The sequence below is a fragment of the Onthophagus taurus genome, chromosome 2 (genome assembly GCF_036711975.1).
Source record: "Onthophagus taurus isolate NC chromosome 2, IU_Otau_3.0, whole genome shotgun sequence".
Taxonomy (NCBI): Eukaryota; Metazoa; Arthropoda; class Insecta; order Coleoptera; family Scarabaeidae; genus Onthophagus; species Onthophagus taurus.
The window spans coordinates 20,667,825-20,907,108 of record NC_091967.1 but is presented as its reverse complement, the minus strand read 5'-3'; the positions used below and the strand labels follow the sequence as shown (position 1 = coordinate 20,907,108).

Here is a 239,284-nt window from a genome sequence, read left to right as displayed (position 1 = left end):
GATCAAATTCAAAAAAGAGCCATTCTAAGATCAGTCATTAGAGATAAAGCTATACTACAATATTCTGAATGGAGCACCTTCTATATTAAATAGTGAACTAGAATCACTTGTCGCATATAATGATTAGTTGTACAATTTGAAATTGCTGCTTCAGCTAATCATGAAGCAGCAAAGCTGTATGCAGAATCCTTAAAGAGGATAAATCAAAATGGTGGTTATGTAGCAAGTACATAATACAGATGAAACCGGTCTTCTTGAAAAAAATGTCCTTTTAATTCCAAAAATGAAAAAACCGCTCCTATCTTTTAAGGCTTCTATTACTCCTGTAGCCTTGAATTATTCCTGTAGCCTCTTGAATTATTCCGGCTAAAGACCTAACTTTACCACAATGCTGGACAAATTTTTCCATTGCTGATTATATAGAAAATGTTGAACAGTCCTGCCGTTCAACAAAAAAATCCACATTGAATGGTTGCTGGAGGAAAATCGGTCCAAATGTTGTCACATCAATGAAGAATGATGAGAATTTGCAGAATGACATCCAGGCTACAGTAGCTTTAAGACGGTCGTTACCGGGAGATAGTTTTAGTGACCATCATTCAACTGTCAGATATTGAAGAGTAACTTGAGTCACATGACTATGACTGAAAGACGAAGAGCTGGCAGATTTAGTAACTGATCATAATCATGAATTCACTGACGGTGATGACTTTTCCATGTAACTAGAAGTGCTATGTTAACTCTCAAAACAGTTAATATAGTAGACGCCACGAGAGCTGGCAGTAAATCATCGTTTTTCGCTGTTACAAATGCCATACGTAGTAAATTAAAATTCACAAACCGCTAGAGAGTAATGTGTGTTAGAAAGAGATAGCATTAGTTTAATATGTCTGCTGTACAATTCAAATAGCCACGTCGAAAAAGTACGTCTGTTCTTCTAAGGGATGTAACTCTATAATTATAACCTCAAATCGAAACGTCTTGTGAATCTGTTGGTGTTTTCACAAGCCGAAAATGAAATAAATTAATAATTAATGAATAAATTTTCGCATAGTCTAAGTGTCAAAAAAAATGCTAATTCAAAAATTCCTGGAAACCGTGTTTATTGAAATTAAGAAATAAAACTTATTTTAAATTGAAGCTTGAAGCTTTCTGTTTAAATCGATCTATAACAATCGATGGGTTGAATTAAAAAAATATTGAGAAAAAGAGTATTGAGTTAAAACTAACATTTTCGTATAACCTAAAAGTGTCAAAAAAGATGCTAATTTAAAAATTCCTGGAAGCCGTATTTATTCAAATTAAAGAATGAGACTTATTGTAAATTAAAGCTCAAAGCTTTCTTTTTAAAATGATGTATAATAATTGTTAGATTTGATTGGAAAAATATTGACAAAAAACATGTTGAAACAAAACTTACATTTTGGTTGGCACCTAAGAGTGCCAAAAAAGATGCTAATTTAAAAATTCCTGGAAGCCGTATTTATTGAAATTAAGGAATGAGACTTATTCTATATTAAAGCTCAAAGCTTTCACTTTAAAATGATGTATAATAATTGTTGGGTTGGATTGGAAAAATATTTTAAAAAAATGTTGAAATAAAACATACATTTTCGTATAACCTAAGAGTGCCAAAAAAGATGCTAATTTAAAAATTCCTGGAAGCCATTTTTATTGAAATTAAGGAATAAAACTTATTTTAAATTAAAGCTCAAAGCTTTCTCTTTAAAATCATGTATAATAATTGTTGGGTTGGATTGGAAAAATATAGAGGAAAAAAATTTTGGAACAAAACTTTCATTTTCGAATAACCTAAAAATGTTAAAAAGATGCTAATTTAAAAATTCCTGTAAGCCGTATTTATTGAAATTAAGGAATGAAACTTATTTTTTGAAACTTTAAATTAAAGCTCAAAGCTTTCTCTTGAAAATGATGTATAATAATTGTTGGGTTGAATTGGAAAAATATTAAGAAAAAAAATGTTGAAACAACACTTACATTTAAAAGAGTCAAAAAAGATGCTAAAAAATGATGCTTTAAAAATTCTTAGAAACCATGTTTATTGAAATTAAGGAATGAGACTTATTTTAAATTTAAGCTCAATGTTTTCTTTTTAAAATGATCTGTAATTTTCACACCTAATAACCATTTATCAAAGAAATACCTTCTTGAACAACAAAATTCAACAGCACCACTTTTCACTAAACTTCTAACCTCACATCTGGATGAATAAGTTTAAAGTGTACCTAAAAATCCTACAATGCGGATTGCGACGTTTTTTATACAGATTATTTCTTGTATACACTTGTATAGTAGAAAGTACAGACAGCTCTAAATGCGCCGAATAGATAACTACAGTTTAAAATGAATGTTTAAAATTACCGGTACTTTCAAGTACCGTCGGGACACAAAGGGTTAATCCCTTGCGACTTGTAAATAACCTTTTAAAGTATTTGATAAATAAATAAATAATTACATAAATTTTATTATAAATTAATATTAACGATTTTTCGCTGCTTAACCTCTCCTAAATTTGACAATGTTTGACATATAACCTCTATTACTAACCTAACATACATTTAAATGTATGTGGTGAAATAATCTAAGTCGTACGTCCATATCTTGATTCATACCATTTTTAAACGTCAAGTCACTGCCAGCTCTCGTGGTTTCTACTATAATTGTTTAGAAATGGGAGAAAGAGTAAAACATACAGGGTGTCTCGCAACGATTGTACAATACTGCATCAGCGTATTCTCTGATCGAAAACAGACAAGAAAAGTCTAATAAACATAGGTCCGAAAATGGACCAATTTCGAGATATTCAAAGTTTTAGTTTCATAAGCTGACCTATTGTAAACATTATTAATTCTAACGATTTAGATGCAGTAATTATATGATTACCATGGTTACGATGGTTAAGATAAAATTTAATAAATAATAAGATAATATTAAGTTAATTAATACAGTTCATTAATAATTTAACAAAACAAGTAACAAAGATTGTCGAAGAAAATCGTTCAACTAAACTACTTCTAAACACAAACGGTTTTAAAAATACGTTTTCTAAATGAACTTCTAATGCGTTCAAAGATACCAGGAATTTGTTTTACTGTGTCAAATGCGTTACTAATTTTATTCTTCAAATCCTGCACATTTTGAACGTCTTCAGAATAAACAATTTGTCCCCAAAACCAAAAATCTAACGGATTTAAATCTGGTGAACGAGGTGGCCACGGGACAGGACCTCCTCGGCCAATCCACTTATTGCCAAATCTGTTATTTAAGTATGCTCGAGTAGCGCGTGCATAATGTGCTGGTGCTCCATCGTGCATAAAGTAGCAATCTTCTAGAATTTGTTGAGGTAATTCATCAAATGCCTCTGTAAGGTCATTTTGTAAAAAATTTATGTAGGCATCGGCTGTCAATCTCTTTGGAAAAAAAAATTGACCTAATAACTGATCACCTATAACTCCAGCCCATACATTAACACTGAATCGCCACTGATGATGAGTTTCTAGTATTGCATGGGGATTTTCATCGCTCCAAACGTGCGCATTATGAATATTAAAAATTCCGCTTTGAGTAAATGTTGCTTCATCCGTAAATACAATGTTTATGGGAAAGTCGACGTTTACTACCTCTTCCTGTATGGCCCACCTACAAAAAATCTCTCTTTTTTCGCCATCATTTTCTGTTAGAGCTTGAACGGTGTTGTAATGATAAGGATAAAGCAACTGCTCCCTTAAAATGCGGTGAACGGTTGTTTTGTTAATGTTTTCTTGTGCAGAAATTCTTCTAATGCTGGTTGAGGCATTTTCATCGACTCTTCTCAAAACTGCTTCTTCTAATTCCACCGGCCTTGTGTAATGTCTCTCCGTGGAATGGCTGTGGGTTACGCTTCCCATTTCTTTTAATCTGAGAAATAGGCTGGTAAAGGTGTGACTATTAGGCAATCGTCTGTTCGGGAACCTTTGCGCGTAATGACGAGCTGCTAACGACGCATTTCCATCAGCTAGTCCGTAACAATACACCATATCCGCCATCTCTTCCTTGGAGTAATTAATAGGAGCCATACTTAATAGTTTTATTAAATTAAATAGTAAAATAATAATTTCGTGAAGTATTATTTTTTTTTTTTTTTGATTAGACAACTTATCGTAATCATAGTAACGACTTAATTATTACAAAAACAAATTTAAATTCATGATGTTAACAATATCAACTTATGAAACTAAATCTTTGAATATCTCGAAAATGGTCCATTTTCGGACCTATGTTTATTAGGCTTTTTTTGTTTATTTTTGATCATAGAATACGCTGATGCAGTTTTGTACAATCGTTGCGGGACATTCTGTATATGCTAATAGAAAAAGATCCTATAACAGAATTAAGTTTAAAGACACAACGTGATGTCCGTAATTGCTTAGCACCTTTTATAAGAGGGACACCAAAATGAAACAAAACAGTTTACACAGTTTTTTTTATCTTATAAGTAAGTTTAAACTTCAAATCAGTTCCAAATTTATGAATTCATTACATTTTCAGACAATACTGTCAGACAAAACTCAGCATCCCTAATTCCATATAATTCAATTTACGCGCGATTTTACCTTTGTCCTCCTTTACACGGCCCAGTACGTCAAAAATACGTCAATAACTATTTCTTTCAATTCTTCAATGATCTACAGCGGTTGTATGTACATTTTAGATTTTAAATATGTTAATAAAAATTCAAGGGTGTTAGGTCTAGAGATCGAATTAGCCATAATAAATTGCCCACCATCAAAAACATTAGCATTAAGGTACAGTTTTATCATACCCGCGTAATGTGGTGTTGCTCCATCCTGCTGCTAGGCTTTTTTTGTTGTTCTACACTTGTTATCATTCGTGGAATTATTTTCTAATAATTGTCAATATGATACTCCTGTCAAGCAGCATGTCAGGGATATATACTTTTAAAAATTTAGTAAAGTGAAAAAATTGTACTTTTAACTGGTTTATTTTAAAATATGTCTGCTTTACATATTTTGACTATTCATTATCAGAAGCGTTACAAATTGAGACTTTTCGATACAAAATTGAGTTTATAAAAATATTTCAAAATTACTTACTTGTTATTAGATAAAATTGACGCCTAAAAACATTTTCGAACACATTCCCAAATTAGAATTTATAAGAATTTTATAGTTAAAGGTTCTATCAAAGCTCTGCTACTCTACCTGCCCGCTTGTAAGACATATATTCAGCTGCCAATGGACTAACAAACAAATCTTTTTGTTAAAAGCGAAAATTAATCATTTTCGCTTACAGATCTTTCGCTTTACCGTTTTGTTACGATTATCTCGACTATACTGTTAACAAATTAAAATTCAGCTTTATAAGATAGTAAAAGCATTATGATAATTTCAATAATCTAAGAATTGGTTTTATTAATATTTTATTAATTGACGTTATTTAAAACCGGTTATAATACAGCTAAAATCAAAGAAATCGTAAATGTTGCAAATATAAACATAATGTTATTAGAAATGTTATAATCAATACAATTTATTTTATATTTAGGACGATAGAAACGAGCGCTTCGAAAACTAATTCTTCTATGATGTTTAATTTTTTGTAAATCCTTAATTTTCAATTTTTCGTGACAAACATTATAAAAATGTAATAAAAGTCTGTTCCCCAATAAACTTGTTTTCGTCGCCTTATAAACATATAACAACAGAATACTCTAAAAAACAGTTTCTTAGCTTTTATAAACATGTCAATATCTCTATTACTCACAACTCTTAGAATAAGTGTTAAGCTGTATGTTATTTTAGTTTCGCTAGTATTAGTGACCAAAATTAAGCGGTAAATAAAATAAACCGAAATTGAACAATCACACACAAAAACCATCAGCATTTGACCTCCAAATAAAGTGTTGAATTTTTCGACAATTTCATACATAACTGTATATAATGCAATAAAATCTTTGATTTCTAATAATTGTTCTTTTAAAATACTTTCCAATTCTTTGAATCTCCAATAAATACTTTCCGTAGCGTAAATGATCGTCGATAATATTAAAAATTGTTGCATGCGTGGGTAAGTAACCCACGTTGGATAATACCTTATTGCAGCTTCTAATCTAAATATCAACCCAATTAATAAAAGTAAACTTGATATCGTAGTAAAGTTATTCTTTGAACCAATTACGGCTTCCATTTTAGTTAAACGATTTAAAAAGTCAACCCAAATTTTCGTTTTACTTACATTAAACTGGTAAATGAAGTAAATGTTTGCCGATAATGTTTGAACTGCTGCAATAATATATATGTATTCGTAAGGATTATTATACACTATTTTTTGTTGTGTTAGAAAAACCCATATAGCGATCAGTAAACATAAAATATTAACAATTGATACACCTTTAAAGAAATTTTTGTGTATCACATCTTGTTTTTTTAACGAATACATTGGCAAAATACCACAGGTATTAAATACCACTTGAAAATGTATAAACATTGATGTTGTTATACCCATTTTTATACATATATTATTATTAGCTTCAAAATGGTTGTTTACATTCATACTAAAGGTTATGACGTTAAAGTATGATTTTAGGTCAAGTATTTTGTGGAATTTAGATGTGTAAACGATGATAATAAATAAATAATTCAAATATACAGGTCGGTGATATATGTGGAAACGGTGAGTTATCTCTTAAAGTAAGATAGCTAGCGAGAAATGTTAAGATACAAAAGTTTTAGTGTTTTTTTAAATTTATCACAATAAAGACCAATTAAGTGTACAGGGTCAGTCAAAAAGTGATGACGAAACAAAGTTACGTTCTCTTTAATGGAACGCCCTGTATATTATTCCATATTTCAGTTCACCTCGAAATTCTAAATAAAATTCATGTATTTTGTTAAAAATTGTTTTCATCTATGTTGCGAGTGTAAGATTAAAATTTGACAAATTATTAATAAAGAATTAATAAAATGAACAACTTTTGACTCGCTAAAATAATTTAATTCCAACCAGTTTCAAAACTTAAAAAGTTTCTTCTTCAGTTGAATCTACATACAATGGAGACAAAAGAAAATCACTTAAAAATAAAAAAGAATAATAAACTAAACATACAGTCAATAAATTAAAAAATTAATATAAGATGTTAAACGAAATATTAGGAAGAACATTAGCAGATAAAAACTTATTAAAAAAACTTAATAAAACACACAATCGTCTAAAAATGGCAACGCGAACATGAACACGATAACAATTGAAAGGCGAACAAATCCAGAACTGCTAACAGCATAAGAACAAGAAAACATTGAATTCAAAAACGAAAAAAAAAAGCCAAACGGAGATGAAAAAAATTACAAAAATAAATAAAAATATAAATTAATTCCTATAAATCCATCCCACTTAAATCTCCTCCGTTTCTTACAATAAATAAAAACCATTAACCAAATGGTGGAATATAATTGATATCTCTAATTGATCATTTAGTGTCATATATTCATTGTTATTTGTTGTTCTATTACTTTCAAGAGATTCCAAAAGATCCAACTTGAAACCTTTCTTACATTTATGCAATAATCTTGTTTCGTTGTAATTAACTTTATGTCCAGTTTCTAAAATATGTTTATAAACATTGGATTTTGGATTATTGTTATGTTCCGCTAGTCTAGTCTATAATTTACACCCAGTCTATCCTACGTAAATAGCATTGCAATTAGAACAACCAATAGAGTATACTCCGATTTCATTTAAGATGTTATTATTTCCAAAATGGTAATTAGATAATAAATTGTAAATACTATTCTTAGAATTCTTGAAAATTGTAAAATTCGAAAAAATTGTCGAACTGAATGTGATTTCTCAAAACGGCTTGTTGCATTAAAAAGACGATACTTTAGTTAATAATTGGTGATATTTCCACAAGGATCCTTCAAGAAATTAATTTTATAGTGAATTTTGAAAGTTATCGATGAAAATTGCAACATTGAAAATTTTATCAAAAATTCAAATATCGTTTTCTCAAAAACTAAAAGTTGTTTTTCAAAACGTGTTGATTCATTGGAAAGAGGACATTTTTATTAACACTTTGGGAAATTTTCAAACTCATATTCCAAGATATAGATTTTATACGAATTTTTAATACTTATCGGTGAAAATTGCAAAATTCGAAAAAATTATCGATTATTTCAAAAATTTTTTTCTCCAGAACTTAAAGTGATTATTCAAAACGGCTTGTTGCATTAAAAAGAGGATACTTTAATTAATAATTGGTGATATTTCCACAACGATCCTTCAAGAAATTAATTTTATAGTGAATTTTGAAAATTATCGATGAAAATTGCAACATCGAAAATTTTATCAAAAATTCAAATATCGTTTTCTCAAAAACTAAAAGTTGTTTTTCAAAACGTGTTGGTTCATTGGAAAGAGGACACTTTTATTAACACTTTGGGAGATTTTCGTACCCATATTCCAAGAACTGGATTTTATACGAATTTTTAAAACTTAATCGGCGAAAATTTCAAAATTCGAAAAAATTGTCGATCATTTCAAAAATTTTTTTCTCAAAAACTAAAAGTGATATTTCAAAACGGCTTTTTGCATGAAAGGAGGATACTTTAATTAATAATCGTAAGTTATAACAGCGACAATTCTGTTAGTATGAATGTGATGATGAATTACAAGCGAAGAGAAGAAAACTAGACGAAACTGCAACAAGAGATTTTATATATCGTATTGAGATTGATACAATGAGGTTGCTAATAATAAATAAAGTTGTATTCAATGAAAAATGTCCTATTGGCGTTGAACTTGATTATTATCTGCAGTGTCCAACACCTAAAAAAGATACTAATTCCTGTGAATGATGGAGTACTAAGTAATAGGTTTTTAATATCCGGTCAAAGCCGGATATCCGGCCGGTTTTAAAAAATTGCCGTATAGGCTGGATACCGGATAGTTGCCGAATATCCGTTCCACCACTAATTAACAGAATATAAAAAAAACAAGAAGAATCAGTAAGAAACAGAATAGTGATTGATATTTCAGAAAATATCTAGCCTATGCAAAAGTATGTGTAAAATGTCAAGGAAAAATAAAAACAGTAAAACTTTTCATGAAATTGAATTCAAAAAAATGAATAAGAAACAGATAGCATACTACTGCACATACTGCAGCGTTTTTTGGTTATGAGTGTTATAGATCAATAGCCATCAAGAGTAAATAAACTTTTGTTTTATCCTATTCCAGTTCTCAGCTAGGTTACAGTCATTAAAAGTGGTTTCTATGGTGTAAAGAAGTTCTTCATGTTTTTAGCTACAACCTCATACAAGATATTATCTTCATGACTGAATTGAACACGATTTTGGGAATTAAAATAACTTTATTTACGTATCAACGTTATACATCAAAACGTCTGTCGCCGTAAATAACCATATTTCCATTGTAGCCATTTGTATATTGTCTTATCTATAGGCAGCGCAATTTATATTGGACACAATATTAGTTAAGCAACTTCCAGATTTAATATTCCAACGGTCCATATTCCCAGAAGAATTGTTACTTTTTTGTGTTTAAAATATCTCATTTATTATTTTTGGTGGAAAATAAAAAAAAATTAGTTACTTTGATAAAATATATTTTAAAATATAACATGATTAAAAAAAAATGAAAACAATAATTGGTTTACAAGATTTTTTTAAAACGGTATTACGGATTTTATTTTTATAAATAAATAATGAAATATATAATTATGTAGAAATACGACAAACAGGATTCGAAAATAGAAAAAATAAAATTGATAAAACATGTTCTAAAAATCATAAACGATCTTAAATAATTAAGGACGATAATGTTGATGGATAAAATTAACACAAAAAGAGTTATTAATAGAGAGATAATCACTTGCTTCTAATAAAAATACTACGAGATTATAAAATGAAGTTACATAAATTACATGCAGAATACATAATCTTACGTATTGTCTAAAAAAAGAATTAATTAAAAAAACTACATATACCAGGACTACTTAAGTAATAACTGTAAATAATTCTAACAGTAATAATTACTTAAATAACACAATTTTTAAGGCTGCGCATCATAATCACAAATTCGGTTTCATTCTTGTGCTTACAAATTTTTAATAAAAAAAAGAAAAAGCACCTCTTATTTGTACTTCCTCTTTAATTCATATTAAGGCCTAATATTCTAAAGACATCCTTCATTGAACGAAGAATACTCACAAAAAATAAACGTAAACTAGGCACCGTCGGCAAAGCACATTTTAATACTTCATAATAAAAAATTACAAAAAAAATAATCACTTCTTCATCAGAGATCTCACTTTATTGACACACTTGTCCATAAAGTTCCTTTTACGTTTCGAGTCGCTCGTGCTACTCTGCAAGCTGAGAGTCGACGACTTTTTGCTCATATCACAGTTTTCATCTGAAATGTCGCTTAAATCGGGTTGCGTTTCTTCTATTTTTACTTCACAACCGTCTTCCGATTCGACAACAGCAGCATCATTATCAATAATAGAAGCTGTAGACGGTGGGGAATCATCTGGCTCGGAAATAATAATTTGAGTGGTTTCGGGTACTTCCGAAGAAGACGGCGATGATAAAACGTCCGTAGAAACAGTAGTCGGTTTAACTTCTTCAACTTCCGCGTCAAGAAGTCCATCTAAACTACGAGATCTGTTTGGTGGTTGAGATTTTTTTACTAGTGGCGATATTGGCGTATGTGAACCTCTACGATCTGTAGGTATCGGGTGTTGAGGAGGTAAACCAAATTTTCTAGCTGTCATTAGCCATGGACGGGACGGATTTGATGATTTATAAAACCTGAAAAATTAAATATAGATTAATATTTTTATTCCAATTTATAATACTGGTTCAAAAAGAGATGACTCTTTCATTATCGTATTTTTTCTGCAATTGATACTAAATAGTTGCTTATGTACAACTTGGCAAAGTTATCTTGTAGGTACAGTCCCAAAAAGTTAGCACCCTAACATTAATGTTTATGGTTATGCAAAGATGAAGTCAAAAATTCATCAGTCTTAAATTTGAAGATTTGAAGAAACCATCTTTAAAATATTAAATACCAAGTAAATTTGCTTTAAATTGCTTTTTATTTCATGATGATATCTCAATTAGTTTTTGAGATATATTTTTTTTAATGTGTTCTTAAAATTTAGAATAATCAAATATGAGACATTAGATTTTAAAAATCATAACAATGATGTTTATGGAAAATAAGAAATTATTTATGGCACATTAAATCTTCATCAAATTTGCTTTAAAATGTTCTTTATTTCATGATGATATCTCTATTTGCTCTTGAGATACGTTTTTTTTAAATTTTTTTACCAATAACAATCAAAGATGTAGAGTTGGGTTTAAAAAATCATAACAACGATGTTTATGGAAAATAAGAAATAAACTATGGCACGTTCAATCCGCATCAAATTTGCTTTAAAATGTTCCTCATTTCATGGCGATATCTCAATTCGTTTTTGAGATACGATTTTTTTATATCTCTTCTTAAAGTTTAGTATAATCAAACATATCAAGTTAGATTTAAAATATCATTACAACGATGTTCATGGAAAATAAGAAATTATTTATAGTGTATTAAGTCTTCATTAAATTTGCTTCAAAATGTTCTTAATTTCATGATGATATCTCCATTAGTTCTTGAGATACGATTTTATAAAGTTGTATTTCGTATCTATAACAATCAAACATACAGACTTGGATTTAAAAAACCATAACAACGATGTTTATGGAAAATAAGAAATTATTTATGGCACATTAAATCTTCGTCAAATTTACTTTAAAATGTTCTTTGTTTCGTGATGATATCTCAATTAGTTTTTGAGATACGCTTCTTTTAATATCTCTTCTTAAAGTTTAGAATAATCAAACATACCAAGTTAGATTTACAAACTCATAACAACGATGTTTATGGAAAACAAGAAATTATTTATGGCGCATTAAATCTTCATCAAATTTGCTTTAAAATGTTCTTAATTTCATGATGATATCTCTATTTGCTCTTGAGCTACGATTTTTTTAAATTTATATTTACCAATAACATTCAAAGATGTAGAGTTGCGTTTAAAAAATCATAACAACGATGTTTATGGAAAATAAGAAATAAACTATGGCACGTTCAATCCACATCAAATTTGCTTTAAAATGTTGTTTGTTTCATGATAATATCTCAATTAGTTTTTGAGATACGATTCTTTTAAAAGTTGTATTTCATATCTATAACGATCAAACATGCAGAGTTGGATTTAAAAAACCATAACAACGATGTTTATGGAAAATAAGAAATTATTTATGGCACATCAAATTTACTTTAAAATGTTTTTTGTTTCATGATGACATCTTAATTAGTTTTTGAACCACGATTTTTTAACATCTCTTCTTAAATTTTAGTAAAATCAAACATACCAAGTCTGTTTAAAATATCATAAGAACGATGTTTATTGAAATTAAAAAATTGTTTATTCCACATTTAATCTTCATGAAATTTACTTTAAAATGTTTTGTATTTCATCGTAATGAGTCAATTCGTTCTTGAAATACGACACTTTAAAATTTTATAATTAAAATCTACACTAATCAAAAATGTTGGGTTGGGTTTTATAAATAATAACAAGTGCATTTAATGGGAATTAAGAAATTATTTATGGCCCTTTGAGTCTATATTAAATTTGCTTTAAAATGCTTAAAATTCATTTCGTCATTACACCTAAGTGGTTCTTGAGATACGATATTTTAATAGAACTGATTAATAAAACTATAAGCGTTAATTGTCAATTCGTCGGCTAACTGATTGACTTCACTTATTCTCAAAAACCTCATTTGTGAAGTACTTTTTGCAAATAACATATCAGATCTTTACATCTTATGAAGTCGCCGAAATCTACAACCTCAGGCTACACTTTGATAATGAAGACTGATTTTGATCTCTTCTAATATGTTGAATCTTCAAAACGTTCAGAAGTGTACATCCTTAGTATAAGGTCTGGTTCTAGCAAACAATACGCCATTTTTTAGTTCTTTATTATTTGGTATGACGCATTTGACATTCCAAGATAGAACCAAGATAGATTTGCCAAGGTGTATTAAGAGATTTAGAAGATGAACTTTAACGATTGCATAAAACATAATAAGCATCATTGTCAGAAAATGTTATGATACCCTATATTTTTGAATCATTCTGTATTAAGTGATTAAGTTGTTAGGCAAAAACTTAAAAATTATTATAAGATTTTTTTAGTACCTTTGGGGTAATTAGAAGTCAAATTAATTTTTCATGCGTTCACATCGTACCTAGGTAAAGGTGAAGGTGCGACCGAGGCATGGGGACCATCTAGTCAGTCCCGATTGCCGTTAACATCCTTATCCCCTTTCCCAGAATCGTTACTATGCATCCTTTGGTAAACGGGAGGACGCGACAATCCAGGATTTGAAGGAGTACCCGGAGTTAAATCGCCTTTAGCCATTCCAACACGACTCAGTGAAGTGTCATTTTTCGCGTTTACTTCACCACGCATGAACCTGAAATAAATTACAAATTCGAAAATTATTAATAAAGTTAGCAAAAATATTTGATTTGAAAAACATTAAAGCGTAAGTGTGATTGAAAGCGTATATGAAAGAATTGGAGGTATTTATAAAATTTAATATGGCCTTCGAATGTATGAAAACCTGTTATAAATAGTCGTTTGATGTGAATATGAACGCACAAACAGTGTGGGCTTAAACATAAGCGGTCGACAAAAGATTCTTGAAAAGCTACAACATTTAAATTTAAAAGGATTTCTTTGTATAAACAAAAAATTCTTACCTAATGGAATAAACCGTCACCAAACGTTTAAAATGATTGAGTTTCGGCGCAACTATACTTGAATAACTATACATATAGCAAATATAAATACCGCCAATTTATGTTAATTGTTGCAATTAATTGGGATAGGATAAAAGGATTCGTGTGAAAAGACGACAATATTACAAAGAAAGGAATAAAATAATCTGTGTACTGTGTATCACATTTATTATTTTCAACAGAACAAATATATATTATAACATATATATCATAAAATATAAAGAGATAAAAATTAAAATACTTGGTAAGAATAACTAAAGTGGCATATATACTAGGAAGTGTGTAATGCTGTTAGTATCATTGGAATGTTAGATGACAATTAAATTTGATTATTTATACTTAATCAAAGAAGAAATCTTTGTTTCTTATTTGATCAAAGAAATTAATTAGAAACCACTAAAAAGTCCAAATTGCTTTAAAAGTAATTAATAAAAACATTAATAAAATTACCCAGTTCACATTATTAGCAATTAATTAAAGCATGGGGAATTAGAAAATTTAGTATTTAAATTGAGATAACTTGAAAGAAATTTTGATACTAGTACAATGCTACATCTAACCAGAAATGATTAAAAATCTTGTAGTATAGAGTATAAACAACATTTAGTTCAATTGGTATAATGTGAAGCAGGTAAAACCATTTATAAAGTAGTGATCCCTTTTATACCACAATTTCCTTCTACTTTATTAGTGATTGCTTTAAAAGTGTGATTAGAATCTTGTTTTAATAACATCAACTTCAATAAAAAAATAACCTACTCATGCAAAAAGTTAATACTGTTGAATAATATTATTTAACAGGGAAGAAACATCTAGGTACTTATTTAATCAATTATTTACAAAAAATATATATATTCGAATGACTGCCTATTATATTATTATAATTAGCTTTGCCAAAACGCAAAACCCAATCAAAAATTTATTGTGTACTCCGTACTAACCTTTCTAATTTATCCACGCAAGCATCCTGATAATCGTGTATCCATCTAACCCCGTTAAAATGGCACACCTGACGCATATCTTCAGGCAAAACATCCGTTTCGGGCCAAGCAAAATTGTCGATAATAGGTATGATGTTGCATTGTGCCTGTAAAGCTGCCACGATTTCCCTGTGTACCCAGTCTTTCTTCTCAACGTCCCCAACGCACCTTTCGAGAGCGTTCGGGGTAAGCACCAAAAGAAAATGTTTTGCTTTTTGAATACTTTGAAGGAGATTGTTGTCGAATTTTCCAGCTTCGAGTCGTTCCACGTCGATGAACACGCTAAAACCGCGTAATTGTAAATGGACTTTGAGTAAACTGGCGAGTTGAGAGCCGTTTGAGCGTCTGTAGCTGACAAAAACGTCGAGCGGTTTGTTCATGTTGTCTTCGCTGACGCTTAAGGAGTTCTTTTCTGCTGCTTTGATTCCTTCCATAATACGAGCACGATGAATGGAATTGGTTATGCCACATTCTTGAAGCAGCTGGTCTTCAGATAAAGAACAAAGAGAGTCTTTACTTCCAACTCCTGCGTTTAACATGGAATAAGTGTACATTCCGTAATCTGGACCGAGATTTTGTAGGAAATGATTGATGTTTGCTATATCACGAGAAGTGTAATCTGCGAGTTTTTTGAGCTTTATTAATTCACGAGTGAATCTACATGAAAAAAAAGCTTTATTTAATACGAATCAAATAAATCTTAAATAATATTACCTTTTTCTTTTAATTCCATTTGCTAAACCAATATCATCAATTAAGTTTTCTTCAGTTAATTGCAACAATAAATCTCCATCAACTCGGCTTTCAACAAAATTCGTAGCGACTTCACTAAATCCAATTTGTTTGACCCATTCTTCAACATCCTCAACTGACCATAAAGGCACCTGTTGGCTTAATTTGTGTGGAACTTCTTCGCCAATTAATCTTAAAGCTTGCGCAGCGTATTTGGAAGCAACAGCATTAGGAGAACTTGCGACCCTTTTCAAAGATTCAATTGCACCGATTTCGGCAAAAATATTCGTATTGCATTGTTGCTTTTTAATTCCAGCCTCCATACAAAAATGGAAAGCGGCTAAATTCCTAGCTTCTTCTCTTTTAGAACTCAAAACCGGTACAAGATGTTGTAACCAAGTTTTGCTTTGACCGTGTGCGTGAGCTAAATTGGATCTTGCAAATTCCGATGGATTATGAGACGTAACAAAAGGTTCAACAAGTCCTAAAGTTCCCGATTGTATCACTTCAGCTTCGATTTCAGCGTTGGCTACAAGAACTGTTATTGCTAAACAAGCGTAATATTTGATGTTATCGTCGGTGTGAAACGCTAAGGGGAATAACCACATTGGTACTTTGCGTTTGATCATTGCTTCTTGATTTTCAGCACCACCGTATAAACTTAAATTTGCTAATGCGCCAGCGCAATGTCTTAAAGTTTCGACGTCTTTCTTTCTGCATTCGAAAAGTAACGCATCTAAGCCGCCTAAACGGATGACGTCACTACAGGTTTCTTCGCTATGTTTAAACAAATGTTCTAAAATTCCTGTACCGATTCGAGAATCATTAACGGTATTTGAATTTTTGGTGCAAACGCAAGCAACATGAACGACTTTATCTAATCCGTGTGCGACGACGTGTTCCCTATTTTCAGTGGTAAGACATTGTTCAAGTAATTTTGCGCTGGATATCTTAAGTTTATCGTCGTCATTGATGCAATTAGCTATTAGTAAATCTAAAAGGCCGCATTTTCTCATTGCGTTGCAAAGTTCGTAGCCGAGTTCGTGACCGTGAGTTGGCACAGCCCAAGCTTTACGCATTATATCGTTCACTTTCTCCAGTAGGTTACAAGACTTTTCGCCTTGCATATCTTTCTGTCGAAGACATTGGAAGGATTTGTCGAAATAAGCGGCGTATTTCTGTATTGCTTTGACTATGTCCTCGTTATTGGAGTTTTGGGATAATTGTTCCAAATCGTCCGCGGACATGTTTATTAGTTCGTCTTCTATTTTTGATGAATCGTTAAGTTGGAACTGAAAAATTTTATTATTGGTCGTTAATTTTTTGAGATTTTCAAATAGTATTGGGTTAAACTTCAACATAACAATTTAATGTCTTTTTAATATCATGTGTCGTTCAACGTTAAACAGTAACTAAAAATAAATGATGAATGAAAATAAATTTTAAAAAATACTATGAATAATAAGTAATAGAGGAAATTAGCATACAAAGGAGGAAAAAAAATTAGAATTGTATATACCTGAGCAGCCGATGATAACAACTTTGAGCTAGCCGAGGTGTGTATTCCTTTAGTTGTAGCAGTGAAGGAAGTTGATTGTGAAGATGAACTATGTTGTTCGTTGTAAACCCCCGAAGCTGTAACCATTTGTTTTCGTTGGTTTGCTTCGCTTTGTGTCTTCTCTTGACTAAACGTGTCTGTGGTAACTTTCATCGTTGTGTGGGCCATATTTTTCGATTCTTGTTGACTTATATCACCGGCTATCAATGATCTAGCTTCCTAAAAGCAAAAAATTGACACCATTATAATGATTATTATTGCATACCAAAACCTTGTCTTCAACTTGTGGAAATGTTTCCATCGAATTCATTTTGACAGGCGCGATGGGAAACCGTGGGGATTGGTCGCGCATTCGAAAAGTGCCCCTTCTAATTGGCCACGGAGCCGACATGTTGACCGCGCGAATTTCGAGAGAAAAGTGTGAATATTTAGTTTTTGGCGCGAATCGAACTCGTAATCGCGTGTTTTATTTGTGTCGCTTATCTAACTTGGTAGTCAGAGTCGTCGCCGACGTATTCGCCCGTTTATCTCGACGTGTTAAGTCTATTTTCCCTCATTCGGTCCAAGTTCAAGCTCGCGCACTAACATTCGTATAAAACCGAGTCGTTGGAAATAGACCAGAAAACCTTAAATGTTTTTGTTGGCCTGAACTGACGCCAAAACGAATTGTTGACGATTTTTGATACCAAGCTTCATATCTATTTTATTTTTTTCTTGTTGTTATCAAAGAATGGATTTATTTTGTGTTGTGATTTAAATAAATTTGTTTTGTGCGAATTTTTTTGCTTATATCGATCTATTTTTATCATCTTACATACAATTTCCAAGTTATTATCTCATAAACATTTAATTTGGTGAGTGAACGATAACAATTTTAATTAAAAATATCTCAAACACTAAAAGATACTTACGCAAACGAAGCTTTTCATTAAAACGAACTCTCTTGTATTCAGTGTTAATAACCGAAAAGGTTTATATTGAAGATTCTTTCGTGTTTACGTTCGTGCGCAAGATTAAACATTTTCAAACATACCTCTTTGTTCGATTGAAATCTCGAAACGCCTCTAATTACATTACACGCCACTGCATTCTGCCGGTGGAAAATGACACCTTTAGTTTCATTTATGCTAAAAGGGTGGATCGCACCCTTTAATCTAACGGCGATTCGGGTAATTTGCCACACCATGACGTGAGAAGAACATGGCGACTGAAACGGCACTGAATCTGAACGTTTATGGTGGAGACTTGGGGTCTGATATCGACCGGAAAATCTATAATGTTTTAGTGGTTGGGTTTTCGTGACAAACCCCAAGAAAGGTCAACTAAATCTACCAAAATTTGTTGCAAAATTAAGCCAATGGTGTTTGAAATTTAACTCAATTTGCTATTATTTTAGATAAATCTTATCGTTTATGATTAATTGATGCTGTTATTAATAGGTGTTGATTAATTGGATGTTGATTCTATGATGCTTATTTATCTTTAAAAGAAAAACAAGACCTTCAAATATTTACTAAAGTAGTGTCGATTTCCTTCACCTTTTCTCGACTAAAACACCGCGACATCGTGCATTTTCTTCGTCTTCTTCTTTTATCCTTGACCTGTCGGCCGGTCAGAATGTTATTCAGGTCGCAGTGGCGTGCGGCGTTTGGCACACCTTAATCCAGGTGCGGCTCTCATAAACGATGTAAATAAAAGCGCTGAGACCGTTTTAATATTATTTTCAATCGTTGAACAGAAAAAAAGTCGGTTTCGTCCATCTTTACTCACTAATTATCTACCACAATTTACATACCGAACTAATCAATTTCAAAGTGACGACCTATCATTTTGCTCAAGGCAAGGAACAACGTGTTTATGTATTTATTAGTAAGAGGAGAGTATTTCATAAATTATAATATGAATATATGAGATCGTTGGCATGAATAGTTAAGGTGTTAAATGTTGAACTATAAATAAATATTATCCGATTCATAATCGAGTTTCTAACATTTTTTTCTAGGTAGATAAGGTTACGATAAGATTATATCCTGTTATGAAAATAATATTTATTAGAACAACTTCTCGTCATTTTGTTATCTTTTTTTTCTTTTGGCCAGATATGTTTAAATAGATCTAGTTTAGATAATTGTAATGATTAAATGGCGTGTTAATTAATATTTAAAACACTTTATAAATAAACCAAAAAAGCGACTAAATTTCACAATTTTAGTACTGTATCTAAATTAGCATCTTTAACAATAGAACTTTTAACAACACATGACCTATTTCACTTTCTAGAGGGCAACCTGTCATAATCGTATTCATTGTTTTTAAATGAAAATGGTCAAATGGATCACGTTTTTTTTTTTTCGATTTAATCACTTAGAGTGTCAAAAAGGAATTTGAAAAAAGGAATTGGTAATGCAACCTGAATGTAACAAAAAATTTAACTCACCAGACACGAGCTTGAATAAATTTTCAATCAACCGCTTTAATTTGTTGTAAATTAATTTCAAAATAGCATATAAAGAGTTAATGAAATGTAAATTGTGAATCCCCCGTATAATATGTCTATTAAACGATGACGGTTAAAATGACTTTAATAAATACTTGTTGTGAAATTAATCGCAACATCAAAGGGCTTGGGGCTTCAAATCAGGAAGTTATTTGTAACTATGATTAAGAACATTACATTGGAGAAAAGATTAAGAGTTGTCTTGAAGACTCTTAACATGGTAAAGTTCTCCACTTTTTTTGAATCTTTCTAATGAGATTAATTTATGCATTATTCAATCAATTATTTTCCGGTTATTCAATCGAATATCAAGTTACTGGATTTGTTATTTGCATTGAAAACTGCTACAAAAGCTATAAAACCTGCTATAATCACTTACACCAAAATTTTGTGTACTTTCGACATCAATCTTAGATTTCCTTTGTGAGCAAGACCATTTGAACCAGTCAAGATATTCTTATTGACTCCGACAATAAACGACTAAAAATCAAGATCAAACTTAGGAATGCCAACAAAACCTGGTGTTACAAAGCCATCGATGGTATCAGAAAGGTGGTACTTATCATGAAAGGTTTTTAAAACAATTAAAAAAAAAAATCTTCTAACAATCAGACACACTCAAAAAGGGGAATGACAAAGAAATCTGTAAGGCAAATTACCGCTGAACACATCAGCCTTCATTTTGAATTAAAAACGTACTAATAACTTACCAACTCATTCGACAACTCGAAAAATGTCCATACATTTGTCTCACATTTTTGTGTCAATACACTTAGAGGAACCCTACAAAGTGATATTTTTACGCCAAACTAGAATCTTAAATTCCCCTGCTATGACAAAGATTATAATGATGATTGTCTAAATTTTCGAAGTGATAATATTGATTCTGACAACGTCAGTTATCAGTTACGAATGGCATAAGCTATTTTTAATTATTTCAATACCAGCTCTAGCACTACGAAAAAATAATATTTTATAACATAAACTTGTCGAGTTTATATCTGTACAAACTTCATATGTTGTCATGATCTTATGCCAATCTTATAACTCTTCGTATGATCAGGAGGATTTTTCTATTCAGGTTATTGTTCTTTGGCACAATTCGCACGACCAAATATAACCTGTAGCATCAACTCTCATTTTAAACCTGTCACAACGCTGTGACAATTAGGAAAAAGTTTTAGTCACCCAAAGATAACTATCTGGTTTTGATGATTATCTGAATCATGATAATGCCCAACTATGTTACCATTTATGCCAAATGCGGTTACGTTAACAGCGGAAGATTAAATAGTAATAAATTTTGAATTCATTTTAAACCGACACTCTCAGAAGAAGAATAAATCCCAGTCATCACCGACACCGACATGGATCAAAGATGGACCGACAGCCAAACCAAAGAGTTGATGACAGTAAATGTCACAGTCAAATTTGTTTTAGTTGTACAAAACTTTGTTTCTTGGGGAGTCAAGGAACAACTAGGATAACATACAATACCCTCCATAGCAAGTAAGGAACTTTTCCTGGAATAAATTGATCGCAGAAATGAACAAAATTTGTTTGGATACATCCCGAGCTATTTTCAGCTCATTCACACTTTCTCCACAATCAAACCCAAAGATCTAACACTAGAAAAATCACCCCCATGCCACTCTCACCGAAAACCTTACATCTGTGTCATCTTCCTAGGATGGATCTGAGTTTTCTAAAATAACCTAATCTCTAGTTTGGTCTTAAAAGTAAAACAGCTCATTATACTCGAATAGAGCAGGATTATTTGTATCTAATAAAGGAGCAAAATACAAATTTTAACTCAATTTTAACAAGTGCCTACGAAATCCCCTCAAAAGAAATTGTATATGGTAAGTGTTAACTTTAAATTCGTAATGCATATCATCTATAAAAGAACGATTGATTCCCAACTTAGGTTTTGTGACACTCGGCATGTTATTATATAATACAAAGAATTACCTAAAACCGAAAATAAAATAGTGAAGTTAACAAAGTTAACAAGATGGTTCAAAGAATTCTTGCCTAAATCTTTGAAACACCTCTGAACTACATTAATAAAAATAAAAAACAAAAAGAAAGTACAACGAGCTCACTATTAACAAATACTGTTACTACGTATTTGAATTCTGTAGGTTAACAAATATGGCATAGGAATGCCAAGAGCGGAGTTTGGTTGTATACTTCAATATCTAAAATTCAATGGAATAGTTTCAAAAACTGTTATCAAGTTGCAGTCATTTCAAAGAGAATACAATTTTTATAGAGTAAGGTTGAATAAGTTTAACTTGGCGTACTCGTGTAGTTGTTGTTGCTCATTTTTCGTATAACCTTTCTAAATGTTATAACAATCATAAATTTAATGAAAAGTTTGAGAGAAGTGTTTGTCATAACAGTGCTGGTCGTCGAGCAAGTATGCAAATATCGAGAAAACATGAAGTGTTCTTCAAAATTGCCCAAAGATATTAATCTTTATAATGGGTCGGAATTAATTGGGAGACTTTCCGACAAATTGCTGTTCCTGAAGCTCTTTTATTGCAAAATTCAAACTCATCAACCACTGAATACCAACCCAACCCTATTGTCGATACTATTGATAAAGATGAATTTGATATGAATATGGTTTGGTTTAGTGAAGTAATATTGATGTTTTCCAGAACTGTATAAAACGTTCTTGCCACTCAATGCAATATCAACCTTAAATGAGTTAACAAAAAATGTAGCGCCTTGGCTGCAAGCGACCTCGGCTAAATCTATAGAGAAGAATATGCGATTGTGTTGAACTAAAACAACTCTAAATCGATTAAGAGATAATGAAGCCTAACACATAATAAGTTCAATTCCAGTTTATGCAAAAAGCTATGCAAAACTTCAAACTTCTCTTTTACACTGCAGCGCATTGGTAACAAATTGGAAATCATAAGAAAATGTTGTGTTCATGCCTTTGATCAAAGTACATTTTAAAAATGTTTATAATATACTATAATGGTGACAACATAAAATAAAAATTGTAAGATAACGGAGTGCTCATTATTTACCTTTGAGATACCAAACATTCATATTAAAACTATAAAACTAACGTAGTTAAGCATATTTTGGAACTCTGCCACGTCAGAACGCGTGCATTCCAGAACTAAAGAACAGAGATAGATCATTTACGATAGAAAGTTAATAACCTGATTTAAGCCTTAGAATTTGAAATTTAATTCAGAACATTAGCTGCATTACTCGATACATATTTAATATATTTTTCGATGATTCACTCCAAATATATTTTAGAAGTAATCTTTACCCCAATTTTAGAGTTAATGCTAATTACTTATGCAATAGTGAAGGTTTCATTTTTCTGCAGATCACCGGAAAAGGTCTTATAAACAACCTACCACTTAATTCTTATCAATAATGTTGTTTCTTGTACACGTTATGAAGAAACAATTCTTTCCTTTCCGTTAACATGATTAAATCTGCAACCACGTGTAGAACCTATTACAAAAGGTTGCTCTATCAACAGAAATTTTGCTGGATGTTTGTACCAAGAAAATGCCATTTATGGTATTTGTGTTTAAATAGTTGTGTTAAACCTAAAACCTAAATATGTTTTAGGTTTAATAAGGTTTTAGGTGTTATTTTATTTTCATCGAATGTCATAATAGAATCATAATTATAAATAGATTGAGAACCAAAATTATTTTATGTCAAAAATGAATGAAAACATTTACATAATTACTCAAGGTTTTCTCGTACTTCTTTCACGCAACATAAACAGAAAGATTAATCGAGAATCGGCTTGTCAATTTAATTTGATTGGAAACACTTGTCTTGTTATGTTGTTATGTCTAATTAAAACGAAATGTTTAAATGATATTTACCATTGCTTGAACTTGTGATTTTTCTGCAGAGATTCCATCTACCTCCAATCTTGCATGTGAACTAGCAGCTGCACTATTTTCTTCATAAGACACATCACCAGCTTGTACCCTCTTCAATTCAGCACAATTAGCACTTTTCTTCTCAGCACTAAATCCATCTTTCACAACCTGAACAAAAAAGATCAAAAAGATTAATTCGGCCCAACTATTTTTTAATGTGCTTATTACCTTTGATGTTTTATAATTATTAACAGTTTTTTGTTCGAATTTAACGGTGTCCAATAAATTAGTTGGTGAATTTAATTCCGAAGGTACTGGAGTGTCATCTGGGAAGGTGACTAAAGGCTGAGGGGTGTCGCTGTTCATATCGTCGCCGTCGACTAACGTTTCGACTGAATTAAATCTTGTTTTTGTTTCGGCGATGGTCTTCATCTCTTTGAAATTGTTCTTAAGCGATTTAAGGTCTGATTGGACGGAGGTTACTTTGCTATCGGACGTAGATGATGACTTGGTTACGTGGAATCGTTGCGAACTGGTCGTTACCGAAGAGGTTTTCGCCACGCGACTTGTCGTTGTACTGGACTGGGTGTTTGTCTGCAGCTGATTTTTAAAAAGATAGTCACCAATGAGACATGAAATTATTTTCGGATCGTATTGTGACTAGGTTGCCAAATTTAGAAACCAATGCGTCTTGAAATTTTTGGAACTAATTCAACTCACAGCTCAAAGTGTGCGTGTGTTACAACGCTTAAATGACGTTTCAGTTAAGCAATGTTATGGTCTTTAACTTCCCATTAATCTATAATTGTTTTTTTTTCGTTCAGTTTTAAGTCGCAATTTAACTTAATATGTTTATGAGTTTCAAAATAGAAAAGCAAGAACAGTTTTTTATTTATTAAATAAACATTAGTGGACGTAGATTCTAGACTGTTTCGAATTTACGATTATTTTTAACCGAGTTTAAACAGTTTATAGATGCGTCATAAAAAGCGTGTTCTCTAAATTTACTCAATTTAACCTATTTTTAAAAATACTATTCATATTATGATTATTGTTGTTTCTACAAACTATATTCTTTTTGTTTGATATTTTGAAAATCTTGAAAAACAGTTCAAAGTATTTCCGAAACATTCCACAAACTCGTGTGTGGTCAAATTCACACATATTTAGGTCAACGAGATACGAGCGGCATCGTTTGAGTGTTTAATTACAAGAGAAATAGTACGCGAACGAGCAATTGACGACTTAACTGACCCAAGAAATTGCAACCGATACTCTTTTATTTCTACAGGGTGTTTTAGTTGAAGACTCTAACATTTTCAGTTATAAACAGAAATTTAATTATCTATAATTATCTAAAAGCTTTTAACATAATTATATAAATTGTATGATACAGTAAAATCTCGATATAACGAAACTCGTTAGAACGGACTTTGGATTTACTTTACCCGAATGTTTCTAGTTTGAGGTCTAGTATTAGTTCCAATACTAGTGATAGTTCTTGTTTTAGTTGTTATTCAGCGTTAGATTGTTGTATATTTTTCAATTAACTAAAACTAGAACTAACACTAGATCTAGAACTAGAAAGATTCTAGTTTTAATTGTTATTCTGTGCTATATTGTTGTATATTTTTATTGAACTAAAAGTAGAACTAATACTAGACCTAGAACTAGAAACGTTCGGGTTTAGCCGTCTTAAGAGACGCACGGCTAAACGTTTTGAAAAATCACTTTCAGTTCTTGAGAAATAAATTTTTAAAATGATCGACAATATTTTCGAATTTTGCAATTTTCCCCGATTAAATTTTAAAAATTCGTATAAAATTCAGTTCTTGGAACATGAGTATGAAAATTTCACAAAATGTTAATAAAAGTGTCCTCTTTCCAATAAACCAACACGTTTTGAAAAATACCTTTTAGTTTTTGAGGAAACAATATTTGAACTTTTGATAAAATTTTCAACGTTGCAATTTTCATCGATAATTTTCAAAATTCGCTATAAAATTAATTTGCTGAAGGATCCTTGTGGAAATATCACCAATTATTAATTATAGTATCCTCTTTTTAATGCAACAAGCCGTTTTGAAAAATCACTTTCAGTTCTTGAGAAATAAATTTTTGAAGTTATCGACAATTTTTCGAATTTTGCAATTTTCGCCGATTAGGTTTTAAAAATTCGTATAAAATCGATTTCTTGGAATATGAGTATGAAAATTTCCCAAAATGTTAATAAAAGTGTCGTCTTTCCAATAAACCAACACGTTTTGAAAAACAACTTTTAGTTTTTGAGAAAACGATATTTAAATTTTTAAGAAAATTTTCAATGTTGCAATTTTCATCAATAACTTTCAAAATTCGCTATAAAATTAATTTGTTGAAGGATCCTTGTGGAAATATCACCAATTATTAATTAAAGTATCCTCTTTTTAATGCAACAAGCCGAAAAACAAAAATCACTTTCAGTTCTTGAGAAATAAATTTTTGAAGTTATCGACAATTTTTCGAATTTTGCAATTTTCGCCGATTAAGTTTTAAAAATTCGTATAAAATCGATTTCTTGGAATATATGTATGAAAATTTCCCATGATGTTAATAAAAGTGTCCTCTTTCCAATGAACCAACACGTTTTGAAAGATAACTTTTAGTTTTTGAGAAAACAATATTTGAAGTTTTGATAAAATTTTCATCGATAACTTTCAAAATTCGCTATAAAATTGATTTATTGAAGGATCCTTGTGGAAATATCGCCAATTATTAATTAATGTATCCTCTTTTTAGAGTTGCCTCGTTAGATAAATCAGTATAAAAAAAGTTCATTTTGTATCTTGGATCCAAATAAGTTGGCATATTTTACTAATATAGTACCCAGTGTCATATAACGGACACTCCCTTCCCCGTATTAATCAGTTATATCGAGGTTTTACTGTATATGCAAAATTAAAATAAAATAATGTTCACTGAAGTTAAGTGGGTATTTATATTTTGTGTTCCACGAATCTTAGACACATTGCTATAAAAACAGGATGTTTCCTTGAAATGCCTTACGTTTTTGTTGGAACAAGTTCAAAATCTGATTCACTTTTTAATAACATTAAAACTATATAATTTTGTAGCAAACATTTGCTTTTACTTTTTTTTTGTTTAAACGTTATTATTTAGATTTGTAGAAAAATATAAAAAAAGAAATCGTTTTTTTACCTGTGAAGTTGTTGAGATAACTCTGGGTGAAGTGTAAGGAGTGGTATGGGGGAAGGTTGTCGTTTTCGCCATGATTACGTCGTTTCCGTTTAATGTGTCGCTCGGATGTAGGTCGCTGGCCATCTGAAAAAAGGAAGACAATATAATGATAATATATTTAAAATAATTCGTGGGAAATTAACCACAATTCATTATTAGGCAAGTAGATATAGTAGACTGAAGGTGTCCAGGATGCATTACATCGACTTTGGCAGCTATACTTAAAAGAGAACGTAGAGATAACGTTTCCCTGCCAATTATTTTTTTCTAAGTAGACTAGTGTTGGAAGGTGCCGCGTGTTGAATTTTGTTATTTCGGGGGAAATTGTACTTCAGCTATTTAAAGATTAAAACAATGTATTATTTTGTTAGATTTAATGATTAAATATTTTAGGTAACTCGAAATGAATCATGTTATTATGTCAATTTAAGTCGCAATAAAATGCCACATTTCCGCTAAATACACACATAATCAATAATAATGTCTTCCGATTAGATATAAATGGTAATTTATTGTCCTTTATCGTTTCCATCGCATCGAATTATTAAAAGTAACAACGTGTAACGTTAATACCATTGGATCGTCAATAAATAATAAAAAATAAAAGAATCATACGATAACGTTGAAGTCCAAATTTGTTGAATCCAAACGAAAATATTTCTAGGAAATATTACACATTCAACAAAATAAAAAAATAACTTACAGAAAATAAAAACTTTGCTCGCGTGTACTGATGAAAATCTCGCGCATTCATAGCTACTTATTATTTTTTAAAACCACTAAAATCATTTAAAATCCTTTAAAAACCGATTAATTAAATCCGATCATTCCGTTTAGGCTCAGCGTACCTCTCGTTATCACACTAAACTGATGGCACATTCTTTTGACAGTCATACATCTTATCATAAAGATAAAGATAAAGACTATCGTCTGTTAAGATAGGAAAGGTAGGGATAGACAAAGTGATTTAATTGATTAAAATTTTTGGCGAAAATATCTTAAAAATGTACACATAAAAACTAGTACTTGTTTTGATTTGAGTCAGTTTTAAACGTAGCAATTATACAATTGTCCACGATTGCATAATCTAAATTTTAACGCTCGACTTAATGAATTCGAACGCAAACATCTTCACGGTTTTTAATAGCACAAAGAGATTATTTATTCAAAAACTAGTCCTCGAGGAAAAATGTAGGAGACTTAATTACTTAAAATTTTGTTTATCTAAGTATTGCTCAACGACGACGAAAAAGATATCAATCATTCCGACTCGCCTACAGAAAAAAAACAAAGAGTAGAATATCCCAAAATTTACATAATTGACTCACACACTCTACTCTACTACCTATTTCCTGTATTACTGATTTTTTTATTACACCTATTGAGAGAACGATGTCATCCCACGCCGTTTTAACCTTGTATCTTGTAAGTTAACCGCGATATTTCGCAATAACAATTTGTTATGAACATGTGCAAACATGTACCAGAGGAAATCGGTAATTATGATGATTGTTTGTCAAAGATTGGTTTTTATGTAATGATTCTTGTAAAGTTATAAATGTTTATGAACTTGTTTCAAACTACAATTTTCTTATCTAAACAACACAAAGTGAACCATTAGTTAAAAATATACGACATTGTTTTGCTATATTTAAATCATTTTATTTTTACCACATGGCCATTGTAAAATTATAATAAATTAATGCAGTCAAATTCGAAACAAGTAGTTTTATTCCGCTATAGAAATTGACAAACAAATATTAGAAATAATCAGAAATGATAAGAAATTTTTATTTATTGAACAATGCATTTTATCTAATGATATTTGAATTATAACATTTTGTGCTAAGGAATAAATCATCTTGCAAGTTAAATAAGCTAAGTGCAATAAAGATCAATACCACCAACCGTTATGGATTAATTTCATTCTTGTCAAAACGAAAATTCATTAATTTTTTTGTATAATACTCATTCTTTTATGGGCACATGACATTGCTTCTAAAACATACGGAGTTGATACTATTACAATTTCTAAGTTCTTAAAGATAAGCTGCCAATCTTCCGTAACACTGATCTCACCATGTACACGAACAGTTCTTTGCTTCAATTTGGCAGGATTTAAACTAAATAAAGAGTAATCCCCTAGCAAGTACATACAATATGTTAAGAATGAGTATTCCAAGTTATTTTTAGTAGAGTTTGCAAAAGATATGCAACCCAACCCAACCCCACGTGAATATGTTAAAATATGTTAAGAGTATCTTATGTTTATGCATCTTTTTCCCGCATCATCTGCATCAATCATGTCCTTCAGTGCGTAAGAGTTTAGCGCTCCCACCCTTAAGTATCTTAATTAAATTATGTTGAAAAAGCGTTAGTACCAAAAATGTACTGCCCCAAAAATGACTTGAAACAACATTTCTGAGACCACTTTTTGTTTCATGTATCACATACCCTGGGTATGTTATCAATGTTTCAACCACGACCAACAAGATAGAATCATTACTGCGAATGAATCATTCAACACTATTCTTCTAAAAGAAAAGTAATGCATCCTCTCTCCGTACGCACAGGTTACCTTAAACATTAAAATTTGCTATTAACAAGATCACTTCCTCTGTTAACCACTCTTACACATATTCATTAAAACTTAAATTTGAAGAAGTGATAGCGCTAAATATTTAATGCTGTTGGAATAACCAGACAAAAAAAGTTTATCTACGATGGGCAAGAAGAAAAATCATCGAGGTCATTCAGTACCGAAGCATTGGAACTTGCACCGTTAAAAACTGTAAGAGAAAAAGTTGTAATTGGGGCATCTAGAACTAATAAAAACTAAAACTTGGTGATCTTGGCTTAGAACAATTAACGTATAACAAATCTATGAAGCTTTATCTTTGATAGCGAGAGGGAATATAGCAAACATAAAATATTCAATTGTAATGTCACAGCTAATCTAGCTGATTAATTGATCTATTTGAGTCTATCTAATTGAAGGTGAAATTTTGTATCCTTAGTATAGAAATAATTATCTGTAACTAGGTTACGGAAATGCATCTTTAAGTATAATCTGAAAGATAAAATCTTCAATTGTAGAAACTTAATTTTTGTGGTTTTGATTAGGAATAACTATTGCATAATAAAACTATGAAGCTTATTTTTACATATAAGATCTTCAACCTTAGTCCCTTGCCTTGTGCAATATTTACTTTTTACTGATAAACTTGTTGTTCATAGGAACGTTACTTCATCAACTTATCTATTCTTTTATTTATTTCCGCTTGCTGTGTACTTTGGTACCTCTGGCTCGTGGTATTGTGTCTTCTCTGCACAATATCTCTTGGAAATATTCCCTCCATCGCTCCATTATTTTTTCTTCAATCACCAATACTTCTCCCTCTTTGTTTTGGATGATCGTATATCTTTGATATTTTTCAGAATTCCTAATTCTATCCTCTCCGTGAATTCCTACTACTTCTTCGGCCCGACTGTCTGTGAAAATGTTTATGGATGCACCTTTCTGTCCCATCTGTAGGTTCAAAGCGGTGCAGAAGTTTATAGCAAGAACTAAATATAGTTATAACAAAACTCGAGGTGTCCTCTGAGGTTACCCTGCATCAATGTGAGTGAAGAAACTATTTTCAGTGATAAGACACTTGAAGCTGCCTCCTTTTGTATATATAAATGGCGCGGTGTGAGACCGAATAGGGCTTCCAAAGCAGTCGTCGGACAGGATCTCATTGCACCCGTTATGTTAAGACCTGCTAACCGCTGGATTTGTGCCAACTGTTGTTTTGCTGTCTTATGTTTTGTTTTTGTCCACCAAACCAATGAGGCGTAGGCGACCATCGATCTGATTATTGCTACGTAGGCCCAATGAGCCATTCGTAGTTTGAGACCCCAGTTCCTTCCTAGGAGTCTGCGGCAGATCTGCTTTGCCATGATATCCTTTTTCCCCACCTTATCTAAGTGTGAGTTAAAGATTAGTTTACTGTCTAGTATTAGGAGGATGCTTTTATTTGTAGCTTCCTTCTCCGAGTGAAAGGGACTATTTCGATTTTATATTACTACTGTTAACATTCTTTCTGAGCATACCTTCCAGTCATTTAGGTTGCTTTCACATTTAGCATTTACAATACATGCTATCAATGGTAAGGTGTTGGTTTTAAGGCCAATATAACTACTCCGATATCTTCAAATTCTTTCATAAATTCCGTTTCCTTTCCATTAATGGTCTTATCATGCTCTCTCTACATCTACTTACCTCCATATTTATATTATTCTTATTAGATACCTTGTGCACCATTTTCTTGTTTTATCCTTTCCAATTTCTCGTCCTGGCCCGCTGTAATTGTTCGCTTTTTTACACCATATCCATTTTTCCTTATCGATGAAGATCTTTTGGAATCCCAAACTTACTTTCTTCTCTTCCTGATTTTCCTTTTCAATACTTCTATATCTATTTTCAAAGCTGTCCATTTCCTCTTTCTTTACCTGTTTCATTTCTTCAGAATATTGTTATATGTATTATCTTATGTCTCTTATTTCGTTGGCTAATGATCATACTTACTTCTTTCGATTACTTCTTGCCTCATTTATTCCATAATTAATTTTACCTCCTCATTCTATATTTATACTCTTTATTCGGTCCAGCAAAAAGATTAGAGAAAAATTTTGCAAACTTGTCTTTATTTTTTAAGGTAATACTAATTTATTGTGTTTTCATTATTTGTTACAAGCACCTAAAAGCTAATTTCACCCTTTAATTATAAATAGGTGCAAAAAGGAAATAATCAATTTTACGATGAAGTTTGGCATTTTACTACTTAATAAATTCAGCAGCAATTTAGCACTTTTTTTTTAATCTATGTTTTTAGTCTCAGAAATGGTCTCAGCATTAAGCTAAATAATGGATTGTTGCCAAGGCTACAGCTGTTTTAACTACTTTTATTGTCTAATATTTATATTTATCTATTAGGTAAATTTAATAAGAAGAATACTCTATCCTGATCATTTACATTAATTACGTATAGCTTCTTAGCTTACTAAAGAACATACTTCTTACTATATAAAGTTAACTTTTAATAGTAATTCTATTTTGAATGCACCTTCTTACAGGAATTTAATACAAAATTTGAAAAGTTTGATTTACCTTTTCATACAATGTTAAATAAAAATACTTGAACATTTTTATAACTGTAAGTAATAAAATATTTTCTACATTCTTACAAAACATGATTGATATGTTTTTTATTATAGATAGGTATTTAAAGAATGAATACATCCCAACCACTTTAACCTTGTACAAACAAAGCACAACATTCCAGAAGACCAATTTACTTTAAAATATCTCCATAAGCAGGTAGAGATAAAACTTCTAAATAGAAATTTTTAGTGTATTTTGAAAAAAAGTAAGAATTTTACCGTTTGAAATTAGTTACGCAACTTAAAACAGAAAAAAAACACAATGGAAATAAAATATGGAAAATATTGAGGTAAAATTAAAATTTGAAAATCTTACGCTTCAATTATTATCCGATTGGTGTTCAAGTAAATCCTTTTCTTCCCTTATTTTTTCCACAAACACATATTTTTTTTTATTTCCTTTACAGCAAAACTTTTTATGCACATCACAATGATAACTTTCGAAACTTTCACAGTTCTAATACAACTGAAATGAACATTTTAGCTGAATGTTTCTTATAATCATAAACCGAGTGAACATCAGTTTCGAAACCGTACCGGGTACAACTCGGATTCGCGAAAATCTTGTTTGCGTCGGAGTTCTCGTCGTGTAACAAAACGGCGACAAGGTCGACGTTCACGATCGCGACCGGCTACTAACGATGAATGAGCCGTTTGTACGCGGCTTTATAGGAATTCGCGGTCGCGATATCCATCCAATAACAGCGCAAATGCCGGCTGATTTTTACCAGCACGCCAACGCACAACCAACGGCAACCAATGTCGATTTCATCTTTGTCGAAGCCGCGTATTCGTTTTTCTCCTTTTGTATTTGTTGGACGAACTCGGGCAAAACGGTTCTCGTTCTCGGAAGTGAAAGAGACGTGATGTTTTGAAACTGTGAGAGGGGGACAGTGAGAGAGGATTTCGTAAAGCGATTCTATTTCGGTACTGTTAAAATTTTAAAGTTTACCTTCGTTTAAATTGATATCTGTCATCCGTTTTAAAATGTTAACAGTCCAAAGTATTTGTTTTGAATTAAGAAATTCTTTTAGTTAGGATACTACATGAAATCAAAATACTTTGTTTTTTTTTTCTGTAAACCATTCAATTTTTATTCTTTATTTATAAATTATCTCCAAAACAATAATTTCGCTTTATAATTGCTTTTTACATCCAATACTAGTCTTTGTTATTAATGAAAGTATAAAATCCCGCGTTTGTTACGTCATTGCATCTTTGGAATGTTGATTAATTGTTAAATATCGTGTCAAGAAAACATTTTCAGATTTCATTTTCACCTTTTTCTAACGATTTTTTCGCAAAAATTCATGTATATTAAGCATAATGAATATTATATATCGTCTGAAAGAATGCTTTTTATTTTTTGAAATTGAGACTGAGACAAAAATTACAAAATGCACATTAAAATTAAAAGTTAATGAAAGCTTTCTAGCGTGTTATTTAAAATACTGCATATGAAATCTTCGATTAAAATAGCTACTTTCTGATTTCTGTGTCCAAAATCGTTCGAAGTTGGAACTGAAGGTGGACCAGATTGAACAATTAACGTTCTCGCATAATGATTTAATATTCTTGGCCTCGTAACGAAACCATCAGTTATAAATATTATCTCCTCATTATCATTTCCTTTCCCTTAGTTTATATCTTCTATATAACGTGGGTAATTTCAATTAATATGAGATTTTCGTTATTTATCATTCATTACTATAAGTTTCAATCTATTAGACCATCATCAGCCGAGTTTTATATACATAATTATAACATTTCCTTGGCGTTCCTTGGCAAACACAGCATAATAAATTGTTTAAAGCTTATATTCATAAACATGTCATGCTTTACAAGAAAATTAGACACGTTGGATAACTATTTATCTGAACAGTGTGTCATCAACATATTTATCCAAGCGTCCAACTTTTTGACAAAGTTTGGCACGATGGATTGTTGACACATAAACTAAACGAAATCCTTCCAAAACAATACGTAGATATAGTAACAACGTACATCTCAGACAGACTCTTCAGAGTTAAAAGAGATAAACACGAGAGTGCTTCAAGACAGTGTACTGGGTCCTAGCCTTTATCTGCTATATACTAGTGACATTTCCTTGGCGATCCTTAGCAAACACTTGCTGAAACAGCATAATAAATTGCTTAAAGTTTATATCCATAACCATGTCATGCTTTACAAGAAAATTAGACACGTTGGATAACTATTTATCTGAACAGCGTGTCATCAACATATTTATCCAAGCGTCCAACTTTTTGACAAAGTTTGGCACGATGGATTGTTGACACATAAACTAAACGAAATCCTTCCAAAACAATACGTAGATATAGTAACATCGTACATCTCAGACAGACTCTTCAACGTTAAAAGAGATAAACACGAGAGTACTTCAAGACAGTGTACTGGGTCCTAGCCTTTAACTGCTATATACTAGTGACATTTCCTTGGCGTTCCTTGGCAAACACTTGCTGAAACAGCATAATAAATTGCTTCAAGTTTATATCCATAACCATGTCATGCTTTACAAGGAAATTAGACACGTTGGATAACTATTTATCTGAACAGTGTGTCATCACCATATTTATCCAAGCGTCCAACTTTTTGACAAAGTTTGGCACGATGGATTGTTGACACACAAACTAAACGAAATCCTTTCAAAACAATACGTAGATACGCAGACAGACTCTTCAGAGTTAAAAGAGATAAACACGAAAGTGCTTCAAGACAGTGTACTGGGTCCCAGCCTCTATCTGCTATATACTAGTGACAACCAGAGTTGCAATGAAGAAAGATCCACTAGGAAACAACAAATACCCAACAATGCAATACTCGGCTAGATAAAAAAATGAAGGATAAAGATAAACGAGCTGTCTGTCCATATCAATTTTACAAATAAATTGCAAATATATGCGATGGGTTTCTGGATATAAATGGCACCATTGTCCCATATGAGAACTACTCCAAGTATCTTGGCATGACACTGTATGCCAAACTTAGGTGGAAAGAGAATATATAATTAGCCCTAAAATACCCATTTACAATCAGAGTATCCAGCTCTGGGGATGTGTCAGAGACTAAAATAATATAAAGAAATGTGTAGCTTCTAGTGGATGTGTGACACCTTTCTATAAAATTGACGTATCAAAATAGAATAATATAAGCTGCTTACAAGTGTATTCCGTGCGTGATTAAGAATTAAAATAATGGACTGAACATAAAAAGTAATCATTTTGTTTTGGAATACCTACGTTGTGGAGAGAACCTAAACAACACACCTACGTCTCTTATTTTTCTTCTTGCTAAGTATACAGTCTCAATTTAAAAAATAAAAATGAGTTTTCATATCCCAAAATCTCCTCAGCTATTCGTTCTAGTCCTCATGAGATTGATTTACTAGCCTCTTCTCCTCCATATACACTGGAATTTTCATATACGCAGTAATAATCGTACTCATGGATATGAGTCTAAACTTATGTTCAACCTCAATTAAACGATTTAGTAAGAGATAATCCTTTGAAAGGATTCAGTAGAATTTTTTTGATCAAGATTAAAATAAAGCACATATTAGCTTATTACTCCTGAAGTGATAGGAACTTCAATATCAAATACGCCTGAATACCTCTTGGACATTCACTTCATTTGAAAGAATGCTATGCAATCTTGAATTAACTCGGAACAAGCGGAGTTATATGGAATCATCATCAATCGATGATTAATCGTGAAAAGCTCTTATTCCTGGAAATAGAATGTTGAGAAGACTGCTTTTAAAACTGCTTTTTATAATTTTTGGAGGCCTACGACTACAACTACTAAACAACCTTTCTACAATACGAATAACATCGTTGTTTATCATTGATTATGCAAAAATCAGTGGGATGATAAATTACGTTGGTCATTCTTATCACACACAATTTGGAATATGTATATGAGAGTTGTGAATACAAGCTGGCAATTAGGATGATGGCATTGTAATTTTGTCCAATGTAAATTTATTCTTCATTCAATAACTCTTATTGTTTTATCGACTTGCGTTTCTTTTATACATAGTCGTCAAGCATGGTAAGTTCCAACTTCTTTGATATCGTTTTTCAAACTCCACTCTTTACTGGTGAAAGCATTCTCCATGTTCATCGCTAACTGAGCCTAAGTTTTTAGGAATAAGCTTAAATGGAAGTCTAGAAAATGGATTTTTTGGAAAAATGTTTCTGCTCTAAGTATGGTTGGGCCATGAAATTCCTCTCCGCTTTAACAATTGAGTTCGCCACCTTCTTCAATAAACCTCAAAGATCACTTCGGTACCGAAATTACAGAGGAATGAAGTGGCATCATCATCAATCAACTCCTCATATTTGTCAAACAGAAGAAGCAGTTCTCTGCACGATTCTTGGGTCCATTGGTACACCAAAAGGCATTTTTTTATAGTACACACTCGAGGTATCTTTTTTGTCTTGATCTTTACTTCACTCTTAGAATCAGCTTGATAACACTTTTCAAATACGTGACATTTTGTATATTTAACCCAAACATTTGTTGTGTTTGAGCAAAGTAAATCACTTAAACAAACAAATGGGACATCTTTTGAAGTTAATTAAAGAAGAAATTGAATTGACAGAATCAGTTTTTGGTAAAATGTCAACTGCTAATTAATTAATAGTCATCTTGTATATTGACGTGCCAATTATCAAATCTTTTGGATCTATCATTTCGCTATAAAACCCTATGTCCTACTTCCTGTAGATAGTTGATATCATAACATGTATCATTATTCGAGATATCGGTGAATTTTTTAGTATTACATAGTGTTATAGTCAACAAATTCTACAATGTCTTGTATGAATTTTTGTCTAAATATAAATAATTGTTATAGTTATCAAGATTAGATCTTCTTTCTTAAAATTTTTGAATGTTTGTATTTTTTTTTGATTCATCAGGTTTAACCTTCTGAATTGCAAGTGAAATCAATACAATTTACTTTGGATGAGAAGCCAAATTTAATTGTCGATTAAGCAAAGTGTAAAAAACCTTACTTTAACTTTTATTTTACTCTACCTCGTTAAAATAATAATAAAAAACTTCTTCTATTCTTTATGATTTTTGTTTCTTTTTCTTTTCCAATTTACTCCGTCCTTTAGATTCTTTTTCAATTACAATCACATAACGTAATATTTTACCTTCAACACTAATCAACAACAATTAATAATATACCACGATTTAAACATTAAAAAAAACTCCACCAAACACATTTTATGTTAATTTCATCTCGCGTTCACCTTGCATTAAACGTTTTATAGCTAATTAAGTTATTTATCAATACAACAACGACCATAATAAGTGATTTACAACCCTGTTATCAAAAGATAAACAACCACAAAAGAAGTGCTACTGCGGTTTTTATTCAATGATAAGTTAAATCAACCACAATTAAAATAAAAAATCTTAATAGAAAGAAAATTAATCTCAAAAGAAAATAAATTGTTGATTTCTAAAAATAATATTAACATCATCATTATAATCGTTAGGTTGATATAAATTTAGAATATGATCGTGAAATATAATCAGTGATTCCCGGTATCTCCAATTGAAACGTTGTAAGATGCGAATGAGTCACTTCTACCGTAACACTAATACTAAACTACTTAACATATGTATGCACAGAGTACATTGTGCATCGTTTGCGATAAGAAAATCGTTTGAGCGTCATCGTACGCCGTTCTCGTGCCTTCTCTTTCTCTCATAAATATGGATTAGTTAACGCCATATAAGAGCGTGTTGAACGTGGTCGCATAAAATGACTCACCGGTATTTCCTTGTAAACGGAAGCATTCTCGCGAGACTCAGAATCGTACTCATAAGTAAATAGGTGGACAACAACTTCCGATCGCGAGAAATGTTATTACGTGTTCATTACGATTTATGACATAATGATGCAACGCCAACAATATTGTATGGCGTCATAATTCAAATAAAATTGGTCCGTTATCGTTTACGATGACTCAGATGAGTTTCAACTTTGACATCGAAATTAATAACAAATTTCTAAGAATAAATATTACTTTGATTTAACATTTTTATTTAAAAAATAGAAGACATAGAGATGAATAATTTAATTTGTGATATAAATCTTTTAATAATTTATTTTGAAAATGTTTTTATATAGTTATTTCGTTTCTAATTATTATCTAATTAATGTAAATAAAGGAGTGTAATCGAAATAGATTACGAAAACCCGGGAGGGCTTATTGATAATGATTGTTTGTATTAGATTAATATTGGCGGTGTTTGTTCCCAATGTTGACGATATATTATTACAGATGACAATCATTAAATACAATGGGTATCTTTTTTTTTAATAAAACAGTTGTAAATCGCAATGAACATTTGCCAATCGAAATAAAAAAAATAGAAGAAGATTTCAAGGATAATCAAGTAATTAACAAGCGTATTTGATTTATTTTACACTATTACTACGTGGAATGCACGTCCACAATGTTCTCTTACTAGGTACAAAAAGCAATTACAGGGTTTCGATATAATTAATCTACACTGTAAATGACTTTATTTACATTCATGGGAGACGATGGTCGTCCTTGTTTTAATTGAATGTTTGTTTAGCGGATTTTCCAAGGTAAAATCTTTAAAGTTATGAGATACGTCTCCGACTCGTCAAAATTTCTTACACCACAGCTTTATAAATAGATATATAAATAACTAAATACCCAAGATGCATGTACACACGATTTCTTGGCACTTGCGCTAATGGATTTACTTTCTCTAAAATAAGATCAAAGCGAATTCGTTTTGAAATGATTATGAAATCAGAACAAGAGTAACGTAATTTCGAGAACTTTAAATAGTTCTAGTTAGAAGTGAACAAAAATCGATGTCATAAATCAATTATTTACCTTTTTAAGGTCTCCCCAGGAGTCTGAGTCATCGAAATAAAAAAGTTTTTCGAGTGTTGCGTAACCTCAATATATAGACAACGCGGTTGATGAGGAACGCGCCGCCAAGTTTGTCCGGTTTGGGCCCCCCGAAGATGATCAAGATCGGTTCCAAGAATGTTTCGTGTCGTCGTCATATGACTCACCCACATTCTACTACTCGCGACTATAACACAGAGAGGTTGGCGTATATTTGCAATTTTGGAATGTGACTCACGATTCATTCATAAAAACGGCTCTTAAAACGTAACTCTCAATGTGGTTTTAATAACGATAAAAAAGTTCATTGTAATCTTTAAGTTGTATAAACAACCTAATGTTAACTATAATATACATTGGTTAATAATAATAAACATTTATTAATCGGTCGTTTCCTTCATAGATAACAAAATGAAGAAATAAGATTTTTTTTAATCTCGATAAATAAACATAATAATGAACAATGTGCTTAATTTTATCGCTGATAAAAAATGAAAGTTAAGTAAAAGTTAAAAAAGTATCTGTACGTTTTAAATAATTTATTGAAGACTCGTGGAATACATAGTAATAAGGGGTAACAATAACAGAGTTAACCAATCGCGTATATCATTAAATTCTTGACCTCTTCAATGGGACTTGCGAATCAAGGAATGAATTGGTGCCAAATGGGTCAACTATGTGCGAGTTCGCTTGCACCAGCTCACCAGAAGGTGTAGGTGTATGTCAAGATAACGTCCCCGTTAACAGAGGCGTCAGTGTAAAAAGGATGTTCATATTGAGAAATTTACATAAATATATTTTTTTATTTGATTGAGATGTATTCAACATAAGTAAGTAATCAATTCAGATTATATTTTTTATGAAGGGTGAGTTATTTAACTATAACTACTTATTTAATCCAACAAAATAGAGAGGAAAAAGTCTACTTTTTTAATAAACAATTTTCGTTGCGTAATAATTATTCAAATGTATGTTAAAAAGTAATTAAAAAGAAAGTAAATAGGTGTATTTATAATAAATTATTAGAAATTAAATTAATGGAAAATATTTTTTCCTTAAACATTGGAAACGGTGCCCTCTATTATTGTTTAAAGAAATAAAATTACAGTTTCCTGTAATTTCATTATTATATATTACTACCTCACTTTTTACAGTTTATCTTGCAATTTAACATATTTTCATAATCTACATAAGTTTTTAAGCTTGTGTAACATTACATCATATATGGGGTATCTGAACACACCCCATATCTGAAAAATAATTCAAATAGCACTTTCTACACGTCCTTTTGAATATGAGCCCCAGCATACCGAAGTTATACTCCCTCCCAAAATTACACAAACCAGACATGCCCATCAGGTCTATCACTCACTGATTCAAAGTCTAGTCAAATTTATGAAAAATATATTTAATAACATTGATTTTGTACCTTCTTATTACATAAGCAATTCAAATCAATTCATAAATTTGACCAAAAATATCAATATTGACAATTGCCTCTTAATATCGTTTGATGCAACAAACCTCTACCCAAATGTCCCAGTGGAATATACTCTTGAAATAATTTCAAAAATGTTTGATTCACATTTTGACAACAAAAATAATGTAAAACACCTGAATTACATTCTTAGCACATAGTAAAACAAAATCAGTGCAGCTTTGAAGGAGAATTTGGTTACCGAAGGTTTACCTTGGGAAATGTTATTTGGATTGCTGGCGGATATATTTTTGGATCATATTGAAAGGAATTTCATCATGAATGAAGCTGAACAATATTGGCTGTTGGGCTAGGTACGATGTAGGATGACGTCTTTTGTGTATGAAAAGGGAATGAGGAATCTTTACATAACTTTCACAATTACATCAAAGGTTTACAAAACAATCTTAAATACACACTGGAAATGGAAGAAAAAGACTAAAAAGACTAAATTTCTTGTATTTGAGCTTAACGAGAACCAAAGATCATTTAATTGAATATGGTATTTTTTAAAAAACTTCAGCTATAGCCACTACAATACCATACAACTCAGAACACCCTTTGTCCCAAAAATTAGCTAATTTTAGATTTTTAATTAATAGAGTTTTCAGCTACCCATTAACACAGAAGAATCAGAAAATGGAATGAGAAACTGCATTGGGTTTGCATCTACCTGCTTCTACCGTATCATATCATTGAAGTCACCTCCTGACTTGTTAGATGAATTAAGTCTCGATCGAATCTAGATTCATTATAAAGGGTGTATCAAGTATGAGTAGAAAAAATTTGAGTGGTTATAGGTCTCCTCTTTCTGAATAAAAAATTCTTATAACACAATGTCTCATTCTTTGTCCTTCTTGAGATATGATACGATATAGTTAAGGGTTCACAAGTTTGAGTACTACTGGTTAATAAATTATACTAAGCATTCTTTGCATTGCAATTTGTAATTTGTTTCTAGTTTTGTAATTTTGTTGTTTTTAATACAATAAGCAAGTTTATTTATTAAAACCTAAATTTGTGTAAATATTCACATTAAAGAGTGATAAAACAGAAGGGATAAATTTATTCATATAAAGTAAATAACCTCTAAAAAAATATCTCAAAAATCACTTTTGTGTGTCAAATTCAGTGTTGTTAATACCCGGGTATTTATTTTCAAGGGTAAATTTCCTGGATATATACCTGGGGGTATTTACCCAAGATGGGTATTTAGAGGTATTTATAAAATTTAATTTAAATTGAGTTGATGGCAATTTGGCAAGCACTTCAAGAATGTAGAGTCGATTATCGATATACCAAACTTATTTATAACATCTACAAGAATACTACAATGACGGTAAAATTGCATGAAAGTACTGAAGAGAGTAAAAGTAGTAAAATACTGATTGTGAGTAAAACAAGGCGAGACACTGTTGAACCCAAATTGTTCATCACAGTCGTCAGAGTGCATTTAAACAACTGGATTGTACCCAAAAAGACATAAACATTGATTGCAAATGTTTAAGTAATTTGCGCTACGGGGACGATATAGTTCTTATATCAAATAGCCTTGGAGAGATTAAACTAATTTTGAACGACTTAAGGAGATGTGTGCAAGAGTCGGGTTAAATATCAATGAGGAGAAATAAAATTTATGATAAATCTTGTTTCCAACTCTAACATCAACAAATAATGAGATTGAGAGGGTTGACAGTTATGAATATCTTGGCTATGAGGTTCGTTTATCGAGAGATAATCAAACAAGCGAACTAAACAGAAGGATCACACTCGTATGGACAGCCTACAGGAAACTTAGAGACATCTTCAAGAGAAAAGGCTTTCAATCAATGCGTGTTTCCGGTTATGACATAAGGCTCCGAAACTTTAACATTAACGGTAGCCACTGCCAGGAGGGTCCAAGGTAGCGCAAAGATAAATGGAGAGGTCGATCCTGGGTCTAACTCTGAGGGACTACATACGAAATGAAGACCTATGAAGAAGAAGTGGCGTAAATGATGTGGTCAACATTATGACAAAGCTTAAGTGGAACTGGGCGGGTCATGTCGCGCGAATGAAGAATGAGCAGTGGACAAAAAGGTTGCTTGAGTGGAGACCGCGAGCGATCAAAAGAATGACCAACAATTGGATTCAGACAGCACAGAATACAATCGAATGGAATAGAATAGGGGAGGTCTATGTCCAACATTGGACGCAGAGGGTGTTTGATGACAATAATCATAATAACTTGATCTAATCTAAATTACGACGGATTCGTCTAATAATAATACGTCTTTGATTGTTGACAATTCCTCGTCTTCAACGTCCTCATCATCTTCCTCTTCATTTTTTTTTGAATCTGATATATCTTTACTGGTATACAGTGGGTATACTTTTATACCCACTGTTTGGGTATTTACTCTGGGCCGGGGTAAATACCCGTATAAATACCCATTTTAGAAATACCTACCTGCCGGGTATTTACCCAGCGCCCATCACTGGTCAAATTAAAGCTATATACATAAGCAGAGCCTACTTAATATAATTCTTTATACAGCAGTACTTAAACTTTCAAACCCTTAACTTTATCGTATCATATCTTAAGAATGGCAAAGAATGGGACATTGTGTTATAAGAATTTTTTATCCACAAAAAGGGGACCTATAACCTCTAAAATTTTTTCTACTCATATCTCATACCTTAAGTCTGCACAGAATCAAGACTGCATTAAGTCGATATAGTATCTGTAACTAGTATGATCACTGATAAATAAATTCAATCAAGTGTATTTTCATGGAGTTCGCATCACCGAATTCGTCAAATTTGACTTCGCTGGGATTCTTCCTGGCGATAACTGACAACTAGAGTTTACTGAACACGTTTGGATCGGTTTTAGAGACTTTTTATCAAAAAGTTTATAACTTTGCGTTATTAAGTCATTATAGAACTACTACAAAATGTGGTAAAACAATTATTCATTTTCTAACTTCTTGTGTTCTTATATATTTTTGTATATGTATAACACAAACTTCTTCTCCACAGAGAAGATATTAATGAATCTGAATCTGAATCTGAATTAATAACTCTTTTTTTTTAATTAGACAGACAATAAATTATTAAAAACCATTTAAAAAACAATGTATACAACCGTTTCCGGTGCAATCGGAAATAATAAAGGTTTAAACATGTAGGCCATATTGATCTATATCGGATTATAGACGATCAAGTTCAATGTGCTCGTATTTTCCTGGATGTTTGTTTGGAATGGTCTTTGTAATCATCTCAAATCCTTCCGGTAAGGACGTTATTCGCAAAAGCTAAATATGGCGGTTTTCAAAATTTGCTTCTAACTCGAATGATCATAATTTCAAAATCGTCAATAACTATAATTCAAAACAAATTATCCTCATTGTAATAGATTAAAAAGTTCATTTTATAAGGTAAAGTTAAACAAATTAATCAAATGATTTACAAATTACTCGCTGATTATCTTGGCCACCTGTGCATAAGATTAATGTATAGATAACTATTCCTTTATTGACAAAAAACTATGTTGATATATTCTTCCCACTATTAGACCTTAAATAAACTTTACCTTAATCAGCACTAAGTATCATTTTACAATGCGATTTCGAACACAACCTTATTATTGAGAACAAGTCTCCTATATGCATTATTTTACAAGAGATAAACAAAATTTTATCAATGGAATTTCTTCAACTCAAAACATAAAAATATAGATTATGATAACTGAAGTTGACTTAAAATTTATGTTCACCTATATAGTACAACATTAACTTGGTGATAAAAATAAATTTGAATAGTTAAAAAGAATTAATTTGGAATTATATTATAATTATTTTTGTGTTCAACCGGCTTATTCGAGAAGAGGATTTCCTGTTCCTTAACGAAATAAAACTCACACAATTAATTATTACAACAAGCACGGCTCGTGGGTATAATTGCGCCTTCCGCCATCTGCCGAAGTACGCCGTCCGTTTTTTAAACAAGTCCACCCACGCTATACTTCAAGAAAAATCAACTTCGCTGCCATTCGGTCGTATCTCGAAGAGGATGGAAGAAAGAAAAACCTGTTCGACAATTTTGGACACCTGTGCCTTATTCGAAGCTGTAGGAATTCGCCTTTATTGTTTGTTATTGACCTTGCGAACCCTGTTTTTGGCGTTTTGCTTATATACGTAGTCTTATTCCAAGAAACCAAAACGAATAAAAAAATCACACCAAAGGTGATAATTTGTGATTTTTCATAAAAATTGATAAGATAAAAAAAGTGATATTGAATTTAATAAGCCCGGATTTTATGCGGCCTATTTTCTTACTATGTATATATAACATGCAACGATTATTTAGGCCTGGCTAAGCAAACCTAAACGTCTTGCAAAATCTTTTGGAAAAACTGTTGCGTTATCGGTATTTAAAATTTAATATTATGAAACGTCCGCTAAAATCCAAACAAAAACTAATTGTGTGTCGTAAAGTTTGTTTCCATAAATATAACATAAAATAATTAAACTTCCTGTTTTAGTTTAATTTTAAATAAAATTCTTCTTTAATAGAAATTTAGAAAGTGAAATTTTTAACGTTTTCGGTGAAATCCGTTCCTGGAAATTCTAGAAATATTCCATGCGGCTATTTCTGGCACGTGCTACACACGTGACCACACCACGATCCCCACGTACACATCCTACTCTAAAAAAAACTATACGTATAGTGGTTTGTTCGACATGGAATTTTAATGGACAAAAGAAGAAAAAATGATTACCACCGACACAAATTGACCCAAAAATCGATAACAAAAACGAGATTTTCGGTCGCGTCGCTACTCAAAGTTTTCGTTTGTATTAGTCGATAAGAAAAGTCGAAATAAAACAAAGACGATTTTGTACTCAACGATGAAGAAGAAAGCCTTCAAAGTAACACGATTTATTCACGCGTTATTAAAAAACAAACATTACAAGACAATCGATTCGTTATTTTATTGATCGGTATGTATTCAGTATTGAATTGAGAGTTAATTATAAAAGTGTTAACGTCCTTTATAATTTAATTCTCGATTTGAACATCTGCATCAATAGAAAATAGAAATCTTGACCTCTTTTAATCAATAGAGCTTTAATGTTACACGTCATTTTTGTTTCTTATTTTTAAAACATTTCATTTTAGCGATTATTTAAGACAAAAGTAGATTGGCAGTTTTATAAAATTTGATATAATTCTCAAAATCGATTCATTTTAGAACGTGTCAAATCTATGTATGTGCGTTTACATTTTAATGTTATATAAGTATGTGAGAGGTTGGCGACATAGTTTGATTTTCCATCAATAAATATGAATGATTCCAGTAATAATGTAAGAAAGTTACAGAAAGTGTTACGATCTTTATTACCGCCAATTTAGATCTTTAGGGCAAAGCCTATTAGTCAATAAGGCAGAAATAACTCCCATTAATTTTATCAATTCCAACAAATAGGGTGACATAATGATTTTCACCGATAATATCTAATCTATTTTAAGATTAAATGAAGCAACGACCACCTTGGCTGGTAATGCATTGTGACCTAGGGGATTAAATGAAATTGCGTCATTCAAGGAACATATACACGATGTTTGGAATGTTGGAGATGAGAAGACTTACAATGTTGGTTAAATTAGACGAAACGTTCCTTATCAAAAAAGAAAGTTTTAGAGTGATCTACACTATATTCCTCTATTTCAGTTTCAACAATTTATAAAAACTCATGATACTGTTGCTATATTATTCCTGATCAGGTCGTTTAATCAGGTGTTTAAACTTCTTGATTGAGATTGAGAGCAATCCTTTTTGTATACTGACTGATTATTTGATATCATTTTTTTGAATTGGTTATATTTGAAAAGAATTGTTGATCCTTCTATATTTAAACCAAACAATCTTCATCCAATTCACATTATTTCCATCCACATCAAATTTCTTATTTTTTAATAGCTGTTTTTGTAGGAAATTAGGAAAGTTATTTTGGCTGGTGGTATTTAGATTTGATGGTGCTAATTTTAAATAGTATACTTCATCTTAGAATAAGTTTTGTTCCTTCTTATCAAATTCGGTGTTAGAGATGTACTTCTTTAGACAAGACGCCATTTCAATGGAACCTTGTTTTGCCATTCCTTCAAGCCTTCAAGCTTCTTAAGCTTTTTAAATGCGTGAATATAATGTTCCTCTTATTTCAAAAGTTGTTCTTCTGGTGTATTAAAAATATGGCTCTAATACCACACAACGTATCGGTTATACATAATTTGTATATTTAGATCCCCAGGTAGGCAATCTTTCGTTATGCCCTTTCTGCAGAAGTGAGAAGGAACTACAGGGAAAGATTTTATGTGATTTATGACTAAAGTATTTACATCTTCTGGTATCTACATCCTAGGAGGTACCAACTTAGCCTCTCGACTAATGTTATGATCATCGTTTCAGTAATACACAGTTTTATTTTGTTGTATCAAAAAATAACTTTTTGTTTTAGTTCTTCATCAATTTCCAGATGCAGTGCCTTTACTTGATTTTATACTGATTTAGATTTTCAGGGTCCCCAATTTTTTAAATTTTCTCTATTTGAAACCTTTAAAATGTAGATATATTGATGAAACATTAGATCATTAGGTGAAAAATTAAAACGTTTCAACTTTGTGTCATCAGCAACTATTGTATATTAAGGTAGCAAAGATATATTTCTTCTAGTATGGAAAACTGAACCAAGGAGGCTTGCAGCCAAGGCGCAACAATCTAGAGATTTCAAAATGCACCCGATCGAGACAAAAATATTTATGTATAAGTGTTGTAGGATTTCGCATACTACAAAATATTGAAAAACACTGAGCTAGAACATAATTAATGGCTATGGATGTCTGAGCTCTTACCCTAGCAGGGCAATAATCATTTTAATTAAATTAGTTCAAGATTAGTTGAAATCTATCATTGACGACAAAGTTAAGCTACTTGCAGTAAAAGTGTGCTGCAAGTAAAGTATTCAATACTTAGTGTAAGTAATTTACTTATAGTAGGTACTTTCAAATTGTAGATACTGGATACTTTTACTTGTTTGATAACAAGTAACAAGTACTTGAAATAATTTGTTTACTCTAAGTAGTTTCATTTACTTCCAGTACTTTTAGTAGTAAGTAAAATAGTTATTTATTATACAAGTGAAAAAAGTTTTAGATTTCAGCTTGATGTCCTGTTTTATACATATCGCAATGGAAAAGTTATCAATCAGGTTGCTGGTAAAAATCAGTTTTATAAGGTACCTCAAATAGTAGCTAATTTTCTTCCACTTGAAAATGCTAACTGATATACAGGTCATTCATTTGGAAGATCGTCTGCTACACTTTTATTTGAATGGGGGGACTTGATGACACTAAAGAAACATGGCGGTTGGAAGTCATTAACGGTCGTTGAAGGGTATGTTGATGAATCGGTAGCACACAGGGCAGAAATAGCTAATAAAGTGTTTAGAACATGTGGCAGTGCTGAAATAACACTCGATTTGCGATCAGGTACATCAACAGCAGTTGTGTCCATGGCAGAAAAAAATATAATTTCAACACCAGAAAATTCGACTATTGTACTGAATAGTTCAAGGAACATGTCATTCATGCAATGCACATTTAATAATTGTACTTTTGATGTAAAGGAAATGTAACTAATTTCCTTCTCTACAATTTGATTTGTCAAAATGCGCTTTTGTAGCCACAACAGCAGATTGTGGCAACAGAATTGCAGAAATTTTAGACAACATTTGTAAAATATATGACCTGGATAGAAAAATTCTAGCCACGATTACTGATAATGAATCGAATTTCGTTAAGTGTTTCGGACTATCTTCTTTTTAGCATTATATCATGTGATCATACATAAAATCAGAAAAAAATAAACTATCTCTTAATAATCAAGAATCTGAGTAGACTCTTGCAATAAATTTTAGACTTTACAAAGTGCTTCAAATTTGTATTTACACTTGAATCAGAAATGGTGGCGATGGCTACAGTAACCATTCCTAAATTTAAAGTGCGCTGGTTAAGTGGTTTACAAGGTCATCAAATATTGTTTAGTAAAAAAATTAAAAATATTTATTCAATCCTGTATATTACAGGCAGCTGTCGAGTTGGCAAATGCGTGTGAGGTACCTGCAGGTCAAGAAAAAGAACAACCTGTGTAAACTTAGACCAGCTCAACCTCGTTAATAAATTTAAAACAATACTTCACAAGAAAACTAATATGAATTTGAAATAATAGGATTAATGATCATAAATCTAATATTGTGATGTTACATGATTATAAAATTATATTAAGAAAATATTTGTGAAATATAAATGAATATTGCCTTCTTCAGCTGCTGCAAAACGATTCTCTTTGCTGAAATCGTATATGCATCTAGACAACATGTTTTGAGCGACACAAATTTTAAGAAACTTAAAGTAATGTATTTCAATGAAGATAGCTAATGTCAGTTCGGGTTTGCTTTTTCTTTTTTGTATTTATTTAGAGCACATTTATTTACTCTAAGTAACTAAAATCGTTAGAGTACTTTAAGCAGTAGTTACTTTATATTGGGTACATGCTTTTTTAGATTCACTTATTGTTTGGAGCAATATCAATTATAGTATCATGCTCAATTGAATCGTGCAACCATCATACAATTTTATCATTCTGCAAGAGTATATGGTGAACTTCCTGATGACAAGAAAATGTGATTGAAAATATTGTAAAGAAGTTGCAGTTAAGGTTACACGTCGAGATTTTAGTTGATTAAATATGATGAAAGTAGTTCGTGACTTTACTAACCCTCCAAATTTTACTGGAAATGTTATTAAGATTCAATTTTTGATGACTAAGGTCACCAATTTTGAAACTTGCCATCAGAAGAGTTAAATGACGATCTCAATATAGATTGGGTGCCCTCAAAGGAGTGTTAAGAATTCCTTGCCTTTAGAATAAACGAAAAGAATTTGTAAAAGAAAAACAATCTTTGCAAAATTAGTATAAAGAACACAATTGGTGTCGATCTTATGTATCATGTATAATTTATTTCTAGGAGAGTAAAGTTAATGCATACAATATCCGTGTTAAAGGAAGTAACTTTTAATGCAACCATAACATTAATTTTCTATCATAATTCAATATCGTTATTAGAAACACAATACACATTCTCCAGATGTTTTACAAAAGCTACAAAAAAAAGTAAGAAGGAAGTGAACACAAGGAACTTGCGTAATTTAAATCTCGTGGTCAATCACACAAAGCATATAAAAATCATCATTATACAGAAGTGTATCAATGAAATCGAGTATCAAAAGCAATAAACGCACATTAATATGCCAAGACCTCAGCCTCATCAATCATCCACTCAAAATAAACAACAAAAAGGAAAGAATTGTTTATGTTGTGTTACGAAAAAAACGAGAGCATCATGATATTGACGTGGTTGGTGGGATTTGACCATGATATCCTAAACAATGCGTTAGAGATATTTGAGTTTATATGATTAAAGATTTTAATTAACAATAAGTATAAAAGTATTCGAAAATTTCATAATAAATTTTTTTATCTCGCAACATGTACTTTTACGTAGATATTAAAGTTATTGTAAAATGAATTAGATTAAGTATGTATAAGGTTTTTGGGAATAAAATCGGCGTAGTTATTTCTAATTCAAATTATTTATCCAAAAATTATTCATGTTTTACACTAAAAATGTTTCAAAGTGTTATTACAAGAAAAAATGGTTAAATTATATTTCTTTCATTAAAAATTAAAACTTATTTCTTAGTATACCTTGAAAATTTCTATTTATATTTAACGATTTTTCCATTAATTAATAGTAGTATTATTTTTTATAATAATCGAATTGAAATTGGTATCATAAAAAATCGATTTTATAGGAATTTTTCAAAATGATATAAATATTATGATATCTCAAAAATAGATTTAATTGCTTTTTGTTGTTTTTAAAATATTAAATACAAAATATTTACATGATTTAAAAGAAATCTATTATGTCTCTCAAGAGTTTAACAATGGTGTTTATCTCTGGTTGTGATTTGTAACGTAAATATTTTTTTAATTTAAAGGAAAAACAAGTAATGAAAAAAATTATTTAAATATGTAGATAACGCTAAACAATAATATCCTGTAAATTAACTATTTTTTATGATTTTTTTAAATTCATAAAATAAAAAACGTGTTTACTTTTAAAATAGGTTAAAAAGTTGATAAAAATGTTAATAAATAATCTTTCAGAAAAAAAAAATAGTTAAAAATATATTCATTTCGGATACAATAGATATGAATCATTAATAATATCCGGTACTTATTATAGTTTGTGGGTTTTTAATTTGAATATTTATTGTGTTGTGAGTAAACTATTTTAATAGAAAAAACTTGCGTAAATAAAATTTCTTTTATGTATGTTTCACGAAAAATACGATGATACGGTTTAAATAAAATACATAAAATAGATTTGTTTAAACGTAATTTAACATTATTTGATTAGAAAAGGGGCGATTAATTGACGTCCAAAACGTTTTACAGCCGACAAAAAATATCCTAACGTTCGCTAAAAATATCTTGCGGCTTCAAAAAGAAAACGAATTCAAGTCCAAAGTCCGCACAGCGACTCAAGCTATATATTGCTTTAATTTTTTTCTTTTTTGAAATTTTTGAGTATCTATTTTTTTTTAAATAAAATTTAACACAATTAAAAACAAAAAAGTTTTATGATATTTTTAATCTGAAAACTCCTAAACGAGGTTGTCCAAAATAGAATTCTCAGAATACATTCAATAAATTTAACAGATTGACGTAGATAAAGTCTATTTTTTTTACCTTTCGATTTAGAAGAAACCTGCGCACGTTCGGCTCTGGTATATTTATTTTATTCACCCCCATTTGTATTTCTTATTTCCTTATTTATTTACACAAAAAAGTCACATTAACACCGATAAAGATTATTGTTTCGAAATAATTGATCAAAAACGCAATTATAAAATAAATTTCACTGATAACTTTAAACTCGAATATTGAAAACTGAATTTTCGCGTCGGAAATTTCTTTTTGAATTATTTAAGAACTCGTTTGCTCGCCTCGATTCGAAGTGAAGTCACTGACTGTAACGCTATACGTTAGGCGTGTATATATTTTAGTGACTTCCTCCCCTCCACGAAAATACACACTCAGTTCAGTAAAAGTTTGCACAAGGTGATTATTATTTCACGATAACTGTAAAAATTTCTATGAAATTTTTAATAAATCAAACTCAATAATTTCAAAGTCTTAATTCCCTTAGTACTCAAATTTATTCTTGAATGAACGAACAAATAATCACTATTTTTTCATTCACCAAAACTTTATCACTCAAAACCTTATCACAAAGCAAATAGATACCATTTCATATGACTCCTTAAATTTTTTTTTAGATTTATTACTTCGTTTGTTTTAGGATTTAAAATTTAAATGTAACTTTGATTCAGACTATGACCATTTTCCCAGTTTTTCCCGATTTTAAATGAAACACGATGAGAAATCTGTATTTCTTTTGAAATAAAATCCCGGGAAAACGCATTTAATTTAAAAATCTTAACGTTAAAGTCGTTCTTCCTAATTTCAAAAATAACCATCCGATTCCGAGTAAAACTTTTCTTTCTTTCTGTTCAAGATGATTCGGATTCGTTTCGTTTGCCAAAAAGCGGTTGATGTCGAAACACATCTCACCACGTGTTGATTTCACGATTTCAAAACAAAAAAACCGTTTACCCAATAGATTATTTATTTTTTGTTTATCTATAAATATTATTGTATAGAAATGGGATTAAAAGTGTTAAAAAATCATTCTTAACGTCATTACGTACTTAATATTAATATTGACCCGGATATCAGGAATTTAAAACCCCAACCATATTAAACAAATAAACGAAGAAATCGTTTAATGCTCTAAGGAAATATGTTCGTTGGTTACAGTCTAAAAATAAATCAATTTTCCAATATATAAATAGTGTTTTTGGTCGTACGCGTAAATCTAAACATTGCGGTACAACGCAACGTCTGCCTGCCAACATAATCGCGTCATAAATGGACTTTCACTTAACCCAACCTTTCAACAAAATAGAAAACTTATATCCTGTTTGTAAAAATTATCACATCATTCTTCAGTCTGCATCGGTAGGTTTTCCTCTCTTCGTCTCTTGTATGTATGTTTGTTTTCTTTCTTTGATTATACTCGCGAAGAACGGGGACTTAACGGTGTATTTATGCATTTTATGCTATAACGTAATTCTTTTACGTGATATTAAGTATTCATGGTGGGTTAACACGTTGAGCTACGGGTGGCATCAATGTCTTACCACATTTTTAAGACGCTCTAAGACAGTGATGTATAACTGCGATATCCGTCCTTTTAGTGTACATCGTCTTTTGTGTCATTTTAATGGACAAAGAAATGTGGCCTATATTTTTTTCGTTGTCTGATGATTTTTCTGTAGTAGCCTTATTTTGTCTTTAACCAAAAATAGGAAATGGTCAATATTTCGTTCAAAAATAAACCTCTCAAAAACTGAAAAGCTTATTTATTGCATTTTGTATGTAGACATTTTTTGCACCAACAAACAAAACAATGATTTGTTCTTCCAAATTCTTGGAGGATGAGAATCATATCTTCTGGGTAATTTTGCTTTTAATAACACTTGCGCCAGCAATTCAGTTTATCCTATAATTTCAATTCTATGTTGTTGTAACTTCTTTGTACATCAAGATCGAATTGAATTCAATATCAATTTAGGGTTTTTCTTAAGCGCTGAGAATAAGGTTTCATTCGATCTGATAAATATATTAATCCTTTTGTTTTGTTACAACTCGTTCGAATATGTCTCCTTCACAAGAGTATCTTAGGTAACATAATCAAGTAACGAACACTTTAAAATGGCTTGCGTTGTTAATTAAGGAGAACTTCTGTTGTTGTACACATGTGACAATTTCCTTTGTTTATTAATTACGTTAATTAAGCATGAAAAGAAAGCGCAGTGGTGAAAAAGAATTGAAATGATTTTCATTAACATTTAAAAGACCAAAATAAGAACTCTGCTAATTTATACGCAAAAAGGTATAATATAAGACCCACCGGCGCTTCATTTTATTGCTTTATGAAACAAACAGCGGTTTTGTTTCATGACGTTTAAACAGATACGTGCAATTCTGATCCCTGGATTAATGGTGTGTGAAAAAGGCAATATGAAAAATAAGCTTCTGAAGGTTAACTATTTACATTCTAAAATCGATACGATATCATACAGTTATATTCATCATAAAAATTTTAGCTGCGAAATTGCTTAGAGAAGAATTCAATAATTTCCTCTTTAAATTTGTTTACTGTCCAAATGTGTAACACTGATGAGTCTACTCTTTTTTGAACGATGATGCTTTTTAAATACTGGTTAATTACTCTAAACAATCAGCATCTGGTCATAAAATCTTTGTTTACACTGAAAAAATTTCAAAAGCTAAGAGAACTTATGGTAGAACAAAAGTTGGAAGTCTTTTATGCAATTATTACAATCATTCAAAAGGCTATTCAGAGGTGTTACTCTGAATGTTGCAACAATATTCCATAACATTTGCTTTTCAGAAACCCTGATATCGCTTTTTCACAGTAAGAATGTTCTGATGAATTCATTCTCCTGGTTCTTCGCATAAATCACCTAGATTTTCAGACATTTTCATGAATTACTATAATAATACAAGTCTCTGGAATTGTTCCCCCAATTCTATGAGGTAGGGAATCAAAGTGCAAGCACCGCTTGATGCAAGTAAAACAGGTTGAAATCATCAATATATATGCATAGTATACAAGTATATTAACATACAAGTATAAATTATAAATATTAGCTGTTAAAGCCGTACTAAGTGTGTATTGGGAGTTTAATGAATAATTGATGTAATTATTACACTTTTTTCTTAGTTCGAGTTAAGTTTGCGGTAATTCCTCCCACCGAAGTGGTAGGAGAAGGAATGTATCGATATTTCTTAGCTATCGCTGCTATAAAAATAGTGATCATACACACCTTTTCCTTGTTGATTCATTGATAGGCATAAGACCAAACGGGTTAAACAGGTTGCACAGCTAAAAAACTTTCTAGATTTTGTATGAAAATGCATATTAAAATCACTCGTAATAATAGTGCTCGATTCAAAACGTCAAAGCGACTTTTCAAGGAGAGTGATAGATTGTCTTTAACTGTAATTTATTATACACCAATCCCAAATCAAAATCAAGTTCTACCACAAGGAAGTTGGAAGGAAATCTAGTTTTTCTCAACCAGTGCTTGTTGATACATAGCAAATTAAAGCGATTCGTCATCAAACATCTTCAAAATCATAAATCGTTCTGAATATTACAGCGCAAAATGATGACACGCACATGAAACACATCTTTGCTCACTAACATTGCAAATTAAATATATTACAATACTATTATGGGCATATGGGGATTTGTAATATTTCTAGTTGTCTCATTGTTACACGCTACTTCGATATCTGTATTCTTAGCATAGTCATCAGTGAGAAAAATGTAAATTAAATTATCCCAGTTGATACCTCTCTTCATATTTGTCGTGGTTTAAAAGATTGCAGAATATGTATTTAGTTAGCAATACATTTTAACCTTCGCCGTCCAAAAACTGAGTCATTCCTGACCCGAAGAAATCTTTTCCAGCTACTATTTTGTTACAATTATTTCCTTCGCGATTTCGTTTTGTGAATTCTACTATTTATTTTTGACAAATAAGTTTTCGTCTATTGCTGTAATTTTAAATTGTGTCATTGACGATCCATTTTGGGCACACGTATCACTACTTTTCCATTGTTTTCTGGTCTAGACTTCTCTGATAAAATCAAGCTTTGTGCCACAGTGTTAGATTGTGTTGTCTCGTGTTGTTATCAGCAATTTTTATTGTGGCATAAAACAAAAAAATATGGAACACAAAGAGACCACTCACAGACAAGAGCTTTTCGAGGCTCTTATATAAAGTATTAAGTGATGAGTCGAAAATCGGTTAGTAAGCACGATGTCTCACAGAATATTGTTACAACCCATCATAAAGACCATACAATCTAACTTTAAATATTGTTTTCTCAAAAACTAATAGTTATTTTTCAAAACGGGTTGGTTCATTGGAAAGAGGACACTTTTATTAACACGTTAGGAAATTTTCATACTCATATTCCAAGAACTGGATTTTATACGAATACTTAAAATTTAATCGACGAAAATTGAAAAATTTGCAAAAATTGTCAATTATTACAAAAATTTATTTCTAAAGAACTGAAAGTGATTTTTCAAAACGGCTTTTTTCATTAAAAAAAGGATACGTTAATTAATAATTGGTGATATTTCTACAAGGATCCTTCAAGAAATGAATTTTATAGCGAATTTTGCAAGTTATCGATGAAAATTACATCGAAAATTTTATCAAAACTTCAAATATTGTTTTCTCAAAAACTAAAAGTTATTTTTTAAAACGGGTTGGTTCATTGGAAAGAGGTCACTTTTATTAACACTTTGGGAAATTTTCATACTCATATACCAAGAAATCGATTTTATACGAATTTTTAAAACTTAATCGGCGAAAGTTGCAAAATTCGAAAAAATTGTCGATCGTTTCAAAAATTTATTTGTCAACAACTAAATGTGATTTTTCAAAACGAGTTGTTGCATTAAAAAGAGGATACTTTAATTCATAATTGGTGATATTTCCACAAGGATCCTTCAAGAAATGAATTTTATAGCGAATTTTGCAAGTTATCGATGAAAATTACATCGAAAATTTTATCAAAACTTCAAATATTGTTTTCTCAAAAACTAAAAGTTATTTTTTAAAACGGGTTGGTTCATTGGAAAGAGGTCACTTTTATTAACAGTTTGGGAAATTTTCATACTCATATTCCAAGAACTGGATTTTATACAAATTTTTAAAACTTAATCGGCGAAAGTTGCAAAATTCGAAAAAATTGTCGATCATTTCAAAAATTTATTTGTCAACAACTAAATGTGATTTTTCAAAACGAGTTGTTGCATTAAAAAGAGGATACTTTAATTCATAATTGGTGATATTTCCACAAGGATCCTTCAAGAAATTAATTTTATAGCGAATTTTGCAAGTTATCGATGAAAATTACATCGAAAATTTTATCAAAACTTCAAATATTGTTTTCTCAAAAACTAAAAGTTATTTTTTAAAACGGGTTGGTTCATTGGAAAGAGGTCACTTTTATTAACACTTTGGGAAATTTTCATACTCATATACCAAGAAATCGATTTTATACGAATTTTTAAAACTTAATCGGCGAAAGTTGCAAAATTCGAAAAAATTGTCGATCATTTCAAAAATTTATTTGTCAACAACTAAATGTGATTTTTCAAAACGAGTTGTTGCATTAAAAAGAGGATACTTTAATTCATAATTGGTGATATTTCCACAAGGATCCTTCAAGAAATGAATTTTATAGCGAATTTTGCAAGTTATCGATGAAAATTACATCGAAAATTTTATCAAAACTTCAAATATTGTTTTCTCAAAAACTAAAAGTTATTTTTTAAAACGGGTTGGTTCATTGGAAAGAGGTCACTTTTATTAACACTTTGGGAAATTTTCATACTCATATTCCAAGAACTGAATTTTATACGAATTTTTAAAACTTAATCGGCGAAAATTGCAAAATTCGAAAAAATTGTCGATCATTTCAAAAATTTATTTGTCAACAACTGAATGTGATTTTTCAAAACGGCGTTTTGCATTAAAAAGAGGATACTTAAATTAATAATCGAAAGTGATAATAGCGACAGTTCTGTTAGTAATGAATGAGATGATCAATTACAAGCGAAGAGAAGAAAACTACACGAAACTGCAACAAGAGATTTTATATATCGTATTGGTATTGTTGCAATGAGGTTGCTAATTATAAACCTGATATAAATAAAGTTGTATTCAATAAAAAGGTCCTATTGGGGTTGAACTTGATTATTATCTGCAGTGTCCAACACTTAAAAGAGATACTAATTCCTGTGAATGGTAATAGGTTTTTAATATCCGGCCAAATTTAAAAAAATGGCCGGATAGGCCGGATACCGAATAGTAGCCAGATATCCGTTCGACCACTAGTTGATACTACAAAAGTTCTGTTAGGACATTTCCTATGAAACATCTTGCACCCCGACAGCGTCTAGCGCTCAAAATCAGAACTCTTTGGTAGAGTAATATATTCAAGTTATCCGTTTTCTTTTTCACCATCAGTATCAAAAATTGCTTGCGTCAACATTTATTGAGACAATTGAATGACATCACGTTGATTTTTGCCATTTTTCATGGTAATGACTTGTAGAGTTTTCAGATTTTTAAGTTCATTGATGCAAATTTTAGCCAGACTTTTTAGTGACTTTCCATGGATTAAGGAATATTATAAAATTATTATAACTTTATATTTAATTGATTTATTGTTATTTATTTATTTTCAGTACTAATTTAAACAGTTGCAATAGGGCGCACCTTTTTCTTCTACAACCATATTCGAACATCTCCATTCACAATCTGACTACTAGGCATAAAATTACGCAACGAATGATTAACGTTAATGCGCAATTTATAAAACCCCCTTTTGCGGACAAATTATCGCTATCCTGGTCTTAATGTGAACCGCCTGTAAACCTAAGTACGGAACGTTATGTATAAGCTAACCGTATTAATACAGATGGAGCGTACACGCGTGATGGTCTCTTTCTTCGTTTCACTTCGTTTGCAATAAGTATCCTTTCATATCTGCCGCTGCTTCTGGTCTTTGTCATCTGAACGAGACTTTACAAAACGAAGCTTGTAAATTGTAAATCATGCTGATATGACGACGACGTCGGCATGTCTTATTCTTTTCTGGGTCAGTCACATACAACGTTACAGTAGGTTATTATCATATTGGGTGCGTTGTATATTTGCACACATGCACACACCTTGCAATCGATATTTTGCGCATTAAGTTCGGCTTCTAAGAAGTTTGAAGACGTTAAAGAATTTTTACGACTATTTGCGGTGCTTTGAAAACTAATAGGGGAATGAAAATTCTTTTTAAATCTCCTCATATATTGCTTTAAATTATTGTTGTTCAATTTCTTACGCACACCGAGTTTGTAATATTTTGGTTGTATTTAGGTCAATGCCACCTGAACTATGATTGCGATTTTACGGAAAGGAAAATGATTTCTAATTCCGCGAAAACGTGCAAGACGATCGTAAATGTTGCGGCTTTTTAAGTGGTAACCATTAATCACAATTGACTTGGTCCACAATTTTCCTTTTAACTCCTCTCGAAAATTGGCTAGGAATTCAGTCAAGGTTAAATGGTGTGGCGCAAGAACCCTTTTTATACAATTGCGGGAAAATCTGTGATAAATTGAAACTAATCGACTCGAATTAAGGAAAATCACAGATGATTTTAATCGCAAAGATTATTTTGCGGGTTCAAAAGACAAACAAGAACGTGATAAAAACGATAATTCTTTTTACAATCATTCCGAGAATAAAACGCAGGTGTTATTATACACCCAATATGGCACAAGCTCGTGAAGGTATCATTTTACAAAAGGTTGACTCAATTTTATCAACATTGAACTTAAGTTAGTGCGTCAAGTTGGATAAGAAAAAAATGTGTTTGATCAGCATTGTTTTGTGTACAACTTATGAATTATTAAAATGTATGTTACTAATATACACTAATTCTAATGACTCAAAAACAATAAAAATTGAGATGTAAATATCAAATATTATTTACAGTAAAACCTTGATATAACGGACTTCGGGTGTAACGGATAAAATGATAAAACCAGAATGTTTCTAGTTCTACGTCTAGTGTTAGTCCTACTTGTGATTTTGAACACGAAAAATTTTTCATGAAAGTATAGAATATACTAAATTTAATTTATAATTGATTGTGATTAGTGATGGAACGGATAGTGATTTTGCGAAAAGCCGGTTATATGATCCAGTTATTCGGCATATCTTTCCGGCCATTATGGTTAGAATTTCTGGTGCATTTCTGAAGTGATACCCTATATTGCTACTTTATTGCGATATTTGAATAAAAATTAAATTAATAAGAAAGCTGAGATATGTCAACTTATTTGGATCCAAGATACAAAATGAACTTTTATGATACTGATTTAACTAACGAAGCAACTCCAGAAAGAGGATACTTAATTCAATTAATAATTGGTGATATTTCCACAAAGATCCTTCAAGAAATTAATTTTATACCGAATTTTGAATGTTATCAATGAAAATTGCAACATCGAAAATTTTATCAAAACATTAAACATTGTTTTCTCAAAAACTAAAAGTTATTTTTCAAAACGGGTTGGTTTATTGGAAAGAGGGCACTTTTATTAACACTTTGGGAAATTTTCATACTCATACTCCAAGAAATAGATTTTATACGAATTTTTAAAACTTAATCGGCAAAAATTGCAAGATTCGAAAAAATGTCGATCATCTCAAAAATTTATTTCTCAAGAACTAAAAGTAATTTTTCAAAACGGCTTGTTGCATTAAAAAGAGGATACTATAATTAATAATTAGTGATATTTCCAGAAAGATCCTTCAAGAAGTAAATTTTATAGCGAGTTTTGAAAATTATCGATGAAAATTGCAACATTGAAAAGTTTTTCAAAATTTCAAATATTGTTTTCTCAAAAACTAACAGTTATTTTTCAAATCGTGTTGGTTCATTGGAAAGAGGACACTCTTATTAACACTTTGGGAAATTTTCAAACTCATATTCCAAGGAATGGATTTTATACGAATTTTTAAAACATAATCGACGAAAATTGCAAAATTCGAAAAAATTGTCTATCATTTCAAAAATTTATTTTTCAAAAACTAAAAGTTTTTTTCAAATCGTGTTGGTTCATTGGAAAGAGGACACTCTTATTAACACTTTGAGACATTTTCATACTCATAATTAATAATTCTTCATACTCATAATTCTTAATCGGCAAAAATTGCAAAACTCGAAAAAATTGTCGATAATTTTAAAAATTTATTTCTTAAGAACTAAAAGTGATTTTTCAAAACGGCTTTTAGCATTAGAAAGAGGACACTTTAATTAATAATTGGTGATATTTCCACAAGGATCCTTCAAGAAATTAATTTTATAGCGAATTTTGAAAATTATCGATGAAAATTGCAACATCGAAAATTTTATCAAAACTTCAAATATTGTTTTCTCAAAAATTAAAAGCTGTTTTTCAAAACGAGTTGGTTCATTGGAAAGAGGTTACTTTTATTAACACTTTGGGAAATTTTCATACTCATATTCTAAGAACTGAATTTTATACGAATTTTTAAAATTTAATCGGCGAAAATTGCAAAATTCGAAAATATTGTCGATCATTTTAAAAATTTATTTCTCAAGAACTGAAAGTGATTTTTCAAAACGGCTTTTTGCAATAAAAAGAGGATACTATAATTAATAATTGGTGATATTTCCACATAGATCCTTCAAGAAGTAAATTTTGTAGCGAATTTTGAAAATTATCGATGAAAATTGCAACATTGAAAATTTTTTCAAAACTTCAAATATTGTTTTCTCAAAAACTAAAAGTTATTTTTCAAATCGTGTTGGTTCATTGGAAAGAGGACACTCTTATTAACACTTTGGGAAATTTTCAAACTCATATTCCAAGAAATGGAGTTTATACGAATTTTTAAAACATAATCGACGAAACTTGCAAAATTCGAAAAAATTGTCGATCATTTCAAAAATTTATTTCTCAAGAACTGAAAGGAATTTTTCAAAACGGGTTGTTGTATTAAAAAGAGGATACTTTAATTAATAATTGGTGATATTTCCACCGGCGAGACGATAGCAACAAACCGCTCAGCAACAAACTTTTTCCTTTATATTTCCACCTACTTCTAGGGCCCATATCTTTTTTATCTAGAAAGATAGCGAAAAACTAAGCACACGGTTGGAAAGCTTTGACGGACAAAAACTCAGAATAAGATAGTCCAAGGTCAGCTCTTTCCGAATATGTAAACCATTTATTGAATTTCCATCTGGTAACGGCTGCACAAAGCCGTGAAGTTTGGTAATTCTGATGTAATTGAATGCAGCGCGACGTTTCTTATTTTTTCTTGCTCTTATTATCAACATATCGGCGGACGAAAAGATGGTTTATGATAGAGAAAACGCCAAGCTTTCCAATCGTGTGCTTAGTTTTTCGCTATCTTTCTAGATAACGAAGATATGGGCCCTAGAAGTAGGTGGAAATATAAAGGAAAAAGTTTATTGCTGAGCGGTTTGTTGCTATCGTCTCGCCGGTGATATTTCCACAAGGATCCTTCAAAAAATAAATTTTATAGCGAATTTTGAATGTTATCAATGAAAATTGCAACATCGAAAATGTTATCAAAACTTCAAACATTGTTTTCTCAAAAACTAAAAGGTATTTTATAAAATGGGTTGGTTCATTGGAAAGAAGACACTTTTATTAACACTTTGGGAAATTTTCATACTCATATTCCAAAAAATCGATATTCGGCCAAAGCCGGGATATTTAGTAACTATCCGGTATCCGGCCGGATTTTAAAAAATTGCAGTATAGGCCGGATACCGGATAGTTGCCGGATATCCGTTCCATCACTAATTGTGAATCATTTCTTTTTAAATTTATTAAATTGAAACGTTCAGACGATTGGAATTTTCATAGAATAAAAATTATAACACGTCTTTAATTACATTAATGACAACATTGTTTTTGTTGATAAAATAATATAATATCTAGATTAGAGTTTGATAAAAAAATCAATTTCATTTTTTTCCTAAATAGGTAATGTTTAGAAATGATTCATAATGTAGTTTCCTAGATTACTCTCATCCTTATCACTTGTTTACCCGAATTGCCACCAAATCATCATTTTGTTCCACATTCCTTCATAATGTGTAATAAAACCCATACGCAATACCCAGAGAAAGTCATGAATGCAAAAAAGCAGTTTAAAAATTTTAAATTTTAAACACGAACGCAAATATTTGAGGTGGTCCGTTTTAGCATATTTTAAAATGGTTATATTGTCTTTTTTATCAACGCGAATATTTATTATTATTCATTACTTATTCATTCATCCAAACCCGACCAGTTTTTTCCTTTGTCTTTTTATTGAAAAGAAAAAGTTTATTACGTTAAATCACGATAAAGAACGATTTCTCATTCCATATGGATTTTTTTATTATCGATAATAAAGTTGTCGTCGCTTAAAATAAAAACTTGGTACGTTTTAAGTCTGATTGTGAGTAACCTAATTTTATGTTTCCATGAAAATCTTTATTGAGAAAAACTTCTGTGAGTGAATGAAAATTACTCAGACGACCGACGAGACAACCGCACACTATTTTCGTTACTATACACGCCTCTGACTAAATCATTTTTTATTTCTTTTTATATGCCTCGAGAAACTGGCGGTTAAATCACCCAGACATAACAGGCAAGTGTAATAGGACTTCCCTGAATTTTAACTCGGACTCATTTCACAAGTAAACCGTCTGGAGAGATCATTTAAGATTCAGATGAATCAGATCGTTTTCAGTGAGGAAATTTATGTTATAATAATATATCCTGCTTGAAAATTTAGTGGTACATATTAATTACAATTTAATGTTTAAATATCTATTTCGATTTACTTTAGCCATTTATTATTTTATTTAATTAATTTTAATTAACATTAATTATCGTTAACTATCATTATGACGAAACGTGTTATAGAGCCGGGTCGTAAAACTAAATATGGTGGTAGGAACAATTTATTTTATAAAAATACTAAGAAGGTTTTAAATTTTAATTAAGTGAAATTCGCACTTTTCCGATCGTTTATAATCGTGTGAAATGTATTAGGAGATTAGAAGAATCGTTTTATAATTTACATATGTAAATAATCTTTCAGTGAATTTTTATATTTTTGCATTAACTTTGACTTTTTGAAATGACAAGAAATCTTATTGTAACAAATTTCTAATATGTTTTAGAACATCATTTTAAAAAGGAGAAATTTAGCTTTCGTTTGATATCAAAATCGTTTTATAATTGTATAAATAATCCTTTAATTTTTAAATTCAACCCGAATTATTATGACTTTTAAAGTTAATAACTTTTTGCAATGAAAAAATCATGAAAAATCGAGTTTTTAAGATATCTTTATGAAATATTTATTATTTATAGATTAAAGTGGTACAGAAAAACTTTTAGAACAATAGTTGCAACAAATTTTACCCTTAACACATTGCTCTCTAACACTTTTGCTCTCAGATCCATCAATATAGAGAAATATTCGAAAATATAAAAATTAGAAGAATTCGTAGTTTTACAAGTTGCTAATGGAAAAGAACAGTATTCCGAGCATGGTACAGAAATACTTTTAGAGCAACAGTTGTAGCAAATTTTACCTTTTACACATTGCCCTCTAACACTTTTGCTCTCAGATGCATCAATGTAGAGAAATATTCAAAAATATGAAAATTAGAAGAATTCGTAGTTTTACAAGTTGCTAATGGAAAAAATCATTATTCCGAGCATGATATAGAAAAACTTCTAGAACAAAATTTGTAGCAAATTTTACCCTTTACACATTGCCCTCTAACACTTTTGCTCTCAGATGAACTAATGTAGAGAAATATTCAAAAATATGAAAATTAGAAGAATTCGTAGTTTTACAAGTTGCTAATGGAAAAAATCGGTATTCCGAGCAGGATACAGAAAAACTTCTAGAACAAAAGTTGTAGCAAATTTTACCCTTTACACATTGCTCTCTAACACTTTTGCTCTCAGATGCATCAATATAGAGAAATATTCAAAAATATGAAAATTAGAAGAATTCGTAGTTTTACAAGTTGCTAATGGAAAAAATCATTATTCCGAGCATGATATAGAAAAACTTCTAGAACAAAATTTGTAGCAAATTTTACCCTTTACACATTGCCCGCTAACACTTTTGCTCTCAGATGAATTAATGTAGAGAAATATTCAAAAATATGAAAATTAGAAGAATTCGTAGTTTTACAAGTTGCTAATGGAAAAAATCGGTATTCCGAGCAGGATACAGAAAAACTTCTAGAACAAAATTTGTAGCAAATTTTACCCTTTACACATTGCTCTCTAACACTTTTGCTCTCAGATGCATCAATGTAGAGAAATATTCAAAAATATGAAAATTAGAAGAATTCGTAGTTTTACAAGTTGCTAATGGAAAAAATCGGTATTCCGAGCATGATACAGAAAAACTTCTAGAACAACATTTGTAGCAAATTTTACCCTTTACACATTGCTCTCTAACACTTTTGCTCTCAGATGCATCAATGTAGAGAAATATTCAAAAATATGAAAATTAGAAGAATTCGTAGTTTTGCAAGTTACTAATGGCAAAGAAGCACAATATAATAATATAAGTATTGGTCAAAAATCCCCCGTATGATATTGATTGAAAGCCATGAGCGATATGTTCAACAGTTCAAAAGTTTTAGAGAAGGAAATATTAGAGTTATAAAAGAACTGAATAAAAACAGCACAACACGAATTAGAACAGATAATGAACTGATAAGAGAAATATCTGTACTGATAGGAATTCACCAGAGAAAGTGTCTGTGTCCAGCTCTCTTTGTGTTCTTATTCTTTCAGGAATATGTAACTATGTAAACATGTAACTATGTAATATTTATTGATAATAACATCGGTTTTTGAAAAACATTAGAAAAGTGTTTTACAATAAAAAATATAAAAACCTTCCATAGGACCTAATCCTGGCACCATTTGGGCAGCCTTCAAACTGAACGTTTGGTGTCTGGTCTTTGTGTTTTTGCCCATTTAGCAATTCGTGTCGAGCCCAACCTATCAACGTGGTCCATCCACTGACGACGTCGCGCTCTCATCTATCGTACCACATCCTGCACTCCCAGATCTTTCCATATGTCCACATTTAGTACTCTGTCTCGAATTGTAATGCCTTTAATATTTCCTAAGGTTCTCATTTCTGTAGTCCCCATTATGGTTTTTGTGGGGGATGTATCGACTCTAGTCTCGGCTGCATAGGTATCTTGCATGGTATCTTGTATACTCAGACTTTGCTTTCTACACCCATGTATTTGTTGTACCAGACTACCTAACATAAGTCTGATATTCTCGTCGTCTTTTTTGTCTTATTTTCCATACTCAAATAGTTAAACAACAATACTTGATCTATTATATGTCCATTCACAACTAAGTTAGAGACTACATAGAGAACTGTTCGGCTGTTGTTGTAAATCGGTACAGAATGCGTTGTAGGTCATCCTCGCTCTCCGCTGTTAGTATGGCATGGTCTCCATAGCAGAGGATTTGTAGAAGGCGATTACCCATTTTGTATCCAGTATTGATTAAGCAAATATGGGGTAAGTCTGCCGCGTTGTCTTATACTTGCTGTCACCTTAATTTCTTCGGTTGATCATCAGCCTTGTTTTATGTTTTATTTCTCATTAACATTTGCTTCTCTCAATAGGTTGGTTATGTCTCCTACCTTTACTTCATCGAAAGCTTGCTACAAGTTTACAAAACAGATGAATACAGGTTTATAGTATTTAATTGACTTTTCTATCAGTCATCTTGTAATGGATATAGCATCTTCAGACAGGACTATAGCACCTTTCTGCAATCTTTTACAATAAAATTTTTGTCGAATGATTTACCACAACTAAGAGTAGTGAGGAAAAACTTTTTGTATACTTCAGATTAACATTGATTAATTTGGTCATTTGTTTCCTCTTCTCTTTCTAAAACAGTTTGCTTCAAAACGTATTGTTGACACGATATTAGCTTTTTGTATATTTAGACTTTTGAATACTAACTTTTTACCTCTGGAATAGTTAAGAAATAGGGGGTGTTTCCAATAAGAAACGACACAAAGCAATGCAATTAACGTTTATGACTAAGAGTACACCTGAGAAGTTATAGGCTAAGTTTCGAAAATAGAAGAAGGACTATTTATAGTAATAATTAACTCATTTTCTATCAACATGCAGATACGTCCTTTCAGCTTAGGACGGCACTGTTCAGGTTACGATTACGATTTTAGACTAATAGTAATATACTAAAATTAATCGCGGCAGCTAATTGTATTTTTGAGTTATCATGTTTACATGTTTAACTACCTCTTGACATATGATTTTTACCAAGATAAGTATTTATAAACTTTACTTGTTATCAGTGAATATGCAAAGAGGTATTAAATCATAATATCGAGGTTAATAGGAATAAAGAAATAATTTTCAGCTCATTAAATTTAAATTAAATTCGTTTTGGAATGGTTTTTATGTCATGGAGATATCTCAATTCGTTCTTGAGATGTGATGTTGTAAATTGCATTTTTATCAACTTAACCTCAATAACTACCGAGTGAATTAAAAAAATTGTATTGCCGTGAAACAAAGAAAATATTTTTAATGCGTGTATTAAAATAAATGATTTTTAACAAGAAAATATAAAGATAACGATTTTACCTGTAAGCTTAAAATTTGTTATAACTTAATCTTTAACAATCTTCTTTAACACACAGGCGATTAAAATTTGATATAATTAATCATTAAATAATTATTCCTAATTTAAAGTGGCAGTTTATATGAAAAAATCTTGATACGTGATTGCTTAAAGTACTACTTACGGTTTCGCGAGTTTACAATCGTTTCTAATTTTAGATTAAAAAAAAGCACAATCAATACTACATACTTAAAAAAAGTAATTTATATTAACTTAAATAACTTAAATTTATTAATTAATATTTGCGTATAATTGGGCCCCTATTTATCATAGACGGTGTCGATTGAAGTGCTTCAGCAGTAATGCCGCAAATAATTATTGTAAAAATAATATGACTAATTAATAGGTTTCGATCCATTATTGTATCGTGTACTCACGTATTAGGTACACATTTGCATGTATTAACTAAAAGGTTATTTCAAATGGTGTCATTATCTTATTGCAGCCTCAGGTGCATAATCGGGACAGGTGTTTTTCACTTAAGCTATTATTGTGAGTATGTACGTACGATTAAATTAATAAAAGAGAATTTAAAGTGATTAGCAATTTTCTAAAGAAAAAGAAAAAAAATAATTCTTAGTACCCCATATAAATAAATAGAATTTAGGTTGTGGAAAGTTTTATCTTGATCTTGGATCAAATCCAGAGCAGGTTCTAATGAAAGTCTAAATAACGAATGCCAAGTTAATTCTGAGAAATTTAGTACGAAATAACCTTACCTTGAATTACATTATCTTTAGAAAAATAGTAATGGTATACACTTAACTTTCTGTCGATATTACCTTATAAATGATTTATATTATGTTAAGACTCAAATTAAATTTAGCGTTAGATTAATAAGTAATGAGGTGATGCGAAAAGATTTTTGAAAAACGATCTGAAAAATTCCTACAGCAACAAACAATCATATAGAAACAAATAAATGTTATTCAAAAAATATATCGAAGCTTGAAATACTTCAGTCCATCATATTTAGTATGGATTTTACAGATTTAATTAAACGATAAGTAAAATATTTCCCATATAATGATTATTCTGAATGACCTGTATATAGCAAAGAATTTTTGAAACTGCACTGAAACCTCTGTACAACTTTGAATAGTACTAACATTTTGCACATCAGTTATAAATGCTAGATCAATATCAGAAATATTGCTCAGGTCATTTTGAAGATATGCAACATCTGCATTAAGCATATAATGAGTACAATCGAGTACAATATTAAACGATTCTACACCTTGTAGTAAGGCACAAGCACATGACTTGCACTTTTAGCGGAGTCGAACAATTAAGAAATAACTCATTGAGTAACGAAACCACACAGGTTTATATTATTCTTAAGTACTCTTAGATTTCTTATACGTTAAGTCAACTTAACTCACGTGTCTGTGGTTTGCTGGTTTAATACTTTCTTTGTGTGTGCATAAATGAGTGTTACGAAACCATAGACCTCCCAGCTTAAGATTAATTTATGGAAAATGTCCTGAAAAATTGCGATTAAATTTTCTTAACAAAATTAATAATGTAAATATTAATAATTTTATCCTATAGATCTCTAGCCTATAGATCTAAAATTTTCAAATTATATCTATCAAAATTTCAAGTTTTTACACGATTACAAAGCTTTCTCTTGATAGACAAGAAGCAATCTACATGAAAATGTAATAAATAAAATAAAATTTAACACTATTACGTTCTAATTTAAAACAAATTGTTTTTGTAAAGAGTCAGTTTTAACAGGTGTTTAAGTTTTCTTTAACATTTTCCAAGAATTTACTTTTGAACAAGATATTGGTACGCGCTTTGTTAGCTGAAATACGAGAAGAAACAATGTAGAAGAACTGAAAAGTCATCGAACTCAAACATGCAATCTCATTTTTTATGCAACTTAAAAAAACCTAAAACAAAAAAGTGTAGATGTAGATGATTTTAACTCACAATAAATATATTAATATATTGGCTTATCAGATGAATACCTGAATATCTCCAAAACTACCTATCGCGTCAAAAAAAAGTTTCGAAAACAACTTCTTAGATTGGAACAGGTTCCGAGATTGATAAAAATGATGGAACAGACTATATTAATTATTTTAACTCTAACAATTTTTTATACATATATCTACTAAAAAATGGATAGATTAAATAGTTCAGGAACCCATTCCAGTAAAATTTAATTGTTTCTAAACCCACAGTCAAGTCTCAGATTGGACGATAATCTATAAGACGCAGATTACGGCGAACAAAAATAGGTCATGAAATTAGAACATGGAACGCGACAACACTGAACAAGACAGGAGCGCAAATAGGCCTGCTTAATGAAATAAAGAAATATAACCTATCAATCACATTCATACAAGAAACCATATAACTGGGCGAAGATATCAGAGATACAAAAACCCATACGACAATGTACACGAGCAAACACATAGACACAAAAGAATTAGGAGTAGCCTTTATAATGGATAACAAAATAAAGTTAAACATATTGGACTTTCAACCCATAAGCGAAAAACTGCAAATTAAGAGTACCTACAAAGTTTTGCAATGTAGCAATTATAAATATGCATACCCAACAGAAGTGCAGGATGAAGAGATAAAAGAGCTATTTTTTTAATGTGTACAGGTTTACAGGTGTACGATACGATTCTTAGAAATAATATTAAAATAGTACATGAGGACATTAATACGAAGACTGGTAAAGAGGTTGAATATTTGGGCACCATAAGAAACCACAGCTTACATGATGAGACCAACGAAAACGCTGAATTTGTGGTTAGATTTGCAGTAGCAACAAACATTGACCGACAAGGATCGCACCAGACGATATCATCAAGGATCGTAAATGTGAAAGCAAGAAGAGGAGCCTGCTGCGAACATGTAAAATACAATACAGATAGAAGAATGAAATAGAAGTAAAAAGTATAGTATAAAGGAATATTCTAGCGGTGTTAGAGGGCAGGCAACATAATAGGTGAAAGTAGTGAAATAAATAATATTTAAATACATTTTTCCAAAACCTATTAAGCATAGGCATTGATTTGGACATGGACTAGTTCATCACACCAAAGCAATCAGAGTACCATGGAATCTTTATCCATCACAGAGGTTCAAAACGCAATTACTGCGTTAAAAAATGGATAGGCACCTGAGATTAATGACATATCATCGGAAGTACTCATGGCGGGTGGCGAAGATTTAGCGAAGAATATCTACGCATTACTACAGAAGATCTGGGAAGAAGAAAGTTTACGTGACGAAATATGCCCCATATACTAAAAAGGAGACTAACTTCCATGTCGAAACTACCGCGGCATTTCGCTCCTGTGCACGGGGTACAAAGTGTTCACACTGAACCGAAGATTGCAACTCTTTGAGAATATCATAGGTGGTATCATTAGTCGCCAGACGGGTTTTAGAAAAGGAAGATCCGCCATCAACCAAATATTAAATACTGCCTGGGATCGATGTCTATAATATATCGGCGCTCCTAACAGACGCCAAAATAGTTACTTTTTAGTTACTTAGCTACACCCAACCGTTAAAGCGACATTGCAAAGTTTCTACAAATGCCTATTTGAATACGACGCCGACGTGACTCTATTTAACTTAGCTAATCAAAAAATCCAACAAGTTGGCTCAAAACAGAAAAAACAAAAATATTAGTACAGACAAGAGGCAATACCAATATCTAGACAGCAATAACGGATAACATAGAAGCGGTGCCACTTTTAGCTTACTATGGGGTGGAATTATCAAGACTGGACACAGCGGAAGGTGAATAATTCTGGCCAATAGAGCATATTTCGCATTAACCCCTATATTTTGATCTACAAATGTACACCAAGACAGTAAAATATGTAAGTTATGGTAGTGAATCATGATGTTGTGTCAGATGTCCGCAGTAATTGTAAATATTTTTGACAGAAAGATATTAAGGAGAATAATAGGGCCAGTGCGAGGAAATAATATATGCAGATCAAAATATACCTAACCAGGAATTATATCGTGTTTATAATTAACCGCCATTATCGGAGTTCATCAGACATCAGCGTTTAAGATTGTTATATAATTAGACTGGGAGAAGAGAGAATGCATAAACGACTAATCGGCAGAAGGATATAAGAAGTGAGACCGAGAGGGCGGCCGTGGACGAGATGGAAGAATGCAGTTAATCGGGACACTAAAGAGATGATCGGGGGCAGAAACTGGAAGAAAGAGGACAGAGACAGGAAAAATTGGAAAAAGCTCAATTCGGGCTATAAAGTCATAGACTACGTATAAAATAAAACGCTATAATATTTAGAATTGTAATTCCGACTATACAGGGTACTTCATAATATATGCGCAGGACTTCAGGATGTGATAACATGTCCAAAAATTTAAAAAAAGTTTTTATCAACTTACCCTCTAAAATGCATCATTTTCGAGATATAGGGTGTTGAAATTTAATAAAAAAAATTCGATTTTTGCGAATATCTCCGGAACCGTTTATCGTACAGAAAACAGCTTTTGTAAGCATTTTCTACTTATAATAAGCTAGGTTTTGCGCGAGAAAATTTTTTTTTTAAATCATGATTGATGAAGATTTTGAAGGGGTAGTGGTTATTTTCTCCTCAACTTCTACGTCACTGGAAAAAGTACGATTTTGAAAAGCTTCATAGTTGCATAATTAAAAAAAAAAACAATTACAAATCATACACAGTTAAATTAAATGTTGGAAATGTCTACCGTTAGCTTCAATGCACGCAGCAATTCTTCGACGCATAGACTGTTGCAGGAAAATTCCCGAAGTGGGAATTTTCTGAGTATTCGTCCTCCAAGTATTGGCGAGCAACCAAACTAATGTGGGCCGGAGCTCCATGATGCATAAAGTACATGTTGTGTCTTACTTGAAGCGGTACATCTTCTAGCAGTTCCGGCAGTACTTCTTCTAGAAATTGTCGATAATCTGCACCGTTTAATCTGTTCGGTAAAAAATGTGGCCCTATCAAATGATCACCTACGATGGCAGCCCAAACATTTACGGAAAATTGTTGCTGATGATGGTCTTCTGCAATTTCATGTGGATTTTCTTCTGCCCATATGTGATTACTGTGAAAATTGAAAATACCATCCTTCGAGAAAGATGCTTCATCGGTAAACAGAACTTCGGCTCCATACTCAGGATTTGGAGTTATTTTGTCTTGCATCCATGTACAAAAAGCCAATCTTGGCGGAAAATCTCTTGGCAATAAGGCCTACAAAAGTTGCATTTCGCACATTTCAGCGTTTAAATTATATAATTTGTTACACAAACGCTGAAATGTACGAAATGCGTTACGTTTACGGTTTGGAGAATTTTGAAAGGACAACTTTTGTATAATTTTTTAATTTTTTTTATCTTGCAATTATGAAGTTAACGCTTGCTTTTGTTAGTTACTTCTTCTAACGTTTTAGTAAAATAAAATTTTTATTTCAAAAAATTTACCATGTTGATTTTGACATAAAAGTTGATTTTTCTCGAAAACGATCTTCGGAGATATTCGCAAAAAACGCTTTTTTTTATTAAACTTCAACACCCTGTATCTCGAAAATGGTGCATTTTAGAGGGTAAGTTGATAAAAACTTTTTTTCAATGTTTTGGACAAGCTATCACATCTTGAAGTCCTGCGCATATATTATGAAACACTCTGTATACTACATAAATATACACATATTCGAATTGATCTTCACTTCAGTTGTTTTTAGCCAACACAATATGTTGTACTTGGGTTAATTAGCGACATATAATTAAAAATAGGCTATCTCGACAAATGTGCAGAATGAAAGAACTCTCATTTTTCCTTGGATAACGTTTAAGATTCCGAAAACAATCAAAACCCGGCTAATTTATTTTCGCAATAGGAAAATCCCGTGATAGTGAAAATCCTCCATTACCGTTTAAGAATTGCCAACATTGATGTATTACCATTGAGATTTATTTGATTACAAAAGCTCAGCGATGAGCTATAAATTTAGTAGAGCCAATTTACTCAAGGATGAAAGGCATGGGCGCCAAGATGTGAATACATAAAACAATTAAGAGGAGTGGTTAGCACTCAACTTTTCTGCATTTTTATACCGCACTTTTTGTAACGTTTGAATACATTTTGTATGAGTTTAGATTAGTTTTTTTGATAAAAAAAATGCGAAAAATAAAAGATGAATGAAATATGGCTTGCATTTATTAACCTGACAAATGTGGAATATAAATATTAACGCTTTCAACTAAATTAATTTATTACTAATTTATACAATAATTTCCTAACAATTTTCATTCATTTAATATTAACATTAGATTAATTGCTGTTTATGCACACATGTCTTGTTCATAAATGCCGACAGATTTAATGGTATGATTGAACTGGATTATACCCTTGGTAATTTCGCCTTGTACATAATTCACGTTAAAAAAATTCTTCTCAGTTTCGTTAGCTCGGTCATTAATGGACATTTAATTATTAGCCAACCATTTATTCACTTTTCGAGAGCGTAGGTGCTGAAAAGCTCGTGATTATTACAAAACTTTAGAAGCGCGTAGGCTTTACCAATTAAAATGTCGCGTTATGGTATTTAATCGGAACGTTAATATGCTTTGGTGAAAGTGAAACCACGTTTGAAATTATTTCGCAAAAGAATTTAAATCTGTGAACGTACTTGATAAGTTGTTTTTATATGTGGGGATGTAGCTCAGTGGTAGAGCGTTCGCTTTGCATGTGAAAGGCCCCGGGTTCGATCCCCGGCATCTCCAAAATCTTTTTTTCTCCTTTATAAATAAAATAAATTTTTTATTCTATATAAAGAAAGATTTCGGTTTCACTTATATTTCTAATTTTAAATGTAAGGCAGAGTTAATAAATCAAATTAACCCAAGTTACATCGCAAGGAGCCACTTAAACCCGAGTCTCCCAACAAAGCTTCTTAATTCCAAAACCACGGGTCACGGCGTTTTATTGGGACAATACACACCTTAATTGGCACAAATGAGTGGACTAATTAACCTAACGTGTCCAGCACGATGTCTCGTTCAACCTCGAGAACAAAAAAACACGGTCTCTAATCGTGTTTTCTGTGTCGCCGCAATAATATAGCACAAGATTACAATGGAAATCAATTAAGTTAATTAAGAAAATTATTGTTCAACTCAATAATTTTGGTTTAATTATTATTTATTACAATAAATACAACAAAACCTCGATATAACCGACTAAAATACGGGGACTAGGACTAGTTTTAGTTCAATGAAAAATATACAACAATTTAACGCTCAATAAACTAATTAAAACTAGAGCTAACACTAGCACTAGACTAACACTAGACCTAGAACTAGAAAGCTTCTGTGTACCTAGACGTGTAATCGTAGAAGGAATAGTTAAGTTAAAAACTTTTGTCAGAAAACTTCGAAAATAATGAATTTGACAAAATGGAGAATGCCGAAGGTCATTTATTTGCACTAAAGACTACAAATGGTTGCTACTGAAATAAGAAATCAACCAGACATTTTAATTCGGCTTAAGAACTCTTTAATTCGTCGTTGTGAAGCATGTATTCTAGCAGAAGGAGGCTATTTTGAACAATATTTGTAATATTTATGTTTTAAAAAAAATGTAGCAGTTAATTATGGTATAAAAATTAAAACTTTAAAGTATTGACATTAACATTTTTTTTGGTAATTGGATTAGCTATCATATGTCAAAGTTTGATGGTGTGCTAATAAATCATCCTGTATAAAGGACAAGGAAAGTGCTCACGAAATGTTGCCAACAATTGCCAATCAATTATGACTTCGAAAACAACTGGTTACAATGAAGTTAAATGGGGATAAAGAGAAAATGGAAGAACATTTTACTAAATTTAACAAAATTATACGGCAATTGAAGTCTACAGGTGCAACTTTGGACCAACTGGACAACGTCATTTACTATTAACGATGATTTCGGAATATAACATGGTAGTGATAGCGTTGGAAACAATTTCTCCTGAAAACCTAACATTAAACTTTTAAAAGCAAAGTTAGAGGAAGCAAATAAGAAAAAATCAACAAAAGGCCATAAACCGGAAATACAAGACATAGTTTTTTCAAATGCCACAATAGCAGAAAATAGGACACAAACGAGCTGGATTGTAGGAAACCTCGGATGGAATATAACAAGACAGCTAACTTATCGAACACAAACGATGAAGAAGCTTCCAATTTTTCAGCCTTGAAAAAAAGGTTTGATACAAATCTGGAATAATGTCTGTGTGTATAAGTGGGAAATAAATAAAAATTCAACATAGTCAGGAACAAATAAGAGCTAAGTCACCTTTGTAACTAACAGATAGTAATCCTTTAGGACCAATTAAAGAATCCTATGATAATAAAAGATATGTATTCACATTTATAGATGATTGCACCCACTTCACAATTGCATATGCACTTGAATAGAAAAATGAAACATTCAAGTACTTCATGAAGTTTGATGCTATGGCAACAACTCACTTTAATAGGAAAATAAGCAGAGTTAGATCCGACAACGGGAGGAAATACATTTCAAACACAACGAAAAATTACTTTGAAAAACAAGGAATCACAATGAGGTTTACACCACAACAAAACGATGTAGCTGAGAGAATGAACCGAACGAATTGATAAATTCGCGAGTAAATCAATTAAAGTGCGGATGGTAGGATATTGTCCTAACGGATATCGATTATACAACACAAAAGAAAATAAAATATATACAGGAAGAGACGTTGTAAGAAATATATGAAGAACTGAGGAAACAGAAGATGAACTTAAGGAAGTAATTATTGAAAAGGAAAACAAAGAAGTGGAAACGAAATGTAAAAGACAAACAAAATTACCACAACACTTAAAAAGTTTCGAAGTATATTAGGCTTATTGCACATTAATAAATGAAAATGATGAACCAGAATCCTACAGTGAGACAGTAAAAGTAAAGGAATGGCAAGAAGCAATAAAGAAAGAGTTTATTTAATTCACTAAAAACTTCAAACTTGGAAAGAAACTTCTTTACCATCTGATAAAAATTCAATAGACACTAGAGAGACATTCAAAATTAAACAGGACGGAACGCACAAGACAAGATTTGTGGCAGAAGATTTCCAACTAAAAGAGAATTGTCAACAATACAGTATGCTCCAGTAGCAAGAATGGCAACAAGAAGAACATTATATACTGTGCATGTATGTACTACAAAAGAGTTGAAAATTGCAACAGTTGGATATACCATCAACTTTCCTGAGGGTAGAACTTACGTCTAAAGTTTATATAAAAATACCAAATGGTTATAAAACTAAGGAAGGTACTGTTTTGAAGCTAAATTGAGCTCTTTACGGATTGAAGGAGTCTCCGATATGTTCAAAGATTACACAAACATGCCAAAAAAATTGCAATACCTCGAAAAAGATGAGTTTTAACGAAACAACTGGATACATGGAAAAAATCGATAAAAAAACATCATTTTTGCTGTGAAACAGACAATCTGTAACAGGAAAGTTAAAAACTGCATCACAAAGTAAATGCCATTTGGTGAGTAAACATTGTTTCTTCGATTGTTAACAATGCCTAGAATTGGTAGAAGAGGCAGGTATTGCGTTTCGTAAGATTAGTCGAAGATTGAATCGCAACCCTTCAACAGTTGTTCTTCAACATCGGGCAGACCATGCGTGGTTTGAAGAACATAGCCAACATCGTCGTCCTGGAAGAAGACGCCCTCGACCGACTAACGAACGTGAAGATCATCGCCTTAGGCAAATGAGTCTTGTTAGAGACAAATTTTGTTCTTCGGCTGCAATTGGTGTTGACTGGATGCGAGATCTCAGGCAGATACTGTCGCGAAAAACTGTGTACCGGTAAATTTCATCTTTTAATCTCTACTCATACCGACCTTTACGTCTTCCTTTGACATAACTTCACAAAAGAGCCAGACTTCTATGGTGCTAAGAAAGACAACGTTAGATCGAGGTCACTGCGGCTAAACAGCTGGTATTATGGTATGAGGTGACATATTAGTTGTAATACCCAGGCTAAATGAACACGCTGACATAATGTTCCAGCAGGATAACGCCTAACCTCATATCGCCCACATCTGTCAGAACGTTCAACACGAAAAAGGAGTAGAAATTCTCCCTTGGCCTGCTGGCTCGCCAGATTTAAACCCGTGTGGGATATGATGGGTCGCTATATAAGGCGTTTATCACAAGCAGCAAACACCTTGTAGGAACTTTGTCGTAATCTTTAGCAGCTTGGGTGGGATTCCACAAGATACTATTGATAGTCTCAATCAGAGCATGCGTCGCAGAGTTAGACAGTAACATAAACAGTCGTGGAGATATAACATTTTATTGACTACTTACTTTTACTTATCATATATTATACAACAAGACGATCGAAAATACTCGATAATACGAGACGTATTGCCTGAAACACCACGAGACCGAAGGTCGAGTGGTGTTTTTTAAGGCAATACGTCGAGATTCGTGTATTTTCGATTGTCGTGTTGTATATGGCTAGACTATTTCATGAATAAAAAATATACATATTTTTAGAATCTTTATATTTTTTTAATAAATTACATTGATTGTTATGGAAACATGCATGGATGTCTCGAAATTAATTAAATGTTAAACAAGCGATAATACAAAGGTTCGTATTACAGCGATAATACAAAGGTTCGTATTATCGTTCTCCATGGTTACGGCCAAATAACCGCTGAAATACTCGCAATTGACGGAAAACCGCGAATTCTTATTGGCTGTTAACGATATGAATGAAATAGTCATTATTATTCAACGAGAAAATGTTAGAAAATAAGTTTGCAGCATGATTTTTGTCTCTATTAAAGAAGATGTATATGTATTAATATATTAAACACACTCAGATAACAGATAAAACTTTAAAAAATGTTTAATGTGACAGACTGTAAAGATTCAAAACACCTACGGAGACTGGATTTCAAATAAACGAAAAAGATAAAGTGCTATATGTACCATATCGCAAGTGAATCGTATGTTTCCGGACACTATGTTTTCTACATCACTGTTGGGTAGAGGTTTTGATCATGGAAGGCAGCAAAAAATATATTGAGATACCTAAAAGAGACGAGAGAGAAAAGAATAATGTACACGAAAGAATCAGAAGAACTAATTAGATATATAGATGCTGATTGGGCTGGAGACAAATATGATAGGAAAAGGGTCTCAGTAGATGTATTATATTTTATGGAAGGAACTCTGTTTCATGGTTTTTACAGCCACAACGTTATGTGGCTTTGTCGACAGCTGAGGAGATCAAACCACACAGATATAAGACATTTTATAAAGGATATATTAATCGTGAATAAAAGTTTAAGTACTTTAAAGTATGCTGATATGTTTAAAGTATGCTCATATGATATTTATGCGTGAGTGGATAATATTAATAGTATGACTTAAAAATATTTTATCTGTTATATCCGAAGTCCGTTCTAATGAAATCGACGTTTTATTGTACCAATAAAATAAAGGTGTTAAATATAAAAAAATTTATTCAATTTTCGCATTTTCAATGTTCTCTTTCTCAATGTAATTTAAATACATACACAAAAGACGTTATTGTTTCGAGAGTGGACTGAGATTGTTGGCGCCAGTGAATGAGGAATGAGTAAGAAACCAGACGTTGTTCTTCGTTCGTGGACAAAATAGGATATCCGATCTATTTATATACATACAAACCAGAATCTTGCGAACGTGCCTCTCAATACAAGAAATTTGTGTACAAGAAATTGAATGGTTTTGAGTAACTAAAAACTTGTTACGTTGAACTGTTTGTCAACAAAAACGAACGAACGGAAAAAGCTGATAGATTTCGATTTGTGGTTGTGTGCGTTTATGTGAACGTTTTCACTTGACATAGTTCTCGCGGTTCGTCGTCGTAAACATTTCAAGTTTTAAAACGGGTCGTTTTTAACGATCTTCGGCAGCTTTTATGTATATGGAACTTTTATAATTTATACAGATTCACGTGTTTCTTCTAGTTCGTTAACCTTTTGATAGAATCTGCAATTTTCGAAATGTACAAATGTCTAAAGTCAAATAAGTTCAACTTAACCGTATCTTTAGTACGTGACAAATTTGCTAGTGTATGTAACAGGTGTTCTTTATGTATACAAATCGAGACTTGAAAATAAAGATTAAAAATGTCAACGTGCACGAAATATTTTTCATGACGACGGTTTCTTTTAACTTTACTTAAAATTTCCGACGTCATAGTTATGACGTTAAATTGCAACAGTTTTATGACATCAAAATCATATACGTCATATATCCGACGAAAATGAACATGTGTTAAGATAATCGGTTTAGCAAAATTAACATCTGTTTTTGTGGCTTGGTTTTAAGCATGCATTTCCGGGACGATTATTTGTTTATTTATAAAGACGTCAAGAATAAACTTAACACGTTTGTTACCGCTCGTCTCATATATGAACAATTTTATATTTTCATTCACATCGATACCAAATTAAATAAGTTGAAGGAATTCTTTTAATTTTTCATCGATTCATTTAATCTTGATATAATTTTTTTCTGGAAGAATTTATTTCGTAATCATATAAGTTTTGAATAAAAATCCTTGTAAAAATAAAAATTTCCATGTTACAAATTTCCGCTTAATTGTACAATATCACTATTCCTCGAGAAATAGATTGGATAACGCATAGTCTACGCACTAGACACCGGAAGGCACACAAATCTCAACAAAATTGTATGTTAGATGCTTAGCGTCCACAAATATAAGTTCAGACCACCATCTAGTGTGAGAAACAATTACACCAATCCGGCTGCAAGACAGTAAACAATGCTTGGAAGGCCTTGAAATCTGAAATAAATCAAGTCGTAACGCAAGTACTTGGCACAAAGGCCATCAATGCTAATACCCTTTATAGGAACAAAAACCGTTGGTTCACACCAGAACATCCAAAAGTTACCTCCCCAGAAAAAAGAATGCCCACTTAATGTATAAATCCAAAAAGATACCAAGAATCTACATCATTTATATACACATAGAAAAGAGCAAACAACAGAATGGAAAACGACGAAATAGCCCAAAACGACATATCAGCGACACACGTACAGAAAGTAAAGGTGATAAATGTGTGGGAAATAGAATGATTTACAACGAAGGAAGTGACGTTACAGATGAAATAACTAAAAAGCGCCTGATCCGGACAATATTCATAATGAATGGGAAGGCGAACTCTCCTACAACACCGCATTCCAAAAGACATAACAACAAGCGGGGATCCAAGAATAGGAGAAAGCAATAGATTATAACAAACCAACATGCTTATGAGAGTTGATGCGTAGCGAGGTGTACCACAATTAAAACAAAGACACTTAGCGCAGAAGAAATACCCTTGGATGTAGGTGTGAAACAAGATAATAGACTCAGCTTATTGCTCAACAACATCTCAAAACACGTGTGCTACGAACGACGAAACATTGAGGAAAAAGTCAACATTGAAATAAATCAAAATTTGAATACAATTTCGTAACTTTATATTGGCTTTAGTACGATTAATTTATTTTTAAGTCGTTTTGTTATAAAGCTCTTCATTATGATACATCATTTCAAAGAATAAGTTCTGTTAACATTTACAGGCTATTAAAAATCATTCCATAATTTGCAAATCTCTATCTCTAAATTACAGAATTTATGTTTCTATATAGATTAGTGAATAGAACAGGTATAAATATTCCTGTTCTTAAAAAGTAATAGTTCCAAATATCTGTTACAACTGTTCCTTTGTTCCGGTGTTCAAGGTGATGTAGCATAAATCCCCAAAATGTTAAAATAGCATGATTTTTTAAAAATAGCATGTTATAATTGATTTTAATAAAATCAATTATAACCTAAATACTAAATGTGGTAGAGAAAGACGTTATGAATAAAAAATATTCCTAATGCACCAAGAAATCATAATCCATAGTTATTTCATATTTATCTACTACCAGTTTCTAGTGGTATAGCATAAATCACAAAATGTCAAAATTGGACGATTTTTCTTTATAAAATTATAATCTGTTTTTTATTTAAATCAATTGTCATTGCCAAATTGTTATAAAAAAACGGTCTGTACCACCCTAGATACCATGTTCTATGACCACGCTTTATAATATTTTCCACTAAATAATAAGTAAGGTTGTGTATATTCTAAACGAAGTTGTCACTGATTGTCACTTTAAAGACGAAGCCACTAATCTCTCGTCACTTGGCTAATATCTACGTTTTGAAATTAAAACTCGTGAGCAATATATTAAGATAACATAATTAAGTGCTATAATTAAAATTTGAATATTATTTAAAAATCAGAATTACTGAAAGAATCTGAGTCTTCCGCTAGTTGGATGATGACAGGAGGTAAATCAGTTATTAATGAATTTCCCATTATTGTTGTCCAATCTTTTTTAATTAGTTCTTCACAGTGGCGAACACTATTTGCCCACATCTCCGGAGTGTAATGACCAAGAGCTTTTTGCCAAGTCTCCTTGACACGACAGATCTTTTTCTCCGAGCTGGACTGAACATGTTTATTGTAATAAGTTTTTAAGAACGCCCAACATAGTTCAATGGGATTATATTGGCAATTGTATGGAGGAAGGCGAAGAACAGTATGGCCATGGTCTCTTATTAATTTGTTAATTTCAAAGGATTTTTCAATTTGAGGCTTGTAATAACGGATTATTTCCCATAACGATTTTTTATTTAAGGTTGGTTCAAACTGTATATTATGTTCAGTTAACCATTTTTTCATATCATTTTTTTTTGTGCAGAAACTTGGAGCTTTCTCGATTTGTTTTGAGTGATATGGAGCATTATCCATTACTACCGCACACTTCGCACCCAAATTATTTAATGCTGGAAGTAATTGATTTTTCACCCATTCCATAAAAATAATTGACGTCATATTTTTATGATAATCTCTGTGCTCCGTGTTGTCACTGAGCAAGAGATCGCAATTTGGCAAAAACCCTGACGAAGTGCCTGCGTGCAAGATTGTAAATCTTTTTCCTTCGCCTTCTGCTCTTTGCGGAATACCGAATGTTTCATTTTCATTTACCCATTGATAAACTTGGGTGCCATTTTCGTAAATCCAAGTTTCGTCAAGAAAAACAGAAGTATACTCTCCGGATTCTAGGTATTGCAAGTATGTCTTTAAAAATGTAATTCTTTTTAAAACTATATGTGGTTGTTCAATTAACACTTTTCTATTGCTAATCTTTTTATATCTATATCCCATAGATTTTATAATTTTATGTAATTTTGGTCTACCATTAGTAAAATCACATTTATTTCTTGCAAAATTAAGTAAATCATTAAGATTGAAATACTGTTTCTTTTCATGCAATTTTTGTATTTGTCTTCCTAACTCTACTTTAATAAAATATAAATTATTATCCGTTTTGTAGTTCATTTTACAACGCCCTTGTGTTTTTGGTTTTTTTACAGTTTGATATTTTTTGTAGGTTTGAATAATTTTAAAAACCGTCGTGCTGTGAACCTAATACAATTATGTTGAATATAAATTTAATTTTAAAACTCAAGTGCAATACACATACATCAAAAATACGTGAAGGTTTATCACATATATATTTTAAATTCGTATTTGGTGTCTCCGTCTGTACTTCTTCACAATACCTAATTATAGAGTTTTTTTCGCGTTTAGACAGTTGACATCCCGTTCCACCCTTTCTTAACATTTTTATGGTAGATTTAGCAGCAAAAAAATTATATGAAAATTGTTTTTTAATCAATCTTAACAAATTTGATAGACAGTGGTGGCACACAATTAAAGTAAAAGTCACGACATGCGCTTTTACTTTCAATACCAAGTTGACGACACTTTGACAATTGATTTAAATAAAAAACAGATTATAATTATAATGTAAGTACTAAAAATGATGGAGAAAGACGTTATGAATGAAAAATATTCCTAATACATAAAGAAATCATAATCCAGAATTATTTCATATTACAATTATGAATTATCTATCACAAGTTTCTAGTGTGTTTTCTTGTGATTTTGTAATAAAATCAACTATAACATAAAGTAAGTACTAAAATTGTTGGAGAAAGACGATATGAATAAAAAATATTCCTTCATTGCATTTAATAAATGTTAAAATGTTTTGTAATGAAATTATTTTGTCATGAAGATACCCATGCTGAAAATAATAAGTAACATTGAGAAGGAATCATTAAAGTTTATAAAAGTATTTAGTACTTGATATTTTTGAAATTTAGCAATTATTCCAAGGAACAACATACAAATACTTGTTCCATAGATATCTAGATTAATGTCATTGATTAATTTTTATTAATAAACAATTTTTACATTTTTTTCAAAAATTTTCTGATATAAGGGTACTAAAATTTTACGTCATCGCAAAGAGAAAGAAAATCTCTATCAAATGAGCCTAACGAAAGGGTACATTGCCATTTAAAAAACTTCAAGTGTTATTCGTTGCTCATTTGTTTTCTGAAATAAAAACAATTGAATGCTGTCTTATTATGGCAAATAAAATATTAAACAACTTTTGTATAAAATGTTTTTTTTGTAAAGTTGATACCTACCAAGATATATACGATATTCCATACATAATGGGCCCTGTATATAACTATTATAATGTAGTGTGATAAATAATTCATTTTCACCTGCAAGTTTGTCATTATTCGATGTGGGGTTCCGTGGTGTAGTGGCTATCACGTCTGCTTTACACGCAGAAGGTCTCCGGTTCGAGCCCGGACGGAACCAGTGTTTTTTAATTTTTTTTTTGTTAAATTTAATTAAATTAAATTTTCTTCCTAAGTAAAAATATATTATAAAATTCCACTTAATTTAAATTTCACTTGATTCTTTTTAATCTTTCTATGAATGATTAAAATATAAGGTTAAAAAGTAAATTAAATTTTGGATTTTTAATAAAAATAAATTAAAAGAAGTGCTTTAAATTTTGAAATAAAAAAAGCCATGCATGACACGGTCATGTATCATACAAATTCTATGCTATAATAAGAATATTTTGAAAACGTTCGTTTGACGTAAAAAATAATTCAAATGAAACTTGCTCTGCACAAATTTGAATAAAATCATATATTTATAAAAGACAACAGGACAAAAACACGAAAAATTTAACCTACAGAACCTCAAAGATCACAGCAGAAATAGAGCGTACAAAGAGCACTGGAAATAGAAGCTTGGAAATAGACAAAAAAGTGAAAATGAACACATGTAGAAATATGTGTCAGGCCGTAGAAGAAGCTCTAGGATTTCAAAAAAAAAACACTACAGCATATAGAACCACACAAACAGAGGAGGAGTACAAACCACGGAGGAGGAAAGAAAAGAGGACCCACCCTCCTCATAGACGGTAAAAAAGACAAGCCATAAACGTTGAACTGAAGAAATTACAGAAATTAAGAACACAGTCGGATACAACAAAATTCTACCAGAATCTATATAGGAATAGGAAAGAATTTTAACTTAGAACAACAATTTGCAGGGACAAAAAGGCACCAATTCTGACAGAAGAAGGTGAAATTTTAGAAAGATGGATGGTTTACTATGAAGAAAAGCACACAGGAAGTGAACAAGAAGAATGGAAGTTTTGCCAAACTCATCAGGCAACAGAGGACAATACCGCCAATGTATAGTGAAATGATGACAGCAATGAACAAACTAAAAGACAATTAAACACCAGAATTGGATGAAAACTTGTCACAAGCGTATGGACGCTTGCCAAAAAATTCAGCTTGATTCAATTTGGTTTCTGCAGGTAGTGTTACAATTATTTGTAATATGACAAAATCTCGAGAAGAAAATTTAATATCGAAACTGACCATTTTTTATATCGATTTTGAGATTGCCTATAGCAGCATCTCCAGGAAATTTTTAATGAATGCCTTATAACAGCAAGATTCAGAATAAATAAAGTCGCCTGTATTTACACAGCCTTGGCGTATTGAAAATTTGCTACCTCGTAATATTTTCATTAAGTGCTGTAATTGTTCTATCCTTAGGGTTGTGATTGGTGCTTTACAGAGTCTGATTTATATGACTTTGTTTTATAGTGGATTTGTTTACTCTGTCTACAAGAACAAGATGTCTGACGCCTCATTACACCTGTGTCACCAGGAAGTTCTTGTAGTAAGCTGCTGTCATTGTTATTCCATACACATGGACCCTCCTGATATCATTATCTAATATTAATATTGGTGTTGATTTATCGATTGCTAATTATCGATGTTCGTGAAATAAAGCGGCGTCCTGTGGCATAGTGTTAGGTGGTTATATATTGCATACTTTCATCTTTCTACAACCGCATATCTTTCAAAATTGAAATTGTAGAAATTCGTAACTTAAGTAGCATCTGTCGTCTGTCCTCCATTCAATGCATTGCTGATCAGTAGTTGTTACTCGTCCTCTTTGAAATTATTACATCTACCCCGCAATTGTCGGATATGCAATGACATTCGGTGTTGTGAATACATGTTTTTCCCGAATCAAGGACAATTTTGAGATTTAATTGCTTTAAATTTCCTTATTGTAAAGGTAAAGGCGGTTGCCAGTTACTTATATCCTAGGCCTCTTATAATCTGATTTTCAACTTATCTAGTTTATAGGTTATAGAAGAGTTCCGTGCGTGCAACATGAAGTAGAAGGCCTTCCGAAGTTCAATAAATAATGCGATTGACGTCGTTGGTAATGATCTTCATTAAAACAAACTTTAAAAGATTGTTTTTCAAGTGTTTTCCAAAAATCTTCTTCTTCGCAGCAATTAGATTAGATGGAAATAGAAGTGCAGAGAACAAAATAGAAATGCAGAGGACTATAAGGCGTTTTCTAGTTTTGGATATAAAAGTTGAATATTTCTCTAAGATAAGAGTGGGTATAGTCGAGATACAATATCTTTACTATTTCCTGCCTTATCCAAAACCTGTATTTGCTCACTGTTAAGAATGGAGAAGTATTCTTCCTCCTACAAAAGAGCATCTTCAAGGTGTTTTCCATCTCGGGCTGCTAATCAACCTAAACAATCTACAAAACTAACATCGGCATTGTTATCAAAAGCAATCTCAAATGAGACAATACTATACCTCAACAATTCAACCCAGAAGAAATCACAATGCTTTGAAAACAATCTCAGCACAAATGGACAACTATCCATCACAGAAATCGATTAAGAAGCCCTGAGCTGGTAAACGGCTGAAGCTCAGTTTGGCTGCAAAGACCAGAAGAAATGAACAACTAATTCAAAAATGTAACAGAAGAAGACAATGAAACTATAGAAACAAATTGAAACGAAAAGATAATCAAATAACACACCACCCATAATGAAGTTACGATATACAACGTTAGAATGCTTCAACATATACAGACTCTGATGGAAAAAATCACAAATAATTATACCGTGAAAACAACTACCGAAATAGTTAAAATCCAACCTTTCGAGATTCTGCTCAAGGAGTTGGACAACAAGAGCACCCAATACCACACCTTCAAATGAGAAGACATTTAGAGGAGAACTCCATCATGAAACGGAAACTGATAAAATAAAACCAGCTCTCTCAAACCTTGGACACGAAACAGTAAATATATATATATATTATAAAGCACAGAGTCAGGAAGGTACCTCGTCTCCTAAGAATTATTTTGAACCAACAAACCTACAAAGCAGTAATTTTGATTTAAACGTTAGTAGATCGTTTTACTTTCGTAATCGTGACTACAGGTACATCTAAATTCATGTTAAGAATCTAAAGTTATCTAAAAGAAAACAATAGACATATATATAACATTATCAAATGCCACCCCATATACCAAAACAATTATACCGAAATGCATAATATGTGAGGTATACTGTGAAGTATAAATCCTATTGCAGTAAAATATTCTATTGGCTAAAATGTGCATAAGAACATGAATCAAGAATTGTGCTCGCGACTGTAGTGACAACCATGTAAACTGTGCTAAATAAATGTGCTATGAAGGATGCTAAGTCCAACTCAAGTCCAATCCATCCCAATACGATAAATTCAACCAAGAATATCATATGCCCAATCACTTGATAACAAAATGATACCACTCAACACCTTATCAACAACGTGGCTAAGCTTGAAGAACCTATCGCCAACAAGCTAACTTAATGGCAATACCAATATCTGGAACGCCACTGGCCTCCAAGAACTTTCTAGAGAATTCAAAATGTTTCTTAATGAACAGAATGTTAAAATTATGATGATCTCTGAAATTCATTTTACAAATAAAAATTATTTAGGAATTCCAAAGTATAAACTATATCATACAAAACATCTCAGTAAAACATCCACCAAAGAAGTACACCAAAAAGTAATATTCTTCAACACATCGGGCAAGAAGCATTTTGAGTGATTATCCACAATTTCATCTTGCAGTATATGCAATGACGAGTGTTTGTGCACTTCAATGTTTTCGTCAAGTAAAGGTTTCGTTGTAGTAACAAACGCTTTGTGCCCGCTGAGCAGATTGCAGAATCCCTTCAATAAAAAAAAGTGTTTTGAACAGCAGAATAAAGGCTGATTAGATTTGTATCAGCTATCTATTGTGTCTTTATTGTGAGAGTATAACAAGGCATACTTAATGAAAGGGAATACCTTCTTAATGTAGTCGGCATAAACATTTCCATTTCCTTATTTAAATACATAGAACCATCGGTAGGGTTAATATAATAAGTTCATCTGTTACTGGTTTGTGTAAGCACTAACTACTAAGAATACACGATTTTATATTAATAGCTGAAGATGCAAAAAAATTAATTTATCAATAATCAGCAACAATCTAATATGTATTCAATTAATCTCTCCATATTTTAATATGGTATTGTATTTTAAATACAAAAAGATTTGGTTTTGCAATGCGTATGCAGAGGTGAAATGTTTCCGGTGCCCACGCATTGAAACTTTTTAATCATTCTGATTCGCGTGACTTGAAGTTATAAACCAGCTCTAACAAAACTACAATCGAATCGAATAAAAAATCTATTCTTAGTCCTTAACATTTTTTCATATAAAATTCTATACACTTATAGATTACATAATTTTTGTTCGATTCACCTTGAAACGTAAAGTAACATCACATCTTAATGTTATAAAAGAATAAAAAAAGGTTAAAAGCACTCTTCGTTGCTAAGTATACTCGTTTGATTCATCGCTCGTCTTTCTATTCGTTAAGGAATTTATTAAATGGGGTCACAGCAACAATAATATGTACTAATGTCCGTCCGCTTTAGGGTAAAAAGAATTTTCACCCACACACCTGCGAGACCTTGCGTGGTCCAGTAGTTTTTCAATAGGGACAAACACACACGTTTTCCCATTCGTCGTCGTGATCAATTAATCGTTGAGGTGAATGAATTTATCTTTCACCGCATTAACATAATTTCCATTTATGTTCAAGGACTAAAAGAACACTCGCACAAGAAAAAAAGAAAAAGAATTAAAGAGAATGGAGAAAAAGAATCTTAAAAACACGTGTATTAAGCAAATTTTTACTATAAATAGGAAAAAAAAAGAAATTTCGACATGTTCAAACGGGATGTACACCATAAGTCATTATGTACATAAATCTGTCCTAGAAATAAATCCCCGTACAACCACAACGTTTTTTTTTCTGTATGTACGTTATGAATAATCTGGTTTTTCATACTCAGTAAATTTAAGGTTTTTCCATAATTTATTTAAAGCGGCTTAAAAAATCACTATGAATACTAAAAATCTGTTTTAAAAAAAGAAATTCTTAACGATCTGTGTTTGTCAATAATTTTTGAAAGTAGTTCTGTATGCGCACCAGAGACGTATTTTAGAGTATTAACGATCGGCTTATGCTAAAGTATTGTAAACGGCGTTATGAATCAGGCTGCGAGGTGACATTTACGTCTTGAAAAACAAAACGATTGGCTCGTTTTGCGGATTTATGTCGGCCCGTTCTGAGTCATTGTCAATCAGACGCTCTATTGGTATGCTAAATGGAAGTTCGAGTTCAGAACGGAACGAAACCTTACCTCCGTTATACGAAAATTCTTGTTTTTGATTCACAAATGGAGCTTGTGTAATATATAGCACAAAATTTTAATTTTATGTTTTATATTCAAATCTTTGAAAGTTAACATGTAAAATTCGTCAACCAAAAACACATATAAATTATAAGATACAGACGACAAATTGACAACACATGAAAACGAAAAAAGCCATAAAACGTAAACATTAATGAGCAGTTGCACGATTCATGTTTAAACAATGTCTGATACATAAAAGGATTTTGAACTCACAAAATAACTGACGTGAATAAGAACTAGAGTTAATTTTAAAGCGATCAGATTATTTCCCGCTAAATGTGTGTTATGTTAGTATAATTCAAAGCTCTTCTTTTCAAACTAATGATCGATAGAAGATATTGATGTAACTCTCGAGTTTGTTCGAGTACGGGAAGTTAGCCCCCATTTTTTGATTTTTAAATTTTTTATTGTTGTTCTAGATTGTTCTAGAGTTGTTCTACATTGTTCCAAAGCGGCAAATCGAAAAAATAAAAACTCCGAGAGAAAACCGAAAAAACAGGTTTTTTGACTAGCCCCCATTTTTCGAAAAATCAAATTTTCTTTGTTGTTCTGGGTTGTTCTAGTTGTTCTAGTTATTGTTCTAGAAAATCAAAATTATAGGATACAGCATTACGAAGTTATAACTAAAAATAGGTTTGGTCGCCGAAATGTCTAGTTGATTGCTGTGACCATAGTTTTTCTATTATCAATTCCATATTTCAAAAATTTACTTATTATAGCTAACGCAATCTGGAACAGGTATTATTTTCACTAGAACAACTCTCTAAAGGGCACTTTACTCTTTGAAAATTGAAGTTTTTGGAAGTTTCAGTCAGTAATTCTTGTGTCAGCGGTTTTATAATACACAATAAGAATTAAAAAACATAGAACAATCTAAAATATCTCAATCTTTGCCGATTCAAATCGTTCTAGATGAGTTTTACGTTTAACATGGACATTAATTTTGCAAAATCACATATTTTTTGTTGCTCTAAATTGTTCTTGTTGTTCTAGGTACTTAAAATGTTTATTTAATCACTGCGGCTTTAGTTCTTTTAAAGTTTCATACAACAGTATGTTGAAGTTTCATCAACAATAAAAATTTAAAAATCAAAAAGTGGGGGGCTAACTTCTCGCACTCAGTTTGTTCCGGTTTGCTCGACCTAATAGCTGCGTAGCGAAGAGTTTGCATTACTCTGTTTAATTAATTGTGTGTTAGTTTTAATTAAGCCGGTGTTAATTAAGCTATAACTAGAACTAACAGAAGCAGTGTCACTACAACTAACACTAGACCCAGAACTAGAAAGTTTTGGTTTAAGCCGTGCGTCTTTTGAAAATGTGTTTAACGTTTCTGATGCCATGTTGCAACCTTCTTCAGAAACACTTCCAACTTGTTTCGTATATCATGTTTTCTAAAATGTCAAGTGATAAAAATTCTGGACAGAAAAGAAAACACGTTACTCACATTAATGGTGAATTAATCAGAAGCTGGAAATCATCGAACGCTTGGAAAAGAGTAAAAATAGAAATATTTTGATGAATGAGTTTAATATTGGGTCGTCAAAAAGATGAACGTATGCATTTTGTTTCCCAATCTGTGTCTGAAAAAGTGGACAGCGTCTTGTATAAATGATTCAGTGCAAAACATGTCGAAGGGAAGCCAGCTAGCTCAAAAATTTTAAGTTTCAGCATTGCATTCGAAGACTTGATGTCACGGGAGAAACAAAATCAGCAAATTACCAACTTCAACTTTAGCCGAAGGAGAAGAAAAGTCAGCTAAGGGTTTTAAGACAGTTTAAAATAGATTTTGTTGATAGTTTTAGTACGTGCTAATGCATCAGGAAATCGTCGACTGACATCTTCTGTAATTGGCAAATCTAAAAAACTAATGACTTTTAAGAATATTAAAACTTCGCCTGTTCATTACCATGCCCAACAAAATGTCTGGATGACAGCAGCATTATTTTAAGACTGGTTTTTATACCACTTTGTTCCACAGATCAAGTATAACTTTAAATATCTTAAACTGCCAGAACACAGCAAAGCTCTCCTTCTTTTGGATAACTGCAAAACTTATTCACCAATAACAGAGTTAGTTTCTGGCAACATATTTGTAACATTTTTGCCATCAAATGTTACCTCATTGATCCAACCTGTATACCTTTTATGGAAGGTCCTTTCTTTAGGAATAATTAAATTGTGACGTAACTGACTTTCAACAGAAATATAATGTCAAGAATGCCCTATATGCTAGCGCATTCTCTTGGTCTCGACTAAAAATAGCTGTAGAACCAACTGTGGAAGAATTAACGAATGAAGCCATTTTACAAAGAGTAGTTAATCCTCAACCAGTGAATGTGATTGAGCGAATCAGTGGGAAAGAAAAACATGCGCTAGTTACACTAGGTTTTTTAAACTTTGTTGTTAAATGTACTATGCTACATTCTGAACTGTAAAATATATTAGATTATTATCATTATATTTCTAAACGGTGCTATCTCAAAAATTCAGATGGGGGAAGAAATCTTAGATTCACACAAATTTTTCGATTTTATCTTTATCAAAGTATTTGGAAAACCACACTAATTGCACCAAACCCAACCCCATTATTCTCGCTTGCATCATCATCAAGAGCATTGAAAAGAGTGTTGTATATTAGGTTGTACTTTGGTTATGTATCAAGAAAAAATAATAAATACCATAAGTTTACAAATTCCGATAAACCCTATCAGATGAGAACGATTCTCAACGAATTTTGAAAAAACGGTGATAATTTTATAGAATATTCGATAAAAAAACCATTTAGGGTGCCAGACTTTTTGAGTTTATGTTGGTAATATTGACATTTGACAACAAAACCTAATACCAGACATCACTTCAGTACAACTAAATACAATTGTACAAACGTCAGTAGTCTGTGAAACGTTGTAATTGGTACAAATGAAGAGCTTTGCAAAGTGAATTCAAAATGTTTTTGTTACGTTTGTGGAAGGTACCCGGTAAAAGTGGTAAACTAATAACAAATACGTATTTATATTACTTTGGTTTTTCTATATCAGACACTTAGAAGCCGTGGGTATCGAAGTTGATTTGTAATACGAGTCGAATAAAGCTGTACAAGTAGTCACTTAGTGAAACAGTGTACTTTTCATTTTCGATCGAAAGAAATGGCGTTTGTGCAACGATGACTCAAAATACAGTCTAAAGGCTGCTCTGCTACACATTGTAAACAAAAAACTGTCCATTCCATTTGCTCATGTAGTACAAATAAAGGAATGCTACGATACAATGTGTACAATCTTGCCTGGCCATCTCGATCGCCCTACCTCAATCTCAGTCTCTCGAAGTTAATACTGAGCAAGGATTGTGAAATCAGATACAAACTGCTGTCGACAATCCATCAACACTCTGGTTTAGGCCGCGCTATCATATCATCTGCAAAGCGTACAGTCTTTGCTTCCAGAAATCATCTTACACAGACCACCAAACGATCTCATTTGTTTAGAACTGGTACCACCATACTTATTTCATCTTCTGCAAAAATAATGTTTATATACATTTGAGTGTATCGTTTGCTCACATTCTTGTGATTGCACGAGTTGCCTACAGAAATGATGCATGGCGAAATTTAGTAACGAGATGAAGAATGACATGTACGGATCACACAATGATGACGAAAATGTATCAAAGAATCAAATAGAACTCCGGCGAAAAAACGTCAGGCAGCCTTCCTCTGTTTCGTTGATATAACCAAAACGTTCGACAAAGTGAGGATAAAAGAATTAAAACAGGACAAACATTACAAAGTATGTAATGTAAGCTATGGTTAAACTATGAATGATTACAAAATCAAAATTAAGTGCTATGCAGACGATGCCGTCCTCTTGGCTGATACTGAGGATGGCATACAGTGATTAACACAGGCATTTAACATTGCAGCGGAGGAAATGAATACTGAGGAAGTTAATAGTAAGCAAGGTAAAGCCGCGCTAGTGGGACATCGTGGATTCAGCGAGCCCAATTGTGTATAGAAAATATTGGAAACAACTTGGAACACTTACTTTGATGACATTTTAAAATCTCATATGTATTCTTGATTTGGAAGTAAATTCCATGGATATCTAGGAAACTAAAAAACTTTTGCTACCATTTGTTTCAACTATTACTCATTATTTGTCATAAGGAATAATTCCCCAAGTTTATGCGTATGGGTTGAGAATCACCTGTATAGTCAAAGTGATAAAAATCTAGTGTACAGGGTGTCCCAATTTCGATGTCCGCATAGGCTATCTCCGAAACTAAAAGAAATAGAAAAAAAGTAGCTTACATGTCATGATCTCGTTTTTCGAGAAAATGCTAATGCCGAAAACTCCGAACAGCTATCGTCTTTTGTTTTCGCCCTATCGGCAAAAACTGAAAATTTTGCGAAAACGACATTCGCAAATATCTCACTTATTATCAAAGATGGAGTATTATAAATAAAACATTATATGGGCTACTTTTTACGAAGAATTCAGTGGCGTAGGTAGAATTTTTTTCCCATCTTTTATTTTCGAGATTTTAGACGTAACTTTATTTTTTTAAATGGAAACCATAGTTGGCTATGACTTAAAATAATTTGTTATTTTCTTCTGATAACAAATATATATAGTTTGTAGGGTATATTTCTTATGGTTATTGAATAATTAACAAAAATTCATTTTGTTCTGTCTAAAACTAATGTATCTATTTAAAAGTTAATGTTGCTATGGTGATAACCATACATACTATGATGGAACATAATGTATCAAATAATTGCCAAAGTTTGTATTTAAAAATTCGATATCAACTCTGGCATTATGTGCTGGCATTATGCACCAGCGTGTTAAGTGTCAAAGTATAACAAAACTGAATAAAACTTTACAATGAATTTCGAAAATTATGAAAAATGTAATATGATGGAATGCTATATGTTATCAGATAAGAATGCGACGTTAGCCGCGGAATTTTATTTCACAAGATATCCAGAAAGAAGACAACCGCGCGTACGAACCTTCAGCCGGTCAGCAGAAAATTTAATAGATATTTGGTCCTTCCCCAAACCACATACAAAAACATACCAAAATGACCTGCAAGAGAAATTGCAACAAGACGTCTGACCCAAAAGACGCTGCTCCCGAATATGAAAGAAAAATAAGTATAAACCATACAAAGCGGGGCTAACTCATTATTTACGTGCCGGAGATGTCAATCGAAGATTAGAATTTTGTAGATGATATTTAAAAAAATTAAATAACCTGCTGTTTGTTCAAAATGTAATCTGGACCGATGAAGTCTCTGAGTGTTCAAAGAAGATTGGGGTTCAATGTATGGTGTGCCCTTTTAGATAATAGAATTTTGGCATATAGTATCTACCATAAAAACTTAAACTCAGGGAAATACCTCAATATATTAAGGCAGCACATTGAGCCTTTGAACGACAATTTGCCACTAAATATGTCTCAAATCATATATTTTCAATATGACGGAGCACCAGCACATAATGCCAGAGTTGTTAGTGAATTTTTAAATACTACTACAAACTCAAGGACAGTAGAATCTAACAGGACTGCTACATCCATTGTTGTGACAGCCTACCCGCAAACTACGTCACACCATTTTCCACGCCTAGCTGTTGTTATGGTCTATGCGTTTGCTGTGTGTTTTTAGAGGTTATATCCTAGACGTATTCATATTAGTTTTGAAGTTTTATGTTTTTAGACGTATTAATGTCTATCATATAACCTCTAAAAACATAGACAGTTATCAGGCGTGGCAAATAGTGTGACGTAGAGTGCGGGCAACCAACCCGTAGTCGACTACAAAAATACAATGGATGTAGCAGTCCTGTTAGATTCTACTGTCCTTGCTACAAACTTTGGCAATAATTGGAAACAATGCTTTCCCTCATGGTATGGTTATCACCATAACAACATTAAGTTTTAAATACATACAATAGTTTTAGAAAGAACAAACAAATTGATACATTATATTCCATCATAGTATGTATGGTTATCACCATAGCAACATTAACTTTTAAATACATACATTAGATTTAGATGGAACAAAATGAATTTTTGTTAATTATTCAATAACTATAAGAAATATACCCCACAAACTATATATATTTGTTATCAGAAGAAAATAACAAATTATTTGAAGTCATAGCCAACTATGGTTTCCATTTAAAAAAATAAAGTTACGTCTAAAATCTCGAAAATAAAAGATGGGGAAAAAATTCTACCTACGCCACTGAATTCTTCGTAAAAAGTTGCCCATATAATGTTTTATTTATAATACACCATCTTTGATAATAAGTGAAATATTCGCGATTGTCGTTTTTGCAAAATTTTCAGTTTTTGCCGATAGGGCGAAAACAAAAGACGATAGCTGTTCGGAGTTTTCGGCATTAGCATTTTCTCGAAAAACGAGATCATGACATGTAAGCTACTTTTTTTCTATCTCTTTTAGTTTCGGAGATAGCCTATGCTGACATAGAAATTGGGACAGCCTGTACATGAAAGCAGTGTTAGATATAAGAGTGGCTGAATAAAACCAAAGCGGCTATCATAAGATACTATGTTATACAATCGTCGTAGATTAAGTTAGAAACAAATATTAGTATACTTATTAGTGTTAATAATTTACTAGATTCCTATATAAATAAAACAACAGTACGAGGGGCCAGTCTACGTGATCATGGGAGGAGTAGTACAGTACAAGATAAATAGAGAGTCCAAGATGGCCTTAAAATGAAAGAAACAGTTATCAACAATAATAAATTTGAAAGATAAATAAAAAAAAAAAATAAATGCCCCAGGTGAGGATCGAACTCACGACCTTAAGATTATGAGACTTACGCGCTGCCTACTGCGCTACTGAGGCCTTGCAAATATTTTGCATTATCAACATACAACGTAAGACGGTTTGTTTTTCTAATTATATAATTTAACACAAAACATAACAATAAATTTTGTTTTAATTATCAACAATCCTACCTTTAATTTCGCTACACCGGGAGGTAAATTTCTTTTCCCCTGTTTCGTTGTAGACTGCGATTTATTCATCTTGCACATTTATCCTGATTAATTTTATTTTGAAACCATTCTATTTTGGATCTTTTTCTTTGTTGCCAATTTTCTTTTGAAAAAGACGTATCACTTTTTATATATCTTAGTGCATTATACACTCAAAATCGTAACTAATTCGCGATTAATTTCACGTAGTTTTTAACTTATTAACACATGTTTGTGTGCTTGAATATATTTTGTTTACGTTTCGGTGCGCGTTTTAATTTAACACGAGCGCACGCGCGTCCCGACGGAAGGTTTAGACGCCTTCGGGTATAATTAGCAATTAGAAAAAAGTAAATATAAGGAAAAGATGGTTTGTAATCGCTGGGGAGGAACGGTTTTTCGAGCAAATTATCGTCGCGGTATTGCGATTGCCAACTGGTTTAAACACAGGTGATTCGAGAAACGGCTTTCGTTTTCACCTGAGCCTCTAAAAATAAACCAAGCAATTCCATCGGTTTGTGCCCACGGAAAGTCCAGAGTCCTTCTTTAACATAAAAACATACACCCACTGAACAAAACCGTTCCGACTTATATGGAAACTTGTAATCTTAAAGTAGAAAGACTTTTTAGATGGTGTAAAGAATGTTTTAAAAAAAGTTTTAAGATCTCTGTTTGAACAAATGTTAAATTAATACTTTATAAGTTGTTCAAAAACAACTTTTATACTGAAACTTTTTTTCTAAAACGTTCCTAATCGTGTGCTTTAACTACAAGATGAAAAACAACGATTTTATCTAATTTTTACCTTTTCGAACTTTTTCTTAATAATTATGCATCTGAGACCAAAAGTGTAAAAGAGCAATATTATTAAGAATTAAGTTTGCTACAAGTTTTATAATAAATTTTTTTTTCTAAAACGTTCCAAATGCCGTGCTCTATCAGCAACAAGATGTAAAATCACGATTTTATCTAATTTTCAGCTATTCGCATTTTTCTGGATATTTATGCATCTGACATAAACTTTGCTACAACTTTTATACTAAAAGTATTTTTCAACACAATATAAAACCACGATTTCTACCTTTCGCTTATCATCAATAATAACATCCCGGACATCCAAACTATAGATACCCATATCCAAACACTTACGGAAATTATCTAAATCTTTCACCACAAACAAGAGAACGATTAAATCGAACGAAATTCAAATAACTCCAGAAATTGCACAGTTGGAGACGAAATGTAACAGAGTGAGACGTGAATAACAACGACTACAAACTACAAGTTCCCATCCATAAGGACGAAATCCGACATCTAAACTACCTTATCCTAGATCTCTCCTAGATCTTAGAAGTGGGAACAGCTTTTCAGGAAATTTCCCTTCAACGACATCTGACCTAGCCACCTTGTCCCTTCTTCCGCCCTGTTCCTCGAAACCAATTCCACTATTCTGCCAGTCTTCCTCACACTTTCAAACAACTTCACTAACTATTTACATACGCACTCCTACCCTTACTACTTCTCTGCCACCACACCGGTATTTTGTTGTCGTTGACTATAACATATCAGTTCCTGTCATCCAATGATATCCAGAATTGTGTTGATATCATATCTACACCAGCGTCTCGGTCGTAAGTGACCTCGGCGTTTTGAGTATATATGATGCTTTATTATCGTGGTGATCAAGTATTTATTGATAAAAATCAACTCTAGCATAATTTTGAATGTATGTTATGTTTTATTATAGTGTCAACCAGGTTTCTGTCAATATAATATCAACACCAATGCCTCACCCGCAAGCGATCTCGGCATTTTGAGTATATGTATATAATACTTATTGTGGTGGTGATTACAGTTATGTTGATATAAAATCAACTCTAGCGCCTCAGCCGCAAGCGAACTCGGCGTTTTGAATATATGTTATGTTTTATTATAGTGTTCATCAGGTTTCTGACAATATAATATCAACACCAGTGCCTCACCCACAAGTTTTTTATTCTATCATAATCTTACATTTATTTTTGCAGTTTTTAATAGTTGAAAAATCATACCGTTGAAAAAATATTGAATTCGGAGCCTAACATTTTTGCATTTAATACGAAAACGGTGGTTTTTATCAATATTCTCTAAGAGTGATAAAAGTTTCTTAATTAAATTTACTATTAAAAACTGCAAAAATAAATGTATGGTTATGATAGAATAAAAAAGTTCTAAGTAAACAAATTTTAGAAACAGCTTGCACAGCATTGTTCCCGCGGACCGATCCAACTCAAAAATTGCCTATTGATTTTACGTGATATTAGTTTACACTGTACCAAATTTCAACGCATTACCATAAATAGTGTTTAAGATATTTAGAAAAATGTGTTAAAATTTCTTAACTTTGATGGCCTATATCTTTACAATTTGAGGACTATTATTAATTTTTTTTACATGAATCGTCATCACATTCACTCTAGCATATGTGGTTACATTATTTGTTTCCCGAGTCACCGAAACACCCTGTATATAATACATATTGCAGTGGTTATATTGATATAAAATCAACTCTAGCGCCTCGGCCGCAAGCGACCTCGGCGTTTTGAATATATATAATACTTATTATAGTGGTGATTACAGTTATGTTAATAAAAAATCAATTCTAGCGCCTCGCCCGCAAGCGACCTCGGCGTTTTGAGTATATACAATACTTACTGTAGTGGTGATTACAGTTATGTTGATATAAAACCAACTCTAGCGCCTCGGCCGCAAGCGACCTTTGCGTTTTGAATATATATAATACTTATTATAGTGGTGATTACAGTTATGTTAATAAAAAATCAATTCTAGCGCCTCGGCCGCAAGCGACCTCGTCGTTTTGAATATATATAATACTTATTATAGTGGTGATTACAGTTATGTTAATAAAAAATCAATTCTAGCACCTCGGCCGCAAGCGACCTCGTCGTTTTGAATATATATAATACTTATTATAGTGGTGATTACAGTTATGTTAATAAAAAATCAATTCTAGCGCCTCGCCCGCAAGCGACCTCGGCGTTTTGAGTATATACAATACTTACTGTAGTGGTGATTACAGTTATGTTGATAAAAAATCAACTCTAACGCCTTGGCCGCAAGCGACCTTTGCGTTTTGAATATATATAATACTTATTATAGTGGTGATTACAGTTATGTTAATAAAAAATCAATTCTAGCGCCTCGCCCGCAAGCGACCTCGGCGTTTTGAGTATATACAATACTTATTGTAGTGGTGATTACAGTTATATTGATATAAAATCAACTCTAGCGCCTCGGCCGCAAGCGACCTCGGCGTTTTGAATATATATAATACTTATTATAGTGGTGATTACAGTTATGTTAATAAAAAATCAATTCTAGCACCTCGCCCGCAAGCGACCTCGGCGTTTTGAGTATATACAATACTTATTGTAGTGGTGATTACAGTTATATTGATATAAAATCAACTCTAGCGCCTAGGCCGCAAGCGACCTCGGCGTTTTGAATATATATAATACTTATTATAGTGGTGATTACAGTTATGTTAATAAAAAATCAATTCTAGCGTCTCGCCCGCAAGCGACCTCGGCGTTTTGAGTATATACAATACTTATTGTAGTGGTGATTACAGTTATGTTGATATAAAATCAACTCTAGCGCCTCGGCCGCAAGCGACCTCGGCGTTTTGAATATATATAATACTTATTATAGTGGTGATTACAGTTATGTTAATAAAAAATCAATTCTAGCACCTCGCCCGCAAGCGACCTCGGCGTTTTGAGTATATACAATACTTATTGTAGTGGTGATTACAGTTATATTGATATAAAATCAACTCTAGCGCCTAGGCCGCAAGCGACCTCGGCGTTTTGAATATATATAATACTTATTATAGTGGTGATTACAGTTATGTTAATAAAAAATCAATTCTAGCGTCTCGCCCGCAAGCGACCTCGGCGTTTTGAGTATATACAATACTTATTGTAGTGGTGATTACAGTTATGTTGATATAAAATCAACTCTAGCGCCTCGACCGCAAGCGACCTCGGCGTTTTGAATATATGTTATGTTTTATTATAGTGTTAACCAGGTTTCTGTCAATAATATCAACACCAATGAATCACCCGCAAGCAACCTCGGCGTTTTGAGTATACAGTGTGTCCCCGGATAGGTGAAACGACTCTTATAAAAGGTAAAAATTTTTCGATGTTGATTGTCATTTTGTGGGGTTTAGCCCTGCTTGATTAAAGACTAATTTTTAACATATTTTTAATTTTGAAAAAACAAGTGAGCCTTGACAGTGAAAGAAAAACTTTTTTTGTGGTAGGTAAAGTACCTTTTCTGTTTACAGTACGTGAAAGTGTTACTAAGAAGTTTTGTTTAGAATGAAAAACTATGGGCATATACAAATTTTCGGGATGATCGGCCTACTTTGATAAAAATCCATATCAAACAATTTTATTTCTAACAAAGATTGCCATGGAAAAACAAAATTGCTTTTGTGTTTATGTTAATCTGTCAAAGTATAATTTAGTATACTTAATGTGTGTTTTGAATACAATGTTAATATTAGACGAAAAAGTTTATGTGATTCAGTGTTATGGAACAGGGGAAAAATCGATGAATATGGTTATTACTCTATTTAATGAAAAATTTCCAAATACTGGAATTAACAAAAGTACTTGTTGGCGTTTAATCAAAAGATTTGTTACAACAGGAAGTGTTCACTATAAGAAAAAAGAAAAAAAAAATATGATGAATCTGATATAGGTACTTTAGTTGCTTTACATTCAACGGATGCATTTCCTACCATGTCTCTAAGAAATCGAAGCATAAATACCAACATAAGTAAAACACATTTACAAAGAATTTATAAAGCAAACAGAATTTATCCGTACAAAGCCAAATTTTGCCACACTTTGGAGGAAGGTGACGACGCAAAGCGGTTGCATTTCTATTTATCTTTGGGGGAATTAATTTTAGAAAACAGACGTTTTCATAAACTTATAATTTTTTCTGATGAATGTACTTTTACCACAAATGGTATTCCATCTTCCCAAAACTGTCGGTATTGGAGCAGAGACAATCCCCATTATGTAATTAATGCAAACAGGCAGTATTTTAAAAAAGTTAATGTGTGGTGTGCCGTGTCATACAAACTAGGAATATTTGGACCGTTCTTTATTGAAGGAACATTAAACCAACAAACTTATTTACAAATTCTGACAAGGTTTGTTGACGAACTTCCATTAGATGTTCGACAGACTCATTTCTTTCAACATGATGGCTGCCCTGCCCATTCAACAAAAATGATTAGTAATTGGCTAAATAATCAATTTGGCGAAAGATGGTTTGGGAGAATGAGCGAGATATCTTGGCCGGCCAGATCTCCAGATCTCACAATAATGGATTTTTTTGTTTGGGGAAGAGTAAAACAAATAGTTTACCAAGAACACATTCCGAATGATATCGAAATACTAAAAAATAGAATAACACAGGCAGTTCGATCACTTCATTTGTAATAATTAAGTGTGATTTTTTATTATGTTTTCCTTTCCTTTTCCTCTTTCCTTTTCTGTTGTATTTTTCATATAAAAAGCGGAGTTGATGAGCAGACGTTCGACGAGTTCACGTCAATATTTTTGTTCGACTAAAAGTTGCTAAGAACCTTTTTTAGTGGTACTTCTCAATTGTATCGGTTGTTGCTTTAACCGAGAGAGTACTAAAAAGTAGTATTTGAAGTAGTTTTTTTTGTAGGCGAATAAACACTTAATTTGTTTTGAACATTTTAATAACGTTTTGTTTATTTCTCCCGAACAATTTGAATCTCAAAACAAAAAATCGTAATAAAGTACTATTGACGCAAATAATAAACAATGAGTTTTATCAAAGTAGGCCGATCATTCCGAAAATTTGTATTTGGCCATAGTTTTTCATTCTGAACAAAACTTCTTAGTAACACTTTCACGTACTGTAAACAGAAAAGGTACTTTACCTACCACAAAAGAAGTTTTTCTTTCACTGTCAAGGCTCACTTGTTTTTTAAAAATTAAAAATATGTTCAAAATTAGTCTTTAACCAAGCAGGGCTAAACCTCAAAAAATAACAATCAATATCAAAAAATTTTTACCTTTTATAAGAGTCGTTTCACCTATCCGGGGACACACTGTATATAATACTTATTGTAGTGGTGATTACAGTTATGTTGATATAAAATCAACTCTAGCGCCTCGGCCGCAAGCGACCTCGGCGTTTTGAATGTATATAACACTTATTGTAGGAGTGATTACAGTTATGTTGATATAACATCAACTGTAGCCTAAACCTTTTCCTATAAATCTAACTACATACAACGCAAACAACATGTTAAGCCCAGAAACTCACAACCTTGTTAATTAATCCATTATAGACCACAATTTAACAGTTCACTAAACGTCGACAACCGACCTAACTTCGCCCAAGGAAGTTCTCAACATTATCAAACGATCCAATCCTCTTAAAGCCTCCGGATACGACCATATTACAAGTAAAGTTCTAAAGCAACTTCTTAAGAAAGTCATTGTGTAACTTTATTCCATCTAATTTTATCCTAGAAAGACTTATTTTCGATAGATACATACAATTCGATTTCGGAAACAGTTCAATCAGACCCGAACAATTCGGTTTCAGAGACCAGCAAGTAGCTACGTTAACAACACTAATAAAGTAACATTACTTGTCACATTTGACATGGAAAAAGCCTTCGACAGCGTCTGGCATGACGCCCTCATCCACAAATTAATCCAGCAAGATGTCCCCACCACACCTAATCAACATCGCAAAACCCTTCTTAAACAATAGGAGCTTCAGAGTTAGAGCAAACTCTAAACTATTCCCACCACAAACATAACCAGCTGGTGTCCCCCAAGGAAGCTGCCTATCTCCGCACATCAACGACCCCCTCCACTCCGCGTACAAAGCTATCCATGTTCGCGGACTATACAGCGATCTCCGTCGAATCCTTTCAAATATCTCAAGCCAACAAAAAGCTACAAAATCACCTAACACTCCCCCAAAGCTACTACCACGAATGGAAAATCAAGGTTAACACCAACAAAACCAACCTAACACACTTTACACACAAACAAAACTCATCCGTCACACCTCTCCAACCTTCAACAACCAACTTCTCATAGTCACAAATTGCACGAAATATCTGGATTTAATACTAGACAAGAAACTAACAGTCACATAACACGTCAATACTCCTTCTCAACAAATTCTGCCCCCTTTCAACCAAAATCAAAATACATTAAAACAGGAATAACAGGAATCATCATTAAACCAATCTTTCTTTATGCCTGCTCAATCTTTAATAACACTTACAAAACAAATTACAACCAGCTCCTAGTCATCCAGAACACTGACTGGTACTATTCGCAAATAATATCCATAAAAACCCTCCACGGGGCCGCTAAATTTTTTCAAATGATTAGTCAAAAACTACTATATCTCCCACCTTGGAACCACAAACTAACACATGACAAATCTCAGATCCACACAGAGGCTTTCACATCATATACTCTTATGATAAATTCTCCCCATCAAAATCAGAAACTGTCGAAGAAACTGTTGTTGAAGAAACAATAACGTACGGGCTACAGACACACTCCAAGGACATTCCAAAAATCCCAGGTAAATGCCGAAGCATAGGAACTGTGGAAAGCATCAAATATCATTTAGATGCCACATATTGTATAAAAGTGTTATTCTTTGCGATATCAATCCAAGGGCTATACAAGGTTAACTGGAAAGAATTGAGATTGGGCATTTTGTGATTTCGGTCGAAAAAAATATGTCGAATAGAATAAAAAAAGATTATTTTTGTGTTATTTTCGAGTACTTTCGCAATATTTTGGCGTTTTAACGGAATTCGAAATAGATTTGGAATCGTGCATTTTCAGTTTCGTATTGGCCAAGGATTCGAATGAGATAAAACTTTGTAATATAACATAAAACTTTTGAATGCTTTTAATATAAAAGCTCCAATCTTTGAAAATACAAATACGCAACAGAAACTCCATCTATTAAAGAATAGATGAAAATTAACTTTTTTTAAAAAATTTAAAACCTTCACTAAGGTTAAAATGAATAGTCAAATAAACACGAAATCACGTGCGGTTATTTTGCAACTTTTATTACCTAAACTTGAAAGAAAAAAATATGCATAAAACCGTAGTTAAAGAACTGTGGGTTGGTTTAGGTTATAAAACAAAATTTACGATGTATTGCCGTAAAATAATTTAAAGAATTGATGATTATTGGATCATTTAAGCTATGAAGCGGATCTAATTGAATGATCTAACATTGAACAATTTTGTAACTTAACGACTCATGAAGAAACTATATTTAATTTTAAAAAAAATAAAATAGCAATCCTTAATAAATTATGTATTTAAGTGAAGGATACTTCGAATTCTTGCGATTTTCTATTTACAATTTACGGTTTATGTACTCATAGAGTAATAAGGAACCGGTAGCTAAAATGTCTCAGGCAAACATCGCATAAAGTCGAAAAATGATGTCATCGCATAATTTTATTCAAACGCGCGCAACTCGAAGAGAAAGAAAACGCCTATCGAAAAAAAAGAGAAAAAAATCAAAGAGATGTTTCGAAAAGAACGTGACGTCTTGTTTTTTTTTATTTTCGAAAAAAATAACGTTCAGAAGTTGCGATTAATGTATACAGGCATACATTAAGTATGATACATCACCGAAAATAAACCCAAATACTTTCAAAGTTCAATAGAATATTAATAGAAAACAGCAAAAAAAAATGTTAATATGAAAAATTATCGAAAACATTAATACTTACTGTAGTTTCTTTTGGAATTTTTGCGTTTGAAAAACACTGATGAACATTTCCCATAATTAAATAAACGATTAAAACCTGTCATAACTACACAGCAATTCACAATAACAAAAACTTAATTTTATTAATACTGTGGAATAAACATTCACTTTTGTTTCTTATTTACTTCACTCGAATTTAGTCACATTTCTCTAAGCATGCTATATCTTATTTTCGTTTTGATTTTGTTTCGTTTCGTGAGTCGTTTTTTTTTCCTCGAGTTCGATTCGTTTGAACAGTCGCGTTCGAAATAAACGCTTGGAATGTTTGATGTGTTTCGTTACAAGAGTGCGCTGTGAACAGCTTCTCTACCTGTATCGATTTTATGTTTACTTTAAAATAGCTCTATTGAATATTAATTATTTAAACGAAAATTTTTGAGGAAACTTAATTAATAAATTTAATTTAAAAGAAATTTGAGTGGACTATTCTCATCTTACTATCGAATCAATAAAACTAAATCATAGCAATTTTGAGTAACTGAAAAACAGATAAAGCCCTAGTCCTGATTTAATTACGAATGAAATGTTAGAGAACAAATATTATACAAAAAAGGTAAATGCAAGATGCCAGAAAACACAGGGAGTTACTCTCCTTAATGCCGCAATGAAAATATTTACATCAATAATACTTGAATATCAACAAAGATACTCGAAATAGCAGAAGAGCAGCACGGATAGAGGCACAACGGATGCAATCTTTATTTACGGACCCAAAATGTTAACATAGTTTGCAATGTCGACGACGCCGTTTTGATTGCAAGTAACGAAGATGACCTGCAAAGACTAGTGTATCACTTCAACATAGTAACTAAGCAATACAATATGAAAATATCAACGGAGAAAACAAAATGTATGGTAATATTCAAAGAAGCGCCTTGCTTCTGCAAACTACAAGTTGAAGACTCTATAATAGAACAAGTTGTGCATGTTAAATATCTAGGTGTAGAAATTACAAGCTATCGAGATCTATGTAAGGAAGCACAAGTAGAAGTTACAAGAGCGACACAAGTGGCAAGCTGTCTAAGGGGCACTATATGCCGGAACAAAAACATGCGTGTAGAAGGAAAAATGAAAATATATAAAGCCATGGTACGACCCATACTAACATATGGTACCGAGACGACAGCAGAAACAAAGGGGACTAAACAGAGAATAAGGATGCGAAATATAAGCACTATAATAAGAATGACACTGCGAAATATGCAGACCAACACCTCTCATCAGCGAAAGATGTAACATACAGGATGCAGTAAAATGGAGAGTAGTAAGAAAGAAAAGGTGGAAGGAGGATATAAAAAGCATGGATGAGAGGAGATTGGCCAGAATATGCATGTATGGACGACCGACAGAGAAAGATCACAAGGACGAAGAGATGGGCACAGAGCTGGTTCTCCTCATCTGCGGAGTAAAGTCCAAATATGAGGCTTGACAAGCAAGGATGCATCCCTATTCAAAACTAGAAGAAGAAGAAGAAGAAATCCTGTTGATCATTTTTGGGTAATAAAGTTATATATACAACCAGAGTATAGAAGAGGTGGTATTAAATGAAATTTACCAAACTCGTTACAACGTGTATGCAGAGAAACATTGCATAGTTGCGTATCAAAACATTTGTCGGGTTTTCAATAATGTATAATCAATAACATAAATATAAATAGATTCATATCGGCGTGAGGCACGTATATCACAAGTAAACACTTCAACAATGAAAACTTTGTCCCGAATAAAACTCGAGCTTGTGCATTAAAGGTTTCAGTCCTATAATAACCAACTTTCTTCTAAAAGGGTTATCCTCTATGATGATAATCCTCAGTGTATGAGGTCTGATAAATACTCAATTTAATCCAAGTTGCGATCTAGATGCAGTCCCAGGGTGTTTACCTCTGCCTAGATTTCGATAGCGAAGTTATTGACTAATAAGAATTCTTACACAGCCGAATAAGCTAAGACTTACAGGGGTTAATCTCCCGCCATAAACTATTTCCTCAAAATTTCTATGAATGCTCCGTCAGGCCAGGCTTCAGCTATCGTAGAATCATATAACTAGAACAAAGATAAGCATAATTGGAAACAACAGTGTTGATTACTGACCAATTCCTGAGGAAGCCCGTCTTTTTTCCTGCAGAAACTCGTAACCAATCCAGTTGTTGATGGTGTCATCTCACATAACGATAGAACCCTCAACAGAATATGATAATAACTAACACAAAACTTTATAAAAAAGTCTAGTCCATGAAGCGCCAGGGTGTCAAAAATGTAACAAATAACTAATGACGAAATTCGAAATCGCATGAAAATAACGTCAACAATGATAGGCACGATCAAAGTAAAAGGTTTATGGTGGTTTGGACACCTGATGAAGATGACTGACAACCGCTGCCCGACGAAGTTATTTAAATGGATTCCGCCAGGGAGGAAAAACTGTGGAAGATCGAGAAGATCCAGGAATGAAGGCATCGCAAAGGCAATGCGAGAGAAACAACTCAAGGTAGAAGATAGAAAGTCATGTCTCAATTGATGTCACTACATTTTAGGAACTACGAACATTGACATTTATAATTTTTTTCTAAAATTTTTGACATTATGAGTAAATGTACAAAATGTGTAACAAAGTTACAGGTAGTAGGTCCAGATTCGTTTATTTTAAGGGGAATTAAATTGATTTGTGCAATTTTGCAACAATTTATTTTATTATATGAACAACAAATTGATAAAGGAGCAGTAAAGTATCGATAATATATCGGCAATCAAAGTATCGAGTGATATAAATCCTCAACATTAAAACTAAGCCACACAATAATCAGATTAATTACTACTTAGCTTGAAATATTAGAAACACGCGTTGAAACAAATTATCGCTTTAAACAAAGGTTTTATCCACAAAGAGGCGTTATCTGGGTAAGACACAAAAATCTGGCAAATAAAGCAAGTAGACAAAACGAACTGATAAAAGAATACAAATGACGGAAATTGCACAAAAATTCTTTCTAAATCCCCATCTAACCGCAAGTAGCACTGGAATAAATGAATGTTTAATTAAGCGGTTTGGAATAATATTTAAAACAATTTTATGCCAGTATGTAGTAAATTTCTCTGGTCATTTGACAGATGCTGTTTATTTACATGTTCACGAATATGTATAGTATTATATGTAGCTAAGCATTACAAACTACCCATTCAAGTGGAAGCATTATATACGCAGCTGTGTTACACCAATCTTTCAGAAGGAACCTTAGAAGCTCAAAATAACAATACAAGAAAAATAATTCTGTGAATATCATACTCAAAACTTCTCCAGAATACAAACAATGGAGGTCACCTTCGTGGTTAAAGATCCTATCCATCTTCCACCACCAAAGTACAGTTTGTTCATTAAATTTTATACATACGTCTGATATTTCTATTTTTGGCGATACCTTACAGACCAGTAGCAACTTTATTGTTTGTTAAAACAACCTAGTAGGGGAACGTGTTATATCTTGGATCATTTTATTTCTATAGCTAATATTTCAAAAATATATGAGTTATTTATCAAATCTCTTGGTTTAAATTGATTCAGGGTTGTACCTTGAACCAACGTTGTGTGTACCTTGGGCCAATTAGTAACTACACCTAATTTTATTTAACTACATTATTATTAACAATCATCACCGGCCCGTTTCTGTCCACTGCTGCACATAGGCTTCCTCAAGGCACCTCCAGTCCTCCCTGTTCTGAGCCATTGCGATCCAGTTTGTTGCTATTTTCTTGGTCGCCATTCGAGGATTCTCTTCGTCCACCTACCATATCTACCCACGTGTCCTCTACACCCGTTCTTCTTCTCACTTCTTCATTTCGGATTCGGTCTCTCAGGAACAACCGCAACATGGATCTCTCCATTCTGCGTTGTGTCACTTTTCTTACAAATGTTTTTGAAAGTGATTCTGCCCGGCATGGTAAGACTGGGAGCACTGTTTGGTTGAAAGCTTTCAGTTTCATGCTTATGGGGATATCCGTCTTAAATATCCCACGAAGTTTGCCATAAGCTGCCCAACCTAAGATTATTCTTCTCGAGAGCTCGTACGTCTGATTGTCTCTACCAATCCCGACTTAATGGCCAAGGTATATGTATTTCTCAGTGATTTAGATGTTCTCGTTGTCCACCTTCACAGGTTCGCTAGGTACTAAATTTGTCATAATTTTTGTTTTATTGTAGTTTATTTTCAGTCCTACTTTTTGTGTTGCCTGTTGTAGCTCTTCGCCATTACCACAAGGAAAGAAATAAACTTTGAAAGTACTTACATAGATATATTTTTAATTCATAGTTTAAGTTAATATTCATTTCACCCTTTTCCGGATAATGTAGGTAATAAAATTTGTATTTACTAAGGTGATAGGTTTTATTTTAATTGTCTTTATTAATTTCGGCCGTCTTCAGAAGACCTGTCAAATTTCATAAACACACTTGTACATGTTAAATTTCTATTTTAAATATTAACTAATTTTTATCAGAACGGGCATGATGTAATTTAGGCTAAATTATGGCTATGAGTATGAAATTTGACAGGTCTTCTGAAGACGGTTAGAGGACATATTTTATTTCATATTTGACATATTGTATTGGGATTGTTACAATGAGGTTGCTAATGATAAATAAAGTTGTATTCAATGAAAAATGTCCTATTGGGGTTGAACTTGATTATTATCTGCAGTGTCCAACACCTAAAAGAGATATTAATTCCTGTGAATGGTGGAGTACTAAGTAATAGGTTTTTAATATCCGGTCAAAGTCGGATATTTGGTAACTATCCGGTATCCGGCCGGATTTTAACAAATGTTCGGATACCGAATAGTTGCCGGATATCCTTTCCACCACTAGTCAAAACAACAGACTTGAAGAAGAGAATCAGCTCCAAAGAAGGCAAACGCAACTAAATTTGCATAATCTTTGTTGATTATTTTCAAAAAGGGAGAACAGTCAAAGAGGTTGTACGCGAATATATTACACGAATGTAATGAGAAGCTCTATAGTAAAAGATTTGCCCACAATAAAACTGTACAGTAGTTTGCAGTTAATTGCTATTTTGAGATGTTCTAAATATAAATAGGCCACTGAAGTTATTGGATATCGCTGGGAAAAGAGCATGGAGCTAGAAGATGTTTCAGAATTACGTAAATTATTTTCACCAATTCATACATTTGCCAATCATTTTACAGAAGGATTTGGACAACTTTCCACGGCTCTTAAAATTCCTGCTTTCTTATATTAAATATACTAATATGATACTAAATGTATTACTTCTATTACTATGTTGACATAAATGCGTCAAAATTTTTGTGTTTTTGAAAAATCTTTGAATATGTACACAATAATATACAGGGTGTATCTGAATGACGTGCCCAAACTTCAGGGGGTGATTCTTTAGGCAATTTTAAGGGTACTTTCTCATATAAATTTTTACCCTCTGCATAAAAAAATTTTAGCAAAAATGTAAAGGGGGTGGTTACGTTTAGTAGTTTAGAAGGATAGGTTGAAAGTACAAATAGGGTGAAAACGTGCCCTACTACCAGTTAAACATATTCCCCAAATTTCGTTGTCCTAGCGTTTATGGTTTTTGAGAAAAAAAAATTAAATCAAAATTTTCCGCCATTTTTGGAGGGGTGTAGCTCCTTAGGGGAGCCCAAGTCGCCCATGGTTTATATATCAAAGTACCCTTAAAATTGCCTAAAGAATCACCCCTTGAAGTTTGGGCATGTCATTCAGATACACTCTGTATATGTAGAAGAATATAAAAATAAATAAAACAACTTCCAACAGATTTAAGTGTAATTGTATTTTTTTTGTTTTCATATCAGAGTATACCTAAGTTGACAATTCAATACAGACTGACCATCGGAGAACGAAAAAAAAAAATTGGGGACGAAAAATTATATTAATACGAACCTATATACAATGCAAAAAAACGATTCGTTTTGCTTAATCAGTTTGAGATCTGTGGAAAAAAATGGAATTAGTTACGCCATAATTACAATATTGTGTTTTTATTGTTGTTTCTTAAATTTAAAAATTACGAAAGAATTATATCATAGATAATGTTTAAGTTTGTTTTTTAATTCGTTCAGGGGGGCAGCATTTTCTTTTTTTTTTTTTCTATCGAAACAATTTGACACTGGTCGAAATAATTATTTAATAATATTAATGGTTAATAATAGTCTTTAAAATTGCTATAATATATTAATGGGGATTTATAAAATATTTGTTAGTAATTGTTTGTAAAATTAGCTAAAAAAAGAAAAGAATCCCCAAAAATATATAAACGCGATTAAATTAAAATTTAATGAAAATCATATCTAAACCAGTGGACCAGGTAGAGTTGTAAATTTAAATAATTATAGAATAAAAAGGAACATAAAATCAAAAAAAAAGAGTAAATTACATAGCTTGAAAACTAATATATACAAATACAAAGTTTCAATACCAAAAAAATTAAATTGGTAAGGTGTCTATCTAAAAACAATTAATTGTAATTATGTAAAAATACATAGAAGTGAATTACCTAAATGCACAATGTCAATATTTCTATAAAAAAATGTTTGTTGGCACCAACATAGATTGCCGTGTAGTAGTTTTAATTAAATTGAAAAAAAGAAAATTGTGTTATTTACAAAAACGAACGAATATTTAATTGTCTAAAAAAACTTAGCCAACACAACTCGACAAACTTAAAATTGCATTACAGAGATTTTATGAGTGATTTGATGACAAATTTTAATTTTAAATTTTTTTTATCCGTGATTTTCCGCTTACACTTTACGAGACGAACATTAAGCACTAATTGCTTAAAAAGCTAACGACGTCTGCAATGCACTTTAATATTTGGAGGTGTTCAGAAAAAACCCTTAAACGCCTATTATAAAGAGTTTTCTTACTACTCACTAAAAACACTCATTGTATTTTTTCCATTTTTCAGTTTTTAAAAATTAACTATTTACACTTAGAGCTTTCAGTTTTCATTATTATTATTATTATAATCTTTTTTTACTTTTTTTTTAGACACATCACCGACCAATTCGTTTTTTATTTTCAAATAATTCGTTTATATATATATTTTTTTTTTTTAATTTTTGGTTTTATCTAAAAATTTCTAAATCCAAATTTATGCTAAACGGGATGGTTTTTTTCGTATTCATTTTTAGATTTAGTGGTTTCTAAAAATTGTTCCAAATAAATTTTTTTTTGTTTTTGTGTTTTAGAAACGCACTTCACATCCTTTTTTCAATTCTTATTCGTATCACCACACTGCGTATGCCTAACTAAATGTGACATCGAGTACACTAAATTTTTATAATCGTTAAATTTTTTATTTTAATCATGAGGTTTTTTTCTAAACCTGTTTTAGCATCTCTGTACACGTACACTTACGGTTTTCTTTTTTTTTTTACAATTTTTTTCGTATTAATCAAGAAATACCATTAACGTTACGTTGTGGAAACTTTGGAATTGTCGAAACTTAGAATCTTTCAATCTTATTTTACATATTATTTTTTAGAAATCGGTGATTCGCTACAAACAGAATATATGTATATATATATAAAAGAAATATAAAGAGAGTTTTTTAGTATGGTCCCACTTTGATAGATTATTATTAATTATTTATTATCTTTACGAGCTATGTGAGAAGATAAAGTGATTAAATAGTAAAGTGTTGTAGAAAAAAGGCAAAAAAATTGGCTAGTTGAAGTGTAAATACAGTTTTTGAAAGATTCCTAGACAATTCGAAAGTTAGAATAAATGAAAAATTTTCTCCCAGTCTTATCAACTCATATACATATCTACTTACATATGTACGCTAACTTTATATCCACTTTTGTTTAGTTTTTTTTTTCTTTAACTAACCGCTAAACGAAAAGGCAGTGTTCAATAAAAAACTGTACACAAAGAGGAGGTTGGTTTGTTTGTCGATTTTCTCCCTCATCTCGACTTTTTAATTTCACTTCTTAACTTCTTTCTTAATTAACTTCTCAATCCATATTTCCATTTCCATCAATACATTTACTTTTTTTAGCAGATCTACGACGATATATGATTCTAAATCCCCTTTCATTTTTCCTTATTCTCATCCCATTTCATTTTTTCATTATCCTCAATAACTTAAACTAAATAAACCTTACCACGTTACGCGTAATAAGAAAGTCATTGTCGATATTTCTTTTTGTTTGCATCATTTTCATTAAATCCTTAACCGTCTAAAATCACACGTCTTATATCGAAATTCTTATATCGGCTAATATACACATTGTAGTTATGTCGCATGTTGATAAAAAACAGAAAACACACAAGAAGAGGAGGCAGGTAGAATGTCTATAGTTAAAGGAGGAGGAACGCGACGGCGAACGAGCGCAGATTGTCCGTTTTTGCATTGCAAAGAATCCCTGAATTTGTATTTTTGGTGTACCGGTTGCTTGTATTTTCTTCCTAGGTCGGCGACCGTTGTTGCTGCAGCGTCGGCGCCATACGATGATGATGCTGACGCTGTTGCTGTTGATGGTTATGTTGGCGAGACGCCCTTTTGACGCTAGATTGCGAGGAACGACGTTACCTACGTCCCGCCCACGGTCAGTCCCATTGATGCGGTGATGGTGGCAACTCTGAAGGATGAGCCACCGTCGAACTGAAAAGATAATATCACAACTATCAGTAACTTGACGTTTTTAATTATATTATTTATAATATACATTTAAATTATTAAACATTTATTAATTTTAGTTTGATATTTTATTATATAAGGTGACTTATGTTTTTAATTCTTTAAACATTTTTAGCTATTAATTAATCAATAGATCACAGCTCTATTCTCTTACTGCTTTGAAAGGTATTGTATATTTGTATTTAAATCATGACTTCATGTAAATTGATTCCGTTAATGCTGTATACAACATAGCAATTCTAATCTTGTAACCTTCTTTAGATATTTAGTCATTGTCGTACTATTACTAACATTTATAGTGACTACTAAATGTTGATGCAAAAAATACAATCCTAAAAACCAGTTAAATGAAAACCAGTTATAGAAGAAAAAATATAATCCCAGACCATCAATTTGGCTTCAGAGAGATTAACTCAACTAATGATTACATTCACATGATCTCAGATATAATTGAAAAGTCGCTAAAAGAAAGAAAAGCTTGCACTGTATTCCTAGATATAGCTTAGGCTTATGAGGGACCACTACTAATTATCAAGCTCATATGTACTCTCTAGTACAGAGTTTTCAAATTGCTAAAATCTTATATTATAGATTGAGCCTTTAGGGTTAATCAGGAAATCGATGATTCTGAACTTAAAGCAATTCATGCAGGAGTACCACTAGGCAGTGTATTAGGACGAGACCTTTACCTACTATATACCAGTAGTATTCCTGAATTAATGCATGCTATATGATGGTGTATACTGTTATATGATGTTATGTTATAGGCTGTGGGCAAAACTCTTGGAATATTCTCTTTTAATTCGCACAAAATCTGAGGAGTGTTATTGTATATCCTAATATACATTACATTTGCGAAATTAAATCTGGACAATATCAGTCGGTTTTAGTTCTTGTAGGGTTGGAGACGCAAATTCTTTCACAATAGGGAACTAATCCGCGGTACTTGACGTCATTGATCTGAGGTTTATTTAATGTCGAACCGATCTTCTCAAACTTCTTTACCCATTTTTGCATGAGTTGTGTAGAAGATGCTTTTCTAATGTGCCGCAAATAATAAAGATTACAAAAATTTCATCACGGAACAGTATAGCATACAACAAGCACATTCCACTCCTTGCTCAGCGGATGTGTCCGCGCAGTGAACTAAGCAAATTAAGAAAGTCTTTTGGGACAGCCAGTATATAGTTTTTACGAACAATTCTCAAGTCTGTATGGACATATGACATCAAGCTGTGGGGTTATACCAATAAGAATAATTTAGTAGTAATCCTATGACACCAAAACAAAGTCTAAGGACCATTGTTACTTCTCCTTGGTATTGTAGAAATGATGATCTCATTAGGAACAAGGAAATGAATACCGTTAACAAATTCGCCACGAGCCATGAACAACTTCTTCGTCATGTTAATATCAAAGCCATCCAAATCCTCGACACTGTGAACTAGATCAGAAGACTCAAGACGATCAAGCCCTTCGAGCTGGTGTAATAACAGTACTCGCTGTTATTACACCAGAGAATTACGTAAACATTGAGCTATATCACATATACAGTGTCCGACAAAAAGTCAGCAACAGCCGTTTATGTTCGTTCGTTGAAGTGAGGTTTTTATGTTTAAATGAACCATTTTAGCTCTTCAATGTATCGCTCGTGATAGAAAATTTACGATTTTCATCTAGAATTTAGCCATACTCCTGCCGCATACATACGGTTTCAACTTAATAAGTGTTTGAAACCACGTTAACTTATCGTAAATTAATTCATAACATTGTTTTCTACAAGAAACTGTAACATAAATATATCTGCAAATCATGCGACCTCTCGAATTCGCAACCCTGCGCATTGACTTTCATGGGTCTTCAATTTTGTGTCCTTCCATACACATTTCTCTGTTCTGTTTTTGTAGACATCATGTTTCATCGCCACGAAAATCCATTGCAACAACACATCATCTTTTCCACCTGATGCCTCATTATTTTGCTCTCTGTCGTCTTAATCTTATTAACAATCACTGAAATTTTCAAATTGAAAAATTACAATTATAATTTTCAATGTTTAACTAATGCGATACTATACCTGGAAAACTTATTAAATATAGAATAGTCAAACTAAACCAGATGCTTAGAAGTCTATTCCAAACATGTATAAATAGATCAGAAGTACCAAAGGAATAGAAGTTATGGCAAGCAATGCTATCAGCAGAATATATATGCAGAATACTTAAAGAAAAGACGAGTGCAATGGAGATAGAGGAACAAGCCGTCTTCATCGCAGAGATGTCAAGATTAGCTCAAATATACAAGATACAACCAGGAACTGCTAAAACGTCTAATAAAACTCTGGAAAACCTTACAAAATACTAACATAAATGCAGATGCTGTTTAGCGCCAACACTATTTAAAAGTTATTACTCGCAAACTAACTTGACAAATAATATAACTTGACAAAAAACTGAAGACGTGTGTTGGAGGTAAGCAACAAATTCTGCCTATCTTGGACAAACAAAACATTGCAGCTCATAGAAATACCTGGACATAAAAATATCAAAGAAGAGAATAAATACTTGACGAGGCGATGTTAGCGATGTAACAAGGAGTACCCATACAAAACAGTATAGTGCGATAAACATATAACAAAAGAAAACGAACACAGAATATACAGCTCAATAACTAGCAGTACATAAATAACCTATAGGTGTGAAGTGTGGCCTATAAACGATAACACAGAAAGAATACTAAAAGCTACAGAAATTGATTACTGGAGAAGAACTGCGGGAAAATCTGAACTGGAAAAGATAAAAAACGAAATGAAAGTAAAAATTGACATTGTAGATGACATAAAAACTGCATTAACATAAAGTTACATGGTACGGACATGTACAAAGAAAAAGGCTAGAGCGACTAGCAGATCAAATTCTGCACTGGACACCAATAGGAACAAGACCACGGAAGATAAACACGGAGAAAAACCTAATACAACAAACCTGATTATACAGGTCTTGTAAAATACATTATATTATTTATAATTACGTGTTAATAAAACACCAAAAATTAAATATTAAGATACAGGCTGATTCTCAACCTATACGCACAAACTTGGGGATTTATTCCTCATGACAAATAAAGACTAATAGGTGAAAAAAGTTGTAGCAAAAGTAGGCACTTTGGTGGCGTACTCTATGTTTTTTAAGTGACTTCAACAATAAAAATCCAGCGGAATGAGGTTGGGTAAATTATCGTGCAAAAATTGTAAATAATGAGCACCAGTTAATCGATTATCCAGAATGAAAGGGTCAATTCATTCCAAGAATGGAATGAGATCTACTGGTAGTAGGGCTTGCACACGTTGCATGTGATATGGATGGAGTTGATTGTGCCTCAATATTCGCCAAATTGTGGCACCTCATGTTGCTCTGCAAGTATCCTAGTACTTAGGCCAGGCGACAAGCGTTTGTCGACCTATGTTTATATGAAGTTTTCATGTTAATTTTAAAAGATCTATCGACTGTTAAAGTCCTGCTACAAAAACCTGAAACACCCTGTATAATATGATAGCGTAGTAAACACCCATGATTCGTATAAGTGCTCGTAACATGTTGATAAATTGTTATGAAAATCGACCATGTCATGTTCGTGTTCTTAAACAGTCCGAAACTCTTGTATGAATAAATTTAGTTATGAATCTTACCAAACTTTGACAACTTGTTCGTTACAGATATTATATTTCACAAGATATCGCAACATTCTCAGCATAAGAAAAGGCAATATAAAACAACGTTAGATCGTTCCATAGCCACACTCACTAACTTTACGATTTCTCAAGGTAAGTACTTTATTAATGGAAAATATAATATCAATGAAGTTTAACATTAAAGAAATCTAGAAAATCGCATAAAAAAAAGTTTATTTTTTTTGTCCCACAATAACTATAACCCTGTCAAAAACGCTGAACTATTATTGTATGCATATCAATATAAATAAAAGTATAAATAGTATAAATAAAATACTACATATGATAAGTTAACTTTCCACATACTGCCAAAAGTTTTGTCAGATTTGATTTATTTGGAATATATTTATGCTTCTGGGTGAAACGTAGGGGATTCGGTATGTGGTAAATGGAAAGTGACGATAGTAATCGTGCCTCATTCCAATTAATCGCTGCTGACGTACATTTCAATTTCCGATTGCACAAAATTTTCCCATGATAAAACTGATTAGTAATCGATCACATGATAAGTAATCCTTCACAGAAAATACAAAGATACAGTACAGGACAAATTAGGCATTTTACCTATAAAATTGCCTAAGATATATAAAAATGATTTATCGCAATATATTATTATGTACATTTAGTTAGAGATTAGTGGTGTTAGTTCTTTTTAGATGTTGCTTCATTAATCTCTAACAAGATTTCATAAACCATAAAATTTGATAATTTTCAAGATATGATTGTTGTTCAATTTCTTTGATGCAAAATAATCGTGTATTTCTCACCTAAGTTGTTTACGGTTGGAATAGATTGCGGATGAACAAATTATGTAACAATATAAATTCAATGAACTTCCATTTCGAATAAAAACTTTCCATGTTTTGGACAAACTTACTAACAACAACTGATAAAGCGACAATCGTAAACTAAATATCTACAATAAACTAATAAAATGATGAATCATATTACAGTAATGTTGTAATAATTATAATTAAACCATAGATTTACCTAAAAACCTATATATTTCGATTGAATGGACAATTAATATTTAACGTTCCGGATATTTTTATGTTCTCCTTTGTATTTAAAAAGTCGCATTCCGCATGGTTAGCCATAAAAAAGTCAATAACAGGTTAATTGTAACCTATTATTAGTACGCAAACACACATGCCCAAGTTCAACACTTTTATCTAGCAAACAATAATTAAAGCAATATTTTCTTATAATGTTTTTTTCATTGTAACAAACAATGTTTGTTTTTCCGAATTGCTTTATCACTAATTAAAGTTAGTAAATCCAAAATCATTTGCTGTCTACATTTAGTTATAAACAAAGTTAAAGTAGACGAACATAATAGTGTTAACATAAGCCACCCTTTATGATAAAATTATTATTTCATCACCAACATTTAATAATCATTCCTTCATGACATATCTTTTAATTATTTGTTTTATAATAAGCGTTGTTACAAACAAATACACACACTGACACACACGGCTATAAATTTTATTTTAAGAAAAATTTTATTGTTTCATGTATCTTTCAGAACAATAAAATTTTTTCTTAAAAAAATATCAAATTTATAAGACAAATACTCATCTAACCGGCAAATATGAAAAAAAAAACGATAATTAGTAAACATAAAAGTATAAAAGAAAAAAATTAAAAAGCACTAACCTAAATCGCAAAGGGCAAAGCGGTGTTCACGCAGCACAGAGAAAGATGACGGGTGATAACAGTATTTCTAGGGCCTTCTTAAAAGGGACGCAAGCCTTTCGACTCCTGCATAACAACCATCATCTTACTAAGGCGGCTACATCTTAATTAGATTTTCCGCGAAATCGTTCGGTGTTAATTAAAGGATTTAAACAAAAAATGTATTAATGGATATTATTACTTGGTGAGGGACAAAAACTAACTACCAAATACGATTTAAACATCTAAATTGCACAGGCCAACGTGAAGGGAATAATTATTGTTAATAAAAATATAAATAAAAATGAAAACACATCGAAAACGTACAATTACACATTTAAGAAGGACACTGATGCCATTTGGTGTACATAATTTACTTCTATCTAACAGAAAACATTTCTCTATGTACTTCATTAATTTAGATTGTATAGTTTTTTTTTTAATTCTATAAATAAAGAAATAGTAATAAAAACGCACACAGACACGAAGGTGGGTTTTAAAATTAATTCTTTCGCGTTTCAGGTTGGAAAAAAATAATAAAAATGAACGTGTTCTTGTATGATGAACGTGGATGCAAAATGTGTGTTAATGGTGTTCTTTTTTGATTTTATTGTTGTCTTTTTTATGAATACATACCGATGGTAGTAGTAAGACAGGGTCCGTTTTTAACAAATTGTGGGAGTCGTTTAATTATCTGAAATAAAATTATCGTCACCAAAACATATTTTTTACGTTGAATTCTGAAAACAAATAATTTAGTAATGTTCTAATAAAACCCACACGTTTTAGAATATCTTTACAATTTTAGACCCAATTTTAATGAATTTAAAGATTTAGAAGATGTTAATGTTGTATTTTTGTTTAATTATTTACAAAAATAAAGTAAATGTTATTGTACACCACATCCAGTTAAATGTAAGCTCTCTATAGATACCCATAAAAAATAAAGCAACAATTATTTACAAATAAATTATTTTTTTTAACCCAGAAATAGTGTTTTAGCGAAGTTATAATTGCGGATAAAGAATAGAAAAATCTCACGTAAAACCTCCATCTTGATTAAATATGAGTGCTATTGAAAGATATGAATAGATTGGGAGTAAAAAATCTAAGAAAACATGTATGATGAGATAATAGCTGGTGCCGAATTTTTTTTTGTTTAAATGGTTGTTTTGTGATTGATGATAATGATGAAAGTAATAAATAAAATGATATTAGGTAAATAACGTACACCAAATGGACAGTGTGCGGTCAGGTCACCTATGCAATGGCGCTGCGCTCTCGCTGGATGTCGGCTGCCGTCTTACCTGGCGAAACTCTTGAACGCAGCACTCTGTGGGTTGATGCACAACGGCACTCTACTCGTATTCAGCTGTTCCGCTATAAACTTGTGCATTTCCTCTACAAGAAAATAATTAGAACATAAAATTAGTATAATATTTAATGCAAATATAGGATGACTTATTGGAAATAGACTTTTTAATAATTATCACATTCAACATAGGAAGTTGAGTCTTTAATTTGGTAAAAATATACACACTACCTCAATAAAGTCTCCATATACTTTCAACTTCTATAAAATACTGTTCTTGTAACTTATATAAAATGACCAACAAGAATATAACAGGGTGTGTCAAATGTCTGGAATATAGCCAATAACTTCACCATTTGTGGTTTTAAAGAAAAATGTTTCAAATAAAAAATTCTTTATTAATTGTGGCGCATTTTACGGCGATATTTGCTTGTTTAGATTGTTTTTTGTTTCGTTGCTATGGCAACCAACATTGTTATTTTAAATGGGATGCATATGCTTTTTTTGCATATTTTGATAGAGGATAAATCCCTCTACGCGATTAACATATCAAATCATATGGTTGTATAAGAAAAAAATCGAGTAAAAACGCGTTCTCTAAAAATATGAAATAGCAAATTACAACCAAAGCAGGTGCCGAAACAACGCCGTTGACAGTTTTAAATGTCAAAAAATTTACAGTTTAAACAAATATGGTGCAATTAAGCGAACAAAGAATCCAAATATTAATTATGTATGGGTACGGTGATAGAAAACGCACTCAAAGTGAAGTTTGCACACTGTTCAATAATATTTACCCGGATACACAATCCACATATCGGATAGTATCTAAAATATTAAAACAATTCTTTAATACCGGAAGTGTTAAAAATCTTCCAAAAGTGAACGGTCGAAGACGGCTACCAATGATGAAACTACATTAAATGTGTGTACTCATACATTATTAGTTATTCATAATTGTTGAAACTGTCATTTTTTTGCAAAGCTGTCAACGGCGTCATTTCGGCGCCTACTTTGATTGTAATTTGTTGATAATATCTTCACAAACCGCTTTTTTTTCTCGTTTTTTTTCTTATAAAATCATATGATTTGATATGTTCATCGCATAGAGGGATTTATCCTCTATCAAAGTATGCAAAAAAAACATATGCATTCCATTTAAAATAACAATGTTGGTTGCCATAGCAACGGAACAAAAAACAATACAAACAAGCAAATATCGCCCAAAAAATGCGCCATGATTAATAAAGAAATTTGTATTTGAAACATTTTTCTTTAAAACCAGAAATGGCGAAGTTGTTGGCTATATTCCAGACATTTGACACAACCTGTATATTAAATATATATTATTTCTTTTTGACGTTCTTGTTTTATGTTCAATCTTAAATATATCTCGTGTTAAGATCCCACAGTAGTCGGCACCTTCTTGTTCCATCTTCCTTGAACCTTTCAACTTCTATGTTCTTCGCTGACTGATCATAAATTGTCGGAAAAAAAGTCCATATATCAGTTAAGGAAATGTTAAACTTACAGATATCTATTCTCTCTTTCAACTTGGCTGCTGATAAACATGGAAACTTAAAAGTTTATTTGCTGGCGACGAATTCTATAATATTTTGGGCATATATCAGAAGAGATGGAGATAACCTAGAAAAACGAATATTCCAAGGAAAAGTAGAAGACAGAAGACCAAGAGAAAGATCGCCAACTAAGTGGTTGGACCAGGTTAAAGAAATAATAGATACTCCGCCTCAAGGCGCAGTTCAATAGGCAGAAGACCGCTAATTATAGAGGAATAAAGTAAAAGAATGCTCGTAAACATGGTATCACGACTTCGTTATAAGAATAGCAAATGAAAATTTGAAACAAATGCCATATATACTGGAAATGGTCCAATCACGGTCGGCATATTTAATTTAGGAAGGGTTACAGCTGTAGTACCGCGTTGTTGAAAATATTGGATGATGTACTTAACAAATTTCTTTTCTCGATTTCTAAATTAATAAAAAGAAGTTCTCAACAATTTAGTTATCTCTTTTGAAAGGCCCAGCTCTAGTCTGGTTATTAAATTCAACTTGTGAGAAAGGCATCTCAGCTTTTCCCTTCACTTCCGGAGGACCTAAGTTCGATATCAGAGTTTCAAACTTCTGGAAGTTCCGAATCTCAAGAGATGGCTGATAAGTTGGTTGGAAGCAAAGATATTGACAAAGAGTACTGATCAGGACCATAAAAAACGAGATGGTAAAAGTAACAATAATCGGAGTGGTTTTTGGCTCCCTCCATGTCATAGAAATTCCAAATTGTAAAGCAGTCTTTTTTATCTTTGAGCCAGAAGCTTAGATCATTGAGACACTGCATACAAACTGTATGAGGAGCCTATGATTTGTCCTGATGTCAGAGTTTCATGCCAAAATACACAAGATAAAGTGGTCTTGCATAGTCTGAAATGCTCTTTGTGCGATTTTTAATAACACTTATTCACCGCATATGTAACAAAAGTCATCTGGAAAATTTTCACGTCTCGAAATCGAAACCATGTATCACAATATGCGCAGAGAAAAAAAGGAAACGACAAATGGGTGGGATAACGACGGGTAGGTGTAATAAAATATATTTTGTTCCATTTATCTCGTTTTTATCTCATTTAAATTTGTAATGGGATGTTGCCGACTTTTGCACTTTATCTAATCCCATAGATGTTTAATGGGATTGAGATCTGACAACTGTAATTAACGGGAAACATTTTGTGATTGATGCGCACAATTTTTACGATGTGCTTGGTATCATCATGTTGTTGGAACATAAATGATTTCGCAATCCCAAAATATCTAGCACAAAATATCAAGATAATGTTCTTTATTTATTATACCATATTTCCTACACCAGCAGATGACATACTTCGCCAAAACATAACGTTACCGCTGTCGTGATTTCCTATTAGAAACAAATTTTCTTTTTTGAAGGCTTTATTATGTTTTCGTCAAACTTGAGTGCGCGAATCGCAATGTTACCGATCAAATCCTTTAAATTTTTTTATCAATCATAACAAGATTTTATTACCTTGGAACAACATGTTGTCGAAAATATAGACACGATATTTTCGACAAAAGTTACATAATTGTGTTCGAAACTTTATTGAGGCAGTGTATTTGTCTTGGAAATTAACTGAGTGATGCTAAATTTAAAAATGCCTGTTTCCCAAATGTTACACAATATCTATTTTAAAAAAATCATTTTATTTTACCTTTGACCTGATGGACGGAGGTCAATTTTCGTTCCCAGCTATCGTCAAAAGGCTGTGGTGCCGTCGTTTCAAATTCCGTTGTATACTGTCTCATTCCCGTCGTTGTCGTATAACAACATTTGCACATACATGAATGATATCTCAATCTGCCTTCGTCTAAATATGGATGAGCTAAAGCATCTACTACAGATATACGTTTATCCTACAAAAAAGAACATTTTATAAAATGTTTTAATAAAATCCTTATTATTTTTCTGAACTTACTGGATCAAAAACTAACATCTGACACAATAAATGCACAACTTCGTGGGTAGCTTGTGAGGATAATGTATAAAGAGCAGTTAACGATGGAGGTTTAGGTGCTCTTCTGAGCATATGTGTTTTCGCTCCTTCGCAGGCGTATTTCATATCGTCAATGGTGGGTGTTCCGAGCAATTCTGTTATAAGTTCTAATTGTTGCACCGGGTTTTGAGCTTGGAACAATATTCTCCGACCGAGTAATTCGCCAAAGATGCAACCCACCGACCAAACGTCCACCGCCGCCGTGTAATGTCTGGCTCCCATAAGAATTTCCGGTGCCCTGTAGTACTGTGTCACCACTTCTTGCGTCATATGTTTACTGGAATCGGGTTCTTCTACGCGCGCTAAACCGAAATCACAGATCTGCGAAAGAAACAATTTTAAATTAGGGAAAGTTAAACAATAATAAATACCAAAAAAGGAAGATGAAGAACATCGTAAGAAATATAGAAAGTAGAATTTATAAGTGGATAGACACTAATAGTTATTAAAGAACGGTTGAAAGCGATTTACATGTTGAAAGCGTGTGAAATGAAAATGATTGCATGAAGAGATAAAGAACATGAAAGAATAAGGAGAAAATAAGTTACGATGTAGATGTGTTTGTGGTAAACTTACCTTAAGAACGCAATTACTATTTACAAGTAAGTTGCCTGGTTTTATATCACGATGTAATATTCTCGCAGAATGTAGGTATTTCAGTCCTAGAAATCCCAAGGAAATTAAATAGTAAACAAACTAGTAATAAGTTAAAAAAATAAATATTTACCTCTAAGTATTTGATACAGGAAAACTTTTATGTGATCCGACGATAGCGGTTGGTGGGAAACTATAATTTTGTGTAAGTCACTTTGGAGAAGTTCTGTAATTACATATCTACACAAAGCGGTTAAGAAAATTTACTTCAAATTTCATAAATTTTATAAAACTGATTAAAAATCAATTTGAATCGAATTGATGTGTTCTTTGGGCTCAAATAACACTTAACAAGAACTAATACAAGTAGGTCGCGCTTCAGTCCTGTCATTATTTGCACGAACGACAAAGTAGGTTAACCAAAAAACCAGCTCGGCCACCAAACAATAAAGCAACAACCATTTCCAAAAGTGCTTGCAGACAGGAAGTCACGTTTAGAAAGTAAAAAAACGAACAATATGTATACATATATTTTAAGGCTTTCTTCTTAAGTGTAAAGTTGTGTAAACGCAGTTGCGAAACTTAGCACTATTTGTGCAAAAAAAAAAGCTGCACTTCCACACGCCATCGAGTCCCCTTCAGGCAACACCTTCCGTCGTGGCCTAGCTATTTATAGAGGACTGTGAGAGAACAGAGCGAACTACGATCGTACGCTAAATAGGACGAATATAGGAACAAAGACGCTTATCTCTATTTATACGCACGTGTATAAATTTGTCGTCATCTAGAATATGTCGTTCAACTCTTTGTCCGAACGAGGGCCTTATGACAAATGTTAGGCTCGTACGCCGCTCGACTCAGAACAAAGCATTTACTAGGGGGGGTTCTATTTCTGATGAGTTTGATGACGAAGGATGTTCGCAATGACAAATTCAAAATTGCGTTTTAAATGGGAAAAGGGTCGAAGAAAAATTGAATAGGATATAAAATTAACTTTCAACGATCTCACACCGTTTAGATTAAAATAATTGCCCCATTCAATAAAACAAAACGAGATATCCGCACACACATACGGAGGGAACGGTTTTCTCCGCGATCGTTCTTATTTGGTTATCCGTCGGCGGCCTCTAATAACAAATAGCCCCGTGGACGCGACCATCCCATTATCCGAGAACCCGGAGTGCATTAAAATAATTGCACTGCCAGACGGATACGGATTATCCGCCTCCAGCGTTCGCCGAAGTTCCACTCTTCTTTTGAATGCAACACGCACACGCGATCGATCGCTTCGCTGCCATCTGTTGCCCCGCAGGGAAAGAGGAGGTGGTGGAAAAATTGGTTGGATTACGACGACGAGCACGTGGCACAAACGAAAACATCAACCGTTTAAGTTCAGTTCACATCGTTCATTGTTATTCATTCAGAACCAGTTTTTTATTTCGTTAACGAACGAAACGCCCTATACAAAATATATAGGCATTATATACATAATATTGAATTGAATACATTATGCTATGTATTATAATTATTGAACCGTTTCAACATCTCCCTATTATTATTAGTACATAGACTGATAAGGGATATATGGGCATCGATTTCTCACTTACCATGATATATCTGTAACCTAGCAACAAGACAAAGGTAGTGGTGCTCCTGGGTCGATTAATCGTTCCCTTGGGATAAGATACAAATTGCAATATTCGAATTGGTTGAATTAGCTTGAATTGTTTGAAATCAAAATGCAGGTATCGCGTTGATTAATGTTTCCTCTTTAAATGTATCAGATTCAGATAGCTTTAGATTAAACCACTTGGGATTAAAAGTCGTATATTGATTTATAGAGCTAAATTCTAATATTTTTAAATAAAACAAGCTCAAATACAGTAAAATCTCTATATAACGAATTCATACATAAAAGGGAGTGTCCGTTATAGCCAAAGATCCGTTATATGAAAAATTTTTAATTTGCACTTTAAATTATTGTTTGAATGAGTAATTTTAATGCGCATTAATTCGGACAGGTATCCACAACGTTGCGTTCTTTATTAGTTAATTCCACTTTTAACTAACACTATCACTAATGATCAAATACTAACAATATCACTAGAACTAACACTAGACCTGGAACTAGAATCATTCGGGTTTAGCCGTGCGTCTCTTAAGACGGCTAAACCTGAATGATTTCAGTTCCAGGTTTAGTGTTAGTTCTACTTTTAGTTCAATAAAAATGTACAACAATCTACTAACCTAGCAGTGAATAACAACTAGAACTAACATTAGACTTAGAACTAGAAACAGTCGGATTTAGCCGTTCGTCTCTTAAGACGGCTAATCCCGAATGTTTCTAGTTCAAGGTCTAGTGTTTGTAATTACCGTCCTTGATTTATTACGCATAGATAACTCGGAGAATACACCGAGTTTATCTATGAACATGGAATAGGGCAAGTTAGAGAATAACCCGAGTTCTATTCTATCTATGAGCTGTATCTAATTAAATAGATAATATTAACCGAATAATTAATTAATTAATAATAACCGAAGTTCGTTCTAATGAGGACCGTTATATCGAGGTTTTACTGTAATTTAATTTATTATACGACCAAAATGTATTTTCAAATTAAATTCCGTAGAACAAAATTAACTATATATACAGGGTGATTTATTAACTCACCATCAAACTTTGACATATGATAGCTAATCCAATTACCAAAAAAATGTTAATGAACATATCGTCGGCTTAAGATGCAAACATCCTAACTCCATTTTTATCTCAAAATGACATTTTAAATTGATCACGTGTACAAAAAAGATATGCGCATCGACTGAAACACGCTTAACTCACGAAATGTCAAAATTGAAGCCACAAAACACGACTCGAAACTGGCCTATCTCCTGCCTATTCTACAACAATACGCGATTGGCATAACTCCCATTATCGTTATGATAATGATGAGATGAAAAAAAGGCCAATATAGAAAATGATGCAAACAGAAACAATGTGTTAACAGTTAGTGCCGCTTCTGCTCAAGATGATGACCTTTCTAATCCTTCTGATAAATCATATGAACTTTGGATGGATATTGTTTCCTCTGGCATGAGGGCAATGCTGGACTACTACTATTATTTACAAGTTATTGGAGACATACATTATGCCGGAAAAAGACTCTTTTGAAAAAGTAATTGTATACAGTGATGGATGTACGGGACAAAATCGAAACGCAATTCTTTCCAACGCACTTTTGAACCTTGCACGAACGAATAAAATCATAATTGAGCAAAAGTTTTTAGAAAAAGGGCATACTCAAGTGGAATGCGATTTAATGCACTCCACTATTGAGTGAAAACTAAAAACCAGAATTATTAATGTCCCAGCAGACTACGTTAATGTTTGTAAAACTGCCCGCATAAATCCTAAACCCTACAAGGTGGAGTACTTAGATCATACCTATTTTAAAAACATTCAAGGTGTCCAATACATCAGTTCCGTTAAAATGAGACATTCAGAGGAGGGGCACCTTTGCATAGATCCACAAAAAAGGATAAAATAATTTGGAATCTAGAGGAGTTGCCGTTGATGTATCCAACTCCTACACCAATTAAACAAGATAAGTTTAAACATTTAATTGATCTTAAAAGACTTTCATTTGTTTTATGGCAGCTTACTACATTTCTAAATCTGCTCTTGTTTTTCGCCACAGAACGAATAATATGATATATTATTAGAATGTTACTATTTTTTATGTTTCTAAGTTTATTTTTATGTAAGTTAAAAAGGAGACAGGTACTAGCTGCCTATCTCCTTCGGACAAAATAAATGTATATCGCAAACGATATTTTTTTTTATTATGTTTTCACATTCTGAGTTGTTTTTTGTATCTCGTGAATAATTTTCGATTTTGGAGTTAAGCCAGTTGCATCTTCAACCGATGATATGTCCTATTTCCATTATTTACGAAATTATAACACTTTAAAGTTTTCTGCAGCGAATTTATTAATAGTCAGTAAAATCAAACATTCAACAAAAACAAAGTTGTCATTGTAATATGTCAGTTTGCTGCAAGGTTTAATTATTGCTTCAGCAAAAGCTATTTGACCGCATGTAGTTAATGTAGAGGACGAAGAAGCTGTAATTAATGCTGTCATTGATAATCCTTCCATCATAACTCGAAGAATAGCACACAACATATATGTAAGTCAAAATCATGTTTTACACGAGATGGTATAAATAATTACTACAATGAACATATCTGGGCATGACAAAATCCGCATGCGATTAGACCAACGAAATTTCAACAACGTTTCAGCATCAACGTTTGGGGTGGAATATAGACGTTTGATATAACGTAATTCAAAATATGTGGTACCAGCACGATGGTCCAACACCTCATTGCGGAAGAGTAGTTGTCGAGTGGTTAAACCAATATTTTCCAAACAAGTGGATTAGTAATAATGGTCCATTTGCTTGGCCACCTAGATCCCCCGACCTTAATCCATTGGACTTCTACTTATGGGGTCAAATGAAACAAATTGTGTATCAAGTGGAAATTAACACACGAGAACAGTTATTAAAAAGAATACAAACGGCTACTACTGAAATAAGAAATCAAGCAGACAGTTTAATTCGGCTGAAGAACTCTTTAATTCGTCGTTGTGAAGCATGTAATTCTAGCAGATGAAGGCTATTTTGAACAATATTTGTAATATTTATGTGTTTTAAAAAAATGTAGCAGTTAATTATAATATAAAATTAATTATGACATTTGTTCATTAACATTCTTTTTGGTAAATGGATTGGCTATCATATGTCAAAGTTTGATGGTGAGTTAATAAATCACCCTGTATATATAGCCACATCTATTAAAGATATAACAAGTAAAGGGCTCTTATCTTGGTTCACATCCCTACTCAAACATTAATAGTTAGTTGAACTTAATTAAGAAAAGATTAATAACCGCTCATGATGCCTCAGATATTTGCTAATAATAAAACTTTGTAACAAGGATCTTATTCACAAACTTTGTAACGGGGACGATACATAGCTTGTACATATTTTAATTGTAAAAAATTCAGGTGAAAGTGTACATTCAAAGCATCGTTGGATGGTTTGATTGCTTGATAAGATCTCCGCATAACGCAATTTTACATTCGAAAAACATAAAATTTATTATTAAGGCGACATTGTTGGATAGAAATAAATTTATAAAAATAATGACAACAATAACGTTTGTCCGACTAATGACGTGTGATGATCAGAAGGTTTTGTTGGAACAAATCCTTTAAAATTTCCAAATAAACTCAAAACATGTTTATTTTGTACATACTCGTATATTGTTTTGACTAAGTACTTCAAATGACTAAAATTCCGATTAAAAAATAAACAAGTTTTAAAATAACATGATCTCCGTTTTAATTTAAGCCATTTTTCGTGAAAGTGCGTATCGGGAGCTCTCTCAAAACAGTACCAGCCCGAGATTCCACGTGTGCTCGCAGGAACAATAACCTATTCATCTTTGCGTCCGCTCAGCTTTTCGTTCACGATTTACAGTTACAAATTCCGTCGGTTTTTTCGAAGATCGTATGTTTAGATTGCATGTTGTCCCGTGGACAAAGGATCCGCCTATTAAAGGACGCTTTGTCCGTGTTTCTACAAGGTTATTGACTCTCGGCCCGTTTGACTCGGATCCGCACATATTCGAAACGCTTTCGTCTCATTGTTCTACACGGGCGGATCCACAGCCACAATTTCCAATAACATTTTATTTTCCGCTGGACAACTAAAACAACAACCAAAAGAACGTTGTTACAAAACCCGTAGTACAAATCGAGGTTGGAATGAACACGTGTCTCTCGCTGTGCCGGGTGTTTTTCATTTTTATTGCTAAGTGTAATTGTTGATATTAAACGCTCTAATGAATTTAAGAAATTGTAGTTCGAAACAAATATTTTATTATTTGAGATGGTATTTCTTTCTTCAGGTTTTATAAATTGTAAAATCGACGATGTTAGATGATTCGGGTTTCTTGGATCATTGCATTAAGACGGGAAAGGTCGAGTTGGTTGGCCGGTTGGTTGTTTGGTTGGCAGGGAAAAAGAGGCCTTTGTAGCCTATTATCTGCGGTTCGATGCCGCCAGACGGGATCATTCAAAAACACGCAGCAAGGCCATCGGCATACCTTTGCCTCCAGCTTTAGCGTCTTTGTGCCAGCTTTTTCCTTCGATCCAGAGCGGTTTAGAAACTGGCCACAGAGAGATCTGATCTCGGAGACGTGCCATACAGATGTGTCCGCGAGGTATACAGGTAGAAATTTCTGGATGGACGAAAGACCCAGATTCTTTTTAGTTGTTATAACCTTCAATCTTAAAACGAAATTAAAAATCCATTTACGATTTATTTTTCGGTGATTTATCCTACCTTATAATAAGGGAATTGATATGAAAAAGAACTTGATTAATAATAGAGGGCGCTAATTCAACGTTCGATTAACTTGGTACAAATTGGCCAATCGGACCGGATTCCGGCAGAGCGGTCGATTATTCAAATTGAGGAGGCCGCGCGCCTCTCACGACCGCCTTGGACCGCGTAATTGACCGACTATTTCGTTTTAATTGTCCGCATATCTAAATTGTGGATCATGGTGGCCGCCACCGTCAAGTTCGTCGACTTTCCGCCACCGCAGACGATGACGATGCCGCCACGTGGCCAAGCCAATTAAAGTGGCAACAACTCCCCAAAGGGCCTTGCACCGGAAACACTTTTAATTGGAAGAGACGGTGACTTACTATCTCTTTGAAAACTACTACGAGGTTAAATGAAAAGAATTCGTGAGGTTAATTACGTCTTGTAAGTGTGTCTTTGTGAGGGGATTGAAACAGAGCTTATTGCATTCTTGAAGACAATTTAGATTAAAACTAAAAAAGGATACATTTCTTGGAAGAAGTCTAAATGTGGCGGTTGGAGGATATCGAGCGCTGATAATACCTGAAACAATAATAATAAAATTTAAAAAGTTATCTAATTTATTAGTATTAGGATTTTAATAATTTTTTTTTGTTAGGAGAGTCTCGTTAAAATTTCGCAATGTCATTAAACCTACGGGACGATTACGTGATGCAATAAAACCACCTCGATCGTGTGGTGGTAACACATGCCGCGTGCACGTAGCACATGTCCCGCAACAAATTCGCGACCCGAGGCCTTTTTGCAGGTGCACCTCTTCCTGACGCCAGGTGTGCAACGTCGTCCGTCAAGAACCCGTCTACTAATAATTTATTCTTCAAAAGGGACAACAGATTGTCACCGAAGAAATTACCCCAAACATTTTTTAATCACAAAAACAAATTTTGGCTAATAAATGATCGATATTAATTGATTACCTTTAATCGCACACCTAGTTAATTAAAAATGAGTTCTAACTAATTAAGATTTATTTATAAGCTTATTAAACCTGGCGATCGATACACTTCAAAGTCCTTGGACGAGGACTTCTCGAACGCGACAAAAAAAAAGCGACGAATAGCCTGCGGGAGATGTACGAGTATCGCGATGGATTCTATATTGAAGGATAAAAGTGTACCGATAATCTTGTTACGGACGTTTTGCTAATGTAGGTCAGTCTCGGATCGATAATTATTAAGAAAGAAAAGTTTTAATTTAACTCAAATCTAATAAAACATGTACTTACGTTTTCGTGTTTGAAGAAACAGAGCATCTTCAATTCCCTAAACACCCGTTTTGAAGATACCAACGACTGGAACACGTTCGGCAGTTTTTTCAAAGCGACCCTTCGTCCATCTCTCGGGTCTGTCACAGCCCTGAAAAGTAAATGGAAAAAAAAATTAGAAACGCCGCTTGAAATGTATGTTGAGGTCAAAGAAAAATATCCGAAGAGGTGATTTCTCCCGGAGCGATTCACACGACAAATTAATGTGTCGACAATTTGAAACGGTTGCGTGAGTTCTCTTCGGGTTAGGTTTGAAATTTCAGGAGTAGTCGATCTACCGCAGCAACAGCTACTGAAGCTGGATTGAAATACGAGTTAGTGGGCGATTCATATTGCATTTTAGTTTACTTATTACATAATAATATCTCATAATATATTAATTATATTATGTTATAAAAAATACGAGAAATTTTAACTCTTAATAACAATTAACAATTGAAGAGCTTCTTTCAGTAAACGATTTCAAAAAGGTCATATACAGGTCGAAATCTATATAAATATAGCTTTAACAATAAACACCGCTCCATTTGCATAAAAATAAAACATCCTATATCTATTTTGATATTTATTTTGGACATACTCGTGTTCTATAAATTCTACAAAAAAAAACAACAATCTTGACAAAAACAAGTTTTTTGAATAACAACAATAACATTTATTGTGACAAGCTTGGCAGCAGGATTATAGTTTTCTTAAACAAAGTGGTATCTGACAACTGCTAAATACCCAGTCAATGCGCACTAGTTTTGCCTTGGTGTTACATAAACCACACCATCTTCTTGATCAACGCTTAGGCTGATGCATCATAGAATTTAATCGCATATTCTCTGGTACAAACGGCTTTGATTTTTTAGTCTGTATTTGTGGCCCAGATTCCTTAGTCCTTTTGGAAGTAGATACTAAAACCGGTCCAACGAGACCTTGCAACAGCCTTCCTGAAATCTTTTGGCGTTAGCTTATTATGCAGATTATAGAGGTAATATGCATTTACCATAGAAGCATCTAACAAGTAGAGTTAAGTCAGTCAAACCGTACGATTGTGCGAGGCTTTTATAATGAGTTAGTTGGTAGTGATTATCATATTCAATCCACTTCATTCACGCTGATCATGCTGATACAGTTTATTTAGAAAATGATTAAAGATATGTGCAAGCACAACGAGAATTCCGCCGACATTTTCATTTACCATCTCATGCTCTTGTTCCGAGTAGAAAGGCCGGTTGGCTTAGGTAGAGCTGTTTGGACTCTTAACTTAAAAATAGTGGGCCAAACAATAAGAAAAAAAGGCGGTTGTACAAGAACGCTTAGGACTCCCAAAAATATAGAGACTGTACGAGAAATGATTGTAAGAAGTCCTCAAAGATCTGCAAGGCATCATAAAGTTGCTCGTATTACTTTCGACTAGATCAGTAAGAAGAATTTTACGTGATGATTTACACCAACATTCGCACAAGATTCAAATACTTCATACTCTGAGACACCGAGATAATATTCCGCCTTAGTTTTTGTGAGCACTACAGATGTTAAAAGGCAACCCACAGCTCATCGATAATTTTAGAATAGTGATGAAGCTTATTTCCACCTCAGCGGATATGTTAATAAACATAGCTTTCACTATTGGGCCTCTGAAAATCCTTATCAACCTCACGGACAACCTCTCCATTCGGCCAAAGTTATTCTTTGGTGTGCGATGTCTTCGAATAGCATAATTGGCCCATACTACTTTGAGAATGATGATAGCCATGCAATTATCGTAACATCAGCGCTTTATGTTCGAATGCTGGAAACCTTTTTCATCCCACAAGTGCTATGAATGAGAATACTCATTTCTAACAAGATGGAACAACTTGTCACACAGCTATAGTTACAATGAACTTTCTTAGGAATATTTTCCGAATCGCCTCATCAATATAACTGGGAATATTCATTGATTTCCACGATCGCCAGACCTCAGCTCGTGTAACAATTTTTTTATGGGGATACCTCAACTCTAAGGTGTGTGAGGTATGCCCAGCAACAATACAAGACGTAAAAGTGCAGATTGAAAATGAAATTCGTACAATAATGCCAGTGATATTACGACGTGTCATTGCTACTTCCTAGAAAAGACTTAGACAATATGTGCAAAATGATGATCGTCATCTTCCTGAAATAATATTTAAAAGATGTTTTTTATGCTTCACATAAATTTTCATCGTTTCTCTTAACATTTGTTGCAAAAGAAATTAAATTTATGTTTTATACCACTTTTTTAATAGTTTTGAATAGTAATGTTTGATTGCCTCACCTTGTATATTGTACATAAACTCAAAACTTACTTAATTATTGTTGAAAATCAAAAATATTCTAATATTTTATTACAGTTTATTCGGTTTTTGTTGGAACAAATTGAAAGTCGTTAATATTGATAAAAACCGGAGCTTCGAATGAAAGTTGAACCGAAAACTGGAAACTAGAAAAAAAAAACGTAATTTTTGTTGGACCGAAAATCAAGTTGAATCAAAAAAAATATGTATCGGTTTATTCCGGATTACCACGACATTTTTAAAATGTTTCATAAATAAATTTAATATTAATTTATTTTGTATTTACGAAGCAAAATAATTGTTTAGTACCATTGACATTTTTATCTCGTTTTATACGTTTCCGCTATTAAAATTGGTAGATTTCCATGGGAAAGTTAACAATCATTTGATAACGCGGTGATATGATAACGTTTAACTCGGGTGAATGAGGGGGTTTATTCAGTGATGAGGTTCACTTTATTGACTTACTTGTTGAGATTGTTTTTGGATGAATTGTTCAGTGGTTTATTCTAATAAAAGACTTTTCAAACTTGCAAACTTTGTAGCAATAAATTACCGTGACTGCGTTTTATTCCATGACTGACATTCGAATTAATCACCATGTTCAAGTAGGACAATATAAAGTTTTAAAATACAGCAATATTTATATTTAGCTATTTAGATATGGATTTGAAATTAATAAATTATTACTTGGACAAAATATCCAACACAAAATGATCTAAAAGTTATTGGCAAGAAATGTTAAATCTCGTAAATGTAACTTATAGAATTTATTACAACTGAACCTTCTCCTGATCTGCAAATCAAAAGATATTCATCTACAATGTTAGACGTTTGACGGCTGTATCTTAGCAATAACGCGCTTTATCGGATTAACGACTTCAGTACAATTCGATAAGTTGAGGATTCGATGAAACTAATCTATTAAGATATGAACTTCTTCATAATTTTTATTATTATCTAGAAATGAAAGCTGTATCTCTTATTCAAGTAACATCCTATATGTCAAAACATTCGTGTAGAAATGTTTGCTATAGTTGAAAATGTAATTAAATAATAAGTAACAAGCAAATACAAAAACAGTTAATAACAACAACATTCAAAACATTATTATATTTCTAATATAATTTATTTCTATTTTTCTACCTCGTGTCCACTACGTCCATTTTAAAGCATTTCATTTAATATCGTCATAATTGATTTTGTGTCCAGTGTTTGAAGTTAACTTGTTTTTAAATAGAACTTGTATTTAATTATAAAATACAAAAATGTTATGAAACACAAATAATTATAATAAACTTATTAATTAAACACAATTATTGATAATTCATTGTGTGTTGATTCGTACTTCTTTTAATTACTACCTTTAATTACATACACAATAATTAATGCGTGGTGAGAGCTTTACTGGTGCGAGATAATAACTGACTTTAGCAAAGCTTTTATAGTTTTATCTCGTGGAGATAAAGAGATTCAGAAATTCTATGTCTATTTTATATCTTGCAAGTGTTCGGGGTATCCTACTTTGAAGATTACAGCCAAGGATTGCAAGGATTATCTTGGGGATTTTGTTCTAGTGACTTAATTCTTAGTTATTTATTGAATTGCTTTCAATAGGAAATTCTTGTTGTGTTTTCGGTAGTTATACGTGTGCAAATTAGTATTCGTGTTCTTTGATTCATTCATTTCATATGCGCTTGTATTCATATTATTTTCGCCAAGGTATTGATTAGTAACTGCAAGTATTCTAAACGTTTGTCACATTTAGTTAATGAATTGAGTGGTGAAAAATTTATAATATTAATATTAGTCTGATCCCCGAAGACAATTTTTGCTGCTATCTATTTCCATTTATCATACGTAGTACTTCAATTATCTAATCAATCTAACAACGGATTATTGTTGGATGGTGTGTATTTGGTTTTATAAATGGTTTACAGTTTATATTTGATCAATCAAGAGATGCATCAAGAAACTTGTCTAACTTGCTTTTATCTTCTGGATTTTACAGTAAATAGGTACTTTTCAATACTTTTGTGTATAAAATCATCTTTACCATGATTTCTAATGAAATCTGACTTTAACTTTAATGATCTTATTATGATGTATTGATAGTTGTTCTAAAAATTAATCAATCCTTTCGGCATCTTCGCTATCTAAGTTACCAGATACTTAAACACACATACACACTGCTAAACTCCTATTGATCTACAGCTCATTGTGACTTCTGGCCTTCTCCAAACATTGTCCATCCATCGCCCCCTTGCCATGGCCTTCCTCTTGGTCGACGATCCTCTGGTGTTTGAGTGAGAAGTGTTCCAGCCATCTCAGTCTTCAGGCTTTAATCCACGTTGATAGTTCTAGTCCTTCCTGCAGTTCTCTTGTCTTGTAGTTCATTAATTGTCTCCATCCTCCCAAGTTTGTACCATATTTTGACTCGTATATCCTTCATAACATTTTTCTTTCAAACCAGTTTAACAACTCTTGGTTATTGAGTGTTCATGTTGTGCAGACTGTCTTGTCTTCCTTTACATCATTTACACATTAAGTTTTTGTTGAATTTCATTAAAGCCAATATACCTTTAAGTTGTTTTCAGTTATAAAACGGATCTTTGCTGTTACTTGATTGCGTTCATGAAATTTATTCACATCAGTCGTTGATATTTTGTACTTCCGCAGATATTATTATTCCACATCCTATTGTATGGTAATTATCTAGGTTGATAGCTTGTTTGGACCTTCCAGTGCCTTTTCAGTACTTTCTTGTACCTTTCGTAATATAGAAGAAAATTGGTTTCTCTACGCGCGCGACTTTTACTACGGTGTAGATGTTGTATTCTTTCAGTTGGTGAAACATCTGAAAGAATATCATATTTCAACCTATAGACATGGCAAGTTTGTGTTCCTCATGTAGTTAAAGAGTTTACAACTTTTTGTTATTTAGGCAATATTTGCCTTTTCATCGACTTTTCTTTTAGTTTATTTAGCGAAAGGATGTTGTTTTGTACGTGTTTATCCATTTTTTTGTATCTGCGAACAAATAATTTTCATTCTGTCGTTCTCTTCGTTTCTTTTCTTCGTCATAGAAGAGACCCATCTGGTTTCTTGTATTGGTATGCCCAAGCAATGGTTTCACCAGTGCAAACTTGGTTCCTCATGAGATGCTAATATTATAAAATATGATGACCATTGGTATTTTTCATTCTTTAGGTAATATTTCATCCTCTTCCAGACATCTTAAATATTCCAACATAGCAGAATAGAATCTCTTAATACTCGCTTGAGATTCCGCATACTTTGCTATTCGGAAATACAGTCTGATTATTATCTGATGATTTAGCCATTTTTTCATTAAGTTTTCATCAAGCTGTTATATTCAAAAATCGTGAAGGTCTTCAAGTTTGTTAAAAATTCTTCAAAGTGGTAAATATCACTTGTATTTATTGGGGTGGATTGGAAAAGATGGAGTCGAAAATAATTAAGTAGGTACTTATAGCAATAACAACTCTTCTTTCAACATTGAAGTCATCTTGTCTCGCCAGGTTAAGGATCTTCTTATATTCCAAGCCTCTCAGGAATAAAATCCACCAGGACATTTTTACACGAGATGTTATTAATTCGTACGAAAATATGTTCCTAGCGCCAATTACTTATACTGTTTAACTAGCCAATGTATTATTAAAATAAACTTTTATTTAATAATAAAATACAAGAATGTTGTATTAAAACACAAATACTTATAATCAACTTATTAGTTATACAATTATTTATTTATAGATTCGTATTTCACATAATTTTTAGAACGAAGTGTGTAAACAATAATTAGAACTGGGTGTGAGCTTAACCAATGTAGAGAATTATCTGTTTAAGATAAAGACTTCCACGAATTTTAGGTCTACTTTAAACCTTGCAGGTGTTCGAAGCATGCAACTCTGTGTATTGCAGTAATTTAATTAGATTACACTTAATTAATTTTGACATTTGAATTAGTTGAATTAATTTAAATTAGAAAAATTTATGATTTCTAACCTAGATATTAAACACCTACCATTTGAAGTTTGTGGTCGTTACATGGAACTCATTTTAAGTTTTTTACAGCTTTGCATTTACATCAGAAAATTCACTTACAATTAGTTCTCTTTGTTACATCGCACTTAACTAATTAATTTCAGTAATAATTTCAGTTCAAAAGTAGTAGAAAGTTTTTTACTTTTAATATAATGAATTCAGTGATCAGAATTAATATCACGTTAAATGTCGATTTCTAATTATGCAAAAAAAATGATATAAAACTAAAATTAGAATATTTATAAAGAAAAGTGTCATCCGCCTAAATTGCCAAATTTTTCCATTAAATCTAATATTCGTAAAAATCAATTTCTTAGAAGATTGTTATGACATTTTCATGATATATAAACAAAATTATCCATTTTATTAAGGTGACTCGTATTTTGTAAATCTCATTTAAAAACTCATTTAATTACGTAGATATAATATTAGATTGACTATTATTGAATATTTTTGATCGTTTTAATTGAACATTCAATCGTGCTGAAAGTTAGAAGATTAGAGAAATGAGTCATCATTTTAATGGTAAAACCCAGGTTCGAAAGTCACTCTTAATTTTTGAGTAATACACCTTTAATATTAATCGATGTTTGTGGTAATTTTATTTACTGATTTTGATTAAAATTGTTGTATGTTATGTAAATCATGTAAACTGAAATTATACATTATCTGAATACATATTTAGTCACTAATTTAGTTAAAAAAAAGTAAATTAGTGCTTTTCTAATCGTGGAAAAATGTTAGATATTAAATCATCCAATTTACATAAACGCAATAGGTAAACATACAATATTATTTATAATTGTACCTAATTTACTGTGCCTTTACGATCTATTATGATATAATCTAATCAAAATCGACATTATTATAACCATTGTTTCTTATGCACATATAGCTACTGAAAAGGAACTAAACTCATATCAAAACCTGTAGTTAATTCAGTTGAGTCATATATGCAGCACTGTCAACAAGTGTTGTTTTGTCAACTTCACAAGACAGTTCCAGCAATGATGACACCATCATGACATATTATATTAAAAAAAGAGAAGAATGATCAGAAAAGGATTTTGGACTACCCAGCTCTTATGTTCTTCCATCTGTCTTTACACTCTGCCGCTAAAAAAAATTAAATGGGTCTCTTTACTTTACAAATATTTGGGAGATGGTACAACATTGACATCGATTGCTATCTACTTCGTTAGAGAAGAGTTCACAATTGGTTGCATCGTGACTGAGACAATTCAAATAATTTGGCACATACTGCAACGGACACACATGGCTGTTCCAATAAGAAACTAGTAGATATAGATAGCCGAGCGATTTGATTCACTCTGGAATCTAGAGAACATCTAGAACATGTGAGTGTCGAGAAATTTCTCAACCCAAACAGTACAATTACCTTGCTGCGATGCCAATGGTACTTTCACAATGATTGAAACAGGTTATGCTAGAAGAAACGGTGAATTGTCATTAAAGCAACATGCGTCTTTCACAATTTTGTGAGAAGACGAGAATAACTTCTCTACATGCCAACTGTTACAGTTAAAGTCATCAAAAGTTGTTAGTCACTCATCTGACTGGTGACTTGTTACAATCTGGTTTTCGTGAATTACAGACGAGCCCGCAATCATTAGTGCCGTGGTGGAGTCTCATTGGATCACATAATAATAATAATTTATTTCCAAAAAACTCAAAAGTTACATGTCGTCAGATACAGTATTTGTATTTCAATATGTAATTCATAACATTATAGAAAATATAATAATACAGAATATATGACAAGATTTCTACAGCTTCAGTTTGCCTGGCAAATCCATGAACTCGCTGACACCGTAGTATGGGTTTTCACGAAAGTGCTTCCTTAATCTCGTTTTGTAATGAAAGCGGAGCATTGATGTAGTTGTATCTATAAGTTTGTTATAAAATTTTACGCCCTGGTAATATACTGATTGTTGACAGATATGTATAAGTCGGTGGTATGGAATTTGTAGAGATAAGTTGTTCCTCATACTGTATTGATGATATTGCGCGACACATCATTCATGTTTTGTTTTATGAAAATAAGACATCTATACATATACAGCTAATAAACAGTCATTACTTTTAATTCTTTAAACAATCCAATTCATTTGATTTACATTCATCAACTTCCCCAGAACAACACACTATAAGACATAATGCTGTAGAAATTCGAATAATGCACCACCATTGCTGTATGTCGATCTGTCAATCACATCACTGTTCTTAGCTGGAAAACTGCTGAACTGAGTTTCTTTCCAACTTCATGTATCTGTGTATTCCATTTCAGATAACTCTCTAATAGTACTCCCAGTAGTTTAGCAGCTGGGATGTGACTTAATATAGGAAGTGACTTAAAGTAATCTGGTTAGTAATTCGAATCACTGATCAGTTCAGTAGTTTTCAGTAGCTCCGTGTGCAAACGGCCTAAGATATGCTATACATGACAAAATTTGGTATGATTACCAAATTTTGTCCACCACGGAATTGGTCATAAAATTTATGTCCAAATAACGATGATAATTAAGTTAGAGAACGCAACCTACGCGAAGTTATAATTTTTTTAACTCCCAATTAGATAGGATTTTACACGGATAGTATTTTGATTACAACAAGAGAACCTCTCAACCGATTTTGATGAGCAACATCCCATTCAAAAGCTTAACCCTTTGCCAATACAAAAGTGGAAATGCCCGATTCGAAATCTCTTTCAAAAATTATCTTTTTAGGTCATGACTACCCATCATAACTTGTAAACGATGTACTCAACCGTGTTTGAGTTGTTGTTTATACACTTATGGACGCCTCCTACAACTTTTTCGTATAACTTACGTAATATTTTGGACATTTCCACTTTCGTATTGACCAAGCATTAAGCTTTCGAATGAGATATTGTTCATCGAAATCTCTTGATATAATCAAAACACTATACATGTAAAATCTTATCTAATTAGGGGCTAACTTCACATAGGTGAGAACGCACGATGAAATAAAGCCTAATAATTCATAAAATCGCAAGTTATGAATAAAGGGGCCTTTGATTGACACACCCTAGGATTTTGACACATCCTATATTTACTTTTAACACAGTATTCCTCATAAAGCGTCATTTAGCATCCTTTATTAAAATCATCATTGTTAAACGTGGACCAAATTTAGTTCATTATTTATTATTATACAGCATTTTTTGAAACATGCGCGTTTAAGATTAAAATTTGCACATTGTTCTTGTATTTTGAGGTGTCCTAATAGTCTGCCTTGCCCCTAGTTTTCAACGAACCACACCTTCGATGATCCGGAAGGCCTCCAGCCACGATAAAATTGACTTCCGTGTTTTGTGTCTACATAACACGAAAGTTTGATTCTTTTTACACCCTTTTATTCGTTCGGCTAATTATGAGCAAATTGTTTAGAATAGATATTCTCATATAAAATGATCTAAATAAGGAATCGTAAGTTAATAAAAACAACGCAGCAAAATCTATAAATATAAGTAATAAAAATATCTGATGATATTTTAGTAAATCCGATTTTTTTCTTTTTTTTTCTGTTGGACTCGTCTGAATCGAAATGATTCGAGAAAGTAAATCACATCTGGTGGGAATAACCTTGCGTTCCGGTGCTAAATGGTGCGGCGTCGGTAAGGCACCTTACGTTTTAAATACGGGCCGTCGACCCAGTGACGGACGATCGCGACCCATGGGCCGCCGTTCGGTGCACGTTTATTTTTAGGCGTCCGCCGCGGATGTTGAACTTGGTACGTGTCCAAGGTACGACTGAACCTTCCAGGTTCAAGGACGTTGGTAATCTCTTTGTTTTACACGATTTTTCACTAATCGAAAAAATAACGAAAAAATTCCACACGTGTCCGATTAATCGTAAAAACCAACAAAAAAAACCGTATAGACGAGATTAGTGCTTATGAAATTTAGCCTAGAACTTTTATTATCAAAGTCGTGCCAAGATCTATTTTGTTTGAAAAACAAAACCTTCGCTGAATCCAAACCAACACAAAGTTGTCGAAAAGAAATTTGATACAACAACGCAAACGAGAAACCTTCAAGTGTTTCAAATGTAACGCGCTTGTAAGAAAATAGGATCTCTAAAGTTTCTGTAGTCTAAATTTGCCGATAAATCAATTACACGGTGCCATAAATTCTGTTATCGCCAAATCCTACAAGCCATTAATCGTCGAGTTACTAATCAATGCGTCAAAGTCAGTATCAAGTAACCGTTAGCATTGCCACACGTCCACACGCAAACTACACACACGGAGTTGCGACTGTCTGTTAAGAATTTACATAACCCACTAAAAAAATCGACGATTTTTCACCACAATCAACCATCGCGTATTTACGAAACAAGTCTTATAAGGCGATCTCTCCATAAATATATGCAACTATTTCGCAATTACCACTAATGCAATGCGTTCGCGGTGTATATTTACTATCAGGTTTTAGCGTAAAGTTGGGTGGTACCAGAAAATTGTCGTTCAAAGTAGTAAACCGATAGAAAATACGCCCATTAAATTAAATTAGCACGTGCAGGGAGCTAATAACGAATTACACCCGATTCAATTAACGATTTCCAACAGGAAATTGTAAATTAGAAGTTAACTGATGACCATACTTTAAATTGGTAAGATTTATTTCAGTTTTAATTAATAAGAAGTTTTTAGAAATTGGTATGTATTGAAGTGAAAAGGATTAATAATTTCAACCTATGAAATGTTCGTATTTGACTGTATCGGTATTGCTTGTGTATCGGTGCAATCCAAATAATTAACCAAATTCGCGTAGATTCTGAGTGAGCAGTATGTATCAAGTACACATATTAACCTGATGTAGAGAGGGAAGGTTTAAACATGGGGCTACTAAGCATCCTCGCCAAGTTAAGCATGCTCGATGTAGTTTACCCACTCGGAATCTAATGGCGTCCACGAGAATACTTAACGGGCTAACAAAGAGATATAGATCAATATGAACAAAAGCTACTATTTACACATAAAAAAATACCGAGTAAATTCGATTGCCAAACGGTAATTTCAATGCAACTCTTTGTTTTATTCCTTTTGTTTGTAGAAGGCGAATCCAAATCATTTTTCGCAATAATTTATAATGCTTTTAGCCATCACAATGAAAGAATGGAAAGTACGAGTCAGAAAGAATAAATTAGAGATGCTAGAACCAAAAAATAATAATTTATTTGATTATATAGTAATACCTCGAATATAACGGATTAATAATTTATTTTAAAATTTTTAATTTGCACTTACTATTTGAATGAATAATTTTAATGCACATAAATTCGAACAGCTACCCACACTGTTACATTCTGTATTAGTTAGTTCTAGTTTTAGTTCAATAATAATACTAATTAATCTAACGCTAAATAATATTGTTGTGCACTTTTCATTGAACTAAAACTAGACTAATACTAGACCTAGAACTAGAAAGTTTCGGGTTTAGCAGAAATACTACACTCAAAGTCTACGACGCACGGTATTATTCGAAAGTTTCTAGTTTTAGTTTTATTTCCGATTTTATACTTACTACCATTCCGGTTTCTTTCATATTAATGTTCTCAGAATGTTTCATTTATATAGTGTGTCCTGTTAACACTTGAACGAGAAATCGTTTATCCTTACTCCGCCGAGGTCACTTGCGGGCGAGGCACTACATTTAATTGATGTATTCAATTCAGCGCCTAGCTTGCAAACGACCTCGGCGAATTAAGGGTAAATGTCTTCTTATAGCAGACATTGTAGTTTTACCAAGACATATAAGAAGGGGCCCTGAATTTGATACATCAATACAAAGTTGTCAAGTTTAGAGGATTGTAGCGCCTCGCCCGAAGGCGACCTCGGCGGTTTGAGGGTAAATGTCTTTTTATAGGAAACTTTGTGTTTTTATCAAGATAAAATGATCGTCACAACGAACAAATCGTCGAGGTTGTTTGTGGATGAAGCGATGAATTTGATATATCAATATGAAATCGTCAGTTTTCAAGTATTCTACTACCTTGGCACTTTCAGGCGAAATCGTTCCTTATACAGGGTGATTCACATAAGAACCGACACAAAGCAGGGACATGTAGAGGACAATAAATTAAGATGATTTAACGCAACTTATCTCTATAACAAGTTGTACCTCTGAGGAGTTATAGGCTTTCAAAATTGGATCTTAAATTTTTAAAACATTGAATATCTTCGTAATACATTAAGCTAGAAAAACCAAATTTGGTATACGCTATGAGTGTACCGAGGGTATTAATTGGTAGCAAGTTGAGACCAATTTGAGGCATTTCAAAGGGTTGATTAAGGGTGATGGTTCCCTAAATGTTGGCAGATTTTTTTAACCTTTTTGTGGATTTAATACATTATTACCTCATTTCATGTGGAATTTAATTCTAAAACTTTTTTTACTCTTACTATTTTTTAAAAAACATTGTTGTTTTCATAAAAAACTCAAAAAACTAAAGACGCGTATCTTGTTAATGCTACTTAAAATCATCGAAAATTCAGTAGTCGGCTGTGAAATTGTACGTAATTTGAGGAATAAACTGTTTATTATGAACTAAAAAGACATAATCCATAAACAAAATTAGTTTAGGCATAATAATTTTCTAGTGATAAAGAGAAAATCCCCAAAATCTCAAAATTAAGTACTTTTGGTTTTAAAATCGATCATAACTAAAGAATGAAAAGTGATGACGAAAAGTTTTTTAGAAATAAATTGTTTATTATGAACTAAAAAAACATCATCCATAAACAAATTTAGTTTAGGTATGATGATTTCCTAGTGATAAAGAAAAAATCACCAAAATGTTAAAATTGAGTACATTTGGTATTAAAATAGATCATAACTCAAAAATTAAAGGTGATGGAGAAAAGTATATTTGAAATACATTGTTTATTATGAACTAAAAGGACATTACTCATAAACAGATTTGGTTTAGTTATAATGATTTTCTAATGATAAAAAGAGAAAATCATCGAAATATCAAAATTGAGTACTTTTGGTATTAAAATTGATCATAACTCAAGGATGAAAGGTGATGGAGAAAAGTTTTTTAGGAATAAGTTGTTTATTGTCAACTAAGAAGACGTCATAAATAAACAAATTTAGTTTAGATGTAATGATTTTCAGGTGATAAAGAAAAAATCCCCAAAATGTCAAAATTTGGTACTTTTGGTGTTAAAATCGACCATAACTCAAGAATGATGAATAAGGGAGGAATAAGGGAGAAATAATGGAGAAAAGATGGAGAAAACCTTGTCGTCAAATAACTTTATAACCTATTTGTCAAGTTTGACTTGGAATTTCATAGCCGACTACTAAATTTTCTCTTATTTTAAGAAATACATTACGAAATACGTGTCTTTAGTTATTTAAGTTTTTTGTGAAAACGCCAAAGTTTTTTAAAAAATAATAATAGTAAGAAAAGTTTTAGAATTAAATTCCACATGAAATGAAGTAGTAATGTATTAAATCCGCCAAAAGGTTAACAAAATTTGTCAAAATTTAGGGTACCATCACCCTTAATCAACCCTATGAAATGCCTCAATTGAGTTCAATTTGCTATCAATTAATACCCTTGGTACACTCATAACGTATACCAAATTTGGTTTTTCTAGCTTAATGTATTACGAAGATATTGAACTTTTTAAAAATTTAAGACTCAACTTTGAAGGCCTATAACTCCTGAGGTGTACAACTTATAAGAGGTAAGTTACGTTAAATCATCTTAATTTACTGTCCTCTATATGTCCCTGCTCTGTGTCGGTTCTTATGTGAATCACCCTGTATATCTTGGTAAATATACAGTCTTTTATAAGATTCTTTAAAGTTGACTCCAACAGTGACGATTTCATGTTGACGTATCAAATTCGAATTCGATTTGAAGCAAAATCGTCCCTTATATATTTTGGTGAAGATAAAAAGTCTTTTATAAAAGGACATCAATACGAAGTTGACAACTTTAGAGGATTCTAGCGCTTCGCTCGCAAGTGGCCTTAGTGGTTTAAGAGTAAATATTTTCTTATAAGACAATTTTGTATAACATTCAGAATAACAACTAAAACTACTAGTTAGTTCACAGCATCGACAAGCACCAGACACCACCATTATTAGTGCAACCTAATATATTTCAAAATTTATTATATATAATATCCAAAAGATAAGAGAGATTACCTTGATCATCAAATATTCTTTATCGCAAGTCCTTGTCAAAAACTCTTCGACGTGTGTTCTTTCCAATACTGCAGATTTCTTCGCCTTGTATCCTCTTGACTGATTCTTCAAATAGGCCATGAGCTTACTATATTTTAATATGTCTATGTTTTTATAAACCTTTATAGTGGCTTTCAGCATCGAATACTTCGACCACATGGATGAAATTGCATACCTCTTCTTCAAATTTAAGAAATACGATAGCAAGACTTCCTCATTTATTGTTATTACCCCCCGTTTTTCTTTCCATTCATTAAACTCGGAAAATACTTTTTCATAATGTTCCCTGGACTTTGCAGGCAATAATTGGACAGTTGCTTCTTTAGCTTTCTCAAGAATTATCTTGGGAACATAATCACTTTCTTCCATTTTTCACCAACTTTACCTTTACAACCTTTACAACTTCGATAGACTTCAATAGATCAGAGTCGATAAATGTTCGAAAATAAATAGCAATAATACAACACCTCCTAATGTTTTTTTTAGTTCATTGCAATGATTTTTGAGGTGACAGCCGCTGTCAGAGTGAAATGTCAAATCATTTTTTGATAACATTGAAATTTTGGCGGTTCTGATTCTAAATGAGTGTGATAAAACGTTGTATTGCATGCGTGTTTTAGATGCATTTTATTCACATATAAATAACTATTATTTATTTTATTTTTTAGTTTGTTTCAAATAAGTTTTTTGTCGATAAAACCAAAATTTGTTCTCCTGATATGGAAGGACATCTAAAGAGCTCGTTATATCAGAGACCGTCGACTAAGCAACATCCGTTTGGAAGAAAAAGCCTTCCACCGACGTGAAATCCCAACCGTTTCCGCTGCAGCTGCCTCTGGGTTTTATTTTCGTGTCTTTATACTTAGAAGCCTGATATAAACGTTCGTGTTTACCACAACATGCGGCTACTGTTTAATATAAATCGATACATCCATAACTATTCAAAAAGCCCACGTTAAACTACCATATCTAAACTTTCATTTTTCCGCTTTCGGTATCTCTTTTCCTTTTAAAGTAGCGAATTATCACTTTAAACTGTCTCATTAAACGGATGAAAGAATCTTCATATCTTCTCAAGTCTAATGTAATGTTCGTTGTATTTTCTCTACCCGGTTATTTTCTTCTATCCGTCGGACAGGACATCCTCTCGTGCGAACCTACATCTTACCAGTCTGTGAACCAGAACACCCTATTCTCAGTGAAGAAGTTCTTCTACTTCAGACCGGATCCAAAGAGGAAGAGAAGTAAAAAAGGCAGAAGCGGTTCGGTCAGGGTAAGTGACACCGGCTCGCTTCTGCCATACAACCTGCGAGCCATACAACAAGAAGACGTATCCTGCGGACAGGACGAGAGAAGTCGGAGGAGGAACTGGTCCGCGGTCTCGGTCGCCTTGAGGAAAGACAAAGACCCTGGGGCGAAGCATTGCCGAAGATGAAGAAGAGGTTTTTCAGGGGCTCCGATTGTGAAGTACGTGACAAGTCTGGTGGCGTCGCGGCGCCCAATCGATATGGCGGCGTCGGTTTTCCCTCGCGGTGTAACGAACCTAGAGGAGTGAGTGGACGAAACGGATGCCTCGGGGAATATCGAACAACGTTTGCTACGACGGCAATAAAGATGTTTGCTGCGTTCGCGCACGGTACTAAACGATGAGAAGAACCATTACGATCGAATAGAAAATTGTGTGGGTTTTATAGCCTTATGGTATCAGTGAAAATCAAAAGTCATTACTTATTTAATTGATTAATAATACTACTCATCACTAATACTAATCATATCACGGTTAATCGAGTTAATAAAGTAGTTAGTAACACAATTACCACAAATTGTGGAAAGTGAATCTTTTTGCACCAAATTACCCGTCGAAACGCTCATCCGTCGACAACGGGGCATTTTTAATGGATATGACCACGTGTTGGACGTTGTTAAATCGCATCCCGAATCGAATTTGCAATTACTCGTCTCCTACATCGATTATCCATTCCATTATAAAGCGCACACCGCTGGACGTCCACGTTTCACTACTGACCATTGGTCCATTGGTTCTCTTGCACCATCAGCATCTCCCCAGCTCGGGGCCAAACGATTAGGTCGAAGCGAGAGTAATCCATCGTGTAATTGGTATTTCACCATCGCGTTACCACCGGCCTTCACGCGGTGACGATGCACCATCATCGCAATGAAGAACACGTTGGGCGCTTCTTAGACGGTGGTCTTTCCATTGTCACGATGAAAAGACGTCCTTCTCTTCGAAGGTACTAAAAGAGGAGTACTTTTCGTACTTTTCGTCTGATTGCTTGGTTCTGTGAAATTGACTTGGTTTTGCCTGAACGTGGGAGAAGAAGCAAAAAAGAAATGTTAAGGCTAGGGTCGAAAACGGGTCGGCATGTTCGTAGAACGCGGGGGTTCTTATACCTGGACCCGGACAGCTTCCGACATTCCTAGGGCGGTCTTTGAACCGCCGGCATTATAGGGTCGTGAAATATGAGAACACTGCCAAGGGCAATGTTAATGTAGGTACAGTTCTCTCTTTTTGTGTTTACACTTTATGACTTTATTAAACGTTTGAAATTGCGCGAGCGTTTTGACATTTTGCAACGCGTCATAGTCGTGTTTATCTTCACGTTTACCAATTCGCGCGGTAAATCAACTACCGCTATTTGTAAAACAAATATTTATCTGTCCACAACCAACGGAGCACAATGCGTAATACGCGACAAACCATCAATTCTAATGATCTATATATACATAAATATGGTGTTATATTTTGTATTTATCATATAAATTCTAATTATGTACTTTTTTTTATTTAAGCTATTGAAATGGTTATATCTTGAGTTCAATAATATAGATAATGGATTTTTTTAACATGCAGTACATAAAAAAATCGGGTTCTGAAAATAGGACTTTCCCAGTTACCTGGGGTATAAAAAAAATCATCCGCAGTCCCCAGTCCTTTGAAATATAAATACGGGGCCTCGTTCGGGGCGGGCAGTAGTCGGTTTCCGAGGCCGGTCCTTCGCTCGATATAGCGCAGGGCTGCCAGGATATCGAACCCGGGGGTAGGTAGTATCCGAACCCGCTGCGCACCCCATCGCCAGCAAGAAATCCTCATCCCGTCGCGCAAATGGATCCCGCCAGACAGAAGGGAGAAGTTTCTATCCGACACTAAAACCCGAAGCGGTACCCCACGGAGAGCTGGGGTGCTATGCCCCCTTCCGAAACAAAAAGAGCCGTTCAACGAGCCGCCTGTGCCTGGAATTCCCTAAAATCGTAATTATCTTGCCGGCGACAGAAGCCAGGGAGGAAGCGCAATCTGATAGGGAGAGTCGAGGTTCAAATGATATTGGGATTAGTATTGTTTGAAAAGTTCTATATATATTTTATCATTTAATTCATTGACTAATCCCCAATTAAAAAACCAATATGAATATTACATAAATCTTATTGGTTACAAGTTATCTGATCATTATATTTTTCATTTAACCCGATACAACAAATAAACAATTTTCTCATCTATTTAAGTGTTAAAGTCATAAAACTGATGCATCTATAAATAAGTTTATAGAGTTCAAAGATTTGATGACTTAAGGCTCTCTTCGTGAGATGTTTTGATTTTTCCCCAGGTAAAGTGACTAAATAAAACGCGAAGAGTATCGGATGTAAATGTAGCATCAAAAACAGATTGCTCCTTTAAACCAGTGTGACGGTACAGTATAATTAACGGCCCATTCAGCGTCAATCAAGTTTAATGGAGTTGTCAATAATAACGCAGCGCGCTCTACGGAGGATTTCCCATCGGGTCTAAAGGGGAGCTTTACCTTTTGATGGGAAACATGTGGGCAAACCGTCCGTTTCAAATTTTATTAGCAAACGCATAAAGTGATTAGAAGCCGAGTTGCAAAATTTAGATTGACTAATTAATAAATTGGCCGTCGTTGTAAAAGATGAAATAGCAAAAGTAGAAGAGAAACGAGACATTCGTAAATGAACATGAATGGAATTACGAAGGTGCGTTATATGTAAGTTGCGGAATAATGTGACGCTAGAAACCGTTTTTCCTTTGAACCGGTTTTCCAGGGTTGAAAGTGTATTTTTCGTAACCGCGATAAGTTTCACGTTGGCGGATTTTTATGAGAAAGGTCACCGCAAAATATGCGAGGACGATACGTATTGTTTCTTGGTTCAAGGTACCCGTATGGGACTCGATGAGACCCTGTTTTAAATAAGTAATTGGTACGTTGTGGTGAAACATTTATCACTCTCCAACGGGAGAACGTTGAAATATGAAAATGTATTAGCCTTGGGATCACCTCTATTGATTTTACCAAGAGAACAACAGCCATCCTATTTATAATCATTTATAATGCATTATGACTAAGATATTACGATTTGTTTCCCTAAGAATATTTCTCTAAGGTTATAAAAGTGACATTTATATCTTGCACCAGATTGCATTATATCAGATTTAAATACAATTAACATTTTATCAGTAGATATGTTCTGAAGTGGGTACAAAATGAATGAAACAGCATTTTCGACTTTTTTACTGCGGTACATTTAAATGTTCAGATTGGTTTTAGGCAAAAAAACGTGCAGTTTTTCAAAAACATCAGATAATTATTTTCAATATATAAGCTCCAAAATTTAAATCTTGTGTAAGATTTTATCGAACCTCTATAATACATACAATTAAGAGAACTGTGGTGTTCTGCAGCTACAAATTTAGTAGTTAATTATGAACATATATTGAACATGTTTATGTAATATCAATTTAAAAAACAGATATGGTGGGAACTTCGTCCAAAGACTGCCATCAAATCTCTTAAAAAAGCAAGATTTATTAAATAACGAACTTGACAATATTTACAACATCATTCAAAAGTTTTTCGTACCAGAGTAGAAAGGATGTTGAGTATCAATATCAGATAACAAAGTAATAGTCGTTCTATAAATACATTCCTTTTCAAGTACTTTATAATAACAATTAATATAGCTAATCGAGCTATCAGAAATTTTTATTGAGGCCATGAGAGACAATAGTGTAATTTTTGCCATTTCTGCCAATGGGTTACGGGCGTTTCAATAGCATCTCCACTAACGTTAAGACCAGTATGAGTAGCAATGACTCTGTCTTTGAAATCTAGCCTTTAGTGTGCAAATTAAACAGAATTGAAGCAAAACATTCAGGTTCAAAGAAGTTTTCAATAATTAGAAATGAAAATCTATTCTGCTATTGTTCACAAATCATCTCATTTTTCCGAAATGGTAACTTCATCTCATTTATATACTGCAGGTACTAAAGTTTTCCTAAGGTTTCTCCTCGCCTGAACTGGTATTCGATGATAAAATTCAACCGAATTTTGACCATTTATCCATGTTCAAAATATACTTGTTACGATATTTATATAACTATGGATTTTCACTATGCATTCCTGGTGTGCCAGCTTTCTGTATAGAACATATATGCCCAAGATGTGAGATTTAGCTTGAATAGATTTCAATAGGGGGAGATAACGGTTAATAAAATAAGGAAATAAATAACACTTAGATTTGTACGTTTTTATATATATTTTCATTTGATAACTTTTCGTTTTTATGCTTTTTTATTCTAAACTTTTCTCAATACTTTTATTTTCCTGATCTAATGATTTTCCTGTTATTAATATTATCCAAATCCAAAATAATTAATCCAAAAATATATAATGTGCTGCACGGAGAATAAAATATAATCAAGCTGGTCTCGAAATGGTAGCTGAAAATCGTGATACCAGCATAAGAATTATCAAACATCAAGTTACTATATCTAGAAAGTCTGCTATACTCTATAGCACCACAAGTGAGAGTGACTCATCGCGTGAAAACGTACGAAATAGCACATTCATGATATGCCATTTCACTCTAATACACATCAACATATGGGCGTAATATCTGTACCGTATGCGAGACTTCCAATTATAACGGAAGTCGATGAATCGATGAAATAACTGCTTTGTCCTTAACTTAATCAACAAACAAAAATATTTATTATTTATATGACAAATGTAAAAGTTTATGTAAAATTATCATCAATCGTAGAGCTGAAGATCATCTGTTTTATAGCAGAGTATGAATCATGTATGCTGATGAATCATGTATTACATAACGCAAAGTGTGACAAATTTCCATGGAATAAGAACCAGACACTTCCAATTAATGGTATTGGTACAAATGCCGGAACACCTTAATGGTAATAATAATTTAAATTTGTTGTATCCAAATCTATAAGAAGTATTATAAACTACAAGAAGTTATCTACAATTGTGCACCAACCCATTTCACCGGTTACGTAATATTTAGCTAAAAATTACACGGAGTGATTAATCAAAAGAGGAGAAATCACGGCCTTCTTTGGCCAGGTTCACATTTCAAGTTTACCAGATTTAACCCTCTGTTGGGCGCAACTCATCTTGGAGATTCATTAGGCGCAATGTTGTCAATAAAATCGACATAATGAGATTGCCACCAGTTCGCGCTAATATACCTTTGGAACATCTAGGACACTATTATTGATATTTATTCTTGCAGATTGCGCTTATTTACGGAATTATTAGTAACTTCCAAAATTCTTTTTTTTTTCATCAACTTTGAGCCTGTTTACGATAACATTAATTTTGTATAAGTGCCACTCCGTACAATGGCTAAATTTATTAAGACTTATAATTCAGAGGATCTTAAATATCTGCAATCATATACTATTAATGATGGAAGTAGATGAAGTGAATTTGATGATAAAAATATGAAGAAAATCATGTGGAGAAACGAGATGGTGACTATGACACAGAACATAACGATTTATCTTCAGAGGACTGTTTTAGTAGTAATGAAAGTGATGGACAATATGTTGGAAAGGACAAAATAAATAAATAGGAAAAGTCAGCGTGTTACGAAAGACGATATATTAAGATGTTAATTACGAAATATTCTGATTTGTTCGCCAGGTATTTAAGGATATGCGATGCAAGCAGAAACTACCCTTGAATATTGACACTATCTCATAAGCAATGATATATTGGAAAAGATCGTCTAGTACACAAATCAATATTGAAACTATTCGTTCAATATACTCTCGTCAGAGAGATTTCCAATATACAGATGGTAGTGTGATAAAAGACTGATTTATCTAGCAGATACATTCCACTGAAACAAGCAAAATCTAGAGGAGTTATAGGAAGAAACGATTATAGAGGCAAAATTATCCGAGTCAAATTCATTACATTTGAAGAAATTTAAGTATATTCTTTGATGAGACAGAAGGGGAGACTAGCTATACGTGATGTCTTTACTGTATTTTTTAAAAACTGCAAGAAGGATTAGTCGTGTGTTACAATTAACGTGATGTTAGTACACTTTAGAGAGAGTTGCTTATTTAGGCAGTATAATAATAAAATAATAATTTATTTGGTGTGCTCTCCAAACCAAATAAATACGGAATACAAATTTTCGGTGTAGTCTATGATAAAATTGTAACCTACTTCAGAAATAGATTCGAAGTTAACAACCTCGAACTTGTTCCTGAAGACATGGCATCCGAAACATTAAATACTAAATAATTTAAATAATAAAAATTTCTAAGTCTAGTGTTAATTCTAGTTTAAAGTTACAATAGTATCGTATGTTCCAAATAATAGGTAATAATTAATAATGTAATATTAATTTCTAGCATGCGTTTTAAGATTTTTATTGATGAAAGCTATGGTGATGATAAAAAGCCCGATATAATAACTTTTTATAATCATACCAAATTTGATGTTGATTTAGTCGACAACTTATGTTCTAGCTTTAATACAAAAAAAATCCTCGTCGATGACATATAGCAGTTTTCTTTGCGGTGTTGAATATAAACAACAAAAACGTGCCAACTTTGCATGCAGGAAATGGAAATGCACCAAAAAAGCGAAGAAATTTTGTAAAGCAGTTAAGCAGAGATTCAGAAATTTGCATCTAGTAGCGAATCATAAACCGGAGAAATGGAAGCCACACCATTGACAAATAAAATAAAACGATATGTATCTTGTATAGCTAGCAAAAAGTAAAGGTATTCTAAATACTTATGTAACCTTTGCAAACACTTTTTATGTTTAGGATATGGAACAATATTTTGTGAAAATTGTTTTGGCTCAAAAATTGATGGTTCATAACCATCTAATTACCATTGAGCTGACGAAGAATAATCAATTGTTTGCATCTAATGTAATGCGTATTTTTGTTATTTTACAATCTATTCTCACTATGATAATATAATAAAAGCTAGTTAAAAACTCCTAATAAATGCTTTCATATTTGAATTTGGTAGATGCGTTGCGCTTGATCTCGTAATTTTCTCTATTGCGCCCAACGGAGAGTTAAATCCATGTTGAGCAGTTAGCGTAAATTTATTGTTTCCATTATTGCAGTTGTTTTGGAAGGAACTGTATAATTTCCAATGTTTACGTTATGAGTAAAGTAATATAAGTTTTATATTTATTAAATTGTAGTCTTATAATTAAAATTAATATACTTTTAAATGCAAGTAATTTTGAATAAGTATATTCTACTTAGTATGTATATCTATGGAGCTATCTACTTATAATTGACTACTGATTATTATAACATTTTAAAGTAGTTTAGATGTTAATATTACAATATTTTGATTATTTTTAATTAATGGCAGAAATAAAATTTTATTACAGAACACATTTTCGAATCACCTGTCGACTATATAAAAAATATCGAAATACTATTAATATTAAGTATCGATCGGAGTACTGGAGACTTAATACCTATACTGGAATCGAATAAAAATTCTGGAAAAATCAATATTTTTGCATAATCAATGACAATTATTATATTGCATGTCAATTATTCAAACAAAGTCCAAACCTTACAACATCATTAAACATCCTAATGACATCGCGATGACATCGACACTAATTATTTCGTTAACCGTAAAAGACATTCACTTACTGTCACGCTCGCGCCATTCGAAGTAAAGAACACTAACCGAGAATAGATTCGCAATGTCCCTCAATGGTAGTCAATTAGCATAAAGCATAAGGAGACGAGGAAGGAGCCTGCGATTTCGATGCCCGGAGCATGTTACCGTTTGCTCCGTCGCGTCGTCTCCGATGTTAGGTTTTAATGGACAGCACCTGGGGGCACCGACTTTTCATGTACGCTTATTACGATAGCGCGTGTAAAACGCCGGCAACCGATTGGCATTCGACGTACGGTCCAAGAGAGATTGTTTTTGCCTCCTGCATCTAAAGCGTCAATTATTTTTCCTGCTGCGCGCTCGGCGGATGTGTACCGGTTGGTTTCCTGCTAGAGCCGCGACTCGCGACTATGAGCAACAAAAAATAACCTCTTGAAAGACTATCAAGTTGTAAACTATTAGTTTGCCAAGTACGCGGAAGTTAGTTTCGTATATGTTCGTGATAACCGTGTATTACGGTCTAAATTAAGGGCTTCTAGAGGAGGTTGTCGTTATTCCATAAAGAGTTTAACTTTGATGGTTTCAAGTTTGACTTTGTTACATAATAGAAGTAATACAAGAGAATCCTGTTTATCGGAACCGGGTTTCAGTAAATTTCATTGATCGTCACAAATAATTGAAAGCCAAAATGGGTATTCCAAAATGCTGATTTAATTTTAAATGGTGTTACTTCTTCTCTCCTATAGAAAAGTGGTTACGTAAGGCTTCTTGCATAATTCGATCGTCGACGTGTCCGCCACATGCAGCCGACATCTCTGCATTAATCCATTCCCACAACTTAACCCAATTCCCGACGACAAACGCCCCGAGAATTTAATTTGCCAAAGTCCTATATACGCTTTAGAAAAGCAACGATAAATGAAATGATCGGTTTTCTAAACAATCTAAGCCGTTCTCTATCTCATGTTAAAAACCGATTCATTTACAATATCTTAACACTTTCCAAAATCAACTGATGTGATTACAATCTCTAATTTTACTTTATCAACAAGAATCTAATAAAAGTTTTTAGTCATACTTCAACTGCATTGGAAATATGGAAAATTACCTGTGGCACTTTAAAGGTAATTTTTATTGTTAATTTTAAGTTTTTGTTATTGTTTTGAAATTTTATGACTTGACATCTCTCACGCCCGCAACCTAGAAGACCAAGCGTCGATTTATCTAGGCTCCTACGTAATTCTCACGATGTCAAAACGGCCTAACCTCGCCCGGCGTGGCTTGCGGGTATTGAAAAACGAACTGTTGTGCAACGTCGAAGAAATCGCGGAAAGAGACAGAGGAACACACCCTCGTCTCCCGTTATGTAGGTGACCACCGCCGTTTACATACGAAATTTTACAACACAATTATACTAAATCACAATACATCTACAACAACACAAAGACAATATTTTTACTTATTCAATCAAGATATGAATATTTCAAACATTTCTTATTATGGTAAAGAAACATTGTTATAAAAAATCTAAATCCAGTTTATATGCAAATCTTATGTATTGCTAAAAGATAATCATAAAAGATTTATTTTAAATAGAGAAGAAAAGTTTATGGTATATAGAAATACGACGAGGTCGAACAATACGATGGTCTCGCGCTCGCATAAAATCAGAGTGTAATTATAGGCATAAACCTGCTCTCCAAGAGCCAGTTTCTGGTCGTTCAGCGACCCAACTCGGCCGCTTCCCCCCTGCGACGACAACAACAACAGGGGCTCCGAAGGTTGCAACCCGTCTTTTCCACAGTCTATCCTCAGCAGCAAGGCACCGGTTCCGAAAGATTATCCACGGAGAAAGAAAAGAAGAATGTGGTAGATTGCCACCGCAAAGGAGTCGTCATCGTCTTCGTCGTAGTCTTTCGAAGTTGATCTCGTGGGAAATGCGGTCGTGATAAGACGTTTTGACGTGCGCAATTTCAAATGGAAAATTGGGATGTATTACAGATACGCGAGTTCTACGAAAGCCTTACTTATTTTAAAAATGACGACGAAAAGGAAGGGTGATCGAAAATGCCGTTTCCGACATTGCTGAAAATAAAAACGTTTTTTAGTGAAAGGTATCGAGGAGTGATTGATTTAGAATCTTTAACATAAAGAAAATAATTTACAATTATATAGAAACACCTAGAATAGAATCCAGGTCAATTTCCAAACTTTACTCTGGTTAACATCACCGATTCTGCTCGAAAGTTCTTCCTTATACAAAATCGTTTTTCTTCTCACAGTTCCCAAAATACTAGCGCAACAGTAACAAATCGACCAGAACCCTATGTTACTAAGCGTTTCATAAATTAGTTCACACAGACAGAGACCATGCGGTCACGGCAGCAAAGTTTCGCTAACTCGGAAAGGGCATTAACAATACGATTTTGGCCGTCAAATTGAAGGGTGCGGACTCCAGGCGGTAAGGTTTGAGTTTAAAGGGAGAGTTCACAGCTCTTTCTCGTTCATTTTCGTACAGAGAGGAGGAGCAGAAGCGGTAGAAGAGAGAAATGGTATGCATGCGGGAAAAGGACAAAAACAGACCCGGTGAGTCACGGAAAAGGCTCTGGTGGCGTTTCCAGGGGGATTTTAGACGTGGAGGACGGGATGGGTCGGGTTCAAACGGGGACCAGTTTACGAGGGTTGTCGGACTCATAAAGGAAAGAGGGCCTCGCCCATGCGACGACTCCGGGCGGATCCGGACGGTTGGCTAGAGAACGGCTTCCTTTTTGTGGTGATTTTTGCCTGCTTCGAATAAAAGAGATGAGAAATGTGTTTGTTCTCTTTCATTTTTTAGAATACTGAAAGAAATAGATCATAAATTTTTATACAATAAAATTTCGATGTAACGGACAAATACGGGGAAGAATGTCCGTTATAGCCAAAAGTCGGTTATATGAAATATTTTTAATTTGCACTTTAAACTGTTTGAATGAATAATTTTAATGTTCACAATCCCTTGAAATTGAAGATGGCGTTGGAAACAGTTTATTCATCAAATCATTTCATTTGATGCACACCCTGTATATACAGTCTATGCACAAAATGTAGATGGTCAAACATCTTAAACAAAATTCTCTGCGCAGTCGATACAGCATGGAATTGTATGCCGACCAGTCGAAACCGTTTGAGATTGTTGTAAACTTGGGTGTCCTGATAATTGAATTTATTAGCTCGTATTTTCATATTTTCTAAAACTAATTTCTTGCCCAGCTCTTCCAACAGCACAAGCAGTCACCTGCTTTTTGAAAATTCGCCATCAAGATTATTACTTTTATTTATTACGAATGCGTTGCAGATCAACAATTACAGACCAATAAGTTTACTTCCGGTGATGTATAAAATATTTATGTCCAAAATCACAAGGAGAATAGAGCAACACCTACCATCCTCCGAAGATCAAACAGGACTTAAGATGAACTTCTCCACGCTAGACAATATTTTAGTAGTGCAACAACTGATAAAAAATCGAATGACTATGACTTCCCAATGATCTTATTATTTGTAGACTTTGAGAAAGCGTTTGTAAGAATATATGTAAGAACAGAAACAATCTTACAGGTCATGCAAACGTCTGGTATGGAAGACCACTACATTCGTATATTAAACTATATATATAAAAACTCAAAACTAAACATCGAAATGAACAATAATAAAAGGACGATAATTCTAGCAAATGGATTGAAGCAAGGTGATGTGACTTTTGCAAAGTTATTCAATGCAGTATTGGAAGCAATGTTTGTAGAAGATGAATGGAAAGACTTGGGAATAAGAATAAATGGGCAATGGTTAAACAGGCTAAAGTTTGCTGATGACATAGTATTTATAGGAAAAAACGAAACAGAAGTAAGAAAAATGCTGGAAACAATATCGAGAAGAGGAAAGCAAACTGGTCTGGAGATAAATATGAGCAAGACAAAAGACAAAAATAATTGTTAAAGGAAAGGAAATCGACAAAGTAGAGCATTTTGTATATCTCGGACAAAAGATTACAACTAAAAACACAGGAGAAGAAATAACACGGAGAATGGCAATGGGATGGCAAATGTTTAACAGATACAAAAATATATGGAAATCAAACATAGAAATGGAGAAAAAGAAAAAATTGTGGGAAATGTGTGTCCTCCCTGTTATGATTTATGGATGCGAGACATGGATATTAACAAACAAAATGATTGAAAACATTAGGATAACAGCAAGGGTAATGTATAGAAGGATGATTGGCATTACACGGACTAAATATCACGAGCATACGAACTCAGTCCCATTATGGGAATGCCACGGTTAACAGCGAAATAGTCACCAAAACAAACCAGAGTGAAAATGAAGTTTTAATTTGTTAAATTTTGATTTTGATTTGTTAAATTGTATCATAAATGAGAGGTTAAGTTTACAATATTAATTTAGTGTTAAATGTACAAAAGTTTATATGAGTTGTTTCTTTTTGCCGGTGACAATAAATGGATATCTATCTATCTATGAATGCGTTGATTGCTGCTATAGTCAGTATGCCGATGAAAACCACCAATAGCCTTGTGTTTCTAGCAACGTTGTAAGATGTAATCATTCTATCAACTACATCAACACCATTCTTTGCATTATTATAGAATGTTATAATTTTTGGTTTTGATGGTAATGATGATAAACTAAAATATTCTTAAGACCTTGCAGCCCTACTTTTGATATTTTTAATTTCATTCGGCAATGATTTTCGATTGGATTAGATTGTACCAACTACTGTTAGGGGATGTTCATGCGGTCCATGATAATATTCCGTCTTGTTCCCGAAATATGGTTGGTCATTCTCATAATGACCGCGGCTGCAGAATTGTCCCCTTGAAAGGTTCCTGTAGGTTGCAGTCCAGTATAAATCTCCACATGCGACGTGTAAAAGGTTCTTCCATCCACTGTAGAAAACACTTTTTCTTTCGCTAAATGCTAATATTTCCTCCAGGATCACAGATTCACCTACACTGTAATGTTTTTTACAGACTTGATTAAATTTTTCAAATATTTTTCTTACAGCAGCAAGTTTGTCTAATTTCCGTCGCTCCTCTCTTGAATCGGTTGAGACATGCTAGCAGGGTACATTTTTTACGGCCTCCATGCTAAGAACCGGCTAAATACAATAAACCAATAAATCCTTTTAATAGTGTATCATCGTATTTACTCTTGAATTTTGTTTTGCTTTTGAATCTAAAAGTTAGTGTTTACTGTAATTATATCTAAAATTTCTTCAAAAAAGAGCATCCAACATTGAAACGGCGTGTTGGCCTTTCTTGCTTCTCCAAGAACTCCAGACAAGTGAGTAACGATATTTTACTGTCTTGTGCGAACGTGGCGAGAGGGAGCACGCTTTTTCCACTTAGTTCTGTCACTTCCATAAATATATTGAAATCAGGTACTCTCAGTACTAGTACAAGGATTGTCCTCTTCATCTGGTTCTTCTTGTTCTGTATCAGTACTATGTTCATTAATTATATCTTCAGTAGGGTTGGCACGAAAATCCGGCGTTGATACTGATTCCGGCTGATCCGGCTCTTTAATTGACGATCCGGTTCCGGCCGAACAAAACTGGCCAGATCAAAACACAACTATTTCATTGTAAATAAAATGTATGTATTATATAAAGGTTTGATGATGAACAATCAGTACCAATAATATCATTATAGCATTGCCATAAAGATTTGGATTCACTTGTACACAGTTTCTTCTAACGGTTCATCGTCACTATCACTATTGTTCGAGGAACTATTACTGCCTGCACCAAACTATCTGCCTAGTAATTTCCTCAAATGATTTTAAAACATTTATTGTTATTTCTAACAAATTCCATAGATTTTTTTATAAGATGAAGTGTGGCATTATTTTCTGATAAATATATAATTAAACATCTTTTTAATCTTTTCAGTCGTTCTTGCATGTAGAAGTTAGAATTCCACCTGGTTGGTACGTCTTGTACAACCTTTTTTGGTTTCATGGCCAAATCATTCTGAATAGCTTTTAGTTTATCACATGCTAACGAAGAGTATGATTTAATTATATGTTCCATAATTGAGTATGACTTTCTGGAAAGCTCTCGCAACTCAGCACAATGTTTTCCCTCTGCCATTCATTTCTTATCCAATATCCTGTAATACTTATAAAACTATTATTGTTTTTAGAACATGTCCAAATATCAGAAGTTAATGCTATATTCCATTTTAGACTATTTTCAGTCAATAATAAGTCATAAATATCAGATATTACAGTTTTCATATAGTTCCGAGAAGGATATGTATACTGTGGAACAATAGTAGGCAATAAATGAGAAATTTATTTTTATTATCTACCAGCGAATACGGTTAATTATCTAAGCAGATCATCTCAGCTATTTTGACAGTAATTTTTTTAGCTCTTGGATCGTTTATATACCAAGGTTTATTTTTCGTTTGGTATTGTTGTAAAGTTGGTTGTTGCATATTAGTTTTTAGTTTTACCTCTTTCGTTAACGTTTTCTCCAGTTTCTTATCTTCAGTTTTGTTTTCTTGGTATTTCTTATATTTATCTTCATTATGTCGTTTGAAATGAAGTAGTAACGGACTCGTGGAAGCTGATTTTTCTTTCTTCTCTTTCATTACTCGCTTGCTCAATTTACAATCAGCTTTTGTTTCATCACTTTCATTAATGTTGAAATATTGTCAAATTTTACTATTTTTAAGAGACACTTTAAAATATTTTTAACATCAGGTTTTTATAGATGTACATAACCTGTCGACGTATATTACGTCGTATAGTGAACATATTTCAACTTGCAAGTACAAGCCTTTGCATCGCAAGACGATTGTATATGATCCGGCGATCCGGCTTAGGAATTGACCGGAATTCTGGTTATCCGGCCAAACGGTGATCCGTGCCATCACTAATCTTCAGCAACTGACTGACTCACTATCAGATTCGTCACTAACGTCTGGACTTAGAATTTCATCGAAAGCAAACAAAAATTTACTTCTTATTCAAAATCAATCGAAAGAAATAATAAATTCACATAAACGTGTTTCCCCTTAACGATTAATAAAGACTTAGTCACTCATCAAAAATATGCATTAAATAAGTATACACGTCACAAGTGTGTTGACTCATTCTTTACGGTGAATTTTTGAGGATATCAATTTATCGAAAGTACCACTTTTAATGCTGTTAAAAATAAGTTATAGCTTTACTTAAACGAAATTTTTAAACACGTGTTATTGGCGGGCGATGTTATTAATTTCAAAGAAAATGGATAAGGTAAAATTTATGATCAAACGATTATTGGATCATTTTATAATTCTTTTTTGTTCGTTTGGCCACTTTCAGGGCTTTGTAAGAACGCCATCAAAAACGAAACGATACGCGTAATATACGACCGTCGAGGACATAAATTTTCTCTCATCTCGCTCGTTAAGTCGCGTGGTAATTGATATCTCTATTTCGTCGCCTAAAAAGGAAATATCCGGTAATTTTCAACTCCGGTTAGCGGCTAATTGCCACCTGTACAGTTCACGAAGAAAGAACTGTCTCTTATTAAAGCGGCGATTGCTCCGAATGGAAGATTGAAAAAAAATTCAACCTCCCGGATATTAACTTATATAAGAAAATCTAATTTACATACGTTATGTAATTCCTTCCGTTTCAGATTAACTTTTTTTAAATCTTTATAGCAGTTTTCCGAGATTTTCTTTCAGGCGTGGAATGGGCAATCTTAAGATTACACGAAAGAACAATGGAAGGACGGAAGTGAGTCGGTATGTAAATCTTGTGGGCATAGACGCGCGCCATCCTATTACGTAGTCGAATCAAGTTTGCGCCTGTAGCCGACGAAGGAATTACTTCTTCACTCGAGATTTCTCGGCGATCTTTTGGTGCTGAAACAATGGCTCGATTTGTCTACGGAAGAACGGCAGTGGCGGCGTGCGTTCTGGTTGCTTTACAGTTTTCGATTTGCATACAGAAGGAAAACAGGTCGATTGCGCCTTCGCCAATTCAAGTTTATTGGTGTAAACAGAACGATTTGTTAACTACAATAAACAACCTTATCGTTTACAAGATTGGTTTTAACAAGATTTCTTTTAAATTTAAATTCAAGGTCAAAGAAACCGTATACATGTTAATGTTACCGTTAAAACCTGAAATCAGTCAAAACTAGAATTTCTTAATCACTAATTCTAATATTTTTAACATTTCTTTGCTGCATTTTAACATTATGAATCAATGCAAGTATTTGAAAAGTATAAGTCACTTCCTGTTTCTATCTGAAATGATAAAGCTATTTAACCGTAACGTCTAAGAGATCCGTTAAGTTAAGTAAACGGACCAAATCAAACTTCCTTTTACAATTTGAGTGGTTAAGATGCAATTTTATTAGCAGTTTAGTGACATTATTCTCATAAACGTTCGCGATTAACCCATTAAAACACTTCCCAAGACACATAAAACGATTTTAAAAAAATTATACATAGATATTATAAATTCGAGCAATAACTGCTCAAGGGAAAGAAAAGTGCAAACCGCGCTATCCTCTTAATAACAACATTTCATTGTTTATGCTCCACTTACAACCGTTTCCTTTCTCAGAACCGAGGAGGCCATAAGAGCGTAAATGAGCTCGTGTTAAAAATTCAATGAAAGTAGGTGTGTTAACAACGTTATAGACTTTCTTATCAAACTCAATGAAAATTCGAAATATTTAATGAGATATCGCGACGGTCGGATTACTTTAATCTTTCCATTCTGTTTCGAATAAACGGGTTTTCTAGATTTCTTCTTAACCAGGAAGTTCTTCACATAATAATAATTCATTTCGACCGGAGACTTCTGTCTCTGGAAATAATTGAATGCGACGCCAAGATGTTATAAAGGCAAATTAAATATTCAATTATTCCTTTGGAGCACATAAAGTCCAATTAAGTACGCAGAGATTAATGGATGGTGAACTCGAAATTATTACACTACTTACGTCTAAACGAACGGACGACGACGAAATGAGGAAATGGACGGAGGAACTCCGAATCCAACACTTACCTAAAACAGAAAAAGAGAGATCATGTTAATTTACCGTGCGATTTCTGGCTACCGCTTCTATGTATTTAGGTACGTTAAGGATAATTGGCCTAAAATAGTGAAAACCAACGCTAACGGTACGGCAATTAACCTATCATAAATTGGCTAAGTCGATGTCGTAGTATACTTAACCGAATGTGGGTTAAAAAAATTGAAATTCACTTTACACGATTCGCTATACTTTCGCGATGTCTTCCCATAATAGTTATAAGTCATCGTGTGTTGCATTTACTTTTTATGTGATGGCACGTAATAAGATTGCTACTTTTGCAAAGAAAGACATCAAATTTTTCAAATCAAATTTTATAAAAGATAACCTGTCTGCTAAAAGAAGCCCTAAAACGGCACAAACACGAAAACGTCGAAAACTTTATTAGTAATTTCTCTAATGATAAGAAAACGAATTACTCAAATGCCAACAAGTTATAACCACCCCTGTTAGGAAAAGTGATGGACAGTGTGCGAGAAGTAACGAAGGGAAAGCAAATATCTTTGCAGAACATCTACGAAATGCCTTTCAACCCCACCCAGAATTACCTCAGCATTAACTGAAACCTCACTGAACGCTACCTATAAAACTGGTTCCCCAATGAAGAAATTTAAATTGTCTGAGTTTAAAACAATCATTAGTTCCTTAAAAGCTAAGAAATCGCCCTCAGATTGGTACTACTTATCTTCAACGCAATATTAAGACTTGGAATTTTTCCAATACAATGGAATGTGTCCCAAATAACTATAGTGTTGGAACCAAACAAAAACACGGACAACGTGACATCTTACCGTCCAATAAGTCTACTGCCATTGCTTTCAAAAGTAATGGAAGAACTCTTATTGAAGAGACTTTATAACATCATAATAGATGAAAAAACGAATTCCTAATTATCAATTTAGATTTAGAAAACAGCATGGTACAAAAAGCTTTATCGACAAAAAGTGTTACAGAGTTTCGACAGAGTTACGGTCTTATCGCCAAATTTAAAACCAATCTATCCTATATATACGCTAGTGCAATCACATCTGACATTTTTATGTAAAACATAATGATGTATATTTGCCTCTGCTACCGATACATGCTGGAGTGCTTCAAGGTAGTATTTTGGGACCCACCTTATACCTTTTATATACATCCGATTTACTTACGACAAAAAACACCATGATTGCTACTTATGCGGATAACACCACAGTAGTTATCGCACTCTGCATCTCTTAAAGTAACGTCTCAATAGCGGCAAAGTGATTTAATACTAATGGAAGAGTGGCTAAAAAAGTGGCAAGTAAAAATAAATCCTAATAAGTCCACTCATAACAACTCACATCCCTAGATATGGTGACCCCAACGCCCAGTGGGAAACCGCTGCAATCAGCAACCCGAGTACTGGCGAGAATACCATAACTGTTTGGGATGGGAGTAAATGGGCTAATCACCCGCACAGTGTACTTAATGATTCAGAGTTAAGACGATAGGAATGGACGATCGATAACAACATGGGAAGAGACCGTGATGCAGATTGCGGTCAGCGTAGGAAGACTTTACAGCAGCTCAAGGGTCTTGCTGAGACAGGGAAAACTTCATAAGATGGATCCGAGGTCTGAAAGAGGCACGCTGAGGAAGAGAACGAAGAAGGAGAAGTGCACACATACCGAGACTTAAATATGCTTACTGCAAAAGAAGTTCCCAGTGAACCCAGTGAAGTTCCAATACCTGCTAAGGTTTGAAATCAACTCAAATTGACTTGAAAGGATCTATAAGACCTATCCTTGACGGGATGAGCTTATCAATCTGCTATCTATCTGCAAATTGCGTTATTACAGAATAGAATTTGAGCATGTTCCTTCTATGTTAGTCTTCCAAGCACTAAGAAAGTTGAAATAAAAGTAAAAAAAAAACTAAATTTCTTTGTTGTTGATTAAATTTTGTTGAAATATTTTAGACTCAATGTAGATATTGTAGGCAGTAAACGTGTTAAGTTAGACTGAGATCAATCTAGTTTATTATGGTGCTATAAACCTTAAATGGTCAATATAATAAGTCTTCCTGGTATGTTAGGCAAATATGAGAAAACTCACAAAATATACGGAATCCTTTGTAATAAAATATAGGAATAAAAATTTCAATATAAGCGAAAATTTAGGGTGCAGTATAAAAAATTCCCTTCTATTAACAATTTTACGACAACAAAATAATTTGTTATAGTTTACTTTAATTTTTCCTTAATTTTACAAAAATCGTTTTTGTAAGACGAACAAATTATACATAACTTAGGATGAATGAAAATTTTCACCTTTGTACAAAAAAGATTTCGCCCACTGGTATAATCTTTCACTTTCGGCCCCCTTTACGTAAATAACCATTACAATTGCAGCAGATAAGTGCCAGACATAAATTGCATGCAATAAGTGTCAGATTTAAACCCATGTCATCGTAACAGTAATTTACTTCTAAGTCTGGAAAGTTATCTATTGCGGATGTGAAATGGTAAAGACTAAGTACTTTGTAATATAATGGCCAAAGTCGCTTTACAATTTTTTTTTGTTTTCATAAACGATCGAGTAAACAACTAATGTAATATGAATTTTTGTTCAAGGATTTTAAAACTATTGCACGTGAATCCATAAAACACACCTTTCCTCCGCCGTTTCCCCTCTCGAAAGACAATAGAAGCACGTCTCTTTGTCTCGCGACTCATCTGACGAACGTAATATAAAAAATCGCATTAGCCTTGAAGGGAGAGCTAAGCAAGCAACGACGATGGTGTACAGGAAACGACCTCCTCCGTCGAAATACGATGCTCACTTTTCATTAACATTTGCCTTCGAGCAGGACCTTGACTGTTCATATCCTTCCGTTGTTAAAGACATCAGGTTATATCCGACGTCAACTCATAAATACTTCACAACGGCGAATGTGATGATGATGTGACGAAGATAAAGTTGTTAATATCTCTTCTTTTTGTAATTTTTAATCCAAGAGCACATTTTTATTAAGAAAGAAAGCGAGATGGGTGGTGGTTTTGTTTCTGGGAGAGAAGGAAACAAGATATTATTAACGTGGGGTGGCGTATTGAATTATAAAAGGGAACCACTCTCTCATTTTATCCCTATTTCTCTTTCTCTTTCCCCACGACCAAAGTTATAAAACATAGGGATCGATTTATACAACTCAAAACGCTCCTCTTGCGTTCAATTTCCAATATGGCTTCTTTGTCGTATTTTTTAATCTACACGTTTCTTTCGTGTAGATATCCTCAGGAATTAATTTCGATAGATCTTTCTCTTTCGAAACGTTACCACGGCCACCCGCTATTAAAGTTTCAATTTTCCTGACATACATACATAAAGATAGATAGAAGGCGACCGTGTTACTGTTGCTTTCTATACTAAAACAACCGTTAAATGGCCGATAGGGAGCACACGGCTCGTCTGGAGAAGTGGACACGGTCGGTTTTCGCGACAATGAACCGCGTGGGGTCAGTTTACGGCGATCCCGCGGCGGCGCCACAGTCGCGCTTTTGGCGAACCGGCAACTAAAAATAGCCGCGATTTGCTAAAACGATGTCAGTGGGTCGCGCTCAGGTGGTGTTAACATCGCGAACGCTTCTCCATGCAACATTCGATTGACAACCGATCTCATTAGCTTTTCTTTTTTAATTTAAACCATTTGGTATTGATTACTTTCTCGCTTTGAATGAACACTACAGGATTAATCGATTATTCATATACCATAGCCGCACGTCTCTCAGTATGGCTAAACCGGAATGATTCTAGTTCTAGGTCTTGTGTTGAATCTAGTGATAGTGCTAGTGTAAAACTAGAACTAACACCAGACCCAGAACTAGAAACATTCGGGTTTAGCCGCACGTCTTTCAAGACGGCTAAACCCGAATGATTCTAGTTCTAGGTCTTGTGTTAGTTCATGTGACAGTGCTAATGTAAAGCTAGAACTAACACTAGACATAGAACTAGAACGTATCGGGTTTAGCCGTGCGTCTACAGTTTTAGTTCAATAACGCCAATGACGCCCTACTATGAAAGTTGGCAAAATAGGTTGGTCTGGCAGCCTCATATCCAGCTATAGCCCGTATGCGCCTGACCGTAAATATTGCTACAGCCAGGCATCTTTGAAGATATTCAACATGAGAGAGTTCCAGTTTACATAACATATATCCCCAGAAATTTAATAGGTTCTTGCTCCCGTCCCTCAATTTCAGTAGTTTTTGCGTCTTTTCGACATTAAGTTTCAAACTGTTGGCCCCAAACTATTCCGCAGCTTCGGCTATAACAAGTTCAGACTTATTTTCAAGTTCAACTCTATCTTTCGACGTTAGCACAAAAGATGTATCATCAGCATACATATAAATGCCATCAGCTAAGATGTTAATAGGAAGATCATTTATGTAAATAATAAAGAGCATTGGGCCCAGAATTGATCCTTGTGGGACACCAGATATAATATTAGTAACATCCGAAGTTCAACCTTTCCACTCTATACACTGCATTCTATTGTTAAGATAACTGCAAATCATTTAATTTGGTAGACCTCTTATACCATAATATTCCAGTTTATTCAACAGAATTTCATGTTGGACGCAATTAAAAGCTGTTGAAAAGTCACAACATAATAATTGAACATCCTCCTTCTCGTCAAACGTACGTGCCATAGCATCAACCAAGCTAGTTAGAGTTGAAGTGATAGACTTTTGTCCCCGGTAACCGTGCTGAGCATCACTAAATAAGTTGTTATTTTTCATATACTCAATAAATCTGCTTTTTAATAGAGATTCGAAGATTTTTGAAAAAACAGGAAGTATCTGGACTATCCGATTTGAAAACAGGGATCACTGTGGTCACTTTAAGTTCATAAGGAAATATGCCGTTTGTAAAACAACAATTCACCATTTTGGTAATGGGTCAAAACACGTCAATAACATTCTTAACAAGGTAGGTTGAGACATTGTATATGTCAGGGGTTTTCTTATTTGGTACCGTCTGGAGAATCTAATGTTCAGTAGTAGGCTTTAAGAAGGAGGACTGTCGACTTCCGTTCAACATTCTGGAGACAAGTACACTGGGATTTAGATTAGGATAGTTTCGACTGTATTTACTGCAATCCTGGAGAAATAACTATTGAAATTCTGAGCATCCAAACTGGGAAAGTAATTACTGTTGTTTTCTTTCTTTCCTTTTAGCTTTGTTTATCAACTGCCATATAGCCTTTTGTTTATTGGTCGCAGTATTAATGACTGAGACAACATGTTTTTCTTTTTCAGTTATGACCGCCGAACTATATTCTCTGCTAGTATTATTGTAAAGATCATTCACTTGAGCGTTCTTCGTTACTTTATTGATAGTATATAACACATCAAAACGTTTCTAAATTTCTTCAAGTTGTGGGGATAATCGTAAGAAAGTAGTACCCCCAAGCGATTTTATTACTGTTTTCTCGGGAAAAGCCGAGATAAAACATTCCATAAAGTGGTCATGAAAAAACGAGTATTGCCGGTTTGGAAGCAACAATGCTATTTCACACCAATGTACGCCCTCCAAGAGTTGTCGGAATTTGTAAATATTAGCTGCATTAATTTTTCTTATAGTAATTATTGTTTTTTCTTAGTTTCAAGTACATCCAGCAGAGTGAATATTTGGGCCAAATGGTGTGGTGTACTTGTTGATTCCGTAATTCTAGTAGGTTCTATGAAAACATAACTTAAATCATGACTCTCTGGTTTTAAAACTCCCGCCAAAATATAGCTTTGAAAAATTATACTGTGTAAACGTGACTTTTCATTTTAGTCCTCCGAATTAAAAAATACAGTATAGTTGTTTATTAATAATTCAATGATGAGAAAAACTTATAAGGTTACATAAAGTTAAAATTAAACAACAATGACAAACATTTTTAGGAAATTATTACTCATGAGTGTTAATGAAAGGCTTCTTCATAAACTGCTAATTACATGAATAACACTGATTGGCATAAATTGTTTGATTGGAATTGAATCAATTATTGGACCAAATTTGTACAATTTTTAATCGATTTCCGTTAAAAACAATTTAATTACCAACACAATACATTCCCGAATATTTCGTTTTGATTTTAACTCGTCCACCTCTTTCCGTTCATAATAACCCACTGCCAAATAAACACGACCGATACAAACCCCAAATTAATCAACCGCGATGTACAAATTTATAAAATATAACGCTATTTCGCTGTGCGTCGCAAATTCCGATCAAATTAAACACTTGGCCGATACGCTGAATATTACTTTACGAAAATTGTTACGTTACAATGATAGATTTCACCGGTTGGTGTTAAAATAGTGTTTGTTACGTGTTTGTGGTGACATTTAAACATCGATAACGTAATTTTATTGAATATATCATAATGCGGAAATACATCCGCATTATTTCTTTATTAATATTTCTTCTGAAACAATTTCTCGATCTGGAATGAAAGTCGATGATTACGCAGTTTGTCGTATTGCGAAAGATAGGAAATCATTTCTATTCCAACGTTTTCACAAAAATCAAGCTCGCCTGACCTCGGTATATTGTACAATATTCCTTGAAGGAAAAAAACTCAATACTATAAGTTTGTAAAGAATTCAGCAATGTAAAGTATATCATAGGTCATATTTGTCAAGTTTTTTTTTGTTGGTAGGTATTTTCTTCATAAATTGTAAATGTTAAAGGTTATTCTGTATAATTCCCGTTTATGAAGAATTATTCATTGAAAATATGGTTATTTTATTTTTATATAAATGGTAAATCCCATTCCTTATTTAAATTAGTATTATAAAGAAGAAAATCCAATGTTAAATTTATACCAAGGTTGCGAAGAATTATTATTGACAACAAAGACGCTTCAATCAAGACCATTTATAATATATTAAATGCCAGTTTCAAAAAAAGGAGCTGGGGGTATTTACTGCGCTCACAGAGTAATCTGATGAGGAAGTGATACCCTATGATTAATATGATAATATCATCAAATCATAAATTAGCATTAGATCATGGTTGCAGTTATTACATATAAAACTAAAACTAGAAACTTCCGGGTTATGCCGTGCGTATGATAAAAGAAGAAAAGACGATATTAGTCAAGGAACTATTAATGTTCAAGATTACTCCAATTCGAATGATAAAAGAACAAATCATGCCAATATTTGCAAGAGTGTTTAAAATAACCGATGCCATAAATCCAACTTGACAGTTGGCGAAAGAAACGCTTTATGTAGCATAAGAGAGGCAATTGAAATAGTTGTCTTATTTGCAGATAAAGTAATGCCAAAATAGTAACGGACAGAAAGAAATAAGAAGATACCAACACAACCCTCTACTTGAACCATACATCTATACGAATTAGAATTAAAAAGGACCTCCCGAATAGAATAATTATGAAGCTAAGAAAAGGGTTACTCAAGTTGGCAGATAAGTTATTGCAGAAACAAAAACGTCTGTTTGTGCAAGCACCAGTAGCCTCAAAGATGTCTCGTTTACAGAAAATGGATAAGCCGGATGTTACACTTTGAACCATCCTAAGTAAGTTTTGTCCGCCTTACAGGAAAGTATGTTAGCAGTATTTTCCTAGATTCACAAGACACATTAGTTAGCTACCATGTGAGCTACAACTAAAATTTATACTCGATGGTCTACATTAGTTTTGCCTCTCATCAAGCTTTGTAAGCTGCAAAAGAAAGTTAAAACGAACAGCCGTGAGATCGCTGTTATCATCAGTCATCATCAACACTTTTATATAGAGCTGTTCCAAGAACCTGATTTAAAAAGCAGTCCTTGGAAACCAAAGTGATGATGCAATACGTACGTAACATTTTTGTCATTTGGAAATACTGCAAATAACGGCTTCAGGACTTTTTATTTTTTTCAGAATAATCATTTAACCAAATCCCAAAAATAAAATTCAAAATAAAGGAAGAAAAGGACCACTGGCTACCGCATTTTTAAATATCAATGACCGGAGCCAGCAATGATCAACGTAACCACCAAGTGAAATATGGACAGGAACCTTCAAACTTCATCACACCACTACTTAGATTAGAAGACAAGGTCCAAGTGAATAGTTATAGAGATGACTAGAGAGGCTATAGTAATTTAGTGCCACAACAAGAATATTAATATCCTCTTTATTGATGTTGAAGAGGAAATAGTTAGATCTCAGGTATGAATACATAGATATGCATTGCTCAAACATAGGATTTGATTGACCTAATGATAATTGTTAAAGCTAACAATTGAATAATTAAAAATAATTATTTATACGATTAATGTTTTGATAGTTTGGTAACATCACTTTTATCACTGTTTACTTTCGAATGCGGATTCTCCGACGGGTCCATAAATTAATCAGAGCCTTTTAACCTAGACTCGGACATGAGCGAAAACCGAAACGAAATGTTTAGGTATTTTCGATTTACGAGTTTCACCAAAGTGAAGTCCAGGGTTTATGTCACCGCGGCTTACTTCACAACTGCCAACAGTAATGCATGTTAAGTGTCAGATCTGTCTCCAGTCATTTGTAAATTTTATCATTGTATCAGAATAATTCACTGATCCCATATTAACATAAAAAAAATGAAAGCAAATATACAGAACATAATTCATTATTCATATATTAAAAATCATTGCTTATTTATTACAATTCATAAACTTTTTTAATGAGGAAATATTATAATCGTACAAAAATTCAACCTCGACCTTTTTATTGATCTGTATTAAGTTTGGCTAAATCCGTCAACCGGATTCCTTGAACACATAATTAAATCTTTTTCATTTAAACTTGCATATTGAATAAAGACACACAATTAATATGTGATATAATCCCTTCATAATCATACTTAAAAAACTATACTGACGTTTTTACTGTATTATGAATTTTTTGCACATGTTTTAAATTTAATATCCGACTTCAAGTTATAATAAAAAATATTAACCAACAACGTCAATTCAGAGAATCAGAGTAGATGGAAAGAAATTGTTTATAAATTATCTTTTAGTGTTTTAGTATAAACAAATTATATTATGGTCATTCTCGCCCACACCATATCTTACTTTTGAGTCGTAAAGTTATTTTTAAGTTAGTTAATTTTTTCATTTACATCCCTAGTTTTTAGTGGTTTTAGTCTAATTTTTAGATATACACGTGTTAAAATAGTGCAAACAAATTTATATCTAATTCAGTATGCTTATTTTGTTTAGAAAACAAATAGAATTATGTATAATATGTATTTGTGGAAAAGTTAAAGAACAATATAAAGTTTTAGATGGTCGTAAATACATTACACGAAGCAACTGGTGCGACAGTGGCGTGCTAGTACCACTCTCGATTAGTATAAATGCATTTTCCATTTGTGTTTCAAAGAGCGCACCGCGGCAGAGTACTTGCTGCACATTACGATCTTTAATATTAATGAATTAATACAAAAAAACGATCAAGCTATATCGGGTTGCGCGACATATGTGACTTTCTTTAGTTTATGCCTCCGAACATTGAAGCAGTAGTGGAATACTGCCAATAATATTAGGATAAAAATAAACTTTAGAGATTGCATATCTTCAAAGCCTTTAAACTCGATTAACCGCACAAAACCATATCTTACCTATCTTTCTGATTGTAATGATTCATGAAACCTTTGGAGTGTTTTCAGATTAATCGTAGATGTATGACTTTATTTCTTCAAATAATTCAAAAATGTTAAGACAAGTACTCAAACTTTATCTTTCTCTCTTTTTTGTAAGGAAAAAATCTTAGAACGTTTGAGGTTTGAAGCTATCTCAATTGCAGGATATTAACATTATAAGTGTAGTATCAGTTTTGTTCAAGATTTTTGACTTCAAATTTGAGAAAGTGCTTCTAGTAACCAATCTGAGTTTAGCTTCTTTACTTGCATATCTGCTCTTTTAAATGTGGCCAACGACATTTTCCAAGCGATACATGTTTATGGCATATTGCACAAGGACGCTACCTTTTCAATTCATCAGGCGTTGTCTTATGATCAATCCATGTAAGTGATAGGTAGTCGTCTTGATATGAGAGTGAGTTCCGGACTGTTTCATTGTGACTCTCGGTAAAACTGTCAACGGTCGTATGACAATTGTGGTTCTTATCGCACGGAACTTGGACATTACTATCGAGTCTGAGTTGAGCTTGAATAAGCATATAAGCAACATGCATGCATGCACTGTTATAATTTATTTTTAATTAATGGCGATCTTGCTTGCCACTTCCATATTGACTACGTGGTTCATGCAAAATTCAACGGGTGCGAAAGACGTGATTACGTTTTATTTATTAAGAGACGTAATTGTATTTTACCACACTCTAAATTATTATCTCAACGCGTACTTTTATTATAAATTGGATTCATACTATAGCTATCCGATTTTCCCTGTTTGTTTGAAAATATTAGTTAATTACTTACTTTAATTGATTTTGAATCAGTTGTAGCATTTAAATGTAAATTTTGTACTCTTATAGAGTTTCTTTGGTATGCTTTCATAGCAGTAGGCAGTTTATTTTTCTTTTCTTCTTATTTTCTTTTTTTTTTTCTTACTAACAAGACAAATAGAAAATATTAGCAACGTTTAACTACAATCATTTGATTCTGTTCTAGTTCTGTCACGAGTTTATATAAATATGAATCAACAAGTTTTAATTATATGGGTGGTAATATTATCTGTTAGAGAGGCCTCTTAATACATAAACAGACATATTTACAGATACCTGAAATATTATCCTGCAACATTTTAATATTTATGGCCTTTTTTAACAGTGTTAGAGATTAAACACGTTACGTAGCCTCAAATTGGAGGCCAAAAATTTTCTTCTTTCGACAGGTTGCCCATAACATATTTGATGTAATTTTATGGAGCTACTTTCAACGAATGTTTTGGGGCGGGTCTGCTTAATTATCTTTAATCATCTTTTGCTAACCGCCGACTTATTTAGGTACAACCTAGGATAGTTATAGCATAACAATTTTATGGAATGGATAAAATTTTCAAAATCTTCACTTCCTTCGTCTTCAAGATTTACTTGAGAATTAAATCAACTCAATGTTTAGCAACTCAATATATCAATGTTGAATATCGTAAGTAGCAAGAACATCGACATCCAAAACATATTAGATATTTATATATCAATGTCAGAAAAAAACTATTAAGTTTTAAACTAACTTTCATATTGAAAATTAATGATTACATTTAAATGTAATGTGGAGGAGAAGCGTTTATGGTGAATGGTGAAATTTCAGCTTTTCCTTGAATTCACACATAATTTAGAACCCCAATTCATATCGTGTGCAATTCCTTCTGCTGCATTTCCAAAACATATGAGGACCCGATTCTTTATCAAAGTAGGTAATAGTATTTAGAAAAAATTAAAAAGAACTTAAGATCAGATTTAACATAATATTAATCCCGCTCGAAGGAGATAGAAATGGCATAAATCTGTGGCGATGCATGGAATATTTATCTGGCATAGAAAAATCATATCTCCATTATTAATTTTCATTAATTCAACAAATATCAAGATTTTTGGTACAATAAGCATTATGCACGAATTTACATTGGTTAAGTAAACTTAAACCCTTACTAGATAGAGCTTTAACCATTGAAATGAAAACCAAGATAAAGCATTTTTTAAAATTTCATTCAATTCTAATTTATAAAATTTATATTATCTATTTCCTGGTCGTGTTCCATATTTAATAATCTCGAGATCATCTGCGACGGATATCTTGGCTACACCGATTCGTTCAAGAGTCCTTTATGCTATAACTATCTAATTGTTAATATAAAAATATGTATTTTAATGTTGAAAATGTACACTCATAGTCACAACATTACTTTCAATTTGAGATATATTTAGATACACGTTCATTTCGTACTCTTGCGACTCATCCTGTATAATTTAATTTTTTCCAATGTAATCTAACGGACTGCGACGGACGCAGACCTCCGCAGACTGCGGCGTGGTAGAATCAATACTCTGCTCTCCTCTGCGACTGGGTTTGCTTAACGCATCAGAGTGTTTAGACGGGGCCCGCCATGAAACACACGACATGGCGTTATTGATTAGCATTGCTGAATTATGGTGGGCGGTAGTACGCAAAATTACAGATGCGAGTATCGAAACGTGTTCGCTCAGGTAATGATAATAATAATTATTATTACGGGTGAGTAAAAGCCATCTTCGTCTCAATGTGGTTCGCGATTTTCTTGTAAAACGCCTGACGGGACTAACGGTAACATCTGGATTGCGGCGCAACAGGAAGCGGTTTACTTTTGGTGGTTGTTTCAAGGCAAATTGCGTTTGAAATTGCATCATTGCAAAATGAAAAGGTTTTCACCATTTAATAATTTACGACCCGATACTTGGGTCTCTTACGTATTTCCTTGCTCAACAAGATTTTTTCTCATTTAATACGCTATATATAGCTATGCTAACTTAACCAGTACACCAAAATAACTTAACTTCCTCTAAACCTACTTGTTCGTAAATTTCGTACCCAATTAATGTTTCACAGCAAATTACCTAAAACGGGAACGATTACATTCCAATTATACTACCAAATTCCAAACTAATTTCACAACGATGATTAACCTCAATACCCACATTTTATTAATAATATCGTTATTAAAACAATAACTTGATTGTTTAAAATCTTTTTGGTTACAAACTTTACAACAATTTAACATCGTCCTCGAACGAAAACAGAACAGCCCCAAATATACATTCAATAATTATTGTTAAAGCGTACAAGGCACGAAGGTCGGAATCGTTTACACGAAAACAACCTCAAAACTGTGCCACGCGTTTTACTTTTCTCTAACAATGTCGTATGGGGAAACCATTAAATTAAATTAATTTACAAACTTCATAAATGAAAAGATTCAAATCTAGAAAATTCAATTAATTTAGTTGACTAACTTTACTTTTTCTTTCTTTTTTATTACACTTTTGGTTGTATAAAGTTTGATTACTGATTTGTTATCTGTTTATTATTCATACATTATCCTATTCTCTTTAAAGACGGCTAAACCCGAATATTTCTAGTTCTAGGTCTAGTGTTAGTTCTAATGCTAGGATGCTTCTAGTGTCAATGCTACATAAATATAAAGATAAATACAAAAATAGGTGCAATTAAAAATTTTTCCTGTAACGAACTTTTGGTTATAACGGACACCCCCCTTCTCTGTATTAGTTCATTATATCGAGGTTTTAGTGTAATAACTAATAGATATAAAGAAGTTGAGGTCAATGATAGAAGGGCCGAAGAACTTAAAATAAAAAAGTAACAGGCCCATGGATGGACAGACCATCGGTTCGACCAGCTGTGGTCTTTCAAAGACAGGTGGTTGGGCAGCTGTTTCTACCATAGCCACTGGTACCATTAAAGGTTTTGGTATCAACCTGGTACTCAGAAATTTTTCAACTTTCCTTTGCTACCTTGATATAAATTAAAAAAAAAAAGAATCAGTTCTTTTTAAAAGAAAAAATTATAATTGTGAATTGAACCAGACATAATAATAATCAAAGAACAAAGAATCTACAAAGTAAATTAATTCGCTAACGACAAATTTATCGATAGTTTACATTAACACTTTGTTTAACTCAGCAATTAATCAACCCACACAACCATAATAACACAATCATTGAAATAGCTCAACCCAATTAAACAAGATCTATTTAAAATGTAAAATCATCAAGTATTGAATTGAAACTTTGCGTTTCAGTTCTGATCACACGATGACCTCTTATCTAAACCGACGCAATTCCGATAAAACACTTGTGTTTGTATACAGCGCGACGTAGTAGAAAAAAATTTAAACCTACAACGATCGGCGACACTGCCGTTTATCGTCGCATTCCGCAACCTCTTCCGAAACACACGTACCATATAAAAAATAGGTAGTAATAATAACGAAAAGCTAACAGGAAGGGTTTTGAACAAAGTTTGCTTTTACGTCGTCTCGAGTGCAATCCAGTTTTAAAATGAAACTAAAATCGTGTGCTTTGTCAATTGGGCCTTCAACAAACCAGTTATTTTTTTTTTTAATTCGTATTCGGTGATTATCTTTGACGTAGACGATACACGACACGTGGAAAAATCAATACCGGGCGGAATTATCATCACTTATTTCGTCATGTATCAAGAGAATGAGGTTGGCTAATCTATTTTCAAGGATGAATACAGTATTGAGCTGATGGCAGCGGGACGAATTTAGTTATTCATCGGGTTATTACACTGACTGATGTGTAATATCACTAACCATATGTTAACGATGTATTGCGTTAGTTTTGAACCAACTGTGGAACTACGGTCGGTCTTCTCTTCTCGGTTTGTTTGCCGCCTCGACGGACCGACGAAAGGATGTGGTTTACTTTATCCCTGATTTATAGTGTAAACTCGAACTCAAGATTTCGTATGTGGAGGGCGTTATCCTCTTTATCTCGTTTTCGTGTCGTTTCATTTCCTTTCCAAGAAATCCAGGTATTATATACAGAGTTAACCAAAAATTATATAAAATGTAATAGTCTTATAATATTTGAAATGTTATGAATAGGTTGTTTGAATGATGAGATCGTTAACTGTTAAGTTAGTATGATGACCTTTAGGACAGCCCTCTAAGAAAGAAACCTCCTCTGTAGACGATTGCGTGATTCGACACGTAGATGCGCCGTACAGAATGAATTTAATCTAGCTAGATCTAGTGCCTTGGCATCACGGTCGGTAGTTCGTCACGGTTGGCCGTGTCTTTGGCGACCCGACCGGGATCGTTGACCCCCACTAACAGTTGCACCCTCCATCGACTGATATCCCGATCGAAATCCCCCAAGCTAAGTCAAACCCCATTTGGTTGCCTTTACCAGTACCAAAATCATCAATGATATTTTTCTTTCCTCAATGGGTTCTCAATTGAATATGGATAATGACTATATGGTATTAACTATAGGGATGGGGTGAAATTCAAAAGAAAACCGTTGGATTTAAATTCAGTTTTTTATTAACTATATAAATTCCCAAAAAAATTTGTTTCATCAACTTAAACAATATAGATACGAATGCTTTGTTTATTTTATTAGTTATATACAAAACAGCAAACGTTCTTGGACATCACATCTTAAATGCAATGATAAATAATTACGTTCCATAGTAGATTACAATGTTCGTTGCCGTAATGACGAAACAAATATCATTAGAACATGACTCATAATAATTCATACCAAATCAGGAAATTACGAATTTAACGATATGTTTCCAGACTTTTTTTATTCTCTATATACAATGTATTCTATGAATTTATTTATTAGCACGACGTAATTATTCACAGCGATATTTAACTAATTAATCGTATTGTAATAATGTCTATTATAACAATTTTTTAATATTTTTATTGGAAAATTTCCTTTTGTAAAGTGAAGTAAATTTAGTGGTGATGTGCATACAACATAGTATTCTCACACGTCATCACTTATATATTAGATATAATAAACATACAAATGGTGTTATACCGAGAGGCTGTAATAACATTCCTTACGGCTACCGAAAGTCAATAAAACACTTTGAGAGGAATTCGTCAATACTTCGAAACCATTTTTGATTAGGAACGACTTTATTTTATTGGTAGTAAAATTTTATGCCGTAATAATTAACTCTATCTCTGGCCCTTGACTATCGACCATTTCATTTGTTATGCTTAATAAGATTCGGGAACGTTAAATAAACTATCCTAGAGATGTTATGATAGTTACGGAAGTTTTAACGGCTCTCATTGACCAAGGTCTGTATTTACTTATGGAATAATTGGTCCTTTAACATGCAAATATAATAAGTATACAAATGTTAATAGATTGAGCTCATTGTCAGCAATTTCTGACGCATTTTTCTGAGCACATTATAATTATAATTGTATAGCCTATACGAGAGAATAAATCTGTAATACCAACTCATCAGTGTTTGCAGTGATACAACATGTTTTAGTTAAAGTATGAGATATATATATATTTTTAGTTAAGATTGCTTATTAGTACATCACAAATTTGTTCTTTTAATATTATTTACATCGCTTTCCCGATGAAATATATTATAAAATCGTCACGTAGATTCTTTCAAAGAGCCAGGAAAAACACCCCTAAGGCAATATCACAACCAAGTTTTGTATCGTTTTTATTAAATGTTTAAGTTATTAAACTCCTCACCTTGCTATGCCGTCAAAGCAAAGTGTTACCATTAACTGGTTTTTAAAGGAACTCTTCTAAGCTATTTTGGACAAAAGCAGAACACTCTTTGTACAGGTCAGCCCTCGGATCTGGCCAAGGCACCTGATCTTATAGACTTCTGTATTATTCACGAGATATCATCTAATCATTCTCCATTTATCATGGAGACAGCAATGAAAGTGTGCCGCCTAACCAAACCACCTGTTTTATTAAATAAAAAACCTAATTGATTTTCTTTAAATAGTGAATATCTGAAAACATAAACTCAACATAAGTTAAACCTTCCTCTCAAGAGTGGTAGTTACACTGAAAAGCTGTGCAACTTTATTACAACTAATAAATTATGATCCCCAGCCCAATAAAAACCCAACTATTGTGACGTTATATCGACACATTTGCCTTCTGCCGGTGTTGTCGAATCTATCAAAAAAGAAGTTAATACCAATGTACGAGTTCGGTTTTAGATCATGGCAATGTGCAATAGATCCATAGGGATGGAAGAACTATGACAAATGGCTTGGAGAAAATAAAGTACTGCACTGTTGTCTTCTTGTATGTTTCACAGACCATTGATAAGACGTGACATGATGGTCTGATTAGAAAAATGAACAAGTGGCTACAGTATAACAAGTCTATTCTTTTGAAGTCATACATAAAAAATAGATTCTTTTTAGTACGGCAGGATAATGAGTACTCAACCCTACTCCCTATTGGATCTGGAAATGTAAAGAAAACCCTGTGCTTGGATCTACTATACAGCTGGGGATGTTCCTCTTACTAATTCAACTGTCATTGGTACTTTCGGTGACGACGCCGTAATTATGGCTACCCACTCTGAACCTAAATTAGACTTGCTTCAGGAGTCCACACATATTGCATTTACTCTTAGGAAGAGTAAATGTCCATAATAAGTCTCAATAACATTTCACTATCGATGGAAAGCATATATGAGAAAACGTATATGGATCAAAATATGTAGTTGGGAATGCTATACAGAAAATGTATTGGAATATGATCATCAAAAATTTTTGCCTAAGTCATAAAAATAAACTTAGAATCAAGAAGACAATACTGACACCAATCTGGGAATGTGATATACAATTATGGATAAGTTCTAGCGCAACAAATATCTTGTAATTGCTCCAATTTCAATCTAAAATACCCCGTCATATCTGTCAGACACCATGGTACCTACCTAATCACGTAATCGGTGAAAGACGTAATTGTGCACCGGAATTATAAATAGGTTAGAAATTCCACTAAACGATTGGATCCGCTTGTCACCAAAATCTTTGAAAGGAAAAGAAAGAACAGAAAGGGAATAGAAAAATACAACACACAAAATAAATAACTAGACCACTGGGTGTTCATTCCATTTCATTTTCATAATAAATCATAGAATAATGTTTATTGTTATATTTGTTAACAGATTGCAATAATAAAGGAATTGAAAAAAAAACTAATGTTTGAAGTAAAGTACTTTGCTGCACTATTAAAATATATATTAAAATTTGTCGGTTAAATGGTTAAATTGCATTCCTTTTTGGTGGTAGTAATTAGTTTTATATTGAATTTTTGCTAGTTTCGCAGTTTATCCAGAAAAACCAGAGAGGGATTACACTCATTAAATCTTGTTAATGAATGGAGAGTATCACGAAACTAGCATATCTCATCTAAAAACCATTTTGTTTCCATCACATTTGTATTACATTACCTACGCTTTATAGATAATTGTAGTAGGAAACGTTAGTTCAGGTAAATCGTGGGACCATTAGGTTTACACCCACATTTTTATTGTTATCAATGAATCAGAAATCAATGTCGTGTACTGCATTAAGAAAATTAATCAGCCTTTTATCATCAGTAAGTCTACGTTATTCGAAACGAATTAACGAGAACACAGATGGTCAGAGAAACTATTTCAACCACATCCGGCTTGATATCATTTGTATTTAAATTAATAAATATATTATCTAATGGTTTACTTATAATAAATAAAATATTAACCAAACTTCAAAAAAAATTTTGAACTTGATATGGAATGAAAATTCTTTATCCATTATTTTTTATCTTTATTAACTCTTTATGTCGATCTTTTGCAGAAAAATGATAGTTATCAGTTTCACGTGAAAATCGTAAATGATGTTCGATTATGCCTTCAGGAATTTTCTTATGCCCTTAACAACAACAAATTATGTTACACTATTTTAAATTAATCTTCACCTAATTGTGTTAATTAATTAGGCGGTCTTGCTTGTTATTGTACCCAAGCAAGTTCTGCTTTTTATAAAATTAGTTCAAAACCTGGTCCATTTTAATTGGTGCTCCAGGTGTGTGTACCCTAGCAATTAAACTGCTTCGATGTTAATGTATTGATCCGAAGTTCGCATAGAATATCGAGGTATTTCCAAATATTATATTTTATAATATTATGCTGTACGAGGCTGGTTTGTTAATTATTAATGGTATAATCTTTGTAGTAGTTGAATGACCATCAGTATCCATATTACTGCAGTTACAGTCATAACTTAGATTAAGATATTCGACTTTATACGTTTTCACGTATTCTAAAAAAACTTACACCATTTGTAACATAACCCCTTCAAAAATATTTATTAGTAATACTTGATAAAATCATGACAAAATCTTTATTTTTCGGTAAAATTGGAATAACGACCCGGAATAATTGCAAAGCTAGGCGAAAGAAAGGTAGGATGTAAAAGACCAGTTGAATTCATATAAATTCAATTTGAAAGCATTCCTTTTGTTAAACTCTATTAAAAGCTTGTGTAATATTAACTCGACTTCTCAATAATACTCCGGAAACACATTCCGGAAATTAAGCTGTAGGTCTTAAAATATAATTTGAATGTTTCAGCTTCACAAATAGCTTTGATAAAAAAACTTTGATGTCTGCATCTTGTTTTAACTCACTGATGTATGACATTAAAGTTTCCTTTACCTTTTCAATTCGCCAGCCAATTATTCGTACCAATACTTTGTTTTTCAACACAATTTTTTAAGTTTAAATCTTTAAATCATTTTTGTAGTGCTTATAATCTCTAAGAAAATTTACTGGAATACAACATTTGATTGATTTATCTCAATTTACAGTATCTGTTTGTATGAAAAATCGCAGGCCATGTGTTCAGATAAGGTACCACTTTCGGTTACGCTATTTTATTTGTAAACGAGCTATCTGTTTTTCATATAGAGGTGGGCTGTTGTGCTGTTATAATAAAATACTCTAATAATTCTTGGTGTGATATTATACAATGCTATCATAAATTCTAATTCCAATATTCTGTTGTTTGCATTGGCTGTTGTTTTGGTTAAGAGTGATAGACAAAAAAATCACACCATATTATTTCAGATGTATCAACTTATATTTAAATGTATCAGATGTATTATTACTTACAATTCACTTAAACTAAGTGTAAAAAAACAAAACATACTGGTCATCCTAAATGTGTTAGTCTATAAAATGATACAATTAGAAAAATCTTTAAATATTTTGCAAGTTATACTAATACTAGCCAGCCATGAACTATGTATGTGCTTGATTATTACATAACCAGATTACTTTTGTCATTGCCAATACAGATGTAGGTAGATAATATGGCAGTAAATAAAGTTCAAGTAATCAAAAGTAATTTTTATTTTGCCGACATATATATAAAGCCAGACCAGTTTTAGAGCAATGTTTAACGGCAGCCATTTCAATAACTGCTAAAAATACTCGGTTGTTGAGCAGATCTAGCTCCTACAAAAGAAGGAAATAGGAATCACTGAGTTGATATACAATTTCAAAATATATGCTGGGAAAGTTACCATCCCACCAACTTTCCCCAATATAGATGTAATTCCTCGCAATGAAAATTGCACTTTATAGCTTGATACCAAAAAGAAATTTAGAAAATTATACAACTTTCAATAACACTGTATTTAAAATAACAAAAACAAAAAGAAGTTTAAGGAAGTTCTACGGTATAATATATGTTTATAACACTGAAATGATATATCAATAACGGAGTCAATAACTGGCTGAGTCATTAACTACAATATTTAATGACTCAGCCACCTGTCGCTTTAAATCCCTTACTCGAGCACTCCCAAAGACCACAACTGTGAACTTCGAGGAATTAATTAAAAGATAATTTTGATTAGATGCATAAATAAATGTTCTTAAATGATTATTAATAATTTCCTGCGATGTAGATAGTTCTTCGATTTCACCATACTATGATCTAGTTTTGCACAAATATTATTTAACTATAATATTGAACCCAGAATTGATTTGCTTCGTCAAATTTTAAGATATCAAATGGGTGATTTTCTTGCAATGGATCGCATCCATGATAATTATAATTTGGCAAGACCACTTACTGCAATAATTCTTTTCCGATACCTAAACAATATGATGTACAATATATGCTTTGAAAATTTCATTCTTTGTACTCAATCGCACATGTAGTTTGAGAATATTATTAAAATTTGCTGTACCGTTTCTTTTTCGTTTTCCTGTATCAACAAAGTCAATATTTGAATGTTTTGTGATTTTTTAAACATCTTTTTTATGCTTCCATTTTTCGGGTTAATAAACCGTAGGAAGATAACAATTTTATCTCCCCTTTTTTTAGCTTGTAGTACTTTTGGCATATTTTTTCTGGTCTTGTGAACAGTTTTATTACATTTGTTTCTTGCTTTAGTAACTTTAGATATAATTGGGAAGACAAATACTAATCGTTCATGTATGATGAGTAGACTTTCTGTAGTCAGTCACTTCCCGGTATTCGTTTAGATTTTATACCTGCAACATAAGAATACATAAAGCAGTATATATTTTTATTTCATCTAGTTGCAGGAAACTATCTTTGATTTCCGTTATTTGCTAGCACTTCTTTCTCAATTATTTGTTTGGCATATTTATTTGTTTTCTTTACTATATTATTCTAAAAAATTTTAGTAAAAACTTGTCTCTGCAATTTCAAAGGCAAGATCATGATTTAGTGAGTGTTGGCAAAAATGATTGATTTCAGATATTTCAGAAAATCCTTCTTCCTCCTAAAGTCATTGTTTTTGCAAGTTTTCATTGGTGAGTTTTGCACTACTATATTCCAATTCATTTTAGTTTGCATCACTGTCATTCTCAATCTCACTACAATAGCGCATACTTCTTCATCACAAGAGTGTTCTATAAATGTGCTTCTTTGTCTATGCAGCAGCCTGGAGCCCAGCAAGTTTCTATCTCATACTCATTGTTGTCTATTAAGAGAACATTGTGAATATCGTTGTCGCCGTATCCCAGTCCTTCCTCTAGATATGAGTATATATTTTGTTTTATTTAGCATTTCAAATGTATACAATAGATTAATTAAATTTAAATTTCATATTAATTGACTAACAGCATTTACAAATCGTCCATCGATAGATAATGAAATATAAAATATTTTGTTATATTACAGTCATTCTAAATGTCAAGTAGGTCTCAAATAGGAAGAAAAGTTGCGACTAAACGTTGATACAGATCTATGATTCTGCTCTGATTAACGTATGCAAAATAACTGCATTTTGCTTACATAATTTCAGAAACAACTTTTTCGCACTCAAAACATAGTAATTTAATAAAATTTCTACATCGATTCTTTGGATTAAAATTATATATACAGATATAGACTTATTCTGCGGAGTTCTAATAATACAAATGAAAATGAAAAAAAGAGACGTTAACTATAATTCATACCATTGTACAGAAGAGATCAAAAGAAAATCGTTATGGCATTGACCTTGACAAAAAACAACTGTGCCCATAATACACATACGTCATAAAGGGTAAAAACAAACGAAAATTCATGCGGTTCGTTGACAAGCCATGAATTCAATACAACCCCGAAATGCGTTAGTCGTAATGGAGCGCTTTGCGGTCAGATGGCGCGCACGTTGGAGTATTAACGGCCTACTCGATTTGTTCGTTGTTGTTGGTCCGTTTGGTGCGGACGTTGCACGGTTGTCAATTTCCAATAATGACGTTCGGATGAAACGGTGGTGGTGGCGTGAGAAAAGAATCCCAAGAGGCCCAATGTCAAACAACGCGACGTCAACGACTTTTGAACCGTCCTCGATTAACCCAAAAAAGAAATTTAGAAAAATATTTTAATTTTTGTTCACCGTGTCTTAACACTGAAATAAATTTTTACTAAGAAATAATTTTAGAAACTTGGGAACAAAGAATATATTTTTGGTTCTTCCCAAAACCCTCGAAAACTAGTTAAAAGAGGGTCTTCTATTTATGTTTTCTTTGTTCTTCTTTTGAAGAAAGAACCTTCCTTTTTCAGCTTATTCAAAAGCCTCCCACAACTGGATTAGATACAAAAAAAAGTGCCTCCGGCCAAGGTGAAACTTCTACCTAACAAAATTCCAATACACTTCGTGGAAACGGAAGGTCGACCCCAAAAAGGACCTGCCGTTGAAATTCGCCCAGCGGAAAATTTTTCTTATGGTTTATGTACCAGGTACAAATCTACCTGAAGATAACTTCTTTTTCAAAATGAAGCAAACTTGCAAAGAAACGTGGAAATTAATTATTTTAATATAAATCACATAGTAATTCACTGGAAATCTTATCCATTGCTTAATGGTCCGATTTTTGTAAAAGGACAGAACTATCAAAAGAAGCTGCAAATTTTCTTCAGCTCCCAACAACATCAGCGGAGTGCGAAAGAAGCTTTAACATTTATATAGGAATGCATTCGTCTAAGCAAAATAATATTCCCCATGACCTGAAACTAAAATCCCAAATTACAAAGTGAGGTATATGCACAAATAATACTAGTACTAGTATTGTTGATAGTAAGTGCAGCTCCCAATGAAATCATCAATACCAATTTGGAACTGTCAAGTAGAAGTGGCTCATCAATACTTACTAACACAGATAACACAGCTACAGTTAATATGGATGTAGATTATCTAGACTATAGTTCCGAAAATTATTTGTCACAAACAATTTTCCAACATTGACACGTCTGAGGCACTAGAAGAATTTGACGTTCTTTAGATTAAAAAACATTTGTATTATCAAAACAAAAACCGAAACAATTACTATTTATTCAGTATCAAGCTTGATAAATGTTTTGAGATAAGGAGGCCTCGTGTTAGTCACGACACTTTTATATCAAGGAGATATAAATGTTTTTTTTTAATATTTGTGGTTGTACTTGTTTACAACACGTGCTTAAATATTTTTTTTTAATGTTAAATGTTTTAAGTAGTTACTACTTTATTGGCTAAGAATTTCACAATTATATTATTAAATTTCTAGGTTCCATCATTTAAAGGTCATACAAAATAATTAAAGCCGTTATAATAGATAAATTAAGGTTAAAAACTATTTTTTATAATAAAATTGCCAACGTCCGACCGTCACAGGGTAACCTTCAACACGTTTTAGATCATGATTTCGGTCATCATTTACTTAAAATCTGTTGTTCTTTAACCTTTAATACGTCGATGGAAATATTTAAAATAATTAAGGGGTCGTTATTACCATTTAATTATTAAATTCGTGATTTATTTAAATGTTGATTCGTTACAATCAAAATAGAAGCAATTTATAACCTAAATTTTGTACATAACCTCAAAAAAATATTTTTTCTCCCTATTATTCCACAAAATAAATAATTTTATATATACAAACGATTTCTACTAAAAATAATGATTGGTAATGATTAATTATTAATCTTAAATACGATTACTTTAGAAAAAATAGTTTAAAACAGCTTTTTTATAAAATGAAAACGTAACCTCAAAAAAAAGTGACATTTGACAATGTCGAAAATAATATCTTTCACATTCTAAAACTGTTTCATAAAATAAACAATTTTATACATACAAACGATTTCTACTGAAAATAATGCATAATTGGTAATGATTAATTATTAATCTTAAATTTATATAAAATTTTTTTATAAAATGAAAAACTAACCTCAAAAAAAAAAGTGACATTTGTCAATGTCAAAAATTAATATCTTTAACATTCTAAAACTATCCCATATAATAAACAATTTCTACTGAAAATAATAATTGGTAATGATTAATTATTAATCTTAAATACGATTGCTTTAGAAAAAATAGTTTAAACCCGCTCTTTTTTTAATAAAATGAAAACCTAACCTCAAAAAAAAAGTGACATTTGTCAATGTCAAAAACGAATATCCTTTAACGATTTTCTTTGAATAAAATTATGAAGGTTTAAATGAAAAACAAAGTAAAAATTGTAACTTACCATACAACTCCAAAGGCTCCATAACCAATGGGTCGATCCGGTTGTACTTGTTCCTGTGTATGAGCCGGTGCCGCGGCATGTTGCGGATGATAATACGGTTGGGCCCCGTGCAATCCGCCCTGTTGCCCGGTCGCCGTAGTGCTCGCGGCACCCTGCATTAAGGACATAGACACAGACATGGACACCCGAGAGTGGCGACTGGGTCCCACGACAGCCATCAAATGCGACCACCTTTGGCTGGTCCTTAGTTCACCGCACAACTCATTGCTTTTCAGTAAGAACCAGTTTCGACCTTACGAATAGACGTTTTGTTACTCTGTTGCTTCTGATGGTGCTGCTCCGGCTCCTTTTGTCTTCGAACTTAAATAATACTAACACTAAGCGCGAACAAAAAAAAGAAAATGGGCCCCGCGAAAGGAAAGAAAACGACTCGACGCGTGCGTTTATAGTTTGTATTTCTTCTGGTTCGTTTGTTTTAGGATGGGGGCCCCGCGTGTGTATCGACGGTCTTTATGTCCGAACAGGAACTGAGTAAATAAAAAATAAAGGGGGAATAGAGTTTTTTTGAGGTTAGGCGACGTAACCTCCACGATCTCTTGTTAGTGACTGGTTCGCGTGTGCGTGAACGGACGGAAAGAGTTCGATGGAGCCATTGACGCGCATGCGCTGACGTCAAACAGCTGATACCTTTTAACTAGAGGTTTATATACAGCGATTATCAAAAGTATGAAAAATTAATTTTTTTTTGTACACCGACGAATATTGTATACATCAATTTCTTTAAAATTTATATATTCAAATATAATATTGTAATATCTACTGAATTTTTTTCTTCTACAGACGATTAATGCTAACTTAATTTTCACAAAATTTGGAAGAACTGATATTTGGAACTCACAGTTTTAACTTTGGCAAATTGTACAAGCTCCACAATGCTTTATATACTCTTCAATGTCGTATAATGTTTTCATAACCTGTTTGTTATTTCTGGGTGTTTTCTATCGTTTGATCATCATATTTTGCAGGACCTTATAATCATCATTACTCACAACATTTAATAAAATAAATATTACTAGACTCCAAAACGTAGCAAGAATCATTTGCTGAACGGAAAGTTTATATCAAGAAATTATAAATAACTCTCAACTTCAAGTAACCAAATGAATTGGTCTGTGGTACTTTTATGTAAACTTTTTAAAACACTTGTTCTTGCCACTGTCAACGTTAACGTTGAATAGTGTTACTCAACTTTTACTTTCTCAGTCTTTCATACCCATCCAGAACAGCAGAAAGAGCTACCCTTTGATTTTCTATATCGTTGTACTAAAGTAATTGTCAAAGTCACATTGTTACGTGTCAAATCCAAAAATTTCTTTCAAATTCGGATTTAGTCTCAAAGTTTCAATGTCTAAACTTCAATTCATTGTATAAAAACAATTTTGATGGATATATTCATTTAAAGCAAAAAAGACCTGCTTTAAAAGATGAGAAACATTTCTAACGAGATTCTAGATTACCAAATATTCCTCTGGAACTCTCTGAATAAAGTCTTGCATTCAGTATCAGACATTAAATTATAAATAATGAAGTACAAGAGGCCACTTCTAAAGGCCAAATCTTGTCTTTTTTAATTGTTAGGAATGAGAAGGGGAGTTTAAAAGATTTGTTCAGTTTTTGGTTTATCCTCAAACGGTGATAGGAGCTTATGGTGTTTCTCGCTTCTGCTCTAAAAGCCTTAGTTTGCTACTGCTATTAGCAAGAGAAATGTAGTTTTCTTAGCTCTATCACTGAGTAACTATTGAACTTCACTACCAAATATGCAGTTTATAAACCTAAGTAATGAAAATAATCTGAGGATAATAAGTTCAAGATGTGCTCAATCTCGATCAAGGGTGTAGCAATACAATTCAGACGATTGATGCAACAATTTAGCTTTAAATGCGAACATCATTCTAACCACTGTAGCATTCTTCATAATTCTTTCTCCATTCTATATCGTAAGTAGAAGCTTCATTTCAAATCTTTAAGACGCAGACGCTAAATTAGTTAGAAGTTAACCAAGAGTGAGTATGACGTCTGTTAATCTACCAATAAGTGGTGGCAGTACACCTCTTTGCCGGCAATCTCTTACAACAGCTCTTTGCGTTCTAGAAACTTTTATCTTACGTCGAGCGGCTGCGATGCCAGGTTAGGACTATCGAATGTCCTGAAAGGCTATTAAGTCTTGGTGATTTAATTTTCCTATTTTTAGTGCAAAGGTCGCAAAGGTCGGACCTTTGCACTAAAAATAGGAAAATTAAATCACCAAGACTTAATAGCCTTTCAGGACATTCGATAGTCCTAACCTGGCATCGCAGCCGCTCGACGTAAGATAAAAGTTTCTAGAACGCAAAAAGCTGTTGTAAGACATTGCCGGCAAAGAGGTGTACTGCCACTTATTGGTAGATTAACAGACGTCATCACGCTATCACTTTCATTTAAGCTAATGGGAATCTAATGAAAAAGTGAACTAGGTTTTATAATTTCATATGAAGTACAAAATGAAGTCATCTAAAAACTATTAAAGAAGGATTTGATCAGATTTTTAAGGATAACCTCAGTTGCGACTAAGATGCAATGGGTTTAGAAAATAAATGTTCATTAGTCGTTGTTAGGATTCTTACCGACCTTTTTGCAAAACTGCTTTAACTCTTTAAAAATATCTTCACGTTTGTAATCACAAAACAAAATTTTATTAATGTGTAATGAATCATTGGCAAGTTTTACTCAATTTGCACATGTTAATAAAAGGTCTAAGAGTGTCTGGAGATGCGTTTTTTTATCTGAAGTTAGGGGTCCCACAATGACTAAGCAGCTCTGAATATTTATTGCTTTAATTTGTCGATGTTCGGTAGTCCATAAATTCTTGGTGGTACCGGCGCCTGCACAAACAATCCTTTCTGCTGTTCTGCTAGAATTCCTGTGGATTTTATCAAGTCCTTCATTTTCCTTACGATTCTGTCTGTGGGGTCCTTCTTAATCTTCCTGTAGGTGGCTGGGTCCAGTAGGTTCATCATTTTGTCGTCATATTCTTTCTGGTCCATTACAACGGTGGCATTCCCCTTGTATGCTGGTAATACGACGATTTCTGACTTTTCTTTAATAGACCGGAGTGCCTTCTTTTCACCAACCGTCTAGTTAGATTTCGGTGGTTTTGCTGATTTCAGTACTCTCGCAACTTCTTGTCGGATGTCTTCGGCTTTTAGTGCGGGCATCCTTCGAATGGCCTTTTGGGACCTTCTTCGGGGCGATTGCGTAGTTCAATCCTTTGGCGAAATTAATTAATAAGAAATCGGACGGGAATATACTGCTGGTAACCATGTAATTAAGCAGGCTTTAATAGTACCAATACTTAAACAATGGGAAACAATGGCCATAAACTTTTGCTTAATGGTTGAAACTAGGAATATATGGAAATTAGGCCATGTCACTATAATTTGTAGTGTTGGGTTTATCTGATGATGTTTACTGCCAACTGTTTAAAGAGTGGAAAAAAGAACAATTTTATTGCACAGTAAAGTTGTGTTGCCAACAGAATTAATTTCTCTTAAAAGCTTAATTTTTAATAGGATTCTTGGGTTATGATATGATGAAGTTTGATATGTTTATCATATTGGACAAGTTGCAAAGGTTGTTTGATCCAAATACGCAAAATGCAAGATTTGTAAGTGTAAATTTATCTTGTTGCAAAATTTTGTACAAATTAGTATTATAAATTGGTGATAGATAATAAAAGTACTTGAACAAGAATCGTTAACAGTCTCAACATTTAATGATAAATTTATACTGAAATTAGAACTAACACTGGCACTATCACTAGAACTAACACTAGATAGTTTCTAGTTCTAGAAACTTTCGGGTTAAGCGTCTTGCTGAGTCTTTTTTTTTTAACATTTCGGATGCCATACTGCAAGCTTCTTCAGCAACAAGTTCGAAGTTGTGTTCGGAGTCTTCAAGCATCATTAAATCAAAACTTAATATAGTTGTTTTTCCGCGTTTTTTAGCCGGTTGCTAATGGTTACGGAGTTATTTTACTTTAACTCCGCACAGAACCTACTTGTGCAAAAATTTTAGGGATAACTAAAAACTATTTACTGACATTATTTATGGTATAATTTTAAACATAATTTAATCCTAATTTTTGTTAGGACGTACCATCAAAACGTCGTATTAGTTTTTAATTCTTACTGAAAATGACGATGTTGCGCGAAAAAGTAAATCTAAACCACAAAATACTTAATAATTGTATATATTATCTATTTCTATTATTCTCAAGGTTCAAAATTTCTTATTTCAAACAATAAGGTAATTAACTGAAAAGCTATAAATAGTAGATGGAAATAAAATAAGGGTTAAAGAAGCAGTTTATTAAGAATATTCCTTTTCTTATCCTTTCTAAGGAATTAAAATTAATAGACATACACTTATTAAATCAATCATGTCATAAACTCGTTTCAACTTTAATTCCAGAAAATGATTTTGAGGTCATATTAGAGCTATTAAAAATGTTATTACTTTCCTTTCTCTTTTACTTTTAAATTCTGATTCTTTCACTCAAACTTAGGTTTAAAAATATTTCTTGATGACAAACTTATTTTAAATAACAACAGTTAATGGAAATATATTCCTTAAATATTAAACAATAACATTATAATAATAATAAAAGAAATTTAATGCTACACAATTATATTGGGAAATATATTTATTTATATAAGTCTTATTTTCTTTCACAATACAATAATAACAATTTAATACGTATACATAAAATAATAACAACTTAAAATGAGCATAATTGATCCACCAGTAATTACATAGCAGTCACATTTAAACACTTATTGATACACATTGAGACCGCATTAATATTACACAGCAAAAAATAGGATTGCTTTTAAACAATTCAAAATAAAAATTGCACCTTTGAATAAAATAATTTAGCAATTTGTTTCTTTAAATCTCTTTTTACAAAATGATATGACATCCTGAAAAATATACATTTATTTACACTTACATTTAAATTAATTATAGAAACAGATATCACAATACTTTTTTTCTCATTATTTTAAATACATTTTCTTTTCCCAATCAAAATCATTACGACAATTCGAAACCAGTGTTACAAGTAACAGCATAACGAAGTTTTTCTCTTAAAGTACTCTTTTTTTGATAGTTTGGAAGTTTTAGAAGATTGAAACAGGTCGAAGACGTCGGTAAACGATTCAAAGGATCTTTTTTTCTTATCGTAAAAAATCCTCGAATTACACTGCCGATTGTGTCTCCTGTGTCTTCATCATCACCCACTTCAACGCATCTTATTGAAAAAGGGGGCTCTAAATGTGCGAAACCAAGAAGTGGTGGTTTTGAACAGCTGGTTACAAACTGAAGATATTTTTAAAAAAATTATAAAAAAAATAACTTTATGGAATACACCCTACTTTTAAGAACATTCCTTTTTCGTCTTCAGTAAAATCTTTTTCTAAAATATCCCACAACCAACACACAACTCGATGTGAATCATGAAAACCTCCATAATATTGAGTGTGTTTCCGCAAATCTCTCAAATCAAGCGGAACGTTATCACCGGAAATTAATCTTTGTAACTAAAAACAAATAATCTAACTCAAATAATTTATGATGTTATCAACTTACTTCTGGTGTTGAAAAAAGTGATAACCACTCCTGATTAATAATTGACCTAAAACCTCTAATAAATGCACTTGTTTGATCCTTAATTTGTACGTGCATCCGAAAATGTGCCATTAAATGTATATAATTAATCCTTAAAAAATTAATTTTTAATAATTTATTTTTAATTAATTTCGTATTTTAATTTCATACTTATTTTCATTTGTAACAGGCACAGCTTTTCCACCGGGAATCAATTCATGCGTAACCAATTGCCCCAAACTATCCTCATCAACGCTAAAAGTCAAATCCAAGTCGGCAACGTCCCCCTTAAAATGTTTAATATAACTCAAACTTCTATACAATTCATCGTCCAAAGAGGGCAATTCATCGACGCAACTATAAAGCGCTTGGGCGGTTTGTCCCAGCACTTGACTTAAAAAGAAAAGGGCGAAAGGAACGTCGACGACGATTCCTTCGTAAACGGCTTTTCCCAACATTCGCCCGACAAATTCGAATAATTGGAGATGGTTTTCTTGCATACAAGACGTCGGAGATGGATATAAACGTCCTTCACTAGTTCCTTTAAAAAAATTTAATGCTGGATCGAAAATTTTTTTTATACTTTCTTCAAGAAATTCTTTAAAAACACCGTCTTGATCAATTCCCGCTTCATCTAAACCTTGCTCGTTTATAAAACGTACACGAATTACACCTTTTAGAGCTTGAGCTGGTAATAAAGCTAATTGTCTATAACCATCTTCAACAATTCTTGCTCTATAATAATATTAAATTGAGACAATTAAGAGATCATTTGTAAGACTTTTTTATTTTACTTACCGATGAATTGTAATTAGTGTAGATTGTGGTGAAGCACAAGCAGATTCTGTTAAACCCAAAACGGTTTTTTCGTTAGTGATATATTTCCGAAATAGACGGACTCGTTCCTCGTGAGGAATGATATGAGGCATACTTTGCAATAAAAGTTGCGGGGCTCTTCTCCCTTTATCTAAATCCGTCATAAACGTTGAGATTTTAATCTCTTTAATCAACCAATGTCCTTGCGGCGAATAATTTCTTCTGCAATCTCTTTTATATAGCACCATTAATAACGTGTGTAATGATTGGAATAGAATGTTGCTTTGTATCGTTTTTAAATCAAATAAATTCCCCAAAACCGCTTTGTATAAAAATACATTAACAAAACTTGACATTAAGATTAAATCTGTTAATCTAAAGGGATATTGTTGTTCGTACATTTCCATATCATCTAAAATTCTAATAAAATATTTTTTTTCATTAATCATATGAGTTATTCCTTTTATATTAAGATTAGTAATTCATAAGTTTTCAATCAATATACATTAGAATTGTTAAATTTACTTAAATTTTAGTGTAGAAATAATGTAATGTGTAAAATATTTAAGAATTTTGTTGTAAAACTCATTTTATGCATGAAGATGTGAAGAAAATACTTCTACAGTGTTGATATATAAAATGGAAAATACTTCCTATTTGAAACATGAATAGAATTTGAAATACAAAATCAAAAAATTGTTTACAAGAAACATGAATTTTACGAAAATGTGCCATTACAATATCATTTAAAATTTCCACTGCCCTACTGGTAACAGCTTTGTCAGGGTGATATTTTTCAATAAAAGTCTGCACATCATTCCACTTATTGCAAATATCCTTTATTTCAGCAGTTGAAGCATCTGGCACCACATGTTCTTTTACTGAATGTTCCTTCTCCATAGCTTTCACATGCTCAAATTGCAATTCCTTCTCAAGTTTTTCTGGAGTGCGCTCTTGACTATCATTCTGCAGTAACTCTACCACATCATCCTCGATGATTTCGAACTCCAAACTTTTGACAATGTCTTGTACCATATCTGCCTCCTCCACAAAGTCTTTAAAATGTCTGTCAGGCACAAAAGTTGGTCAAAGTATTCTTCATGTTAACTGCAATGTACGGCAAAAGACATTGTTCCAGGCTATATCAATGAAATTTATGCAGTGTATAATATTGAAATGATTTTTCCAGAAATCTTGCTGGGTCAAATCTGTATCATTAGTCACCAGGATACACCGTGAAAAAAAGCTTTCGTATATGTATAGCTACTTAAAGTTTGAAATTACCTGCTCATTCATTGACTGTAAGAAGGGTGTGGTGTTAGGTGACAGAAATTTGATCTTGATAAAGTTGTATGCAGGATATTTGATGATAATATCGAACCCTATATTTGTATGTTCCGGCCGATATTCGAAACAATCGCTGCAAAGCTAGCAAATATAGTATATGTAATAGATAGTCTGATGAATAACATGTTTCTTAATTTATAAACCTAGGATTCATCAGTTCCGTATAACATAAGTCAATGTAAACCTCTACGAATGCAATAATCAGTACATTTAGTGGAACAGTTACCCAACCTGTCTCGTATCACTTGAAATGGATACCCACCAACATTTGGAAATTTGCACATTAACTAAAACATATGTGAAGATGAATGAAATACATATACAAATTTTTGATGATAAGAAAGTATTTCTACACTAAAATTTAACATCAAAGTAATTATGAATCTTTTTTATTAATTAAAAGTGATATTTTTAATCGTGATATACTTAATTTGAATACAGCAGAGTCTAAGTAACCCGAATTCAACTACTCCTAACTTTCTTTTAGTTCTGTACAAACTTAGTTTTGAAAATATCCACAAATTTATAAGAATTTGCAATGAAATTGTGCTAAAGATGGGTTCTCAAAAAATGTACCTTTAAGAACAAGAAATTTGTCACTACCTAAACTTTTTAGTTAGTTTTTTAATAAATTCGCTGATAGTTGGGACATTTAAGTCTTCATGGAGCTCCTGGTGATTTTTTTGCTGATCAGAGGATACAATTGGCGAAGCCTGGTATATCCTTGGTTGACCTTTCAGTTTATGTGGAGTTTTCAAGTGATGCGGTGATCAAGGAGGACTCCGAGGTATTTAATGGCTTCATCTTTTGCTTTCCACTGCATTTCTTGATCGTTTATAATAATGTAAGGAGCATTTCGATAAGGTCTTAGCAAAAAAATCTTGGTCTGGCATTGAGCAGAATGACCCATTTTGATAACCATTTCTGGATTTTGTCCACTGACCTTTGAAGTGTCTCAATAGCATCAATAAGGATGTCGTTTTCAATCATTATTAACATGTCATCCGCAAACATGGCTATTTCGAAGTTTACGTCAGTCGGGATATCATGCATAAAGATGACTTGATAGAATTCTTTGGCGTTCTCTATGGTTTCTAGGTCTGCTGCGCATAAAGCTATGGGGTATTTCGACTTATTAAGCAAACTCGTGCCTCTTATGACTGGTAGGTTTAGTTGATTCAATTCGGATTTAATTTCTTGATTGGATATTGATATCGGGACATTGCGTAAGATCACAGAAAGAGGTTTACTGGAGGGATCTTGATAGGTATGGAACGGAATTTTGTTTTCTTTGTAGAATTTGGTGACCGCTCTGTAATCATCAGCATGGGTTAGGTTTACTTTGGTATTTGATTTTTTGTACGTAGTAGTGAAACTGTGTTTTGTGTTCGCTTTTAAGTCAGTAATTAGTTGCTGGTGGTTTAGGGCACTATGGATAAAAATAGAGGGAATTTTTTGGTTTTTATGTGCTCAGTTTTCTGAAACAGCGAAACGTGGAAAATATTTTAACGATGATGAAGTTTTGAAATAACAAGTGCATTCTAAGTTTTCATCATTATTGCAAGCCCCCAATTACGGCGATGACTATGTGATGAAGAAGTGTAATGACAAGAAAATGACAGAAACACGTTTTGTACAAATTAATGCAAAAGATGATGTTTGCAAAAGAAAAATAATCACTATCTTTTTTAATAAATAATTTAAGTATATACTTATTTACGTATAAGTATATACGTAAGTTTTACATAGTTCAAAAAAATCAGATTCAAATTTTGTTCTCAAGTTACAACCGTTTTAGTTAAACTCAGATTATCAAGACTCCACTGTACTCATATATTTCTTACGTTATGTAATGTGTCATACAATCCGCAAATAATTGTAAAAGTTGAAATTCAGGTGTGCTACTTTTAGTATGAAAAGCTAAATGATCCAGAAAAGTTTTTATTCCACAATTTGGTCCAAGCGAACAAAGAAATAACCATAAATTATATAAAATTTCTCCTTGATAACACAAACCTAAATAACAAAAAAAAGTAACAATTTTTTAAAATAATTTTCGTTATAAATAAATTTACCGGTTAAAATATCAAGTCTTAATTGAGTTAATGTATTCAATGCTGTATGATACATGGAACATAAAAGAACGATACGATAAACCTCTGGACTCCCCAACGATCGATAAACTCGTTGGGTATTGGCTCGATTTCCGCGAGATTCTAAAGCTCTTTTTATAAAATTAGCACCACTAAAATGAGACGTAGTTGGACTTGCTGCTACTTGAGGTAATGAAACATCTTTAACCATTTCTGATAAATAATTACCTATAAAATTACAAAAAATGTAACAAAAATGTTTAGTACAAATTTTAAATAATTCAAACCTAATAAAATTGATATCATTTGTGAATTCCATAAAATATGTAATTGACTCTTAACATGGGGCATTGCAGCATGTAAAGATGGATCCATTGGTTGAGCAAACCAACCCAAAACTGGATGCCAATGTGTTAAGTTTGATTGTTTACTAACTACATAGTTTTGGCAACTTTCTAATAATCCAGTTATAACAACCTTTTCATTTAAAAGAATTAAAATGTATTAAATTAAATTAAAAAAAAATTATTCTTACAGTGAAAGTAGGAAAACATAATTCAGGTAAAGTTGTGTCTTTTTCGACTTGGGCCAATTGAAGTAAATTTGCTAATAAACATAAAGCATAATTTCCTTCTAACGTATTAAACACAATTCTCATTGATTGTTGGCTTGCCAACAACTCCAAACTCTTCGGAAATATTTTATGCGAAACTAATTTGGATATGCACTAAAATGATGACTTTTAAACAAAATTATTTCTAAATTATCCATTTTTTTTTACCTCAGGTGTTAATGTTTCTAAGTGTTGAATAAGTCCAGGAACTGATAAAATATGAATCAAAAACATAGTCATTAACTTATCGGAAAAATTTGCAGAAATCAAAGGTCTTAATGCCAATGTAACAATAGCTGATAAAGAAACATTTTTAAATAAAATTTTTGACCTTCCCAAACCTCGTAAAAGTAAACTCTAAAAAAATACGTAAACAATTTAATGATGAAATACAGTGAAACCTCGATATAACGGAATAATACGGGGAAGGAAGTGTCCGTTGTAGCTAAAAGTCAGTTACATGATAAAATTTGAATGAATAATTTTAATGTACACAAATTCGGATTTATACCATGGACGGTAGAATATAAGTGTTACATAAGTGCCATAACAGTAACAGATGGACAGCTCGAAGGTCCGTTCGTGACGTCACGCATGGGATGGGTTGGGTTTGAATTAGCAAATTAATTTTTTCTATTCGTGTGTTGCAATGTTGTTACTTTAAGACTTATGGTTCATAATACAGGGTGATTCATGAGGAAAAGTACATACGTTAATATGTTATAGATTTGTTCATTTTAAGCAGAATAGTTCCTAAAAACATGTGCTCAATTCTCAAAGGTAATTGAGATACAGCCAGTTAATGCATAAATTGATATAACGCACGGCTGTTGTGAAACTGTTGTCAATGTATGACATTTAACATTATTTGGTTGACGTGTCGACTAAGTTGTTGATAATGCCACACATATTGACTCATGCAGAATATTCTGCAATGGAAATGCACGTATTGCTCGTCGTGACTATAGGAGATGGTTTCCTAACCAAGTGTTAGCAGATTCAAAAACATTTACTCGAACATTCAACAGATTGCATGAAACCGGTTCTGTTCCAAGTACAAGTATTCATTCTCAACGTGCAGGTGTGCAAACTCTGAACTCTGAACCAGTACAAGAAGACTTTTTGCTCGTCGTGGTGTTCCTCATGTAAAAGTATGAAAACATTGCGTACTCATACCTTGTATCCATTCCATGTTCAACCAGTACAACACCTTGAACCAACAGACTTTTCCAGGAGATTGGAATTTTGTGAATTTTGTAATACTTTTTACTGATGAAGCCACTTTCACTCGTAATGGAATCAATAACAGTCCAAGTGATCACTGCTGGTCTGAGGATAATTCACATACCAGTGTTGAAACAAATTTTCAGGTAAAATTCTCTGTAAATATATGGTGTGGAATGATTGACAATAACTTAATTGGGCCTTTCGTACTACCCGAGCGTCTAACAGCGGACAGATTTTTAGACTTCTTGCGCAATGAGCTTCCAATACTGTTAGAAGATATTCCCTTGGTTACCAGAGCCAATATGTTCTTCCAGCATGATGGGGCCCCTGCTCACTACGGCCGTCAAGTGACGCAATACCTGAACAAAACCTTTGCGGAACGGTGGATTGGTCATGGGGGCAATATCAGTTGGCGAGCTCGATCACCGGACCTTAATCCTTTAGATTACGGAATGTGGGGATGGCTGAAAAGCGATGTTCGAGCTAATCGCTCGTATTACGGCCAGTGCTGGACGAATCAAGGCACATCAGTATAAATTACGCAGCACAGTGTGTGATATCTCCAAGAGATCACCCAAGTGCATCAAGTTAGGCGGTGGGATATTCGAACCCTTCCTTTAAAGTCCAAATTTTGATATTTTATGTACACATTTAAATAAATCAGTTTATTCGTTAATAGGCTATATCTCAGTTACCTTTGAGAATTGAGCACATGTGTTAACTTGTGTTTAATTTTTCTGCTTACAATGAACAAATCTATAACATATTAGTGGACCGATTCGGAGTAGGTATTGGCATTAGTGGACCAAATAGCCGCATTAAACTGCCCCTCAGCTCGGACATAACATTTTCCAAGCAGAAGTTCTTGCTATAAACTTCTGCACCGCTTTGAACCTACAGAAGGGACAGAAAGGTGCATTGATAAACATTTTCACAGACAGTCGGGCCGCCTTAAAGGCAATTCAGGCCTACACGTGTGACTCTGCACTGATTAAAGAGTGTACCAGCAACCTGAGAGAAGTCTAGGGAGGTCTCAAAAGTAGCCTTACGCTGGAAAGAACTTCCAGGTCACAGGCAAACGAAGAGTATGATAACTCCGTCGCAAAACAAAATCAAAGAGGTTTTATGCCTCAGCAAAAGGGATCTAAGGACTCTCTCAGGTTACCTGACCGACCATGCGCCCCTAAAATACCACCTCTTCTACATTGGACAAGCTGAGCATTAAACTTGTCGACTTTGCAACGACGAGTCAGAAACAGCTGAACATATACTGTGCAATTGCGTCGCCAGAGGCCGTCTAAAACACAATATTTTCGGCAAAACTCTCTTGACACCTTGTCGGTAGGTGTACAAAAGGTAATAAAAGCTCAAGACCTCAGCGCAATACTAAGGTTCACCAAGGACCTACATTTGCCCTAAACTTTTGGAGGGCTAAAGTTACAATAGATCTTATAGGTCGCGGTAACAAGAGGGGCCGCTCCCCTCAGTCCGGCAGCAATAATAATAACAATACCATGAAAATACCATGTTGCCCTACGCTAATGACAATATGCCTCTGCGGTGAAAGTTTCAGCAAGACAACGACCCTAAATACACTTCCAGGGCAGCAAAGGCTTCGTTTGAAATAATCGTTTACTAGTTCCGATTTTACGTATTAACCTTTTACTCTTATATATTTTACAACCAAAATACATTTAAAAACTATTTTCAAGTCACACTTATTGTTTTGCACAGCACTGTATGAATATGGGATAGAGCAACTTAGGGAATAATCCAAGTTGGATTTTTTCTATGAGCGTTAACATTTATATTTAAATATACTGATATTACATTTATATTTAAATATACTTTTGAGCGGTACTCAACCGCTCAAAAGTGTATTATATTTTGAAAAATTTGGCATAATTTTTTTGTGGTTACACCAATCACTCTTTTTTCACACAATATTTCTCAGCTTAAAGCTGTTTTATGGTCGCAAGAATTATGTATTATGTATTTACACACATGGAAATGAGAAAGAACACTCGTGAATTTTCTGAAGCGATGCAGAAAGGAATCGTGGAAAGCCATCGTCAGAAGATGACGCAACTAGTAGCGCAGTTAACGATCACCCAGTCTGCTGTATCCAGAGTTCTTAAGAACTGGCGAACTCAGAGAGGCTCTGTGATAAAAAAACGTCCAGGAAGACTAAGAATTACCGCTTGCCTCGAGGACAGGAACGCCGTACGGACATAGCCAGGCTTAGCGTGTGGACATTGAACGTGAATTGTGGCAGCGCTAGTAATCTGTGGCGTCGATCAAGAGAAGGCTAAATGCTGCTGGACTCATTGGGCGACGAGGAATGAAGAAACCGTTCGTGTCGGCCAAGAATCTGGAGCGACGAGAGCAAGTTCCTGATCATTGGAACTGATGACATATAGTGGATACGCCGTCTCTCTGACACCCGCTTTGATCCCAAATACCAATTGCCCATCATGAAGCACCGCGGTGGTAGCGTCATGGTGTGGGGGTGTTTCAGCGCCATTGGAACGGCTCCCCTCATCCGCATTCTGAGCATAATAATTGACCGCCACATGTCTTAATATCGTTCCAGGGACGTTGCCAATTGATTCGCGCAACGATGAGTGACTGTAATGGACTGGCCCAGCCAATCCCTAGACCTCAACATCATTGAACCACTCTGGGACATTCTGGGACGCAAGCTGAATGGCGTTTGGGCTACATGCGATAAAAAGTTCTGGCAGCTGCAGGCGGAGTGGGCAAAGATCGACCAAATCATAGACTCTTTGATTGATTCCATGCTCCATAGATGCAAGGCTGTCATTGCCAACAATGGATATCCCAGTCTAGTGAGTACTCCAGAGTTCAGAGATTTCAGAAATACCTTGGGTTTTTACAATTGTTGGATTTGTCATTTTGCGTTGTTTTGATAAATTGTTTTGTTTCAAGGACAGTAGAATCTAACAGGACTGCTACATCCATTGTTGTGACAACCTGCCCGCAAACTACGTCACACCATTTTCCACGCCCAGCTGTTGTTATGGTCTATGCGTTTGCTGTGTATTTTTAGAGGTTATATCTTAGACGTATTCATATTATATTTGAAGTTTTATGTTTTTAGACGTATTAAAGTCTATGATATAACCTCTAAAAATACAGACAGTTACCAGGCGTGGCAAATAGTGTGATGTAGAGTGCGGGCGACCAACCCGTAGTGGACTACAAAAATACAATGGATGCAGCAGTCCTGTTAGATTCTACTGTCCTTGGTTTTGTTTATAAAAACTGGTGTGTGTTATACTGTATTAAAATTTTAGATAAGAATGTTAAGTAGGAAAAAAGTTACACACTTTTGAGTGGTACTGTATTAAATAGATAATATTAATAACATGATTTCAAAATAATTTGTCCATTATATGCAAAGTGTGTTCTAAGGAATTCCATTATATCGAGGTTATATTGTAATAATTATGTTTTTTACCTTTAAAGTTAAATAAAAACCTTTATGAAATAGTTGCCCCATAATATTAGCACACAATTGATTCATACCAATTTTTAATACCTCAGTATTTTTATTTTTTAAAATAACCCAAGTATTTGTGGTGGTAAAAGAAACTAGCATATGTAAAAATAATAAAATTAATATCATTTCAGATGCCAATTCAGGTTTTAAATCTTCTAAATAACCACAACACTTCCAAAGTATATCGTTTATGTGTGATATCCATCTAATAACATAATCTTTATTCAAAGCCATTCCAACATAACTTAATTTGGGTGAATCCGAGTCCAAACTGGCGATTAAATAACGACATAACCTCGCAAACCTGTCTTTATCCCTTTGTTTTTGCCATACAATCATGAAACGACTCACTTGATGGAAAACTTGTACAGAAGGTTTTAAAACGGGTTTTTCTGATTCAGGAATATCGGGAATGTATTCATCAAATTCATCTCTAATTGCGAAAAAAATATTATAAAGTAATATTCGATGAATTCGTTCATTTTACTTACAGTATATCTTTTGTAAATCTCACCCTTTGTAACCATCCTCTTATATTTTTTTGTAGCACAATAGCGGCTGTTTCCTTGCGTTTTTCAAAGGCTCTTTCCTCCCTGGCTGCTTTAGTTTGCTCCAGGAAGGTACCCTTGGTATTTTCTGCTCTATGAAACATCGTTACGACACTAATTTTTAATCACTTATAAGAATTGGTTTTGTAAAACGTTCGTAAGAATGAGATTTGATTCATTTTTAACGTTTTTGTTTTTACAAGTGTTTTCTAACCGGATTTAATAACAATAACAAAAACTGACAGTTGCTTTGACGTTAACGGTTAATGAAGTCGGTATTGCAGATTTCTATGGTGAGTTCATAGATGGCGAAGGTGTGGTTGTTTTTAAATATTTCAAATTACTGTCAAAATTAATCAAAATTGTCTCGTTTCGAGATCTATAAAATGGAAAAAATTAAGAGAAATTTTAAAAAATCTATAAAATTTCGGTAGAAATTATTTAAAAAAATCAATAAAAAATGGATTCTGTAGGTTTGATGTTGCACATTTACCGAAGGGAGATGGCAAATTTGGCGGTGATCGTTGGAATAGTAAAATCTTTAACAAATTTAACAATTAGTTATCAGATTATAACTAAAAAGGATGCCACAAAACAGTCAGCAGTAGGAACAGTAAGCAGTTTATCTTTGTAAGAACACCAAAATAATATTTTAACAATATTGTGAGGAAACATATTTTTTTAGGGCTATTTTAGGTGTTAGGCATGCATGTTTAGCATGCGACCAAACTTTAGTATGCACACATATCCTCCAAATAATCGTAGATGGAATAAATTTAAGCGTGCACTTCGTTTACACTAACAATAAATGGAGAGATGTATTAGGACCATTAATTAAAGGATTTTTCATGGTTTTAGCCGGACTTGGTTACGCACAATTTGAAGATCCAGATACGGTTTGTAACAGATTTGGTACTTGCTTAGGTGCATTATCTATAGTAACTTTAGCTTCGCCATTCACTAAATTGGTAAGTCGATTTTTATTGAATCAACGAATGATCAATTTGCATTACGAATATATTTAGAGACAAATGATTAGAGACAACGAATGTGGTGCAATAAATGTAATAATAACAACTTTATCGATGACTGCCTCTTTTCTTTGGGTCTTGGTAGCACTGGCAGCAAATAATCCCACGATGTTGGTAAGTTGCTGGTAGATAATGAACTTGAAAAGTTTTTCTTTTTAAAGTTCCTTTTTAGGTGCAGAACATTTGCGGCTTGCTGTTAAATGCTATTTATGTAACGATCTACATCCGGTATAAAAAATAAAAATATACAGAGATATTTTTTTATTTTAACGAGAGTGTTAAATCATGTTAGGAATCTTTTGATAACCAGTTTTAGATAGACATGATATTAATTATTGAGCCTCGGCCCCAAGTGACCTCGGCTTAAGATCTACAATTTTATCTGATAAAGCCGAGGCACCACAACATAATGAGCAGTTTCAGGGTAATGTAATCTTAATCATTGTGCCTTGGCCACAAGCGACCACCTTGCACTAATTTCTGTAAAAACTTGATACACTGGTCATCTTTTCTTACGTCTAGTGCAGAAAAGTTGTGACGCCGCAGCAGGGATGTGTCATCCGTTCCACGATCCGGATATGATCCGTACAGGCGTAGAGATAAATATTTGAGAAATCTCTTCTGAATTCTCTCCAATATAAGACTATGACACACATAATGTGGCGACGAAATTACGGAGCCATATTCCAATTTGGACAATACAAGGTCGAAAACAGAGACTTGTACACAACTATGTCAGAAAAAGCACGCGAGGTGCGCAAAACGAAACCACGGATCCTCGCTGCAGAAGATGCAATATTTTCAATGTGCGGTACAAAAGACAATTTGTGGTCAAAAGTTACTCCCAGATCCTTGATTGTAGATAGTTTCTCAAGAAGAACACCTTCTATGTAATAAGAAGATGGAAGAGGAGACAGCTTGCGTGTAAAACTAACCGCAATAATCGTAAATAAACTTCGCAATAACCGTAAATAGTTTCATAAACTTAGGAGATAAGCCAAAAGCACTAAGTTTATACAAGAGGATGTCATGATGAATCATGTCTACCTGACCGCCCCCATCCAAAGATTCACAAATCACCTCAGTGATTGAACCACTGCGAGATTGGTAATGATATGGTGACACAAATGACTGAACCTGCGGATAAATCATCTTGTAAATAATCCGTTCATATACTTTAGCGAAATTGGACAATAACGATATCGGTCGATAATCAGTAATGTTGGTACGTTCGCCATGTTTGAATACAGGAACAATGCGTGAGCGCTTCCAAAGTTTAGGAAACGAGCAAGTGCTTAAGGAGAGGTTAATTATTAAATGAAGCAGAACTGCAAAAACTGCACAGCAATCACGAATGAAAAATGCAGGAAGATCATCATCACGAGCAGTAAATTTATTAGATAACGTTTTTAGGAAATGAAGAACCTGTTCGTCAGTGACGTCGGTAACAAATACTGGAGGATACGTAGAGTGTACATCAACCATGTTATAAGCAGAGACACCAGAATATACTCTCGAGAATTGAACTACAAAAGCGTTAAGTATTTTTTCAGGATCAGTGTAGGTGGACTTATCACACATCATTTTCCCAGGAAGTCGAGAGGTCGTTGTTTTCTATCTTATATAACTCTAAAAGTTACGGGGATCAGAACTAAGCGATTGTTCAGCACTAATAGGAAGTAGTAAAGGAAGTATACGCATCAGAAATTTTCTGTTTAGTCAAAAATCTCAGTCTTTTATATTCCGTTGAATAGAAAGCACTATTGATTCTCCTCCATTTCCTCCTATAATACTCTTTCAACTTTAATAGCCGCTTAATTTCTGGGGTGTACCAAATAGGGTATGAGGATCTATGACACAATCTCTTAGGAACAAATAAATCCAAAATCTCACCATTCCGTGTAAAGTAGTTCATCATACAAGCTAGGAAAGTTGGCTCTTCGAAAATTATAGCGACCACCCAAAGACGAAAAGTTTGGCAAACCATCATTTGCTGTCAGTACATTCATTATAATATTTAAGGAAGGATGGTACTGATCCTCGTAGACGAAGGGGCAATCATCATGAACAAGATCAAATTGATGATCAGTATTTGTCAGAACCAAATCCAATAGACAATTGTCACAGTTTAATACATGATCGAGCTGACGAAGGTCCAGAAAATCACTAAAGTTCCGAAATAACTCCATTTTTCCACATTTGGTTGATATGCCAGGTGCCTTAATATATTCAGGCAAATTAAAATCACCAAGGATAAGGATAGGATAATTCAAAACTCTATGTTCTAGGGCGTCTAAGAAACATAGTAAATCAGGTTGCGGATTATCAGGAGGTATGTACACCACCACGATATACAGAGTGTCCCGTATCTTCTGCATCAGAGCATTCTTCAGAATAATGTATCGTACAACCGTGTAATGCTCTGATGCCGAAGATACGGAACAGCCTGTATAAGGTCACTGACCATAAAGAGCACTTGCAAATCAACATATCGACGAGTGGTACTAAAGACTGAATGTCTGTAGAATCAACCAGTTCAACATCATGATGACTAGCTATAGCAAGCAGAACTCCACCACCTCTGTTATGTCCAACCAAATCAAACTTACGATCAGCTCATACGACTCTGTACTTATCCACGAATAATTCATTAGATCCAAGATCCGAATTTAAATTAGTTTCCGATAGAGCAATCAAATCATAGGTACAATCAGAACAATTAACATAAGTGTTTTTGTACAAAGACCATTAACATTTTGATAATATACATTAACAGACAATTGCGTTGACAATTGAAAATAAAAGAATAGTAAAAGAATAGATTTGCAATACTTTACACATCAATCGAGGAATATCTTAACAGGTATTCAAACTTGTAGTGGCAATAGAGTTGCCCTAAGGCTGTCATGACATCTTGAATAAATATCAACGTTAACAAGAAGAGGTTCTGTAAGGATTATGGGCGGTTAAACGCCCAAACGGAAGATGAATCTTCAACTTTTGCAATCATCTAAGAATTACTACACTTGCGTCAAGTAAAAGTCTTTTCTGGTCAAAATCAAAGTCTCTTAAGCATTCACAAGGTTGATTACATGGACTGGTTCGTCTTCGTCTTAACAACATTAACATCAATGATGGCTACCAACAACGCTCGGATCATCTGCATCACACTTGCACATTCGTATAACATACACTGCGTTTCTCCATCGAAAACTAAGTCCTTGGAGATGATTTTCTCGATTACCGGGACCGGATAACACCTGACAGCAGCGTGCCTCAGGAAAGTCATCACCAACATATACAATATACCTCAAAATCAGAAAATAAAAAGGAGTTGCGCTCTATCCTAGGGCCTTGTCACTCCATGATTAAGAAGAAGAAAAGCAAAAGAAATGCAGAATTTGTTGAACTGGGAGTAGTAGTTATTGATCAATTAAGCATACGCCTGATAGAAAAGATATAGAAGATTGATCTCTCAGTGATGTTCAGAGAACTCAAGAACCAAAAACTCAAATACCTGCTTGCAATATTTTAGAACTAAGACTTGAGCTCTTCTCTAAATCTACGTACGTTTAGATGTCTAAGCCTATGATTGAGTAATTAACAACAATATACAACAGTCGTTAATGAATCAATGCTATGATATTTTCTGTTATGATTATATGAAGATGATTTTTTTTTATTTTCTCCTAATAGGTGAAAAAAATTGTAGTGTAACAATTTTTTACTTTCCTAGATATACGATATATGCGGCGACATCTAGATAATGTATTTTCCGGAAAATGGATAAATTAAGATGATCCAATGACTTGACCAGCACGATTGCCCGACCTCAATCTTCTTGATTTTTATTTTTGGAGTCACTTAAAAAGCGTAGTGTAGACCACGGATGTTAATACTGAGCAAATATTGCAGAATCGTATACATGCTGCTGCCGAGACCCGCAAACATTCTGGTTTAGACCCCAAGTTTATGCGTATAGGTTGAGAATCACCCTGTATACTAAGTTTGGTTTTTCTAGCCTGCAGGTTAAAAAATACTATTTCTTTCTTTAAATTGAGTTACCACCAGTTGCTTATAACCTTTAAAGTTCTCATAGTCAACAAAGAGCTAATATTTAAAGAAATTTAAAAGATAAATTAACGACACTTAAAGAAATTCATTATAAAAGTTCTCGTTTTTAAATTTGTTTAATTACTTACTAATTAATTGTAAAAAAGAATTTTAATTTATTAATGCCATCTATCTCATAATATTTTTATAATTAAAGTTAAAATTAAAAATACCATAGTTATTTTTAGTAACTTTTAACGTTCAGATTTTTTTTTGTGAAAGTGGTGGCAACAATGTTGAAGAAATTATCAGTTCGTATTTTTCTCAAACCCCCTAACCTCGCCTGTTTATATTCGCAATTTATTAAAAATTATTCGGGTGAAACCACAATGACTTGGGAAACAGAAAAAGAAAAGTTTGTAAAAATGACCGCGTCTCAAAAAAAGGGGCCCAGTTTTAAAATAGTAACTGTATCCACAATTCCAACTTGGAAAACGATTTTTCAAAACAAAACATCAGAATTGGCCAAAGAAATACCACGATTACCAAGAAATACAATCAATCCCGCTATGAATAAAGAATTAGCGGATAAAATATCTTACTATAAAGGTGACATAACACATTTAGAGGTTATATTGTAATCATAACAAATACAAGGGAAAGAATTATTAATTCTTTTAATTTTAGGTTGATGCTATTGTAAATGCAGCGAATAAATCTTTATTAGGTGGTGGAGGTGTTGATGGGGCTATCCATAGGACTGCCGGACATTTTTTACTTCAAGAATGTAAAACTTTAATGGGTTGTAATGTTGGCGAAGCTAAAATAACTGGGGGATATGAATTACCAGCTAAATGTATTTATGAAATTAATTTTAAATCAATATTTTAATATAAAATTTTATTATTAGATGTTATACATACGGTTGGACCTCAGGGGGAAAAGCCAGATCTTTTGAGCCAATGTTACAAGAACAGTTTAAAATTATTTTTCGAACAAAACTTAAGAACAATAGCTTTTCCATGTATATCAACAGGAATTTATGGTTACCCATTAGAACCGGCTGCTCATGTAGCAGTAAACGAAGTACGTTCATTTTTGGAATCAAACTCCTCAAAGGTTGATCGAATTATTTTTTGTTTATTCGCTGATCAAGATGTAACTATTTACCAAGGCGTTTTACAATCTTATTTTCCTTTAAAATAGAAGTTAATCTTGTAAATTTGATTTTTTAATTAATAAAGTTTTTGTATTTTTCATTTATATAAATTTTTTTTAGTTCATTAATAATTTAGTACAATCGAATGACTATTGGACTAAATGATTTGGGTGGATGACGTCAATAAATCAAAAAGTCACTAAGATCTTTAATTACTTTAGTTAAAAAAAATTGTTATAAAATAAATAGGTTTTATTTAAATTTCAAATTGCAAAAAAAAATTATTAATAAATACGATATAAAAAAGTAAATTGGAAAAAAATTAAGTCTTTTTTTTTTTTATAAAATTCGTTCGATAAATTTGGTTGTGCATGCGAAAAGCGCATTTCGTAATGCACATTTTAAATGTACATGAAAGATAAAGATGGAACATCGTGTGCGATTCATAAAATAACGTGTAAGAAAAGGATAGTGCAAGAATTGAACAAGAAGTACGTTACGGACACGATAGCATTTTCTAATCTGCGCAAGCGTAAAAGTCCCTAGTTTTCTAGTGGAAAAAGCGTAGTGGGGGTAAAGAACAACTAGACGACTGGTGAAAAGAATCTACCGCTACCGTTTTTGAGGTTTTCCGATTGATTCGCGTTGATTTTTTATGTGTAAATTCGCGTTGTTGCATATTTTGTTGACTTAAATCAACGGTTGTGATCTCGAACGATGGCTTCAGATGAGGAAGTAGAGGAATCTTTCGCCGGTAAGTTTGTTTTGTTTAGGTTGTCGACGAGAGAGCGAGACGTTGTGTGTGTGTGTGGAGTCAGCGTAGTGTGCCGACTTCAAAAACTCATGTGGTTTCCAATATTTTCGAAATAATCCCTAATAACTATAACTACGCAAAAGATTTCGTTTTTAATTAAAACGAGTGATTAGATTTGTGGGTTTTTTTTATAAAAAAAATAGGTAACAATCCAAAGTAATGGTAGTAATTATTATCTGATAATCGTATATTAGGCAAGAGGAGGTGAAGGTGGGGGGAGGTTTTCATTATTTTTGTGACAGCGCGCGAGCATATCCTGACCCTTAACAAAATGGAGGCCATCAAACAAAGAGATTGGCAGATCGCGAATAATTAAGGAATTCTTGTTTCGGCGTGCCGGCAAAAATTTTTTTGGCGCTACTTGTGGCGTTTTTAAATTTTCCCTCGTCTCGTCGTTGACCACTGTCCACATGTTGAGCACATGATATTGACATGTCCGTTGTAGGGGAGGAAGAGCCGGCCGAGGAGGGTGTCGCAGAACAATTAGAGAACTCGCCTGAATCCGATGAAGCGCCTGCCAAAGCAGTAAGTTTTTCTAATTACTAAAATTATCAAAATATTAAAAAAAGTATCAAAAAAAATTTTTTTTTCTAATTAATCTTGCATTTATTAAGGAAGAAGATGATGATTACGACCCTGATGATAACAGAAAAAAGAAGAAGGGAAAGAAAAGAAAAGCTAAGGGCGAAGAGAAAAGGGGTAGAAAGAAAAAGAAAAAAAGGAAGAATGATTCGGGAGATGTAAGTAATTTTTTTTTTGAGTTATGTAACAAGTCAAGTGCTTATTAACATTCATAATTAATTTTTAAACTCAAATTATTATTTTTTAGGTGTTTTATAAGTTTATAACCACCTCTAAAACGCATATTTTAATTAAAAAATTCGCCATTTTGCGTAGCTGAATTAATTTAGGATGTTAAAATAATAAAACAAAAAGTGAGGATTAATCATTTAAAAAATTCATAAACCTTGGGAGGTTATGTCAACTTCTTCAGACAAAACTTTTCAAACCCGCCAAATTACAAAAACATGAAAAAACACATTTTCGCCTGTATCAACATTAAAATGTAAAGTCTTTAAAATTTTTATTAGTACTAACAGGATGTTGATTTTAACTTGATTAAAGGGTAATACAATGAATCACAATTAGATTGCAGGTTTAAATTTAAACTTATGGCCTCTAGGCTCAACTAGGATAATGCAAGATTTTAAAGTTAATTACTTATAATTTATTTAAGCCATATTATACAGTTACTGAAGACACCAAGTATGTTAATAATATTAACATATAATATTTTTAAGTAGTGATAAAATCACAAGTAATACCATTTTGGGACACAATTATGATATTTTGATAGAGATATTTATTAAAACCAGCTCAACATATATTAAAATGTGTTACATCATGGTTGAATTCATATTTATAATAATAATATATTTTTATAGTGCTTTCCACAAATACATATAACACTCTATTTTGTTTCATAATATAAATTAAAGAAGGAACACAATGGGCGGGTTCCAGACAATGTCTGGTCATACCAACCCAGTTGGTTGCAAAAAAATAAAAATTAAGCAAAAAAAACAAGAGAAAGAAAAAAGAAGGCATATAAAATGAATTATAAAGTACTTAATCAACTAAAGTAAAAATTTATACTGCCTTCCAACATGCAAACTGTAAATATTCTAGCATCAGATGTTATTCCCCCTCTTGCTGCTTAAACTGAGCTCAGAGTTCACATATCATTTGGCAATTTACTATAAATGGGAAAATGTATATACAGGGTGGTTCAGTTTTTAATTGGGAAACTTTACTAAAATGTAGTACTTGCCAATATAGTACTTTTTTGTCTCTTTAGTATTTTCTTAAAGTTAATAGTTTCCATGGAAAAAAAATAAAATATCTTGCCATGTACCGCTATGTGCCGCCATGTTTAGCTAATATTATTCTAAAAGTTGGCTCTGAGAATTTGTAAGTTGTATTTACAATGAATCCTCATAATTGTTGATAATTATTAATAATTTTTGACAATTTTTAATATTGTTTAAAACAACGTAATTTGTTCAGACAGACATTCATCTTATTTATGGTTTTTCTTATGAAAATCACAATTAATAGGTGTTATTTAGTTAGTACTAGATCCTAGTAAGTGCACAACTTCCATAGCCAGCTATAAAGAAAATTTTTTTTTAATAAAAGCAGCGCTTTACTGTACAATGTAGCATATTTTATTTTTTTACGCTAAAACTATTATCTTTAAGGAAAAAACTAAAGAGACAAAAAAGTACCAATAATGAATAAGCTTTACAACCCGTATTTTTTTATGTTAATATTCTATGGCGTTAAAAAGTTGTTATAAAAAAAATCAAAGGGGTTGTGAATTTCATCCCCTTAGAGGGCGCTAGAGAAGTTTAAGGTATGGTTGAAAATAAGATGTTAACTAGTAGTACATACATACAAAATTTCAAATTCTATGGTTTACTCATACCCGAAATAGAAGATAAAATGTAAATTTTTGGCTCAACTTTGACAGCTCATAGCTCGAAAACAAAAGAGTTGCGACCCTATGTTTATATAAAAAACTTGTGTTATTTTGACAAGTACTACGTCTTAGTAAAGTTTCCCGATTAAAAAGTGAACTACCGTGTATCTGTATACAGGACTTCCGGTTATACTGGAAGTCGTCACCTATTTTATTTTTTTTCATGGAACACCCTGTATATTTTCACATATTTGGATTTATCTGTTTTCAAGGCTTATAAAGCTTATAAAAAAACTTTAGTTTTTGCAATTTGATTCGGCCCTTCTCGAGTTATTCGAATATTTCTAGAAAAATCTGCTCCAGCAGATTTGTTCAAAAAATCAGAACACTCGATTTTTGGCATATCAATTTAGGATTCAGAACATGCTTAAGCAACGTGATGGAGTATGTTTTGGTGCCGAGAACGGCTGTCTAGAACGTTTGGACACTTTACTATGGCAAGTTAACTTTTCGAACTTTGGAAGTACCATAACTTAATTTTTTTAAATGGCACACCCCATATTTTATTACTTAGTCGTCTTCGGTATCTCAGTCTACATCTTTTATATCCCATACGTCCCATACCTAACATTAATAGTTTGGGAGATAATTATGTTTTTTTGAAAAATGCACACATATATAGATATTTAGTCTAGTGTGCCATATCCAAATTGTTCAAATCCAGTTGTTTAAATGTACTCTCCAGGACTGTGATGAACAATTTGGGTTCAACATTGTATCGTCTTGCTTTACTTACGATCAGTACTTTACTACTTCTACTCTCTTTAGTACTTTCATGCAATTTTACCGTCGTTGTAGCATTCTTGTAGATGTTATAAATAAGTTTGGTATATCGATAATCGACTCTGCATTCTTGAAGTGCTTGCAAGACTGCCATCGACTCAATTTAAATTAAATTTTATAAATATCTCTAAATACCCATCTCTGGTAAATACCCCCGGGTATATATCCAGGAAATTTACCCTTGAAAATAAATACCCGGGTATTTAACAACACTGGTCTCGATATGTCCAGAACTAAGAAAATCTTTATCAAGTTTTTGAAACTTTTCCTTGTGATGGGCGTTAGGTTTGTTAGGCATCTCATTAAGTGTTCGACACGTCCTGTCCAAAAGTTTATTACTTTCGCCATCAATACAAAATGAATTTCAAATATCGGCGTTGGAATAATCTACCATAATGTTCAATGACTTACACCAGTCGTCAAATGTAACTAATGACAACAATAATACAAACATGGACCAAAAACTGTCAAAATTCCATAACTTTCTAATAAGAAACCTGCATTTCGTGCATGTTTTAATAAATTTTCAAATATGAGGCAAACTACAATAAATAGGTATATGAATGTTTATAGATAATTTGTGGAGAATTAAATGCCCTTTCTGATAGGCTAAAAAAATATGAGGCGTTCCATTTAAAATTTTCGACTTTCTCGCCATTGAATAGAGCGAAACAGTAATTCAATTTTTGACCATCCTGTATAAGATACTCCGATGCAACAAATGACAATCTATTTAACAGCATCTGAAGAGTAATCGTGGCAATGTAGATCTTTTTAAATGAACGTTGGCTGAGATATGGGATTTTAAAGAGCATGTTGAAATTTACCAAAAAAAAGGTTAAAACCAAAATAATTCGAAAACTAAAAACGCATCAAAGTTAATCTATTTTTTTACGTACAATTAAATGGTATAATAAAAACTATAGCATTCATCTTAAAATATCAAAATAAAACGACTGTAGTTTTTGCAATAATTTTTGTATTCAGATCTAATACACTAAAATAATTATAATTATTTAAAATATAAAAAAAACATATAACATTAGCATGTTCTTTTATCTTTCCAGCAGCATTATTAGCTTCTTGTATAAATAAATTAAGTTCCTTCAACGTTAATTCGTTACATGGGGAATTAATATCTTCTTCATCTGTTCCTGGTTCATTTTCTATTAGTAGCGCTTTTAAGTCTGCACTGGACAACTCTTCCTGTTGATCATTGACGAGAGATTCGATATCAGCTGCTACAATGGTTTGAAAATCATCTCCCAGTAGCAACCGTGCAGAAAGGACAGCTCTGTCTATTGCCTCATCAACTTCACTTGCACTTTGTGCAAGTTTTTAACAGTTTTTTCCATGCATTACTCACGGTTAATACTTTAATGCCATTTAAAGCAAGTTTTATACATGTAACTGCATGGTCAATATTGTATAACTGCAAACATCTTTTATTGAGAGAAAAATGTCATTTTGTAAGTTCTCATGTACAAAACTGAATGTGTGAAAAGCTTTTATAACGCCTTGGTCTAAAGGTTGTAACAAGGATGTTGTATTGTTATTTATCACCTCCACACATGGGTGAGCTAATTTGAGAGCATCCAGTGGATGAAATGGGGCGTTATCCAATATCAATAAACGTGAAATGTTAAATTTTTGGATTTTAGATAACTCTCCACTTCTTTAACGCAACATTCTTTATACCCCTCAATAAATACCTGAGAAGTCATCCAAACTTTTGAGTTAGCTCGCGAAAAAAAAACAGGAAGTGCTTCATTGTCCATGTTCTTTAAAGCTCGTCGATATATTAACATTGGTTTTGTATTTTCTCCACTTGCATATGCACAAAATAAAAGTGTAACTGTAACTGTTTAATGTTCAGTTCAAAAACTACTAGTTTACTAAAACCCTATTTAAACAATGCCCGAAGGAAAATCGATTTGGTTAACTAATAAAGGTGCAGAAGATAATTTATAATGGTGGATTGAAGAAGAAACTAAAATTGATAGAAAAGGTTATCAGATGTCTCCTGCACAACTCACAAATAAATATGGGATTATAAGGTTCAACAGAAAAATGTTGTAAAATACTTCAATTCAATATTTGCACCATTTTGTTAAAGCTAAAACTTGATAGTTTTGGTACTATATACTAATATATAAGATTGCTTCATGGATGTCTTCAGGAAATATGCATTAGAATAAATAAGAGGTATTAATGATTTATGATGAGGGGATAATATTTGAGAGGCATTAAATTTAAATTCAAGAAAATAATCCTTCTAATTAAAAAAAAATTATCAAAAATAAAATAAAATGTCAATGCAAATATGATGTAATGTACACTGATATTGTTAATTTCAGTAAATAGCAACTTTTATCTAACTTAATCTAATCTAAACACAATGAAAAAAAGTTAATTTAAAATTAAAGCTTAAATTTAATCAGAAAAAGTAAATTTACATTATTTAATTACAGGTGTTTTAAAAATAATGGGCCAAATAAACAAAGAAATTGTTTGAAATTATTTGATACCTTCGAACGAATTGTACATTTAATAAAAGAATGAAAACCAAAATTAAAATCCATAATTTACTGCTCCGCTTTTTGTTACTTAGTGTTTCTTATTTTGTTTCTAGGAGAGTGAATTTGGAGAAGAAGACAATGGCGACTCAGATTATGCAGGAGCAAGTAGCAAAAAAGGTAGGAAAAGAGGTTCGACGAAACACTCAGCACCACCAACGCCAATCCAAGAATCTGGTGCTCCATCTGGAGGAGGTACATTAAAAAGAGAAAATTCACCAACCATTTATATTTAATACAATTTTTTTATAATTAGCTGGAATGCCTACAATTGAAGAAGTTTGCTCAACGTTTGGATTGACAGACGTTGAACTTGAATATTCCGAAACGGATTATCAGAATCTCACTACATACAAACTATTTCAACAACACGTTCGTCCTTTATTGGCTAAAGAAAATCCAAAAGTGCCCATGTCGAAATTGATGATGTTGGTCGCCGCTAAATGGAGGGAATTTTCTACAATGAATCCTCATCTTCAACAAGAAATTCAAGAAACTTCAGCAGTTGCCGAACAAGAATATTCAAAACCTAGTAGATCAAGGGCGTCTAAAGAAGCCCCGAAAATTGATGAAACTTTTGATGATGAAGAAGAAGAGGACGATGATGATGACAGTAAAAGTAAAAAGAAAAGAAGTTCTAGATTGAAAAAGACGAAAAAACAAAGTAAAGTTCCTACTTTGAAAATAAAAATTGGGAAAAGAAAACGCGGAAGTTCGGAAGAAGAAGCTGATGGGACGCCTAATGGATCAGATAGAGACTCAGATGCTGAGTTTGAACAAATGCTACAAGCTGCGGAAGAAGTTCCGGTTGCAAAGAAAGACGAAGAAACAACAAATGTTACAGTTACAGAACCGGTTGATGAAAATCCACCTCCTAAACGTAAAGCTAAGACGAAGATCGGCAATAAGAGTAAAAAGAAAAGGAAAGTTAAAGGTCCTGGAAAAGCTGACGGTGAAGAACAATATGAACATCAAGATTATTGTGAAGTTTGTCAACAAGGTGGTGAAATTATCCTTTGTGATACTTGCCCAAGAGCGTATCATTTAGTTTGTTTGGATCCCGAACTTGAAGAGACCCCTGAAGGCAAGTGGAGTTGTCCACATTGCGAAAATGAAGGTCCAGCGGAACAAGACGATGATGAACATCAAGAATTTTGTAGAGTTTGTAAAGATGGTGGTGAATTACTTTGCTGTGATTCTTGTCCTTCTGCTTATCATACTCATTGTTTAAATCCACCATTATCAGATATTCCAGATGGTGATTGGAAATGTCCAAGGTAATGAATTAACAATTTTTTATATTTAATTCCTTATTTGTTATTTCTTTCTTTAGATGTAGTTGTCCTGTGCTTCCTGGTAAAGTTTCAAAGATACTTACTTGGAAATGGGTAGAAGAACCAATTCAAGAAGAAGAAGGCGCTTCAACGTCAGCGAAAAAGCCATCAAAACCAAAGAAACACAGAGAGTTCTTTGTAAAATGGGCGGAAATGTCTCATTGGCATAATTCTTGGGTAACAGAACTTCAATTGGACGTCCACCATCCTCTTATGTTCCGTAATTACATCCGCAAATTCGATATGGAAGATCCACCGAAGCTTGAAGAACCTTTAGATGAAGCCGACAATCGCCATAAACGTCTTATGGCAATGGGAAGTATAAAAGACGAAGATTTAGAAGAACGTTTTTATAAATATGGCGTTAAACCAGAATGGTTGGTTGTCCATCGTGTGATTAATCATAGAACAATGCGAGATCGCATTTTGTATTTGGTGAAATGGAGGGAATTATCTTATGATCAAGCAACATGGGAAGAAGAAAATGATGATATTCCCGGTTTAAAACAATCAATTGAATATTATATGGATTTACGCGCCGCTTATTGCAACGAAAAGAAAAGTAAAAAAGGTAAACCAAAGAAAAGTCAAAGGGAAAAAGTCTTGGATGAAGATGATCGAACTACTCCAAGAAGATATACTCCACCACCCGATAAACCAACGACTGATTTAAAGAAAAAATACGACAGGCAACCTGACTACTTAAGCGAATCCGGAATGCAATTGCATAATTATCAGTTGGAAGGTCTAAATTGGTTAAGATATTCTTGGGGACAAGGTATCGATACCATTTTAGCCGACGAAATGGGTTTAGGAAAAACTATTCAGACGATTACGTTTTTGTACTCTTTATACAAAGAAGGACATTGCAAAGGGCCATTTTTAGTTAGCGTACCGTTGTCTACCATTATTAATTGGGAAAGAGAATTTGAATTGTGGGCACCTGATTTTTATTGTATCACTTATGTTGGTAAGTATGTTATAGTTTAAAATTAGAATTCTGGGGAATTATGATTTTATTTTTGGTCAATCTTAAAACAATTTTGTAACTAAATATTACAACATTTTTATGAATAAAACGACAGCAGCTATAGGGTGTCACAAAAGTCTGAAATCACATAGAGATACTAAATTCAACATACATTTAATTCACACATTAAAAAACTATAATGTACAATCAAAGTTTGAAGTATCCACTTATCGCCTTCATACAGGTCCACAGACGCCTGTGGAATGTTGTGGAACCTTCTGATGGACGCGATTTAATCTGTCGAAATTCTTATGGGGAGAGGGGGTACTCTATGGAGGTGATCTTGGCTGGAAAATTGGTCTGGCACCACTGCTGAACCACCTTAGCCAGTGTCCAGGGACGTCCTTTGAAATGGGACTGCCTCCAAGGAAACATTTCCTTCATCAGAATCTCATCAAGGTAGTTCTGAGAGTTGATCTAGACTCCCTGATCTACAAAAATCTACTCTGACCCAAACCATGACCTGAGTGGCATGATCCTTTCCATGATTCCTTTGGAAGCTCAATCTCTTCCTGAACCGTTCGCGAGAGAATCCTGCCGTTTTGGCAAAGGTTGAATAGAGTCTTTGAATTCCAGTGAGAAGCGTTGTGTCGCCTTCATCTGTTCCGTCAAAGTGTGAGTGTAGCATCTTAATGCTATGAAACTCCAAACGTTCCTTGCGCGATATTTGACGATCTTGTGCACAGATTCAAGGTTGATACTCCGTTCCAGTGACGTATCCAGAAAGACTACTGGAGGGGTGGCAAAACACCGATTCATGACTGAAATGTAGTAACTTTTCATTTAAATGACATTTGGAATAAAATTTGTTTCATACAAGGACAGTAAAATCTAACAGTATCCATTGTGTTCTATGCGTTTGCTGTGTATTTTTAGAGGTTACATCGTATATTGTAGATGTATTGAAGGTTTGTTTTCTTAGACGTCTTAATCATATAACTTCTAAAAACACAGCAAACGCATAGAACTCAATGACAGTTAACTGGGCGTGGCAACTACTATGACGTAAAGTACGGGCAACCTGTGGTGGGCTATAAAACAGCAATCGATGTAACGGTCCTGTTAGATTCTACTGTCTTCGGTTTCATATTTATAGTATAACAATATTTGTCCACGACTACCTTATAATATATACCTTATGAATGAGTTTTCTAAAACAAAAGGGTAGTCATTTTTCACGGAGTGAATAATAGCGGTGAATAATAATCATTATTCACGGGTAACCAACTTGACAGACTAATAATAATTATTTGAAACGTTAAAATTTCAAAAACCGTCAATTTAATTCAATTTTTTAGCAGTTTCTAAATGTTTGACATTAAAAAAACCTAAACAAATTCCTTTTTTCGTATGATTTAAGCATAAATTAATTAATTTTCGTAAAGAAAACGACGTTTTATAAAATTGACATTTAATTTTGACAAATTGTTGTGAAGTTGGTTACAGTTAGTAACATTGAATTTGTGTCACATTGACGTTAAAACTTTAAGCAAAAATTTATTTAAAAAATAAATTTATCTACAACTATTGAATTATCTATTCGTTATACATTTGATTTTTGACAGGTAATGACACGCATTACTTGCATGACTGACAAAGTGTTGAATAATGAAGCCATTATTCCACAGTTCTGACACGACTTACAAATCAAAAAATAAAATATTACAGAAATGACAGCTTTCTTATATTGAGGTTATGTCTGAAATGTCTATCAAGTTTTTTTTTTCTTTTTTTGATTTTTTTTTTCAAAATTAAATAGTTGATAAAGTATAGTATTCAACTTGCGTATAATGGATGTTACCCACTTAGATTACAACTGAATAACTTTTTTGAAAATCAACATATTTTTTTACGTACAATTAAAAGGTGTAATAAAAACCATAGCATTCCATAAAAATAACGAAGTTATGGTCTACTTCCGCTAGACGAGAAGTGGCGGTCTTCTTGAAAATATTTTAGATCGAAAGTTCTGAACAAACAAGCCATGGTATTCAAATCTCTACGAATAGTGGAACCTGAAAGTGTTCTAACGAACCAGGTACGTGAGACACTCTGTATATTTTTACTGATACATCAACAAAACAAAACCTAGTTTTCTTCTTTTCTTTTGAAGTTCATCCAACACTTCTTCGGGGGTAATTGTTATTGAAGAATAAATATAATATACAATAGCATTATTCCATTTAACCTATTCTCACTTATAATATTTCTCAAATATGTTTTCAACAGTTTTAGAGTCGAAAATGTTCTGAGTAGTTGTGCTTACTGGAAGGTGCACAAAATTTTCAACAAATAAATATGAGTAAAGATAATCGAATCACAAATTGATAATGTATTTAAAGGAGAATTGGGAAATTCTTCTAGTAAACTATTGTAAAATCTTCTGTAAATTCACCAGCTGCAACAAGTTTTGAGACGTCATCTAAATCATATTTATAAAATTCTATTAGCTGTTCAAATTTTAATAGTTGCCCTCTAAATTTTCAATTTTTTCTCATGATGGAACTAAACATCCAAAGGCTATTAAGATATCTTTGTGTGCAATAAATCTCTCATCTAATTGCATTATGACGTTGTCTAAGAATGGAATGAAAACTGATGTTTTGTAATATTTTTCTGTAGTTTCTGTTTCAAAATTTGCTCTATTTCTTTGTCTAAGTACAAGTCTTGGTCTTTTCAATTCTTCTCTAAATATATTCCACATCAACTGGTTTCCTCCCAGAAATATATTGTTAAAAGATGTCTCAACATTGTTTAGCAGTTTTTTTAGTTCTTCTATACAATTTGCAAGGGAAATTGCTTGAAACAAGTCGGTATTTATCATTTGAAGTAATTTTGAGAAGGGTAGTGTGTATGGAAAAACGACTTCCATAACTAAAAGAGACAACATAAATTCGGAAGAAGTTAAAGAATGTCTTCTAGAGCAGAAACTGCGGACTTTAACAGTTCTTTCATTACAACAATGCAATCTTGTCGTTGAATCCATCGCGTGGGACACAGATGTTTCAATTTGTCTCATCTTTATGTGGAATTTAACTCATTGGTTTTTTCGGTTAAGACAGTTTGGCGCTTTAGTGTATTAAAAAAATTGTACGTATTTTCAATTATACCCATACGGTTTATAATAGGCTGTATAGTACTGGCGTTTGAAATAGATGATTAGTACTGGCGTCTGATTAATGCAATTGCCCCTCCTGAATACGCCCCTACTCAGTTCCTTAGCCATTTTTCTGAGACTCTTCTTGGAACTTTGGCAGACCGTGAAGTTCAGGGCTGTCTTTGGTCTTCCACTTCTGGGACGATCCTCAATGTTACCAGTTTACGAGAAACTCCAGTGATTTTTCCGATCTCCTTCCGAGTCACCCGGCCTGGCTCAGCCTCAAAATCGTGTCACAGTCTATGATGAAATCTACCTGAAATCGCACATAGTAATCCTTTGGATTTTTGCAAGAGTCTAACAAACAAAGTTATAATATCACAAAATTAGGATGCCAGACTTTTATGACAACCCCGTATATAAGATGTGTTTAGTAAAATAAACTCATACATCCAGGCGTTTGTAAATACAATACTTTTTGTATTATTGATAATTTTTAAATTTTTTATAGGTGATAAAGATTCAAGAGCAGTAATACGTGAAAATGAATTAAGTTTTGAAGAAGGTGCAGTACGTGGAAGTCGTGCATCAAAAATCCGCTCAAGTACAATAAAATTTAACGTCCTTTTAACAAGTTACGAGTTAATTTCAATAGATTCTGCGTGTTTGGGTTCGATAGATTGGGCGGTTTTAGTCGTAGATGAAGCTCATCGTTTAAAGAGCAATCAATCGAAATTTTTCCGTTTATTAGCCAATTATAACATCGCATATAAACTGTTATTGACCGGTACGCCATTGCAAAATAATTTGGAAGAACTTTTCCACTTGTTAAATTTCTTAAACAGTTCGAAATTTAACGATTTGGCCTCGTTCCAAAATGAATTTGCCGATATTTCGAAAGAGGATCAAGTAAAGAAGTTACACGAGCTTTTAGGGCCGCACATGTTGCGTAGATTAAAAGCGGACGTGTTAAAGAATATGCCATCGAAATCCGAATTTATTGTGAGGGTTGAGTTATCGCCTATGCAAAAGAAGTATTACAAATACATTTTAACGAGAAACTTTGAAGCTTTAAATCCTAAAGGTGGAGGTCAATCGGTTTCTTTATTAAACATTATGATGGATTTGAAAAAATGTTGTAACCATCCGTACTTATTTCCCGCTGCTTCTGAAGAAGCCCCATTAGGTCCACATGGAAATTACGAAACGCAATGTTTAATTAAAGCAGCAGGAAAGTTAGTTTTATTGTCAAAAATGCTTAAAAAGCTTAAAGAACAAGGACACAGAGTCTTAATTTTCTCTCAAATGACTAAAATGTTAGATATTTTAGAAGATTATTTGGAAGGGGAAGGTTATAAATACGAACGTATTGATGGGGCGATTACTGGGTCTTCTAGGCAAGAAGCGATAGATCGCTTCAACGCACCTGGAGCTCCTCAATTTGTGTTCCTTCTTTCAACCAGAGCGGGTGGTTTAGGTATTAATTTAGCAACAGCCGACACAGTAATTATTTATGATTCGGATTGGAATCCTCACAATGATATCCAAGCGTTCTCAAGAGCTCATCGTATTGGTCAAGCGAACAAAGTTATGATTTATCGTTTCGTCACACGTAATAGTGTAGAAGAACGTGTTACTCAAGTCGCTAAACGCAAAATGATGTTAACTCATTTAGTTGTAAGACCTGGAATGGGCGGAAAAGGTGCCAATTTCACCAAACAAGAATTAGACGACATTCTTCGTTTTGGTACAGAAGAATTATTTAAAGAGGATGAGGGAAAAGAAGACGAAGCCATCCACTACGACGATAAAGCCATCACCGAATTATTAGATAGATCAAAAGAAGGTATTGAACAAAAAGAAAATTGGGCGAACGAATATTTAAGTTCATTCAAAGTGGCAAGTTATGTAACTAAAGAAGGTGATAACGAGGAAGAAAATGATACAGAAATTATTAAATTGGAAGCTGAGAATACAGACCCCGCTTATTGGATAAAATTATTAAGACATCATTATGAACAACAACAAGAAGATATAGCAAGAACTTTGGGTAAAGGGAAACGTGTACGCAAAGTCGTTAATTATAATGATGGAGGAATGACGACCGATACAAGAGATGATACCAACTGGCAGGATAACATATCTGATTACAATTCAGATTTTTCTGCTGGTTCTGATGAAGATAAAGAAGACGACGATTTCGATGAAAAGAACGAAAACAATGATCTCAGTCGACGTAGTAGAAGAAGAATGGAACGAAAAGATGAGCGCGATAGACCACTTCCACCACTATTAGCTAGAGTTGGAGGCAACATTGAAGTATTAGGTTTCAATGCGAGACAACGTAAAGCATTCTTAAACGCTATTATGCGATACGGAATGCCCCCTCAAGACGCTTTCAACTCGCAATGGCTTGTCCGAGATTTACGCGGAAAATCTGAGAAAATTTTCAAAGCGTACGTTTCGTTGTTTATGCGCCATCTTTGCGAACCTGGAGCAGATAATGCGGAAACTTTTGCCGACGGCGTTCCAAGAGAAGGCCTTAGTCGTCAACATGTTTTAACTAGAATCGGTGTTATGTCACTTATCAGGAAAAAAGTACAAGAATTCGAACATATAAACGGTGAGTATAGTATGCCGGAAGCTCTTCGCAAAGCTACCACCGATACAAAACCAACCGTTGAGAAAACTAACGATACCGAAACCCCGAAAAGTGCCACAACAAGTACTAGTGCTACTCCTGCTACAAGTGCAGCAGCGAGTCCAGCTCCCTCTGCTCAAACAGAACCAGAAAAAGATAAAGAAGAAGGTGAAAAAACAGAAGAAAAACCATCAACATCATCGACCACTACAACAACTCAAGAAGAAGGAAATAATACAGCTGACAAAAAAGCCGATGAAGAAAGCAACAACAAAGATAAAGATAGCGTTAAAGCGGAAACTGAATCGACTACCAGTGAAGCTAAAAGCGAACAAGGAAGCGACGTTAAATCCGAAAAAGATAAAGAAGAGAACAAATCTGAAGATGGCGAATTAAAGAAGGAGGAAGAAATTAAAAAAGAAGACCAAGAAAAAGAAGCTACTAAAGACGATGAGAAAAAAGACGGCGATGGTAAAGATGAGAAAAAAGATGATGGAAAAGTCAAACTTGAAAAGAAAGAAGACGAAGATGACGTTGTTGTGGTTGGTGATGATAAAAAGAAGGAAAAAGGTGAAGACGGAGAGGAATCATCAGCTGCTAAAAGAAAATTCATGTTTAATATCGCCGATGGGGGCTTCACTGAATTACATACTTTGTGGTTGAACGAAGAAAAAGCTGCCGTTCCTGGAAGAGAATATGAAATTTGGCACAGAAGACATGACTATTGGTTACTTGCGGGAATAGTAACCCACGGTTATGGCCGATGGCAAGACATTCAAGGCGATTCACGATTCGCAATCATAAATGAACCGTTTAAAATGGATGTTGGCAAAGGAAATTTTCTCGAGATTAAGAACAAGTTTTTGGCAAGAAGATTTAAGGTAGCTTTTACACAATCTCATTATACACTTTTAAACAAAATAATCTCATTTAGCTTCTGGAACAAGCTCTGGTCATCGAGGAACAACTCCGCCGAGCTGCTTACTTGAATCTTACCCAAGATCCGAACCATCCGGCGATGTCACTAAACGCTCGATTCGCGGAGGTCGAATGTTTAGCGGAATCGCATCAACATCTTAGCAAAGAATCTTTGGCTGGTAACAAACCGGCCAATGCAGTGTTGCATAAAGTGTTGAACCAACTGGAGGAATTACTTTCCGATATGAAATCGGATGTTTCAAGGTTACCGGCCACATTGGCTAGGATACCACCAGTTGCTCAACGACTGCAAATGTCTGAAAGGAGTATTTTGTCGCGATTGGCTGCTACTTCTTCGAGTACCACACCAAGTGCAAGTAAGACATTTTATTAATATTTTAACTTTTCATTAATAAAATAAGAATTAGGTATTCGTTTCTATAAGTAATAATTTGATATTTATGAATGTCCATGCGGAAACGATGATTGACTCTAGGGTTCAATTTAATGCTTACTAAAGTTATAACAAAAAATTTAAGAAAATTGGCAAAATTTATAAATTATATGTAAACTAATTCAAAAACCTACGTCTAAGAACCGACACTTAGACACACCAAGAAATTCTACAATAGAAAAAATAGATGAACCTATAATTTCGGACCAGTGTCGTTTTCTAGATGTTAGTATAAAATTAAATGTTTGTCTTTTATTTTATATATAATTTAAGTCTAACTCGATTCGGCCCTTGGCCATCTCCAGAGACTCCACAAATAGATTAATTTCTCATCTTATTCATTTTACAAACGACAGCGGTAGGTAGCGCTAGTTAGCATAAGATATCGCTATGTTGCATATTTTCATTGTACTAAAACTAGAACTAACAGTAGACCTAGAACTAATATTCGGGTTTATGTATATGTATAGCTTATGTATATAAGATATGTTGTATATTTTTATTGAACTAAAACTAGAACGAGAGCTATACTTTTCAAGTTCAAATTGGCATTAATTAAATTCAAAATGGCATTAAACAAAACCAATTTGACAATTATCATAATCAAATTGGCATTAATCAAAATCGAAATGACATTAATCAACATCAAATTGGCATTCAATAATTTAATAAAATAATCTTTGATTCTTGATTAACGTTTTAAACGCATAATTTTATACTTATTAATAAACAATATTGTTAACTCAAAAGATCACAACCTCCATGTTTAAAATAGAGGTGATGTGCTTTCGAATTCTGCCTATAAACCTGTTACAGTTAGTTACATTAATTTTTGGAATATTGTTCCTAATTATATTTTCTAATTTTCGAATTCTGTACTCTGTTTGAGACAAGTCCTTGGTCATTTCCCTCCAAAATACTATAAGGACTTAGCCTTACAAGTTTCTGATGAAAAAATTCTTGTCCTTCAACACCTTTTCAACACCACAATGATAAGGAGCATATTTTTATTATCAATAAAAAAGCCACTGAACATTAGCTATCTTGAGCTCTCCTTAAGCATTGGCTAACAAATTCATTAGCCTCTTCTCTTTTAAATAACCCCTTCTTAATTCATGATAAATCAATCCTAAGCTACTGGTACATCTGATAAGATGAACATTTGCTCCCCGGCTACTGGCAGCAATGAAAGTGCAACGACTTACCTTTTTTGAACGACCTTGACATCGCGAGATAAAGAAATGAAAGTTTGTTTCGTCTAAATAGATTATGGGCATGTTTTCACTTTAAAGCTCAAGCAAATTTCTTATGTATTCAGATGTTTTTGTATTCACTTCGACTTGTGTTGGTTCTTTCCGGTTCAAAACGTATTTGTTTTAATGTAAACATGAGGCCATCAAGGTGTAGTCGACTATACTCCTTGCTTACATTAAGCCGATACTCATTTCGTAATGTTTCTTGCACCTGCTTAAGTGTGATTTTAGGATTTTCTTCAACTTTAAATTCAAAGAAACGGCGATGTTCATCTGTAATTTTTATTTTATGTTTTCCTTCTCTTGGTTTTTCTTCTTCTTGATTTTTTACCCATCTCAACTGTTCTTTTTGCAACGCCAAGAATTTCAGCTAAATTGCACCAGACGCAATTCGTATTATAAATGGCACAAATTTGGCGTTTTACGTTTGCTGCTTCCTTTTTCTTAATATAAGGCATTTTGTAGATAGTTTGTTAACAGTGACAATTTATAATTGATTAATGCCAATTTGATTATGACAATCACAAAATTGGTTTTGAGTTTAAGAGTTTTTAGTCGTGAAAAAAACTTTCAGTGTCAATGACTACTCTAATTTTATTATTATATTCGTAATCTTCATAAAATAACCTTTAAAGCGAGTCCAAACTTGACGCATTTATCTCAAAAAGCCAAAAAGTTTGAACATTCAACTTTTAATTTTGACATATTTGTCAACTTCATAAAAAATCCTTTAAAATGAGTCCAAACTCGACATATTTAACATTAATATTAATAAATACAATCACTTCCGGTTTGAAACGTTAACGTCAATTTTGACATATTTGTCATCTTCATTAAAAAACCTTTAAAATGAGTAAAAACATGACCCATTTATCTCAAAAAACAAAGAAGTTAGAATAAAAAACATTAAATCCTACGTTAGTAACAAATTTAATTTAATTTTTAAATATTAATACCAACCTTATTTTTTTGTTTTTTATTATTTTTTTGTGACTACTATTAAGACATTTTATAAAAATTAAGGATATGTCAAAATGACATTGACATTTCAAACCGGAAGTTGATTATATCTCGAGTAGTATTGGAATTAAACGTATCATGTTCGGACTCATTTTAAAGGATTTTTCACGACGATTACAAATATGTCAAAATTGACGTTGACACTCTTAACCGGAAGCTGACCATAACTTCATTAATATTGAAGATAAATATGTCGTGTTTGTACTCATTTTAAAGGATTTTTAATGAAGATTACAAATATGTCAAAAGTGAGGTCAAAACTGAAGTTAATCTAGTGTTAGTCACTTTTCCGCACTTTCTTTTTATTTTTAACGTGTTTTTTGGGTCATTTCACATTGATTAAAAAAAATCGTCGAATTTTTAAGCCACATTGATTCTGAGCCATGATTCTTGAATTTTTGCCAAGTTTCTTAATATTGAATTTTTTGTTAAAAAAGAGTGTGCTTAAATTTTAACCTGTAAATTTGTAACACTTCGTCCTTAATTTCATTTTAAAACTTTTAAACTGTAATTTTGTAAATTAGTAACTAATAATCTGATTTCGGCGTTTATATGTAAACTTTTTTAACAAAACAAAAAGAAATATTAAGAAACTTGTTTGTAAAATGGATAAGATGAGAGATGTTAATCTATTTGTAGAATGTCTGAAGATGGCCAAGGGCCGAAACTGTTTAGAGTTAAATTCTATAACCGAAAATCAAAAATTTTTACACGAATCATCATCATTTTGTCTCTAGTTATAGTGATTAAATTTATGCCATGACTTACAGAAACACCTGTATAATCGTAAAACGTAACGATGACCAAACGGTTTGTGTGCTTGTGATAGCTGTCATCAGTGTTCTGTGATAAAAATGGACAGGCACCAAACAATTTTCAATAGCTTGAACCTGTCTATTCTGAGAAGTCTTATATTTTTAGAGAGATGAAAATGAAAATCCCGTTTTTCTCAACATTATTCATTTGTCGGTTAGTCAAGTGAGGCATAACGCAGTCCAATTATTAATCTAGTTTTAATAATGTCCGCAAAAATCTATTACAGTGGATTCCGCTTAATTAGGACATATCGGGACCGCGACATTTTATCCTAATTTAGCGATTATACCAATAAAACGAAGTACGCATAAATTTAAAAAAAATGTTTCGTTTAGTTTTTCCACTCAACCGACTTTTCTATTCTTCACGTTGTTCTTCCAGTGGTTCTATCTCACAAATTCTTAGACGCAAAGATTTCGTTAAATACATCCAGTCAGCACGTACACTCAGTTGATCAAGCTCAATGCTAAATTTTTCAACGAAATGATGGTAATTTTTATTTGTATTGGCGCCGAATATCACTTGGGAATTTATTTTAGATATGTGGAGTAAACTATAGAATACGGCGATTTGTCACCTTCTGCTGGCTATTGCACAATTATAGTTAAAAATTTTAATACTTATTCGGTTTTAGTGATATACTCACGGAAGTCGCAGCGACCAAGAAATGCTTCTGGTTTTTCATCAACTGTCACGTATTGTGACAAATTATAATTTCTTTTGCAATTCGTTACGAATTTATCAAACAACTCTCTAATTGGTTGCTAGTTTGTCTAATTCCCCGATATCGTCGAATCAAAGATGTTGCTATACCATTGAATTTGAAAAGATCTTCTGCGATGAAATGGTTACAGTTTTTAACACCAGTCAAAAGTAGAGTATTTAGAAGAGCTTCCATTTTTACAATATCTGTAAGCTTAGTTGCAGGGCGATATTGATCTGCTACCGATTCCAAATATTTATTTGTATGCAATACCATCAAATTTAGGATTTCTGCATCAAAAGAAAATGCATCCAAATTTCTTTGGGCTCCTTGACTTCGCTTAAATCAGGAGAAACGGCAATTAGTTTCAAGCGGATAATGTTTTTTGCCCTTGCTCGTATATTTCTGAACGAAAAATATCTTTTCCATATCGTTTTCTTATCCTTTCCCTGTGAATGTTGGAACACAATTTTCCTCAAAGTCATCATCACTTGCAAACTCATGCTCATGGCCATCATGAATTTCATCACCTTCATAAATCTCACTTCGTCCGTTTCATCTTTGACATCTCATCCATAACTTTTTGCAATCTTGCTTGTTCTTTTTCATAATCCATTCCCAATTTTTCTCAAAATAAAATTCAAATTGTTGAACCACGAATGGAATAAAGTGATAAAATGGAATTAATTCAATACAAAACTTACTCTAAGAGCGAAATGTATTTCCCTTTTGGTGAATTATATTTTATTACGTCAGAGGTACATTGCACTGAAGAAACTGTTTTTTGGTACTAAGATCATTCAGACACTTGTGGAAAGGTACGCAAGACCAATTTCATCGGTCTTCTAGACCGTGCATTACTACTCAAGGGTTAATACTGCACTGGTAATATTTACACCTCGTCCACTAACTACGCAAGTACTGATTTAATCGGAAGTGGCAAGCTCGAGGTGGTGACTGAACGAGACGTGAGACAATCATTAATTAGATAATTTGTATTCCGTTCTTAGAAATTTGTCCCAAATAAGCGGTTAATCCTCTTAACCAGTGTCCCAATTAAGCGGAATCGAGTATACATTTTATTGCTATAAAGTGAGCAAGATTGAGTTATTTTAGAATGTAACTATAGTATAAGAGACTACACAAGTAGACACAAATAACAGTTTTTACCTAAATTGTTTATTTTTTTAGCGCAAGTAATGAGCCAATTTCCACCTGGTTTTAATGCGGGCAACTTAGTTGGTTTCCAAGCAGCAGCAGCGAATTTCGCTAATTATAGGCCCCAGTATTCAGTCCCAGGGCAACCTCCAAGCGGATTTCCATCATAGGTCATTGTAGAAAATCAGTATAATTCGTACATGTAAAAAAATAACAGATGTCCTACAAGATAATGGAGTACTTGGAATTGTCGAATAATGCACACTCTCACAAGACACACCTTCGTCTATTGCTCAGATCCTAAAAATTTCTTTCGTCTTCGGTGTACCCCGCTAATCTTCCCAATTTAGTAAAAAAAAAGTGAACCTTTTCGTTTCGTCACGACGGAAGAACCTTTGTATTAGTTTATTTATTATTTTTTAGTTACGACCTAACGATGTTATTTAGGTTGTATTAATTTTAGTTTTATTTCCGGTTATACATATTTTATCAGGCAAAAGAAAACACGACTGACGAGAGGTATTGTTGTCCTCTTATCAATTTAATATTAACGAATTACAACGTCCTATAAAAATATTGTATAGAGGTTGCTGATGTATCGTAAAAAACGCCTTTTTGTCTCCCTCAAATTTTTTTCTCGTTCAAGCATACTTTTACGTAGTTATAATAGGATAGAGTTCACTTGTTAAGTACAGTCTACCCACTTTATAGTGGTGGTAGATTTTTTTTAAATGGTTTGTTCAAGGACATTCCCTAATAATAGTAATAAAATATGATAACTTAAAGGTTTTTATTAATTTTTCTTTTAATTAAACCTGACCCAAAAAACTCGTTTGGTCTCATATCAACTTTCTCTCCATTAACGTCCTCAATTACTCCAACGACCAATCATAACTCATTCCAAATAAGCTTAATCAACGGACTTTGTAGCCGTTTATAAATGCGTTAGTACCGAATAAATCTAAAGTGATGCAGTTTCGTAACGTGATAACGAAGTAAAGATGATTAAGTTTCGATCGTTATTAACCGTCACCACATCGTCCCACATGGTATCGAATAGGAAGCACTCAAAACGATCCCATTATCGGACACAGGTGGCTGCAAAATTGACTGATTAGTCACGCAACATTGAATTCACCCAGCTGCAAACCGCAAGACCGCGATAAGGATTTGTATCGTCATTGAGCGGGATTGAAAATTTTCAAACAGTTTGCATTCAAGCGTCATGGAGAGAGCAGAGAAAAGATTTTTGGCGATTTTCGAGAAAATCAATCAAAGTAATGTATCAAAAGAAAAGTTGAAAAAGTTGGATGTTGTTAAGAAATTAATTGGGACGTCTAATTTAATTGAAAATTCTGAAAGAAAAATTTCATACATGGTTTTTATAGGAATTTTTGCTTACATGGTTTATTTTTTTATGGGGCTACGAGGTGATGATGAGGTAAGTGCTAATTATTTGATCTTTTTTATTATTAAATTATTAAAATCGCATTATACATTAATTTTTATGACGGAAATAACTCATTTTATATCCCATTTCCTGTATGATACTCGAAAAACATCATAACACATTTGAATTCATACATTTTAGTGTTTCTTAGAATTTCCGTTTGATACAACAAAAGTGTTTCGTGGACCAGTAAATTGTGACATATGCATCAATGTAACGACCGTCGATAAAATTAATAACGTTTCTCCTGATGATTTTGATAAAAATTACGCATCGATAGGAAAACCAGTAGTTATAACAGATGGTACAAAAGGTTGGAAAGCTGTTGATTACTTTAGTTTCGATTTTTTCAAAGATTTATATCAATCAACCGGAAATTTCGCCGATATAAAACTCGAATGCCAATTTTTTCCATACAAAACAGAGTTTAAATCTTTATCAGATGTTTTAAACATGAATCCGGAGCGTGCTCGATTTGAACCTGGTTCAAAACCTTGGTATATAGGTTGGAGTAATTGTAATGACGATGCTGGAAAAATTTTAAGAACTTATTATCATCGCCCGTATTTTTTACCGATAACATCCGAAAATATCGCGTTAAATTGGATTTTTATGGGAGGGAAAGGATCTGGAGCTCATATGCATGTCGATGATGTTACATATCCGTCTTGGCAAGCTCAAATTAAAGGAAGAAAAACTTGGAAGTTAGCACCACCACCTGAATGTATGCATAAATGTCAAAGAATGGAGATTACTGTTGAACCAGGTGAAATAAGTAAGTTATTTTGCGAAAGTATTTGCTGTGTATACAATTTTAATATTTTTTTAGTTTATAAAAAAGAAAATAAAAACTTCTTACTTGCTAAAATTTTTTTAAATTTATACGGGACTAGTTTCGAGCCATTAAGCTCATCCTCAGCCGAATTGTCAAAATCACACATAAAATACTATTTATAAATCTATATAAAGTGTAAAACTTCGTTTAATTTTAATTATAAATAGTATTTTATTCATGTAGTGTAAGGATTTTGCAAATGTTTCAAATATTGATTTTCCTGTTTTAATGGTGATTTTGACCATTTGGCTGAGGATGAGCTTAATGGCTCGAAACTAGTCCCGAATAAATTTAAAAAAATTTTAGTAAGTAAGAAGTTTTTATTTTCTTTTTTATATACTTCCGAACTTGCAACATGGATCCATTTAATTCAATTTTTTTAGTTGTCATTGATACAAATAAATGGTATCACCAAACTGAAATTTTACCAGGAAGTATTAGTATAACAATTGGAGCAGAATTTGATTAAAAAAGATGTTAAGACGTAATTTGTTATTTATTTTTTTCTGTGATAATTTATTTTAAACTTGTAATCTCATTAAAAAGAAATAAAGATAAACTTTTTTCTCAAATGAATTTTTTTGTTTAATTTTATTTATTATTGTGTGTGTTTGTGTTGGTGATTTTTCTAGTATTTTGTGTTTCCTTCCTAAATTTACCTTTCCTTTATTTTTTCTTCAATGGCGCTGCAGTTCAAATCGAGGCTAAAGCTCAACGTTCCTATCCGGATTGCCTTCTAAATATGCCACGGAAAATGCTTAAGTAAGTGGCTGCTCAAACAAAAGCTGACTCTTGAGGAAGCAAAGGCCACACAGCCTAATCAGTGAGGAGAAGAAGAGGGCTAAAAGACCTCGTTCCGAAAGCACAACACCAAACGAGCGACGACTGAAAGACGTAGCGTTCCTAGCGGAGGCAATTTTCCGCAGGGGCAAAAGCTTACAGCTGCAAGCTTCAAGAAGGTGTTGGAAGGAAAAAAGATGGGAATTGCAGATTCCCTATTTCCAGAGGTGAACTCCACAACAGCCCAAATGTAGGCTATTCAAGAGGTCATCATCTCAAGAATAGTGGACCGTAGCGGACACGAAAGCGAAATCAAGCCTAAGTACCTCGGCACCACATTTAAGGCACGCTGGCTGGTAGTCAACTACGAAAACCAGAAGACAGCGCACATCACTCCATCAGATAGGGTTCGCAGCATAGCTGGAAACATTTTTACACCTAACAGAGTAAGGTGGGCTATTTCTAATTTCAAGCCCCTAAAATCGCCTGGAGGCTTAGAAGACCTGCTCCCAGTAATAATATCCCTATATATAGCTAGCTACAGCCTTAGCTATATACCCACACTATGGAGGAAAGTAAAGGTGGACTTTTCATACCTAAAGGTGGTAGGCGTTCAAACAGCGATCCCAAGGCATACAGACCAATGAGCCTAACCTTATTTCTCCTCAAAGGGATGGAAAAGGTAATCAATCAATACCTTAGGAATGGAATGCTTGTCACTAATCCACTCCACCCTAGCCAACATGCTTACCAGAAAGCAAACTCAACAATTACTGCTCTCCATGCTTTGACTAGCTATGTGCTTTTATAGACATAGAGGGTATTTTTGATAACACCTCCTATAAATCCATAGAGAAGGCTCTAAACGAAAAAGATATACATCCGTCAACAATCAAATGGTGTAAGAACCTAACAAAGACTGGATTCAAGATTCAGGTGTATGCTGATGACCTGCTAATCACAATCCGAAGTAAATATGATACAATCATAACTCAACTAATGCGGAAAGCCCTACTACTACTCACCAGTACTTGGTGTAGAAGCAATGAGCTCAGCATCAAACCAAATAAAATCGAAATAGTTCCTTTCATTCGGTGAAGGAAGCTACAAATAAAAGCACCCTCCATTGAAAGCAGAAATATTAACCCCAAAACAAAAGTTAAATACCTGGGGGTAACACTAAACAGTAAACTAAACTGGAACTCACACTTAAGGGGCCCATACACGGTGATGCAAAACTGAAGCATGTTTGCATGCGAGCAAATGTGAAACGAAAATGATGGAACACACGGTTCAAATTTACTTGTCAGTTTTAGTATCAGTTTCATAGTGAGTTGTGACTAAAAGGTGTGACTTGTTACTATAATGAATGTAATACGACAAAATGATTTATATTTAATTGCTACTGCTATCGCAATAGTAGTGAAGAAGAAGAAAGAAAGGAAGAGAACAAAATGGGTAAAAAATTGGCTGAAAAAACGGAAACAGTATTCTCACGCGAATTTACTGAACGAATTACGGTTAGAAGTCGATGACTATAGGAATTATTTGCGCATGGATGAAAACACATATATTGAACTACTACATCTAGTAACGCCGCTAATAGAAAAGGAAGATACGATAATGAGAAAAGCTATTAGTCCTCACGAAAGGTTATCAACGACATTGCGGTTTCTAGCTTCTGGTCGGTGTTTTGAAGACTTAAAGTTTTCTGCAATCATATCACCTCAGTCATTAGGTAAAATCATACCTGATACATGTGCAGCAATTTGCCAAGTTCTTAGCAAAGATTACATAAGCGTAAGCACTTTTATAAAAAAAACAACTACTTATATTAAATATCAAATTGTATTTTTATAGTTTCCAACGACTGAATCGCAACGGATACAGATAGCGCGGGAATTTCAAGAAAAATGGCAATTTCCTCATTGTTTAGGCGCAGTGGATGGCAAGCACATCAGAATTGCACGACCAGCGAATAGTGGATCATTTATCTATAACTATAAAGGATTTTACAGCATAGTTTTGTTAGGTATTGTAAATAGCAATTGTGAATTCTTGCTCATCGACGTCGGTACCAATGGCAGAATTTCGGACGGCGGTGTTATAGAAAATACAAATTTTTACAACAAACTAATACACTCCTGTCTGCCTAGTCATGAAATCAGGGTCATCGGTTGCTATGCTGTTTCTGGGGACTTCGTGGTCTTTAAGAAACATCAACAAATCAAAATACCACAAAGAAGGAGTATAGATGTCCTCGCTGCCTGCACCAGATTTTTTGGATTCTATGACCTTTTTATACTCTTTTCGAAAACAACTCCTCATTGAATTAATTTTTTTCTTTACTAAGTCAATGTTCGCAGCAGGGTTTATTTGCTTAAAAACTTCCACCAGTAGCTGGTAACCCTCATCCTTTTTATTTCGATCCATGTATTCGGCACTTTTCACTTTCCAAAGACAACTATTTTTTTGATAAACACTTATAAAATCTCGCATAACATCTTCTTGCTTACGCACAGCCATTTCGTAATAATTTTAATATTACTCTTGCGAAGATCAATTTAAAACTGAGAAGAATGGCATGAACTATCTCCACACGTACAAACTTGCACGCGGCGGGCCGTGCAAAATCATGCTCAACCAGATCGTATCGTGCCATGTCTAGACCTGACAGCGTCGTCAGTTTTGAGACATAGACGATCACATTTGCTCGTGTGCATTAGCTCTGCGTGCAAATGTGACAGTTTTGCATCACCGTGTATGGGCCGGTTTAGACAAAATGAGGAAAAAGGCCATCATGCTAAACCAGATCTACCACAGGCTCCTAGGTACGAACTAAGATCTCAAACCACAAATGGCTCATTGGGCCTACATAGCAATAATCAGACCCATGGTCGCCTATGCCTCATTGGTTTGGTGGCCAAAAATAAAACATAAGACAGCTGATTGGAATTAATACGGACCTTATACCGACAGAATACAATTCAACCAGCCGTATGAGGTCATATTTAGAAGCAGGGATGATTGGGCGAAGGGTGACCCTCAATTAAAAAGAGGAGCCCTAGCCTGGTACACCGATGCTTCAAAGATAGTTAGATCCGGAGCAGGTATTCCGGGCATCAGTGGACCAAATAACCACAATAAACTGTCCCTCAGCTCGGACATAACAATTTTCCAAGCAGAAGTTCTTGCCATAAACTTCTGCACCAATAAAATATGCCACCCAGCGGACTCACATCAATTTTATGTGTCTCAATGTTTCGGGATTTCATGATAGGTAAAAAGGAATAGAATGCGCGATTTCCGGTGGCTACTAGTTTTTGTATTTGCTGAGTCTCATCGTTTTCGATGTTAA

The 239,284-nt window shown here is 33.0% G+C and overlaps 7 protein-coding genes and 3 non-coding genes across 23 annotated transcripts; 6 read left to right on the top strand and 4 right to left on the bottom strand.

Annotated features, from left to right (window-relative positions):
* Positions 1-9,626: 9,626 nt before the first annotated feature.
* On the bottom strand, positions 9,627-105,317 carry LOC111426038 (sterile alpha and armadillo motif). Of its 7 annotated transcripts, none has more exons than XR_002707775.2 (9): positions 96,176-96,608; positions 26,755-26,877; positions 23,785-24,156; positions 23,557-23,724; positions 17,143-17,400; positions 15,606-16,915; positions 14,853-15,548; positions 13,306-13,583; positions 9,627-10,850 (listed from the first exon to the last, which is right to left on the bottom strand). XR_002707775.2 is itself a non-coding variant. In XM_023060402.2 (9 exons), exons 1-8 carry the CDS (start codon positions 105,099-105,101, stop codon positions 13,400-13,402), a joined length of 3,165 nt encoding a protein of 1,054 aa, XP_022916170.1. In that variant the 5' UTR covers positions 105,102-105,317; the 3' UTR covers positions 9,627-10,850; positions 13,356-13,399. The 7 variants fall into 7 exon arrangements, 6 of the variants coding, with proteins under 6 accessions (XP_022916170.1, XP_022916150.2, XP_022916162.1 ...); XM_023060402.2 differs by lacking the exon at positions 96,176-96,608 and adding an exon at positions 105,048-105,317 and having other exon boundaries at positions 13,356-13,583; XM_023060382.2 differs by having other exon boundaries at positions 13,356-13,583.
* On the top strand, positions 73,723-73,794 carry TRNAA-UGC (transfer RNA alanine (anticodon UGC)). Its single transcript has one exon. It is a non-coding gene; the product is annotated as a tRNA-Ala (tRNA).
* Positions 83,770-83,842, top strand: TRNAV-UAC (transfer RNA valine (anticodon UAC)). The gene has a single exon. It is a non-coding gene; the product is annotated as a tRNA-Val (tRNA).
* TRNAM-CAU (transfer RNA methionine (anticodon CAU)) lies at positions 95,990-96,062 on the bottom strand. The gene has a single exon. It is a non-coding gene; the product is annotated as a tRNA-Met (tRNA).
* A 7,970-nt stretch (positions 105,318-113,287) lies between the features above and the next one.
* On the bottom strand, positions 113,288-190,228 carry LOC111426155 (serine/threonine-protein kinase nemo). Of its 6 annotated transcripts, none has more exons than XR_002707790.2 (10): positions 189,610-190,228; positions 132,354-132,483; positions 131,595-131,650; positions 124,805-124,911; positions 124,654-124,739; positions 124,000-124,398; positions 123,736-123,937; positions 120,411-120,580; positions 119,816-119,873; positions 113,403-113,736 (listed from the first exon to the last, which is right to left on the bottom strand). XR_002707790.2 is itself a non-coding variant. In XM_023060537.2 (10 exons), exons 1-9 carry the CDS (start codon positions 189,825-189,827, stop codon positions 119,188-119,190), a joined length of 1,371 nt encoding a protein of 456 aa, XP_022916305.1. In that variant the 5' UTR covers positions 189,828-190,228; the 3' UTR covers positions 113,649-113,736; positions 119,162-119,187. The 6 variants fall into 6 exon arrangements, 3 of the variants coding, with proteins under 3 accessions (XP_022916330.1, XP_022916314.1, XP_022916305.1); XR_002707794.2 differs by having other exon boundaries at positions 113,614-113,736; positions 120,487-120,580; XM_023060537.2 differs by lacking the exon at positions 119,816-119,873 and adding an exon at positions 119,162-119,266 and having other exon boundaries at positions 113,649-113,736; positions 120,487-120,580.
* A 4,104-nt stretch (positions 190,229-194,332) lies between these two features.
* LOC111418495 (ubiquitin-protein ligase E3B) lies at positions 194,333-205,752 on the bottom strand. The gene is made up of 12 exons (XM_023051038.2): positions 205,423-205,752; positions 204,890-205,364; positions 200,350-200,538; positions 200,104-200,295; positions 199,856-200,045; positions 199,551-199,796; positions 199,320-199,491; positions 196,111-196,548; positions 195,484-196,047; positions 195,295-195,424; positions 195,081-195,245; positions 194,333-195,024 (listed from the first exon to the last, which is right to left on the bottom strand). Exons 1-12 carry the CDS (start codon positions 205,581-205,583, stop codon positions 194,740-194,742), a joined length of 3,207 nt encoding a protein of 1,068 aa, XP_022906806.2. The 5' UTR covers positions 205,584-205,752; the 3' UTR covers positions 194,333-194,739.
* A 43-nt stretch (positions 205,753-205,795) lies between these two features.
* On the top strand, positions 205,796-206,766 carry LOC111418497 (uncharacterized). 2 transcript variants are annotated; one of them, XM_023051040.2, is made up of 4 exons: positions 205,796-206,109; positions 206,165-206,447; positions 206,505-206,624; positions 206,683-206,766. In XM_023051040.2, exons 1-4 carry the CDS (start codon positions 205,940-205,942, stop codon positions 206,749-206,751), a joined length of 642 nt encoding a protein of 213 aa, XP_022906808.1. In that variant the 5' UTR covers positions 205,796-205,939; the 3' UTR covers positions 206,752-206,766. The 2 variants fall into 2 exon arrangements, with proteins under 2 accessions (XP_022906808.1, XP_022906809.1); XM_023051041.2 differs by having other exon boundaries at positions 206,672-206,766.
* Positions 206,767-210,840: 4,074 nt separating this feature from the next.
* On the top strand, positions 210,841-211,822 carry LOC111418496 (macro domain-containing protein CT2219-like). The gene is made up of 3 exons (XM_023051039.2): positions 210,841-211,192; positions 211,251-211,419; positions 211,474-211,822. Exons 1-3 carry the CDS (start codon positions 210,857-210,859, stop codon positions 211,767-211,769), a joined length of 801 nt encoding a protein of 266 aa, XP_022906807.1. The 5' UTR covers positions 210,841-210,856; the 3' UTR covers positions 211,770-211,822.
* Positions 211,823-212,288: 466 nt separating this feature from the next.
* LOC111418498 (chromodomain-helicase-DNA-binding protein Mi-2 homolog) lies at positions 212,289-233,650 on the top strand. 2 transcript variants are annotated; one of them, XM_023051043.2, is made up of 9 exons: positions 212,289-212,476; positions 212,982-213,061; positions 213,151-213,276; positions 218,494-218,632; positions 218,694-219,714; positions 219,771-220,741; positions 224,410-227,420; positions 227,474-227,834; positions 232,895-233,650. In XM_023051043.2, exons 1-9 carry the CDS (start codon positions 212,440-212,442, stop codon positions 233,029-233,031), a joined length of 5,883 nt encoding a protein of 1,960 aa, XP_022906811.1. In that variant the 5' UTR covers positions 212,289-212,439; the 3' UTR covers positions 233,032-233,650. The 2 variants fall into 2 exon arrangements, with proteins under 2 accessions (XP_022906811.1, XP_071050567.1); XM_071194466.1 differs by lacking the exon at positions 212,289-212,476 and adding an exon at positions 212,518-212,679 and having other exon boundaries at positions 212,731-213,061.
* Positions 233,651-233,766: 116 nt separating this feature from the next.
* LOC111418499 (uncharacterized) lies at positions 233,767-235,722 on the top strand. The gene is made up of 3 exons (XM_023051044.2): positions 233,767-234,302; positions 234,453-235,086; positions 235,530-235,722. The coding sequence occupies exons 1-3, from the start codon at positions 234,087-234,089 to the stop codon at positions 235,613-235,615; spliced, it is 936 nt and encodes a 311-aa protein (XP_022906812.1). The 5' UTR covers positions 233,767-234,086; the 3' UTR covers positions 235,616-235,722.
* The last annotated feature ends 3,562 nt before the right edge of the window (positions 235,723-239,284 follow it).

Bases quoted from the DNA above. Each gene is read 5' to 3' on its own strand.
- LOC111426038 (XM_023060382.2), bottom strand. From the start codon at position 96,253: ATGTGCAAGATGAATAAATCGCAGTCTACAACGAAACAGGGGAAAAGA. The intron at 24,157-26,754 runs GTAAAAAAACGA...TTTAAAAATCAG, and splicing joins TTATCTCAACAACTTCACAG to CTGCAGACAAACACCCAGTC. The intron at 13,584-14,852 runs GTTAGTACGGAG...AATTTATTTCAG, and splicing joins TGCGTGGATAAATTAGAAAG to GTTCATGCGTGGTGAAGTAA.
- LOC111426155 (XM_023060537.2), bottom strand. From the start codon at position 189,827: ATGGCTGTCGTGGGACCCAGTCGCCACTCTCGGGTGTCCATGTCTGTG. The intron at 132,484-189,609 runs GTAAGTTACAAT...TTTACTTTTCAG, and splicing joins GGAGCCTTTGGAGTTGTATG to GGCTGTGACAGACCCGAGAG. The intron at 120,581-123,735 runs GTAAAATAAAAT...ATTTTCTTGTAG, and splicing joins CTCCGTCCATCAGGTCAAAG to AGGAAATGCACAAGTTTATA.
- LOC111418495 (XM_023051038.2), bottom strand. From the start codon at position 205,583: ATGTTTCATAGAGCAGAAAATACCAAGGGTACCTTCCTGGAGCAAACT. The intron at 199,492-199,550 runs GTAAATTTATTT...TTTGTTATTTAG, and splicing joins AAGACTTGATATTTTAACCG to GTTTGTGTTATCAAGGAGAA. The intron at 196,048-196,110 runs GTAAGTAAAATA...ATATTATTATAG, and splicing joins ACACTAATTACAATTCATCG to AGCAAGAATTGTTGAAGATG.
- LOC111418497 (XM_023051040.2), top strand. From the start codon at position 205,940: ATGGATTCTGTAGGTTTGATGTTGCACATTTACCGAAGGGAGATGGCA. The intron at 206,448-206,504 runs GTAAGTCGATTT...GAATATATTTAG, and splicing joins CTTCGCCATTCACTAAATTG to AGACAAATGATTAGAGACAA. The intron at 206,625-206,682 runs GTAAGTTGCTGG...GTTCCTTTTTAG, and splicing joins CAAATAATCCCACGATGTTG to GTGCAGAACATTTGCGGCTT.
- LOC111418496 (XM_023051039.2), top strand. From the start codon at position 210,857: ATGTTGAAGAAATTATCAGTTCGTATTTTTCTCAAACCCCCTAACCTC. The intron at 211,193-211,250 runs GTTATATTGTAA...TTTTAATTTTAG, and splicing joins GTGACATAACACATTTAGAG to GTTGATGCTATTGTAAATGC. The intron at 211,420-211,473 runs GTATTTATGAAA...TTTTATTATTAG, and splicing joins ATATGAATTACCAGCTAAAT to ATGTTATACATACGGTTGGA.
- LOC111418498 (XM_023051043.2), top strand. From the start codon at position 212,440: ATGGCTTCAGATGAGGAAGTAGAGGAATCTTTCGCCG. The intron at 219,715-219,770 runs GTAATGAATTAA...TTCTTTCTTTAG, and splicing joins GGTGATTGGAAATGTCCAAG to ATGTAGTTGTCCTGTGCTTC. The intron at 227,835-232,894 runs GTAAGACATTTT...TTATTTTTTTAG, and splicing joins GAGTACCACACCAAGTGCAA to CGCAAGTAATGAGCCAATTT.
- LOC111418499 (XM_023051044.2), top strand. From the start codon at position 234,087: ATGGAGAGAGCAGAGAAAAGATTTTTGGCGATTTTCGAGAAAATCAAT. The intron at 234,303-234,452 runs GTAAGTGCTAAT...CATACATTTTAG, and splicing joins GGCTACGAGGTGATGATGAG to TGTTTCTTAGAATTTCCGTT. The intron at 235,087-235,529 runs GTAAGTTATTTT...CAATTTTTTTAG, and splicing joins TGTTGAACCAGGTGAAATAA to TTGTCATTGATACAAATAAA.